Source organism: Cotesia glomerata, linkage group LG7 (assembly GCF_020080835.1).
Source record: "Cotesia glomerata isolate CgM1 linkage group LG7, MPM_Cglom_v2.3, whole genome shotgun sequence".
Classification (NCBI taxonomy): Eukaryota; Metazoa; Arthropoda; class Insecta; order Hymenoptera; family Braconidae; genus Cotesia; species Cotesia glomerata.
The window spans coordinates 6,624,603-6,912,960 of record NC_058164.1 but is presented as its reverse complement, the minus strand read 5'-3'; the positions used below and the strand labels follow the sequence as shown (position 1 = coordinate 6,912,960).

At 31.8% G+C, this 288,358-nt stretch overlaps 16 protein-coding genes across 22 annotated transcripts in view; 8 read left to right on the top strand and 8 right to left on the bottom strand.

Moving 5' to 3' along the window:
- Positions 1-77,784, bottom strand: part of LOC123269366 (latrophilin Cirl-like) — a 256,846-nt gene extending 179,062 nt beyond the window's left edge. Inside the window, exons 1-2 of the mRNA XM_044734995.1 lie at positions 77,733-77,784; positions 59,284-59,365 (exon numbers count right to left, since the gene is read on the bottom strand). The gene's annotated coding sequence lies outside the window, so the exon portion shown is untranslated. The remainder of the gene's footprint in view (positions 1-59,283; positions 59,366-77,732) is intronic.
- LOC123269013 lies at positions 25,196-33,691 on the bottom strand. Its single transcript, XM_044734501.1, has 7 exons — positions 33,611-33,691; positions 26,773-26,838; positions 26,492-26,696; positions 26,344-26,403; positions 25,837-26,006; positions 25,402-25,573; positions 25,196-25,324 (listed from the first exon to the last, which is right to left on the bottom strand). The coding sequence occupies exons 1-7, from the start codon at positions 33,689-33,691 to the stop codon at positions 25,239-25,241; spliced, it is 840 nt and encodes a 279-aa protein (XP_044590436.1). The 3' UTR covers positions 25,196-25,238.
- A 20,658-nt stretch (positions 77,785-98,442) lies between the features above and the next one.
- On the bottom strand, positions 98,443-100,028 carry LOC123269012 (bone morphogenetic protein 1-like). The gene is made up of 5 exons (XM_044734500.1): positions 99,804-100,028; positions 99,559-99,735; positions 99,313-99,480; positions 99,031-99,249; positions 98,443-98,971 (listed from the first exon to the last, which is right to left on the bottom strand). Exons 1-5 carry the CDS (start codon positions 99,898-99,900, stop codon positions 98,496-98,498), a joined length of 1,137 nt encoding a protein of 378 aa, XP_044590435.1. The 5' UTR covers positions 99,901-100,028; the 3' UTR covers positions 98,443-98,495.
- Positions 100,029-177,165: 77,137 nt separating this feature from the next.
- On the top strand, positions 177,166-232,067 carry LOC123269369 (mitochondrial import inner membrane translocase subunit TIM50-C-like). 2 transcript variants are annotated; one of them, XM_044735003.1, is made up of 8 exons: positions 177,166-177,344; positions 229,786-230,132; positions 230,286-230,396; positions 230,546-230,650; positions 230,730-230,858; positions 230,952-231,075; positions 231,145-231,248; positions 231,875-232,067. In XM_044735003.1, exons 2-8 carry the CDS (start codon positions 229,899-229,901, stop codon positions 231,971-231,973), a joined length of 906 nt encoding a protein of 301 aa, XP_044590938.1. In that variant the 5' UTR covers positions 177,166-177,344; positions 229,786-229,898; the 3' UTR covers positions 231,974-232,067. The 2 variants fall into 2 exon arrangements, with proteins under 2 accessions (XP_044590938.1, XP_044590937.1); XM_044735002.1 differs by lacking the exon at positions 177,166-177,344 and adding an exon at positions 229,354-229,568.
- Positions 232,068-232,112: 45 nt separating this feature from the next.
- Positions 232,113-236,108, bottom strand: LOC123269368. The gene is made up of 11 exons (XM_044735001.1): positions 235,622-236,108; positions 235,394-235,495; positions 235,065-235,198; positions 234,699-234,789; positions 234,513-234,632; positions 234,100-234,304; positions 233,885-234,017; positions 233,529-233,749; positions 233,162-233,424; positions 232,741-232,917; positions 232,113-232,673 (listed from the first exon to the last, which is right to left on the bottom strand). The coding sequence occupies exons 1-11, from the start codon at positions 235,908-235,910 to the stop codon at positions 232,171-232,173; spliced, it is 2,238 nt and encodes a 745-aa protein (XP_044590936.1). The 5' UTR covers positions 235,911-236,108; the 3' UTR covers positions 232,113-232,170.
- Positions 236,109-236,716: 608 nt separating this feature from the next.
- Positions 236,717-241,115, top strand: LOC123269272 (post-GPI attachment to proteins factor 6-like). Its single transcript, XM_044734871.1, has 8 exons — positions 236,717-237,090; positions 237,334-237,505; positions 237,589-237,802; positions 238,000-238,127; positions 238,559-238,842; positions 238,942-239,482; positions 239,597-239,754; positions 240,199-241,115. Exons 1-8 carry the CDS (start codon positions 237,006-237,008, stop codon positions 240,978-240,980), a joined length of 2,364 nt encoding a protein of 787 aa, XP_044590806.1. The 5' UTR covers positions 236,717-237,005; the 3' UTR covers positions 240,981-241,115.
- Positions 241,116-241,449: 334 nt separating this feature from the next.
- Positions 241,450-246,363, bottom strand: LOC123269010 (dynein-1-beta heavy chain, flagellar inner arm I1 complex). The gene is made up of 15 exons (XM_044734499.1): positions 246,144-246,363; positions 246,002-246,078; positions 245,345-245,681; positions 244,926-245,279; positions 244,448-244,730; positions 244,219-244,384; positions 244,008-244,147; positions 243,407-243,928; positions 243,080-243,292; positions 242,738-243,005; positions 242,515-242,660; positions 242,354-242,444; positions 242,126-242,296; positions 241,875-242,064; positions 241,450-241,823 (listed from the first exon to the last, which is right to left on the bottom strand). Exons 1-15 carry the CDS (start codon positions 246,268-246,270, stop codon positions 241,450-241,452), a joined length of 3,459 nt encoding a protein of 1,152 aa, XP_044590434.1. The 5' UTR covers positions 246,271-246,363.
- A 300-nt stretch (positions 246,364-246,663) lies between these two features.
- On the top strand, positions 246,664-249,289 carry LOC123268955 (guanine deaminase). The gene is made up of 8 exons (XM_044734418.1): positions 246,664-246,884; positions 247,204-247,446; positions 247,527-247,745; positions 247,820-247,927; positions 248,137-248,244; positions 248,312-248,477; positions 248,558-248,707; positions 248,763-249,289. Exons 1-8 carry the CDS (start codon positions 246,771-246,773, stop codon positions 248,960-248,962), a joined length of 1,308 nt encoding a protein of 435 aa, XP_044590353.1. The 5' UTR covers positions 246,664-246,770; the 3' UTR covers positions 248,963-249,289.
- On the bottom strand, positions 248,336-250,830 carry LOC123268956 (low molecular weight phosphotyrosine protein phosphatase-like). Of its 3 annotated transcripts, none has more exons than XM_044734420.1 (5): positions 250,140-250,301; positions 249,714-249,878; positions 249,453-249,643; positions 249,129-249,290; positions 248,336-249,053 (listed from the first exon to the last, which is right to left on the bottom strand). In XM_044734420.1, exons 2-5 carry the CDS (start codon positions 249,757-249,759, stop codon positions 248,967-248,969), a joined length of 486 nt encoding a protein of 161 aa, XP_044590355.1. In that variant the 5' UTR covers positions 249,760-249,878; positions 250,140-250,301; the 3' UTR covers positions 248,336-248,966. The 3 variants fall into 3 exon arrangements, with proteins under 3 accessions (XP_044590355.1, XP_044590354.1, XP_044590356.1); XM_044734421.1 differs by lacking the exons at positions 248,336-249,053; positions 249,129-249,290 and adding exons at positions 250,482-250,672; positions 250,782-250,830 and having other exon boundaries at positions 249,450-249,643; XM_044734419.1 differs by lacking the exon at positions 250,140-250,301 and having other exon boundaries at positions 249,453-249,830.
- A 362-nt stretch (positions 250,831-251,192) lies between these two features.
- LOC123268833 (probable serine/threonine-protein kinase DDB_G0288147) lies at positions 251,193-257,207 on the top strand. 2 transcript variants are annotated; one of them, XM_044734229.1, is made up of 4 exons: positions 251,193-251,376; positions 252,547-253,412; positions 254,136-254,426; positions 254,494-257,207. In XM_044734229.1, exons 2-4 carry the CDS (start codon positions 252,561-252,563, stop codon positions 256,351-256,353), a joined length of 3,003 nt encoding a protein of 1,000 aa, XP_044590164.1. In that variant the 5' UTR covers positions 251,193-251,376; positions 252,547-252,560; the 3' UTR covers positions 256,354-257,207. The 2 variants fall into 2 exon arrangements, with proteins under 2 accessions (XP_044590164.1, XP_044590163.1); XM_044734228.1 differs by having other exon boundaries at positions 251,193-251,497.
- A 394-nt stretch (positions 257,208-257,601) lies between these two features.
- LOC123269038 (60S ribosomal protein L18a) lies at positions 257,602-259,344 on the top strand. The gene is made up of 3 exons (XM_044734538.1): positions 257,602-257,708; positions 258,025-258,204; positions 258,946-259,344. The coding sequence occupies exons 1-3, from the start codon at positions 257,691-257,693 to the stop codon at positions 259,279-259,281; spliced, it is 534 nt and encodes a 177-aa protein (XP_044590473.1). The 5' UTR covers positions 257,602-257,690; the 3' UTR covers positions 259,282-259,344.
- A 451-nt stretch (positions 259,345-259,795) lies between these two features.
- On the top strand, positions 259,796-262,846 carry LOC123269037 (F-box only protein 44-like). Its single transcript, XM_044734537.1, has 4 exons — positions 259,796-260,002; positions 260,673-261,231; positions 262,106-262,255; positions 262,422-262,846. The coding sequence occupies exons 1-4, from the start codon at positions 259,995-259,997 to the stop codon at positions 262,611-262,613; spliced, it is 909 nt and encodes a 302-aa protein (XP_044590472.1). The 5' UTR covers positions 259,796-259,994; the 3' UTR covers positions 262,614-262,846.
- A 190-nt stretch (positions 262,847-263,036) lies between these two features.
- Positions 263,037-268,224, top strand: LOC123269036 (F-box only protein 6-like). 2 transcript variants are annotated; one of them, XM_044734535.1, is made up of 6 exons: positions 263,037-263,587; positions 264,993-265,410; positions 267,425-267,553; positions 267,654-267,676; positions 267,757-267,800; positions 267,980-268,224. In XM_044734535.1, exons 1-5 carry the CDS (start codon positions 263,568-263,570, stop codon positions 267,758-267,760), a joined length of 594 nt encoding a protein of 197 aa, XP_044590470.1. In that variant the 5' UTR covers positions 263,037-263,567; the 3' UTR covers positions 267,761-267,800; positions 267,980-268,224. The 2 variants fall into 2 exon arrangements, with proteins under 2 accessions (XP_044590470.1, XP_044590469.1); XM_044734534.1 differs by having other exon boundaries at positions 267,654-267,800.
- A 2,417-nt stretch (positions 268,225-270,641) lies between these two features.
- LOC123269030 (protein inturned) lies at positions 270,642-276,974 on the bottom strand. 2 transcript variants are annotated; one of them, XM_044734524.1, is made up of 7 exons: positions 276,750-276,974; positions 276,256-276,479; positions 275,909-276,194; positions 273,242-274,919; positions 272,389-272,555; positions 271,782-272,311; positions 270,642-270,807 (listed from the first exon to the last, which is right to left on the bottom strand). In XM_044734524.1, the coding sequence occupies exons 1-6, from the start codon at positions 276,825-276,827 to the stop codon at positions 271,823-271,825; spliced, it is 2,922 nt and encodes a 973-aa protein (XP_044590459.1). In that variant the 5' UTR covers positions 276,828-276,974; the 3' UTR covers positions 270,642-270,807; positions 271,782-271,822. The 2 variants fall into 2 exon arrangements, with proteins under 2 accessions (XP_044590459.1, XP_044590460.1); XM_044734525.1 differs by having other exon boundaries at positions 270,642-270,767; positions 271,810-272,311.
- An 11-nt stretch (positions 276,975-276,985) lies between these two features.
- On the bottom strand, positions 276,986-280,164 carry LOC123269032 (cell division cycle protein 20 homolog). Its single transcript, XM_044734527.1, has 6 exons — positions 279,919-280,164; positions 279,706-279,845; positions 278,949-279,323; positions 278,562-278,859; positions 277,640-277,956; positions 276,986-277,552 (listed from the first exon to the last, which is right to left on the bottom strand). Exons 1-6 carry the CDS (start codon positions 280,026-280,028, stop codon positions 277,221-277,223), a joined length of 1,572 nt encoding a protein of 523 aa, XP_044590462.1. The 5' UTR covers positions 280,029-280,164; the 3' UTR covers positions 276,986-277,220.
- A 1,494-nt stretch (positions 280,165-281,658) lies between these two features.
- Positions 281,659-286,820, top strand: LOC123269035 (cAMP-dependent protein kinase catalytic subunit 1). Its single transcript, XM_044734533.1, has one exon. The coding sequence runs from the start codon at positions 282,872-282,874 to the stop codon at positions 283,931-283,933; it is 1,062 nt and encodes a 353-aa protein (XP_044590468.1). The 5' UTR covers positions 281,659-282,871; the 3' UTR covers positions 283,934-286,820.
- Positions 286,821-288,358: the final 1,538 nt, after the last annotated feature.

Below are 288,358 nucleotides of genomic sequence, written 5' to 3'. Positions count from 1 at the left end.
TCGCGATGCAAAACGGAATTGGCAAGAGTCATTGAAAGCCAAATAAAAGTTGTCTATATATGTTACATAAAATGTATGCCAATGTGTATAAAAATGAGAGGAAAATATAAATCTATGTAAGTATATGTATATGGGATGAATAAAATAAAATAAAATAAAAAAGAGAGTCAAAAGTTTTGTAAAGTAAAGTGAGGAAAATCGATTGGCACAAAACGAGCTCTCCTGGTAGGTGGTTCTGATCAAACGAGCAACCCGCCGGCTTTTTAGCTTTTGTAGATGCTCGTCCTGAGTTTGAGACGTCACGCGCAAACTAAGCCCCTGCCCGGTATACCAAGAGCTCTATGTCTACTCTTTTACTCTCTAATAAAGTATAAAAGCCACTGTGTCCGACAAAAGCTTTCCTGTCATAATATAAAGAGCATTATCCTCCTGAAATTACATCATGCCCTAATAAATATCGTCACTTACATTAGCTGGATGATTTCTTCAATTTTGATTTGATTTTTTTGTTAATTTATTCTTGAAAAATTTATGAAAAAAAAGTTTTCCAGGATAAAGAAAAAGTTTTATTGATAAAGACGTAAAATTTCGACTATTAATTTCTGAGCGGTGTAATTGTGGTAATTATCTCTAGTACGTGGTTAATTTTAAGACGAGCATCACTTCTTGCATGCACTATTGCTCCTCTTGGCTGTTACTCGCGGAAGAGGTGTTTTATTATTTTTTAGCTCTTGTTCTTTCTATTTTGTATGTAACCTGAGTACGCCGAGTACATACATAACTACTACACAACATTGTATGCATCACACGCATTACCAATGCAACTCTTTTTCCTCCCGGGCAAATTTTATTATGTTAACTCGTTTTGTATTCGAGACATTCTCCAGTCTAATTAATGTTTCAATAGTTTCACCCGTACTTTTTTGACTCTATAAATATTATACCGCGAAAATTTTTAATTATTTTATTTTTATTGTTTATTATTTACTTCGGTTTTGCTTGCATACGCTCACTGCCTGCTGAGGTCATCTAAAATTTATAACTGGAGCATCAACTCTTTTCGTAGATTTTTTTCATTCATAATTTTGATATTTAATCAATGATTTTCTTATTTTTTTTTTTTTCATCTTTATAAAAAATATTAATAAATTTTTTTTTTTTAATAAATTCAACAATTATTTTTCAACTTAAAATATTGAAAAATTTAACGATGTAATAAAAAATGAATTTATATAATAATTTGAGTGTAAACCTTGTTACCGGCGTACTTATGGTACATCTATAATAAATTGATTTATTATTGAAGTGAAGTGAATAGGAGTAAGATAAAAAAAAGAAATGAATTGATTTTATAGTAGTTGATTTGTAATAAAAAAAAGTAAAAAACGGCAAGGGCTGATAACGAGAGTATATAGAGCTCGGAGAATTGTAGAGAAGGCTTTCTCACACGCGGTCACATATAGCTGTGGATTCACCACCTACGTCGATGGGATGCTATACATGAGGTCAACCGCAGTCCGCAGTAGAGAAACTATAGTATGATACCCCAGTCTACTGTAGTATATAATAGTACACTAGTATAGTTGTATAGTTAGAGTTATAAGTATACTGGATTGGAGTCGAGTGGAATAGGCAAGTCCCACATCGACGTCGACTACATCACTACATCCCTCTGCTCGCATTCGTATTTGGTCGCTCTGTTCTCTACTATACTACTCGGTACGGTATATCTCTCGAACGAGCGCACCCGCGAGCGTAAACAACTATTAGCCTAATTGATTCGCGGTGCGATAAGTTGCCCAATAATTTGAAGCAAAACCTCTCGCGTATTTGCTCGTGACTCGTACACATTTACATTTTAAATTTAATTACACTTTATACACCGTCAATTTTTAATTTAATCACATTTACTCTAACCAACATTTTTTTTTTGTTTATTAGACGCATTTTTATCATTAGAAGATTTTTTTTTAATGTTAATGGAATGATCGATAATTTTCTACTAGCATTTTTTTTTGTATTTTAACTATTGACGTTTTTAAAGATATAAGCTCATCCCGATGTTACACTCATCAAGAGCTTTCATTTGAGTACCCACATGCACTTTTGATATATTTTTCATATATACATATATATAATATATATAAATATATGAAAAATTGATGTGGGTACTTAAATGAAAGGTTTTAATGAGTGTAATATTGGGATGGGCATATATCTTTAAAAATGTCAATATTTCACGGGATATTTGTTAAATTGCACTGTACTTTCTCAACTATTGACTTTTTTAAAGATATAAGCTCATCCCGATGTTACACTCATCAAGAGCTTTCATTTGAGTACCCACATGCATTTTTGATATATTTTTCATATATACATATATATAATTTATATAAATATATGAAAAATTGATGTGGGTACTCAAATAAAAGGTCTTGATGAGTATAACATCGGGATGAGCTTATATCTTTAAAAATGTCAATAGTTAAAAAGATACAAGGTCATTTCTTAATTATTGATATTTTTAAAATGTAAGCTCATCTTGATGTTACACTCATCAAGAGCTTTCATTTGAATACCCACATGCATTTTTGATATATTTTTCATATATACATATATATAATATATAATATATATATAAATATATGGAAAATTGATGTGGGTACTCAAATGAAAGGTCTTGATGAGTGTAACATCGGAATGAGCTTATATTTTTAAAAATGTTAACAGCTCACAAAATACAAGGTCATTTCTTAATTCTATGTATTTAGGAATAGAGCATTTTTGAATGCAACCTAAATACTTATCATCATTAATTGATTATTGGTGAAAATCATATGAAACCTTAAAAAGGCACAACTTCAAGTCAAGACCTTTCTAATAATACTAAATTTAATCATTAAAACCCATTTTATCATATAAATATCCGGGTCACAAAATTTTGCTTATTTTCTTAATATATATATGAGAAAAATAATTTACTCAGAAAAAATTTTATTTCGACGAAAGAAAATAATTTTTAATAAAATAAAATAAAATTGATCGAATTAATATTGAAGAAAAAAATCAGACAACCCAAAAATAAAATCAATATCGAATCGAGTAAAGAGAATTAAGGGAAGAGGGTGAGAGTCGATGCTATTAAATATATATAGACGTATAACTATACATAAAACAAAGTCTGTGGGCATTGGACTCGCGAGTAGAGCGAACAGAACGGAAGTCGATGCGGAGAGGTTGACGTTAGCCGTAATTGCGACGATAATTCTCGCCCGTGAACATGTGGCGCCATGTCACTCGGCTCTTAATCCTCTCGTTACCCGACTCAACGATCTCCTCCCCCTCTACACTATACTACTGAGCTCCCGGTCACCGACAACCTAAACCGAACCCTGTCCCCAGTCTTTCGCTCGCTCTATCTCTATTCTATTCTGTTGTAGGTGGAATACGGAGTGAATAGACCACGGGCCTGACTCGGTCCACGCCACTCGACAAGCTGAACGCGAGCCCTGCACTGATACCGAAAGAGTTATCGCAATGTGTCTCTTCCACCGCACCCATTTTATTTCCACTGCACGGTAAAGCGACGGCTTTGCACCCGCCGGCTCACCAGACAATTAATTAATCTCCTAGTTCTTATCCACTCACCTATCGATTATTTTATTTATCACCCACATTTCCGTTTGTTTTAGAGGCTCCGACCTCCGACACTCCAGTGCTTTTTAGAAAACATTTATATGGGTTGCTCTGAAATTGCTAAATCGTTCTTTTATTATCGACACTAGCTGTAATATTAACTTTTATACTAAAAAAAAAAATTAATTCAATTCAAGAAAATCATTTTAAAGGATTTGATAATCTTGAATCAAGCCTTAATAATGTTCGAGTTGGAAAATTTTGCTTTATTCAAGAATTTTTTGTCTTGATTCAAAACAAAGAAATTCTTCAAAATTTTTTTTTTATTCAAGAATTTTTTTTCTTGAATCTAGCGAATTTTTTACCATTTTTATAAAGAGACTTTTTAATTGATAAAAATTTCAAAAGTTTAAAGGAATTTTATCTTCAAAATGACCAATAATTGTCAAATTGGAAAATTTTGCTTTATTCAAGAATTTTTTGTCTTGATTTAAAATAGAAAAATTCTTCAAAATAGTTTTTTTTTTTTTATTCAAGCGTTTTTTTTTCTTGAATCAAACGAATTTTTTAACATCTATCTTAAAAGATTTTTAATCGATTCAAATTTTAATAGTTTAAAGGATTTTGTCATCTTTAAAATGACCAATAATTGTAAAATTGGAAAATTTTGCTTTATTCGAAAATTTTTTGTCTTAATTTAAAATAAAAAAATTCTTCAAAATGGTTTTTTTTTTTTTTTTTTTATTCAAGAGTTTTTTTTCTTGAATCTAGTGAATTCTTTACCATTTTTCTGGAGACTTTTTAATCGATTAAAATTTTAAAAGTTTAAAGAAATTTTGTCATTTTTAAAATAACCAATAATGTTTAAATTGGAAAATTTTGCTTTATTCAAGAATTTTTTGTCTTGATTTAAAATAAAGAAATTCTTCAAAATGATTTTTTTCTTATTCAAGAGTTTTTTTCTCGAATCAAGCGAATTTTTTACAATTTTTCTTAAGAAACTTTAATCGATAAAAATTTGAAATTTTTAAAGAAATTCTTTCATCTTTAAAACGACCAAAATTTTTAAATTTTATTATTGACTCTGTCCCATTATTAAAATCGACAGCATTAACAAGACATGATCCCTCAACCCACTCATAAAAGTGCCCATTGAAGCATTGAACTCGAAAAATGAAATGACATATTTATAATACAAAGTATATGATGATGACAAATAAAAACGTATTGAAGTCCACACACAATAACTTTGGCATCAAAAGAGCTCAACGACTCAGACTCTTCAATAATAAATACGAATAATATACATATGTATACATCAAATATACATATATAAATCTTACCGACCTTTTACGACCTCTTTCTCCTTTTTTTATTAAAAACTACAAGACTAATTTTTTTTTCGCGTTTTTTGTCATTCGATAGCTTTTGTAGTTTTTATAATACCTTGTCTCGATCAAGCTCCATGCATTTCATTTAATATTTTATTATTATTTCTGATATTCCTCCCCTCAAACAATCGTCTTTTAATATTATCCTTGAGATTTTAATATTCTTATCCACTTTTTTTTTTTTCATTTTTCTTCAATATTATAAATATATGGTTACAAAGATTGGATTGCTGCAACATGACTTACACATATATTCACACTTAAATCTTGTAATTCTATAACGCCTAGCTCACCTGTGCCTTGGTTAAAAAGCCCATTTCATTGTCCGGCATTATTATTGTAATTTAATGCTTTGTATTATTGAGTTTGAATTCTTCGATCGTGTTTTACCAGTCAGATAACAATTTACACGGGAATAAACTATTTATCTCAATTATCCGGATTTTATTCATTCTAAATTCTAAATGAATAAACACCCTCGGTACCCGTGTAATGAATATTTCATTGTACTTAAAAGGCAACAACCAACTAAAAATAAAAATAAAAATAAAAATACCAGAGAGAGATTACTCGATATCACCCAACGAAGAGTTTAGATAATTACTGGCATTTACCTCACATATTTGTTAAATTAAAGTTTAACCAGCTTTGTTTCTCGCCACTAAACAGATTGCCAGTTAAGCTAATACCAAACAAGTGATATATTAATTGCGTAACAATGGAGATACAGTTATGATTGCAATTGTTAGAGCTTTAGGTTTTGTTATCTGCAAATACTTTTGTTTAGCATTAAATAAACTCTAGTTCATATATTAAACTCTAATTCTATTAACGTGAGAAAATCAGATGTCTGAGTAGAGGTAAAAATATTATATATGTTCACCGGTACTTGATAATGACTTACAATTAATAGGATTTTATCTACGCTTCTTTCGAGTGAACATTGTATTCTGTACTCGCTGATGTAATAATATTAATATTACCGTGTAATTTAATGGATTACAAAGTTTTTATTTTTATAAATTTATTAACTCGAGAAATTGTTTGAGTTATTGTTCTCGCAGACCTTTCAGTTGTCGATTCAAATAGTTGCTAATTCAGACAATACAGACACGTGATACACGTCTACGAATACTTACATTTCTGATCTTATATCTTTAATGTTTATGGGTGGTTTATCGTTTGGCTGATCAATGAGAAATATATCGCGTTCCTTCAATTTTTAATGCAGAAAAATATTTATATTTTTTTAGCGAAATTATGTATAGCTATTATCGATTACTAAATTTTATTATTGAAATATTTGCCGTGTTTTTGTCCAGTTTATACTTTCTGAATATGAATTAGAAAATATTTCGTTGAATAAATAAATGAATGAATATTAACTTATTTCAAGTGAGAATCGAACCACTGTTTTATTTTATTTGAAACTAAAAATAAGTGAATATCAACTTGAAGACAATATTTATTTATCTATGAAATTCTCTATTTTATATGATTTCACAAATAATATTTTGATCTCATCGTTTATATATTTATTTATTTACCTCTTATCGATCAACAGTTGGTATCAAAATAGCAAGCTCTCTCAAAACTGTTCAATAATAATCAGTCTATTTCCTTTGAATTAATTTTGCAAGAACTAAGATATTCATGTTACCTTTAGCTGTCTTAAACAATTAATAGCTAGGTCAGATGAATTATTTATAAGCTTCAAAATAAACAGCCCTCATTATTATATTCCAGGAAAATTATTTGTAGAACTGAATGATTACAATGTACCATTTATGTCTAGGATTGCATATAAGCGCTTAACTTAGGCTATTTTTGGCAATCAACAGCCTCAACCATTAAGCCAACAATTAATAGATATGTTTTAAATAAAATAAAGTGATTTGAATAATTTTTCCGACTGGGGTTAAAAATTGCGAGTAGACGGTAGACAAAAAAAACGGAAGCAATAATAATGAAAAGGGAAAGAGGAATAAAAGATAAAATGAGTAGCTTGTCATAAAGGAAGCGTCAGTCTATAAATTGTTGAAGCCCCCTGGTTTAAAACCGTTCACTTACTTACTCTTTGCCATCATTCGCTTCCATATTCTGCGTCTACGTCTACTATATTTCTCCTCGAGCCCGCTTCCATAATCTACGGCTCGGGCCTGGTTCATCGACGACCCCGTGGCACCCCCTTTCCCGACTCTTGATCATACCCGGAGCCATAATCATGGCACACCGTTGTTGTTAGTATCTACCGTCGCTGGCTGCTACCCCAAACGTTAGACGCCAATTTTGAGGGTGCTGCCAGGAAACTACTACCCTCGACAAAACTTGCTGAATTCATTATAATCCTGAACAAAGGAGCTCGCCGTACCATACCATACATACTATACACCACACTGCGCGATGGTGATGATCGTGTACCCCAGGCGAAAGGCGTACCTCTACACTGTGGAGGTACTTTTATCATTTTTTACCCGAAAAAAATTACCAGCACGAAGAGAATCCGAATTCAAGTTGTGTTTAATGTTTCTGCCTTGAAAAAGCCGCCGCTAATATTATAATCACTATTTGGGTGACAAGTAAAACTTTTTTCATTGGTTCATAATACGCTTACTTAGATAACAGTTATAATAATAATCATAAAAGCTAATAAAAAAGTTAAATGCCTCAATAAAAAAATTTTATACTGTAAATTTGAATAACAAAGGTGTAGCGGCGAGGAGAAACTTTTAAAGTATTGTACGAGGGTGAAAGGACGAATTTTTTTTTTGTCTTTTTTTTTTTTTTTTTTGGTGATTTCCGCGTAATTAGAACGCAAAATCGTTATACAATAAAATAATTTAAGCATTATGAGAGCTTACTGTAAAAAAACAAAATTTTTTAGGAAAGAATAGACCGCGGATTGTCTTGATACTATTTTTTGTCCGTGAGTCTTGTGTTCTTTGTTTTTAGTTTTATTTCATCTACTTAACTTGACTTACTTACATGGAAAATTCATTATTTCTTTTGTTAAGACAGACCGACACACATATAATACAATTGCAGAAGCCGAATAATTCCATTTGCACTGTACTTCAACAGTACTTGCTTTCTCCAGTTTCAAGAGTACTACCCACCTTCATGCAGCGCTCTTTCATCCCTCACCCTCTCCACTCAGGTTATTCGCTCTTCAAAGAGAGGGTACTGAACAGAATTAACTTCTCGGCACACCTATATAATGCCACATATATATAGATAGGTATACAGGTATATAGATATGTAGGAAGCAGAGGAAGAGCGAGTCCTCGAGCACCACCAATGAGCTCTGTTACCTTCGCCGGCTCTTGACCAGCCAACAGCCAACTCAAGTAATTAACTGAGTAGAGTACACTGCACGTCCCTTTCACTGGGATCCAAACCGAATTAAGTTTTTGGACGGTCGCGATTTGTCAACTCGATTGGCTATCGATCATCATTCTTGCTGCCGGTTTCTGCTACCTTACATACTATATACCCAAAAGTTAATTAATTTAATGAAAAGCAAACCCGTACGGCGATCCCCGATCCGATAAACAATCCGGCAAATCACGATCCAAGTCCCAACTTTTATATTAGAAATTCTTACCCGTTCCCCGAGCGAGTAACTGTTAACTTCTCGAGAATTAAGTAAAAATAATCGGATCCCACGACTAAGACCTAAAGACTAAGACTCTCGGAAGATAATTACCAAACATTAATTAGAAACTTCAAATTTAGGGAGGAATTTCAAAGGAGTAATCCGTGTTAATAAATGGGGAGACCTTTTCATTTTGCTCTTATTACCTATTAGCATCCATCCATTTTGTCTGCTGGCGGTGATTCAAATTTTGATGGTGCTTCAATGCTTTTCTGCTTCTAAGAGTCGATTAGTTTGGTTCTTGTGATTGATTAGGCTAAATAAATCCATTTGCACTTTTTAATTAGAAACAAAATTTTTTTTCAACGTTTTGGAAAAATTATTACTAAAAAATAAGTAATAAGAGTGAAAAAAAGAAGTATTACAGCTGAACAATGTCAATTTATTTCTTCTCAAAGTTCCATTGAACATTATTACATCCTATCGATATAAAGACGTAAGATATAATTCAACTTCAACTTACTACAATTTACTCTATCAAATTTGCATTAAAATTCTTCAAATTCAATTTAATAATTCATTTAAAATCTTGCTTGAGCAACTAAAAAATCTACATATCTTTGTCGGATGAAGTAGAATGCATCTTATATTACTCTTTTTGCTCCCGAGGGCCTCTTCTTCATTCTCATTTTGTCTCGGATAAACGTTCTTCAACTTCACTCCCTTTACTTTCTTTTTTTTTTTTTTGTTGTACCCCTGTACAACTACACCCCCTTAACTTCTTTTAAGGCAAAGCAATTCAGCTCAAGCCTTCTTCACTCTTCATTCTTTCCAAAAACGTAATGTCTTAACTGGAATTCTTTTTTTTTAAAGAATCCCAAAAGCAAGAATTTAAGAATTTCCAAACGATCAACAGAGTGGGTGGAAATCTTCACTCATTTACCAAAAAAATAAATTCAATCCTTCGAAGCACGCTTGTGGCTAATTTAGTTATTTGTTTACGTACTCGCTTAAATATTTAAGCACACGTCAGAAACATTTTTCCATAATAATAATTACAAAGAATAAAAATCGGGAAAAAATGATTGGCATGTCTTAACAACGGGTTGCACGAATAGTTTTAAATTTATCGTGCTTCCACTTCATTATGCTTCATTGGAGCTCCGTTGGGTCTCGGGTAATCGGCTGGTATTAGAGAATTGAAGAGAAATTTGAAAAAAGTGTAGACGAAAAATATGAAAAGCATAGAATAGAATGTTTTCAGGTAGGAGCAAAGAATAGAATGAAGATCTAAATACTTGAAGCACGCGACTGGTTGGACCAAGACAAGGTAAGGTAAGGTAAGGGCAACAGAACGTAAAAACGTAAAACTTACCCGATCGGTATAAGATAACTGGTGTTTAACACGCGAACCGTACGGCTATTAAGCCCAGCCCACTATTCACTATCCACTATATACATATACATTTACCACACACTATCGGATATTCACTTGGCTTATGAGCCAGCCATAAACCCATCTCGGATTGATTCACGTGTAATATAACGTGGCTTTTTGTTGCTTAAATACAACATACAAAGTATAAATATAAATATAAAGGTACATATCTTGTTCGCTCATTAGTCCACTATTCCCGGCAGTTTATTTAACTTTTACAATGTTGGATCCACTTGGGCGTCGCAAAAAGCTATTTATTCATTTCGGCGAGAAATTAAGTGCACTGTTAAAACAATGATTTAAAGTCGGCTGCTGACTCCCATCTGGAATCAGGACGAAAGAAGAAGAAAACTGCACAAGCATGTACGTGTGTGTGTGTGAGTTAAAATGGAGTCATAACGATCTGGTAAGGAGTTTAAGCAGATCCGATCGGCAATGGAGCTTTAGAATCGAGCGTGCCGCGGTCAATATTGAGACGTCGATTTCTCGGTGCTTGTATGCTAAACTCGCTCCAAGGATGACACAATTACGCGGTTATTTTTTATATTTACTATTATATCTTTGTGTTATTATTACACGGAAAAATGTTAACTGTAATAAATAACAGTCAATTTATAATAAGTAATGATCAACTGCTAAAAATTACCATTTCAAATAGTAAAATCGTGATTTTACTATTCACTTTTTAATATTTACCATTTGAACGTTACAATTGACTCTTTACATGGAAGAAAATACTATTTCAAACATTAATATTCGCTATGTAAATGTTTAAAATGTTAAAGTATAATAATTAAGAATTCAGACTTTAATATTTATCATTTCGTACCTAAAAAATGATCTTATGATATGTAAAAAGTATAAAATAAAGTTAGTAAATTTCTAATACAAGCAACAACGTCAATATTTACAAAGTAAAATGGTAAATTTTAAACGCGACGCTAAAAATCAAACTGTAATTATTGACTTGCTTGGACTGGTAAAATGTATATTTTAAAAGTATAATTTTTACTGTTTCAAATGTTAAATTCTCCCAGAGTGAGACCCCCTTCTCTTTCATCTGAGTTCCCCTTCTCCTCATAATATGGATTATATATCGAAATGGCAATTTTTACTGTTTGAAACTGTAATTTTTCAAGATGAAAGAGTCGTTATTTACTATAGTGACAGTTACTAATCACTTATTTTGGATATTAAATTATAAATTGTCGCTTTTATACTTTCTACATTAATTTCTGTAATGTTTATATTTTTGCCACCCCGATGTCCGCTTTACTGTTTGAAATTATAAAAATTAACCGGAATCCCTGTGAATATTACAGTTTACTTTTTTCCGTGTATTATTATCAGCATTAATATTTTACGAGCGCTATCTCTTTGTAATATATATTAAATTGAACTTGTAAAGTTTAATATTGTGAGGAATGGCTCCGGTAGGGGCAAGAATGATCGTTAAATTTTGGGTTATGTCACGATAAAATGCCTTCGTTTCGGTATTATAAGCTGGGTGATACGAGATTAGTTTCTCGGATGAAAGAAAGCTCGTGAAATTTGAGTTAATACACTGCACCGGGTGATAACTTTGATGGTTTAGACTCTAAATTTTGATATAGTCGGAAGTATAAAATATATGGACGGGAATTCGGGGAATTTTGGCAAAAACAATGGCTATTATTTACGAACCCGTAATGTGATACGCTGACGCTTTCACGGAGTCTTAAAAAGTGAAAACCATTCTGGGAATATAAATCAGGTTTTACGTGTAATCGATCAATGCAATGTATCAAAGTGAATCGTTGAAAAAGGCAGTTAGTTGACAGGAGTAATAAATAAGGACATATAGCGCCGCAAAGATATCACCGAAAAAAGGTAGACCTATGATGTATACAAGTCAACAGGGTTACAGATTTTATTTAAGGGATGAAAAAGTACCGAGCTGGATATGTAATATCATATGATATAATAATATATATAATGTATAAAGTAGCATAAAATGAAATAAAATATGAGAATGGAAAGGAAAAAGCAAAGTTTTGACGACAAAGTTATCATTTGTAATGGATGACGGATGACACGAGCGTGATGGTGATGTTACTGGCCCTGTTATATTCCCATATCTCATTGTCAAACTGAAATAAGGTCACTCTGATAGTACATTGTAGACTGATCACATATTTTGGTAAGTCGGGCTAACGATACTCACTTATCTCCTATCGTATATCGTATTGTATCGTGATTCAACTACAAATCGATTTATCTGTCGTACGCCCACTAAAATAGAGCTCGCAGATGTCTGTTTATATTTCAAGTTATTTATGAGCCCGGTCATTATCATTACGTCACATCGCTCGTAAATATGTGACATTAGCTTCTTTTTTTTTTTTAAAGTAAAAATCGCTGAAATCAATCAATCGATAGTCTACTGCTCTGATAGAAGGATTTAGTTCTATTTAATAAGATTTAGCAACAGATACTAAATGATTTAGTACCAAACCTTTCATTACCAAATATTTAGTGGTAAGTACTAAATCGTTTATTAAAGCCCATTTAGTTCCACCAAATAAATATTTAGTTGTATTTAACAAATGATTTATTGCTACTCAATAAATCGTTTATTGGTATCAAAGAAATTAATTTTTTAGCTAATTTTAGCGTGTAGCCTAACTTTTTAACTTAAAATAAATAAAAATAATTAGAATAAATAATTTTAAGTAAAAATATAAGGTATTATAAAGAAAACAATCTCATTAAGTTATATTTTTTTGTTTGAGACATTTATAAAATTTAAAGTTAAACAAGTTTTTAACATATCAGTAATAGACAAATTAAAAAATGTAAACTAAACTCCACTGAGAAAAGACATAAATAGAAGACATTTATTGGGAGTATGTGTGTTTTTAAAGGTTTAATAAATCTCCCAAAATCAAGCTGAATAAAATAATCTAAGTTAGTAGATAGGTTATGTATCACATAAACATTGGAATTAATGCATAGCCATCTACCGAGAATACTTGCCAAAGAAATATTTAGCACCTGTTATTAAATATTATTTGGTGGAACTAAATATTTATTTCCATGTAATAAGGCTTTGTTCATATAAAGAAATCATTTATTAAACGGTAACAAATATTATTGATGGGTACAAAATATTTATTTCTCCCAAATAAATGAATAAAAATTTTGTTACTAAATCAGTTTACTGCTCCGTACTAAATCCTTCTATCAGTGTGGTGGTAGATAGTTAGCATTGTCCCGGCGGAGAGCATCTCACTATCGCACACTGGGCTCATACGGCTCACATCCAGGAACTATTATATATTTGTGGATTGTATAGAATAGGAGCGGAGTCTAAAGAGGAAAACATATAAAACGCAACAACAGTCGTATCCGGATATTTCATTTTAATTTTCCCGCAAAATAGAATCCTTTGCGCCGGATGGGTACGCCCATCCCTTGTTCCGTGCAGTGATAAAGCAAATAAAGCCGCGTCGTGCCACAATAAACTGCCAGTCGAAATCACGTGATTTAAATAAATTTACATCCGTTTGTACCTGCAGAATAAATTTCACTTTGCTCTTGGACCGTCGGCGTGTGCTCTCTGTCTTACTCTGTCTTTTATGCCTCTTGCTAACTCTCATCACTCGTCGACGTTCATCCTCAACACACACACACACACACATACAAACCCACACGTCTACCCTTACAACGAGTCTGAGCTGAAATAGTCCGTTCCCTTCTCTGTGAACCCTTCATCCGCCACGACTCGACTTAACTACGTCGTTGAATAATCAAAAATGAGAATTCCCATTCAATTCAATTGGCCAAGTGCAATTAACATCTCAAGCTGGCTCCGTTCTTTTATCGTCTTTCGTCTTTCCTCTTTCGTTTTAGCCTTAGCCTTAACTCAACTCCATTGTCATGCTCGTCAACCCACCCGTAATTCGTCACCAACTTTCATCGCTCGATTGTTTATAATTTTAATCCTTAATCCTTGGTCCAGCCTTCACCTTATCCTTATATTCTATTCTATTCAGTCTTATTTGAATTAATTATTACAGTCGATGCACTTTATGCAGATACCACCTTGATAATCATAATCATAATCATGATCATAATAAATAATGATAATCACAATCAGGATTAGAATTGCGTAGGAATGGGATTGCCTGCCATTTATCGAGAAGTTTTCAATGAACAGTCACGCGAAATTCGGAACGGTTGGCAGCCCTAAGTAGAAGTAGAATAGGAGATAGAGGCAGAGGAAGTATAAGTATCTTCTTATTCAAAATAGCCAAGTCAAAATATTACACAATAGGTAAAGTAAATGGGAAGTCAATGGGGCCGAAATGATATATGAGGCGCAGACGCAAAATGGCATTGCTCTTTCTGTTAACCCTATCGTACCGTTGCATTGCGCATCCGGTAGTGTAATAAAGTCGATAATAACACCAAGCCTCGGATATTTAGTGCTAGTCGTAAATCTCGAGGCAAATCGACGCCGCCGTTTCGTCGTACCTGTTAGAATACATTATACTTGCCACACCATACTTTAGAGACTACCAGCCAGTGGTTTCTTGCATTACATATGTACATACTACTTTTATATATCTCCGATTGCATTACTCTTATAACCGAATAGACTTGCGACGTTTAAATTATTAGCTTTATCTACACGAGTACAGTAACACCTTATATATCTTATTATATATATCTTATATTTTTACTCTTTACTTTTTACGATCTACTTACAATCTCTCTACTTTCGGTTACTTTTCTTGCCACACAGAATACAGTTTATCAACCCTTCTATTATCATTATCATCAATCTTCAAATATTTACTACGATGAAATTTTTAGCTTTTGAATTTTATTTAGAAGAGTTCACACCATCCGGTAAATTAGTATGCGTAAAATGAATACACACTGATAGAAGGATTTAGTAACAAAATTTTTATTCATTTATTTGGAGGAAACAAATATTTTGTACCCATCAATAATATTTGTTACAGTTTAATAAATGATTTTTTTATATAAACAAAGCCTTATTACATGGAAATAAATATTTAGTTCCACCAAATAATATTTAGTAACAGGTACTAAATATTTCTTTGGCAAGTATTGTCGGTAGATGGCTATGCTTTAATTCCAATGTTTATGTGATACATAACCTATTTACTAAATCAGATTATTTTATTCAGCTCGATTTTTGGAGATTTATTAAACCTTTAAAAACACACATACTCCCAATAAATGTCTTCTATTTATGTCTTTTCTCAGTGGAGTTTAGTTTACATTTTTTAATTTGTCTATTATTGATGTGTTAAAAACTTGTTTAATTTTAAATTTTATAAATGTCTCAAACAAAAAAATATAATTTAATGAGATTCTTTTCTTTATAATACCTTATATTTTTACTTAAAATTATTTATTCTAATTACTTTTATTTATTTTAAGTTAAAAAATTAGGTTACACGCTAAAATTAGCTAAAAAATTAATTTCTTTGATTTGTTAAATACTACTAAATATTTATTTGGTGGAACTAAATGGGCTTTAATAAACGATTTAGTACCTATTATTAAATATTTGGTAATGAAAGGTTTGTTAGTAAATCTTATTAAATAGAACTAAATCCTTCTATCAGTCTAGTAGTCTGCCCGAACTACAAACGGGAATTCCGGAATTTTTATTTTTTTTTAAAGAAAAAATAATCAAGCTCATTAAATATAATTATAAAAATAGTTAATTAACTTTCTTATTATTAGAAAATTTTGCTGTTAAATTCGAGTAAACTTTTAACGACTACCCTGATAAATAAAAATATACATAAATAAATAAAAATACTTAAAAAAAAAAAAAGAGTAAGGAGAAAACGAGTGGTCAGAGTGGATGTCGGATGGCTGCTACTGCATACGCATGTATTATAGCCCTCGAATTCTCGGCGAAAGGAATCCAAAGTAGGGGGTCGCGACAGGACTCTGGACAGAGGACAGAGGACCGGGAAAGGGAGAAACTGGAGAAGAGAGAACCAGCACGGGACGATCGCTCGATGCCAGGAGAAAATATATTGCCGAAACAAAAGTTTTAAAAATAAATATAAATAAAAGTGAGAGACAGTCCGTGGAATAAGACTAGACAGAGAGAAACGGAATGGATGCGTGGGCCTGAAGAACGAACAAGATATACATTGGAGAACGGAGAACGGATGGCTCTGCTACCATGCTCACTACACTCCAGTGGCGGTGCAACTTCTGGTGCCGGTGCTGGTAGAATCGGCCCGCGAAAAGAGAGACACCCGATGCAAGACGAAGAGTAAGAGTCCTCGAGTGGAGTTGTGTAGTTGGAGTTGGGTAACTTCAATTTTTGAGCATAACTCATGCGCAGGAGACCCGAGCTTAAATCTTCTGTCGGAATAATAAGAGAAGCACATTTACTTTCGGCTACTGGGCTCTTTCGGTGACAACCTATCGGCCGTCGACCGACGAGCAACGAGGATCTACGCGGAACACAACCTAACCAGATACTCTTATTCCGAGAGAACAGAAGACAAGAGAAGAGAAAATTCAAGTGGTATTCCTGTTTGGCAAGGTCGGGCCAATCGTTATTCTCCCTGCACACTGCACAGAGTCCAGTCCTGTTATGTGCAAAGGACCACCGAAAGCCCTACTATTCTTTAATGTCTGGCTCTCTTTGATTTTGCCGTCACTCTTGAGAAGGAGCTCACTCTCAAACGCCAATCTCACTCGCTCACTCCACAGCCCTTTATATACTTTATATTTTATACGTCAAGTTTTACCTTCCTGCTGAGCTCTTTTCTGGAAAGAGATGTCTTGCCTAAAAGTCTTCAAAAGTAATTTGGTTTTTAATTTTTTTTTTAATTGAATAATTGTGCAAAAGCTCTAATGCGTTACTATCAAGAGTGTGAAGATTTATACAATACTAAACAAACTAGAACTAAATTTAAGACGATATCTCTCCCTAAAATTAAAAAAAAGATTAGCGTAAAGAAAGCTTACTATGTTGCTATAAAATATTTTAACCTTTTACCTAATAATCTTAAGATATTAAATTGTAGTAAAAAAACGCTAAACTATAAGATAAAAGCTTGGATTATGAATCTGTTATTGTCATACCCCCATGAAAAAAAAATATAAAAAAAATATATGTCCAAATACACAAAAAATATATTTTAAATATATTAAAAATCTATAAATGTATATAAATTAAGTATAGTAGATATATTTTTAATAACAAACTTTTGACCGATTTTTATATATATTTCAAATATATTTTAAATATATTCAAAATATATTTTTTATAGATTTTTAATATATTTAAAATATATTTTTTTTCTATTTTTTTTTTTCATGGGGTTGGTACAATTTTCTGTACTACAAGTATTTTGTTACAAGTATTTCTATATGAAATTAATTCAATATTAGTATTTTTCTATTTGTGCATTTTGTATTTTTTTTTTTATGTATGTATTTTTAAATACTTTGTAAAATATAGGATAATTTTGGAATATCTAGCTCTATGTATAGATCTTGCATCTCTATAGACCTGTATACTGGAAATAATAAATAAATTAATTAATTAATTAATGACCTGAGGATAAAAATTTTTTTGAAAACAAAATAAAATGATAATAATGTTGTATTAGTACTTGTTAACAATCAATTACTATTAAATTCAACTCTGCTGATCGAAATGTTGGAATAATTATCTGCTGAAAAATATCCAATCAATCAATCATAATTATTTTGAGTGAAATTAAACAGAAGTATGTAATGAAATTAGCGCCTGTTCACATTAATGTCGATCGATATTATCAATAGTTAATTAAGAGACAAGCTTTAAAACAATGAGTTTAACCGGGTAGGGGATAGGATTAATATTGAAATTTCACATTATATTATGATATATTATATTGTAGTTTTCAATAGGATGGATTCGAGTGTTGGTAGTTTGAAAGAGTAATTTCAGGTGAATTTCATAGTAAACTCCGATGCTGAATAAACTTGAATGATAATTATTATTGTTATAAAATTACAAGCGAATTGAGTGGAGGAAGATATAAATATAAATGTTGTATATGTAGTGAGCGTGTAATCGATGTAAAGATAAATTAACAATTGATGATCGCAATAATTAATAAACTCTCACGTAAGCAATTAATTTAATATTTGATAAATATTCATGCCAGAGAGATATGTACGGAGGAGCGTATTACATTAGATTATTTCATTTGAAAAGGTTATATTAATGTTGATAAAATCTCGTTGTGCCGTAGCCGTGGCTCAAATTCGTTTGGAACTCGAACGTATAATTAGTGGGACTGGGCCCCGTCTCGCTATTCTGCGATTGGGCCTCAGATAAATGCTTTCTCGAATTAATTAGCCCATAGGGCCTACTGCTAGTGTTATTCACGGGGGCCCAATCCACTAATCTACTCAATCGAGGTTTATATTTAAATTTTAATTTATTTTATTTTTCTCTTTACTTTGTTTCTTTTTTCTGATTTTTTCTTTATTTAGTTTTTTTTTATTTTTTTTTTTTCAAGTTAAATTAAACCCTTGCTCCTATCCGGCATTGTCTTATAAACAAAAGCAATACCACATTTTTATCTCGAGTATATAAGTACACGAATGTTACGTCCGGCATTTAAGATAACGATATTCCGTCCAACTATTACGACAATTTAACTAAATGGAATTTTGTAATATAAAGTAAAATACCTTCAATAAATGTCGAGAATTTTACTTCACTTTGAGCTCGATAATATTTCAATATCGGTAAATAAAATTTTACTACCGGTATTTTATAAATTTATTATTCAAGTAACATTTCTTAAGATCTATAAAATTTTTGCTTTCAATAAAAATTACCCAGGGAAATTCTTGCCTGAGATAAAAGATAAAGACGCATTTTTTTATTTTATTTTATTTAATATACGGAATTTTTTAAATATGTAACTGGGTTGTTGTTATTATAGAGTAATAAGAAGAAAATGCCGAAAAAAACCCGTTATGAGTCATAAATTGATTAAAATCTTTGGGAAGCGGAAGCCGTCGTACCCCGAGGACTGCTAAGCCCCACCCGTTACATTGTTACAGATAATTTTGTAATTTTTCATGCTCACATATGTTAATTTTTATTACTTCAAATTGAATATGAATATAAATCTCAAATGTTTATATTTTTTATTTAAATTTAAATCTTGTCATTAATTTTAGTTGAATATTTTAGAGAAAATTTCAGCTAAGTTATTATTATTGACGTACTTAAAGATTTGAAGATGATCAAGATGACGTAAAAATCCAAATTAATTTTTAGTAAAAAATTGCAATTTTATTTTAATTAAAAAAAAAAAAAATCAACTTTAATAAATTAATAAATATAATTTTTGAATTATAAATTTTAAGAAAAATTGGTTTTTTGAAAACATTTAATTTTTTTAATTAGAATAAAATTGCAAGTGTCAACCAACTAGGCCAGTGTCAATAACTGGGTCTTTTATCTTATGACAAAAAAAAATTTATTCCAATTAGAAACTATTTGTTTATGGTAACTAAATACAAAACTTCCTTTACAAATAAATAAATTGAACAAAACAATGAATATTTATTGTTAAAAAAATCACCATAATTGATAAATTATCTAAAGCGTAATTCAATTTTCCAATTACTCAAAAACCTATACAGAGTAGCTAAATAAAAAAAACTTTACTGAATTATTTACAACTCAATTTCAATATCTGGAGCTTTTTTCCGGATCAACCGTCGGGGATTGAAGGAACCTGTATAGTTTTACGAGTAAAAAAAAATCATTGAACTTTACGAGTAAGAGAAAATCCTCGGCGTAATACATAGACTTTTTACATCAGAATGAGAATAGTATCCTCGTATACATATACATTGAATCCCAAGTACAACCGAGCCATAAAACAGTAAAAGTAGTAAAAGTGTGTATAGTAGCCGTAATAGAATATAAGTAGCGGAATATAGTTGACGAAGCGCCTCTAGAATACGCTCTACTCTTTAGGCGGCTGGTCACAGACATGGGTGCTACAAATGGGCGGTCCAGGTACGCGGTGCCTTCGGGTCATCATGAGCAAGCGAGCGAGACAGAGAGATCCTCGAGGGCCGATAGAGGACCGAGACCGAGCTACTCTCTGCGGATACATATTACCGACCAAACACGCAACTGAGTTAAAGTATAAGTATAAGTATAAGTAGAATAGCGTAGATAGGTGTAATGGGAGAGAATCTGCCAGAGGAACGCAGGTGAGGACTTGAAGAATAAGCGTCACGTTTATTCTTCCGCTGTGTTGGTCCCTGAATGTATGTATATGCACATCCACAGATGCAATGTGAGAGTATGTTGGACATATGTGAGTTTGGTAGTCCTCTTTAAGGAGAAGGGACGAGAGGACTATCAAGGTGAACCACTTACGCTTTACCGACTGGATTACACTAAGCGATCGCTGAAGAGAGACACAGATGCTGCCGGTATGTCAGATCGTGTATGCAGATGTGTGAGATGAGTTCTATGCAAGGATTGTACTCAGTTTGGAGCTCTTAAGAGCATGTAATACAGTCTGTTGTCGGTAATTCAGTCTGGACTAGTGATAACAAATGCCAATTGAATATATCGGATTGTTTATTTGAAACACATAAAATGCACTGAAGATTATCAGGCTGACTGTCAATACTCCCAACACTGTTTAAAAAAATTAAACTATAGTTTATTTACTATAGTAAATGAAATTTTTTGTTGATAATTAGTTTTCTAATCAAACCTTGTTGCATTTTAATAATTCTGTCTTATAAGTAATCTAAACTAAAGTAAAGATTAACCAAAAAATTAAATCAATCTCAAAGATTATATTGGTTGTAAGTTTATGAGTAATTTCTTTATAGTAAAGTTTATTTACTTGAATATATGATGGACCCGGAGATAAGGTAGATTTACGCGCGAACTCTACCTATTTATTTATCATTTTGTTATTTTTTTTCAATGATTAAATTTAAAAATAAAAGAATCAATTTACGAAGGTCTATTATTAACATAATCCTGCCAAGTTTAATGATTTTTTGTTAAAAAATTACTTGGTCAAAAAGCGTGTCAGTATTTTGTCCAAAATTTGAATATTCTCTGTCCTACATGTTCTTAAGGTACAGCAGAGTGTTACTCGAACGAGGAGGAAGAAGAGGAGACGAAGAAAAGATGGAGGAAAGGGGTAGACCCTACGTTACCGGGGCACGGGCCGTTGCGTGTAACTCGGATGAGCTAGATCACGATCTTACCCGACTTCCGAGCAACTCTCCAAAGAACAATCTTACTATACGTACTTATAGACGTCTTCTGACTGGTAACACGCGACTCTTCGACTCCAAGCGCTTATTCTCCCTTTTATTTCTCTCCTGATTGCTTCTGTGGTTTATATCGAACACACACACTCAGATAATGTCTACCGGTAGGTATTAGCTATTATTATTCGAGTGATTTGATGCACGCCGATTTTACAATCCATGGGATTTATATTACGTATGTACCTAATGTGATTTAAATTTTTCTTCACGGGTTCGGGTTCAAATACATTTCAGTTTTTTGAAGGCTCGATAGGAAACTTGTTAAATTGCCAAAGAATTATCATGAATTTTGTGTTATTTCCTTCCTCCAGGCTTGGGGATTGTAATAAGACTGTAAAGTGCTGGTGTATCGGTGATAAAATTTTATTGACTATAAAAAAATGGGTTTTATTAAGTTGGATTAAGTATGGAGCAGATGGAGATCATCCGGAGAATTGAATGAATCTTTGGAATTTATTGTGGAATTGTGTTGTTCAATATATGTATATGTATTCCTATCCTCTGAGATATTTATTACGGGTGTGCAGTAAAAATTACGAAGGAAAATAAGATAGATTCAAATTTTTAAATTCAAAAGAGATAATTTTATTTTATTTATATCAGAATATTTGAAAATTCAATTGTTTTTAGTAATCTCAGGTGATGTCAGTCACTTGAGTATTTAACAATGTCATTGAACAAATTAATTCATTTCGACAAATTATTTTAAAAGAATTACATTTTAAATTTTTTAACATCTCTACATTTCAATGTTTTTTTTTTTTTTTTTTTTTTTTTTTTTTCAATCATTGCCATGGTTTTTTTGTTTCAAAAATAGTTAAATATCTGCTTAGTCAATTCCATGATATAATTAGATGAAGTAAAAGTAGTTGGTTTATAAATATCTCGATCATTTTTTAAATATTTCACAAAAATCAGCAATAATCATTATAGTCATATCTTTATAATATAATCATAACAATTATAATAATAAAAGTAATAATAATAATAGGTATAATAGTGATAGTTATAATAATAATAAGTCGAATAATAATAATAATAATAAATTTTTTAAATTAAGTTATTATTATTATTATTATTATTTTAGCAAAAATTTTAGTGTAAAAATGTGAACAAATTAATACAATAAAATTTTTAATACTTTTTTTGAAATTCTAAAACTTGAGATTAATTTCCTTCAAGATATTATATGAATAAAAAAATAATTAATTTATAAATATGTGATAGATTAAGAGAAAAATTTCATGAAAAACATCATTACAAGTGTAACAGTAAAAAATATTGTGTATTTGCGTCAAAAACGGTCTGTGTTGAAAAATTGTGTGTTGATTTTTGTGTGTTAATTTGACACTTTTTTTGTGTTACCTGAATTTTAACATTAAAATAGTGTTGTTTTCACGATATCAACACTTTTTGTGTGTTACTAGATAAAATGACACAAAATTAGTGCTAAGCGGGAAATATTAACACTAAGTTTGTGTTGTTAGCGCGTTTTTTCTTCAGTTTATGCACCAACGGATTGTATTAGCGGACAGCTATTTAACCACGCGTGCGTATAAATTAAAGTGTTAAATATTGTGAAAAATAGTTTATTTAAATATATTTGATAAAAGTACCAAGTTGTTTTCAATAAAAAAAAGTAAATTTGATATTCATTAAAATAAGTAAAAGTTTACTGTATTTATAATCCGAACAAAAACAGTTTCACTGTAAAAAATTGCGCCAAGTCCACGTTCATAAAACTCATCTCAATAACATTTGCACTTTACAAAAACAATTAGGCTCGTTTTAATAATTTTCATTCTCTACAAAAAGATGTGAAATACAAAAAAATTAAAAAAAAATTTGTTGAAAATTAAAAAATAAAAAAAAAAATTTTTTATCGTACTTGGCGCGCGTCATTGAGTACCCCAAATTTTTTCGGAAGAATTTCAACTCAAGAAAAATCGATTTCGCTTGTATATATATAATCATATTATATATTTATATAGATTTCATTAATCAAGGATACTGAACTTATTGAAAACATTGCTTAGTGTATGAATTATCAGTTTTAGTGAAAAAACCCGTTCTTAAAATTTTTTTAGATCTTTAGTGAGAACAACTGTCAATATGGTGGTGTGTTCAAGAAATCTGAAATTATATAAAATTTTTGGATTCATTTTTTTTCAGCTTCGTCATTAATCTTTAATGAAGAACCTTATGCAATATTAAAGTTTGATATTGCTTCGTTTAATTGTAATTAACACATTTTGATTGGTACTCACACCGCATTGTCCAAATTTAGTCAAACTACATATAAGTCGATACGCATGCATACGTTGGGTCGGTTGCATTGTGAGAATTGTGTTTACTAAAAAATAAAACATATGGCCGACTAAATTTGGACAATGCGGTGTGAGTACCAATCAAAATGTGTTAATTACAATTAAACGAAGCAATATCAAACTTTAATATTGCATAAGGTTCTTCATTAAAGATTAATGACGAAGCTGAAAAAAAATGAATCCAAAAATTTTATATAATTTCAGATTTCTTGAACACACCACCATATTGACAGTTGTTCTCACTAAAGATCTAAAAAAATTTTAAGAACGGGTTTTTTCACTAAAACTGATAATTCATACACTAAGCAATGTTTTCAATGAGTTCAGTATCCTTGACTAATGAAATCTATATAAATATATAATATGATTATATATATACAAGCGAAATCGATTTTTCTTGAGTTGAAATTCTTCCGAAAAATTTGGGGTACTCAATGACGCGCCAAGTACGATAAAAATTTTTTTTTATTTTTTAATTTTCAACAAATTTTTTTTTAATTTTTTTGTATTTCACATCTTTTTGTAGAGAATGAAAATTATTAAAACGAGCCTAATTTTTTTTGTAAAGTGCAAATGTTATTGAGATGAGTTTTATGAACGTGGACTTGGCGCAATTTTTTACAGTGAAACTGTTTTTTTTCGGATTTCAGTATTTTTTTTAATTATAATAAAAATTGACAATTTTAATTTAATACATTTCCGGTGGCAAACTATCCCCTTTAAGCTATAGTTCATGTAAAAGTTAATCTTGCGCCACCTGGCGCGTGTAATTGCAAGCTTTCAAATATCTTTTTTCACTGTAGTTTCCCATCTATTATAAGATTAGCATGCACCCTTATATTGTTTAGTCTCTGGCCGTCCGCTTTTTACATAAGAAAAAAGTTAAAATCTAAAAATCTGGGTCGCTATAGTTTGTGCTGATTATTTTTAATAATTTTAAATAGAAATTATAAAAATAATTGATAATAATCAAGTAATACGCGTAATAAAAAGCATGAATTACTATTATAAAATATCATATAAAAAAAAAATCAAAGTAAATTTGTAACCTCAAAAAACCGTTCTGCTTACGGTATATACACACTCGGTAGTCTGGCTTGAGAACGGAACTTGGCGCCAGACTCTATCGAGTCTGTTGATATTTAAGTAGAAGACTATTGGTATTTGACTCAAATTAAAATAAATGAAATAAACTAATTTTCTTAATAACCATGAAAAATTTATTTATTTTTAAATAATTCTCTAACCTTTATATTCAAACTCAAATAATAAGTAAATTAACACTTATTTTGTGTAAAATCAACACAATTTTAGTGTTAGATACAGTTGACACAAAATTACTGTTAATTTGTGTTAAAAATTCAACACTATTTTTTGTGTTGAAAATTAACACTAAAATTGTGTTGACGGATTCTAACACTAGGATTGTGTTGATTTTACACAAAATTTTTTACTGTGAATAAGAAGACCGGCTTCTTTCACTTTCGTTTTATATTAAAGAGGTTTGCCCCTATCTCTTTATCTATTTTGTTTTCTTCAAGTCCATGGTGCTGTTTGAAGTATTCTGTAATGAAAAAAAATTATTTACATTAATTCAATTATTTAGATACATAAAAAAAATATTTTATAGAAAAAGCTTACGTTGAAATTGTGTATAGGCCAGATTACCCCGGATGCTCTGGTACTTCCTGGAACTACCAGATTTTGGAAGACAGAGCTCCATCCGGAATTCCTTTGCAAAAGTCTTCTCAAAAGTAGTAACGAGCACCCTTGGTCCTTGTATCCCTACGGCGTAATCCCGAATCAACGAGTGCTGTCAATAAAATAACATACACATATAAATTATATAATAATAATCTAGACTGAAAAGAAAATTTTCTGAGGTACGATATTGCTATTTTAGCGATTCGCGCGTTGCTATCTAAAATAGAGTGAAGTTAAGAAAACTGTATACTAACGTTAGCAATACTATCGAGCATAGCATCCGAATGGATCGCGGTACTAGTGTCTATACGGATTATATTTTAACGATATTCTCGTTACAATAAAATTATTAATTATTAAAAAAAACCTTACGTAGTAAGAGACTTGCTCCGGTCCCTGGGACAGGTATGTGTCCCACTTTTCGAGTTGATCAGAGTTCTTTATGGGGAGAGTGGGGCGACGGTCTCGTTCAGCATTGAACTGCAAAGCCTCTACACCGTCCCTAATCATCTTCTCGTCTTCCCTCACTTCCTCGAGGACCTCTAAAAACAAAAAATAAAAAAATTAGGAACCTAATTATGACCCTAAAGGCCATCCCTGCAATTTCCCGTTAATTCCATACTTAAGCGCTCAAAATTGCACTTATCTATTGCAAGAATTTATTTATAACTTCTTTAAAACTTATCATAATAAATTAACTATTTTAGAAAACGAATTGAAACATTGAAAAGGCACAAATTCAGGTCTAGACCTTTCCAATAATACTAAACTTCATGTAAAAAATTGATTTCATCACATAAATACATTGGAGACAGAATTATCTTTATTATTTCAATTATAGATGATGTAATATTAAACAATTGGAGATGTTTTAATTACCTACTTGAGTTCGTTCTTCATTTTTGGTTATCACCATCTGAACTGCTTCATCAAAGGTTACTATTAACAAAAAATTTAAAATTTATATATATTTTTGAAATTACAATGCCAGGCTATGACTTTGATTAAGTAAAGCAGAAAAACTTACGAAAAGGAACCACATCCACCCATTTCAGGGATCGGGTTGGCCGACGAGTGTGTTCTGGATCGTTTTTGTAGGCCTGGACCGGCGCGTCTTCGTCGCTAAAATAGCAACGTTGACCATGGATCCAAGCATATGGAACGACTAACCATTTCTTCCCATTGTTGACCGCCACGAACTGTCGATGCTTCATTACGTGATGATAAAGATTCTAAAATAAGAAGAGAAATATTAAAAATTGAGCTAAATATTAATAAGCTAATTACAAGGAAATTCATCAAAAATACCTCTTTGTCGCGAGGTACATTTACTGGCTCCACAGCGTATATTATCAGGAACAAAGGAAAAAATAACTGGAAATAGAACAAATAATTTAATCATTAATTATAGGTAAAGTAATAATAATGGCACACAAAAAAAAAAGTTGTCAGTACTTTTGACGGGACCCATATATCTTTATGTATTTCAACCCGCTGAATCCGAATTTGAGGTCAGTTTAACCCGTATACCGTCAAATTTTCGAGAAAACTTTAAAAAACCGAAAAAAATGACGAAAATAGGCTGTTTAGGCGATTTAAAATGATTTAAAAATTTTTTTTGACCTAAATTAAGCACGATTTTTATGTATTTCGGCCCGGTTAATACTTATCTGAAGTTTATTTAGACCATAAGCCATTAAAAGTTTAAGTAAATTCCAAAAAACCCTGAAAAATTGCAAAAAAAGCAAAAAATAGCAGAAAAAAGCAAAAAATTCCAGATATTGTGTTAAATAAAATTGTATAAAATTAGATCAATTATGATTCTCATGTATTTCAATCCGCCGAATATAAATTTCGAATTTATATGGCTCAGACATCTCTAAAAATCTAAATAAATGGCAAAAAACCACTGAAAATCAAAATAAATCAAGTCCGTTATGATAAAAATCAATATTTAAATAAAAATAAAAAATCTTTAACATGTTATCCGATCTGTGGAATATAAATTTTAAATTTTTTGACCTAAATCCTCAAAAAATTTTAATTCTTTTGTTTAATTAAATTTCCAAAATACGTTTCAGGAAAGAAAAATTAAAATCTAAATAAATTTCCAAATAATTTTCAAAATAGAATTTGTAATTAAATTTCGAAAGCTAAATTTCTAAAAAAAATTCTGAAATCTTTTTGAATAATAATTATTAAAAATATAAAAATATAATCTACCAAAAAAAAATTCAAAATGGAATCCTAAAAGCATTTAAATTCTTAATTTGTTAAAATAAAATTTTGAAAAATAATTTTCTAAAAAACAAATTTCGGAAAAAATCCAAAAAGAAATTTTCAAAAATTAATTTCCAATTAAATTTCGAACAATTTCGGAATTAAATTTCAAAATAAAAATTTCCAAAAATAAATCTCGAGAAAAAAAATTAATGTTATCCAGGAGAAATTTAAGTTTATAATAATTATAAATAATTATTTCAATATTCAAATTAAACTATTGTACTTGTATTTAGATAATAACCAGAAAATTTAACTTTAATTTACCGAAATACTCAAAAGATTAAAATAAGGAAAATTATTGTATTATTTTATTTTAAAAGAAAGAAAAATTTTAGTAAGCGGATTAAATTTTATAATAAGTGAAGAATGTTTCACTAACGCGTTGTTACCAAGCGCGCGAAGACAATGCCAAAAAAAAAAATTTTTTCCGAACTAGACAAAGGCGCTGACGTCACTAACCTCGGTAGCGTCGTGTAAAATTTTGTTCGAGTAACTTTTCGACTTTACTGCGTAGAAAAATTTCTATTGCAAGGTGTTAATTTTTACCGAGTTTTAATTTGTAACTATTGTTATTGTTATTGTTATTATTATTTTTATTGTTATTGTTATTGTTATTCTTATTGTTATTGTTATTATCGATAATCCCCTGAGTAGCTGTGACTCGTAGAAAAATCTACCACAAGCTACTGGGTATACTTTCTTTGTTGTAGATAATTTTAATCCCCTGAATAGCTGTGACTCATAGTTAATACTACCACAGCTATTAGGTATGTTGTCTTTGTTAATGTAAATTTTTAATCCCCTGAATAGCTGTGACACGTAGTAGTACTACCACAAGCTATTGGGTATCGATGACACTTCCGGTTGTAATAAATTTTTAATTCTTAATTATAGAATTAAGAAAAAGATGATTACTTAAAAAAAAAATTTTTTAATAAAATTCAATAAACTCAAGTATCACTTTTTCAAGACTCAAGTAACTTTTTTTTTTTTTTTCAACTAAAATTTTTCCTAACGGCTAATGACTGAAATTTATTTAATTTTTAAATTTTAAATAATTAAATATAAATTTATTTATTCCCAGGCCTTCCTTCTCTCTCATGGGGTTTTTCAATATTGGGCGCCAGTGTAACGGGTGTTTTTTCCGCTCATTGGCCCCTTAATTAATTTAATAAAATACAACAATACCTAGCAAAAATGATTCTAAATTAACAAGGGTGCCACCAGGATTTTGTACCTCGGTTCCTGGAACCGGAAACCAGAGCTGAGCTTATAATCTACAGGGAGAGAGAGTGGAGGAAGGTGATCTGAAAGAAATAAATTTTTATTTAACAATATATCGATATTTATTAACCATATAAAATAACAATTGGTTATTACTCACGCACTCACACTACAATTAACAACTTAAGACTACAGCTAACTAACGGCTGACCAGGACCTCTTAAAACTAACAAAAATTCTTAATCCTACAGTACCCTCATATGGAGCGTCTATACTGCAGTTTCTAACTAAGTCGCGCTGTCCACCGGACCCTCACGCTCTATAAATGCCTCACACCACCCGCACGATTTTCACACACATAACCCGCTCACACACACACATTGCCTCTGCTTAACTTTTATTTTTGACTTATAAAATTACACTCCAAAAATTACAACATTAATTTTTATTAAAATTTTATTAAAAGTTTTCTCGAAAATTTGACGGTGTACGGGTCAAACTGACCTCAAATTCGGATTCAGCGAGTCGAAATACATAAATATATATGGGTCCCGTCAAAAGTACTGACAACTTTTTGTTTTTTGTGTGCCGGTGTAATTAACAAAAGAAGAGAAAGGATGCAATATCATTAGTTGATAGAATACCATGTAATTGTTTAATTAATAATATTTTTGACGATACTAGATCATCCTGATGTTACGCTTATCGAGACCGTTCATTTGGATACACAAATGAAATTTTTCATATATTTAATATATGTAATATTTATTATGTAAACAGACACACACACACACACACACACATACATACATACAGACATAGTGACAATAGTCTCGCGAGAGTAGTCAGGGAAGTTTCCTAGAACCTCAGAACGTCGAGATCTGGTGTAAGTTCGATTTTATCAAAACGGGATAAAACCAGTAATTTCCCGATTTTCGAAAATTTTCAATTTTCTTAGCGGGCAGTTGAAAATAAGTAATTTTTAAAAGACTGTTGACAAACTTTTCAAATTTCATTAAACAGTAAAGATAAAACGGTAATAAAAATTAAATTCCATTAAAACAAAGTGAAATTAGGTAAATCTTATATACAGAGTGTCCCAGAAGTAACGGACGCCATTGTAGCATCTGATAAACAAAATAATTCTGAGACGAAAAGTCCTTAGCCATTTTTTAATCAGACGCATAGATAATTAATTATTAATTAAAATAACGTCCTTTTATGCGTTAGAGAGAGAGCACTAGTGTCAATCAAGTGCGTTCCAACGAAGACGCTTGCACGTGTGAATGAGTAAGTAAATATGTGTGACTACGTTAGCTATAGAAACTAGTCAGTCATACAGTTAGTTGTGTCTTTGTTTGGCACATACTTTACTGGACACTGGCGCTCTCTGTCTAACAAATAAAAAGACGTTATTTTTAATTAATAATTAATTATCTATGCGGTTAATTGAAAAATAGCTAAGGACTTTTCGTCTCAGAATTATTTATTTCATCAGATGCTACAATGGCGTCCGTGACTTTTGGGACACCCTGTATAGTATACTGTCTTGTTTTGTTGGATTTATTCCTATAATCTCATAATGGCATTGATAAAATTTTAATGATAATTTACTTCTAAAGATATTTAAATTTATCATAAAACCTCGAGTTATCAATTTAACAGATATTTAAAAGTATATTATTCTTAACTTCAGATAACATTTTTTTTGGATTGATTTATGTATTATTTTGAGCTCTCCGAGCTTGGAGAGATAGCTTTTCTATGTTTCTTCGAGCTCAAAAGTCTAAAAATTATACTATCTCATCAAAAACGATCCGAAAAGAAATGTTATGTAAACTTATGCAAAATTGTATAAAGTTATGAGAAGTTATGTGGAAAAAACACTTGAACGAATTGATTGAAATTATGTGAAATTATGTGAAGTTATGTGCAAAATACACTTTTCGGTTTTCTTTCGTTCATGATATCTCTTGAACAAACTGACTAAAATTATGTGAAGTTATGTGCAGAAAACACTTTTCGGTTTTCTTTCGTTCATGATATCTCTTGAACGAATCGACTGAAATTATGTGAAGTTATGTACGGAAAAAACTTTTCGGTTTTCATTCGTTCATGATATCTCTTGAACGAATCGACTGAAATTATGTGAAATTGTGTGAAATTATGTGAAGTTATGTGCGGAAAACACTTTTCGGTTTTCATTCGGTAATGATATCTCTTGAACGAATCGACGGAAATTATGTGAAATTATGTGAAGTAATGTGCGGAAAACACTTTTTGGTTTTCATTCGGTAATGATATCTCTTGAACGAATCGACTGAAATTATGTGAAGTTATGTGCGGAAAACACTTTTCGGTTTTTTTTCGTTCATGATATCTCTTGAACAAACTGACTGAAATTGTGTGAAATAATGTGAAATTATGTGAAGTTATGTGCAGAAAACACTTTTCGGTTTTCTTATTTTCATGATATCTCTTGAACGAATCGACTGAAATTATGTGAAATTATGTGAAGTTATGTGCGGAAAACACTTTTCGGTTTTTATTCGGTAATGATATCTCTTGAACGAATCGACTGAAATTATGTGAAATTATGTGAAGTTATGTGCGGAAAACACTTTTCGGTTTTTTTTCGTTCATGATATCTCTTGAACAAACTGATTGAAATTATGTGAAATTATGTGAAATTATGTGAAGTTATGTGCAGGAAACACTTTTCGGTTTTCTTATTTTCATGATATCTCTTGAACGAATCGACTGAAATTATGTGAAATTATGTGAAGTTATGTGCGGAAAACACTTTTCGGTTTTCATTCGGTAATGATATCTCTTGAACGAATCGACTGAAATTATGTGAAATTATGTTAAGTTATGTGCGGAAAACACTTCGGTTTTTTTTCGTTCATGATATCTCTTGAACAAACTGATTGAAATTATGTGAAATTATGTGAAATTGTGTGAAATTATGTGAAGTTATGTGCAGGAAACACTTTTCGGTTTTCTTATTTTCCTGATATCTCTTGAACGAATCGACTGAAATTATGTGAAATTATGTAAAGTTATGTGCGGAAAACACTTTTCGGTTTTTATTCGGTAATGATATCTCTTGAACGAATCGACTGAAATTATGTGAAATTATGTGAAATTATGTGAAGTTATGTGAAGTTATGTGCAGAAAACACTTTTCGGTTTTCTTTCGTTCATGATATCTCTTGAACAAACTGACTGAAATTATGTGAAATTGTGTGAAATTATGTGAAGTTATGTGCAGGAAACACTTTTCGGTTTTCTTATTTTCATGATATCTCTCGAACGAATCGACTGAAATTATGTGAAATTATGTGAAGTTATGTGCGGAAAACACTTTTTAGTTTTCATTCGGTAATGATCTTTTGAACGAATCGACTGAAATTATGTGAAATTATGTGGTTATGTGCGGAAGACACTTTTCGGTTTTTTTTCGTTCATGATATCTCTTGAACAAACTGACTGAAATTATGTGAAACTATGTGAAATTATGTGAAGTTATGTGCAGAAAACACTTTTCGGTTTTCTTTCGTTCATGATATCTCTTGAACGAATTGACTGCACTGATAGAAGGATTTATTTGTATTAAATAATATTTGTTAATGGCTAACAAATCATTTATTAGAGACCATTTTTTAATGTTAAATAAATATTTCTTAGTATTCAAAATGATTTGTTTGTATTCAATAAATCTGATATTCATTTATTAAGTATTAATAAATCTTTTTAAATACTAAGAAATATTTGTTAAGGCCTAACAAATGGCTTCTAATAACTGATTTGTTAAATATTAACAAATCTTTTTAACTATAAACAAATCTATTAGTGTGAAGTTACGTGAAATTAAATTCTATGTCAAAAATATAGAAAGACTATCTCTTTGAGCTTGGAGAGCTCAAAATAAGACATAAGTTTTTTTTTTGAGCTCGAAGAGCAATTATTAGTGCAATTTTAAGCGCCTAGGTATGTAAGTGGCGGGAAGTAGCAGGGCCTTCAGGGTCAACCGTTTGTCTAATTTCTTTTATTTCTAAAGCTAGTTTGAAATAATGTGATTGAATAATATTAGCGAAAAAGTAATCCGGTACGGGTTGGTAGGCAGGTAAATTATGTAAATTATTATAAATTTGTATCGTCTCGATCACATATTTCCAGTCACATTACTTTTAGTCAAGAGCTCCTCGCTACTGTACTACAATGTTGTAGAATTTATTCCCTCACATGAATTTAAAGCGAACGGTTATATACCGGCGTAAATTCTTAGGTCGTAGGTTACTGAACAGAGTGAAACGGGGTACGGTGCCGAGTCACCAGGGGTGAAATGTGTGAGAGCGAGTACGAATAATATAGATGGGAAATAAAAGTGATAAAAAGGGTAGAAAAAAAAACGAAAATAAGTAAAGAGCAGACCAAGGAGCAAGAGTGAGAGTGAGTGAGTAAGTGAACGAGGAAGCAAGTGCTGCTTATGTATGGGGTAAGGGGCTGGGGTTTAAGGATTGGTTGGGTATTAAGGTGGTGGTTTTGTGTCGAAGAAGAATAAAGACCGAGCAGCGAGTGGATTCAGTGTCGAGGCATAGGTTATCCGAGATTGATCGCTCCGTTTCTTATTCACCGCTCTGCTCTTACTCTTCTTAACTTGAGGTCTACGGTAAATAGTACTATTACTATTACTATACCCAGTTGATAGCGGCATGATACGAATGGGGGGGGGGGGGAAGGATACGGCTGTGGTATTTCCGCGAGCAGCTACTTTCAACCGAGAGCGATTCGCTCCTTTCCCCCGTTACCTACCGGGTTTCAATTTACCGCGGAATCAAGAGACCCGAGAGGAAATTTAACCGGAAATTACAATATGAGTATGAGTGTAGCACTGTTTGCTTATGAGAAATACCCTACAGGTGATTAAAAAAAATAAGAGGAATTTTTTAAAATAATAATAATCGTTTTTTAACTCGCAATTTAATTGGGAAAATTTACGGTGCGATTAAGAGACCAGGGAGGAAACGACATATGTATTTTAGATTTAAAATTTTTAATTGTAATTGAGATTTCGCGGACAAATAAATATACAGAGAAGAGGGATTCGAAATAATTGGGGAATGTAAAGGACCAGAGGATATTGAGATAAAAAGAATGATTCGGGTGATAAATGACAACCATGTGTGAATGTATGACAATGCGGGAGCCAACACCCTATGTTAACCCTCGGAGACGCACTCGATCTCCCTTTTGCTGCGACAATTAAAATATTTTTTTTTTTTTATCAAATCATAAATCGCAAAAGTCGTAAAAAAGCTGTTTATTTTAAAATTGGATAAGAAAAAAAAATTAATCAATAACACGAGCGAAATGTTAATAATTTACCACAAAAATTCAACCCCGAGCCTTTCATCACTCCTCGGATAAATTGTGCATATTCTAGCGGTGTTATTTATACAGAAATAGAAAAATATAAATAAAAGGCAGAGTCGGCCCATAGAAGGAAAACTTTTTCGAGGGCTTTCACGGGAGCTCTTGCTGTTGTTCTTGTACCTCGTGTGTATATAAATAAATAATATAAGTGTAAGTAAGTATAAGTCGGGACTTAGCCACGTGGCTCACATATAGCAGAACGGGACGCGTTCGGCAAATCGTTTCCGGTAGCCGTCGAGCCTTAGCACGCGCGGAGCGTGCTTCGAATTTATGACATCGCTCTAGCCACTGGTGCAAGTCTTTTCGCACTAGTGACTCGCGATTTATCGTCTAACATACTGATGCCGCCGATCTCGATATCTTTATAAAATTAATTTAATTTTTATTTATTATCATCATAAATACTGAGACACATTGCGCGAGACTTTTATGGACCGAGACGTCAATGGCAGAAAAGCAGCTAAATATTTATATATTTTTCCGGGAGATAGAATGCCGGATTTATTTTATTTAATTTACCAAACAACGGATTGGAATCGGGATTATTTTACCTCCTCGAAATAATAATGTAATATCGAAGGTAGAACGAATTTATAAAATAATAATAATAATAATAATAACAACAAATGGTAGAAAATAGACCGTGTACAAGAGGGATTATTATTGGCGATGAGGGAGAGAGCCTACCGCGTTGTCGACAACACTTGATTTCCAGTAGGCTGAACACTCGTGCGTATATTATGATTGTCGAATCGATACGAGCCGCCGGCTCCGGTCAGGTAAGCCGAGAAGCTGATGCGCGGTGGCGTACGAAATAAACCCGTGAAAAAGAAGAAGATAAAAGAGTTGTGTATGCTCACACTAGCGGACTGGTGTTGTAGTTGTTGTTGTTGTTGCTGTTGTTGCTGCTGCTGCTGCTGCTGCTGCTATACACATTTATACTTGAGGTGAAATCCTCGTGCAGGGGAGAAAGATGCTGTTTTATAAAGAGAAAGATAGCGAGGTAGCTGAGGAGGAAAAAGAGGAAAAAAAGGAATTCCTGCAGCCGCCTCAATGTGAAAGATTGTAGGGGCCCTACTTGAGCTTTTTCTTGTTCTTGTTTTTCTTCGGTGGCTCAGGAGTTGGTTAAAGAAGAGGCTCTTCTTCTTGTTGGTCGCTTCCTCGCCCGGTAAGATGGTGATAGTGATGGTGGTGGATCAACCCACCAGCAGAAAGCAGAAAGAGACACTGCCAGCTAGCCAGCGCCCCCTCCAACACACATAGCACTGAAAGAGTTTGAGTATATATGGTTGATCGCGTGTTTTGAACACGAGGAGCCTTCTTCATCGTGTATCGCGTGACGGCGCGGGACGCCTCAGGTCGGGGTGTGTCGGCCACACTCGCGCACACTTTGCAAGAAGAATATTCGGGCAATCGAGAGAGGCACATTCAGCCATGTGTACACGCGGATATGATAGGATAAATCCCACGCCATATTCTCCTCTTATTTACGCGTCTCTTCTCCTTGTTCTTATTCTTTTTTAGGAAAGCTTTTTATACCCTCACACACACACTTCTTCCCTCGGAAGAATCATCCACACTGGGAGCTGGCTCTCTGAGAAAGATACACACAGACAAATAGCCATTATAAATATACATATACATAACCGCGACAAATTTTTTTCGCCTCACTTAAATTATTCGCCCTGATATCAATATTTAATGCTTCACTGATTTTTTTATACGACTTGTACAAAGTAATTTATGTGAATTTGAACAGCGACGTAGAGATATCACGGAACGAGTTTTATGAGCAGGGCTTTATTATTAAAAAAGATATCGAGAGAAGAGAAGAGAGTATATAGTATATAGTAGCGCGGAGCATGATGCCGGTGGAGAGGGACATTCTCGAGATTAAAATTGAAATCCTCTTCTCTGGCTCCCTTTACCCTCTGCTGGTTCTGCTTCTGCTTCAGCTTCTGCTACTCCCCGGCTTTGCTGTACACTGCTACACTACTTTACTTTCTACTCAGTACTCTCTCCTTATCCGTCCTTCATTCGAGACTTATATATCCCAAGGATCATACGACCTGGTCTATAATCTTTATTTTCCCCCCAGCCACCCTTCGACATTACCATCACCCATCGTTCAACGTGAGCGATCAGCGGGGAAGGAAAGAGAGCAGTGGATAGATATGCTACCTATAGAACAACCGACCGTTCATCGGGAGATATTGTCAAACCTCGGAAACCCGTGTGCTTCCATTGGATAAGAGAGTCTTTCTCTTGTTCTTTTTCTCAAACTTCTACTTCTTCCTCCGTCCTCGAGTGTGTGTGTATGTGTCTGCATGTATACTTGGCATTTCGCTTTGTCCGCTGGTACAATGCCCCGCCGACGGAAAAGAATATAAGAAGCAGCACAAGAATTACTTGGGTTGGATTTTCAATCGAAATTGCAGACAAGACAAACGATGAACTTGGCCCGTCTTCGGCGTACCAACCACGCCGGCTAGCCTACACAATTCCAAACCCGAACATTTATATCTCATGTCCTTTCTTCCAACATTCTCCTTCTTTTGCTCCTCTTGCTCCACCAGAAACAGAAACAGAAACAGAAGCTACTGCTTAAACTCCAACTAGTACTCGCTCCAACGATTATTACCACCGATCACCATTTTTTACATCTTTTTAGCATCTTTTCCATCAGACAACGTCTCGCCGGGCCCGAAATTCAACTGTCATTTCGGATAACTATTTACAGGGACTCGAGATGCAAATTTTGCATTCATCCTCATTCTCCGGTCAGTTGTTCTTGTAGCTGTTTTGATGTTTGACTTACAGGGCGGTCCACCCTCATTAGATGCCCCTACAATTCCAAAGGCTTCTTTGCAAGTCACTTTATTTCATTTGTGTCTTCCTCTATTCTACTCGCTCATTCTCATTCTTGTTCTTGTTCTTCGATTTCTGAGCCTTCATTATACAACTAACAAAACACAAAATTACTTGTTTACCAAATTAATCACGTGCTAAAGTGGTTATTCTGCAATGCCTGATCAAATTAAATGCATGTATTCTTCTAAATGACTGGAGTTTTTTGTTACCAACAAAAATGCTTGGTCACGGCCCCATCCACGGTTTATTAAATTTCACATTTACTGCACCGTCGACGAACAGTTAAATATGAAGAACAAATAGTCGACATATTCGCCCCGTTACTGTCGAATCTTCTTTACATCCCAATAATCACGAGTGTGTAGAGCAAAATAGCAAACCGACATTCCAGGTATTTGAACGCCGCGCATAACAGCGTTTGCGGGAAACAGCTCACTGATTGTCGATAAAATTTCCCGAGGATTTCCGAGTATTACTTTACATGCAGCAAACAGAGGGAAGTGAAGGGAAGAGATGAGTATAGTATAGAGAGTCAATGTCTGTGGAATACTGCCGGAAAGCAGAGAGCTGCCTGAGGGATCATATGTACGCACTCATTACCGCAGTTGGATTTATAGATTACAATACGTATGTATGAAATAAAAGTACATCATACTATGGTTGTACACGTTGTTGCGGTTAGATTCGATGTGTACTAAGTTTATTAACCACACTCAAAGCCCCACGGGATATGTCTGTCGTGGTTTTATACATTCGACCTTTTCCATGTAATTACACACTGCTATATCGCATTGTCAATTTGGCTTGTCACGAAATTTCATTCGACGTACACATAGTTATGGTTAAAGCACAGATATCTTCGAGTAATACACGTGCGTATGTGCTCCTACATCCTACATCCTACATGTGATAGTGCGACGGTACTAACCACGTCTCGCGTTATAATAATCGAGTTTGTCAAATCGCCAAGGGGGATTGCGCTGCTTCGTTACCGCATTATATTCTTCTTGCATCTTCCGGAGCCACCGTATCATATCCATACCCTTATCCGTATCTATATCTAGTGGGTATAACTATATAGGAGTCATGCTTCCGTAATGTCTAATATCATACATTTTTCTAACCACATGTGGTCTAGGTTAGAGATAAAAGTGACTCATCATCACAAATCTTATGTTTGATGATAACCTGATGGGATTTTTAAATTTAAATTTTGGTTACAGAAAAAAAATTCTTCATTTTTTTGATTCAAGATTGTTTTTTTCTTGATCAAAAACTTCAATTTTATTAGAGATTAATTTTTGCAAAGTTTATTTTACATTTGTCGAACGTGTGACAAGTCTGTGCTAAAAAGTCTTAGTTACCTTGTAAAATATTATTACTAAGCACACAATGTTTGTATACAAAGACATAAAAGTACGCGAGAACAAAGTGACTTTGAGTTTTATAAAAATAAGAAACCACGAAGCATTCTTTGGTGTTTGGTCCAGAATGCAGAGCCCGGTACTTTGACGGTGTTGGTCGAAGGTCCGTGATTTCGTCCAATGAGCACGTCTCAATATTTGAGAAGATAATCGGCTTAGAGGGGTTTGCCGGTGATGACGATGACGGAGACGACAACATCGCCGACGATGCCAGAACAGCAGAGGTGAAGATGAAGACGCGAGAAAAGTTCGTATGGATAGGTAGGTAGAAGGTGTGTGTAAATATTTATACACACACACGGGATGAGATCGGGTTAGTTGCGTTCTGCGAACGTGACGTGAACGGGTTCCGGGATATCTTGTGGGACTATGGCGCGATTACGAGGCAGTAACAACGTCGTATCAAACTGCTGAAAGGAAACATGGGATTTCAATTACAACCACCGACCATTTCATCAAATCGAGATGACTGAACGGCTTGTCCACTTTGGTACTTTTCAACGTGGCTTGTCCGCCAACCGGTGGCTTTTTCGGGGACCCATAATCGAAAAAAAAAAAAAAAACAACAAAAAATAAATAAATATTATATTTATGTGGATAAAATAAAATAAATACTTTAGTGGGCTGGTGATAAGTCTCAAAAAGCTTTTTTGATACTGTATGAATAATTTTGAATAAAAAATTCATTATTCAGCGCATGTAATTTCGCTAAATTTATTTTTAAATACTTTTTCAGCGCTTCTGTTATTGGGATTGCATCACTGTACATATTTAAAGGTGATTTTTTATTTGTGATTTAATTTGAAAGTTTATAAAATAGGCAGTGTCGATGCTAAATACTGAGTGGAAATAATTGCGGCTTCCGGGAATATTTAGCGAATAGATTCAAAGGACCAGACGGAATTAATTATATTTTTTTTTTATTTTTGAGATGTTGCGGTAATGATTAATGATATATTAGATGGATCCAAGGTGTAGATTTTTTTTTAATTTTATATTGATATTTATAAGGATAAGAATAAGACGAATTAAATGTACTTTGTTTGGTTTGGTCGGTGGGGGTTTTTCAGTACCCCGGGTATTTACTGGTTTCCGCGTGGGTCTTGCGTGAATATCGCTTAGTCCTTCTCAAATAAGAATGAAAAAAGGCCGCGAAAAAGGTATAGCAAGGATAATAAGAGTAAAAGAAGGTTGAGGATGAGAGAAATATCCCCTTGGAGCATATACATAGCATCTCATGGATATAACGGCCGTCGACAAACTGGTTCTCGCTGACTACTTCTGTATCTAAGAAACATTCACTATAAATCGTGTGAATGTTATTCAATTAAGATGCAAGCTTGCTAGCCAATAGCCAATATTAATAAAATATTTAAATAGACGAAAACAAGAGTCGGCTAAATAAACATATAATTGCTGAATAATCGGGTATTAAACTTGTTGGTAAATTGCAATAAAATTAATAAAAGATAAACAAGTAGTCTCGTTTTACAAAACATTATTTTTAAAATTATTATTATAATTTATATTATATTACCAACTGAATAATAATTAAAGCCTGAATTATTAGATACATAAACGTTATGTTATGAATAATTATGACTGGATCCCCGAAAATCATTTAGCCGTTTTATTTTTTTAATAATTTTATTTTATTTAAGAGAAACAAACGGTAATGACTGGTAGGTTTTTATATTTCGGGATATATTATACGAGGAACAAGTTTGAATTTAAAGTTAGGACAAGTGGACAGATTATTCCTATCTCACATGGTATTCCCGAGAAATGGACAGTCAGTGTGTGTGTGTGTGTGTGTGTGTGTGTGTGTGTGTGTGTGTGTGTGTGTGTCTCAGTGTGTGAGTGTGTGAGTCTGTGTACAGCAGGGTGAGCAGTCATAAAAAAGTTAGAGACAGGAAAAAGGTGAATGTCCTTTACTTATAGCCTGTATAATATCTACAGTGTGTGTGTTGTGTGTGTGGGGATATAGTTGGACCCGTGTGGAACAAAATGTTAATCGCAGTAACGCGTTGGATAATTATTCAGATATTTTCTTAAGCAAAAGTTCTTAAGAAAGAGAGATAGAGAAAATAAAAGGAAAGAGAAGAAGAATGTCTGGAAGTATCTAGATACCTTTAATGGGGCAAGCTTTCAGCCGCTATCTTAGCAAGGCTCACGCGGGCTTTTACCAGTGTCTTCCCTCGTCCAGATAAAGTACACTTGGTCACTTTCAATATCATTAACGTTTATCGGCGAGATACTTTCGACCTTTTTTACTACATTTCATTTATTATTTTATATTATAAAATATTTTTAAATTCTTTTAGATTTATTTGTTGTTATAAGTTATAAGCGTGTACGATCCCATTACCGAGCATAATACCCTCTATTCATTTAATTATTCCCACGTAATTGCGGAGATAAAATAGCGCATGTATCTTTTATCTGAATTGAATCAGCAGGTTGGCATTGTGGTAGTTTTTACAATTGTTTGCTTTATTTTTCCCGAGTTTGTTTCTGTTTTTAGTTTTTTTTTTTTTTTGTGTTTGTTGTCGCTGCTGTTTATTTATTTTTTTCCATTAACGTTTCGATTGCGGAGCGCGAGAGCTCGCATGTTTCACTTTAGGTCTCCGTTCCTGATTGACCACTGTGATTTTGGACATTTCGATACAGAGGAAAGGAGAAAAAAATAAAATAAATAAAATGTGAAGATCGAAAGCGTATCACCGAACCGGATAATTGGCCCGTCTGTTACTATCGAGGAGAAACGAGGACGATGTGAACATCACGACAGGGCCAAACGACGTCGCAATGCAGAGATTTTTGGGTTTTCGCTACGATTATTAACACCGTCATTCATAACTATTCTGTCCAACAACTCTTCTTTTTAATTCTTTCCATTTACTGCTGTCAATAATTTCAATAATTTATTTTAAATATTATCAAACATGTAGAACATTTTTCATTTTCCTCCTGCCAATTTATGAAACATCATCTATGTTATTAAGAGAGTATCTTGTGAACTATTGACATTTTTTAAGATATAAGCTCATCCCGATGTTATACTCATCAAGACCTTTCATTTGACAACCCACATCAATTTTTCATATATTTTATATATTTATATATTTCACAAATACCATATATATATAAAATATATAAAAAATGCCATGTGGGTACTCAAATAAAAGGTCTCAATATGTGTAACATCGGGATGAGCTTATATCTTTAAAAATGTATATAATTAAGAAATGACTTTGTATCTTGTGAACTATTGACATTTTTTAAGATATAAGCTCATCCTGATGTTACACTCATCAAAAGCTTTCATTTGAGTACCCACATCAATTTTTCGAATATTTCATATATTTATGTATATTATATATATGTATATATGAAAAATATATCAAAAATGCATGTGGGTATTCAAATGAAAGGTCTCGATGAATGTAACATCAGGATGAGCTTATATCTTAAAAAACATCAATAGTTAAGAAAGTACAGTGTAATTTAACAAAAGTCATTATATAATAAAGCAAAATTTTATTTATTTATAAATCACAAGTCACGGCAGTCACATAGTGACTGCAAGATTGCTAGTATACAAAAATAAATAAAATTTTCATGTATGGTGCGTATAAAAATCATCCATGTATTTTTTTAAAAATTTATTTCCCGGATCTGTTGTTTGATTAAAAATAAAAATAAAATTTAGCTTATTAAAACGAGTTGGGTGTATTATCACTTAACTGATGAATTTGTTAGGTATTTTATTGTTATTTGCTTTTTGAAAATTTATTTAATGTATTTGTATTGCCCGCATGATATGTCTATCTTCTTTATGCGACATATGTGTATGTTTATAGTGTATAAAGTTAAGTGGAATATATATTTATATTTATATTTATAGGCGTGTATATATAATACTATTTAGAAAACACAACTAAATTGAGGCTGGACGATCAAATCGGAGTGATGCGTGTGTTTTAAAAAAACATCTGATCGACTGGGATCATTCGACGACCTACCATTTGGACCAAGTTACCAAAATTAGTTTACATGGCCATTACCAGAGATAGCATCTAGAATTTATTAAGGACTCTCTCAGGTCTCCTCAGCCTTTCCTTGGGTCTCGACTATCCTCTCCCTCTTTCTCTCTTGAGTTGTTCTCTTTCGAGCTGACTCCTATATGTCACACGGTGGTGGCTCGAAAAGAGCACATACTTTGCTGAGGCAAATATAAGAGAAAAGAAGAAGAATATAAGACGTATAAGAGTATACGAACGGGTATTCGATGATTGCAGCATCTCTTGCGTGGTATTCACCAACTAACCGGTTCAGGTTCCGGCCCACGTTCTTCAGAATCCCCCGCCTCTGTGTCTTTGTCGGAAACGATCAACGATTGAATCCGACAAAAATTTATAAAAAACGAACAGAAATACATATAAATACGTATCATTGATTATGTGACCGCAATATTTCGGGAATCGTTAAGAAATCACTTTTATGTTCATTGTTAGAATTATTTTTTCTTCTCGGTTAATATATACACAATAACTTTGCATGATAATGATTACCACCGGGGTCTCTGATTCATTCGAATTTTTTTCCACTGACTTTATGGTTCATGGAATTATTTATTGAATAATACATATGCCAAATAATTCGCTGTCTGGTGGAATAAATTAAAAATAATAAAACAATAATTATTTCTGGTGATTCACGGGGAATTAATTTTACTGGTCATTCGGTTGAAATTTAACGAGATGTTAAAAAAAGGTTGTAAATTTTTATTGACTCAATTTCAAAGAACCGCGACAAATTACTTAGTCAATTTTTATGCTTTTGATTTTGTACTCTGGAATTTTATAGACTAAATATTTTTATAAATAAAATAATTTTTATGTTTCTTTTTCTCTTTTTCTATTGAAGAATCCTTAAAAGTTTTATATACAAGGTACAAAAAATACTTTTTTGGATAAATTAATGGGTCAAAACTGTAAGTATCGATTATTGATTCAAGCAAAAAAAATTGATATGTAATACTTTAACATTTGGCCAACAAAAGCTATCAAGTTACTAAAATAACCAATTCATTCAATCGTTACAAGTTGGATATAACCTCGCAATTAAATTCAGTTAATTAATAAGTTACTAAAAAGTAATTACTATTGAAGTGGAAGTACTGAGAGTATTTGTAAGTAATTCAATTCAATTTGGACGTCTTTCAAAGTCAAAGAACGTTTGGCTTTAATTGTTCGGCAATCGCAAGTAGGTTATTTATTTGTTGTAAATTATATCGAATGGTTTCGATGTCAATACAAATGAAAACTCGGAGATAGACAATGGTGTACGTCCAGTACGTAAATTGAGTAGCTGGATGCAACGGGATGGATCGGATTTCACGAAATTCGCAACCATTGGAGTTTTCTACGTGCCAGTGGTACGGCGACGAGAATCTAGAATCTCAAGAAACCTTTCCAGCCCTAGCGAAGCATTACAAAACAGTTGAAAACAGTGAAACCCCTAGTGCGCACGTCTCAAAATTACTTTCGAGAAACTGGAGAATTCAACGCTTTCTAACACATACTAAATAAACATACACACACATATCTATTAAATGTTGTATGTATAGAGCAGAGAGGATATAATACCAAGCAGAACTAGGTGGTACCTCTAGTTGAAGTATTGATTTATTTAGCAATCACCAATACCTATTACCTTATCCATTAGTATACAATTACTGGGAATTAATTGAAATTAAATTAAATTCACCGACTAGCTGTTAATTGAATATTTTTGTTGAATCTTATTATTACCAGCGCAGACGTTAATTTGTATTTAAATTTAAATATACGGTAAAACTTTTTTTTTATTCATTTGGAATCTTAGTTTTCGGAGAAAAGTCTTTACTCGAGCGTTATTATTTTACGGTAGACATATATATGTGTATTTTTTTTTCTCCGAAAATGTTCTTAAGTTTCTTAGGAATAAGAAATAAGGGATGGGAAGGGAAGGATTGTAAGAAAAAGGGAAAATAAACCACGTATAAGAATAAAAGAATCCTGGAATAGAAGTTTTGTTCGAAAAGAAGAAACGAACGAACCGGATCGAGGGTAAAAACGTGCACACCGTCAGTGTCTGAGGCTCCCAACATTTTTCGTATTCATGGAATAGCGATTGCTTCCGTGCAAAAGGCTCCCCGCGAGTTTAACCTTCCCCTCGTCGGGAATACGCTAATTTTACGAGTCTTCCAGCCACTCACCACCACCACTAATGCAATCCAGACTCAACAACTTGCATTTTCTATTTTTCTTTCGTTTAGTCTTCACTCCCTTTACTTTTACTTTTACATTTGTTTTTTTGCCCTTATTTTCTTACTCAATCGGCGACCAGACGCTGACGCTGAAGCTTCTTATTTATTTAAATACATTCGGGCTTTACTTTTCCCAATGATTTTACGCGAATGGGCTGATATTTATTGCAGAAGTTACTCAAGAAGCGACTGGGCAATAAATTTTAAAAAAGAATCTAAAAATTACATGAATTTTAATTAACTTTGCTGATAAAAGAGTAAATCTTCTATTTTTTAATCCTAGACACGAATCAATGGACGTTTATTATAACTTTTATTTGATAAATTCAACAGGTGAAAAATAATAAAAACAAAAGCACATCGTATAAATATATAAACTAAAATTACTTACAAAGACGATTATCTCTGGGGTTTGTTTTTATTATTTTTATTTTATTACAATAGCATCATTTGCAGTAAGTATATTTCTGAGAGGAAATTTTTGTCCGCGAAAAGAAGAGCAGTGTGGTGGTGTGCGCCCATAAGCTTAGTAAAACCGTATCTGTAGCTCACGGACAAGAATGAGAAGACAGAGAAGAGAGAAAGACGGGGGAGAGAAAAAAAACAAGTTGAATAAGCAGAAAAACTATCTGCAAAGTTTCCACAATTTAGTTTTGTATTTTCACAATGACAATACGTAAAAAGTACCATTATGAGCCACCTAACGTTTGTAAACACTGTGTACATTTACAAGAGCACATAAAAGTTAAGTCGGTGTGCAAGTGTGTGCGTGTGTGTGTGTGTGTGTGTGTGTGTGAGGATACGAAAATGGGAATGAGATAAAAACCGGGGCCAGGGAGCGCTCGAATCGGGGGAGTGATGCTAAAGATGAAGAGGGTTTGGTAGAGGTGCTGGAAAATTGCCACTGAGTGAGAGAAAGTTGGAGCACAATTGGAGGATGAGTATCGGTCGTTCTCGGCGTAGACTTGAGTAGAGGACAAGGACGAGTAGAGGGTGAACTACTACTAGTCTCTTTGCTAACTTAGCTTTTTAAAACAGTGAAAGTCATTTAAAGTTTGCGCCAGCACCCGTGTCACCTTTCTCATTTTCTTGAACCTCCTCGGCAGTTCTTTCTTTCACGACCTGCCCTCTGGCACTGAGGCAGTTATCTTGATATTCGATCTACTTTTTTTCACCTCTCAATTTCAGCATCCTACACAGTCAATTCATGGCAGTTTTACTCTTCCAACAGAATATCTTGTGGAATTTTTTATTTAAACACCATCTCAATTTACAAACCAATTCAGATATACATCTTATCTCTTGTTTGTTTCATTATTTTTTTAATTATTTAACCGAAAACTGTGTAGGTGCTCTAACCCGAAAAAATAAATAGCCTCTTTTCATAATTTATCAATCATTCATCATAAATTATGAATAATTTTAATTATTTGACACCCGATAAAAAAGGTCGTAATAACCGTGGAATAATTTTTCACTTGGAAAAAGATCGATTTAAGTATGATATATATCCATGAGCAGTAGCAACAATAGAAACATAAATGGAGAGCTTTAAAATATACGGGGTGTATATTGCATTGAAATCCTTTGAACACACGTGTCAAAAGAATTGGCTGTATCGTTTACAAGAGAGCAACGATGGATCAGTACGTCTATACATTTGTAGATACATTGAGTATACCCGGGTACTTACATCGAGTACTGCTCTCATTCTCCTGCTCCCTAGTCGCTATCAGCTACTCAACGTGCGTGTAACCATGAGTTGTATCGTGGTGCTCGTGAACATTACCATAGAGGGACCAGTTCAAACAGACGTAGACTGATGTATGCGCGGTTCGTCAACGCATTCGAATTTCGTATTCAAATGACGCGTCTCTGTCTCAACTACAAGTTCAGATCCTCCTAGCTCTGGCTCCTGCTATTGGCTGTGTCGATGTGTACACATCCTGTAAATTCTGGAGCCCCTTTCCCATAACATACGAGCATCCAAATCCACTCACTTGCATCTAAATCCAACATACATCCATGCTCAATAAAACTTTGCGATCTTATTCTGGTGCACATTATTCATCTTCATACTTATCTTCAGAACAAGCCAACTTCGATGAGCTTTTCATTTTTAAGGATTAAAATTATCAAGAGATGCCACAGTACAGATTGATCGAGAATTTAATTCGATTGACGATCTGCCTTTTCTGCAGCGTAAAAATGAATAAATAATCTGTTTTTGCTAAAGCCTCTTACCAATCAAATTTATCTTGTAAGAATAAGCACACGTTTAAAGCCATTGTCTGGTAATACAAGCACTTGATAGCTGATCGCCGTGAATCCACCCACGACAAGGACGTCACATCTAAATATCACGCCAGTAATAGACATTTAAGCACAGAGAGGTTGACGTTGCATTTGACGTCCATAAGAGCATTTTCTTGTCTTGAGTTAGCATAGGTACACACATATATGAACGTCATATGTGCTTGCAGACGTGAGGCACTCTCGGAGCAGGTAAATCGTAGGAGCATCACACTTGCTCGAGCCCTTTGTTGTTGACTTTGCAGTATTCTCGCCTCTGTATACGCATTGACGATCAAAATCAACATGCGTGAGTTCGCCTTGCGTTAACATACACATCCATTTATGCAGTTATGTGTGTATGTATATGAGAAGGCAGCACAGAAACACTCTTGTCGCACAACCATCAAGATATACCTTCTGCAGCCTCGGTGATTTAATCGAGGCAGGACAGATTGATCGTATGCTAACCCATTGCACTACCCTATACTATGTAGATCCGATAACTTTAGCTGCTATATCTCTTCTTTTTCTTATTTTACTTTATATTTTTTTTTCTTTTTTATCTTGTTCTCAAGACGCGTCTCTTGGAGATTTAAAACGCAGTTACTCAGCTACTGCGTTTATATTCCCTCATACAAAAGTTCACCACAAGCTATACAGGCTCTGTATTCTTTAGCATATTTTTCAACATTCCACGTTATTTAAAGTTTTACAGGATTTTGAATAAAATAATGGGAGAAATTTAGTGCAGGAGGAAACTGAGGAAACGGATGATAGAAAATAAAAAGTGAGCCAATAATTTATGAGTTTAAAATTAGGTTGATGTGAATGATTAATTGCCGGGAAATATATTTTCGTAAAAGTCCCTGTTGAAAGGATGTTATTTTTATAGTGCATTGTATTTCTCCATTCTCAACTCTTTTCTCGAAAACTTTGTGAAAGTTTAAAGAAAACTTTTTCAGAAAAATTCATGTCGACTTGCTCAACAGCTGAGATCTATCGCCGGGATCTATATATGTATATATTAAATATAAGTTTATATGTAATACACATTCTTTCGGGGCATTGAGAGTGAGTCCTTTTGTGGATGTGGATGTACGAGTTCTTTTCCCCATTACCAACGATGAATTTTTGAGAACGAGTACGGATGGAAGAAAGCTTTAAAATTTTTTTGAATTGCATTTCAAAGTTTTCTGTACACTTCATACTATTTTATTTAACTTTTAAAACTTTGTTTAGCATAAAAAAGCTGGCGTAATAAAAGCATAATACGGGTTTTAAGTAATAGATTGTATGATTTATATAATGAGCGCATCCTTGCCCAGAGTCGAAGGGGTTGTCTCTGGCCATCGGCAAGATTATATTGTGAAGCACTAGAGTATGCTGGCGTTTGTGTGACTAGACTAGACTAGACTAGACCAGATAGTGGATATACAGAGGATATAATTCGAACGCCCGTGCTCTATAGAGCAGTGAGTCAGACGGTGGCGAGGATGCGAAAGCCCCGGGAGTTTCGCACGCGACCCCTTTAAGCACAAACCGAAATTCATTGAAACTGGTGGTGGTGATGGTGGTGGTTCCTCCCCTTTGTACCCTCGGTGACTAGATCCGCGTGCCAAGAATATTCATGACGGTTTAGTGAATATTGAGATTTACCAGTGCGGCATTTCTACCCCTGACAATCATCTTGGGTAAACGGACCATTTCAACTCACTCAGGATTTCCTATCACATCCACCATCACGCTAACGAATCTATTTATTATTATTTATATTATTACATTTCATTATTTTGTCCCTCGTTAACCCAAAGACTGATTAAATAATATTTTATTTATGAAATTTATGCTGTTTGCTCGTTTCATTAGTTTGAAAGTTCATTTTTGTTTTAAACTTAATGCGAAACTGATTTATATAAGACTTCAGTTACTTTTTGGGAATTTTACACTTTTGATTGATGGATTAGACCTCCGGGAATTGATTAATGACGTCCCTCCCTAATTTTCTTGAAATCTAATGCGATACTTTATTTTTATTTATAGGATTTCAGTTCTGCTCGACATTCTGCTACTTTTGATTTGTTTTTATTTTGAAGAGAAAATTTTTTTACGAGAGAATATGTATAGAGAAGGAAAAGAAGTTAAGTACGTTGCACTCATAATTTACAAAAGCAAAACTGAATTAACGCGAAATTCAACATTAATTGACTCGCTAATAAAGATATGTCCTCAAAAAATAGCTCGTTCTCTTGAAATTAAAATGAATGTGGTAAATAGTAGTAAAGTACATTAGAAAAAGGAAAATGGAATAAAAAAAGACTTTTTCATCCATTTGAAAAGATATAATTCAAGTTTATACCGGTGGAAGATAAACGGTCTGGATTGATTCAGATGGTTAGCGAACTGAGAAGGTGAGTAGAACGTGAGTAGTGTAAAAGAGAAGAGAACAAGTGTGGAAGATGGGGAGTTGAGTAAAAAGGGAGTTAGATGAATACCCTGGCCTCTAAAAATGTGAGTATAAATGTGGTAAGTCTGTGTGAAAAGTATGAAGGAGTGAAGGTGAAGACGAAAAAGAGAGTGATAGTGATAAGGCCTGGTGTTATGTGGCGGTAAAGGTACCAGTGCTGATGAGGAAGATGGAAATACGTCTGGTCTGCCTTAATACATGCACAAATATATAAATATAGGTAGATTGGAATATTCACATGTATAGATATACATTGAGAGAGTTGTAAAGTTTCCGCGGAGTAGTGGACGATTCGCGGCGCAGTGGTTATGATTATCCATATTTCGAGTCGTTGGACCGCACAGAGGGGTCGCTTGGGTTCATTACGGTAATCTACCCTTCCTGGCTAACGCATCGCTGGTAATGTATAATCGCATCGGGGCTTCTCTCCCTTTCTTCCTTCCTCGGTCTCTCACTTGCTCTCGGTAATTTACTCACTCTACTCGCTCGCACTCTCAACTCATCTAGCGCGATATTACGCCGGTAACCGGACCGGTAAGTCATCGAGATAATTATTATTACAGAATCGATTCAATCTACTGCCATGCGGAACAAAAAGGAAATGAACTATACGTACAAGTATGAGTATAATTCTCCTGTTATTTATCTACACACAGCTGTTTAATGATATCTCTAATAAACTTTAAGTATAACATTTATTATACACACTATCGTCTGTTTATTCCTTTGTGTAACACATCCGAATATAATACGAGCAAGAAGAAAGGATTTCGCATTAACTACCAACTTTTGATAAATGCTCGCTATTTAATTAAATATATTAATAATTCTGAATAAATCATTAGCATTTGCTGTAGTGTTATTATTTTTTACGCCCCCCGCACCCTTCTTCCTTTGTATCGTAAAAATAAAAATTACTTGGTCTTTTTAATAGTGGAAATCAAGCAGATGTTGAATTAAAATTAATGTTTGCTATTTTTGTCGGGTTATACATACCCCGTTTAATGATAGGCTGTATTTATAGGAAATAAGTTTGCAAACTTTTGTTAATCCAACTCTAACTCTAACTTGCTAAGCAGAAAAATAAAATTAGACAGCAACTTTTGTTCGAGAAGCTATAGCTTTGTTTTTGATAAAGTTGTCAATTTTTTTTAACTAGTAAGATTTTAATTAATTTAAGTTTGATATTTTTAGAATTAAACAGAATAATTTAATTTGATAAAAATTTAACTCGAATTATTACGAGATAATATTATCGAGGTGTCGACTAATTCTGATATTTTCCAACAATTTCTTGAGTTATTTTATCGGGGAATATTTTTTTCGAAAGTTGAATAAATTGCGTGGTATAAATAAAAAATGTGAGATGATTATGACTAAAGGCTCGAATCGACGGTCAATTAATTTATTGTTAGTTATGGTTCATGAAGTTTTAAATTACCAGGTACGTGAGAATTTATTTATAGTGTGTGTGCATCGGTTGTTTATTGGTGGTTAGTTGAAAGATAAAAAAAAGTAATGACGGTGAAAATGAACGGTACTTGTATGGAGTTTGTGTAAACGTCGATGGATCGTGGCTGAGTAGGATACTTTGGAGATAAGAGCATACATAAACTTTTGAGGAGTAAGAATAAAATTAAAAGGAACAAACAAAATAAGAGGAGAGAAAAGAGAGAAGAGAGAAGAGAGGCCGCGGGAATCTCGGCGAATGAGTTGTGCCACCCATGGTGTCCGTTATTGGTGGACATTAAGTCATTATTGATTACCCTCTACTCAGTAACTCTTGGCGAGAGCAGGATCATGATCATGAGTATGATGGAACATAAGCGAGTACCTTCATGATCAGGGCATCCAGCCTTCGATCTGTATTTAAAAAATGTACAAAATAATCCACATACGTATGAAGTATGGATGCTATTTAATGCTTTTTTTTTATAAGCCCTTGCACTTTTTTCAGTTATGCTGGAGGCTGTGTATTGTTGCTGTACTTAAGAGTTTATATTGTCGACCTCCTGCGAAGATATTACGATACAGTAACAAATCGTTTTCATTTTCAACATGCCTTTTGACTTGGACGTCATTTAACTTTGATATATATTTACATTATTTTACGGTGTCATTAGGGAGAAAAATTGTTTTCGACGTCTGATTGATTCTTATTGCAGTTTGCCTTTTTTTACAGCTCAATTCTTCTCGAGAGGTCACTGTCATGGAAATTTTTTACGCTAAAAAATTCATTAATTTTAATTAGGCAAGGATTTCTACAGAATTTTAGTTTCTGTAAAAATTACTTCAGAACTATTAGCAAAATTAAAACTACCTCCAAAATTTGACTTGAAATAATGATCCTCAAGCTAATTGATTAATTTTAAAAAATGTACAAATTCGTCTAAAATAAACTGTCACGTGTGTTGCTCTGTAAATTTTGCGTAACCTACATACGCGAAATAAATTTCAGTCACTTTTTACCCATTAATTACTGTAGATTGTGGATAAATTATTAATGTTATATCGAGCCCTTGGAGAGTTGATTCAAAATTTATTATAGCCCCACGGCAATTGATACAGAAAACACGGTAAAAGTCTAAATCAATATATTTATAAAGGACCGTATTGGAAAAATTTCTATAAAAATACGTAACCTATTTTTGATTTGGAAACTCGATTTTTGAATAATAAATAACTTCAATGGAGGAGAATTTTTAAACAGAAATAAAGTAGCTGAAAATACACTACCTTATAACGTTAAAAGTAGTATTAAAACTTTCGCTATAATAACCAAGACCTAATATTTATCTCAATATAATTAATGTATTGCTTTTTCCAATAAAGTCCATCAAAAAGTGATCAAATATTTAGGAAATCATGAATCTGTTAAAATTAAATAAATGGCATTTCATCAAAGATCACCAACTGTAATAGCTGATAGTTCAACAACGCCACTGAAGTAATTTTAAATATAAAACATGACATAATTATTTAATATTAGCTTGTGATCTTGGGAGTAGCTGACATTTTAAATCCTGACATTTTCACAAATGCCAATAACCGATCTCGATATTACCACAATGCAAAAAAGTAAGTCACTAACCAACAGAGCTTTCAATCATATCATCACTTGAATTTGCTTTAACGAATAACCAGTAAAATGAAAACACATTATCAATAGAAATGAGAACAATTATTGAGCTTTGAACAAAAATAATTATAACAATAGTAATTTAAATGAATAATTCTCCCTATCGTTGACAATACCCGCAAAAAGAGCATGACGAATAAGAGATTATATTGTGAAGAGACTTCTGAAGAAAGTAGACAATGGAACGAAATTTAGCAGTGTGAAAAGTATCACTAATAGCACTTGGTCCAGAGTGCGTGAGTGGTCGCGTAGTATAGACAAAGACGATGAAGCACACAGCACACACTTATACATATACTTTAATAATATATATATATATAGCTCGACAATGTGCAATTTCCAAAGCAGTTAGTTCATAGGCAGTCCCCGGTATCCCCGCGGTTGTTGTCCATTCACGATCGAGGGTATTAAGCTGTACTTGTTAGTTGGTGGTGGTAGTTCTAGTGGCAGTATATACTAGCATTACTATTACGCATTAACCGAGATATTGAGGGGTTAGTTTGAATGCGTGAGGCCCTGTTCTGTGGACTACGACCTAGAACTGTTGTATGGAGCACAACTAGAGGAGGAAAGATAGGGCAGTTTAGTGTGTGCTAGTAACTAAAGTCAGTAGCAAAGGTTTGGGCATTTGGCTCTATCTGGTCTCGGTTTCACGACCCAAACCATACCAAGAGCCGGAGCTTGACACGGTCAGCTATAAACCACATAAGCCCGTGGATTACCAACTTCTCGTCGCGAGAATATTATACAGCCAGTCTATCAATTAAGTAGCATCTGTGTCGCTTATAATTACACCGAGGAAAATAAAAAAAAGTCTATTCAATTATAATTATAATTATAATTACGCCCACAAGCTGCGTTGTCTGTGATACTCGAAAATTTAAAAATACCAGGTAGACACTGATAATTCTCAGATGTTGCCAGATGAATACGAATAAGCATGCAACGGCGTGCTGTGTTTTGTTGCGTATCTTGTTTTTTATTATTTTTAATTCGTGTTATTCATATTATTTAGTGTTTTTGTTTTTTGGTTTGCTGATGCTGATGTTGGTGGTGGTAGTGGTTATTATTTTTATTTGCTGGCTCGCTGGTAAGACCTCAAGGCGAGGGTCCCTTCCAGTTTAGAAGAGACCTGTAACCCCGAGGCTATTAGGGCGGTCCAAGTATTTGAACCTCACACTTCGATTTCGAAGAGAGAGCCGACAGGCACCTGCTCTTTTGTAACTGGGCGGTCCGTAATTACCTGGCCTATGTTTCATCCAACGACTCTTGTGTAGATGTAATCAAAACGAATGATTTGAAAACTCAATTATCCTTTATTACATCTATCGCTTCTATATATCGTCTTGTTCTTGGTCGAGATCTTGCTCTTGCTCTTGCTCTTACAGTCTCCGTCTACGCCTTACATCCTCCATATTACATATTTATTACTTACATATTGTATCCTTTAATTTCTTATTATCAAAGTGGATATGAACGAAGGAAGGAAGACCTGGCTGTTCTTATTCAGTCCATTAATATTAAATCTGTCGTTAAATTTACAAATACCAATAGAAATGGTAATGCTGATGGTAATGCTAATGCCATTACAGGGTTGTGTGGATCGCCGGTTGATGGAATAGAAGAGAAACTTCGATGTGTGTTGTACCAGTAAACCAAAGCGTAATAATGTAAGCGTAAGTATATCGTCTCCATCGCCGGCAATTTTAGATTGCAATTTAACTTGGGATTCTCATTGAACTCGATACAACTAAACAACACACGCTCTATACTGGGTATATATATGTACCAGCTCATTGGCCTATCTCCGATGAGGCATGTAAAGTTCGCGTGTCTCGAGGAATAGAGATATCGTTCACGGTAACGCGTTGTAAAACCGTCGACTGCGTTACCGAGCCGTCTAGGAAGGCCGGCTCGATACTTCCACACAAGCATCGCCTTTGCTTTATAAGGTGAGTGTCTGCGGCTTGCTGGGGTTTATTATGCACAATATGGAATACACGGTGTAAGGTTTACGTGTATTCAGTGTCTGCATGAGCAACTATTATTGGATAGAATATATAGTTTCGCGAAGAGAAGAGCGGAAACCGAGCGAGACAAGTGTTGGCTCAAGTTAATTCGTTGTAAGAACCAAATACGTGGTTGTTCTTAGGTATAGTTGTATAATATGAGCTCTGAGCAAGTTTAGCGTTATATTGTACTGAATTGTACAACTCCCTTAGTTATAGGAGTAAGTAGACGGAACAGGGATAGCACTACAATTAACATGATACAATGGTAAGGTGGATTATAGGTTTGCATTATTGCTAGGAATAGTTTTTGGCCAACCGTTTCAAACGTTTTGCTGGAAAATTAGACAGCTGATGATATAATTCTAACCCTACTGTTATTTTCTGTAGCTGATCATTTCTCCTGGGGACTATTTAGTTGTGATACTGCAATTTGGGATTATGTTTATTGGTAAATCAAGTACTAATTTATTCATTTAATTTGAAAATGCTTGTTGTTTATGGCTTTACTGTTTCTATGTAAAGCAATAATTAAAAAAAAATTTTTTTTGGACTAAACTACCTTGAAAAAAGAATAAATTTATATTTTTATTATCAATTAATTTAATTAATTTTTCTTAAAAAACAATTCTAACCTAGTTCAATTAAATTTAGCTAAAATTGAAAACTAGATTGAAGTAAATTCCTCTCTCGGTTTAAAAGATAAATTTTTTTACTTTTATTTTTACAGATTTAGCCAAAGAGCTAGGTTCATTTAGATCAACGAATTTCATTTTATTTTACATGAATTTTTCCCGAATCGATTGCACGATAATTTTTTTCCGGTCTACAATAAAATCGTTCTGTTTTCACTTAAATAGAGCAAAAAAGATAAAACCTTTGAAGGGTTATGTGAGTACTGTTCAAATAATTGTGAAAAAACCTGATCCCCAAATACATATATACCTATAGATAGTCAAACACAAAAATCTCGTTTGCCCGATCAACCGCTAGATCAGCTTTTTTTCAGGTACACGGTATACGTTACACACTACACCAGGGTATTCAAAATCTAAATCGTGTATTCCCGAGCAAAGCCGGTGGAAACCTAGATTGCAACCAAACCCATAATTGACCCAAAAATAGCCACAACTCTCAGTATTATAACCGCGACTGGGTTATCAATTTAGCGCGCCATTTCATTATTATTTCGGTAATCATGATCATGAAATATATGAAAGAGCCAAAAATAAACATACAAATAAAAAGAGTGAATAAATAAAAAAGTGGCGCTGAAATAAATTTATTGGACAAGCAATATCATGAGACATATATCCTCGTACCACGGCGTCACAATGTTCGCTAAGACACCGAGCGACTCTGTTAAATCATTCGATTTTTATCATATCTCTTCTCTCCTTCTCTTAGTTTATATAGTTTTTTTTTTTTTTTTTATTTCCTCCCTTTATTTTATTTTGTTGTAAGTTGTAAGCCCGTGCGGGCCAACTCGTAAGCTCTCATGTATGTTATAAATGTTCGACCTCTCTCTTCGAACTCATGACGGGCTGGTCTCTCTTCATGCGCGTTTAACATTTTCATGTATTCGCCACGGTCGCGGGGCCCCAGCACATGTTAATACGATGATTTAAAGCTGGATACTAGCTGGAGCGTTCCTCGGTTTTTAGTATCCATCGGCTGCTTTTTTGGCTTTGTAAATACACTTGGCTTGTTATTTCGCGGTCCCCTTTACTTTTCGTTTGATACATGAATAATCTCGTTTCATCAGCTTCTTGATACTTTAAATCAAACCTCTGAGTGTAATGATAAATATATCTGAATCTCCATACAAAAATACCGATACAGATGCATCTGTATATATACAACAACACCAGCAGGAGCAGCATCATCGGCTTTGGGCTTTGCTGTTACAGATCTCCGCTGTGGGTAATCCAAAGAGACAAGGGGGTAAGTGCGTGTTAATTCAATTTCACGGTTTCACAGTTTAACAACCGACACATTAAACTCGATACAAATCGATCAATTGATTTTATTAAGTTAATCGAACGTCTAAATCCACCTTGGACATGACATTCACTAAATATTTTAACGAACCTCGTACATCAAAGATCAAGCAAACCCATCCTACAACAATTTAATTATCCTTCTTCGAATAACCCTGCATATTTCGGTACCTTGTAACTCTGGTTTTAATTTATTAGGTTTATTATTTATATTATTAAGAGAATAAGCAAAATTTTGTGGCCAGAATATTTATATGATAAAATGGGTTTTTATGTTTAAATTTGGTATCGTTGGAAAAGTCTTGACTCGGAGTTGTGCCTTTTCATAGTTTCATATCATTCTCACCAATAGTCAATTTATGACGATAAATATTTAGGCTGCATTCGAAAAAGCTCTATCTTTAGATACATAATTAAGAAATGACTTTGTATCTTGTAAACTATTGACATTTTTTAAGATATAAGCTCATCCCGATATAACACTCATCAAGACCTTTCATTTGAGTACCCACATCAATCTTTCATATATTTATATATATTATATATATTTATATATGAAAAATATATCAAAATGCATGTGGGTACTCAAATGAAAGCTCTTGATGAGTGTAACATCGGGATGAGCTTATATCTTTAAAATATATGTTATATATATGTGTATATGAAAAATATATCAAAAATGCATGTGGGTACTCAAATGAAAGCTTTTGATGAGTGTAACATCGAGATGAGCTTATATATTTAAAAATGTCAATTGTTAAAAAAGTACAGTGCAATTTAACGAAAGTCATTATTTAATAAACCAAAATTTTATTTATTTATAGATATTATTAATTTTTGACAAAAACAAATTAGGATTATTCAATAATCAATAAATCAAGTCTGCAGTGCAGGCAAAATTTGCGAGAATATCCGGAAAATTGGAAAAGGCGTGTACAGAGTCCATCAAACCAACAACCGAGGCTAAGCGTGTATGACTGTTTCCCAATTACAGCCATTGTATTTAGTAGTGCTCGAGTTGTATAGGAATTGTTGGGTCTACCAGTTTAGTTTTTGGGTCTCTGTTGAGTCTCTGGCCATTCGGCGTTGGACTGAGGCCGTAAACCGGGTAAACCTCGTATACCTCGTATAGGAGTGTACGAGTACCGGGTCTCTCATTTGCCGGTGGATTGTGTCGGCACGTTAATGCTCCTTTGGCACGCCACTGACGGAAACTTACCGGTGTGAACGGGACAATGCAACCTTACTCGCCAATTTAAAAAAGAATTTATTTAACTTAACTTATTTCGTTAATTTTATTTTTATTCATCTTTACTCCTGTTTTTTGTTCTCATCATAAAAATATTTTGTTGTCCTCTGAAGAGGAGCTTCAAGTCTCTCATTGTTTGTTTTATTTTTTATCTACAAGATTAAAAATATAAAAACAAAAATAAAAATATCTTGAGCGAGGTACATACGAAATGTGAAATACAAAATACGAAAGCAAATGTATTGAATATAAGAATCCCGTTTTTCTTTTGGCAAAACGATAGTCGAAATAATCGTTGGATCCACGATCCACGGCTTACTACCAACAACAGAGTGCCTTCGGGGACAAAGCGACGTGTTTTTTCGACGCGATCCACGATAACGCGAACGTAAGGCGTAGTACATCAGACACTTTAAGTTTTTATATGCCTTTTTTTTTTTTATCTTTACAGCAAACAGACTCTTTCTCACTTACACGCCCGTACCCGCCTAATATAAATAAAATAAGAGGAATAAAAAATATATATATAAATTCGTGGGTATAAATGCAACGACAACGAGTACAAGCGACTTTTGTCGGGGTCGAGTCGACGACGGACGACGTTATTGTTGATTCATCCTCATCCGTTGGGTTTAAAACAAAAATTTATCTTTATCAGTGTTGGATGCCTTAGACGCCGTCACTTGTCTAATTTATACACACGCTTGCATCGAGTTATGCTGCAACCCTTGCCGGAAAGACCAAAGAGGAATCTTGGGAAAATTATACGAAACTTTTATCTGCTATTTTTAGATTCTCCGTGATGGAAAGTTTCACCTCTATTTTTTTATAAATTTACGGTGTAGTAATTACATTGGTCGAGATGTGGGTTTATTTGTTTTTTTATTTTTTTGCAGGAACAGTGTAAAGGGTTTTATAATAGAATACGCGATGACAAAGTAACCGATGACAAAGTAACATTGTCATACACGTAGCCGCACAAAAAGCGTGAAAAAGAATGCAAATGTTGATAGTATTTTTTACAACGACCAAAATTGTTTAATTTAAAAATATTTTTGTACTGATAAATTGTAAATAATTGAAAATAAAATTAAATAATTGAAAGTTACCAAACAAAAGAATAACTGGTTCAATTTGTAGTTGGATTTATCTGTTATTTGTTCTCAGTTTACCGTGAATTACAGAGTTAATCTGAAAAATAAACACAAATAGTAATTAATAAAAATGATGTCTCATGTAAACAAAGTTCTAGTTTACTCTAGAATAAAAAAGACCAACTGGTCAGTGATAATAATTCGACCTAGAGAGTTAAAATACAAAACGATTTGTATTGTGTCAGATAACACGTAAATATAAAATGTGTGTTCCCTAGATCCAGCATTAGCTCACGTGACAGAATGCTAAATACCGGTATCGGGGATCGCGTGTACAATAAACATATATAACATTAGAATACAACACACAAGCTGGTGTACTAAAACTTCCTTTTAAGCTTTCGACCTTTTGGTTCCCGAGCCGGGTATCTGGTGCTTCTGGTGGGTTGTTGTTTTGCCCTACCAGCACTACATATACAGGAGAATGTCGTACTCTTGTAGTCGTTTTTGCCCTTCAGTGTGAATGTGAATATATGTCGTAGGTGCATCGTGTCAAACGCGATTGGTTAACAAATTCCTTCCAATCTGGCTGGTTACTTTGGTGGTGTGGTAGAAGCACTTGCTGTTGCGAATTTAGAGCCCTCAAAATGTGCATCAGTCGATCGAGAGTGGGAAATACCATCACCGTCAACTACGAAAGGGACTCACTCTGTTAATATGTATAATATAAACAGGAGCCAGCGAGGGAGAATGTGTATAGGTTAATGCACATTATTCTAGGAACATTAACGGGCGTCAATGTTAAATGCAGTGGCATGTACCCATAAGGCGGTTGGTTACTCAAGAGGCTGCATGCGATGAAAGACGAAGAGGTGAACGTTGTTAGTAAATAGGAAGGGCGAAGGGCGGAGGGTGAGAAGCCTCTGCTCCACCAGAGAGTAGAGCACTGCCTACTAGCTGAAGGAAAAGGAGGTTGAGAGGAGAAGGAGGTGGTTAGGTTCTGCTAAAGAGACCACGGAAGAGGAATAATCGATAAGTGGCAAGTTTATGTTGGATGTAATAATATAGACGTTGTTTGCTATCGAGAGCAAGTATGTATTGAGAAATTGGTTGAATTAATTTGTTGCTGTTGTTGCTCTTACTGTAGATATAGATATATAGATATAGGTGGATAAATTGTTGAATGTGGTAGTAGCAGTAGTGTATCGAGGCTGCTGTTGAGTGAGTTATTTATATATTTGTTATATTTGTTTCTGTTTTATTTATAAAGACAAGTAGTAAAAGTATTTCTGAGGCGGACTACTCCAATACAAGCTAATTGGACTGATTGGATTGATTGAATTAAAAAGATTTATTGTTGTGTATATAATTTAACAGCGGGATTCTCATGTACGTCGGGGAACAAATCCTAGGATTTAATACGACACATAACCATTCTAAAACATAACACACACGAGTAATTAATAGTGTCTAGCGAGGAATGATGCGACTATCTCACGCGACTTGTATCCAACCCAAGTTTAGCTCCAAGAGCCCAGAAAAAGAGATGGAATATTTCTTGCTCGGTATTTTTTCTCAACTGGTATTATACATCCAAGCAAACTCTGTTGGTATATGCCTGTATGTGTGTTTGTTTCTTGTTATTGTCTATCTTCTGTCTCGCTAGCGGGGACTTTTTATCTATCCGACTCCTTTCATCCTGAGCTTAAGCATTCACATTGGCTTATACACATTTATATGTGTATACTAAGCATGTTAGCCGATTATTCAACCCGTCACGGAGAAAGCCTTGGCTCTCCGTTCGCTCCACTCTCAGACCGTCATGATTTAATAAAATTCTCAATCCACGTTACTTTGATTTATTCGTTCCTGAGTATTCGCCTGTCCAATGCGCGGTAGCTCTTCACTTTCTCTAGTCATTATTCTCTTTCTCTTTTCATTACAATTTTTGGCTGTCACTCTTTAGATCCTCGGCCTAAGAAGATGCCTCCTCTCATTTGCATTTTTTATTTCATTCATAATTCATAATAAACCTGTCAATCTCTTAACTTCTCAGTTCTCGCGGTTATCGAAAAGTACTTTAGCTTCGATAAAACTCTCCAGACAGTTAAAACTTCATGTTATTTACCGACATAACAGCAAAAGACTGCACCCAGGAATTTATTTATTAAATTATAAATTTATAAATTAATTAATTGTATTACCAGGGAAATAAACAGCCGAATTTACTGTCTGTCTAAATTATTAGTATATATAGATTAATTAAATAAATACTTGAGAGGTGAATGGGTGGTTAAAAAAATATAAATAAAGATGCATACAACATACAGCATACACACAAAGCACTGTAATATATAATATTACACATATATTGCATGTACAGATGTGATATCACATACAAAGTTTATAATACCGTAGCGAGGATACGTCGTAACTATTGTCCGTTTTGATAATTATTTTGCTGTTAAAGACACAGTCCATTAGCATATTTAATTATGAATATTTAAGATTTTTGGCTCAGCATGACGCGCCGTTGTATACTTATTCTCAGGCGGGTGTGCATTGAAATGAACCGTGCTATTGGGTTCTGTATACACGTACACGTCCACACATGTGACTGAATTTGGTGGTGGTAGGAGAAGAAGGGCCAGGTCGTAAATTCACCTGGACGCATCCCAAGAAGACTGGTTGTTGCTCTCTGGCCGATCTCAGCGGCAAAAGAAAAGTCGAAAACATTTGGTAGACAAGCACATGCTTGTACGATACATATTGCCACTAACAGAGGATGAGTGCTCTTCGGGTCAACGGATAAGAGAAAGAGAAAGCAATCAGCAACAGCAAAAAAAATATTTAAAAATAAAAAATAAATAAATAAAATAAAACTACTCAAATCTTGTGGGCTCTTTCACGCTATTGATGTATACCCGTGTACCGGCACGTGTTTTATGCTGGGATTTGTGCTGTTGGTTTGGTAAATCCGACAACACAACTCTCAGCTACTCCGAACGGTCAACGTTCTATCGAGTGATTCTCTCGCCGGGCAATTCAATTAATTGCTAGAATTCAATTGCCCCGTTTGGTTAAATCATTTTATTGTCACAGCCATCAAATTATAGTAGACATATAGGTAGCGTAGATAGCAAAAGGACAAAGATTAATATCGTGAGTTGGTAGTATTAATATTAATCAGTATGCATGATAAAGCTTTACCCTCGGGGGTAACAATATTTTTTACCATTAGTCACATTAGTGAATCACTTTGCTGATTTTACTCGAATTAGAGCCCCCATCTGTCGAATTTGAAATTATGGTCTGGAATAGTGATAGTTATCAAAATCAGCATTTTAAATGTCTACGGAGACTACAGTATAACAATAGTAGTACAGTACTATAGACAGTGATAGTCAGATTTACTTTGATGTTGATACTGTTTCTCTGCAGTCTGCGGTTTGTGGTTAGAGTTAACCGCGTCGGCCCTCACCAGCCATTTCCATTCGGATTCTCTCATCGCTCCGCAAGTAGATTAATTGTCGGGTTGCCCCTTGCCAAAGCATCAATGCCAAATCGGTAAGAATAAATCTCTGCTGGAAGACTCACCCCAGGCGCCAATCATCAATATTGAGCCGAAGCTTTATCTTATAAATAAATATTAATTCTTTGATCAATAATATTCTATGTCCATGACATTAATGTATCTTAATTATCGAGGAGAATTTGATGAGTCGGGGGAAGAATTTAAATTGATTTAGTATTGCCTCGACGTTGCTAATAATGATGTTAATTATTACGGTGAAGAGTTTATTTAAGGCTTTGATGTGCGCTATAAAGTCATAAAGGTGATATTCGCGGGGGTTAACGTGAGCACCGGAGGATGGAAATGATGTTACGTACATAGAAAGGATGGAGTATGGAGTATGGAGTAAGTATGTATATATATATTATATGTAGAAGTAGCTGGATAATGCCTTTGGTAGTACCAAAGAGAGTTAATTATAACGCGGGTAGACGGGCGGAACTTTGTTGATTCTCCGGGTCGTTGTTACTCGGTAGTCGTGTGGTACAGGTGTAAAACTCAACTCGGGCCAAAGTGAACCACACATACGAGGCTCTCTTGGCACCTGTAGCCTGTTGTTATAATGAGCAGCCAGGAGATCGTCCCTTCGTCGTTAAATAATACATAATGGCTTCTAACAATTAACTCCAAGGATCTTCCCAACGTCCTTGTTTATTCCCATTTATTCAAACTCAATTATTAAAATCCCTTATTTATGTATCAAAACTTAAGGGAATAAAGAGTTAAGTACTGGTATAAAGTCAAATATGCTCTTATATTACTTTATCAACTTTATTTATCATTTACTTTTTTATTGCTCTTTTTTCCTCCGGTAAGCTTTCTCAAATTAGTCCAATGTGAGTCCTTTAAATGTCCGTTGAGTCACTTTTTGAAAGTTGAGATTATTGTACCGCGTAACTGATGGGATTAAATCTTTCAGTGGCGTACCTTGAGTGGTATAGGTGTACATATATATATATATATTTATATATATATATTGAGTTCTTCATAGCTACCTTTTCTCTGAGCCTCTCATCTCAGTGTACTCACCGACGAGTTCTTAAAACTCTCTTATTCTTTCCACGCTACATTTTTCTTCTTTTTACTTCAAATGCTTTCTTTTTACTCTGTTACTTTATTTTTTTTTTAATTTAATTTTATATTTATTTATTTATTTTTTACACCACATCGTCTCGTTTTATTTTTTCGGCTTTTAGTTTATGGTACAGAGCGTTAACTTTTCTCCTTCATTTATTTTTCAGTGGCTAGGCATCGGTATAATTGCCGGCGAAACGAAAATAAATAAAAACAAAACTTAATAAAGAACGAGTAAAGTAAAATTAAAGACTAAAAACGTTAAGTTGATTTCACTTAGGCCGAGCGTTTCTTATAACCTAAAATTAACATAAGTCCTCTTAAATTCCGTGCTGCTTGAAAATACTTTAAACCATAAGTATAAATGATATTTTTTCTATTTACTCACTTTGAACATAAATAACCTTATAAATAAATAAATGAGATTAAAATGTGAATTAAAAGTGAGGTATTGTTGGTCGGGGACGCTTACAGGTGTGTGTTGAGATGTAAAATGCAAAATATATGAGATTGAGGTGAAACCGAGTAGAGTATAGAAGGCACGAACGATGGCTGATGGGTTTGTTCGTTCATTATACACATCCAATGGTGTTGGATGATGAAGAAGAGAAAGATGAAGAAGAAGAAGAAAAAGATAGGGAAAATATACTTTGCGGAAGAAGACAAGAGAAGAAGAAGAGGCCGGAGGCGGACAGACCAGCCATGGGAAGAGAGTAGGATAGACAGCCTTACTGGTGCGCAGTCTTCTCGCCCGACGAGTGACGTAATGATAGGAAATTACACGATGCCAGCCTCCAGAAATTGGCCGTCGCGTATTAACATAATTTAATTACGTAGTAGCAGAAACTCCGAGGCCACCGCGTGACAGCTGATCGTGCAGACCTCACACCTCGGCCACGCATATAGCCCTTAGAGCTTTAAACGTCACATATTGCCCTACACTGACATTAAATGCCGGTCTTTTTATTTTGTTATCGCCTCCTTTTTGCAACAGCACTCCTCTGTTAAATAAAATTCATTATTTTATGTCTCAATTTTAATTTACACATTCAATATTTTATCCGTACTTCTTTTTAGGGCACTTGTTTGCCGAAACCCGTCGCAAATTGAATTATAAAAATACCACCACCAGATTATTTTATTTTATTTTGCCGGTCCTGGTTAACCACGATTGGTCTTACTACGGTCGAGCGAAAAAAAGAGCGGCAACATTTAAAAAAATCTATATTAAACTTAAAGTAAAACTCTTAGAGTTTTTATTCCTGCGAGTGATTTATAGACGCAAATTACTAGACTCAACCGGGCTTCCACGTTGATTTCCGTCATAAACATTGAACGTCCATACATAATTCAAAGACGAATGGCTGGTAATTACAGCACATATATATATATTATATAAGATATGATATTGTATTAAACAGTGACCGAATTAGTGAAGCTCCATTGGACATGACAGAAATTAGACTCTCTCGATTGCACCAAATAGTTGCGGTGAGTGCTCGACGTGGTTTAAACTCCTCTTGAGACAAGGAGTCTAGAGGAAAGGATGATCTAGAACGAGGACTACGACAAGCTGAGTATTCGATCTTTGGATTGACGACGCTGAAACGGCTAACGGACAATTGTGGTGTACGGCCCTCGAGAGTTTCTCCTTGGAAGCCGCATCGGACCAACCGCCGCGTTCTACTGCACTTTGGTGGCACCCAGCTAACTTCAGTTCAGCTTCAGCCGGTGCGATTTAGACCCGGCGTACCAATACCAACCAAGCGACCGACCAACTATCCTTCTCAAGCTTCAGCATCAGCATCTACACACCTACATATCCATCCAGTCGTTACTCTCATGAAACTCGTAGCGTAGCTATGGTACGCCACGGGCTCTTGAGATTCTCAGATCACTATCTTCCCAGCCATCTGACACAATCACGAGTATGCGCTCCACTCAACGTGCCACCCTCGTGTGCAAAGCATCGCAGTATTCCGAGAGTGCTGTGCGTTCTCTTCATCCTCTATACCTTATATACCTTCCTTCCAAAAGCAATCTGTGTTATACATACATACAAACATATATTGTTGCACTGCACTATACTTGGAAGCACCAAGCACCGAAATCCTCGTATTTTTGGAGAATGTTATGCGGACTATGCAGTGACGCACCATTCAAGTGATTATAATCCTCGATATCGCTCGATCGGCTTGCGCTATTTCACGTCCCCAACTCGTAAACTCCTTCCTCGTTCATTTTGCCTTGAGATTCCTTTGTGAAAGACACGACGAGCAAATCAACAAATTTATGTTTAAACCTGAAAGAAACAAAGGAAGAGAAAATGTCCTTATTAAGTATTCTCAAAGGGATTGTCGGATTTTTTGCTCCCTTTATTCCCTCATCTTCTTCTTCTTTTGCTTCTACTTCTTCTCCTCCTGATTCCAGTTGTTAATATCTTTATTTTTTTTTTTTTTTTTTTTCGACCAGAGAGTTTAAAGGGATGGTATACTTATTATATTACATGCGGTTGAGAGGAAATTGATTGCGACGAATATAAAAATGTTAAGCTCACTGTGTACACATACCGCGAAATGGAATACATAATTCAGCGAATTAAGTAACTCGAAATGGTTTTTTTTTTCGCGGAATGAAAGCGAGTTAATACTTGCCAAGTAAAATTAGCGAGCGACGAGCAACTGAGAAAGAGTAAGTACTCTAAAGTTGTAATAGTAGTACGCACATGCATGCCTCACGGTACATCACATCCACATGTACACTCATGGGGATATTATATATAGATGTAGAGTATTCTGCTCTACTCTGCCGACTGATAGAAAGATAAATGGGCACAGAGTAACCATAAAGGCAATGTCAATTTTCCGAGCTAGAATAATCGTCATATACAGTGCAAGTGGAAGTACAACACGGCGCAAACATTGGTTTTATGAATAAGGAACGGCCTCTGGCGGCGTATAAAGTCCGCGTCTCACAACTCGACGTCTATTCGCAACAGGAACATAAATACAAGTTTATGTGCATCAGACACTACATACAACAGACAGTATAACTATATAACTATATAATACACATAACACTATAACCTGCCGGCGGGATATGGTGTCTCATCATCAGCGTGTGTATCCGTTTCCACGTAAAAACGTTGAATACTAATCAACGACTCACTTTCCGCTCTACTCACTACTCACTTCACTAATACAAGTACATACTGGGATTCCTCGGCTGTGTGCTTTAATACTCAGCAAATCACCAAGCAATTCCAATATATTTCATTTTTTATCACCACTCGGATAATTTCTACACGTACCGGGATAATAAATACGTATGATACAAATGTCCGACGGTCAATCAAAGCGGCTATCAATCCGGTTTCCTTCATTATTTTTGCGGTTTCTGTTTATTTAAAACTTTTAGCCTACATAATAAATAAATGTACACTTTTATTGATAAATATAGATGAGCGCGGTGCAAAAAGTGTTCAAGGGAGCAACTCAATCCAGTGAATTAACATGATGCCAGATATAGATAGCTTAATGCACTATTGTATTGCTCAGAATGGATCGGGAGCATGTGGGACTAAGAACCTACCCCAATTGACAATTTTTATTGCTCAACCGAGTCGAGTTGAGTTGAGTTGGGCGAGGGCTACTTCAAACCGAGTAACAGCACAGGGGTTGCTGAAGAAATGGTACATGTACAATGTATAGACGTTGAAATAGAGACATTTGTCAATGTAGACCCTGATGGCAGTGTCGAAACTAAGAGACTCACTCACTCATTCACACATACTTTCCAAGTACATAAGTACACACACAGATCGGTGGATATATATACGGACAAACTCATTCGCTCCTGTACGTTATACTGCTGACTTTTAGATACCCTTGATTTATTATATCGATTGTCATTACTACGTAGATAAAACCGGGTGCTACACCAAATGTGACCCACGTTCCTGTTGGCGTTTACTTTCATCCTGCCAACTAGCTCTCTACCAATCTTTTTTTGCCCATATCAAAAGCATGATAATTCGTTGATGCTTCGGGGCATTTGCACCATTTGGCTTCATATTTTATGTCTTTATACATTTATAGCTAGTAGTCTAAGTGTGAGTTTGTGGATAGAAACCTTTCTATCTCTTGGAAAAAATAATTTGAATGTTTTTTTTATTTTTTCATCTAAACTATCAGTGAGAAAATTTGAAAATTTACTGAGAAATTTTTTTATGGATTAGAAAAAGACAATAAATTTCAACTCAAATCAAAAGGAGTCAATTTGACGCAAAATGCTCTACACATATATGCGTTAGGAGTTGACTGATGGCAAAAATTAGTGAAACTGGCCAGCAGGTCAACCGTATTTCGTAATATTTTTATTTTTGTGTACTAGCAAGCTTTTTTGGCCCTTTTTTCGCAACCATTTGATCAATTTTCACGTGCTACCCGCCGAGATATATCGTTGCCGATCGAGTTAGTGATAGCAGTGCAAGTTGGTAGAACGAGTTGATGTTCCATTGGCTGCGGCTGATATGAAATATTGATAACAATTTCCTGCGGGTGAAAAAAAAAACGAAAAACGCTAAAAATAAATAAAAGAAACATAGAAGAGAAAAATCGCAAACCGTTATACAAAGTGAAATGTACATCGAATCGATGAGTGGGACTGGTTGATCTGATGGGCACCAAGTTCTACACCCATACCTATCCTATGTGCACAATACCAACCAGAGCTTTGGCAAATGTCACCATTTACTTGCTAGGATATTATCCTACAAATGCACATAAATTCAATATTTCACTTATATTTTGTATAATACATACACGTACATTTAATGCAACTATCCATCAGTTTATATGTAGTAGGTTGAAGTTATTTATATTATAAACCGTGTATCCGTTAGTCAAGTACTTGATGCACGTCATGATTAATAGTTTTCTCAGTTTCATATTACTTATGTACTTAATAATGTTCCCGAGAATATATATCTAAAAATAATAATAATAATAATAATCTTAGTTGATGATCTTCACTTCCTGTCTTGTGTTAATCTATAAATAACATATATTTTAACATACATCACACATTTATTATATTTCTTTCATCGCTTACTGTACACACTTACATAAGAATAATTAATTTATTAATGAAGATTTATTTAAACCCATAGCTTTAAACGCTGAATAAATTTTCATTAAACCAATTTTACGCTCTGAATGAATTCAAAGTGAATAAAAAATTCATCTTCAAATCACTCACTATCATTCTTTGACCTACGGAACTATATAATACCAATATCAGATTTAAAACTTTAAAACTTAATTTTCATCCACCCGCTACTTCATAAAAGTGAATCTAATTCCTGTGACTTGGCGAAATGTTGAAAGTTCTAGCCAACTGTTTTATTCTTAAATTTTTATTACTACTGAATTCATGATTCCTTTTTACTCATCAAATATTTTATATTTAAATAACGAAAAAAAGATCTTAGACAGCAAACTCTGACCGTCGAATGACTAGACAGAGTGTTAAGTAGGAGAAGCAATTAAGTGAAATGAAATAAATTAAAATGACAATAAAACGTTGAAATGAATAATAAAAAGCATGATAGACATAAAGACAAGATTTTCATTAGCGCGGAAGGATATAGTTATTATAGTTCATAACTGAGTATTATAAGAGAAAAGCACGACAAGCTCGAGATATATAACGAGGCATCGTTAACGGAATGAGCTGACAAGGTGGTGAACACGCGAATTGAAGGAGGTAAGGAGAAAGCGTTGAAAATAATGATTGAACAAGCTAGCTTGGCTTTTCGTTAGATTTCCATAAGCAATCTTTAATTAATCAGAATACCGGCTGTCATAAAGGGAGCTTTGGCAAGCTTGCAACCGACCTGCTGCTATACAACGATATAGACACATTACACACAATACGCTGTAGTTTGTGTGTATGTGTATGGCTGGCTATAGAGTTATATTCCCTTGATTGCAATAAACCGATGTCTTGTGCAGTTGATAACAACGCCCAGAAGCACAATGAACGCACTCGTTACATATGTACCATGTTTGTTGCCTATTATATTATGTATTATGTCTCAAGTGTGTACACTACTCAAGATGATTAAAAAATTACAAAAGTTATTTATTACACCCCAGTAACAATCTATCTCCTTTGACTAACCCCCACGACTCTAAGTGTTATTTAATAATAACGATAATAATAACAGTAATAATAAAAATGATGATCGTAATATAAAAGAGCGATGGTAAAAGACTTTTTGGAGCTACATATTAATGGAGAGAATAAATATTTATGATCATGATAAAATATTTCAATGAATAAAAGTATTATATTGAAAATCACATAGAAGGTACATTATCATTATGAATTGTATATTTTCTTTGGATTTTGATAGAAAATATTTTAGTAAAGTTGATTGAATTTTTCAATCATAGAAATATAACAAACGTACGACCATGCATTTTATAATAGAAAATAAAAAATTCATAGAATTTAAAACGCTAAAAGATTATTTATGAAAATTTTTCGCAACAGACTAACTGGGACTCCTAGTTGGGTCAAAATACAAAAGTTTTAAATTTCTGAAGAAATTTATCATTTTCTCACGCAAAATAGTTCTAAAAATGCGAAAAATTAATCAATTCGAGCCGCACTATTCATTCACGAATTTACCGAGCAGAGTTTGGAAGAACGCTGATGCTGATATTATTACTGTCATTATATATGTATATTATGGGTGAATACTTTGTGGGCAAACAAGTATGAGAACCCCTCCTCTTCGCTGTACTCGGTTTATATGTTTACGGATACTTTTTTTGAGTTATTTATACTTTGGGAACTTGCTCCCGTAATTTAGTTTAAAGTCTTTGTGTATAAACTTTTTCACGCAAATTCATTACTACGAAATTCATCAAGGCGGTTTTTTGCCGGTAAATTTTAATCGCTTTGAAACCTTTTGCTGTGTCAAGTTTTATTTTTTATGATATTTATTCGTTTTTTTTTTTATTCGCGAACAATTTCTGGATTGAAATTTTCAATCGACAGATGATGTGTATTCAGACTTATTGTAAAAAATTTTACGGAGGAAAGAGAGTGAATTAATCTTTAAAATTTTAATGTATATTGTAATAAAAATTTAACCAGTTAAAAATAATAAATAAAAACCAATTGACATCTCTTTTACAAACGTCACGTTTACAATAAATTATAATAAAATGTCATAAATGTAAATTCTCTCTGACGTGTGACAATAATTATGTTGGAAAATAAATGAGTGATATATTAATAATAAAATAGACAAGCTGTCAATTTATTAAACGTGAGGTAGCAAGAAGAATTTAACGATAAAACTGATGTAAATAAATAAACGATGAATTCGTCGAATTGACTAATCATTAATACATTATTTATTGTTTATCGAATTTTGCCAGAAAAAATATAATCAGCAAAGTAATTGTATTTTAAAATTCAAGCACAAGGGTTTAATGAGAACTGGAGCTCTGAGAATGGAGCTGGATGGGAATAAGGCTTGATATTTACCTCTGCTCGAATTGGATGGGGTAGAATGCTGCGACTTCATTAGCCAGGAGGTTTACGCTTGGCCGTAATTTGGACATTCGAAAGAACCGCGGGCGCGAGTATTTGCCGGCGCTCCAAAAGCAACAAACTCTTAACTTTTTCCACGGACGGCAAAAGAATGACCAGCAGAGTAACAACAACAACGACACACATGTGTTCGAATAGAAGGCCAAGGGGAAAGAAAAGAACCTGGAGAAGAAGACGGTGAAGAAAAGGCAAACCTGGTCAGTTCACTGGCCGTACATCTGAGCGGAGGATAGTGGAGATGCAAACCCCTTTAAAAGTTAACCTTACCGGCTAGTCTGCAGTTGGAAGAGGGAACAAAATAAGAGTTAAGAGTTAAGAGAGATGAAGATGAAGGAGAGATGGAAGGATGAGGGGGACCAGGAATGAAAAGCAACGAAAAAATTAGCGGCTCTCTGCAGCAGATCGCACGCCACCGAGACTGGTAGACGCGCGTTAACGTGGGGGTACAGTGCGTGTCGCAAACACTGTCACGAAATCTCGGAATACCAACGGGCCCTCTCTTTCTCTCTTCCTCGAGACATTCTCCTGATCCTGAGAGTACCAGTCCACATACTGAGGGGAATTTTTCTTATTCGAGTAGTACGCGTGTGCGATCCGAGGAGAAATTCGCGATAACGATTCATGTCATTTAATACTCCTTCACTTTTTCCTTTATTTTACATTTTTTTTTCGACAATTCTATTGTTTACTTTTTTTACTTCCTTTTCATTTATATTTATGAGGAATGTATACTTGTATTGCTGTTTTTTTTTTATTTATAAAGATTTCAATCAATTTAATCGTCATTTTACGTAAAATTTCGCTAAAAATTCGAAGAAACGCACAATATTAACTGCGAGAATTGAAACTTGCGCTATTCGAAGCAAGTAAAAGCAATAAAATAGAATTAAAAATAAGGTATTTTGGGAAAAATCCTTAAGCTTCTTATCGACTAATTTTACATATTTTTAATCCTATTAGAATAAATTTTATTAGGATCTCGTCAGCTGCAAATGTGAATTTTATTACTTGCAATACAATTGCAATAAAATAAAATTTCCCAAAAATGCTCTTGCAGCAGACGAGATTTTATCAGTTGTTTGTCATCACCAAGTAAATTATAATCTGGTATAATTTATGGTGATGCGACACAACTAAGACTTTTCTAACACAATACTTAATATCGTTGTAGAAAAACTTCAACTAAATAATAACTATATTAATTAACTATTATTAATAAATAATAATAATAATAATTAAATAATATCACTAATTATAAATAATGATAATTAAATAATTATATATTATTTAATAATAATAATTATAAATAACAATAAATAATTAAAAATAATAATAATTAAACTACCCGAGAGTGGGTGGAAGATATGACCCCCACAGTATAAAGTAAATTAAAATTTTTATCATCCACCAGTTGAACCAACAAAAAGTTTGATCCAGTGTAATAGAGCTAACGGGAGGTAGAGAGGTGCGGGATATACACGAGGAGAAATGAAGAGTTTTTCATCGAAATTCAATTTCCGGGACATGACTGGGTGAAGCTCTGTCGACGTATTCTAGGGATAGGACTACAAACTACAACTGCAGTTGAGTATGAGGTTGAAGGTTAACATCGTGCGACATTCGATTCCTTTCCTCTTCTATACAAGTATTTATACTTGTATTTGTATAATATAAATTATATATAATATAAAAACCGTTGGTAGAGGTAAAAAACTTTTTTATCCACGGAAAAGCTCGTTTCCATTTGGCGCCAGAGAACACGGATAAGAGGAGTATAATATGATAGATAGGTGTATGCAGCGGATGAAGAGTAAAGAGTTGTGAAGTTTATAGTAATTTATATTTATATTTATTTCTATTTTTATACTTGAAGCAAGGGAGTACCGAGTTAAGAGCTGAAGAGACTACTGGTAGAATTCTCTTACGAAATTAACCACTACCTACTAGCTACTCAGCTTCAGACGAAACAATTTCTCCGTGGCTATTTTCCCCGGTAAATTGACTCGCACGCGCATACACACGATATGATGCGCGTCGATCCATGCATCCGTCCTGTTATACGTTGTATTATATTATATGCAAGCCGTTCCCTTGAGGTTCATTCTTAGCCGATCCTTATTCATAACCTGCACACACACTCCCGCTCATAGACTACGACTGCTAGTTGTGTGTGTGTGTGTGTATTCACTCGGCTTACAAGCTTCAACCTGGTCCTCGGGCGAGTCCACTCAGTAAATTACTCCATCTTTTATGCCTCAATTATCATACCGAGTCATTATCGAACATTCAACATTTTTATTCGACTTAACAAATGCAAAACGATAACCAACCTGTAGTGTCACTTATTTTAATGAATAAAACAAGAGCAGCAAGCCCAGAGCAAACCATCCAGATGGAGATGGAGGAGGAACATGGATTTTTATTTATTTTTATCGAATTTTCTCAGACGCGTGTACTACCTATTTATTTTTACGATCTTTCAATTATGAGGTAAGCCAATTATTTGTCAGTCAGTTTTAATTAATTTGCAAAAAAATTTAATGGTTACTTTTTTTTTATTTACCCAAAAGTTAACAGTATTAGAAGTGTAGTTATGTAATTTAATCTTCGGAACGGAAATATTAGGAATTTCGAGGGCAATTTTGTGAATTTTTAGCAGTATCTGTGCAAACAAAAATGATTGACGGTAAACACGTATAATGAGGAGAATAAAAAATAATTTAACCGACGAGGCGGCTGGAGAGTAAAGTTAAACGTGAAATACGAAAAAAAGTAAATAAATACTATAAAAAAAGTGCGTTGTTATTTTTGAGGCTCGTGTCAACGACGACAAACCGTTCAATATTTGCTAATCGTGTTTGCCAGGGATTCTCGATCTGTTGGGTTTGCCAAAGCTTGCACGTGACTCCGCCTATCTCGTCTGCAGTTTCTGTTAATGGTCGTTAACGACCGTCCAAAAGAATTTATTTATCTAGCTAATGCAAACGTTAAGTTTAAACAGTTAATATCCGAGCCGTGAATAATAAAAACGATCTCAGTAATCTGATGGTTATTATCACTATTACTATTGTTATTATTATATTATTCATTTTTAAGGGTTGAATTTCCGGCAGTAAACTGATGGTAAATTCGGTAATGAATCGGATCTTCGATTCAGATTTGAAATTCATACTTTTTATAAATCTCTCGATGAATGAGCTAATTTCTTTATGCAACCAGACGTTAAATGCGATTATGATGTGCCCAAAGAGCTGAATAGACATTTTACGATAATAAAAATTGAATGGCATCGCGTCATACCCGCGCTTGTCTCTCTCTCTCCCTCTTTTCGGTAATGCTCCCCCTTTTCCGCGTAGTTTGTGTCTGGGTGGCAAAGATATCACTTAATCTCCTGCAGCAGTTATTACCACCGAAAACATTCACTAGCAGATTCCCCCACGGCTCTGTTTCGGCATTCCAACCTACTACTATGCTATTGTTATCTGATATAACCCGTGTCATCATCGCTTTATGCTCCCCGTCTATTGTTCGTGGTATTAAAAACTTAAAATATACAAAGTTTATTCTGCCGATTTTTATTTTTTTTTTTTTTTTTAAATCAATTTCATATTCATTTTCGACAGTGCGGTTAATTAACTATCGAAAATATTAATCAGGCAACTTTTAATTAACTCTATTATTATTCAATATACTGCTGATGGGTTAATGAGAAGAGGCTAGACACTGAATGACATTTAAAACTTTATCGCAAGTTATTATACATGTACATTTTCCCTCAAGTTGTTTAATTAAATTATCAATACCCAAAATTTATTAACAAACTTTTTATTGCAATTATTCTGAGGAAGAAAATTATCCGATGAATAAATAATTGTTTAAACTTTAAGAAAAATTTTAAATTATAATTTATAAATTTAATAATAAAAATAATTGTCATTAAAAAATAACTTTCCAGAGAATTTAAAATTTATTCTGTTCCAAGTTCAACGTAATTAAGATTTTTTTTTATTACTATCAGTATAACTATAACTATTATTATCATTATTATTTTTCATCTTTTCATAAAAATATCAGACCAGACTCTATAGAAGATATTTGAATTTTACGCTATGAAAGCCATTTTTTAATATCGAGAGCAGTTGCCCGATCACGCTTTTACAAGCTTGTGTCCCTCGTCGTCTCAATCTCAGCTCTTTTACTTTCCTTTTTTTTTTTTTCCTCTTACACTTGGCCGAATATCAAACTCACGTCAGCATTTTATAATCTATCCACGATTTGTTTGATTTTCCACTGAATATTTTTCCCGATAACTTACGATTTTCATTCGCCCAACGGAGTCCTTCTTCCTCAATCCCTAAATATTTCCACTCACCCTCACCCTTACTCTCAACAAGCCCCATAAATCCTCTAGTTTGCATACAAAAAAATATATATAAAAGTCTCCTATAATTAGTCTGTCAAAAACGTTGCCAAAACATCACCACAGTACAAGACCCGCCTGAAAAATGTTTTTTTTTTAAATGACGCACTCTTGTATTTGCAAGTTGCTGGATTCTATATAATAGTAATTCCTCAAACTAAACGAGGATACCTGCCAGACGCTTTCAAACTCAGAGATCCGATATAAAAAAAGGTATATTTATAAAAATAATAATAACAAAAAAAGGTATAAAATAAAAGAGGAAAAGAAAGAGGATTGAGAGGGTGTGGGACACCGCGTTCGTTCGATAATGGCACAAGAGTAGAACCGAGAGCACAATGGAACAACAGGAGCTCAGCCACGATTGTCTCCGTTGGATGAGAAGAAGAGAAGACCTTCCTCTTCCTCTGCTCTGAGAAGCAGCAGCAGTAGCAGAGCACCGTCTCACTACTATACGGAGTAGAGGGTCTGCAGAGCTTTGATTAGCGTCTTCCACGCACTACATAACGTCTCGACAGAAATAATAACGCCATTCACCGATTCGCCGATTCAGTGTTTCATTTTCAATATAAAAAAAAATTAAACTTCGCTAAATATTAAATAGAAGACGTGCTTGCATTGAAAGAATTGATGATTTATGCCGTGATTACACCAGGGACAACCAAGCTCTGGTAGTATAACAAAAAAGGATATATATTAATGACGAGGAATCGCGAAGAAATGTATGTAAATATAAATATTCAATGCTAGTTGGTCAATTTACAAGAATAGTCATTACTGAGTAAGTCAAAATTTATACTTGGCCGTGTTCTTGTCGCGCTTTACATTAATTCCCCGGAGTAAGACGCTGCTATACTACTGGTGCTGCTGCTGTTGCTTCTAGACTTACTGCAACATTTAGATCTATGCAACTACAACAACACCTACAACTAGTACAATTACAATGACAACTTCAGCTACGACTGTAGCAAATACTTGGATCTCTCGGGAAATGCGCTCAACTCCTTCATGACTTCTGTGTTCTAGATATATGTAGACCTTCTATCTCGGATTTTGAATTCTATATGCAACAAACTCCGGGTGTTTCTATCATGTATGAACTGCTAACACTATTTAGCGTGTACGAATGGCAATAGTAATCGTAATAGAATGTTAGAGTCTGTTATATGATTGTACATACGAACTGTCGTTGTTTGGAATTGCCGAGAAATATTATTATATTATTGCTTACGCAAGTTGGTCGCGTTCTCTGAAAACGTGAGCAATAACAATGATGTAACAAAGTCGAAATTATTTTGAATACATTAAGCCGAATTTATACGCCCAACTCGACCAACAACTGTGAGCATAAGTATTACTTCCAGGAAGTAAATATTATACATTATTTACCGTCGTTTTAATTTTAATCACAATCTTTATATGATTTAAATTTTAATGAGGATAAAACTCGCTTATTCCATGTCAATAAATATGCTCTTGATTTTGTATGCATTGTTTAGAGATGTGTATATATATTTATACTTAATTTAATAATATAAGCAAGGAATAAATTATCGTAGAATATTCATACTGTGTTATTAAAATAGATTGTATGCACCTTTTACTTTAATAAAGTCGTTTCTTGTAACTGATTTATGTTACCTGGTGCGTGACTGTGTCAACCTTATTTTTCTCATCATTTTTTTAACTAAACCTACTTTTCGTTTTACTTTTTGATTTTTATTTTATAATTTAAATTGTACTCAGTTTTTTTAATTAATTACTCACCAATGCTGGCTGCTCGAAGTGATACAAAATTTTTCTGGCTTATCTACAAAAAAAAAATTGATATAATTAATAAAAAGTTTTTTAGTTTATTAATATTGAAAATAATAGACAATTTATATGAAAATTTTGATAATTTATTTTATTGAAAAATAATTTTTAAAAAAATTAAAACAAAAATTTTCACATATAGAAAATTTTAAAAATTATCCATAGAATTTTTTAAAAATAGTTTTTTTGTTCTAATTTTTTATTTAAAATAATCCAAAATTTTTTAGTGTCGGCTAACTTAATTTTCATACGTTTTATGTTATAATAAAGTTAGCCGACATTTTTGATTTTTTAATTTTGATTAATTTATTAAATTAGAGCTAAAAATTATTTTTTAAAAATTGCACTTATAGTTTTTGAACTTTTCTACAAATGAAAATTTTTTTTTTTATTTTTTTTTAATCATTTTTTTAATAAAAAAAAAATTATAAAAATTTTTAGATGTCGGCTAAATTTATTTTCATCATTTTATTTATAATATTCATTCAATAATATGTAAGTTGATTTACAAAAAAAAAAAAATTGAGCAATTAATTCCAATAAAGAAAAAAGTAACAAAAAAACAATAATAAAGCACTGGTAAACTGATACTACTTGGCACTGACCTACAAGCACGACCTCCAAAACACTAAAAATTACACTAAATGAAAAAACTGTCAACATCTAAATAATTTACGAAAATTAATATCTCAATTAGTTTACTGAATTTTTCTCTACTATTTTGTAATATTTTTATAAATTGCACCGTTTTTATTTAATTAATATTAATACAAAGTAAAACACACGAAGAATTTTGGAGTAGTTTATTTTTAAGCTTTTAGTCTGTTGCAATAAGATGGCGCGTCGGTCCGAGGAAAAACGCGCGATTTACAGATATGCGCAGAAACTAAAAAACGTTCTAGTGCGCATCACCCGACTGAGATCGTCAGTACCGGAGCTACTGCAACCAGACCCGTCGCTTGTCAATAATCTCCCGGCAAAATAATAAAAACTTCACTCAACAAATTAACTATCAAAAACGAAATGAATCGCGCAAATTTATATCTCAAATTGTTTATCTAATTTTTTTTTACATTTATGATATATTATGACCCTGAAGTTAGCGGACAGCAGACAAAATAAAATTTCAGATAGGGATATCTACAAGCGAAATTAAGTTTTTCAAGTTTACCAAATTATAAATTGTTTGTCGTTGACTTACCTAGAGGTGACAATAAACGAAATTTTTTTTTTACTAATAAAAAATTTTTTAAATTAAAAATTAAATTTTGGGAAACTCGTTAGTTTTTTAAATTTTGGCTTAGGAAATTCTGGGACGTATATCTGCGAGTAAAATGATTATTATTAAAAAAAAAAAAAAGTCACCTTTTTGTCTTTGAAAAATCTAAAGATGATATTTTTTTTATTTTAAATTTGATAGTCGGATCGTTAGATATCGTTCATTTTTGATTTTTTTTGAAAATTTTGGAGCCGGATATCAAAGTGAAAAATAATCAAAATCGAAATAAAAAAATGTCATGTTTTAATTTTTCAAGAATCTAAAGATGATTTATCTCAGATTTTTTATTTTCTTATTTATTTATTGAATATCCTTATTTTTTTTTTTTGAAAATTTTGGTCCGAATATTAAAATCAAAAATGATGAGAAACACAAAAAAAGAAGTTTTTTGTTTTCATTTCTCAAAAATCTAAAGATGATTTTTTTCAGATCTTTATTTTTCATTTCCCGCTAAGAAAATCGAACATTTTCAAAAATCGGGAAGTTATTCTTTTCACCCCGTTTTTCAAAAATTAAGTTTTCATCAGATCTCGACATTTTAAAATCATAGAAAGCTTCCCTGACTACTCCTGCGTTGTTGACGCTATGCCTGTATGTATTTGTGTGTGTATTAGTATGTGACTCGCTTATAACTTTTGAACGACTAAACCGATCGGAACCTACCAAACGGCGTTCCAAAGAGTTCCCTCAAACTAACATTTCCGGTGAATTTGAACCGATAGATTATAAGAAATTTTGAAAAATTTTTAAAAAACTAAGAAAAAAATATTTTTTGATAGTGGTTTTAAGGGAATAACTTTAAACGGCTATATCGATCAACTCCAAAAACGAATCCACCCTTAACCTAGAGAAACTACGTCGATCGCCGCTAATCTGGTCAAAATCAGTTGATTCGTTCGAAAGATATCGTGAACGAAAGAAAACCGAAAAAAGTGTTTTTTCCACATAACTTCGACATTTCTTTTCGAATCGTTTTTGATGAAATGAAATAATTTTTAGAGCTTTAAAAACCGCGTCGATCGCCGCCAAGAACGTAGAAATCGGTTGATTGGTTCGAGAGATATCCTCGACAAAATATTTGGAAACAAGTGTTTTTTTAACATCACTCCGAAATTTTTTGGAATAACTTTTAAATGGCTTCAACGATCAATTTCAAAAACTAATCAGCTATTAACATAAAAAATTACGTCGATTGCCGTCAAGCCGGTCAAAATCGGTCAATTTGTTCAAGAGATATCGCGAACAAAAGAAAACCGGAAAAAGTGTTTTTTCGGAATAACTCCAAATTTCCTAGTTTTATCAATTCAAACTTGAAGATTCTTCATGAGGCTGAAAAAATTTTAATTAGATTTTCTGTGAAATCTGTCAGAGGTGGTCACATATCAGCTGTCTCAAACATTTGACTAAAAATTTCTGAAATACAGACTGAAAAATTTTTTCTTTCTTGTTTTACTCTTATTATTTTACGTCCCCAATACTTCCCTTACTCGTTGATCCTTATTTACTTCAGACATGTCTAATTATTTTCAGTTGAATTGTCTTCATTATATGTTTTCTACAGGATTAAATGATTCATACATCACAAAATAACTAACAAAAGAATTACTTTTTTAGTCATTTTGTTTAACGTGAATCATATATCTCAAATTTTTTAAATCTAGATGGCAAATTTATTGACTTGAGTAAAAAAAAATTTTTATTTATGCTTTACCTGATATTCTCTGTCAAAATAAATATAAAAACTGAAAAATATAAATATTTAATGAACAAATGAAGAAAATAAAGATCTGAAAAAAATCATCTTTAGATTTTTGAGAAATGAAAACAAAAAACTTCTTTTTTTGTGTTTCTCATCATTTTTGATTTTAATATTCCGGACCAAAATTTTCAAAAAAACAAAAAAATAAGGATATTCAATAAATAAATAAGAAAATAAAAAATCCGAGATAAATCATCTTTAGATTCTTGAAAAATTAAAACATGACATTTTTGATTTCGATTTTGATTATTTTTCACTTTGATATCCGGCTCCAAAATTTTCAAAAATCAAAATGAAGGATATCTAACGATCCGACTATCAAATTTAAAATAAAAAAAATATCATCTTTAGATTTTTCAAAGACAAAAAGGTGACTTTTTTTTTTTTTTTTTTTTTAATAATAATCATTTTACTCGCAGATATACGTCCCAGAATGCCCTAAGCCAAAATTTAAAAAACTAACTGAAATCATCTTTTTAGAATCCAAAAATAAACTAAATTTGAAAATTTCATATTCATAAACCTATAGGAAACACGGTGAGAGTTTCCCAAAATTTAATTTTTAATTAAAAAAATTTTTTATTAGTAAAAAAAAAATTTCGTTTATTGTCACCTGTAGGTAAGTCAACGACAAACAATTTATAATTTGGTAAACTTGAAAAACTTAATTTCGCTTGTAGATATCCCTATCTGAAATTTTATTTTGTCTGCTGTCCGCTAACTTCAGGGTCATGATATATTTATATAAATTGCACTGGTTTACTTTCACGAGTACGAGTTAAAATACACGGAAGAATTTGGAGTACTGTTGTATGCTAGAGCGTCCATGTTTTTATAACAAAGATGGCCGATTAGGCGGGAAATCGTGCGGCTCGCCGTGCGTGCGTAGAAGGAGGAAAACGTTCTAGAACGTTTTGAGAGAAAAAAAAGTCACAACTGACGTCTCTCTCACAAGGAGTGTTTACAAACACAGTAACGAGCAGAAAATAATTAATTTATGACAGTAAAAAGTAAATGTTAATCCTAAATGAATGATTTATTAAAAATTCATAATGACAGCGATGAAATAATTATTTAATCGACGCAAAAAAGGTATTATTTTTTACGTAACTTAATTTAGCAGATATTTGACAATGGTCAAAAATTTTTTTACCAAATAAATTATGACATGAAAATTAATTTAGCAGATATTTAATAATTTTTAGGACTTTTGTTAACAAATAAATTATGGCAAAAAAAAATAGACATGTAGAAATTAAAAAAAAAAATTAAAAATTCAATTTTTTTAAATAATTTTTTAGGATTAATTTAATTTTTAAATAAAATGGAAAATAGGTCAAGTGAAAGCTAACTTTAATGTCATAAAATTATTTTTTCAAACGAATTTTTTCTGTTAAAAAAAAATAAAAATTTGTCAAGTAATGGCTAATTTTTTTGATGTGATTTATTTTTTATATAAATAAGACGTGATAATTTTAAGTAATAAATAAAATTAGCTGTCAATTAAATGACATTAATTATTGATAATAAAAGAATAAAAAAAAGTAAAAAAATAATTGAAGCAATTATTGATAAAAAAGAATAATAACCTCAAATCAATTTATTAATTGACAAGTTTATCATTTTTTAATTATTTTTAGGTATATTTTTGATGTCTATTCGATTTTATGTTTCAGATCCAGAATTAAAAGTTAATTGTCACCATTTAACGATTAAAATGCCTATGTCACGATTATTAAACCTAAATCAATGGATGTAAAACTTTCAGTGGCGTTAATTAAGTTGTTATGTTAATGAAAAAAAAATTAATGACACAAAAACAATTAAAGCAGAGCTTATTATAGAATTGATAAAGAATAATGGTAAAGATTATTTAATATAATAATAGTCCAATTGAGTTTCTTTTTACTTAATATAAGTGTTCAAAAAATTATTTTCCAGGTCTTGAGCTGAAGATTGAACAATAAACTTTAATTAGAAGAAATAAGAAGAGTTAAGAATAAATTCTAAAGCTCTGGTATCAACAGCAGACTTCAATTGAATAAATTGAATAAACTGACGCTTAAGATCTGGTAAATTATGCAGAGGACGGAATCTCAGAGACATTTTGACGTCAATTGAATCCAGGGAATCATCAACATCCTCACCTCGGAGGCTATCTTCATCACCATCTACATCAGCAGTCTACATCAACATTTGTATATTTAGCAGCTACAAGTGAGTAATTAATAACTTAAATATTTATGGCTCGATAAAAAATTTAAATTGCCTTGAATACAAACTGGATTGATACTATTAAATGTAAATGTCGGTATTAATTGATCCAGATAAAATAAATGGATGATATATCTAATTAAAGTTAATAGAGATATCATAAAAGATCAATTATCGCTATCAGCAGCATCAATAGATGATTCTAATCAATTTTATAAATACAAATACCTTGATAGCTAATAAATATTTAATCGAGAGTTTAATTTTAAATATTCTGATACCTAGGATTTTTTTTTTGTGGGATTTTTAATTGAAATGAACGAATTATAGAGCAGACAGAGAGAAGGTAGAGGTCTCGACGTGATCGTGGTAGTTTGGATGCGTCAGTTATCCGGCAATTACCTCGGTTAATCGCTGTCTCGGTTACTACACCAGTAAGTTAATAGAAAACTCGATATTCTCATGCCTCGGCAGCTAAACTGTTTATGTCAGGATTCATTAACTTGTTTTTATCCTCCTTTTGCCCGGATTTTATAACTTTTTGCAACTGGTAATGGATATCAGTCCGTTGATTATCTATTAGCCACGTAAATGGGTCAATCGAAGTTCTACCGGGTTATTGACCGCGAGATGGAGATTTTGAGGGTAACTATTCACCCTGTCCTCTTTAAATCCTTATTCCCTAGCTTCTGATGTTTTATGAAATATTAGGCAGTAGCTAGTAGGTACTTATTACTTTGGATAAAGCTTCAGTTATTATAAGACATAACGATCGGTAAGATAGAATGCTTTTATGGTCCTTGCTAAAAAGTTTTACCTCAACCTCGATCAGTTTGGCTTATAATAAAGTTAAAATAGATATTCTATTGAAAATTCGGTTAAATATTCATTTAAACGTCCATTAGTAGTCATAAAAATTTTATATTGATATTTTATGCAATTTATCAGATTTATTATTTATTATATTAATACTGCGAAAGCGGGATCGAATCAGGACACTCTAGAATTCATGCGAGGTTCAACGAGCTTATATACTTTAGTGAATTATTTTAATGGCAATTACGGAGCAATGTACCTTCTTTTTATTTAAAACCAAAATTGTTATATAATTCAGATATCTTGATTTAATATTTTAGGATAATTTAATACAATTTTAAATTTCAATAATTTACGGAGATTAAATTCGATTTAATAAAAATTTTTTTATTTATAAATTAAAAACCTCAGCAAGTTTATAAGTTAATTTTTTTTTTTTTAATTTAAAATAAAAATGAAGTTATTATTTATGAATAATACGCAGAAGCAAAGTTTAATGGGTTTAGTTATTTTTATAAAAAATTCATTTTTATTTTAAAATTCACTATATTGTTTGTTTATATGCACATATGTTTATATATTATGTAGCTGCTTGAGAAGCTAGCTGAAACGTCTGCTGATAAAATCGGGAAACCCGATACTTTGAGGTCTTAACTGGAACCTGCGCTCGGTTATTTCCACAAGTTTGGAATCTTGAGGTCGAAACAAAGAGTATATATTGTCGATTGTGCTGAATTTATCTCGGGGAAAAAATTTTTAAAAATCAACAAAATTGCTAAGTATGCAAATCGAGAAAAAACAACTAAATTACGACTGCAGAAAAAAAAATAAACCGAAATTTTCTTCAATAGTGGACAAATAAACAAAAGCCGTGCTGATATTATTTAACCAGAGTCTTGATGCTCTTAACTTGGTAGGAGTTTTCTGATGTGCTATTATAAAGCCGTACCCTAAAAATCTCATTACGAAGCAAACTCGTTTAGTTATCTAAATGAATTCCCGGGGCATTTATTTACCCTTGTACACTAGACCGGATGCTTTTAAACTCTTCAACTTGAATAGAGTAGTAAAACTAGTAGTTGTTGTTGTTGATGCTGCTGCTGCTGCTGCTGTTGTTGTTCTTGTAGTAACAGTAATAGAAGTAGCAGGAGCAGTAGTAGAGCATCGGGAACTGTGTGCTTGCGAAGCGCCCATTACACTGTCGTCTTAGTTTTGTCGACAAAAAAGTTGCAAACTCCTCGGAAGAAAACTCTTGCTGTCTTAAACATGCATCTCATAGTACCTTCTGCCTCATTGAATACGCAATTGCATAAGACAGCTCTTCTATCGTACATTAAAATAAAGAATAAAAAATAAATAACAAAGCCCAGATGCTGAATTTTATTTAAAACTTTTTACGACCATCTGACTGATTGTTTCTTTTTTTTTCAACTATTATCTATATTATTAAGAGAATAAGAAAAATTTTCTATCCAGGATAATCATATGAAAAAATCAATTTTTTTTGGTGAAATTTAGTGTCATTGCAAAGGTTTTGACTTGAATTTGTGCCTTTTTAAGGTTTCATATTATTCTCACCGATAGTCAATTTATTATCATAAGTATTTAGGCAGCATTCAAAAATACTCTATCTCTAGATACATAATTAAGAAATGATCTTGTACCTTGTGAACTATTGACATTTTTAAAGATATAAGCTCATCCTGATGTTACACTCATCAAGACCTTTCATTTGAGTGCCCACATCCATTTTTCATATATTTATATATTTCACAAATACCATATAAATAAAATATATAAAAAATGTCATGTGGGTACTCAGATGAAAGGTCTCGATGTGTGTAACATCGGGATGAGCTTATATCTTCAAAAATGTCAATAATTAATAAATGACCTTGTATCTCGTGAACTATTGAAATTTTTAAAGATATAAGCTCATCCTGATGTTACACTCATCAAGACCTTTCATTTGAGTACCCACATCAATTTTTTATATATATATATATATATATATATATATATATATATATATATATATATATATATATATATTTACCGTTCCACGATTCGAAGTCGTTGTTGATCGTCGTCGGGCGGCGGGTCGGCGACGAAGAGATTCAAAAATTCGAATAATCGGCGAAAAGCAAAAGTATTAAATCTACGTGATCTCGGGGAGGGAAGAAGTGATAAAAATTGATTACCGAATGTTCAGTTAACAATTTATTCTAGCAGTCGCCAATATAATTCATATAAGGTGTCGCCAAATTCGTATAATAACGATTTAATTCTCGTCGAAGTAACGACAATAATAACAAACAAAAAAAATTATAGCTGTGATCAGTCAATAATTCGCAAATAGTACTATACTATAATATAATATAATATACTATAATTAGTATTACGTTGACATAATCAATTAATCGATACTAAAAATAATCGAAATCGAAGTAAAACAAAAAAAAATCAAAAGAATAATTAACTTCGGTCCGTCATCGGCTCACAAAATTCTCAAATTAATTTATAACTAATTATACAGCGGAATAAACAACTTATTTGTCTTCAAATCAAATAAAATTAATAATACTAGTGAATAAACGATAAATTATCCTCAAATTGGTTAATAACTGATTGTGCGGCGAAATAAACAATTTAATTCATTTTAAATTAAATCAAAAGTACTAATACTTAATGATTAAACAATTAATTAACCTTGAGTTGGGTAATAATCATTAATGCGACTGAATGAACAATTAATTACTCTCAAATTGATCGATCGTAACAATAAAACAATTTAAAAAAAAATGATAAAAAAAAATTAACGCCTGAGTAAGTTAATTACTTATAACTAACAATAAGTTCAATTATCGCCGCAAACAACAAAAGAAAAATTCAAATATTCATCGAAATTAATTTTGACACACTTAATTATTTCAAATTTTCGGCGGCTAACACTCACGGTCGGTAAATCAATTAAGTCAAGAGTAAATGAAGAAGCTCGAGGTAATGTGGGCTCGCACTCGGAGATGGCGCGTCGGTCGGGCTAGTTGTCGTAACAACTCCAAATTTATCGAACGTCCAATTCAGTAATCACAAAAATAAACAACACGGATCTAAAGCATGGTATAAATTCCGACGTGGTGAGGTCACGAACACACACACAAGTTCACACAACCCAATGGTACCGGGCCTCAGAGTCTCGTCACACACGTCTCGATAATCCGAAAGGAATGCAATAATAACTTTCGTAAAAAATATTAATACAAAAACTAAACCAAAAATCAAACTGGTGAAATTTACAGTCAACGCTCTCTGTATTTGACTCGCCCGTACAGGACCATTCTCTGTATTTGACTCGTCCTTGTCCATAAGAGCTGTGTAAAATCGTCAAATACAGAGGAAGAATGTGGTCAAATATAGAGAGGTCCAATACAGAGAGCGTTGACTGTACTAAAATTGATCGCGATGTCGCGGTGAGGACACCCTGAAGCTAGAATTATCGATCAAACACCCTGTGGCCGCAGTAAACTCCTTGAAGTCGGTGTTGGCTCGTCAAAAGGCGCTAACTTAATTGGCGGGAAGGCTGGCGAAATGGCGTCGATCTCTCGGCGATGGCGTCTCTCACGTGCACGTAATAATACTAATTAATCGTAACTCGGTGATAATCCACACAGTGGTCGTGAACGATCGCTTCGACAAGGTACAATCGTAAAATAATACTTAACAATGTGCAATATTTAACACAGTAATGGTGGTTAATTGCGTAGTAAACTATTTTAATGCTTGTAGCGGAATTTGTGCGACTAACAGACACAGCGTCCAGATCAGAATTGATTGTTAATATGGTTGCTTCCTCGGCAACATATGATCTTTACTTTTCGGTTCGTTCCAAAAACTCCCATCCAATCAGCTCACGGCTTCTTCTAGCCGGCCGTTGTATTACGAGGTGCGTCCAGTACTCCGTTGCGATCGATGATTGGTCGATATGTCACTCGGTTCGGCTTACGGCATCCAGATGGTGCCTCGCTCGACTTCAAGTTGCTCAAACGCCGTCGTCATTCGTCGGTTTCAAATTTTGCTTCGCTCTCGCCGTGGTCCTCCTCCAGATGTCACGCTGGTCGTTGATGGCTCCGTGAAATTTTCGGGTTCGTCTGATCGCTCTAACTTATTTTTGCTCTCACTCTATCATACTCTTTACAACATTCACACTCATTCATGCATACTTTTCAAATTCGGCACTTTTCCCTCCCACCTGTCTTACCTCGAGCTTCGCACTCTGATCAGGAGACCGTTTGGGGCGACACAGTCGCGTCGAATATCCGCCTTTCTTCAGCTGAGCCAAAATAATTAAATCATAAAAGAAAATAAATTTAAACAATTAACCAAAATAATCTTTTGACATGGAAAATTTTTCCCATGTCACAATATGTATATATGAAAAATATATCAAAAATGCATGTGGGTATTTAAATAAAAGCTCTTGATGAGTGTAACATCGGGATGAGCTTATATCTTTAAAAATGTCAATATTTAAGAAAGTACAGGGTATTTTAACAAATATCTTGTGAACTATTGACATTTTTAAAGATATAAGCTCATCTCGACATTACACTCATCGAGAGCTTTCATTTGAGTACCCACATCAATTTTTCATATGTTTATATATATTATATATATGTATATATGAAAAATATATCAAAAATGCATATGGGTACTCAAATGAAAGCTCTTGATGAGTGTAACATCGGTATGAGCTTATATCTTTAAAAACTTCAATAGTTTAGAAAATACAGTGCAATTTAACAAAAGTCATTATTTAATATTTATTTATAGTTCACAAGTCACGGTAGTCACATAGTGACTACAAGGCTGCTAGTTATTATTATTTTTTTTTTTAAACTATTGAAGTAATAAATTGTCCAAAGAATAGTTTGGACGTGTGTTGAAGATTGGTCAGAGAGAAGAGACTAGACGATAATAATAAAGTGACGTAACCCTCTGAAAATTACCACTCGGCCGCACACAGGATATTGATTAGGGTCCATTAGTTAGTTAGTTAGTTAGTAAGGAACTGATGATGATGAGGGGTTGCGCAAGAATTGATTCCACAATATAAAACCAAACTAGTATGTTATGTTAGAGACCGGGCTAGACCCCAGAGCCCTGATTCATACTCGCGTTGTGCTTATCAGCGACGATACTACATAAAAAGGAGCCAAGGATTTGTACATGTGTACGTCACACCGTGCACCGTAAAAAAAACCCGTACACACGATGTCGGATGAATTATGTCTGTAACGCGTGCTCCAGCCACACCCCCCAGCTAAACCTGCCCTACTCACATATTATATTTATCCACACATATATAAGTACCCGACATAAATATCAGAATAAAGAATATTATGTCGCGATTCTTGGCTCTATACAATAATGAAACAGCATGTGGCTCTACCCCTTTTTTCTTGTATTTCTTCTGCGTTTTATACACCTTCCTCGTGTTGTATTCAGTCAGACGCTCATTTTATCAAGCTCTCTGCTCGGTGTACTTACTTTCCCGCCACAAAAATTACTTTTGAGTAGTCTACTTTTTTTTTTTATCCATATATATCACGTACCAACGAACATGTAACGTGTAATTTTCCACCCTTGTATTATTTTTCTCTACTTTTCTCGCCTCTATTTTTTTTTTATTTTTTAATTTATTATTCTTCAGACAGGATGAATTTATTTAATTAGTTTTATTATTTATTACCAGACTTTAGAATATTTTAATCTTCAAAATCAATTTTAGTGGTTTATAAAAAATACTTTGTATATAAAGTCTCAAGTAGGTCAAGCTCTAGAAAAATAAAAAAAAAAAAAGTACTATCAATTATACAAAAGAACTGTCTTAATAAATTTATATGAATAGTTAAAAAAATAACCGAGGTATTTTAGTGTAAATTATATCAAAGTGATAAAAGTATAAGAAAAAAAGATAATAAATCTAATGTAATTCACATAAAAGTGTTGTTATAATAAGTCAAGTTTATCTGTACAGATGTTAAGTAGAAATGTAATCAGAGGTTTTAACTTTTCTAGCTTTATAATCTCTTGACAATTCTCTAGGTGAGTGATTACTTGGTAACACGATAAACATTAGCATGTACCCGGTACTAATTTTAATATATCTAAATGTGTATAATGATACTAATACCTAAACACTCGGCCAAATTTATAAGGCACACTAAAAAAGTTTTGATTAATACCAAGCATTAATAATTAACAGCGAACAATATCTAAATCAAGATTTAAATATTCCACGTAAACCTCTAAATAACTACTAAAACCCGGAGATGACAGAGCAACAATCTTCCGTTGAAAAGTTTAAAAAAATTTCATCCGTTCATAAAATCATAAACAAAGCGGTAAGCACAGCAACACCTGTCGTAAACGCGTTATTATCCTTTACTTAGCGCCCTCAACTTTTTTCAATTCATTCTTTCTTTCTTTCTTGGTAGAATAATTGTGGTGAGACAAAATTAAAACAACCGGGCCGCGTACTGCCTCTCTCTCTCTCTCTATAGTTAAGTAAATTAAAACAAAAACAAAATATAAAAAAATAAAAACTAAAAAGATCCTAATTATCCCTGAAAGGTGTGAGCAGGCACGCACACTTGAGAAAAGGTCTTGTCGGCTTTTGCTTTTGCCCCTGAAGCTTTTGCCGTTGGCCTTGTGTCCCTCTACTTGTCCCTTTTTTAGAGAGTAGTATAGAAGCAGCAGAGTGCATATTCAACATTAAACTCTCATACTCATACTTATATTGTACTTGTATTGTCATATATTATACTTACTTACTTAACTTACATTACTTACACATTGGTTAGCTGACTACTATTATATACAACACAAGATATAACATATAACATGCAGCATATAACATATAACGTACAACAGGAACAACCCATGCGTTGTGTTGGATCGACTGAGATCGCGCGTCCCTGCCGGCAGCAGCATCAACCGCGCGTTTTGATATTCATGTTTCAACATTATTTATGGTCCGCAGAATGAGAAGCCGCACGCGTATTCCTGACACACACGACGTGTCTCAACACATAACGCAACACACATGCCACTGGCAATCTCACTTTAGAGATAGTTTAATGCGTATTTACATCAGGACAGCATTACCCTCTGTTGAGTTTGAAAAAATAATTATTCTGCATATTACAATTTATGAAAAAATTAAAATATTTAAAATATCAAGTATTACATCTTCTTTTTCTTAAATAAAAATAAATCCAGGCTGAAAAAAAATTTTTTTATCTAAATTAAAGACAATGAAGTTCTTCAAAGTTATTTTCTTGGTTCAAGAATTTTTTTCTTATTAAATAGTCAATTTTTTATCAGTGTATATTGACGCGTAATTAAACTCAAGGAATTTTCCATATTTCAAGGCTCATTTGCTGCTTTGACGCCGAGAAAAAGTTAATAAAACAATTAAAATAATAATCAATAAATAGCTCGAATATAAATAATTACAACGAACCAAAGTAAAGTACTTAGGTGGATCGTTTCTGACGGTATTAAGAGAAATAGGCAGCGCATAGCCGAGCTTGAGCGAACGTGTCGGTTTATGTTTCTTTTTATGGTCGGTGATTGCAAGGTACGGTAAATAACTATCGGGCGATCGTCCTGGCGTCGTAACCGGATCGAGAGTAATATCGACTGGGGATCGTCGTCTCGCTTGTCATCTTCCCCGTCGTCATAGTCCATAGTCCATAGTATAGTGCTTTATATATATATCTCTGCTAATAAAATGAAATAGTTTTAGTTTAAAAGCCCAACCAGTCATAACCCACTATGCAGCGGTGGTATCTTTTCAACTATAAAAACTATTATCCATCAAATCACATCTACCGGTGTATCTTACTGCTATATTGGCGCTGTCATTGTCCTGGCTCTATCTCCGACACCGGTACGGTTAATTTTCTACCGTGAAACAACAGCGTCATTATTCTTACGGTCATAAATTTTTCACCGGCCCCGAGCTCTCAAACAGTTAGCCAAAGCTAATAAAAATTCTCAGTTAGTATAGCTATTATTCTCATTAAAATTATTTGTTAATAAATTATTATCTTCATTATAAAAACATTAGTTTGATAATTTGTGGTTTGTTTTTTTATTTTATTTAATTTATTAAGATAAAAAAAAATTAATTGCAACTCGGTAAGATTATTCAACTTGAACCGTATTGATTACAATTTTAAATTTATAAATATGTGCCTTTAAATAAATAATGTAACGTCTACTGATAGATTAAAAGGTCGCTAATTGACCCGGTAGGTAAATTGTCTGTGAAAATTAAAATTAAACCATTAAAAAAGGTCAATTTAACAGATTTATCCAGTTGTGACCTTGTAACATTATACTCTATTTATAATTAATGTATTTTATTAATAAAACAAAAGTCAGACAGTAATTAATGGATTTAAGACACGATAATCTAATCTAATTTAAATTACAGCAAAAAATTATATTAAATAGATTTAAAACCAATGAAAAAAATATAATAATTGGATTTTTGTTATTAATATAACGTTATAATAGCAATTTATCATTTTGAAAACATATTATTACACGCTATTAATTTAAAATAAATTAATAACACTTGGAATTATTATTATTTTTACAATTAAATATTTTTTCGCCTTTTAAATAAAAATACTATTAAATTATCAGGCATTTTGCTGTAATAATAATGATAAAAAAAAAAAAACAAATCGCGATATGAAATGGTAAACCAATAATAATTAATCATAAAATAATAACGCTATCAATAAACCATAACTTAATAAAAGATTTCATTGAAATAAACTACTGCTTAATGCCGTTAGACAGTGAGTACTCTGGGTACTGAGAGTCTGGCAAATGCTTATGTATAACGGTATACACTTTACTTGAGGAGAGTCGTCGGCATGTAGAAAAATCTCGCACGGAACTGTTTAAGAAATACAGTCGGCAGGATCAGTGGCCTACATCAAGCTACTATACTCGTAATATAACAGATATAAGAGTGTATATCTACGCTAGTTGATCACGAGCCTATCGACATTACATTGCTGTGTTACACACACCGAACTGATATAGACACCCTTTGTTGAGTCTAAGAGCTAAATAGATCAGCCGAGTTAAGACTGGACTCGATATCAGTTACACCAAAGAGCCAAGGTGTAAATATATAACATTGAACCATATATAACTGAACAACCGTGCCAGGCTCCTATTCCTGTTGGGGGAGGTCAGTCACGTGTTTATCGACAAGTTTAAGGAGATTGTTAGTATATGACTGTTGTTACCCTATCTCTATCTCTATCTCTACAAATCTACGGTCATTTTGATCTTGGTAATAAACATTGTTTCTAATTCCATGTTTCTACACAAATATTTACAATTGTTATAAATTTTACAGTCATTGCAAAACTGTTTTTTATCATGATTTATGGTTGGAAATTTTAAAATATCCGCTTTAAAAAAATAGTTATTCATAAAATTCTAGAATTCCATTTCTATGCAACAGTTCGGCTGCCCAATTTTAAAACAGTAACTGCAAAATTTTTATGCCTGATTTTTTATAGTATTGCTGCATTTTTTATAATTTTTAGACCTTAATTTCAAGTATTTTTTCTTTAAAATATTTACATTCAAGTATTTTCTATTCACAAATTAAATTTTTCATCAATTTGGCGGGCAAACTTTTTTTTAATAAGAAAAATTGAAAAAAATTTTTAAATGTTAGTTACTGTGTTTCGAAATTGGGCAGCCGAGTTGACATTCTTCACTTTTGAAAATTTTGTAATTATTTACAAGTGGGGTCAATCTTATTTTGGATCATAACTAGGTGAAAAATTAACATTTAAAAATTTTTTTTATTCTTTTTGTTTTTACGGCACATTTATGATAAAAAATGTTGTAAAAGAAAAAATTAAAGATTTCAATAGCTTTTTTGCCTTCAAAAGTTGGAAAAAATTTTGGCTCTCATGTTTTTGGATAAAATTTATATTTTATCTTGCTTTGATGTTTTGATATGTTTTTTTGAAACGTATCACAATTTTCTAAAAAATTTATAAATTTTAATAATCAACTTATTTTTTTTTTTAATTGATCATTTTTTTATGTATTTTTCAAAAAAAAAAAAAACATCAATAAAATCAAATAGAAATTTCGTTCAAAAAAATGAAAATTAAAATGTTTGACCCCACTTGGAAATATTTACCAATAATTTATTCCACTTCAACAAAATATCCAGCAGAACTCAACCACTAAATTTATAAACTATATCGAGAATCGAAAGCTTGAAGTTAAGTGAAAAGAGAGGTGAAGTTAAAGTCAAAGTACTTGTATTATATGATTTTGTTTGGGTAATACAAAGTATACAAAGTAAAGTTCTATTTGGAAAGAGTAAGTATTTAGTAAGATAGTAAAAAATCGTATACTCGTACACCTTTACCTTTATACTTATATACAACTTCTTCTGGGATCGAGATAAACGTGCTGGCTTGTAAAGGTAAATCACATACATGTTCAAGCGCAACGCGTATCGCGGCCATAAATACCTGGTGAGTGGATAGGAGTATAAGGAGGTGAAGGAGGTTCAATAGGAGGAAGAGCCTCACTGAATCCTTCAAAGTGTAGGTAGTATACTGATACCGATACTAATACCATCGCTGATATTCATAGACTAAAGAGTAAAGAGTAAAGAGTACTGCAACTAGTATTGAAAAAAGTCAGTCGTATCTACCTACATACTCGTACTCATACCGATACCTTTCGGAGCAGCTTCTTGGGCTCGGATCGGCATATATGTACAGAGCCAGCTTTCCAATGCAATCCACCGGATGGTATTTTACGCGTGTAACTTTAAGTTGTCCGAGGTGAGAAACCGCGTGCCGATGGTACCAAGATCGACTACTTCAGAGGGCCCGAGACCCCGTTCAATTGAGATATCGCGTATATCGCGCGACCTTCGGAAAACGTGATATCGATTCTTAGAGTTCTTACCTGAAAGAGCCAAAGAAACGCCAATCGTTAAATCCTCTGTACTACTCGAGCTCGGACTCGGGCTTACTTTTATTTAATACTCTCACGTAAACAAAGACGTACACACTGTTAAATAGACAGACATTTATTTATGTAGATATTTAAGTCTGTGTTAAGGTGACTTTTTTTCTTTAGCTCGTACCAAGTACCGGCCTTTCATTTTTATTTTATATTATATTTATATATTTATCTATATCTACATCTATATCTATATTGAGATATCTTTATCGCGAATTCCGGTAAACGGGCCGATGGTTTTATGTGTGTGACCCCAACTCGGAGAACCAGCTTGTAACCGAAAGTGAGTCTGGCTTTTTTCTCACGTGAATGCCTCCGTGTCACTTCTTATCCTATCTAACACTATAACTGCCTCGACATCTTTTTAGTCTACTCGCAATCGACACCCGTAGATGACATGGATCGTATTACTACCATCCGCTACCGAGATTTCAGATTCTCAGGAAGATATATTATGTAGATGTTGTTAATTTTATTATTCTTTACTTTAAACTACTCCAAAGTTTTCTTAAATTATTTTTAAAAATTTTCATTCAAAGGTATATTTGTTTACAAATTTTAATATATCTTTTTAAATATCATCTTATTAATGTATTTTTTAATTAATAAAATTAACATTTATTTAATTATTAATTTTTGTTGTGATAATAAAATATTTGAGAAATTTTTGACTGATAATTTTTGGCTCTTTTGGCTCGAGAAATTGTTACGGATAAATAAAGACACGGAGCCATTTTAATTATCATTATATAATCTATTGGGAATGACAACTATTAATATAATACAATATTATTCAATAAAATAATATCCGGATCACAAAAAAGCTTTCGAAATTCAAAAACATGCTATCAAATGACATGAATAACTAAATAAAACATAATAAACACGCTCTGAAACGTTAAATAACATTAAATATTATCAAATGGCATTATTAAAGTAATAATAAATTTATGAAAAGTATTCTCGCGATACCTAAATGCAGAAATATATAATTCATATTCAACATTAGCATTTTAATGAATTATTCATACGGACAATAACGGTATCGTCACTGATAGATATGACAGATAACTGGAAATCGATATTATAATGTACATCTACATCTACAGATATATTATAGATGCATAATAATATAACTATATCAGGTATAAGTTTGACATGACAGAGCTTACTTTATTTAATTCTATTGAACGGTTTTTAAAATCATGAATTATAAATGATATATTATAAAATGGTTGAACTATAGTAAAGTGGCCCTACTCTCAACGAATGACTTTTAGTAATTGTGTAAAGTTTTAGTTGATTGAAACAAAGTAATGAGAAGAAGGAGATTCGGATTAATATTACATGCATTAATAAATTTTTGGGGATCTGGGTCACGGCAAAATATTAAAGTACTTTAAGTGGTAGAAAGTCATTTGAGCTAAGAGAATAGCTTCCGGCAAAGGTCTTCCGGCAAGCGGCTTCAATTATCGTTCTATGTAATATTGATAAAGCTTAACTAATATACATCTACGGCAGAACATCTCGCAGTCGGCCATACCATCGACCCATTTAGAGTGGACTTATACTAACCATCTCGGTAAACGGCTTAGCTTTAGCTTCCGGAATGGCATACTCGGATGATTACATCCGGATTTAGATTCAACCGGTCATTTTTTTACAATTATGATTATCAAAAAAAATATTCTTTAAATTAAAATAATAATTATCACCACGCTATAAAAATCTTTTACAATTAATAAATCATCTCGCCTAAATAAAGCGGCAATTTAAGTCACGGAAAACAATTTTATGCGAGGTATAGACCGAGTAAATTAACCTCTGATTGCTGTACTTGCAGTTAGATTACGTTAATTATCTAAACAATCATCGTGTGTGTGTGTGTGTGTGTGTGTAGGTACAAAAAGTAGATCATGGTTCTAACATTGCACACCGTCAGATCGAGACACTGGCAAGTTTAAACATTAAGTGGAAGCGACATGCGAAAGTCCTGTTCAAAGACGCTTGTACCTGTGTAGAGAAACAGTATATATATAATAATAATAATATATATATACGTATAGACTAATCAAGATTCGTATTATCGCGAGCGAGTAAAGGCCTAATGAATAGAATTCAGCATATAGCGAAAATGCGGTAAGCTTTAACAATGGAGTATATAGAGCGCCTTTCAACGACAAAACTCAAACTGAGGAATGCGGTTACACCTCACTCTCCAGCAGTTTTATGCTAGATTTCTTCTGTGTTAAAACAACTAGTTTCTTGCATTCAACTTCTTACTACAGAGTCTGGTCTGGCAAAAATTGCGTTTCAGAGGAAAATAATTCCATGGTGTTAACAATTCAATAGAAAGTTATTTTTTTAGAATTTATGTAACTCCAATTATATGATCGCGTCAAAATGACAGTGACAATTGACTTTTCCTCGATTTAGCGAGGACATTAATAAGTCAATCGACAGATGTTGAGGTTAATAAAACACAAAGACATTCGCGAGACTTTGACAGTTTTTTTATCGTAAAATAGAGGTAAATCCGTGGACGAAAACGGAGGAAAGTAAAGCGAATGCGATGGCAAGTCTTGATACAAGAAATTCAGACGGGTCTGTACACATAGACCGACGTGCATAATAGAATCTTGGCCTCTCTCTTTCGCCGGTTTTGAGCGCAGGCAAACGCAAGAGTATAGGCAATGTACCAAAATTGCTTTACCGTCGGTCCATTTACGGAGATGAAAAGCACTCTGTGCCAAATACACCGGTGGCACTCGGTGAACGAGAAGCGTCCTGCCAAGAGCACCATTTGCCACCGTACCGTCCGAAAAGTGTATACATAGATATAACAGTTTCTCAGTATTCCTGTGTTCTGCTTCTGGCAAACCCGTCCCCATTTCTCCTATTTCACTTTAAACAGTATGACTTTTGATTAGCTTCCCTTTTATCAATGCAACGGTCCTCTGTGCGGACGCAAAGGCCCTTCAATATCGCATTCATTTGATTAAAATTCCTCTCAGCAGCGCTATTATTTGCCGCGCTTTTGTTGTTCAAAGACAGAAATAATGAAATTAATAGTGAATCAGTACAGAGTTCGAGACGGTTGTTTGAAAAATAAAATAATTCAAAGGGCAACAGTTCTATCAAGTTCTTCCGTTCCATAAAGTCATTTTGCTGGCACTTATTCTGTCCTCAAGCGCTCCCACATAACCCAACGTCTGATAAAACTCTAGCTCGATGAAGTAGAAACGGTCATTCATCTAGAAGCGATATATTTCCATCTGTGGATGCAATATATACTTATTTGTCACGCATCGGTGGCCGCATTGTGAGTGCAACGAGTTGACAATAACGATAGTTGCTCTCTGCTATTAATCTATTACGTATCTCAGTCTATGTTTTGCCCTTTATTGTCTATAATCGATCATTATTTTTATAAATCGTACCTTGCAAGGTCACTTGGTAAAAAATGAAGTAAAAAAAATTTTTTTATATAATTTAAAAAATTTATTAGTCTTATTAATGCATTAAAAATAGAAATAATTTTTAAGATGACACTTCATAAAGATATAGCTGAGATAGTAGCTGAGAATCCACCGGCTTGTATTTTTCCATTGCTGCTAAACTCAATATAAATTTTATTGCTTCTGATAACTGTAGACTTATTTTTCGAGCCGCATTCTCTCGGTAAAAACCATGCTTTGAATCTGTCCAGGACTTTCATTTTTATAGAACCATTAATGCATCCTTTGCTTGGTTCAATATCAAAGTAATTGAATTTTATTGTAAAATAATGACGTCGCGGGGCTGACAAACGCCACCCGCATTTTTTATTCGGTTCATAATTATTTGGAAAATTTGGTGATTCCAAAATCATACTCTCATTACTTTTCAATTTAATGTCAAAGGTACATGTTTTTGAGTAAGTCGCGGTGAAACCGGTATTATTAGTTTGATAACTTTTTCTGACATAGTCAATTAAGATATAATTATTAGTCCGAACTATACTCGATGCACGGCTACCACAATAGTGAGCTGAAAATAATTACGTTGATTTAAAAGCAATTCTTTTTTTTTACATCAATAATATTTACCGGAAGCGCTTTTGTCCCAATATCCATTTCTTATTCGCAAATAATCAATGTCGCAATCTTCACTGTCGGCTAAATCGAAGGATGTAATGTTCAGGACAACTTGTTCTCCACTTGACGCTGGAATCCTCCACTGACAATGATAGTCTCTGTGAAATGAATTAATTGAATAATTCGGTGATCCAAAATCCCCTGAAGAATCAAGTAAAGTTCCTCCACAAACTGAAATTTAAATCAAAGCCGACTGGAAATATTTCTTAAATGCACTTAGCTCTTTTCTAAAACCAATATTAATAATTTGACTGTCAATTCCGTTAATCGGTACTAGTGTATTCATAGTTTTATTTATTGCAAATGCTTTCTGGGGATAATGCATTATTGATTCGTGATCATACGGCTGGTTTAATGTGTCAATTTCATCAGAAGATAATTTTTCAAAATCATTCATGAATTCTATGTAAAATAGTTTATTATTACTGAAAGTTTTTATCTCATAAAAAAATATAATCTAACAAAATGAAGAACAATTACCAGGCTTGATGTTGTCTTCAATAATTTTAATATTTTCATCACGATCTGGACGAATGTCCTCATGTTCCAAACCAATAACATGACCTAACTCATGTAGAACAGTTCTTACGTGATAACAACCATTGTTTAAACTCAATCGATGAGGGCCCGTTTGGTAATAATTATAATAATAACAACAGCAGCTTGAATATTCAATAAAAAATTTTAATGTTAAAATTATTTTGATATAAAATTATTATCAACTTACCCGCAACTTAATTTATCAATAGCGACGTATTTTGGATGAAGGTCTTGAATCCTTGGAACAAATTTAACACACGCTGATTTTTCCCAAACTTGCATAGCTTTTCTAATAGATAAATATTCTTGTCCAGTGAAATTACCTTCGAACTAATAAGGTATTACTCCTTGATCCCAGAAACGATTCACATTGGCATTTGCTGCTATTCTTCTACTTCGTGAAAGCGTATCATTATTTAAAAAAAAATCATCATCGATGTTTTCAGTGTTTTTAAATCTAATTATACTTCCAAATGTTTCATAAAAATTCATTGTGAATACAATTAAATAAAAAATTTTAATAATGAAAAACAACTTGAATTTCATTTTAAAGAAATCGATGACTTTAATATCTTATTAACGACAATGATATCAGAAAGCTATTAAAGAAAGGTTGCTATTGGTGAATTGATGAGATAAAATGGAAAAAAACAATTTAATTTAATTTTTAAATTAATTTTTGATTATACCTCGCGTCATCATTATTAATAAAAATAATTATTTATCAATTAATAAGATACCAGTGAACTCGTCATCCGGTTTTAAAATTGCGTTAAAAATACCTGTATGTAAAAATAATAACGACGATATTGAGTGCGTAGCTTAAACGGCAATTATCATTTAAAATGCTTTCAAAGCTTTTATCCAACCGCTTAAACAAAATTTATCAATACTTAAATAATTTTAATAATAACAATAATTTACATAACTCTTTGCTATTGTCCGTCTGCGAATTTGCATATTTTTGAATAACTTCATAATCGTTTATTAAAAAATATCCAGACCATGCACACAAGCTACCGACTCGTATGAAAAAAAATCGTCATCAAAGTCTACAAACCTTCAGCAAAAGTCCATTATTTTATAAAGTTAATCTACCATAAAAAGTAAATAAAAATAAAATAGAGCTTGTGTATTTCCCATAGATGTCCACATATTCAATTACCAAACCATATTTGATCTATAAAAAAAATAAATGAGAGCAATAAATAAACATAGCATCTAAAATCTATTGATACCCAGGGTTTTGTTGTAAACTGTAACAATATAGAGTTTCATAGGGTCGGAGAAGAGAGTAGATCAAAAGGGCGGTATTGGAGGTCACCGACGTCACTTCCACCTCTACACTTACTGTAAGCGCTACTGTCGGCAGAGCCGCGGGCCAGACTGTCGTGAAACCCTCAACTCCGCAACAACCGGTATTGACGAAATTGATTGCCGAGCTTTATATATACAGAGAAGGTGTAGGGTGTAGTGTAGTGGTGGGTCCTTCCATCATCCGTTCGTCTCTTACTCCCCAGCGTTTTCCAATTTATTTCATCTCACACTTGTTTGTCGACACAACTCAGCTCCCCGCTCTTGAAGTAACTCTGTTTAGGTGCCGTTGCCTCCCAAAGAAGGATAGGACTTGGTCCCGTCATTTAGCTGCTTGCTTGCTTGCTTACTCTTTCGCCCCATCAGTTTATGAGCCAAAGGGTGAGAAAACATTGTTACTAAAAGTTACTCTTTTCCACACAATATTCGGGCCCCGAGTGACGAACTAACTCGTCCTCTGTGTAGTACAACGCGACTACATCTACGACCACGCTATCTTTATCTCTCGTCTCTATCTCCGTATCATCCCTGGCTCTCTTGACGAATGAGCACGTGTTACCGCCCCGAGGGACAAGGGTGAGGTTATGTACTGCTGTATATACACTATACGCTGTACGCTATCGAGAACACGACGACTGGGCAAGTGAAAAAGAGAGATACCGAGGGTGAGGAGCCAATGCCTCCGGGTACACTTTGAAATTAAGCTCTAGTTATTCGTCAATCATCTTGTTGTACTAATGAATTTTTTATTCTATTTATAAAGCTTTTATTTTTTTCAATTATTATTTATGATTTTGATTAAAAATAAATTAACGATGTCAAGATACAACTTGAATTACAAATAATGAAATTAATAACTAATAAATGGTAACAAGCAAGTCACTGCCGCAGAAAGAGTTTCCAGTGAGGCAAGTTTTACAACTTTTAAGAGTTCTTTTAAAGACAGCTACTTGCCCGAGACCGGTACGGTGAAAACTTCAGAGTTACGCCTATACGCTTTCAAAGTGCAAAAGTACTTTACTCAGTTTACTTTTGCTAGCCTTCGGGCCATCAACTTTACTTTCCGAGGCATTTAATGTCATTGTTCTTTCGTTAAATATATATCAAGATACGTTAACGCACCGAGACTTTACGATTTTTCGATAGTTAAACCACAAGTTGAGTTATTATTAACTTTTCTTCTACTTAATATAACTTTTTCAGTTTATATTATACTAAAATATCCACTAAGCTTCTTATTATAATCACATCATCCGGTAAATCGCTCAATAATTATTCATGTAATATTGATACTATCGGAAGTATGAATTATATAAATCTCCGACTGCAAAACTGTAATAGTTAAGCATTAATATAATCCTCAAAAATTTGAATCAATACTCGAAACATTCTTACTGAAATATTAATACTTAATACCACAGAAAGTTGGATTATTAAATGGATTTTTAATCGGTAACTGTCTGGACAACAGACTTCAGTCGACGCTTCTACAAATTCAACCAACAAATAAATTATATCCGAATACTAAATAGTATAACTACAGACAGAACGGGAGTTTGATTGATCCAAAAGTTGTTTAATAATTTTACCGGTGGAATTCTTGGCAGAAATTTCATTTTTTATTCAAGAGAGATCGATTAAACTCCTTCCTCGTCCCCTAATCCGTATAATAATGATTTTCGTGAGGTTTTTATCTCCCGTAATGGAGTCATATGAAATTTGGTATGCTTTTATGAATTTTCAATATCTCTCAGTGCTCTCATACATCTCTCACATCGCTTTATTCTTGCAGCACTGTAGAGAAGATACCCGAGAACGTCGTCTTATATTCCATCTCGCTATTTTCCTTAGTATATTTTTTTTCAGTTTCTCTTTCTCTCCTCTCGTCTATCTGCCTTTCTTCCTTTTCCTCGTCTTCTTCTCGTTTTGGAAAGTCATAAAATATCAGCGACCATCCCCACAGCGCCCATACGTACGTACATACATGTATATAAAGTGAGACAAGTTGGAGAAGAACAAGAAGAATCTTTGATAAGAGTAAGAGGAAGAGGGCTAAAAATACATGTATAAAGTATATGAAAACTGCAAGCTCCTCTTACCTATTTTTCCTTTCATATTTCTGCCGGGAGATCGGACATTATGGCTTTCGGAAACGGGTACTACATTAGAGAGAGCCACTCTGATATTTATGAATCCCCATCCGCGACTTGCTTAAAACTCTCTTTTTCTTTCGCTTTGCTCTTATCTTTTCCCTCTGGTTGATTCTACAGAAAGAGTGAACCAGAGGCCAAGAAAATTCGTGTGTACCCTCAGGAAACCCACAAAAGTCGAATAATGTCACTCACGAAAACGTTTACGTTCATCGAGGGAGACCAAAAGAGCTAACGCAAATAAAAACTTTTTAAAATAAAATAAAGACACCGAGAAATAACATTTTGAGAAATTTCAAAAGTTACCCAACCATCAAACAAAACAAAAAAAAAACTATAAATTCTTAAGAAATACTTAAAGATAGATTACATGAATTTTCCAAGACGTGTTTGCCGACTCGGCAACCATAAATGCTCAGTCATTACGTACGTAAGCTCCTTCTAAAATTTATTCCCAAACCAACTTTACTACTGCATTGATGTGCAAACTTATGTAAAACGCTCAAAACCGTAAAGATGATACAAATTTCGTCAGCTTGCGTAGTTCACTAACGCTGCCATCAGATGGCGCTCTTGCTTGAGCCTATTCAAATTGAATTGAATTTCACTAAATCCCTACAGCTTCAATTGCATTATGGAGCTTTGATATTCCGTGTAGAGTATCATTATTATTATTATTATTATTATTATTATTATTATTATTATTATTATTATTATTATTATTATTATTATTATTATTATTATTATAATTATTCTAAAGACTAATTGAACCAAAAAAACTAAAAATTTGAAATGCGCTTTTAGTTTCTCGTGAATGTCTAGGAAAAATAATTAAAAATCAGAGAAACAATAACAGTGGGCAACGAAATTAAAAAGAAGATAGCAATAAATAACTGTTGAGAGTGTAGTGCAGTATATATAAATGGAAAACGGAAATAAATGACGATAAAACGAGTAAACTCAGTAGTTGAACTTCTGGTGTGCGTTTTATTGTATTTGATAAAATATTTCATCGGAATAGGAAGCTGGAAGGGAACTTTGGTTTCCGGGAGCGCCGAGGGTGAAGCACCCCTGTACCCAGTGAACCCTGGGGGTCTGCTGTCTCAATGGTGGTAAAGCAACTGAACCCAGAGAGCCTAAACCCAGTACAGGGAACGAGAAGTTTACTCGCGCTCCACGAAATCAGCATTTATCACCCCTACTTTCTCTCAGCCTCACTATCTTCCTCTCGGTCTAGTCTCTCGCCCCGGTAGTATCATCCTTCTCGCCTCGGTTCTCGCTTTCCCAACAAGCCAGCTTTTAATGGGCTGTTCGAAAACTGAGAGAAATAATCGGATCCTTGAGGGTGGCGGCGGAGCGAGAGAAAATGATGGTGGATTTATATGAAAGAGAGGAGAATTAATACACAAGCGCTCAAATCCACACTCACATACTATACCCCCGTTCTGTCTATAGTCTGTAGGGTACCGTGTCGCTTATGTTGGAAAACCTTACTATACGGTTCAACGCACTTGCCTTCAAATTGTATATATGACAGCAGTCGAGGATTCAAGACTTAAGCGCATATGTGTGTATATTGCACTGGGATTGCCGGCGACTCCAAACTGTGTACGTTTATCCACCTATATCGCATTGCATTTTCGTCCGATGACGCTGCTCTGCTCATTCGTGTCCTTTCTGTATATATAAGGGCTTCAGGCTCTGTTTAAACTAGCCACGTGACCGCGTTTACGTTCCCCGGAATCCCAGTGTATACATTTATATAGATCGACTCGAAAGTCCTTTGAAAACCAAAATCAAATATATCACTCCCGGTACGGATCGCTGAGCTCTTCTTCCATATAATATATACTTCCCTCACTCTCAATGGCTTCTTTTATTTACGTCCTATTTCAAGTACCAATACTTTTTTTCCCTAGCTTTTTTCACTCACCCGAGATCCGATGAAATTGCACCACTTTAACAGCACGTCTGGGACGGATCTTATATACATTTTCAAAAGCTCATTATTCACTAAATCAACGCGCTCTGTAAATTTAATGTCGATCATTAAATCTTGAGACTTTTCAATTACATCGATGCTTCTAAAGTTTAACAGAACCGTATAAATGTATTTTTGTAATGACTTTTTTGGAATAGTTTGGGATAAATAGGATCGCTTAAATATAAATGAAATGCGTATATAAGACTGGTTAAATTCACCCTTATTTTAGCCACCCTGTAAATATGTAAATGTCGGTGACTCTCAATCTATCTCCTTTGTCTTTAGTGAAACTAACTAACTGAGACAAAGCTCAGGTTCTCAGATTCAATTTACATTGTAGTCAAATGAATTATCTCATAATATTTAATGAACCATGAAAATTCAAACCTCGTCACTTTTATGATATTCTCAATTAACTTTCATTTGACATTTCAACTCGTCTATAAATTTCCTTTTAATTTATTTTGTTATAAATGTATTTTATTCAACTTTTTCTCTTTAAATCAATTCTTGTTCATGAAAAATTAATTAGTGAATCACTATTTCCAGAAAATAATATATGTAAGATACTTAAAAGATAGGCTGCAAGCAATTAGAATTGATAATTCTGGTATATCAGACTGGAAAGAAATTTCGAGTGGTGTTCCGCAGGGCAGTGTCCTTGGACCACTACTTTATTCCATTTATGTTACAGATTTGGGTGTATTACTTAAGCGCTGTAAGCACTTGTTTTATGCTGATGATTTGGTTGTCTATTTAACATGTAAACCTTGTGATATAGAAAGCTCTGTAAGAATTCTGAATGAGGAAATTGCTGTAATTCTCAAGTGGTGTATTATAAACGGTCTTAAACTAAATCCTAACAAAACAAAGACAGTGATTTTTGGATCAGCACAAAAATTGGCTGATGTTCAATGTGAAGTGATTCCAAATATAGTTGTAAATGATACTATAGTTGACTATTGTAAATCAGTAAAGTATCTAGGAGTCATACTTCACGACACTCTAACTTGGTCCTTACAAATTACTGAGGTTTGCAAAAGTAGCATGAGAGTACTTGCACAGTTAAAGATCAATGGAGATGTTTTTTCATTGCCTGTTAGGAAAAGATTGGTCACTACTCTAATTTATCCTATTTTTGATTATTGCGCGGCTATTTATACTGATATTACAGGTCAACAACAGACTAGACTTCAGAGAAAATTAAATGCTTGTGTACGATACATTTTTAAAATATCAAAGTATGAACATGTTACTCAATATTATACTGAGCTTAGTTGGCTGACACTTAGTTCTAGGCGTAAATTTTTCTTATCGTGTCTTATTTATAAAGCATTGTATCTTAATCAAAAGCCTTTAATTAAGCGAGACTGAGAAATTCTTGAGCCTCGCCTACGCCGAGGAGATATTCGTCAAGACTATCTTGAGTTACCGGTTTATCATTCAGCGAAGTATGAAAAATCATTCTTGATATTTGCGGTTAAAATCTGGAATCAATTACCAGCTGATTGTACGACGTTACCAACGTTTATGGAGTTTCGAACTACTTGTTATGAATATTTTTTATAATCTGATAGATCATAATATGTATTCATTGTATTAGAATTTAGTGATGATTGAGTGATTGAGTGACTGAGTGTTTAACACACTATATTATATATACTACTTTATATATACTACTTAACACACTACTTTATATATTATATTAAGATTTTTTGTATCAATTTTGGATGGCCGCAAGGAGTTTCGACTTCATGGCCAATTAAATAAATAAATAATAATAATAATAAGATCGATGATTTAAATCAGTAGATTTTAGAGCTTCCGAAATATCGTGATAAATTATTTACTAAAGCACATACATGCAGATAAACCTAGAAATAAACTCCCCTGCCCAATATTACATTTTTTATTTATAACTTTCTATTTGATTTTAATCAAAGTTTTATCTTTTATAAATCCAATAAAATCTCATTCTTCGGAACTCCCACACAAAATCAAAAAATAAAAACCAACATACTTTGTGCCCTTACATACCCACAAGTGGTGATAAATCTGTCAGCGATTTTTGGCTTGCCGGGCACTGGAAGCTATTTCTTAGAGTACCGAGGGGTTTGATGCCAAGCATCCAAAAATAACTGGGCGAGATACACCGATTGGGATCACATAAGAATATTTCTCGTATCCCCTTGTCTCGGCGACCCTCATCCTGTTCTGCTAGGGTGCGCAAAACCAATTTTCGTTGAAATAACATTTTTGAGTTATATTGAAATAGTTAAAAGTAAATAATTCACTTTCTCATCTTCATGAATAGTGAATAATGTTAAAATGAAAAATAATTATCACACCCCTGTAAGTCATTACTTTTCAAATACTGGGTACGGTAATCATACCTTTCTAAGTGATAATTTTCATCGCTTGCTCACGAAAAGTCTTCAATAAATCAATGAATATTTTCGTGCGTAATTTTAAAATATAATTTTTTTTATTGCTCAGATAATTTTTTCTTCTTTTTATTAACTTTTAAAATTAAAAGTTATTTGTATCTAATTTATTAATGTAATTGCTGTGATAAAAAATTCATCTTGACCCAGTTGAAGCATCGTCTTGAATTATTATATAATAATAAAGTCTCTTTATACATATAACATCTCAGATAATTAAAATAAAAATAAAACGACGTCTTTCCATTTTAGTTCAGTAAACTAGTTCCTTATTCTTCAGGCTTATTTATTATGACTAGACCGTTGCAATTTAATCAGTTCAATCCTTGTTAGGTCATTGAAGTGTCGGAATTTAGCTGGAGCAAAATATTAAAATAAATAAAAAATAAACGGGACTATATACAAATGCAGTAATTCTACAAAGCAAGAAGGCGATCATCATAAACGATAGCAAGAGCAGAAGCAGAAAAGCTGAAGAGAGAGCAAATGTTCGCGACAGCTGGTCTTACCAAGATTGCGCTGGCTTCCTGGTCGTTTGGTGGACAGTACCAGTAACCAGTAGCCAGTAGACTAGCTTGGACTCAAATCCATCCTGGGATTCGCACTCCCTCGGACACGTGACTCCTCGTTAAGTGGGCAAAAGGCCTTTTTCCCAAAGTCACAGTCGATGCCGAGCATGAATAATACATCACGAGAGGGACGCTTCGACAGAATATACAGTCCACAGTGTATAGAATATAGTGAGAGGGTTGCAAGGAGGAACGGAGAAAGAGGAGGCTGAGTAGAGATATACACCGGCTTTACGTTTCTTCTCTTTACCCAACTACCAGCCTCAGTCTTTACCTCAGTCTCTGTCTCGGTCTTGTCTTTCTGCTCAAACACACACTGGGCACAAGCTTGTGACTCCCAAACGTCGGTAGATCCTTGCCGAGTGGATCTTTCATACAAAACTCAAAAAAATAAACAAATACTAAATTAAACAGGAAAAAAAAGAAGAAATGGGAGGCGACGATAAAGGAGAAAATGAATTCGTACTTTAGTCTAGTCTTGTCTAGTCTAGTCTGCTGAGTCTTGGTCTCGGGGTCTTTTAAAATTCTTTTGATACGTAACCATGTGACTCCCTTCAATATCTTCCAACGACTACGATTAAATTCCTCTTATTTAATGTAAACCACTACTGTTTTGCAGTTTTTCCGTGGAAAAATTTTCTAATGTGTCAATTTATAATTTTTGATTTGAAAATTGCAACTAAATAATTTTAATTCTGAAAAAAATGGTTTTTAAAAATCAAGAGCTAAAAAAAAATATTAATATAATTAAAAAAAAAAATAAGAATAAGCGGATGAAACAACAAACAAGTCATGGATAAAAATAATTGATTGTTAGTTATAATTAAAAAAGAGTAAAGCTTTTGTTTTCTCTCGCTACTTAATTACATTTCTTTTAATTTCATCTCCTAATTACACGCGTACTGTTAAAGTCTCCGGGAATTTTTTATTTTATTTTTTTTTTCAGTCTTATTACATTGCTAATTAAAGAAATACAATGACCGTCCATTTGTCTTGATAATTTTTTTATGCTCTTGAAAATAGATCTCGTTTAATTTCCCGAGCTGTCAAGCAAAAACTGTTAAAAAAAGTTCTCTCTTATCAGTATATTTTTATCCAACTATAAATTGATAAAGGTTAAAATAAAATTTTGAATAAATAAATTTAAATTTAAATGAGTTGACTCATTGCTAAGGAACCGCTCACGCGTTACATAAAAAAACTCTTCAAATTGTAAATTTTTATTATTAAATATATGCAAAATAAAAGTGAGTATGTTTGAAAAAAATAACAACAGCAATAATGAGATGGATATAATAGTAAAAAGATAAATAATCTATTTAAATGGATGTTGTAGTATGTATATAGCCGGATTTTAGTTAGATTATACGTCTTTTGGCGTAGATGCCTTCTCCCCTCGGTCCTTGATACGTCTGTAGGCAGTAGTCTGTAGTCTGTAGGTTATATCAATGTACTTTATCGAAAGTTCCACAGTAACAGTATAGAGTCGAACGACAAGGGGATTTCGAGGGATGCTTACTGAAAACACTGAGCTTATATAATAAATTTATTCGCAGCAGTCCCGAGCTTACCTTAGCTTATCTCTCAAACCAACTGCCTCTTTATTGATTGTCAACTAGATTTATTTATTTACTTTATTTTTTAATGCCCAAACAAATGTCTCCCGAGAAAATTCAACTCACAACAAACAAACGACTTGCCTGTTTTTATAAATAAAACCACTGATGCGACCAAAAGTCTTCTTATAAAGTGTCTCAGCTCGGTGATAAATAGGAACGCTTTTCAAAACTCATATATTTTTTTCCTCTCTTTTTCTTCACAAAGATTAAAATATATTAACGCTGGTTTCCTTTTAACTTTTCTTTTCTCGTCTGTGTTAAATTTGACAAACTGATACTTTTCTTATATTTTTTTATTTTAATGTTAAATTATCAAGAGATAGAAAATCACTGGAATTATTTTTGTCTTTAGAAAGGATTTCTTAATTGTATTGTCGATGTCAATTATCAGATAATCGTATTACGGAAATGCTGAATGAGGACAAAAACTAAATAGAGTAATTTTATCAGAGATGAGCTTCGGATTCATGAACTCGCCGTGATCTCATTTTAAAGATTACATTGGAGAAGAAAAAGTATCATTGTATTTTTTTGCTTCTCTAGTATTTTATTATTATTATTTCTTTTTTGTGGTTATGCTTCTCGTTGACCGTAGCAATCTTGGGGTTTGAAGAAGCTTTTGTGATTGTGATATGCCATCGAAAGCGCGAAAGGAGAAAACTTTAAATGGCTGTTGGATGACCAATCGTCAAAGAATAAAAGATGTTATTATATTTTTGTACGAAACTTTTATGACATCGATTTATGTCTGTATTAAAACAATTTCTATAAAAATTCTTTCTATCATAGAGAATAAAATTTGATGACACCCGATGATGAGAGCAATTTTAAAAAAATTTTCCTCGATCAGAAAAAGATTCTCTTTTTTAGTTTAAATGAAATTTCCGGGTGAAAAAGTTGAATTAAGTTAAATAATAGGTAATGTTAATTTAAAAATGTATACAAGTTTAAATTGAATAGATTTAACGTCAGCGTATAATTTTAGTACGATAAAACGTCATCTTTATTTTTTTCCGCTTGAATAACCCTTTGTATTTTAGTTCTTAAGGTTGTCTCTCTATCTTGGAAGGCAACCAGACCGAGTACGGCACCAGAGTCTCGGCTGTAACATTATAAGGCACAAAGACTGGGTAGAGAAGAAGCATTTCTCGAGCAGAGGTTCATTTAAATAACGGATAATTGCCAGTTCCGTTAATTGAAGCGCCACAGGGAATGCCAGCAAGAGGGTTACCAAGATTTCGCGGGTGCTCAGTGTCTCTCGACGACTATATTCTACATTGCGCCTATCTTGAGAAACTGTTTTAACAAGAACAAATAGATATAATACTTGTTGGAGGAGTGCATGTATATATAACGATTCGTTAGTTCGCTTTAACCATTTCGCTTCACTTTGCCCTTTTTTACCTGCTCATTATTATCATTTTTATTCCGGTCTTTTTTACTCATTATTTTCCACTGTTATTGGAAGAAACCCGTCCAATAGATGTACTTTTACTTTACACAGCCCATCAGATAAAACAAAAAAAGCTGGCACAAAGTGTCCGCAACAATTAAAGAGATTCTATCCGATCGCTATCGATAACAAGTATCAAATTGTATTAAACAAAATTCCATCAGCTTGAAATTTGAATAATGAAAGATCGAAAGTTGTCGATGAAGCCTTGGCATAATTGAAAATAAATTACCCGTAGATGTGGATTGACTTGTACTCAGTGATCGAAACTCGACAGCTTAATCCGCCGGGCTGAATATTAGATAGATTTTTGATGCGAGAACGAGGAGGAGGACGAGAAGCAGTAGTATAAAGCGGATTCGATCGTACAATTCATAAGTGGTTAGACTAGATAGACAGAATAGTTGGACGGCGAATGTAATTGATTGACGTTGAGGTTTAAGGACTCTTCACCTACAATATTATCCCGCAGAATGGAGTAGATGAAATGGTGGAATTGGCACCTGAATACAGGCTTTGTGGGCGCGACCGGGTATTGGTCTACACTTGATTATCGACTTGCAGCACCGGGTTACTCCTGTTCGAAGATGCGTATTACTCCTGATGCCGAGCTACGAGCACCGCGTCTATAGTCCAGGATATGCCAGACGTACGCCCGGAACAACGCGGATACTATACACTGGTACGAACGGCTGACACGGTCACGATCGCTAATTGAACCGTTTATCGATGCTGGTAGTGTATACTGCTGGCGCTGGCTGTGCTGTTGCTGTTGCTGTTGCTGTTGCTGTTGCTGGCTTCAACGTGTATTACCTACACCACTTGCTTACACCGCATATACTGTCAATTGATGTCCAACCCCTCCGGTTGTCTGGTTACTCCGATTCTCCATCAGCCCATCAGCTAAATCCGCTCTAATCAATTTTATTCTATCGCCTCCATTGTTCATTATAGTATATATTTTAACAGCACTTTCTATATCGTTTTCAATTAATCTCACCGTGTAATTGATTTACGCGTGCATTTATTTCCATATTATCCAACTATTTTTTACTCTTTTTCTTATGGTTTATCGATAAAGAATTTTTTAGTTATTAATAACAATTAATGACGCTTTCACTTTTTTTTCATTCTTTATTTTTGATGCATTCACTTGAAAGAAACTTGCTCTTTACTTTAGTAAAAATTTATCATTATTATTAGCAGTAAAATTTCATCAAAAATCTAACAAATTTTATTTTAAAAAATTAAAGCTTATATTAAAGAAATTCAATCAATTAATTATTTTTTGAACTAACTAAAAGGATTTTTCGTCTTAATTTGATCTATAATAGTTGAATTTCTATGAAATCTGATAAAATTATATATTTTCAATAAAAATAAAAATGCAGTAAAGTTTTATCACTATATTAATAGCGTATCAAATCAAGTTGCATGAAATTGATACGGAAGTTTAATGCCAGTAAACAAGTTGCGTATATACTCGAAAGGACTCGTTACTTATTACTTATATACCTAACAACAACAATACAGCAACAACAGTAGTATGCATTGTTGTATAGACAGAGTATATATATGGATATAAGTATACACATTAGTCATATATCAATATGAGATCGTGTAAGAATGACAAAGTAATGGGGATATCGGCATGCGGCCTATTACCCCGTGCTTCTTTCCTTCCTATTCCGGTACATACGGTCATACTTTGAGTAGAGAGGTGAATGCTCTTTAGATGCTTGATTGTACAATTGCGCTCACGAGTAGAGTAGGTTTTTTTTTTATTGCCATACTGCCGCTGTTTCCGTTTTTATGAAGATCCATACACTTGATGTACTACATTTCAGACCAAGTGGGATTATGTATAAAGATAGTACAGCTTTAAAGGTTGAAGTTCATTGTATATTTTAGTATTGTTACTATGTAACTATTTTCCTCTTTTACTTTTCACTACGATTCAACAACTCTTTACATCTATTATATTTGTTTGTTCTTGACATCAATTTGCCAGAAATAATATTTCTAAGACATTATTATCAAAAATATTTTTTACGGACTCTTAACCTACATAGTACCAAATATTACAATAGCTTTTTATATTTTATACTTCATACATTTTTCAGTTATTGAAGTTACTGAAGAATAAATTATTTTAATTAAAATATTGATGAAAATTTAATTTTCTACTGGTCCAATTTTTCAAAATTAAATTAAATTAATTAAAATTTTTAAAAAATCTACAATACTTATAACCATACTCGTAATTATATCAATTTTGTAAATTATTCCTTTGGAAGTTAATAATTAATACACTCGTTTTCCTACGATCCGTTTCATCAAAATTGAATTAGTGATATCGAATTAACATACATTGTTCAAATTAAACGTCACTTGGATGTCATATCAGGATAATCAAATTAACCATCTAGGTAAATTTTTACTTTACCTATCTAGCAAAAACTACCTCAATTTTTCTATTTTTATTTATCTCTAATTTACTTTAAATAATTCACCTCAGTAAATCTCATAAATTGAGGTCCAAATTTTAAAATAACCCAAAAACAGAATATTTCACAATGTAATATTACCTCAAGCATAATTCGATCATAAATTAATAACGAACTAACATTTTAAAGTTCAAAAATTATCATTTAAACGACGTTTGTCATTTGATCTCCAGAAAATAGCATTAAAAATAATCTCAATAGTTTATTCTGAAAACAAACTTGTATAAGGATTAATTTGCGAAACCACATCAGAGGGAGAATTTCCGTCCAATATATAGAAGGTTTAAACCCCAGCTCCGAAAATCACATTTGTGGAATACGAAATGACAATCCAATGAGCCATTAAGCCCGGGAACACCAAAAGGCTTGGCAACTGACTAAGTCTGATTACTAATTAGATTTAAAGTGGCTGCACCTCGTACAATGGATTTTGTTTGATATATATATCTAGATCTGGAGCTATATCTATATTCCCATAAAGTATCTAGCTCTACATACACATAATCTGCATAAAAGGAATAAGAAGATGAAGAAGAGGTGGCTTGAGTAGAAAGAGGGAAAGCCAAGAGGCAAGAAGAGCCCATATATATATATATATATATATATATATATATATATATATATATATATATTTGCAAACGAGTTACCTGTTTGAACAGTAAAAGTGAGGTCGTACAGGCTCGTATCCTTAATGGACGGTCATACATTATCGCAAATGAGTAAAGTTGGCCAAGGGTATCTAGCGACGGTATGTAAGAGCCAGGGTGCATTGCGGTCCTGGTGAAGGGTGAAGGGATTGAAGAGACACCATCCAGAGAAGCCATGTGGCATCAGCTGGTGAGTTACAGTTTCCAATTCCCAACTACTTCATAACAACAAGGATGAGACTAATCTCAAGCCGACCAAAAATTACAAGATGATACTTTGCTTTCATTAATTTCATTTTACTTTCGGGAGGGTTTACGCCTCTGCAGTCTTCTATTGCCGCCTAATAATGGGAAATTGCAGCCTGATGATGATGATAATGGCTGATGTTATTATTATATCAATACACATCCGAGTGTAAGCAATTGATGGTATTGAGTGCGGAAACGAATGCTTTATCGATCGGCATACTTCAATAAACAAATATCCAACTATTATATAGGACCCGAACGGATGTGTGCGGAGGTATATCTGTGTTTCTAATATTATATATAGATCCCAGGTTGAACTACCCTTTGAACTACTAACTCAATTATATTCTCCAGTGTGTGCTAATCGCTAGAGAGAAAGTAGATCTCAATGGAGTCGTCGCTTAACGATGGAACATTTTATTACCTACGTTGAATGGAACGGTGGCCAAGTTTCGTTGGACCCAGTGGTACTCGGGGGTTAAAATACCACTCGGATCCGACTCCCATGGGCACCCTTTTACCAAAATAGTTACTCTACCCTCCATATACTCTCCACTCGACAGTTTCTTTGCTCCGCAGTATTCGATTTGTCCTTCGAAGCTCCAAAGTTAAACAATGTCCATAACACTTGAGCTTCCTTCTTTCTCTCTGTCCCTCTGCCATTTCGTCCTTTATTATTCAATCATTAACCTGTGACCCAAAACACCCAGAACTTTTGGAAAAGTTGTTTCGTTTGATGGAAATTTCATCAATCCAGAATATATACAAATGCAAACAGTCGCTGACAAAAAGCGATCGTTGAAATCAAATGTTGTTTTATGATTACATAATTTTTCGATTTCCCTTTTCGAAACGAAAGCTTAATCATGAACAATAGTAGAGCTCAGAGGACTTCCTACAGCAAATGGCGTGTGATATTGCCGTTTGTGTGGATCGGGCTTCGTAGATGTAGATTTGCACTTCAACACACGCGTTTCGGTGTACATTGTTTGCTCGAACGGGTGATTGACAATTAACGCCGTTAATAGCAATGCCTGTCAAAGAACCTTTTGCATGGGCGTTGAATCGTGTCGTTTGATGTCCACTATCGACGGACTAGAAAATTCTGCTTAATTATACTTCTTTTTTCGGTTTTTATTTTTCACAAACATCACAGCTTATCAACAAAATTTCGTTTTTAATCATTACGCATTAATTTTTTATTTTATTGTATCTTATACTGCAATTTTGATGAAATTTAGTTATCAAGAAAATTTTTATTTAGCCAATTTTATCGAAACAATTTCTCAGTCAGGCTTGGAAAATTTTTAAATAATTAATTTCGGGTCTTTATTTTTAAATAACTTATAGGTACTTATAAATTCTATTTTTTAATTTTTGTACGCACTTTACACTTTATCCAAGCATTTAATAAATATTCATCCCTTCGGACATAAAAAAAGAGCAGCAATGAATAACGCCATCACATAATATAAAATAATTATTAGCCTATAATTTAAATAATCGATTTTTCATGTGTACCAGTGCACATTAAGTACATTGGAAGACTTGCAAGCTCAACGCCTCGACGACATGTACGGCAATGTATTCTAATTTAGCACATGGCCTATGACATTAAATGATTATACTCGGTATCTTTAAATGCGCCCTGTAGCCCGGCGTTCAATACCTGTATTTAATGCGATGAGACCACATATCTCACGCGTACAAACGTACCCTACTCTCCAGAATCCGGTACACGGTTACCTGTAAGGTGGTCGTGGTGGTGTACGATATTGTGACGGTAAAGAGCGCGAAATAAATCTTAGTTACAATCGTTTCTTTCGCAGCCTGAGGCCCACGCGGCACATAAATCACGTATCATCGTCTATACCGCCTCTGACACACTCACACACGTACGAGTACACACCAAATAGCAAACATTTATTCCGATCCCGTATTACAGAACGAGAATACGAGGTTCAACAGCGACTGGAGCGCACAGAGCCTGATGGAGCTCGATAATCACCCAGCACAATGACCACAGTAACAATATCGATGGGCAAAAATCATAATAATCTTAATTCCGCCTATTTAATTCCTCCTTCCTCTGGCAGTACCTCAAGGAATAAAATAAAAAATCTAAAAGCTGTTTAATTTTCTAAAACATTCTTTTTAATCAAATGCGTTTTCATATTAATCATACGGATTTTTAGTGTCCTTTGATCTTTCGTATGTGAACAAAATATTAAAGCCTCGCGATGTGAAAATAGAGAAAGTTATCTCTTAGCTTTCTGTAACTAAACTTTTATGTGTTAATGTTTTAATATATTACGGGTATACACATGTGCTTCGTGTAAGTAATATTCGTATGTTATTATGATCATGATATAAAACATGTTGATGTTACAAGGCTACTTCTGACGTTTCTGCATAAAGAGTTTTGCAGTTTAAGAGATCATTTTGGTTTACATGCTCAAAGAAAAAGATTAATTATAAATTTTTTTAAGAAAGTATTGATATAAAATTTAAAGTAGATTTTTGGTTCAAAAATTTTTTGAAATGAACTAATTTTTAAAGTAAGAAACTATATAATTGATAATTATTGAAAAATTTACATCTTATTACAGGAATACCTTTTCATTTTCGTGTCCATATTCATAAATATACATATTAAACGTGACAAACATGTGCAGAGAAAGTTTCCTCGAATATAAATTAGAGTAGATCGTAGTTTGGAGTGTAAGCTTTTGCGTGACATATTCGTTGGTTGTGGAACAACACCGCGCTGAGACTAGAGTTATGTAGGTGCCTAGTTCGCGATGTAACGTGTCCAGTTCACCTGACGGGCAACGAATGTACCTGGGCGAGCAGTTATATTACATTATATTATATTATATTATATTATATTATATTATACTGCACCGTATCTCGCTCAGTGTGTAAGAGTATAACTCTGGCTGGTTTTGCACGTCTGCTACGCGTATAAAACATTAGAGACGTGAAACCGTGTCATTTATCCCGCATTTTCTAGCAGCTCAGTTTCAATTCCAGTTGGAGCTTTAGACGCAAAAAGACCTTTTGTCAGAATTTCGCCTTAAAATCGCTTTGACATCCGACGGAGTATTAATTAAGGGAAAAGTTGGGGAAGCATGTTTGATAAAGTTTCAAATAGTCGGCTAAATACTGTTTTGCAAAAACACCCACGTGGTTAAAACTTGTAATATCTGCAATAGAGTGGTATCTTTTCTACTAAGGGTAAACTTTGTACCTTGCTAGCTTGCATACTGGTAATACTCACGGCAAAGTCCTGTGATCGTGGCATTACGTGTCTCGCATCCGCAAAAGCAACACACTACAGACTAGTAACATTCTATACTCCTGTGGCGGTGCAAAATTATCTACCGTAAATCCCGCGGTAATCCTGCGTTACTTGCGGCCACCTATTTCGATAAAACTCGTCCGAAATTCCCCGTACTGCTTCTATATTTAGATCCTTCATTATAAATGAAAAAAAAAAAGTAACTAATTCAAAGGGTCTTTTATTTTTTATATTTCCTTTTTGTGACTGTAATTTTAAAGCTGAAAAAAATTCCTCAAAAGTTTACCCAAAATTATTTACATCTAAAACCCTCAAAGAGTAGTAGTACGACAATAGTTTAACAAATAATTTGGCACACGTTCTTGCTTTCCACCAAGAAGATTGGACACAAATGAAGGAAAGCGAGAGGAAGTATTTCATCCAGACATTTCCTAATTCCTAGACAGCAGGTTGGAGCATCTAATTTCCCTCTTAGGCATTTGACAATGGGGGTCTTGGCCCTCGTCACTGGCTCCGACGACAGACGTGGACGGTTACAGATAGCCTACAAGTAGGAACGCGAGAGCCTGCCAGAAGAACCAGGAAAGGGAGACGGATCCACATAGATGACTGTTCCGAACTGGTAGTCTCGTTCTCTGGCTCTTTTCCTGTCTTTCATTTCTCTTCTTGTCTCGTCTCATCTCATCTCAGCAATTTTCTTCTCCTCGAATGCCCAGATTACGATTAACTGCGACTGTGGGATGACGCTGGCATCCATAGCAACCCATCCCTCGTCCTGGTAAAGGCTGATGCTCCTTTCTCGTTTCGATTATAAATCGACGTCCATTATTTCTCAGCCGTTTTCCATATACCCGTCCCCGTCAACCTATTGTTCCAATGGGTATTTATCTGACTTGCGTATATACTCCCATTCATCCGGTCAATATATCGAGCCTTTACCACTCGGGTTATAAACTTTATCAATGTTTTTCTCCTCAAGTTGTTACCACTCGGAACTTCCGCTATCTCTCTTGTTTTCTGCTCGGTTTATTGCTCACAAATATCGAGTTATGCTATGATAAATATCTCGCTATTAAATCTAGAGGATCTCAAGCCTTTAAAACTCCAACAACGATCTTTTATTCATTTTTATATGATATTATTTCACGGAAAAATAATATTTGTTGACGTTAAGATTTCTTCCAAAGTGGTGTTGGATAAACTTGCAAGACAAGTTGTGGCCACGGTACGACTATAACGATCGAAAGTTTAAAGATTAACAAGAAGAGTTGAATAGCGACAACGAAATAATTAAGAACGTGGATTTTGTAACGTGGAAACTCTTGAGGGAGCCAGTTGGATGAGTGTAACATTAAATTGCCTTATTCTTGTGACTCTCACCGCTATTCTCCTCGAGTGGTCCTCGGTGGCTCATGACTCTCCATTATTGTAACTACGGAACGTCTGTGTTCACGAGCCTTGAATTAATTATACTAACGGGTCACACAAGTGTGTATTTTAAATATTAACCACACTATGCGATCCTTTAAATCACGAAAATGTCACCTTTTATCTGACTTTAAAGCAACTTTACGTATTTGCTCCGATGTTACAACTCAAAACCTCAAATTTTCTCTTTACTTATCTGCACTCTCCGACTCTGCATGGGTAATTATTTTACGGTGTGTATTTTTCGAATTATTCTTAGACCGCAAGTCGGTTTAGTTTGTCTCCATTTATTCATTCAATTTTATTAAATAGAATAGAATAATTTATTTGCCTGCCGATATAATAGATGGAAAAAGAAAAGTTAATTTTTTTAAAAACTTTTCGTGTAAAGAGAAATTTGAATGATAAATTTTTAATGCATTACATTTGCTCCCTCTTTTGAAAAGTTTATTGTTCGTGACATAGCGTGGCATATTTAAAAAGCGTAGCAATTCATAAAATTCCACTGGCAATTCAATGAGATTTTTGGACTATGTAAAATGATGAAACGTACATTGTCAAATATTGACGGATCGGAATGCAATAATTCCCGATTCTGCATTCCGAATTCCAACAAAATAGATTTTTCCATCAGTACCAACTTATATAAAAATTTTGGGATAGTAAAATAGCTAATACTTCCGAAGTAAATTTTTTTATAAATTCCCTCGGTTTTTATTTAATATCTCGATATTTTAAATTTACAAGATAAAATTCGTAGTTTATTTTAAAATAATATTTTACTGGCATTGGTGTTTACTTTTAGATGTGTGAATAAGTCAGATAGCTTTTACGCAAGCAGAGATAATATTTTATAAATTATTTTTATTTAAAAAAAGTTTTTAATATCAGTGGTATAACGTTTGTAATGAAATCCGTTGATTTTTTTTTTTTTTTTTTTTTTTTTCAGTAACAGAAAAAAGAAGTTCAAGCGTACGATGAAAGTCCGAATCTTCTACATATGGTGAGTGATTATTAACATAGTTTAAATTTTTGCTTGATTTATTAACTTTAAAAAATTGTTCAAAATTAACTTTCGATGAAAATTTGAGCTTTCAATTGCCTGTATATATTTCGTTATATATTTTCCGAGAATCAAATGCTTCTACCAATTAAATCTCTCGTGTTTCGGAATAATTATTTTTAAACAATTACTCATTTCATCTTTCGTAAAAATAAAATTAACTAATTCAATTGGAGCTTCTCATTAGTGAAAAATGAAATTAGTGTACATGGTAAAGATGAGTATTAACAAGAAAAAAAAAATTCATCGCTTTTAAGAATTAATATTTAAATATCGAATCGATATATGAACAAAGTAAAAAGTTAAAGCATCGAAATATGAGTCGAGTAGTTAAATATTTATTTATCAAATAAAAATAATAGCGATTTTTTTCGCTTCTATTGAATTTTCCATGCAATACACAAGCATTAAAATCTTAAATTATTTCCATTATAATATCTCGATGGATTGGCAAATTATTTAGATACTAAAGTAGGCTTTAGCTTTATGCCGGTGATGAATGGGCAATTGTATTGAGTTATTAATGTGGGTGGTAGTGGATAATACCGAGTCTTGATTTACAACAAATAATAATTATTGTACAAGTATGTCAGCTCACTCTACATACTATTCAGTTAAAGTCGCGCTTGGAATAAAGTAAAGGTAAGTAGAGATAATATAGAGGCATTACGTGTCCGAGTGTCTTAGAATCCGGTGTCTCGAGAAAAAAAGTATGAGCCTTCGGTGGTTCTTCCTGAGAATAAGGACGACATAAAAGATTGCCGTGAAAATAAGCTCGTCTGAAAAATTTCGAGGACGTTGAAAAATAGGTGTTGCATGAATTGTGTATTGCATGTGTTGTTGGGTTGTAATGTTAAGCCTCGTGAATTTTTCATTTTCTCGAGTAAGTTACAAGGCCTTTTAGAGATCCGTCTGTTTACTTGGTGCCTCGTACTCGGTTTGCCTTTTCTTTTAATGATAGCACTAGGTGGAGCGATTGTTTGAGACTGTGATTATAGCTGTCGTCAGATTCATTACGGATAGTGCTCGTTTCTTTTTTGAGGTATACCCTTTTATATTCCCCTCCTCATCTTACTCCTCGGCGTTCTCATTTTTCCTCCTGCTATCAATTTTACTTTTTTTAATTAAAAACTTCATTACTCTTTGTTATTTTCTCTATAATACGTTCCATTACTGTGTTTTAATAATTTATTGTTAACTTTTAAATATTGTTAGTCGGTAAACTTTCTTCCGCTGAAACTGCAAGCTTAAAATAATAATAACAACAACAATATACCGTTTATCCGTCAGATAACGTCTACTTTATTTTCAGAAAGTTCTTTCCACTTTGACGGGATAATTTTACTATTTTTTTACTCCAAGATTAAAACTTTTTATTTGATTCCCTTTTTGAGCAATTAAGAACGAGAATGAATAGTTTCAGGTGAGACCTTGATACCTAAGTGCGCTTAAAACACGGTGCAAGAGGTTGGGGGTTGTTAAAAAAGGAGTTGCTATAGGAAGTGGTACGGACTCACGGTGCACCTACTTCCGAGTGATTTACGGTTGAGCTTCCTGGGACAGGAAATTCGTTAGGGCATTCCGGGCTTTCGAGATGGTCTCCAGCACGCACTGTACCGTGCAAGATAATGTTAACGAGTAGTACGAGCTCTTGCTCATGATTCTTCCTTAATACGAGTATATCGTGACTTTCTTCTTTACAACCGGGTCTATGCTACTTCTGATTCTGATTTTGCAGAACTTCCCTGGTCTCTTCTAGTTCATCGGGCACCGGGTAAACGAGAACGATAATCCTTAATGACTCGGTCCAATCTTCTGTTCTTTTTTCCTTGTCCTTCCTCGCTTTTTTCTCTTCTTTTATTATTCGAGTCGATCTAAAAATGTTACTCCAAGCCAGGCATTTCAACACATCTGATAACAAATCAGTGTTCGAGTTAATTTATCACCAGGATTGCACATAAATAATAGCGAATTAAAAATAGCTTAAAAATACAGCAAGGTATGCATACATCATTTGAATTTATATACAAACTTATAGTGGAAATATCCGAGTAGTAGAGCGTGGGCGGGCATATTTTCCGTTGCGTGTACTCGGGGTACTTAGAAGCTAAGGCTACGTCTAACTCACTCGCCATTTTTACCTGTGTGTAAAGAACTTGTGTACCAGTCCAGCATAAATTGAAACCAAAGAGAAAGTCATCGTCACAATAGCGGCCCTGTTGCTAATTGTAATTTAGAATCCACTCCTTATATTCGTTATTCGTTTATGCTCTTTTAATAAATATTGTTTACTACGTTGTTATATTTATAAAAACAAATATAAATTTGCTTGTTTTGTTGCATCGTTAAATAAATATCAAAAATTGAAATTTCCAGTATTATTTATTATTATCAATATATTTGCTTAATAACTTATAATTCTATAAAATATTTAAAAGCTCTTGAAAAGCGCCCATAAATATTTACATTTAATCGCGAAAAACCCATCAACAATTTCATGGATCTACATATCGGGGAATTTTTATTTTCTGGTGAACAAAAGATTAAAAAAAAACAACGAATTTAATTATTGAGGATTTTTTTTTATTTAAAACAACTGATTGCTACAAAAAGCTTTTTTTATTTTTATTTATACGTCATTTTTTTTATATTTATAGCTGGGAAATAATTTAACTTGATGTTATTACCGCATGGGTGCGGGCGCGAGTGGTAATAAATGTGTATAAAGCAAATATTTTAACGAGAAATGAATATTTTTGATGGACCGCTGGCCATTATAACCGCGAAATCCAAAATGCCGAATAGGATGTAACGTTAATCCAAAAATCGTCGCAGTAGATTGAAATGACGAGCTAAATGGAGTAACTGGGGCTGCATTGTACGGAGAACGGGAGGTGTCACATCTATGACCCATGTATTCGTACATACACATATAAAAATATGTTTACACAGGCTAGACACGGAATTCGGTGTCCAGTTATCGAAACGACCGTGTGATATAATGAATAGCAGCGAGAGCTTGTATTAAAAATTGGCTGGACTAATATAAATGTTGACCCATATTTTGGATCGTTTAAAACGGACACGCAAGAGCCCAATGAACAGCCCGCGTTTAGCTACCCACTGGAAAGGATTATTATTTCATTTTATTTTAAGAATATGTACGTGTACCACAACATGCCTATTACATTTTTATTTATAACTGGGAGCTTTATCAAACGCGACAAACTTATGAGCTAGCTCTTTTATTGTCCCGAAAGAATTAAATCAGCAGTCACTGGAGGTATGTACGTTTTACATATAACATGTAATACTTGTATTAAATAAGTGTATGTGTGTAATAGTTTTACAGCCACTGACGAGAATGATTATATCGTATCGGGTGACTAGTAAAAAAATTTATCACCTCTTGTCAGCCTCTGCAATCGTAATGAACTTTGTAAATCTTAACATGTACAAGCTATATTTTAAATTAGTCGTATTGTAGTAGCAATACCATTCATCATACACTACGTAATCTAATTTACATTTTATATTTGAAAGAATTATTACGCGAGACTTTATACTATAACTATTCAACAATTATAAATTATTATTATTTTTTTCGACTTTACCCTCCATCTATTTTCATTAAAATCAGTCATTAACTTCACGAAAAAATAATAAAAATAAATAAAATTTTCTCAAATTTTTCATCCATTAATCCACTTTTATTTTTTATCGATCAGCGTCGAACTCGTTTTCGCCATAAATCACTCAAAGTATCGATTCAATTATCAAATGATTCAACTACTAGAGATAACAACGCGATAAATTATTCATTATTAATATTTTATCAACTAAAAAGTAAATAATTTATAAATTTCTCTATTTAACGCCTTCATTAATTAAAATTATATCCCCGCAAAAAAAAATCCTTTTGAGAAGTTGAAAATTTCATTAAATTTTCATGTAAAGCTCGTTTAGACATAGCTGTGAAAAAAGAGTGCTCGAGTACCTCAAGTACTGTAATCCTGAGGTACTTATAAAGCGTACTTAATGCTCTTTCACTTACATTAGCTAATGCTCAGAAAAAGCACATTTTTCAGCAGAAACACTTTTCTGACTGCCAACTAACGTAGAAGCGGTTAACAATTGAAAAAATCTCCACACATGACTTGCACTTTAATTAAAAAAAAGCTTGATGTATCTTCGCTGAACCGAGAGTGAAAAAAGTTGAGATAAAAGTAGAACCAAAACTGGAATAATCGATTGATTCAACATGGACTTTAACATAAATGACAATAAATCCTCCCGTGATATAAAAGTAAAGAGTAAAGAGTGTGTGGTTTAAGGTTATATAGTAGTTCTTGCGGTCGTAGTGGATGAATAATGTAGAGGGCATCAAGTTGAATGATTTAAAAGTAAAAGACTGAAATGACACTAGAGCGAGAAAAAGGGCCGCGAAAAGTTTTCACGTTTTATACCTCTCGTGGGCTTAGATCAGAGACTATGTTAGAACTGTTAGAATGTGTGACTTTTTTACTCCTAAGGCTTTTCGTATTCTATTTGCTTATACATACAACTCACTGTCAATGTTCAATCGCACGGTATTTATTTTTATTTTATTTATTTATTCATTTATTATTCGTATCCATTCCTCTCTTGCTCTTACTTTGTAACATGGTACAGTATCATGTGTACAGAAGGTACTTGTACTTATATATTAGATATACACATACTTGGTATTTTTATCAAAGCTGAATCTAATAGAACAAACAGCACACAGCCCACCCGCACCATTTACATTCAATCGATTTCTAATCTTAGCCGGGCATAAATCTTTCTCTCACATTAAGTATAAGATGAAAGCGCCACTCGCATAGATAATAACCGTTTAATAAATATGTTTAACTCCACTCGGTACACTATACATTTTATAAATCTTTGTACTATTCATTTTTACACCGAATTAACAGTAATGACAACGGCAATTACGATAATATAATAATGACTAAACTGAACACCATGGATGCATCGATTAAGTAGAATTTAGACGTATCATGATGATGAGGAGTTTGACGTGACAAGCAGAATGAGTGTACACTAGACTCTAAACTCCATCTTTATCTCTCGCTTGGATTTTATTTGCTTGTCGCCGTTCCATGCCAATGAATAACACGAATGATCGTTACTGCGTTCGTGCCGCGACCGCGAAATTGCCAGCCAGTGTAGGTATGTATATATTATACATGCATAAGATACAGGTTTAGTTCGAGGGTCTCTGCACAGTTCATACTTACGGCTTCTGGGTCACTTGCATACATATCTGTACATTTTATTAGACTTTCTTCTCTGGCATTAATAAACCATAAATGGTGCCTGCGTGTCATGTACACCGCTTTGCATTAAGCCAAATGTTACTTTCTTATGTGAGGATTTTTATTATACATTTGTCACCTTAAATAGAATTTGTGTGCATAAGTAGATAGATAAGGAATAATTGGATACCTGAAATGACGTTAATATATATTTACTTTCTCTAGTTTGAAAAAAAAATTACTTGATACAAGGAAAAAAAACTCTTGATCAAGAAAATATATTTTTAAGATAATTTTTTACCCAAAAGTCTATCTAATAGGATGGTTTTTAAAATAATTAACTAACTAAAGAAATAATTTTCAATCAAGCAACTGTTGCTTTTGTAAAAATTATTTTTTATCAGATTGAGTCATGCAATGCAATAAAAAAATAAATTCCGTCAATAGAAACCAGCAATTTTGAAATAACACGACTTTTTTTAGCAATTAGTGTTTACGATACTCCTATTAGACTTTTTTCTCCAATTTTCTGACAGATCAGGCTTCTCAATCTCTCAAAAAAAATTGAACAATTCTGCACAAAAATAAAAATAAAAATAAAGTGAAGGCATTTTTTACGGGATAAAAATAAACTTTAATGAAGCATCTCTATAAGCAAGAGTCAGTGTAGGTATATAAAATAAAATAAAGCCGAAAAAAAGTAAAACACTAAGCATATCCTTGGACGATCACGTCCTGGGTTCTTTTCCCGGCATCTGCCCAGTGTCACTCATCAAGGCTGTCTTTGATACGTATCGAATGAAACGCGACGTTGAATTGAGCGATGGACAGGTGAGTTTCAAACAGATTTACCGACACACTTCTCTGCACTCACCGTTAATGAGTGCGGCACTCTCACGCCAACTAAATAAAACCCTTTCGGGTCTGGCAACCTCCATTCTGCATTATACATATATGCATAAGAAAATATACATATCCTCCCTACGCCCCATACGCCATATTCCGGCACTCATTGCCACTACACGCAATAAAGAACAAATACGAGTAAGAGAACTCTACTCAAGTAAAGATACGTACCGAGAAACAGTTGAGAAATAAAAGTACACAAAGGCACAGTCATGGTATGACCTTGCACATTTAAAAGTATTCGTCACACGACATATCAACCTCTCTATATACATATGTGCACGATATTTATGTGGCTACCATCTCAGATGATATTTAGCCCCATCTGTAGTGAAAATATTTTCAGGTTACCACTCCCATGCAGATTGTAGTGAGGGCTATCTGGATAGAGCTAGTCCCGTCTTGAATTTACCTGTGTCAGATAGTATTCATAATGTAAAATTTTAAGTTAATATCTAACAAATCAATATTTTTTAATCTATATTATTAAGAGAATAAGCAAAATTTTTTGGCCAGTATATTGATATGATAAAATGTATTTTTATGGTTAAATTTGGTATCGTTCGAAAAGTCTAGACCTGGAGTTGTGCCTTTTCATGGTTTCATATCATTCTTACCAATAGTCTATTTATGATGATAAGTTTTCAGGCTGCATTCAAAAATGCTCTATCTCCAGATACATAATTAAGAAATTACCTTGTATCTTGAGAACTATTGACATTTTTAAAGATATAAGCTCATCCCGATCTTACACTCATCAAGACCTTTCATTTGAGTACCCACATCAATTTTTCATATATTTATATATATTATATATATATATATATATATATATATATATATATATATATATATATATATATATATGTATATATGAAAAAAATTATAAAAATGCATGTGGGTATTCAAATGAAAGCTCTTGATAAGTGTAACATCAGGATGAGCTTATATCATTAAAAATGTCAATAGTTAAGAAAGTACAGTGCAATTTAACAAGTCATTATTTAATAAAGCAAAATTTTATTTATTTATAGTTTACAAATCACGGCAGTCCCATAGTGACTGCAAAGTTGATAGTTAAAATTAATAAATAAAAAAATTAAATTATATACTCACAGCCATCTGATTTAGATGGAACTGCATAAGAGTGAAAATTTTTTTTCACTACAGATGGGGCTGAGTACTATCAAAAATGGTAGCCACATAAATCTCATTCTTTCAGTGTAGAAAAGTAACAGCTGCACGAAACTTTTCGCACTGCCTGGCTACGAATTTAACATACATAACATATCCAAGGTATTAAATGTTTTTTCTCTGGGAACAATTTTTTTGGAAATTTATTCACCTGTTTTTTTTGCAAAAAAAGAAACATTTTCAACGTTCTTTCCGAGAAAATAAAAATAAAAGTCGCTAATGAACGACAAACCTCTTGAGAAAATCACGGCAATGTTCATTGTAATTTAAACAATGAATAATTTAAAAAAAGCATATTCATATGCCGGATATAATATCGCAAGACGTGCGTGTGAGAGTTACTCTCATCGTAAACTTTCATCCCGTGCGTCTCCATATAAAATCCGCCTCTACTATATAGTGCTATATTGTACGTTGTATATTGTATATAATATAAATTTTCTCTTCATATATTAGCTAGTCGTTATTTATATATCATTAAACTCGCTTTATACGTTACAGAGAAAATGTCTTTTACTATAAACGTACTAAAAAATGTTGATAAAAAAATCCATGACATTTTCATGTTGTATGAAAATTGATTGCTTTCTATCGCCAAAAATAATCATCATTATTCCCCTGAGAAAATGTAATGATACATATAGTAAAGCGGTATTTATTCTATTGATTTAAATTTACGAATCCGTTGGCAGGTATGATTATAAATGTACAATAAATTAATAAAATTTATCAAGATCCACATTTAGAATTAAGCATGTCAATAAATAATTACCATCTAAAATAAATGATGATCTTTCAATTCGATCGGTTTCGATTCGCCGCTGACATTTCACATTTACATTTCATGTCCAATTCCAAATTAATCAGACTCGATCTTCTAGTCGAACCACGACGTTGAACTTTGCTACATTTTTAATATACCTATAAATAAATAATTACCTCCCTTTGTATATAATATTCCCAATATTACCAATATTATATCTATCCACTATAAATAAAATGAAAACTTACCGACAAAATCAATTTATCTGTGATCATGTTTTCAATTCTAAGTATTGTATTAAGTATAAATTACGAAACATTTATTCACGCTTTCAAATAAAAAATCTATCGAATATAACACCCTTCAACAAATCAACAAAAGGTTAACTTGAACCCAGGGCTGCAGATAATTTATTAAAAAATAGATTGAATTATTCGTATTAAAATTTTTTCTTTATTTTGCACTTTTAAAAAGTAAATAAAGAAATTTTTTTTAAATAATAATTACCTCAATAAAAATTTTTCTTTCATTTTTAATCAAAATCTCAATCTCTCAAACTCTCAATTTTTAATTCAAAATTTATTATTAAAAAATTTTTTAATTATATTTAAAAAGCTCAGAATGTCTTGAAAAAATTTTAAATAGCTCAAAAAAAAATTAAATAAATATTTTAAAGCCATAAAATTAATTCACTGTTTCTAAAACTTGAAAATCAAAATTCTAGATAGCCATTAATTCCAAGTAAATTCCAATTAAACTACACCAAATATCAAATACTTATCTGGAACCCAGCACCCGATCTAACAAATCGGGCATAATAGGGCTCGCCTAAAAGCAAATAGGTATAAAATAAGTGCGTTTAGATATTTTCCCATGCAGACGGGCATACAGCATCACACGGAGCCACTCCCTGTTTACATAGCACCGGTGAATTGGAGGAATAGTTAGGGCGAATAGATTGGAAACTGCAGGCTGACTCCTCGAATGAATCGAGCATAGCAAGCGACGCTGTGAATCAGATAGCGGCTAACTACAATCGTTAAATTGTTTGGTATTATAAAGCGGGTATAGTAGTCGCATGCCAATCGTCGAGTCGATGTGCTTCAACTTTTGCATATGCAGCGGCACTGTGTCGACTAATAAATCCCTGTAATCGGCGTGCACGTTGGTGTGTATTTTGTTGAGGTCGTGGTTGCAACATATAACACACATAGCACATAACAGAGTGGAGTGCAACCGCGTGGTACAGGAGGCTCACCGCGTTATACACCGACTGCGGAAAATCAATTCGGTTTGGCTGATATTGCTATTAATATCAACATCCAGCATCCACCATCCACCATCCACCATTCAACATCCAGCATCATAGTGAGCTAAGCAAATGAACCGTCATTGGAATGGTCTGGCTCCCGCTAATCAACTAATCATATTTGTACTACCCTATTCAAAGTTTGTTGTGTTTGCCGAATCAATCAAACGGGTCATTGAATTATAATGTTACTTTGGAAATTAATAACACAACTATTCCCGTTTTAAACTCCCGACTTGTTCTACCAGTCAGTAGGTTAATTACTTTAATCATGTTGAGTCAGTCGAGTGAAGCCTGCTCAAGAGCACCTCGCTTCGGGCAATGATACTTAAACAATTATCCAGTCTACAACATATAAGGCCTGCCAAACGGTTTTAATGTCGGGAATATTAATAGTGCTCCTCAATTGTGACCATGTATGTCTGGTTGGCATGTCATGCTCTGTACACTACTCTCGTACTCAATATGTGATACATAATATAATCTATTGACAGCCCGGCATTCTCCGATCAAATGTCGAATGTCGAACTACGCTTAGTTGTTCTCTTCAGTTATAACCATAACCTCTCATCGCATAGTATAGATATCAGTGTCCTTCTATTCTCTTCACATACTTTGCAATCGACATATTGCGACACTTGTTCAACTGATCAAATATATATATATATATATATATATATATATATATATATATATATATATATATATATATATATATATATATACAATATACAATTTACCATCTACAATAAAACTTTACGTTTCAATAAATACAAATAGTTGTCACAATAATAGTAATAATCCTCTGGCGTACGAATTTGAATGGAAAAGGTAAACAGATTACACAAATTGGACCGATTGAAAAATTGCGTGTGAACGGGTTTTCCAATTTCCGCAATTGATATCTAATGATTTTTTATCAATACTTTTTTTTAAATTGTAATCTATATTATTAAGAGAATAAGCAAAATTTTGTGGCCAGTGTATTTATATGATAAAATGGCTTTTTATAGTTAAATTTGGTATCGTTGGAAAAGTCTTGACCTGGAATTGTGCTTTTTCATGGTTTCATATCATTCTTACCAAAAGTCAATTTATGATGATAAGTATTGAGGCTGCATTCGATATTTATATATATTATATATGTATGTATGCATGAAAAATATATAAAAATGCATGTGGGTACTCAAATAAAAGCTCTTGATGAGTGTAACATCAGGACGTGAGCTTATATCCTTAAGAACGTCAATAGTTAAGAAAGTACAGTGCAATTTAACAAAAGTCATTATTCAATAAAGCAAAATTTTATTTATTCATAGTTCACAAGTCACGGCAGTCACATAGTGACTAGAAGGTTACTAGTTTGTAATATTGAGACTAAGTTGGAATTTTCGAGTGTAAATATTTTTAGTTCAATCAATTGGTTGTTTTATAGTCAGTAGCCGGAATGTCAGGTAGCTCTGGAATTATAGACCTCGGGTAATTCGATCTTTGTCGGAGATATGATTAAACTTTTGATTGCTTCTGAATAAATATACTAACATTTTTTTTTTTTAATATAACTTTGTTTTATTTATACAGATACTTTAATAAAAAATGTTAGTACCTTGATTGAAAAATAATAAAAAAAAACTATTACATGACTCCTTGATTAAACCATCAAGGTATTAAATTTATTCATCGATAGAATAAAATAAATAAAATGAAATAAAATAAAAGTGAAAGTTGTAAACACATCTCCTGTAATTTGTCGACAGTTAATCCCTAACACTACGCATTAATCAATAAAAAATTAAAGAAAATGCAATAATTCTGCTGTGTAATTGTCATGGCTAAATAGCAATAGTTAATAGTTAATAGCCGACTGATGATTTGCCGGGAACCGTTATTAACGACCTTTCTAATAGCAAGATTGACATAAGCTGTTTCGCAAATAGTATAATCTACATAGATATATCTAGGAACATAACAGTCACTGGTACAGCCAGTGAATCATCCAATTCCCATTTAAATCGCCGGCATTAATATACCGATCCAAGTTCCGCATATCGACGTCTACTGGCAGCTACCGTGCGTGCACTTTTTCGATTAGTTTTAAAAAACAAATAAATAAAACCGATTAAAATGAACATGTAATAGTCGGCGAAGGAAATAAATAAATAAAAGTAAATAAGCTGATTGTGAGCGTTACACGATCTGCACACACGTTAGATGGATATATCGCAATACCCACGATTGTAACATGTCTGCAATGGATCTTTTTTCGAGAAATAACAGCCTAGGCCGCGATTCCGGATAAATAGATCGATTACCGATTGGCAAAACCAGAAGGATATTAATGCGATCGACATTGCTTGCACTGCACCCGGATTATTTAAACTTGATGATCATTGTCGATCTTTATGCGCATGTACTCGTACACCCTCGATACATTTTATCGAATCTCTGTATAAACTCTGTATAAACCAAAGCCGGAGCCGATTTGAGCAAAGCTCCGATTCACTATCCAATGTGAAAGTAAAACAAACTGCGATATATTTCTATGCCTTGGTGCTCACTATTTTGTATCATACTCTTTATTAGCGTATGCAATAATCAAGTACACACGTGGGTGTTGATACACACTTGGTACTTGGAGCTATGAGCAACCCAGCTTTCTCTCCAGTGTCTTTGTCTCATGAGCGCTTATATTAACTGGTAAAGTTAATTCATGCTCACTGAGCTAACCAATTAAATAACCAATTGGCTTTCCGATACAATTAACGGCACATTCTTATGCATTTACCTGCCAATCTCGTGGGATCATGATCCAATACCACTAGCACATTCGATGTAGTGGTGAAGCTATTTACCAACACACTGCTAGATCACTTATGTTGCCGGTCTTTGGCGTCGCGTCACACGAGATGAATTCCGCGATGGTGATGCGTATTCATCCACATATACTTACACTATTGAGAGTGAAATAATGTGTCCGTGTGCATGGGGGCTTAATATGTAAGATAGCCAATTGCAAATACTAATTATACTTGATTCTCCTCGACATTTATCCACCTGGCGTAATCGAGTGCGTTCACTAAACGTTCGTTTAAGGAATTCAAACGATAATTTGTATACTGAGATAAAGTTCCGCGGTTGGTAACTAGCAATCGTAATGCTGCATTCCATTAAGATACAGGGAATATGTCAGACTAATCAGTTCACTGTTTTTTTTAATTATCTTTTTAAACTCAGGGAATTTTAGAGTTTAATTGTTGAAAAAAATCGAGTCGCTAGAAATTTTTTATCGGTTTGTCATTAAATAGTTATTAATAGTTTTATTATATTTCTTGATGATAAGCCCAGTTTTATCGCATTCTTTGAGGTGATTAGTATCCACGTCGGCAGTATTCTTTTAGAATTGACGCACTAACGTTTGATTAGAAAAAAATATGGAGCTAAAATTGATTTTGGTGCTAATTTTTGCTGGAGTCTGTGCTGGTAATCTGTTTTTAATCGAGGAATGTATTTGCGTTTTCGCTCATCAGTGTTTCACTAAAAAACCAATTACATATAATCATTCAAGAACGGGCTTTTTCGATAGGTAATTATCTAAATAAATGAATTTTTAATGAAAGTATTCAATTCTTATTTTTATTTTCTGCAGACCTGACCCTCGTTGTGAAAATCCAGACAATATTTGTTGCCATAAAGATGATATTATGCAAGTATAAGTAAAATCTAACTTGTAGGAATGTTGAAAAAATAAAATTTTCATCAATTATCATTTGATTTTTTGTTTTTATCTGATTATTTTTCTTTAAAATTACAATTATAATCTTAATAATAAATATCATGATTTAACTATTCAATTTTTTAATAAAAAAGTACCAAAAATTTTTAAAAACAAAAAAATCAATTAATTTAAAAATGAAGATATTCCCGCAATGATTGATGGGTAAAACAAAAGTTTAATTAATAAAAGCGAACGAAACAAAAAAAGGAGGATAGGATATCAGTGAAATAAGTGTCTGCAGAGAGTATATTAATTTCACATTTAGAGTTGCGGTCGCGGTGGCTGTGGTTCTGCATGTCGTAGTTTATACATACACATATATATATATATATATATATATATATATATATATATATATATATATATATATATATATATATATATATATATATATATATATATTAGTATAAGCATAGAGGGCGCAACAATTCAGCGAGGGTTCGTTCGTTCACTGAGTGTAATGGCTGGTAATTAGAGTGCCATGATAGCAGGCTCCGCGAAACCAGTTATCTCACTACGTGCATCGTGCATCGTATCCTTTCCTTTATCTCTCTCTTTCTGTTTCCTCCCTGTGTTGGATCTCTCTCGGTCTTTCATGCCCCTTATTCTCTTTCATACTCTGTATACTGGCATACAACGTCTATAGAAGTTGGAGCGAGCTAAGACTTATCCGTTCATTCTCAATTCAGATGCTCTCCTTCGCTCGCTCATCCTTCCTCTCAGGCCCTCCTCTTTCCTCTTTCTATCCTCTTTATATCCACCTTCGCGATCGTCGTTTTCCAGCGGCTGTCACGCTCGTCCTGTTCTCCTCCCCTGGTGCGGTCCCAGAGACCGTCTTTGCCGCACATATAGTACTAATACTCACTCATATACTCCTCGTACGTCCTCCCATATAAGATTGACGCCTCACTCCTAAATGTATTCGCTAAAATCTCCTCCTATCTGTGGATTAAAAGCGCACCAACTACGTAGTATAGCGACTGGATCATCTAATACACCATCGCATTTACTTATCCTCATTAACCTCATCCTCTTTGCCGTCAATTCAGCTCGATAGTCTCTACTAGTGTACTACCTACTTGTATTAAAGGATTTTCCCGAACGAGTTTCAATGCCAAGCGATAATACGCCTCCATTTTTATTTTTATTTCTATTTTTATTTTTATTTTTATCGTTATCGAGTAGACAAACTTTTATTTCGAATTAACATTATTTGTTGCGCAATCTATTTTTATTTATACTGAAGAGGAATTTTTTCCCGCTATTATGCACACATAATTATGTTATACGCGAGGATTGTATTGCGGCTCGTGTTCGGATTGAATTAACGCGAAACGGGCGGACCAGGAAGTTTAATATTACACTGTTCATCGAAATTAGTGAAGCATTTTTTATTCATCTCCCTCTGATTCCAATCGAAAATTTATACAAGCTGGATAATTATTATTTTTCGAATTATTGGCATCACTTTTTAGTGTCACATATTCAAAATTATTTGGACTGGAATCCATAACATTTATTTATTATTTTAATAGGAATAATGATAATAATAATCTTGAAAAAATTGAGCTTAATTTTTATAAAAAATTACCAAGAATTTTTTTGATGTATAAAACTCTAATTAACGCTTTTTCGCTTTAGAGTCCGAGTGCTATACTAAACTACTTTCATTTACATAAAAACATTCATTTAATTGATCCATACTTCAAAAACACAAAAGGTGATCATTTTAAAAAAACGCTTTTTTCAACGAATAGTAATTGAAATTTTACACGAAATATATATGCATGGAAAATTTCACTGAATTAAAAGTTCGTGACTGGTTGAATTAAAAAAAAATTCCAACGAATATTGCCCTCTTGTATACTATTTTAGTGAACCTCCACTTAGCAATAGACTGAATATTTGCTTTGATGTTTTCGCAAAAAAAAAAGAAACAAACACAATGTAAAAGCCAGTTAATAAAATTTCAATTATTAGAAATATAAAAAAATTCAACAATCGCTGACCCGGTGTTTTTACCCGCGATGGCACGGCGAGCATTGTAATTTTATTGCCCGAAAAACTCAATATTGGAACGATCGCCTGTGAGTGAAAAAATATTATTTCAACACGGGATTAAATTTATTATCTTTTAATAGAGGATTTTTATTGTTACCAGACGATTGATTTAATATTTCAAATGTATTCGATTATTTTTTGATCGCTGTAATTTTTCATCACGGGTCAGATGTTGGGGTAGAATTTTTATTTTGTTTCAGTGTAATGTGCTTAAAAATAGTTATTGTCTGCATTAGATTTATTAACTAAACAAAATAGTTGAAACTTTTCTCAAAGTATTATTTCAAGCAGTAAATCAACGGCGCTTACAGATGTTGCCCTGCCATATGTTTCGTCGATAGATCAAATATCAATTTTCATCTCGTGACGGAGATCAACAACTCATCGAAATTTTAGAAAATGTCAAAATTTATTTAATATTTACGCAATTAAATATTTTTCTAATAGTTGCTTAAAGTGCGTTAATAATAAATTATTAATCAATTAATTCAGTAAATTTATTTTTTTATTTTTTTCTAGAGTTCTAGAGACCTAAATTAATTTTTTTTTATCAAGTATTTATGCTTTAAAGTCGTTTTAAAATTTTTTTTTTGTGTTACAAACAGAAAGATTTATTTCAAACTTTTCCATTAACTAAATAACATTTCAACTTAAACTTTAACATCCTCTTAACTGCATACACTAGACCAGTAGAGAGGTCGAGCATTTTTTAACGTTTCTTACAGATCGGACGTAACATTCGTTGTTCGTTCTTCCTCGGGCCCTGTACTGAAAAGTGAAAAAAAAAAAAAAAAAAGCTAAAAACTGATAATATAAAAAAAGAGAGAAAGAAAATACTCGTGCTACGCGGCACCGAAAGTCACAATGGAACTTTAAAACGAAGATCTTGGTCCTTTATGCGAGGCTAAGAATCGTGTTCACTCTAACTTTTATCCAATTGTTCCGCTACCACTAGAAACTCGAATAGTCCGATGGTAAAAGTACTCATTGATACTTAACTTTAATACAACAGAGCATAAAATAAAATAGAAAAACAACAAACGAAACAAAAACATCGAGAATATAAAACTTGAAGCAAAAGCCATAATAAGATTGGTGAAAATTTTTTTTCCCAAAAAAAATAAAAACGCTCCTTTGAAATAAAACCTGAGTTTTCGTTTTACACGCGTCGATAAAAATGAAAATTGAGGATAATGGAGTCAAGTTATAATGAAAACTGAAACGATACTTTTCAGCAAGTTTTTTTTACTATTTGTTTATTTTTAGTGTGTCAGTAAATCGAAAGTACGTCGATTTGAAACTTTTTACTCAGTTGTAGTTTTCCCGCTGCATACTCTAAATCCAAACTCAAAGTACATTTTAAAAGAGCTCTTAGCGTAGACTTTTATCGGATAAAAAGCATACACGTGTTTATATCAACCCAATACACTCGTTATTTATATTACGATTACGATTGCTATTCACTGATTTTTATCCCATACGGTTTTATTCTAAAAGATTTAATTCTATCTTTTCAAATTAAACTCGAGCGCTTTTCAGAGCATTTTCCATTAATATGTTATACAACACCAAAAAGGAATTATCTCAGCTATTTATTGCGTCGGATACTCACAGGAGAGATACATGGCAAACAGCAACTGCTTTGAATGCCTCTACTGCGTAAGTCGTATTTATCTCACTCGAAAGGATTAAAAAACCCACTACACCAGCCACCGGCGCTGATCCTTAAAAATTATTTATCTCTGTTGATATCGAAATTAATTTACTTTTAATTAGAAATTCCCGGGTTCTGCAATCTATTAATCTTCATTTTTATGGGAATTTATAACTGGAAAAAACTTAATCCTGGTAAGTGCCACGATTATCAAGGTATTGATTAATAAAATTGAATAAGTTATGGGTGGTTGCCGATCATAATATAGATAGGATTAATACAAGCATTTAAATTATTGCGGGAAAATATTTCCAGTACTGTTACTAATTTCCAAGAGAAAAATTCGATGGTTTCACTTTTTTTTTAATGTAATAAAAAATTACAAGTGTTTTTATCGGAATTGAGAGCTTGTAAAAACAAACATTGCATAAGCCGTAAAAATTATGAGTATGAGGGAAAATTATTTATATCTATTGCAATTATATGGTATTAACCTTTATAAAATAGTGTATTAAAATACTCTATTAAGTTATATCGCTCGTAAAATATTACAGAGTAATTGTTCATCCAATTTCCTGTCGGTAATTAATATTACAAACGCTTACTCTGCCATAAAGATTTGAACTTTAGAGAGTTTATAATAAAAAATAATATTGTTGAAAATAGACTTCATATGTGATCTTATTTTTTGGATCAAAGGTTAATTAATATTGAACTTTATCTGTTGAATTTAACTCGGTGAGAAATGACTCTGCATTTTAATTTTATATTCAAGTCATTAGTCATTAGTCATTGTGTTTGTGTTTAAAGTAATTTGAACAATTACTTTAATTATGACTCTTCATTGAAGAAAAAAAATGTTGGACAAAAAATTATTTTGAATTTAAATAATCTTTAATTGAGAATAAAAATTTCTTGGTTAATTTTTTTTTATTAGCGTGTCGCAAAAAAATTTTGAACAAAAAATTATTTTGAATTTAAATAATCTTTAATTGAGAATAAAAATTTTTTAATTATTTTTTTTTATTAGCGTGTCTCAAAAAAAAATTGTTTTAAAAAAAAATATTTAAAATATTAATCACCGTAAGTGTGGCGTATCAAAATTTAATAGCTCGATTCAAAAAGCTTTTAGGCGAGAAACATTTATGGGTTCTACTTAGGGACTATGTAGTAATTTCATCCCGGAGTTTACTAATAAATGAGGAATACGATCTTCGAAATTACTCATTGCAACCTAACCCTATAAACTTTCCACAGTATTAAGAGACCTGTGAAATAATTAACCTACATAAGACTAATTTTTAGTGGGGCTAAAAACTTGATTATTACTGCGATAAAAAATACATCAATTTATATTTTAATTCTGAATGGATAGTATCATTTTTTTAATATTAATTTCATCTAACAAAGGTATAGAAGTTTAACTAAACTACTTTGAAGTGAAAAATGTAACTAGAAAATCGTTAATTTAAATGAACATGCCTAGCTTCAATATAAAATGCATAATATTAAACAGAATTGAAAAAAAAAAAAAAAAGAGTAAAAATAAAGAATGAATACTTTTATCGTGACAATTGAGCGGAAAAAAAATAGATATGGTTTAAATGGAGATGAAACTGTTCGGAAGACTGAAAGCTTTGTAAGTTTCTGTGGCGTTATTAAATTTTTCAATGAAGCGAATCTATAGACATGGTTATCTAGTTCTATAGAAATATTTATAGTACATGGGGTTTTTTTCTTTCATTATTTATTTGATCCAATAATCGCTAAAGACTAAACGGTCGGCGGAACGAGAAACATGTAAAGTTCTTTTAATACTCTTTCTGTAATATGTATTTTTATATTCCGCTATCGGTTACAAAGGGGAGTTAATTTTGTAATGGATAAGCAAATTCATTTATCTTCAATAATTTCACACTTTACTTTGGTTCTGATAGTCGTTGAATTATTCAGCTCAGAGCCAGACGGAATTTGAAACATCGATTCGTCTGAATTTAAACTGAACATTAAAAGACCATCCATACTTTCCAGCCGCGTTTATTAATTATGATGAGATAAAGGCGATAGGTTGGAAATTAAATATTTATTGCGACCTCAATAAACTTTGTCAATTATCTAGTAAGTGTTATAGACTGGTAATTTGATTTAATGACCAATTGACATGAAACCAATTGATTTAAATGTTTTTATCGTCAATGTAATTGGAATTATTTCACTTATTTTTTAAATACGTAAAATTTAGTCTTTTAATCGATAATTATAATTTAAAAAAATTTTTTAAATAATAATTTGTGATAAAATTAAAGTTTTAATATTAAAATTTCAATTAACTGAAAAATTCTCGTGAATGTTTTATTTAATAAAATTTTAAAGCCTTTAATTTGTAAAATAAATAAAATTGAAGCTTTAGTTTGATATTTAATATTAAAAAATAATTTTAAAAGTCAATAATGATAAAAATCAAAGTTTCAATAGTAAAAATCTTTATTTACTGCTAAATTCTCGTGAACTTTCTCCAACTGGAGAATATTTGATACTCAAATAAAATATTTCATGTCTGACTGATTTTTTCACGTATTGAAATAACATCAGTAATTGTTCAGCGTAAATATAAAAAGACCTTTTGACCGGAACAAATATCCTCAATACATCTTTGAATATCCCCGAGTTCGACATGCGAATCAACAAAATTCGCAGAATGATTCCGAAGACCTCTCGACCACCAGAATGAAGCCTTACAAATCTCGGAGTCACAAAAATTAATTTACAACCGAAAGTAAAACATAAAACGTAAATGGCAATAAAATCAGAACATGGAAACTACACATCGAATATCGACGGACTAATAAATAAACCCGATATTTTATTGGCTTTCATTTATCACACGCAATCTCTCCCTTCTTACAAACTTTCCCGGAAGAGAAACAATGATCAATAATCGATGTAAATCTCAAGTCGAAGGTCTTGATGATCAAATACGCGTTGTTGAAGCGCATTAGAAAGTGAAAGCCATGCACCAGGAAAACCTCTAGCGTAATGTTATGTACAACCACTAACACAATATATGCGAATGTAAAACTTTTGACCTCTCGGAGATCTAGGAGCACACTCAGTACACTCACCAGAGAGTTTCTCTCAGAAATATTGATTATCTAATCGCTTTGAAGGATCACCCTCGATCGGGTCAACAATCGCGTGATACCTTTGCTATTAATCCAATAAAACTCGGCTATTATTACCGCTTCCATTATTATTATTATTTTATTATAAATTCTACGCTTCTCATCCTACTTACCTTCGACCTCTTCTACTTTGACCTCCGTGTTACACAAAAGTGCAATAAATACTTTTAATTTTTTTATCTAAATGAAGGTCATTAAATTTTTAAGGTACACTGATAGAAGGATTTCTTTATAGTTAAAAACATTTGTTAATATTTAAAAAATCATTTATTAGAAGCCATATTTTAGTCCTTAACAAATATTTCTTAGTATTTAAAAAGATTTATTAATATTTAATAAATGAATATCAGATTTATTAAATACAAACAAAGAATTTTAAATACTAAGAAATATTTGTTTAATACTAAAAGTAGTCTCTAATAAATGATTTGTTAATTATTAACAAATATTATTTAATACAAATAAATCCTTCTATCAGTGTAGTAGTGTAGTTACTGTTCTGTAAAATGAAGACAAATTATTTTAGAATTGATCAAAGAGTGACCGGAAAATTTTTGATAAATTTATAATTAGTATTAATTAATATTTAATATTTAATTTTTTTATTACAATAAAAATAAATACATGAAAAGAACCAATCGGAAAATTCATACAAATAATAATCTATGCACATTCCAATGAACAATGTCCGTAAGTATAACAAAAGTTCAGTATAAAATAATAATATCCATACAAATTAAATTTGATATGATATCATACCATCACAAACTCAATTTGACATATAATTTCAGTAATTCGTCCATAATTAATCTAATTTGAGTTGAAGCGTACGCGTCAGCAGCTGGAAATAATTGAAATCCATAATTACTAATTAGAAATAAATCAAACGAACTTTTGTACACGGACATATACAGCCTTTATCTATCTATCCATCACCGTTAATCCGCTGCAGTTGAGGCTGAGCTTTTTCCGTTTAAAATTACGTGCCAGAATGCACATCATGTCCATAATATTTTCCGTCTAATCCCTGCAATATCATTATAATCATCATTATCATAATTTACAGGATAAAGAATGGTAATGGATTAAATTTTAATTAAATAAAAATTTTGAAGTTGAAGTTAATCTTCAAATTGATTTTCTTGATTAAACATTTCTTCTCTTGAATTAATTTTAAATGTAGCATCAGCATATGAATAGAACGCGAACAATGATTGAGTAGGCTTGGAGAATGACATGTAAATCAAAGAGTGATAATATTTAGCAGATCTGGTCTGGGTCCCAGTTTGGATAGCTGGGCTGCCAGGATGGTATCTTAGATTTACCCTTGAGGGCCATACAAAACCGATGGTTACGGTAATGCGACTTATCCGGCGCGACGTGTTATCTATCTCTCGAATCAACGGTGAGATCTCTGGCCGTGTTCAAAGGTGTGTGAGAGGCTCGCCTCTATAAATGTGAAACCGTTTGCCCCGGGGTTATTTTATGGACTCGGGTCTACATACAGACTTAAAAGCTGCATCTAATTGCAGCATCGTCACCGCGGCAGGCACCCAACAGAACACCAGGAAAACGAAACGCATTCACCCCAAGGCTCCCACATTTAAAGACGATAAATTTTATTATTTTATAATAATTTTGGTTTTGGCGTTTACATCCCAGTCCTGGCTTATAAATACAAATGGGATTATTAAATCCCGTTTGTAAGAGATAATAAAACTACATTTGCTGATTTATTGTATCGCTCGTTATTCGTTATTCATTATGAATAAGATATACATAACATCTTTTCACATTAACGCCATTTTAATTCTCCAATTTAACATTATTCCCTCGTATATTTATCAAACCGGGACTCAGATTGGATAGAAGGATACAACCATTGGATACTGTTATCATTATTGTTATTTATTACAACTACCAACATTACAGTAACTGCTACTACTGTCTGCTAGTTGTGTCTCTTTCTCTTCTTATTATGGCTGAAGGAACACCTTGCAGCTAATAGTTCCCTTCTAGGGATACACATGTGGAATTTAATGTGGGAAAAATTTTATTCACCCGCTAATAAGTCTCATTACCTTTTTTTTTACATTTTATAAACTCCCTCGGGAAAAAGTTTAATGCTCCAAAAATTCCAACACTTTTTGGCCATCAAGATAGAATAATAATATCAACTAGCAACCTTGCTGTCACTATGTGACTGCTGTGATTTGTGAACTATAAATAAATATTAAATAATGACTTTTGTTAAATTGCATTGTACTTTCTTGAATATTGACGTTTTTAAAAATACAAGCTCATTTCAATGTTACACTCATCAAAAGCTTTCATTTGAGTACCCACATGCATTTTCATATATTTTTCATATATACATATATTGAGACACTACAAAATGTCCCGATGTTACCAGCCTGGCGAACTACCACCCGAAATTTTCGTTACCGACACTAGCTAAATTAATGTGTAGCCCCGTGACGTCACAAGACGACACGAGGAGGGAAAAATCAGCTACGAACCTCAAAACTTGAGCGATGATCGACACTTCGATCTATCCCCCGGTGTCAACCACCACGCTAGATATTTCTTAGTCAATCTTACCACTATTACCACTATTACCACTATTACTGCTATTAGGTGACTACTCACCAAAATCTCAATTAATCTAAAAGTTTACTATTTAATTTAATATTTTATATTACTTCTATTAATTTTACTATTTTTGCATTAGGTGATTATTCACCACGTTTATTACTATTGTTCAATCATTTATAACACTAAGTTTAATTATTCTATCCCTATGAATATTTTGTTAAGTTACCTAACCGAAATACCATAAGTTTATATTAAAAGTGCTTATTTTGTGTAATAAAGTTAAGTTTATTGTTATCACCGCTATACACTATTACTAAACTACCACTATTCACCGATCTATTTACTACGACTATCTATCTACAACCTGCCAAAGGGTCAATCAAAGACGAAGGGTCATCGTTGCAGTTAAAATTTGTAAGTAATTAAAATAAATTAACTGGCACGCGTGAGAACTTCTGTCTCAAACTAATAAAATCATCTAAAGACAAAGACACTCATTGGTTCACGGGAGCGGAATATCCCAGAGCAGCGAATCCTAATTTTTAGAAGTTTAGGCGATTATTTCTTATCCGCGAGATTTAATGGTCTAAATAATTAAATTTTAAATTAAGTAAAATTTAGTGTTTCAATATATAATATATATAAATATATGAAAAATTGATGTGGGTACTCAAATGGAAGGTCTTAAAGAGTGTAACATCAAGATGAGCTTATATCTTTAAAAATGTCAATATTTCACAAGATATTTGTTAAATTGCACTGTACTTTCTTAACTGTTGACGTTTTTAAAGATATAAGCTCATCCCGATGTTACACTCATCAAGAGCTTTCATTTGAGTACCCACATGCATTTTTATATATTTTTCATATATACATATATATAATATATATAAATATGTGAAAAGTTGATGTGGGTACTCAAATGAAAGGTCTTGATGAGTGTAACATCGGGATGAGCTTATATCTTTAAAAATGGCAATAGTTCACAAGATACAAGGTCATTTCTTAATTATGTATCTAGAGATAGAGTATTTTCGAATGCAGCCTAAATACTTATCATCATAAATTGACTATTAATGAGAATAATATGAAACCTTGAAAAGGCAAAACTCCAGGTCAAGATTTTTCCAACGATACCAAATTTAACCATAAAAACCCATTTTATCATATAAATGCACTGGCCACAAAATTTTGCTTATTGTCTTAATAATATAGATAATTTAATTATTATATCTTTTATTTTCTTATAAAATAACAATTTTATTTTAATCACCGCAAATTTGTTCGAAATTATTTCAGATTAAGATTGATTGATTTTCTTGTGACATTTTAGGGGAATTGGATAAGGGATGATATAAAAGAATTCTAGTAGGAACTTTTATTGTCTTGATCGAAGTTTATAGGTTAATTGATAAAATTAAATACTTCTATTTATGAGTTATAATAAAATGCTTTTGTTATTAAAAAATCATAACATGTAATGACAAATCCAAGAATACCTTGAGTATAAATTGAAATTCACTCGGGAATTTAACCACTCAAATCTCGTAAAATAATGGATCAATTTAGCTTGACAGGTCTCACTTTGAAGGATCCTTTAAACTTTAATGACGTGAGGAGATTTCCTCTGGAAAGCCAAGCCATGCAATTATATAAATTTATTTCGGTAGGATCTAATCTTACGAGTTCTCACTGATCAATTTAAATTGATCATTTATTTCTACTCAGAATAATAGCTTCGTTTTTAATGACAACCCCCAACCAACAACGCTGTTCTGTTTTTGTCTTATACAAAATTAGAACCCGAGAAAAGTAATCAGTGAAATTTTTAATTATTCCAAAGTTCATTAAACAAATGTTCGTCCCGCAAATTAAGTCTACTTTTTTTAGTACTTCCGTCGATCGGCTAAATACTTTAAATTGTAATTAATGTTTAGTTATTTTATAAAAAACCGGGCAAGTTTCCAAGGAAATTTGTCAATTTCCTGAAAAGTTTTGGTAATTAAATTAATAATTAGCCGAGTTTTTTTTTTTTTTTTTTTATTATTTTCTTTGTAAATAAAAAGTAAATGAGCGTGAGAATAATCGTGAGAGGAAAGGGAGAAAAATAGTTGGATATCGAAAAAGTAATAGCTTAAACGAATTTGGTATCTGCCAAAGGCGTCGGAGTCTGAAGTCTGAAGCTTAGCAATTTCTCGGCTTCAACGGATCTCAAGTAGTGAGGTTAACGCAATTTCAGATTCCCCGGTGGAACGATAGCGTGTATGTTCGTACACCTCAGACGGTTTAATCGGCCATCCGAGAAATCCGGGAGGACCCCGTTTGTTTACGTGACTCTCTAGTTTCCGAGTGAGATTCCTGACGGGTACAAATTGGTTAATTAAATCTACGAAATTACGAGAGACTCGTACTCACACTCTCTCTCTTTGCCTTACTTGGGTACACACACAGTACAGTATAGCACATACTTGTCTAACATACACCCCGTTACGTAGTTAAGACAAACTTTATAACATCCACTAGATATCTACACATCTGATTTACAGGGCTAACTTTTAGCATTAATTGTCTCTGCTATTTTATTATTAACTTATCACTCATAACTTATTAATCATCTATTCTATCAACATTCCAATTAATTAATATATTACACTTTCGATTATTAATTTCACCCTTTAATTTATTACCATAATTCGAGGGGACTTATATTCTCGCCGTATCTTACATCGAACACTTATGAAACCCTTCCATGTCCTAATTTTTTTAATCAATGACCTAAATACTTGAAGCAGTACTATCGGCTAGAGAATTACTATTTGGAATTTAATGAAATTTTGTTTACGATGGTCTCAATAAATTTTTGAATAGCTAATCTTATGAAAAATCACAGTTTTTATACTGATAAAAAAATTAACTTGACTCAAGAGCCAAAATCTTGAACCACACAAAAAAAAATGTTCTAGAATCAAGTATATAATTTTGAAGAACAATCTTTTCGATTTGATTCGAAAAATTCTTGAACTAAATACATTTTTCTTGATTGAAGGAAATTTTACTTGATTCAAGAATTTTTCGTCTTGATTCAAGACAATTATACCCTCTTCAAAATTATTTTCTTGGTTCAAGAATTTTTCTTTTGAATCAAATTAATTTTTTTTTTTTCAGTGCAAGAATAACATTTTTAAAAAAATGATTTTCTTGTGTCAAGAGAATAAATTCTTGAAACAAGAAAATTTAGACCAAGAATAATTTCTTAACTCAGGAATTTACTCTCTTGACTAAAGAAAATCATTTTCTTCCAAATGGTACTCTTGGTTCAAGATTTTGGCTTTTGAGTTAATTTAATTTTTTTATCAGTGTATTTACAAAAAAAAAATTACGACTTTATAAAAAAAAAGTTTCAATTAAAATTGAAGTCTTAAAAAAAAAAAAAAAAAAAAAATTTTATTTTGTTGAGGAAATTTTTTATGAAAATTATTTTTACTCTGAGTAATTTTTTTTCTGAAATTATAATTATAAATATTATTGGTATTATTGTTATTATTATTATTATTATTATTATTATTATTATTATTATCATTATTATTATTGTAATAATAATTTTTATTATAATTATTATTTTTATAATTATAAATAACAGAAAATTTTTTACTAGAATCGTAAATTTACAAGCATGTATGGAAAACACACATTCCATGCTTGTAAAGAAGGACTTTCTTATAAACTCCGCCGTCCATCTTACGGCATGTAACAAATTTTATTTTGTTGAGGAAATTTTTTATGAAAATTATTTTTATTCTGAGTAATTTTTTTTTTCTGAAATTATAATTATAAATATTATTATTATTATTATTATTATTATTATTATTATTATTATTATTGTAATAATAATTTTTATTATAATTATTATTTTTATAATTATAAATAACAGAAAATTTTTTACTAGAATCGTAAATTTACAAGCATGTATGGAAAACACACATTCCATGCTTGTAAAGAAGGACTTTCTTATAAACTCCGCCGTCCATCTTACGGCATGTAACAAATTTTATTTTGTTGAGGAAATTTTTTATGAAAATTATTTTTATTCTGAGTAATTTTTTTTTTTTAAATAAATAGAAAATTATTTTTTTTAGAAATTTTAAGTGCGTATGACGCCTTTGAAAAAAAAATACTTGATATTTCTTATTATTGTCAAATTAATAATCATTTATTTGTTAGGTAAATTTATAATGATGCGCCCTGAAGGATTTTTTATTGAAAGATTAAATTTCATTTAAAACTGATGATATCCGGCCATCATTGCATACCTCACTCATTATTTAGGATCTTCATTTTAAATATGACGTATAATCACCATCAACCACATAGCCTTAAACCGAGCTTATGTATAATGATGATAATAATAATAAAATAATAAACCCAGAAATCTTTAGAACTTACTTCCGTGTAAACCATTTGTGAGAATTTTCCATTCATAAATTTTGATATGCCGTCAATGTCAAAGCCGTTTTTGCGTTATGATTTATGATGAATATGTCGTATCGTATTACCCTTGGTACCTAGGTACCCTACCCTACCGTGGCATACCCTCCCAGGAGTAGAGCTAGTAGTTGAGTGTATAATATTTTTTGTCTATATATTTTCTCTAAAACTCTTGCCTGGTTTACGATTTAGTGAATTTATAGACCGCTATTTCGTCCGTTTATTTTTTCCTCTCTGCTCGTAAAAAATTTCTTTTATATCAGCGAAAGATGTCACGAGACATATTTCAGTCCTACACACACAGACTCATATGAACGTGAACATAAATTCCTGGGAAACAATACTCAAAGCGTCTAATTTACCGAGTAGAAAATATTCTTTTAAATTTCTAGTCAAAATTGCGGAATTCTGAGTGAGCTCGACCTACTTTTTTATTCAGACACAAGCCTTTGACGTTGATAGTATAGTCCCAGTGCTGCATTGCATATCAACCACTCGGGTGTATCTAGTACAAGACAATAAAAAAATACACATGTCTTTATTTATTTATTAATATTACCTACACACTTTTTATAAAAGAAAAATTTTAAACGAAAATAAATTATTTAAAACGTAAAAAATTTTTTTGTTTATATTTTGTATATTATATATGTTAAAAATTTATTTAAAAAATAAAAAATATTTTTAATTTTAATTTAAAAAATAAATAAATATATTTTTGATATAAATTTAGTTCAAGGGCAACTTTCAATTTAAAAAATGCAAATAAATACTCAGTAAAATATTTCGACATTCTAATGACTGATGAATGATGGATGACGGACTGATGGGCATTTTAAAAGTATAAATAACGCAAGTGTATAATTAGGCATACCATTATACGTACGTCCATGCATAGAAAAGCCTTTAATTAAACAAAGTTAAAAATAATAAGATGCGAGAGAGCTAAGAGCGATAATCAAGCTAGTGGCACGTAATGTCTTTGTTTAGAATATCCGTGGGTGCAAATAAAAATTGCAAGTACCGGTGATGGGGACAAACACAAAAGAAGGTACAGCACATGAACGATAAACAAGCGAGCGAGCAGCATTGAGGACTCGCAATATATAAATAATACCCACAAAGTTATAGAAAGAAAGTTACTTATATGTATGTAGTGTGTGTAACGTACAACGTATAATGCATCGTGTATCGGGTATAGTAGTGAATAAAAAGGTATGTAATAAAAAGTGAGCGAAAAAGTAAAGAGACGGAGGGCGTAGACTTAGTCTCGGCATAACGTATATGATTATACGCCATCGAGTACGATTATGGCGGTTAAACCGTGGCCGAAGATCCCAGCAAGGGCTTATCGTGGGCGTCGGGTCCGTGTAATCGGAATTGAAGGCACCGGAGCACTCGATTCTGCAACGGATGTGTGCTATGTGTGCCTGCATCACATCTGAATTGGCTATTTTAGCGGCCGAAGTTCAAGGCGACTAATTTTCTAAGGGAAGATGGTGGAGAAGAGAATAGATGATATTTTGATAGCTCAATTTTAAATATTGAGTTTGACTATGATAACATATGAATCATTACCATTTTACATTAATAAAAATATGATAAGAATTGAACAAAAATATTTTAATAATCTATTATTGATTGTAAAAATTTACTCCATCAATGAACAAATTTTGAAAATAATTATCTATATTATTAAGAGACTAAGAAAAATTTTGTGTCCAGGATAGTCATATAATAAAATAGGTTTTTGTAGTCAAATTTAGTGTCATTGCAAAGATCTTGACTTGAATTTGTGCCTTTTCAAGGTTTCATACATAATTAAGAAATGACCTTGTATCTTGTGAACTATTGAAATTTTTAAAGATATAAGCTCATCCCGATGTTACACTCATCAAGACCTTTCATTTGAGTACCCACATTAATTTTTCATATATTTATATATATGTATGTATGAAAAATATATGAAAATGCATGTGGGTACTCAAATGAAAGCTCTTGATGAGAGTTACAATTTAACAAAAATCATTATTGAATGAAGTAAAATTTTATTTATTTATAATTCACAAGTCACGGTAGTCACATAGTGACTGCAAGGTTGCTAGTAAGCTAGTTAAATTAAAATGTAATATAATTTTTTTCTCATAAAAAATTAAATTCCAAATTTTTATAAAAGTAATTTTAACTTAGGAATGAAAATTATATGCTTCTTATCATTAAATCAAAAAATCAAAGTGATATCACTGTGTAAAATATTAAATATTATTACTATTTCCTCTTTTCCGTGTAACAAACCAAAGCGTATAATTTTTCATGTTCATTTTCACGGCTTTTTCCTCATGTTATCGATATCAAAAGTTTGCACAAAGAGCTTGAAAAAACAATGAAAAAAGGAAGGAACGAAATATAAAAATAAAAAAAGGACAATGTTTAAATATCACAGTGTCGGCTCAGACGGGTAATCAGAGGGCGCACGATTATTTGGTAGTCGATACCGGGTTAATAAAGGTGTCTCCGATCGAAGTGATTGGAGTGGACGGCCCGGGAATGGGAACGCCAGGAGGAAGCGAAAAAATAAAAATAAAAGAGACGGAGAAAGAAGAAAAAGGCACAAAGAGTAAAAAAGTAAGATGAGGATAAAGAGTTACGGGCGGGCGACGTGAGAGTACGAGCCAGCGGAAGAAAGGAAACAAAGAAGGGGATGAGGGTGAGGGTGAGGGTGAGTCGATAGAGAGTAAAGTATAGCGCAGACAAAGATAAAGAAAAAGGAGCAAAAATGGGAAATAAAAACAAGGAATAAAAGAATGGAGCAAGACCCGGTACCCGGTCGACTACTCACTTGGCCCAAGTTCTCGCTCCTTCGAACACGGTTCGATGGATTCGGCTAATGGAAGGTGCCGAAGCGGTCGGAAGGTCGCGACGGAAGTTTGCGGAGGGCGCGTCTCGATCTATCCATGAAAATACCGCTCGGTCGTGTCATCTTTTCGCTCTTTTCCTCTCTTATTCCTCCACTTCTTTGCTCTTCGCTTTTCCTCTGCACCCTGCACCCTGCTCCCTGCTCCCTGGTGATGCTCCTCCTCCGGCACTTCAGAACCTGCAGAAGCATTTTGTACTTATTCTACCAGCACTTTCTGCGGAGTATATACCGTTTTGCCAACTATTCCGAACGCGGTCGTCGAAGGTACATATTTATGTATGAGGCTCTCTGGTCCTGGTTCTGGTTCCAGTTCTGGGGTTGGTACTCTCGACGTGGATGGAAAACGCCATTCACCCGTGAACAGCTTTGCCAGAATGGAAGAGTACGGGTCCTCTTCCTCTGCTCTAGTCACTGTGAATCGGTATTGTACATCTACACTAATACCAATACCAATACCAATCCCAATCCCAACACTAATACACGGACAAAGCTGGAGCCTGGAGCTTCAACCAAGAATCGAGGACCACAAAGATCTGAGTGACAGGTTTGCTTGTGGACCCTCTGTTTACGTATGCAAATACAGCTGGATCAATGCCGTTAATTAGGATTGGCTTTCTTCCGAACAGAAGTAGCGGCTGCTGGTACTGATGACGCCGAGGCTGCTAAAGGGTGACACCGATCACACGCTCCAGAGGTATTCTGTTGATTTATTTTACAATTAAACCGCCCGGGCCCTTTGACGGTGGTTAAGAAATATTTAATTGCCCTCGAGGGATGCTCCATCATTAAAACAATCCTCGTAAAGCGGATCAACTGTTAATTTGAGATATACATCCGTGAAAAAATTTTTTAAACCATTCATATATAATTTTTGATGGTCAGGTATAGTTGATAAGACGATACATAATTTTTTTATTAAATTTAGTGTTTAAGACTTCCGACAGGTGGCGCATGGGCGTTAATTTTTCTCTCTACAAGAGAGATGAGTTCTAAAATATAGATTATTTAGTGTTCCCAGAGGCAGAGGTACAACCAACTAAAGGGAGTGATAAAAATTTGTTAATAAAACGAAAAAGAAAGGATAAATTTATATTGAACAGAAAAAGTAAAAAAGTAAAAATTAATCTCGGCTGCGGCTCGCATCGGTGGTTTTCGAATTTCAATATCGACGCAAACCGCGCGCGCGTTATCCCACGTGCAAACTCATCCACTTGTATACCTCCACATTCATACACATATATATATTTTTATTTCAACGAAGCGTTCAATATGACGGCGGTGAAGAACACGCTATGCCACCCAGCGCGCGGGGCTTTGCGCTGCAATAACACTTTAATCCCCGGTGATGAGAAGTTTGGTATCTTACCTTCAACGTCCTTCATCCCGCTGTGTTCTCTTCTCGCCTCTCGCCGTCCATCTGCCTTTACACTTTTCTCTTTTCTCTCTACTCGTTACTTGCATTATACACTACACCATACCATATAGACACTGTGGAGCGCACAATGCCTGCATAACACCGCTTGGGCTGAGGTACACCGCGGCCATGCTCGTCCTTCACCAGAAAGTTCATAATTTTTACACTGTGACAGAACACGCGAAAAGAAACTCAACTTAAATAAATATACGACTACCCGAGGTATGTATATAATACACGTGTTTTGTATTGTGTACTGTGTTGCCGCGTTTTTCTGCACCAGCCAGGACTGATGCTGCCGTTGTTGTGTACTTACGTATGTAATAATACCGCATTATTGTTATGGACAACAACAGAGTGTATATTGCCATAGCGTGTTGAAAAAAAATTTCATAGATGCATCTATTATCAGATTTTTTTACTTGTATCCTATTTTTGATTCAATAACACGCGCTCTTTTTTTTTTTTTAACTTTAATTTGCGTTCATTAAAATCAAAGCTCAAAAATTTTTACCTTGTGTAAGAATTTAGAAATCATTTTTAATTAGCTTTCCAAAAATTAACTCGATAAAAAATTTTTTAAGGGTCTCTCAAAATTTTAAAAGTTACAACAAAGTCAAAAATTGAATTTTTTTTAAATAATTCATTTTGTAGATTAAAATAAAAAAAAATCTAAGATGTATTTAATTTTTAAACTAAGATTTTTTGACAATAGATTGAATGTATTTACAGCCCGTATTCTCGTTGATTGAAAAAAAAAACTTGACCCAGTTGTCTAGAAAAAAAAATTATTGAATATTTAAGTTGAAAGTTTATAAAATCACGTGATGAAGTTAATCTGCTTTTATAGGCGGCCTCTCTTACTTTTTGTTTATCTATACAACAAGTTCTCGATAAGAGAGTACAGAAATCTAGCTAGGAGCCATGAGAACTCATTGAGAACTATTCCAGACGCTAAAAACATAGTCAGTTCGCCCAAGTTTCCGGACATTAGGTTCTTGGTTCTTCTTTTAGTTCCCCCGAACTTTATACTGCTAATACTAACTTCTTTTTCAAACTAGGTGGATTGTTCGAGTAGAATTATCGACCGAAGACGGGTAACTTCGCCGCCGAGTGTATTGAAACGAAAACAAAATTATAAAATTAAGATAAACTTAGCTTTGAGGAAATAAATAAAATGAGAACAACAGAAATCCATCATAAAAACAAAACACAGTGTTACTCTATTGGTTCGGTCTTACTCTATTGATGGGAACGCAGAAAAGGAAACCATCAGCATCCAATCCAATTTAGCACCATCTGGCATTTAATGTTTTAGTATTTCGTAGGATCACTATCCCCGTCGTCTATAGCGTATCGATCTGTTGCTCTCCTTGTCCGCTTCTGTTCTATCCTAAAACCTCTATTCCATTCATCGGATTAGTTGTACGTCGACGTCGAAGCATACTTGTTACAAACAAGATCCGACTATCCTGGTCCTTATTCCTCGACAGACATTAGGCATTATTATCATTATACTGATACCTAACGTACTCCTATCCTGGATGGCAACCCTCGTGCAACTTTGATGCTCATTCGGTGGCACATGTGCGCCAAGAAGTGCCACTGTCGTAATTTTCCTCCAATCCCATTTCTCTCCGTTCCACCAGCAAATTCTCCGCGATGACACTTGATTCCCATGTGGACGGAAAAGCAGACCAGGGACCTGCTTTGTCATCGCTTAATCATCTGTCTATCTGTCCGGTAACTTATTATGCAACCAAACTTTCCGAGCAGAAATATCTCTTGCTCTTGATAGTGATCTACCTCAACATCTTTCAAAATTTTGAAGGGCAATTTTCAATTTTTTTTTTTTTTAATCAAATCAACATTTATAAAAATAAAAATAAAATTAACCTGACAGATTTTGATGAATCTTTAAATGAATTGCAAAACTCTGAATCATAAAGCTTTTTCCATTATTTTATGTTAATAAAACTGCTCGGTAATCTCATCCCAGATGCCTATCCTCAAACTTTATTTTAATTTTAGTTTTATTTTTCATTCTTCTCCGGAGATTAATCATCAACTAGCTGACGGTACTTCTCTAGATAAAGTTAATACGGCATTAACAGTAACAATAAACTTTTACCAAATTTATCTCTATTAATTATTTAGTCTCTGTTTTATATTTAATCCTAAAAGCTTTCCACTCACGTCGAATCAAATTCATGATTAATACAGTAGCGACTGTCATTAACGTTTTAATTTTCTAGTTAATGTCTTCAGCATTATCATCATATTCAGTAATATTCGAATATACGTCCCATTTGGATCAATATGAGACTATAAATATGTTAAACACTTGCCCATATTTAATTCGAATAAATTCTATTCTGACGTTATTAATAATTAATTTTTTAAAACGTCGGTCTTATTAAGTATCTGACTATAATTATAAATAAGCCAGCTTCTCCTGAGAGTATTATTATTATTATTATCATTTTTTAAAAATAAAATTACAATTATATTTGATGGAAAAAGTGGGATTTGAGTAAATTGGGGCAAGTAAAAATTCATTATATTTATGCTGTTTAAAAATGGCGCATAATTAACTGTATGCATAAAAACATGAGGAAAAAGCTTAAAAAAATGAAACGAGAAAGGCGGAACAGCGAAACAAAAACAAACGTTATGACAATACGGTAGGAACAAACGGAGCTAAAAAAAAAAAAAACGTTTATTGTTCCCGACATTTTGTCTCGGGACAATCGGTATCTGTCCTTATATACAAACTCCTTTCCAGGTCACCGTGCTCTTTCACATTGATTTGTAACAGTTTAACTACTATGTTGCTCTTGAACACCGCTGAGACGTTTTCTGAAACTTTTAATTAAATTCCTTTTAAATAAATAAATAAATTTACTCTGATAATCAAACACCGATCTGGTCTTTAATCAGCGGGAGACTCCAACGAATGCATAAATTTTTAATTTTGATTTACGTGGATAATTAAACTCATTTTGTCTGGTTTTTGTAATTTGATTTTAAATCCTCAGTAATTATAAATTGCTGCCGGTTTATTTGTATTCAGTTGAGAGTAACGATTTGTGATAAAATTTTAGATCCTCCAATTTCATCGGTATCATGTTACAAAATCAATACTTGATTATATTTTATCACGAATAATTAGAAGAAATTATATTTTTGAAAAAAATGCTTAATAAATGCTCAATTTTTCAATACAATATTAAAATTTTAACCAAAAAATGTTTTTTTAATTTAAAAATCATTTTGCTACTATCAAGTTGCTAAAAATGAAGATTTCTTCACAATAAGCAATCAATTATTAATTTTAAAAATTATAATAAGACTTTTGTGAAACGTAGAAGACTCATTCTCTTTATAATTCGATTTCGCATTAATTTATGGTGAAATTGACCTAATAATCCAGTCAAAACATATCAAGATAAACGTATCAGTCGGTATTAGCATTACCGTCCAAAATATCCGTAATAAAGTGATTAATTTCGATGAGGCCTCATGATAACTTTCGCTGATTTAGCAGAGGCAGTAGCAGTAGCAGTAGCAACTCATCTCGAGCCTAAACCTCAAAGGATAAATACAGTCAATACCCGGGCTCAGATAACAGAGAGACAGACTCGAAATCAACACATGTCCTAATCCAATCATGGATAATAATTGGATGCGTATAACTATGGAAAACAAGCAAAGCGGCAAGTGAGTGGATCCACAGTAAGACCACATCCCCGAGGCTAATCCGAGGAACATCCTGAACAGGGAACCCTTTGCAACAACTACCGTTTGATTGTTTTACTTACGTAATCTACGGCTGTGCTAATTACACTAGTTTAATTGCGCTGGATGTTAATTTACCCGATTCCGAGATACTACCAGAATTTATTTAATTAATTAATTAAACCAAAGCCAGTCCGAATTCAATATAACCTTTTAAGTTTGTTTATAAATAAATAAATTACAGCAGCAGCGGCCACTTTAAATATTCTGTCAGATCAGTGAGCCGCAGGTGTGTACAGAGTGATTTAGAATTATCTGTCAGACATGATGCATTGTTCTTCAGTATTATCTCTACGTCCCCTTCGCCCAGCTCCCGGCTTCCAGCTTCCAGCTCCTGCTACAATGGATACTGAAAAGACAAATGCATGTGAGAGTTTATCTATTTGTGTTGCTAAAATATTATCATAACGATGTTTTCCACCGGATCATTGTTTGAATAGCTATTTTTATAAAAATATTTAGATTTGTCTTTGTCTTTGTCTTATTAATCTATCAGCGACAAAAAATGGTTAATTATTGTTCAGTAGCTTGTTAAAAATAAATCCAATAGACCGGAAATTTTATTAGATGTAATAAATAGCCATTGTTACTGGACTGATATTTAGAATAGATGAAATATTGTATCACAGAGCTCGGAATATATACGGACATTTTCATATGCATTGTTACAAGAGTAGAGCGTGATGGTTTACAATTGCAATTGTATCAGTACACCGGAGTATCTGTATCTAGTGCAGCCTGAAACCACAACGTAACAATTTGCCGTTCAGCTTCCTTGACCCCGAAGTGAAGCCAAGCTATTCTAAACAGGAATTGCTACAATGAACCATCTTTCATCATATCAAAAATGTCTACTATCTTGGCAATAAGGTTTCACCTCTAAATCTATATCTATATTCCGTACCCATATCTCCATCTCCTCTACTAAAATTCTACTATTGCTACTATAGTAATTTAAATTCATACTCCCATTCTTATTAGATAAATCCAATCTCCATCTACAATTCATTCTGGTCATTCAAGTTATTGCTTTTCGAATCTCTCGTTGTTTTCTTATAAATTTTTCATCAGTTCGTATTTTCTCATTAACCTAGAATATCTGCCAATTTTTTTTTTTTATTTTTACTCTTTGTTTTTATTCAAGAGTTTAACTGCAGTCAGAATTTTTTAAATTTATTCTTTCTTTGCAATTGTTTAAAGTATTTTACAAAATTAAAAATTAATTAAATTATTTTTTATTAATTTGACTAATTTTGAAGCAAAAGCTATCCTTAAAAAATTTATTATTTTTTTAAATTATAAAATTACTTAACCCCTTAAATAAAAATTCGTTTTTTTTAGTAATTAACAAACGTTTGTACATTTTGTATACTTCCCCCGAAAATTCCCACAATAGCAATCGTGTGAAAAATAGCTGAATAATAATCTCCATTAAAAACACCCCACAATTAATCACTCGTTCGATTCGATACTAATCCAAATCAAATAACCTCATTCGTATTGTTGTGTACCTAAAAAAAATAGCCTTCATTACGAAATAATAGAATTAATAACCAAACCCGATGATGGAGTCTATTGTGCTGTTCATCTATTTAAAATTACAGCACAATGCTTTAAGCCCCATGTGTTTAATGACAGTCATCCCGGGTATGACAAATCGGTCTTATGTGATCCGACATATGCATCCCGCAGCGACGTTGTAAAAATATTAGGTCTATTACGTAGATCATCAAGCATATTTTAGGTGGAAGAAACACCTGAAACTCCTTTTATTTTGATAGAACAAAATAATATTGATCATAAAACGCAGACACGGCAACAAATTAAGGCAATTAAAGCTTTGCTGAGTTTTGGTATTTATTATTTAACTAAAACAATTTACCGACGTAGGTGAGTGTGTGAATGGAAGTGAGAGTGTGGGCAACTGTTTACTGTTTGAGTTATAAATTTGTCCGGGAGGGTGAGCGCGAAACAAAAAACAACAACCGAGCATTCAGCGAAAGTCAAAGTTTACATATGACAACAGCGAATTTCAGATAGTTAAGAGTTTTGGCCAACAAAAATTAACGACCGACACTCAGTTTAATGGATTCCAGAGCAAACGACAGCAGTGGCGCAGACAGAGCTAGAGCAAACGAGTATTTTTCATCCCTCTGTTTGTCCCTTTCTGGTCTGTCTCTGTCTACTTGATTTTAATTCCTCGTAGGGGTTGTGCTCTACGTAAAACGATTAAGTTGGCTCTGAGGGAAAGAGAATGAGAAAGAGCAAGAGTGAGCTCTCGGTACTCTCGTGGCAACTCTACTTAATTAAATAAAGCATAATTGGCTTGACGCGAAATTCGAAAATATATTTTCGCCAATTGGATTCACGTCTGAAAATGGCCATTACTCCTTGGAACTTGGGTAATTAACACAAAAGCTTGTGTGGATGCTCATCTCTGAGTGCTGCTGTTGATGCTGATGCTTACACTGACGCTATTTCTACCCCAATAATCCGCCCTGCTGATGAGATATACTGATTTTAGCGCAAAAAGCCTGTTAAATGTATGCAAACAAATTATCTCACAGCGTAATATGTTTATGAAACAACTAGTTCCTCTTTCTCGTCGCATTTTCCTCATTTTCACCCCTAATTCCATTTTGACGACGTAACATTTACATATATTCATCCACTTTTGTCTAAAATCAAATTTATTTTTCCATTTTCCGTATGCAGTTCATTTAAAATACAAAAATGTCTGAACTTAAGGACTTATTCTTCTCTAGAGGTACAAATTTAAGATATATTTTCCTATCCTATTTTTTCTACAATGATAAAATAATTAATAAAAAAAATAATTATTGATATAAATTAATTAAAAATTATTAATATCAATATTGATGTTTAGTCTTATTTAGCCCAGCAAAAACTTTTAAAATAAAATTATAAATAATTAATAATTTGAAAAAAATTTTTTATCATTACATTTATTAATTAAAATTGTAAAACTCTTATCATTTCACCCAAATAATTATTTCTTACCTTCAGTAACAAGAAAATAATTAAAAAAATAATTATTCCATTGAACTCATTAATTGAAACCCTTAAAAAGCTCGCCGTCACGGGTCACGGATGAGACTATTTACTCGCCGGCGGTTAATATTGGGTAGTAGCAGATAAGTTATTCATCAGACTGTAAAGTTAACAAAAAAAAGTTATAATTGATAAAAGTTCGCTGCAGAGAGTGTGTATCAAAGGTTATCTCGCGATTACAATTCAAACTTGAGAAAGCTCTTCCACGCGGCGACATTCAAAGTGATTACGAGATATGAAAAATGTGGAGGCAGAATAGTAGTCGTCGTTGGAGGGTGCGAAATTATTCGCGACCACCTCAACCAGCAGCTCCATTGTTCTAGGCCCTTTGCTCTCGAGACCAAGACCGACCCCACGAACGAAAGCAGGGAAGAGGAGCTCATAAACTTGGAACAAATGAAAATTCAGAAATTCACCATTACTATCAACTAGCTATCAACAAACTACCATTGCGAGGCAGATTATACAGCTATATTATACCTAGATCTAGCCACTTTTAGACTTCAAGGATGAGGATACGGATATGGATATGGCGGCTCTAGTGCGAACATAACTCAAAGCCAACTGTCGGATGGTTGATATGAGTAGAGGCTCCAAGCATCCTCGGCTTAGTTAATACCACAGATGCAGAGGCCATTCGAAGGACGATGGCGGTCTCCCGATTTTGCAGAATAGAAGCCGAATAAAGGCCCTTGATAATTGCCAGTGCATTGTGGATATTAATTTAGTGGTTGGTTCATATCGAAAGTAATATCGGGTGAACGCGACCGAGCTACACTGGGGAAAGTCTAATAGAAGTCGAGTTGAGATGAGTTACTGCCTTTAATTTCCCGATAATGGGGAGAGCTCACAAACCCTACTCATGCTTCTGTCTCCTTCCATCTGCAGACATATATATGAATACTTTAGCGGCAAAGTCTCTGGGCTTGGAACTAAACCTCGACACCAAACTCTCACGTTTTATTATCCCATATCCTCTTTTCCGGGGACACTATTATATAGAGCAGAACTCTCAACATTTGTACTCGACTTGCTCACTCACTCACTGTCTTTTCCACTACTTTCAAAACCATTTGCGACACTTGACGTGACCATTCCTGATGGCTCTTCTATTGTCAGCCGATAGTTATACGCCCTCTGCTCTTATCTCAACTCACTTTGCCTTTTACTTTTACATTCATCGAAAATCCATTTTGTTTTCTTACATTTAAACTACCAGTTCTATTTCTACTCTCTTAGCTGAAAAATTCTGGGAAAAAGTCGCCTCGAACTTTTTAAATCGATCTAAAACTCAGCCATTTTTCACGCCGGGTACACGCTTACTATCACTAAAAGCTCGTTTTAAACAAATTTATCTTACATTTTTTTATGGAAATTTAATGAACTTGCAAAGCTCTAATTTTTTAATAAATTAGTTTATTTAAAAAGAAATTCATCAATTTTTTCAATATAAAAAATCATTTTAATTTTATGCGATAATAAAAAATGTCAAAATATTATTTTAACGCTCTTTTTTTAATCAAAGATCTGAATAATATTTATTAATAATTTTTATAAAATTAATTTAAATTTAAAACTTAAAAAAATATTTAAATATAAAAATTTTTATAGATTTTTTAAGCATAAAAAAATATTGATAAAATAATTTATTGATAAAACTCGTTGAATATAACCAAATCCTATCGGTAAAAAAAATAAAAAAAGCGAATAAACTTGTAAATCCCATTAGCAAAAGTATCCAACACATTTATTAGCTTGATAACTTAGAGTTAGATAATCTATCAATATTAGGGATTAAATAACATATGAGCTTATATATTATCAATAGATAATTACATAAATCACCACTTAGAACTATGGAGCCCAGCTAATTCTTATTCTTACAATCATCTCTCGAGTCGATTACGAAACTAAATGAAAACGATAGTAGATTAATAAAGAGGAAAAAGAGTGTATAAAAAAGTAAACAAAAATGTGCTGTTAATCCTCGGTATTCAACAACGTCACGGTCAATTTATTAAATACTCAATTTATCATACTTAAAACTTTTCAAGCTCAATGTTTACGAGACATTCTTAGAACGTTAGCAATCCGTGGCACAGTGACAGGCTCACATTCACATAAGCACACGTAGCATGTAAAATGTTAAATGTAAAATATAATATAAATACGGGCCGTCAGCACAGGTAAGGCGGACAGAGCACTCAAACAAAGATAAAGGAGAAAGATAGAAAGATCTGTAAATTGGTGTTACGTAGAAGGGATGATAGTCGCGCTGTTCTGTGTTGTGGTGTGACAGTGTGCTCGTGAGTCCAGTTGGTATGCTAATCGGACGTAATACTGATGAATTTACGATACAGGCTGTTTGTCCCTGAACCCGGACTCTTGCTCGTTTCGAAACAGTCTATGAGGGATTATTATACTTTTACTTATTACATATACATAAATATATAAATATAAATATAAATATAAATTTATATACAAATATATAATGCATAAAACTTATCTCCTTTATCTTATTCAATATTTCACACAGTTATTCCTTCAGCAAGAGCATTTCAATTTCATGGCTCTGCACTAAATGATTGCTTTCTTTATCCGGAGATATTCTTTATTCAGATATACATCCATTTTCCGGCGATAATTTCCGACTCGGCGAAAAAATCCACGTAATCCTTAACCTAAATAGTCTAGAGCGGGTTGCGATAGCCACTGACAGAGTCCTGAATAAAGAATAAAGATCCCCGAGCCGAGATTAACGTTATTATTACCAGACAAAACTGTATTAACTCTACTCTGCCAATTTTAAATTTTCCGTATTTCCATACACAATCACCACCGTCAGACCCGATTCGTCATGCCCTTACCTCGGGCACTTCACGTTTCTGTTTCTTTATTGCATGCATGGTAATTCTCACTGTCGGCTAATACGAAATGCCTCAGCTTGTCTTTTTCTTATTCTTATTCTTGTTCTTATTCTCATTCTTATTTCGACCTTTTTTTCTTCGTCTCTTTCTTATTTTTTTTTTTCCTACACCTCTTCTTTGCTAAAAATGGTTCCCTAAATTGTAGAGTGAGTTTCTCGATTCTTACCCGTGCAAGGAAAAACTTAATATTTTGAAACAATTTCAATTTTATGATGAAAGTTTTATAATTTTCGTTCAAAAATGTTTTTATAAAACAAAGCGGTTATTAAGTTTTCTTTTTTTTTTAGAAATTTATAATTTTCAAAGTTATACATTCCCGCGTTTAATAAAAAAAAGACGTCATTCAGCCACACCCGAAATTATTTCTAATGATTGTGATCACGACCAATCGAATCGTTTTCACGACCTCTACAAGGTTTTAATACCAAACAGTTGATGAGTTTATTAATTTTTTTTAAATTTAGAATTTTCATTTTTACATTTCCGCATGGGTATTGTTAGCAATAGTTGTTAAGGTTAAACTAGTTTAGGTTTTAAAACTTTCGATAAATTTATTTCTAATGATTGTTATGCACCAATCGAATCGTTTTCACATCTTCTACTAGGTTTTGAGGCTAAAAAGTCGATTAGTTTATTATTTTTTGAGAAATTCAGAATTTTCATTTTTACATGCCCGCTGGCCTAGTTTAAGTAAGTAGCAAGTAAAGGTAAGACAGTTTAGGCTTCAAAACTCTTGATAAATTTTTTTCCAATGATCATTATATAGCAATCGAATTATATCATGAAACAAAATGATAATTAAACAATGAATGAATTCACAATAAAACTCGAATTTCTCGCACAGGTTACAAAAAATTTGAATATTAAATTTTCTATCCATACCCATGAAAATTAAGCATCTTCATTTTCATCATTGTCTTCGTCTGATTCTTACCCGAATGCCCACAAATTCAACACACATATACACACACGCGAGGAAGGTATTATACCGGTTATTGCTTTCCTTATCAAAATAGCAGACAATTTTCTGGGAAATAAATATATATATTTATAAACTGTAAGAAACGAGGGAAAAGGAAAAAGAGAAAGAGAGAGAAAGATATGTCAAGAAATATATATATATATATATATATATATATATATATATATATATATATATATATATATAAACGTAGTTTTCGTTTTTTCCTTTGATACATCTCCGGACGATTTCCTGCGGAAGGTGATCGTGACGGAAACAGTTATCGGGAATGGGCTTGCTCACCGACATTTTCCTTCCGCTAGCATCTTTTCATAATTTCTTTCTTCAGTATCGATCCACCGGGATCTTTATTACGGAGACCAGGCCAGCGCTGAGACGCCGAATATAAACAAGGTGACTCCGAATTTAATGCGCAAAAAAGGACTGAAAAAATTACAGCGCTAACTATAAATAGAAAGGGAGAATAAAGAAAAATGTAAATAAAAATAAAAATAAGAATGATAATATTCGTTGAGGGAAAATAGAGATGTTTTATTGTGATTGTCGGATAGGAGCCGTATAATCGAGTAGAGTAGAGGGATTCAATCCAGTTGACAGATGTTATATTCACCATCACCATTTCTAGCCGATTCTCCACGCATGTGTTGATGTAAACACGTGGGAGAAGAGGAGTCGCATATTGACGCACCACTGAAATGTACTTAACGTATTTTCAATCGATTACATTTGTTCTTTTGTGTGCAGAATATAAGTTTATTTATAAATTTCGGGAATATGGGAGCCGAAAGCCCGATTGGTTAATCGTCCGTAATCAATCTGCCCATGATAAGCTCTCAGCTTGTCCGATTTATTCTTTACTATTTTGTCATAATCTTTCTTCTCTCCTGCATTAGTGGCATTATAATCCTGTCATTATTGACATTAAACTAACAAATATATTGTAATCCTCCTTTCGATCATTTTTTCTGACAATATTCAATTCTAATTCTCTTGTTCGGCTAACAGCATGTTAATTTTTTCCTCATAAATATGTGCATTTATATTTGCAGTAGGTCTTTTTGTTAGAAGTATTAGAAATTTTTCACAATGAAAAAAATTAATTTAATTGTGATGAAACATTTTTTTCTCTATTTAAAATAATTATTTTTTCAGTGCATGATACTGATTTTAACAAATTTTAAATTACTCAAAGAATGTATTGCAAAAAAAAAATTTATTAGCTACCACGGAAGTAAAAAAAAAATTTTAATTACCTTGTAATGTAATTGAAAAGTAATTGGCAATAAAAGAAGCACTAAACCCATCCCTGGATTTAACGGCGATGTCTATTAGTTTTCGCGGTTACCACTAACATTAATAAATCTTCCACTCGTTATTCACTCTGGAGTCTTTATTGAGACCAAAGGTATAAATTTTCCGTGCATCTTAATTAATTTATTCAAATTCAATACCGAATTTCCGAACCGTAAAACCAAATTACTAAAATAAACATAATAATAATCAATTTTTACAAACAACAAAACCAGAATAAATAAAGTGTAATGATCGTATTCTATTAGAGATGACAATGCGGAATTTTAATTGATCTCACTAATTACTCTTTTGATGATTTTTGCCTGCTGGGCGTGGTCAGGTCTCTGATACACTTCATAATATTGCAAAAAAACTCTCCATAGGATACATTATTAATGTTATTTAAATTGAATATTTAAAAAAATGTTTGCTTGTTTTTCTCAAACAAAAAAACAACTTTTAATCCATAATTTAATTAATTTTTTCTCCTGCAACAATGATCCTTAAAAAATAATTTCATTATTAAAAAAAATGCTTCAATAAAATAAAGACTAAATTTCTCCGAAATTCAGTTCGAATTTCGTAATTTTATAACATACCAAAGTAAGAAATCGTTCTTGGCTCTCAATGGATCATTATCGATTAATTTCCTCGCTGATAGGATGCCGAAGTAAATAAATATGATCGTAAATAATCATACCCTGACCGATGCAATGATCCTCAATAATTCGGCTGGAATAAAAAAAATATTTTCACAAAGTTCCGTCGATTCTTACCCATTGCCAGTCTTTATTCTCGCAATGAAAAATTATTTGCAAGATACATTGAAGCCAAAGTGAGGTGAGTGTGAAAAGGGCGGAGCGTGTACCTTGTGGTGGGAGACACGCTGATGTGTGCAGGAAAGAGGCGTCAGAAGCGAAAGGGTTCAGAGGGATACATGAAATAATAATGGTATGTATAAAGTGTAATTTAGCTAAACGTATGCAGCGTTGTATTGAGGCCCGACTTCTCGACCGCCAGGTACGTACTTACCAGGCGGTTCTTTAATTCTGCCGCCATCTTCATTTTTTCTTCTATTTCTCCGAAGCCCGCCATGATGAAAAAGACACTTTTGAGGACAATTTTTAAAAAACCTCCAAATTTTCGCGAATTTTTCCTCACACACCGCAATTCGTCTTGTTACATTCGACAGTCGGAATTCAGAACACCAGTTCGCGATTGTTCGACGCAGTTTCTTGATCCAGATGAACACATCCCTGAGTTATGCCACAGGATGGATTGCCTGAGGCTCGCGGTGAGTAAATTACAAGGTAAGACTGAAAACGCTGACTCCCTCTTCCCACCGCATTACAGCCGTCTCTCTCCGGCTGACTCTTAAAAGTCGGGCTCTTTGTCAGGCTCTGACTCCCCCAGTCCCTCTTGGAGGCATCCGCGGTCGTCCAAGTCGCTGGCTGGTGAGCTCTCAGTTGCATTATTTGATAGCCGCGATACCCGACGTCAGTATCATCAGCAGTCAAGATTCTTCATCGATATATGCCTTTCCCTTCTTGATGCACACAATATGTACAATATACAATACTAAGTAATGGATAATGGGGCTGAGTAATACACATGTGTGGCGGACAACCACACACACGTGATATGATATGATAGTACTAGGCGTACATGCAATCTGCTGTATCTTTTCCTCCTTGCTTTTATTTTTCTCACTCAACCCGCTACTGTGTGCTATATAATGCAGCCCGTCGTCCGGTTAGGTGCACGCTCGTCCGCTCTACAACCATAAGACTCCACGATGACTCGACGATCCACAGCCGCTATATCATGTTACTCCTTTTTTGCGCTGTAATAAGAATAAGAGATGCTGATCCTGATTCTGATCCTGATCCACATGTTTCGCGTCATATTTTACGTTCAACACTTTAGATTTATGTACCACTGGTTACTTAATTATTTATTTATATCTAAGTACTTTTAATCATTTTTTCTGTCAGACGAGTTTATCATCGGGGGTATTTATTTGTAAGCATCTGTTTTTGTTTTTATTCTTACTCGGGTTTCGTTTTGATGGTGATTGAGCATTTAATCACTATCGCGTTTATTAAAAACATTTTTTTCATGTAAAAGAATTAAATTTGTTCTTATTATTTACATCTTTAATTAAAAATTATTTTTTTTTTGTTAAGGAAATTTATTTAAATTAAAAAAATTTTTGGCTTGAAAAAAATCAGATTTTTTATTTTTTTCCAGACTATTTATTAAAAAAAAATTCTTTTAATTATTTTATTATCTACAAAATAATATACATAAATCAAATTTAAACTTTATAATTAATGGATAATAATAATAATAATAATTTTTTTTAATGATTCATTTTTCCGGGATACGATTCGAATTATAAATTATTATATTGAAATTCAATGATGAGTTTAATTAAATATTGATCTATTAATTATTATAAATATTTTATTAATATGATATTAAACTGATAATTATTATTATTAAAATTTGATTAATACATTATTGAGCATAATTAAAAAAAGCCAACTGAGTTATGTGGCAATTTCCACTTAATTTTATTACCGTGTATGGATTATTAATATATTAATAATAAAACTTGAAATAATCGCATACAATATATTTAAATAAAAGTAAAAATGAAAATAATGAAGATTATTTAATAAGATGTCCTAAAAACCGTCCGCAGTAAAGGTCTTCTATTTCCAGGAATCTCCCACAGGACTATGGTTGTTATCACGCGTCCCGCAGCGACAATACGCCGATCCGCCAACAAATTCGCAGATTTTATCGAGGATCATCTTCATGGGTCTTTCCACATGCCAAGTATAGGCAATGAGCACTGATCGATCCATTCTTTGCTCCTCTCTTTGTTTTCACATTCTGGCGATTACTATCCCGACACCCGGGATATAAAATCCTGAGATTATCGCCCAGCGCCAAAATCCACAGGTTCAACATTCAGGTTAGACATTTTTTTATTTAAATCTTTAAACCAACTGCTGCTACCTCTTATACAAATTAACCTTTTTATTATTTTTATCCTTTATCCTCGCTTTTTTTCAATGCAATTTTACTTTATCTTGATCAGCATATTTGATTATAATTTCCATGATTCCGTGATATGAATAAAAACCTGCTGACAGAGCATTACAAATACAATTAAGAGTGCATCATACATGTTGGCCTTTCTCTTTTTATATTTTTTAAAATTTATATTAGTCACAGCTTTTTTTTCTAACCAATTTGCGAATTTCATTTTTACTTCTTTCCCAGCTTAATCATCAATTTCATATTTTATATTTATTTCTGCACATAAATTTATTAAAAAATTCAATAATAACTAGCAACCTTGCAGTCACTATGTGATTGCCGTAACTTATGAAAAATAAACAAATAAAATTTTGCTTTATTAAACAATGACCTTTGTTAAAATGCACTGTACTTTTTTAACTAGAGACATTTTTTTAAAGATATAAGCTCATCCCGATGTTACATTCATCAAGAGCTTTAATTTGAGTACCCACATGCATTTTTGATATATTTTTCATATATATATATATATATATATATATATATATATATATATATATGAAAAATTGATGTGGGTACTCAAATGAAAGGTCTTGATGAGTGTATTGTCGGGATGAGCTTATATCTTTAAAAATGTCAATAGTTTACAAGATACAAGGTCATTTCTTAATTATTAGTATTTTTAAAATGTAAGCTGATCTTGATGTTACATTCATCAAGTGCTTTCATTTGAATACCCACATGCATTTTTGATATATTTTTCATATATACATATATATAATATATAATATATATAAATATATGAAAAATTGATGTGGGTACTCAAATGAAAGGTCTTGATGAGTGTAACATCGGGATGAGCTTATATCTTTAAAAACGTCAATAATTCACACGATATAAGGTCATTTTTTAATTATGTATCTAAAGATAAAACATTTTCGAATGCAGCCTAAATCCTTATCATCATAAATTGATTATTGGTGAGAATTATGTGAAACCTTAAAAAGGCACAACTCGAGGTCAAGACTTTTCCAACAATACCAAATTAAACCATAAAAAACTATTTTATCAAACAAATACACTGGTCACAAAATTTTGCTTTTTATTTTTTTTCAATTAAATTTTTTTTAATAAAAATAGAAATTAAAAAATGACCCCATTGAGTATCGGAAAATTAAAACAGTACAACACTTTAAATTGAACTCCGGCTCTTGTATTGAAAAATTGACAGTGGATTATCCGAATTTAAAGTCATTAATTTTGCTTCGACACAGAGTTTAAAATGGTTATGTGTAGTCGAACATTTACCTACACAAATATATAGATATATAGACAAGTATATTTATATGTATGAAGCGATTGCTGTCCACTCCAGCTGTGCTTTCGAGCTTTTCCCCATCATATCCACTTGCATATGAGAGTAGCTTTTTAATAGCCTCTGCCAGTCATCAGGCTTCCAGACACAGTGGCATGTGTAAGTAGACCGTGAAATAAACATCCCTCTCGAATTCTGTACCTGAAGTTAACGTGTCAACAATAACGAATTACTCAACACAAAAAGATATATATCTCCATTTATATTTGTATATTAACATTTGTGTCGTTAAAAATAATAAAATTACACATACTTTTAATCGAAAATTTCTATCCCAATGATTTGTAATTAAACTGAGCAACAAAGCTGCGTTATTGTAGAATTAGTTTCTCCCGTTAATTAAATCACCGAATAATAAAATCGATTCTCATATTAAATTTATAATCTCGACAGCTTTTATCAAAATTCCCTCTTGCTCCACTCTCACGCTGTGTACTGCTGAGAGTGGAGCAGTACATACGTACATACCGTCCTCCCGGTCATAATAACAAACCATCATACATATTATGATATAATATCAAAATAAAAGCTTAAATATCACGATATTAATTGGGATTCAAATATTTTGATTAAGCAAGCCATTGAATTATTCAAACGCGTGTTATTAATATTTTATAATTAATTAAGCTTCTATGTAGCTGCGCGCAAATATATATTTCATGTAAACTCCACTTTTTTACGGTCAACGAACTTGCTATTAATTATCATAATACAGCGCGCTAATGCTGGCGCTTGTGACCATTAAAGTTAAAAATAATAACTATTTCTCATTGTTTAAAAATAAAAACAACATTAACAGCTGTAAACGGTCTAGTGGAAAAAAAAAAAACTTATGTGTAATATATTAATCATCATTATCATCGTAATTATCATTATCATTACGGATACTTACTCCATGTTCATACATATATTTACGTATTTATGAACATGTATCCAGTCTCTTGATAACTCGCACAATTGCCATTAGCAGTCAAGTATCACCTGCTCAGTCGCGAAAAATATTTCGCGTGTTGCGCAATCTCGATTTAATTTGCGCGCGATTAACCTGCGTTATTTAAACTCTGGTGAGTGTGTGTGAGTTTAATAACAGTGTGTTACATTGACTTGTTCTGTGTTGGTAAATTTTCTACTGATGATTAATCGATTTCTGAGTGTCGCATGAAAGCTATTTTTTACTGGTTTTTATTCAAGTTAACGGTAATTGAGATACTCTTATTATTTATCACGTGGCACTGGAAAACTGGAGGTTGATGTACAGTTCAATAATCTATATTATTAAGCGAATAAGAAAAATTTTGTTTCCAGGATAGTCATACTCTCTAAACATGAATTTTCACTAATTCATGTTTAGAGAGTATGATAAAATCGGTCTTTTTAATGAAATTTAGTGTCATTGCAAAGGTCTTGATTTGAATTTGTGCCTTTTTAAAGTTTCATATCATTCTTACCGATACGCAATTTCTTATAAGTATTTAGGCTGCATTCAAAAATGCTTTATCTTTAGATACATAATTAAGAAATGACCTTGTATCTTATGAACTATTGACATTTTCAAACATATAAGCTCATCCCGATGTAATACTCATCAAGATCTTTCATTTGAGTACCCACATCAATTTTTAATATATTTATATATATTATATATATGTATATATGAAAAATATATCAAAATGCATGTGGGTACTCAAATGAAAGCTCTTGATGAGTGTAACATCTGGATGAGTTTATATCTCTAAAAATATCAATAATTAAGAAATGACCTTGTATCCTGTGAACTATTGACAATTTTAAAGATATAACCTCATCTCGATGTTACACTCATCAAGACCTTTCATTTGAGTACCCACATCAATTTTTCATATATTTATGTATATTATATATATGTATATATGAAAAATATATCAAAATGCATGTGGGTACTCAAATGAAAGCTCTTGATGAGTGTAACATCGGGATGGGCTTATATCTTTAAAAATATCAATAATTAAGAAATGACCTTGTATCCTGTGAACTATTGACAATTTTAAAGATATAACCTCATCTCGATGTTACACTCATCAAGACCTTTCATTTGAGTACCCACATTATATTATATATATGTAAATATGAAAAATATATCAAAATGCATGTGGGTACTCAAATGAAAGCTCTTGATGAGTATAACATCAGGATGAGCTTATATCGTTATAAACATCAATAGTTAAGAAAGTACAGTGCAATTTAACAAGAGTCATTATTTAAAAAAACAAAATTTTATTTATTTATAGTTCACAAGTCACGGCAGTCACATAGTGACTGTAAGGTTGCTAGTTTATGTTAATTAAAAAAATTATTTTCTTTTATTTGTAAATGATTATTCAAGATAACTAATGATATTTTTTTCAAATATTATCGTATTGATTTTTTTAATTAGTGATTTTTTGTAAAAATTAAGAATTTTTTTTTAATTATTAAATTAAAATATTTTTTTTGCTAACTATTAATTTTTCAAAACAATCAACAATAATTTTTCATAAATCCATAATTAAAAAAAAATAAAATTGTTATTAATAAAGCCCTCATTAAGAGAAAGCGAATAATTACACCAGAATTATGAAATAAAATTGGCATGAATAGGATAATACGTGAATGTAAAGAGCTATTTACCCAACAAGTAAAAGTATAACTATTTCTGTCTGGCAGCCCTTTTTAAATCGTCTCTCGTTTGAAACGTAATTTTTTTCGCAGAAGGACCCTTGATAAAAATACCTCGACCGCCCTTCGTGACGTTTTTCTCGCATCCGTTTTTTGTTTGCACGTATCGTCCCACTTGACCAGTACATTTATACACAACAAACGGCTTTTATTACACGACACACAGATAGACACACTCACTGGCAAACATTCAATTCTTTCTTGCATTCACCCTAGGTTAATTGCCTCAATTAAATCTTTGTTACGAACAATTTGGGATGAAAACGTTAAGAGCTGATTGTGATTGGGTTGATGATGATGGGGGTCAGGAGGAGATTCAATCACGTTTTTCAATTCTTTCTATTTCACCTCACCCGTCTCGCCACAGTCTCACTCACCGGCTTTTTATTCCATTCGATTCGAATCTTATTCTTTCCCTCGAACATTATTCTTTTTGCGTGTTCAACTCCTCGTGGACAGCTCGGTGGATCGTTTACCTCACCAGACTTAACTCCAGACTGTACTATTCTTATCCTCATTGAGATTCCCCCAGATTAACTTCACTATACGATAAAATGATAATTCATCCGTTTAAATTCTAGAAAGATACAATAAAATTTAGTTTTTGATATTAATGTTGATTTTTATTTCGTCTCGTGATCTCAATCGCGCTCTAATAAATCAAATTACGCTGATAAAAATTTATTAATGGTTAATATATTGATTTTTATAAAACTTTTTATTTTTATTTATATAACAATTTTTCTCTTTAATAATCAAATAAATTTTTTTTCGGTGTAATAAATAATTATTAATAATTAAAAAAATGAATTTATTGGAAGTTAATAAATTTTATTTAATAAAAAATGAATAATTATTGAATTATTTGATTGAAGAGCTTAAAATTTTTATTTCAGTCTCTAGCAATATCATCAAATATATTTACTGAATAATAAAAATAATATATTAACACTATAAAACTCAAATCCATCAAAATTAATTACAAATAATTCAATATCACATATAAATATGTATAATAATCACGTCGCGTAAATTAAAGCCCGAAAAAATACGACGTAATAAAAATGTAACGCAAAGTACGAATTGCTTGAGAATTTTATATTTTATATGTCTGTTTATATTGACAATAAAAGTGTCAAATCGGTATTTCTCGGTCGATTGTTTAGCATAGATAAAAAAACGATTCAATCAGATTCTTTTGTCCGGCAGTAAAATATTTCCTAGCTCGTGAAAACGTTCCTCAGGCGAAAATATCAAATTAAAGATTAAAATATATAAATTTTATTATTTTACATTTACACGTGTTTTACACCTTTAAAGTGATACATTCTAATAAAATTTATACACAAGGATTAAAATGTAGTTTTATTAACTAGCCAGGTGAAATATGGAAAAACGTATCCATTGTTCTCCGAAGAAGCGTAACCCAGAGCAAAAAATGTTTCAAATAAAAGTCCAGCGCAATAAATTGACTTTTATTGTCCAGTTTTGATATCCATGTACGACACGCATTTATCTATCGTAAAAAACAGCCCAGGCTGTAATAATTTTCGAATATTTTAATAAATCAATCCATAAATAAAGTATCATTGGGAGGTAATAACACAACGATCAATTGTAATGAGTGCAAGCTCCTGTCCACGATCCACGGGGGTCTTTTCAATAATCTCGTCGTCGCGATAGAGACCTGATATCTGTTTTTGATTGATTAATATTTAAATGATGCATCAAAGCTTATCAATTGAGACATAAATCACTATCAAAAGACTGTCCTTTGATGATATTTTAATAATAAACTGTCTATTACAAGCGTCTGTTAAAGACAAGTCTTTAAAAGTTTTATTGAGTTTTTTTATTCGTACCTGTACATTAAATCTTTACGAAATAATTAAGAACTTACATTTTTCACTTAAAAAAATTTTTTTACAAACTAACAAGCTACCTTTATCGCATTCGCAAATTAATAAAAATTTTGGAAAATCACTGCTAAAAAACAAACAATTAAATAATTTATCAAGTAGCAGAGCCCTTTTTTATTTTTTTAAGTTAAATTTATGAACTTCTAGTAGCTCAGACCGTGTCTAAAACTTAAAGTTTCAAGACCTTCTTAAATTTTGAAGTTAAAGCTGTAAAATTTAAGTTAAAAAAATAATATAAATATCAATAATGATCTAATAAAATTAAATAAATTTTTTTATTGAATATTTGTGAATTTTTTTTGCTTTGAAGTATTATACAATGCATAATTTTGCCATTTAGCTTTTGAAACTTTGCATTAAAATTAAATAAACAAAAAATATTAATAAATAAATGTTAAAAAAATTATTTTTTGTTAATTTAGCTTAAAATAAAACACCCCTTAATTATTAATACAAACAAAAAAATAATAAAGGATTCAGATTCCTCGCTTAAATAATAATATTAATAAAAGTCCAAGGAGTGAAAATGTAGCGATATTTTATAAAATAAATATGGATGTTAATAATAAGTGTTAGAATGTAAGCGAGAATATAAAGAGGTAAAGAGTTATATGTTTTAATTTATTTAGCCGGGGCAATTAATTAAATCAAGTAGTGGTGTACAAAATATAAATGCGAGGTGGTTGACACAAAGAAATGCTGCCGGTGGGTGGAAGAAAGTTAACGAAACGTTTTTATTCGCCGTAGCCGGGGTTAAAAGGAGAAAATAAGAAAATAAAAATAATAAGAGAAGAAGAAAAGAAGAAAAGAAGAGGAGTTCGGCTGAAGAAGAGAAGAGGGTTAGACGGTTACGGACGACAGTGGTAGCGTTTGGTACAGTAGGTGCAATTTATAAACCCAAAGCATTATTTTTCCTTCCTCTTCTTCTTCTTGCTAACAGCCAAAGAAAGAGAGTAGAGAGCAAAGAGTGTAGGCAAATAACTCTGGAACGGACGAAAAATAGAGTAATATTTTAACCCGGGCAGCTGTTTTCCCGCCCTCGCAGAGATTTTAATAAGAACTATGTTAAACTTAAAAATTAATGTTCTTTTTTATTCTCAATCTCTTTCATTTCTTTTACCAATTCATTTTATTTTACGCTATCTTGTATATCTTACATCACATCAAATTTTAACTTTTTGCATTAAACTGCGACAATATTTTAATATTTTATCGAGCAGTTAAATTCTGTGGTAATTTACTTTTTTCCTGTTATAAATAATAAATATTTTTAAAATTTTCTGTTTACTTGGCTCAATACCGAATAAAATGGTTTAAAGACTTATAGACTTCCCGGTGTATTTCTCGGCTTTATAGCCCCGGTGATAAAGCTCCGGCGAGAAGAAATCCCAGGAATAAAAAAGTAAGCTGACGTTGATTGAAAATGTATCGTCAAATCAAAGTCATTGTATTTAATATTAATGACGTTGTTATGAAACGTGACGTTATAAATTTATTTAATTTATATTTATATATACTTTACTGCAATGCATCTGTGGATTTATATCAAAGTGGTAATAACATTCTATACTAAACTTCTGTTTACTCTTTTTTATACTCGACATTTCGACTGTTTTTACAGCAACTTTTATGAAAGACACGAGACACCATTTTCAGCTTTTTCCAAAGAACACATTAAATACTATCTTCAGAAGGACGTGAGTTTTGATTCATTACTTTTTTTGGAATTGTGTCGCTGTTGTTTTAGTTTTTTTAAATTGTCAGTTTCAATTTTTATCATCAGTATTTTTAATTTTAATTAAAAATTACGTGACTTATTTTAGAGCTTACATTCATAGCTCCAAATTATTATTATTTATTTATTTTTTTTTTTTTTTTTCATGAAGAAAAGGAGCTAAAACAAATGTTGAATAAAATTGAGTCTAATTAAATTAATTACTATTTTTTTTAATAATTACAATTTCAAAAAAAATCATGAATTATTCTATTAAATATTTAAATAAAGTTCAAATTTTTTTGTACAATATTGTTGTCAAAAAAAAAAAAAAATAAAGTGAAACAAAAAAAAAATTAAAAATATTTTGAGCATTGATCGGTAATTTAAATTTTACACGAACTAGAATACCCATGAAAAAAAAATATATGTCAAAATATATAAAAAATATATTAAAAATCTATAAAAAATATAAAAATATGTATAGTAAATATATTTTTAATAAATTTTATATATATTCTAAATATATCTTAAAAGTCATAAAAAAAACATTGCTAAAAATATAAAAAAAATATATTTTGAATATATCTAAAATATATATGAAAATCGGCCAAAATTTAGTTATTGAAAATATATTTAAGATAGATATTTTATATATATTTTTTATATATTTTTAATATATTTGATGAGTAAAATTGGCTTACATATCGTGGCAGACATTCGCGAATTATAACACAGAATAAAACGTAAATACCCAAATATAATATCGCGCCTAGTCGACTCGGTTCTCAAAGCATTTGGGGTAAATACTAATGAGAATAAGAACAGGCGTGTAATAATTTAAATCCAACTGTTTATGTCGGTTTTCTGAAAAGGAGACGTCGTATAAAGGAAATAGCACGGCTCGTTTGAATATTTCACCACAAAGAAAAGAAAGTTTATGGTGTTTTTCTTGCGAAATTACGGGATAGACTGGTATCGTGTGTGTAATGTGTAGTATGGGATCCCGCGTTGTGTCGAGGACAAAAGACCGAGCATTGTTTATCGCGACGAAGGCACCGGTTTATATGAGGAACGAGGAACGAGGAGCTTGTGCCATTTTGTGGGCCATTTTTCAAACTCACAGGAGCGTAGTGGCTTGTCATAAAGTCACAAGAGTTTTCTCGGTTGCTTATGCGCTGAGCAAATAGCATACGCGACAGGGATATTTTATACGGATCGTTGCTTGGATTCTTTCGATAAACTAAACCTCTTTTGTACTTGGCACTGTTCTGGGAACAAATGGATCTAGAAATAAATGTAACCAAAAAATTACTATTCCGCACTGTTCTCTTCCCTTTTTCTTCTCAATTATTCATTTTCATTTTCATTTTAATTCTTGAGCATGACGGATACACTTAGGCATCCGTCAAAAAGATAAAGTTGGACGAGGAATGTCGAGCGATCACACAACATCTGTTTTCTCTGATCATCATAAAATCCCGGATTTCAACGAAAAAATTTTTATAGTGATATTTTATCTTGTAAAATTTTTAATAAAAATTTTTGTGAAATTTTAACTCATTAAAATTTTAATTTTTCATAAAATTAACATTAAAAATTTTTTTATAATTTTATAGCAATAATATTATTAAGAAAAAAATTAAATAAAAAAATTCCACATGTCAAAAAATTTAATGTCATTTTTTTCTAAAAATATATAAAATTCAATAAAATTCTAAATATTTAATTTAATAAATGCACGTTTATTACATCGACCCAATAAACTTTGCACTATAAATAATCATTAGAACCATCTCACTTATAACTTAAAACCAATAATCAATAACAATTAAATAATTGACGCCTTAAGATTACCAAAAAGTGGAATGTCTCGTAGCTTGTCCATTCTCTAGATCCAAAAGTTTTGAGGATAAATTAAAAAATCAATTAAGAGAATTAAATTTGCTCCAGGAAATAATTTTAGATTATTATTTAACGACTTTAATAACCTGATTGTAACAGTTCTAGTTTTAGAATCATCAATGTCAATAACTCGGGAAACAATTCAGAGCTTTGATGAATAAATAACAATTATAAACTCGATATATTATTATTCCGGTGGAATAATACTTGTGAATAATCCTCCTTGACGAGCAATTATCGTCGAAATTAGTAAGCGCTCATGAAAGTGCCTTTAATCTATTACATTAAATGATAATGACTTGTAACACTCGCGAATGTACAACGAGCACTGCAATTTAACGCGGTAACAAATTCTGGAGTAATTACTCGTCTAATGTAATGTAAGTTAGTAGCGGTTTAATAGATTGTAATTTATGGTTATAAATAATAACATGAGATTATGGAAATAATCGTTTGTTTTTCTCTTGTTGCAGAATATTAATTAATAATGATGATGGTGATGATGATGATGATGATAATCATGACAAAAAGAAGTGTGACAGCCATCGGAAAGATATCGTCGCTACTGGATCGACCCGAAGCTATTCTGCTGAGATTAGAGAAGTTGGCAAGCTTGGAGCTCAACTAGAGATCGGAAATGTGCCGGGGTCGTTTCCGTGCCGAGATATCGTGAGGAGCTCAGCGGGAAGCCCGGCCTGACCACCACACTGGATGTAAGTACGTTTTATATTACTTGGAAAAGAATATTATTAGCGATTAGATTGCAGTAAGCTTCGATATTTAAAATTTAACTTTTCAGAGTCTTGATCTGAGTTTTTTTAATTTTAATTAAAAATTTTACTATAAATAAAAATAGATAAATATCAATGAGCTTATATATTTGAATATCATCGAAACGTATTATTTGAAAAACATGTTTTTCATTCGTGACATAACGATGCAATACTATACCGACTGCGGATATTAAATGGATTACAATTTTATACGTGAGTGTCATACAATATTTTCTCGATATTTGTATTTCTGTTTTTTTTTTTTATTTCCTCTGTTATCTATAGAGTATTGTATAAAGGTTGTTTTATTGACGCCAATGGACAGTGGAAAATTTTTATTAATTAAAAACCGTCTGATCAATGAATAATTGTTGGTACTAATCAATTAGTCGGGTTGAAAATATTTTTATTTTCAGTGAGTTGGACAATTTTTAAGTAGTAATTTTAACTCTAAGGAGCTTTAGAATTAATGGAGAAATACCGAGTGACCTAAAGAAGTATTAGAACATAAATTAGTATATCGATTTATTGGAAAGGACTAAAAACTATCAAAAGTATTGAATTATTCATTGGTACTTTAAAAATATTGGAAACTTTATAAAGGCTTTAAATTTCTTTAAAAGCGCACTTTAAATCTTGAAAATTTTTTATAAATAATAATTTAAATAATTTATTATTATTTAAAACAAAAATTATTAATTTATCTAATTAATTAAAATTTTTTTATCTATCAAACAATATTAATTAAATCATTTTTTAATAATTAAAAATTTTTATAAAATATTACTAAAATTTTTTATCAGTGCATAAAAAAAACCTTATAAAAATAAATGATTAATAGATACAGAACAAAACATTAAGATTTAATGACCCAGTACAATAACACTTAAACAGTCTCCGGAGTATTAGGTCAGAATATCCCTAAATATATTCATCCAATTGCGTCTAGTAATAATAATTACAATAACACTACCTAGCCGTGGAAGTTAAGTGTAGCGTTGTAATCCGTTTAGCATTTCCTGCAAATTCAGACGATAGGGCACTTCTCTTCATTTTCTGCGGTAAGCATTGCCACACCAGGTTGCTACTTCCCTGCTGGAAGAAGCCCAAGCTGTAGAGAATTTCTGGCGTCTATCGCTGACCCTTTGTTATGTATTTATGTGCATATTCTCCTATTTGTCGAGAAATTCCAGAGCCGTGTCGGAGCCCGGGCACTCACGACTGCGACTGGAGGACTACAGGACGCCTCGAATCTATGCTATGTGCTTCATATAAAAGATATGTACCTACATACAACATTATATCTACCCAATGGGAAGAGTAAGAGTTCGTGCATGAGTATCGACCTTTAGCTCGGATCGGCAAGAGGAGCCGAACCGAAGAACGAGGAACCAGCTCCTATAAAGTCTACAACATCGAATCGACTATACCGCACCCTCACGTGACTCTCGCCGCTCGGACATGCCCAATCATTTTTAATATAATCATAATCAGCTATAAATTGTACCCGATCCGGAAAATTCCTCCGCTACTTAGCTTGCTTCAAGTTAAATCTTTGATCGATCTGCAAGAAGTTGAACCAGAAATCCGGTTAAGAAATCCCTTCATCCTTTCTCGCTCTTTTCTTTTTCTCGTCAATCAGGAAGTTTAAAAATATAATAACCGGTAACGTGACTGGAAATTTGAGCAATGTCGTTACTCATGTACATCAGCTACTTCTTGCTATATATATTGTACATAATATATATGTATACATTATGTAATTTAACTTTAGTATGACAGAGTCGATGTGAATCGACTTTCTTATACTTTTAGATCAATTTCCTGTCGGAAGACCTCCGCAGATTTATTGATTACAAATTACACAGCAATCAGTGCGCTAATAGTACGCAAGTCCATCTCTCAGCTGTGGAATAGCTTATTTATGATTGTGCAAAGTATAGGCTTATTAAATATTAACAGTTAGTATGTATTCACTCGGCTCGAGGATATTAGCAGGGGTATTATCTCAGTGTAGAGATGTAAAGTATGAATTTTTATTGTCTTCCAGAGATATTTTCAATCGGTTTACCTGCCTTTTTATTTTATTTTTATTTTTTCGCCTCCATCTTTTGCTGGGAAACGATTCGCAGCACTTTGCACTGTATATTAGGTTGTACGACGTGACTGCACGCTCCTTGGCTCCTAGCTTGGATAAACTTAGCAACGTGAGTGGAAGGATCTATTGAAATTGCTTGGAACAAAGCGGAAAAATTTTATTGCGAGTGAAAAAATTATAAGCTTGACAGTATAGAATTTTTACGTATTTTTTTATGTTGTCGATTTTTTTATACGATAGAAGATTAATTAAAATATTTATCAATATTTAATAAAATTTATAAAATAAAAAATGTTTTTATTATTAAAAAAAAAAGAAATTATTTTTAAGAAAAAATTGACAGTGCATTGAAGAAAATGAATTTAAAAGATTGAAATAAATACACCGACAAATCAGTTTTTAAAAATGTTAACCAAAAAAAAAGAAAAGAAGAAAGCTAGATATGGAGAGCATAAAAAGTAAATGACAATAAAAGTGTAAAAAAAACTAAAAGCTGTTACAGGCACGATATTTTAACCGAAACTACAAGTTAGTAAGGAATGGCAAACGGCCAATTGGCCAGAATTGGTGGCACCTGGGTCACATGAATTCTGGGGAAATCACGATTGCCATCATAGGAAGAAATAAAGCTGCAATATAATAAAACAAGCTAAATAAAATAACAATCGACAAATCAACCAATATAAATAAACCAGCTACCTATTATATTATAAGGTTCAGCAAAACAGAAGTAGAAGAAGAAGAAGAAGAAGAAGAAGAAGAAATGGATGCAAAACAAAGCTAAACTGTCTCGAGGGAGTGAAATGGAGAATTAATGATGATCACACGTAAATTGTTAGCCTCACACTTGGATGTGTGCTCGTGAATAAGTAAAAACGGAGTAAATTATCGGGTAAATAGTTTTGTTAGGTTAAATTAAATAGAAATTAGCGGGTTACCCGAACTAAGTTTATGTATTGATGAGAATTTTGTAGAGTTGCCGCTTTAGGCAAACGAGCCGAGTGCCGGGGAGCACGAGCAAAAGAGGTGGTAAGTGGGCGGCTTAACCTGCCGGCAATGTGAGTATATAGTACCCGAGTTAACGAGTATGCAACAAAGAGTGAGCGAGAGGGAAATACAAACGGGATGTACGCGCAGTATGTAGTCGAACGAACCTGGCAAAGCCTGTCATTCTGTTTACGGTTTCCACGCACTAACTAAAGCGGAAGCCGGGTGGCCGGTCTCTCGGCATTGTGTGGTCGAGCACACACTGGCTTACCCCATTGCACAGCCTTCGGATTAAGTCACCACGAGCGTGGATACGTTAATACGTGAGCAGTATGTGTGCTTGCTACCGATGGACGCTATTTTACCAGTTACTGCTAACAGTAACTTCTCTTCTTACCTTTTTGATCATTACTATTGCATTGAGCGCGAAAACACGGCTCCAATGGCTCAATGGAGCCAGTCACAGTGCCGGAGTTAATTAGCCGACGCTACCGCTGGCGCGCCACCGTCGTCCGCTCCACTTTGAAGATTTGCCACTTCTTTGAACCACTTCCATTTGGCGTCAGAAGCCCTTTACTTTACATTGTCGGCTTTCGTGTTCTTAAAAGGTAACAGGTGCTGGATATTCTGGAGAAATGCGTCGAAGAGGGGGAATAAATGCTTGCATGCATTTTGCAACCAGTGAAGTGGATGGAACAAAGACAATGTTCCTGATTTATAGACCACGCGTGTACCAATGAGTGAAGCAACGCCTATGCTAGCAGTAGGTATCGATAGGTACCTACGTGGATTAACAATACCCAGATACTTTATTTAGTGTGTTGCTTTGTTTGTTCGATGTTTAAACTCCCATTTAAATGGATGGTTGATATGTATGTCAACGACTTTGTTTAATTTTTTCCAACATATGTTAGCGCTTTTTTCCACGGAGGAATATTGACGATCGTGACAATGAGAGTGGCTCCTTTGAGATTCGAATAAAGCTTGCTGATGGATTAACATTCTTTTTTTACTACCAGCAAGTAAAGAATGTGTTGCTTTTTATTATCACGGTGGATTTTCATGCGTGTTTTAATAATGGGTTGTTGAATTATTTCTCGTATAACATAACATAATAAAAAGGCTGGTGGATTGGATGCATTGTAAATAGATTTTTATATTAAACTTTTACGGAAAAACGAAAAAAATAAAATAAAAAACACAACAATCCGTAAAAAGGTATTTTGACGTGAATGTTTTTAACAATAAATTGCAGACGCGAGTGCCTGAATAAATAAGCTACTAGATAAACGTAAAAAAGTGATATATTTGAAATTTAAATAACGAAATTAATCAACGAAATTGCACGTCTCTTGACATTTCTTTATGTGTATATATACATATATATTAATGTAAATGTAAATATAAATATAAATATTGCTTGAAGGTTTTTGTTGCAAGCGTGTCTCTGATTCTGCATAACAATTCGGAAAAGATCTCATAGGTCACGCACATAATATGCCAGTTGTACCCGAGAAATGAAGAACGTGCTTGAGACGCGAATGACCATCATATATGTATGTGTACAACAATAGCAATGATGTTTCACAAAAAAATGAAGAAAAGTCTCAAAAAGTGTGAGCTCTGGGATAAGACGTCAGTCCGATTGGAAAAAAATGAAAAGAGCTGCAAAGGAAAGATAGGGAAAGTCTGAATCAAATGCAATAAAAGAAAAATTGAATCCATCATTGTGAGATGTGAAAAGAGGAGATAAAAAATAGAAATGAGAAAAGTTAACAAGTTAATGCTGGGTCAGAGAAGAAGTTGTCGATCTGCTTTCAGGATTGGTGATCCATTAATGAATTTGTTTAATCACCTCTCCAATTTAAACCTCGAGAAGTTGAAAGCTCTCGTTGGTGATTAAAAACTATTTCCCTCGGGGGCTGGTTGACCTCGAGTACTTGCGGAATTTCCTTGACAGCTCGTCAGATGTTTCGAGCACTTTAGCTCAGACTCGAGTCCTCGAGTGGAGAATTTCTCGCCAAATGGAAAAGGTCTTCTCTTATACATACGTGTATAATCGTATCGCTGTAGGATCTCGTCTACATCAAACTTTGCATTGTCCTCAGCTGGCCGTGTTCTCCGTGCTCGTTATCAACCTGGACAGCATAAACTGGAATGGAATAAAAGGAACAATCAACACAAGGATGGTTGTTTCTGATGACATTGGCGAACAGGTGCAGGAGCGTGTCGGTTGACAAGCAACAGTCCAGCAGTACTAGTCGGAAGATCACCACGCCGAATAATCTCCATGATATATATGTTCAAATTCAAGGTACACGGAATCCAGAATCCAGCTCCCAAGAAAACGATGAGCGGAATAAATAAATAAAGAGAGAGATTGGATAAGAGTTGCAAGCAGCAATATTGGGCAGGATCCAGGGGGGGAAGTGGAGTACAGGAGGGCGTCTTTAAAAGAGTAAGATCGTGGTGAGCTTGGTCTCTTTGGTCGGCCATTCCTTGAGACAAGTAAGAACAGGCCGGTGGCATCTTGCCTCATGGAATTCCTCTGGTGGATTCCCGTCGAGCAATTTGCCAGTTGCATTCGAATTTCGTGAATTCCTAGCCCTTGTATCGGTGGCTGATGTCAACCGCTCTTCTCCCAGTAACCAGCCAGATGAAGGTGGACGACACCTGCAAAAACCGTAAAATACACTGGCGAGCTCTAAGGATCCCCTGGACCACCCCACGTGTTTCGATTCCCGTGTGTAAAAATGATCCTCGACATCTTACTGCTGCCGGGCCCATCACATACATCCGATTCAGAAAGACGGTGTATATCTATATCTATATACCTCAACAACAAGTTAAATAGTTTGTGTCGTTGCTTACAATCACTCGGGGAAAAAACAAAACCGACATCCATCATCAAAACTTTGGGTATTAACAAAATAATAAATGAGGTGTTGACTCGGACATGATGTAGTTGATTTAACGAATGGCCAACACAGTTGTATCATCAACGGACCCTAATACCTTCACGCTTAATATTTCTAACAATTGAATTTAAAGAGAATTCCCCGTGTGGAGAACAAGAACCAAGACACACATGATGCTTAATAACCTTTTAAGTCACCGATGGGATTAATGTTGCCGAATTCGTCCAAGTCGGAAGGGTCGTGATACGCATGTCAAATCCAGACTTGGTTCGGTTTTCGACCGCCCACTACGGCCCAGAATTTTGCAAAGCGAGGGCGTATCACCGGGCCCCGGGTGTCAGAGCGAGAGGAAAATAATCAGAATAACCAACTCAGAACTGGCCTTAGGAGCAAACAAGAAACCTATGGTGAATATCCAGCTCTCGACTCGCTTAATTACCGTACCTATACGGCACGTTCGTGCGCGTAAATCACTCCACGATACCGGGCTCCCCAATCCCCGGGTTCCTTTTTTCTTTGTTGGCTTCCATTCTGGCGATCCAGCCTGGGATTTTCGTTCGCGCCCAACATCCCAAGCCAATTCGGAGGTTAAATTATAAAATATAAATTTGTACACGTATATATATATATATATATATATATATATATATATATATATATATATATATATATATATATATATATATATATACACGTGACAGTGAAAAAGTGGATGCAAGTATAGAAAAATATTTGCCATCCACCGTCTAGAGTTATAATGCGATATTTAATCGCGAGTGTATGGACAACTCGGAGCAAATAATGGTGATAGGCCGGTACCGTAACGCAACGGGCTGTACTCGAGGCTAATTATAAAATATCACCGAGGCATATGTCAAGCATATAACAGCTAAGAGCTGGAGCTCGAGTCCAGCCACGCTCGACACTGACTCTTAAACTCTTGTAAGGTTTTGTGGTGCATTAGCCGTCGGTTTATAGTCACTCGACTTGGTGACCTCTATCCTGGGCTCGAACTAGCCGTTCTCCAGCACATAATGCACATCCACGTCCTTTTACCGAGAATTAATCCACACATAAATATGTAACGCACAATATACGTATAATATAATGCAATTCCTGCGGTGAAGAAAGGATGACCGCAGTTGGCATTCTCACATTTGTATATTTATATATGTGTACCTGTGAATGGTGACAAGTTAAATTCGTGGAATGAATTCGATCCACAGTTATTTTCCCACTTGCAATGCAACAACATTGAATTGTAATGTTTGCACTTTAACATTCTGGATTTAATATTACCAATACCGATTCGAGTTTTGTCGGCCATTATGTGTGTGGATTTGTGTGATGTGCTCACTTGCTGAAGCATTTTAACTAAAACGCACAGCAACCTGGCTCTACTCTACTCTGCTCTGCTGAAAGTGTTTGTAGATGCACTATGTGTAGTATATGTGTGTATGTTTGTGTGCAGCGGTATGTTTGAAGATGGCTGGCAAGCTTTTTCAATGCGGTCTCTCCTTTCATGCTATATTTACGTGAATATCCACGTAAATACCGTCGCAGATACTACCGCGACAGTTATTACAGCTCTTCGATCATATCAGAGGAATTTAACGCACACAGATGGAACTCGGGAAGGATGCGATCCTCGATATACAATATATATTCATGTCTATTTACAAATGTTGTATATTGAAATAAAATAAATATATAAAAGCTAACCGTGGGAACTTGTCACCAGAAAATCAATAGGAACATTTTTCCCTTTAGCTTTGGCTTTGGCTTTTCCGTTTTTATTTTATTTTTATTTTCATCTGGAATAAAGTTGATGAATTTTTATAATGTTTGCTCGGTAAATATAAAATGGTGAATAAAAAGTAAGAATAAACAATTGTTCAGTTGAATGGAAAATAATTGCGGTTGCAACATCAATTACTGAAATGTTAAACTGATGAATCATTAAACGCCGGATAAACGAACTGCATATTTGAGAGTTGGGAGTAATGAATACACGTAAAATCCATTAAGAAAAGTCAAACTGAGCAATTACATAATTCAGTAACTTTCCGATCAATAAATAAGTATTGGGAAACGTTGACTGCAGCTATAAGGGGCATTTATTTCTGGGTCAACGTCGCTGGAGTTCGATTGCATTGATTCCACCGACCAGGTCTATAGATTATTCACCATCCTTGTAGGGGAGAGTTGTCGGGGCGTTGTTATAATCACTCTTTCTCAGATACAGCCACTGAAAATGTCACCAATTCAAAGGCTTCAGTTTCTAAATCAATTGCTCCCATGGAATAATTTATACCTATATTAACAAAAAAATTTTATCTACTTTATTTATACTTTTTTCAAAATTTTATTTATTTCCACAAATTTTTTAATCAAAAACTGGCAAATTAATATCTTTAATTTACACTTTAATTATTTTTGGAAAAATTTCCAAAATTCTTAAATTAAAAAATTTTTTTGTAGTCACTTAATTTAAAAATTTTAGAGCTCAGATTAAATTGTAAAAATTCTTGAAAAAAATTTTTTTTAATAAATTAATTTTTCTATAAGTGCAGATTTTTATCTAAAAAAATTCGAATCTTTTTTGTATTATTTGTAAATAGTTCGGATAAAAGATGAAATCGAATGGAAGCAAGGATCCGCAATAAAAGTATCAAGTATAAGTAGGAAGAGAGCCAGGAAATAAGGATTTGATTATTCGAAAAAGGAATACGAGAGTGAAATAAGTGAGCATTGAAGTCCATTGGTTCTTGACCGTTGGTTCGTTCGTTCTCCGTTCGGTTGTTCTCCGCAGAAGACTAAACGATGTGTGTGGTCCGTCGTGGCAGCCAGCAGGGCCGACTCTCGCTAATAACACTCCCCCCTACGCCGACGGGCGAGCTAACGAAAAGGGCAAAAAGGTCCCAAAGATTCAGAGGGCCTCAGTAGAGCCCGTACCCATCCGCGAAGGCAAAACCCAGCAAATCGTCTTCTATGAATAAGTCTCGTCCTTATTCTTGCTCTTCATTCCTCAGTTCATCTTTCTCTCGCTTTTTTATCCTCCCGCTGGTTTAAGCTCTTCCTCAAACTCTTGCTCTTATTTTCTCCTCCTCTTATCACTATTGTTATTATTATCATTATTATTGATGTTATGCCTCTCTCCGGTCGTATGTGAACAGCACTCACTCGATGGCTCTTTTTCTTTGTCATTGCATCTTCGCGTATTCTTTAATATTCTTTTTCTTCTTGTCTTTCGTCATCTCTTACTCTTATTCCTTTGCCGCAACTTTTTATTTTCCCCTCCGCGATGTGTTTCTATATAAATGTATATCTATATACTCGAGCCTTTTACCTTAATCCTTTTTCGTATCTCGCCCTGTTTTTACGATTTCATCGAAAATACGAGGACATCAAGTTGTCGTGACAACAAATTTTTCGCATTCTATCACTTCATTACAGAAGCTTGATTATGTTAAGCGTTTGTTCATTTAAAATACAACATTCAGATATTTTGTTTCCTTTTTTACACCTTTGTAAAATTTTTCGTTCATTTTATATTACATGTTACCAACGCTTTACTTGAATTTTTGAATTAATTTTACACGCACTAAATAAAATGAATAAATTCATTTATTGAGGAGAAAATATTTATCAATCGATATTGATGAAAAAATTTTTAATTAAAGAATTTTTTACTTAATTAAAAATAATAAAAATTCTTCAAAATATTTTTTTTTCAATCAAAATTTTTTTTTCTTAATCAAGTTATTTTTTTATGAAAAAATGAAAATATTTCTACATTATATTTTATTATTTAAATGTCTGACAAAAATCGATTAAATTTAAATTAAAAACATCGCTGAAATAAAAATGTGTTATTAATTTTTAAAATAATCCAGTCTACATTCCTGAAAAATTAACTGATATGTTAATTAAAAAAATGAATTTTTAAAACAGAATGTGAGTAAAGTAATTTTATTGGAGATCAATAAAGTATAATTAATTAATCGAAATTTTTAATTTTGCTCTCCAATTGAAAATTTATTTTCAATTTTCTTAATATGTCTGCATAAAAAAATTTAATCATGTGACTCACTATTTTTTCTCTCTCCTCCCCAATATTGCAATAAAATAAATATATTTCTTCGGGAAGAATAAAATGGCTGTTAGCCTCCGGTTTATTTCCCAGTACTAGATTTTTCGGTAAATCTATATCCCTCTAAAAGTTCTTACCGTACAGATATCAGAATACCTTACTCTGCGAAACAGGAGGACCGAAAAATTTGCACCGCAATTTACGAGACGCTTCTCGCAACAAATATCCACGTTAATGCTTGCGGTTTACGGGGAACTAAAAATAAAAAAGACACTGAGAAATAGATAAAACACATAGAAAAGGAAGCCTCTCTTTTGGATTCCATAGTGCTCTTATGGTGCTGCCCATTTACTACATATGTATAAATAATAATAATGATATACATGTATGATGCATAATGTATACAAAAGAAGCTGCAGAGGCCCAACAACCCGACATTTAGTGCCGAAATATATAATTCACCGGCTTGACGCGGATTTTCTTTTATTACTAATAAAATATCCCACTCACTCACCTTCTCCTCGGCAGTAAGATTTGTAAGAGCATTAAAGCTTTATACAATAATAATAATAATTATTATTATAATAACAAGCATTAATAAATCCAGATATTCTCGAAAATTTAAAACCTTATCGCTTACTTCTAGCATGTCATAATAATTGTAATAAAAAAACAATAAGAATTTCTTTGAAGCAATTTTTATTTATTAAAACAATTATTCAAAATTATTTTTACTTGTCACTGTTTTGAAATCGAGAGTAAATATTTTACGAAATAAATTTGTCGAATAATTCCATGTCATCTTGATGATCTGCGAGCTGTGAGCGGCAAAATGGCTTTTTGATCGAAAAGTCAGTGTAATAATAAATTTTAACTTTTAAAATCCCCGGTTTTATCTTTGACAAAAGATTTCTCCACACATTTGGATGCATGTGTGCATGTTTGCACTCTTCTCTACTCGAGGAGAGACCAAATGCCGATACAGGATCGTTCAATGAGTTTACGTGAGCAACTTGGGCGGGACTTTAAGATTCACGTATGTAAAGACTTACATACACATATTCGATATTACCAAGTTACTTTTAACGATCAATAAGGATTACTTTGACGATCGTATTCTTAAGTTTATCTGTGTTCATAAATATGGAAACTCTGTAGTTTACCGATCAATTGCCTCTGACAAATTATTCATAATCATATATATTAACTCGATATTAATAGCTCAATAAATGTTCTTTTACCTAAAAGTTATATTCTTTTATAGCCTCTGTTGGTAATTGCCAAAAATTACGCCTTACGCCCTCTTGCACTTTTTAAACAATCATGTATCTTATCCTATAATGATACCAGCGAAGGTAGAACAAGGTCACTCACCGCTAAGACCCTCGTAAATTTATTATATTATCCGGCCTTTAAATCGTAAATATACAAATATTAAATAAATACATTGGAGAAGAAAACCGCACGAAAAAAATTTTTTAAAAGATTTAATACTAATATTTAGTTTGAACGTAACAAAAATTCTTGAAACAATTGTTAGTTTATAATAAATTTAATATGAAAAAATTTTTTTTAAATTGCTCCTTTTTTTATGTACTTTCCAAAAAATACATAAAAAAAAAAGATAAAATAGAAATCTTATTCAAAATTATGAGCCAAAATTTTTTCCAACTTTTGAAGGCAAAAAAGTTATCGAAATCTTTATATTTTTTCTTTCTCGACTTTCTTTATCATTAATGTGCCGTAAAAACAATCAGAATTAAAAAATGTTAATTTTTCACCTAGATATGGCTAAAAATAGAGTGGACCCCACTTGTAAATAATTACCAAAAATTTTATTTAAATAGCAATTTTTTAAAAGCTCATTTTAAATTATTAATAAAATAAATTTCTAATTAAAGAATTTTTTGAATTCAATATAAAGCGATATTGATTTCAAAATATAACTTAGAAAAATAAAATTCATACACTGAAAAAAAAATTAACTTGATTCAAGAGAAAAATTCTTGAACCAAGAATATAATTTTGAAGAGGGTAATTGTCTTGAATCAAGACGAAAAATTCTTGAATCAAATAAAATTTCCTTGAATCAAGAATTTTTCTACTCAAATCAAGAACATTTTTTTTTCTGTATAACAAGACTTATTAAAATACGAGAATAAACTAAAATTTTCTGTAAATTTCTCTGTAGTAAAATAAATAAAATTTTTGTACCCCGTGTCGAGTTATTGAGAAAAATATCCGCGTTGAAAGCATCGTGATATGATATCAGAAATCACCTTTAAATTGGCAGTAGCGCAGATGGCACAGTAGTCCTAACGCGGCATAACGATATCCTGTTTCCTGGATCCCGTTCGGTTTTCGGGGGCGTTTATCGCCGGGAGCTTTCACTTGTCACACTTTGTCACGGGTTTTGAGTGGTAGCAGCCCCATCGGCAGGAATTTCCTCGCTCGACAATGTAAAGGGCCTTCCGGCGGGATCTACAACCCTGGAACGATCAGGATCACCGATCACCGAACAGCGATCTCTAACAACGGATCACTCGGGGCTTCTATTCGTTATCGAAATGTTACGGTTGTGGCGTCGTTACAACACCAAGTACAATGACCATGTACAATGTACAATGACGCGATATCGTTATTGGCGCGAATGAAAATAGAAAGCTTCCACGTAAACGTACCATTTTTTGCTCCTTCATTTTTATTTTATTTTTTTGTTGCACTGCTCCAGCAGTGATACACCAATTCCTCTCGTTTATTCCTCTTTCATAACGGCGCCGTACATTTGTACTGCGATGTGTTTTTTGTTTGTTTCAGTTATTTTTCATTTGCCGCTTTTGTTTATATTTTTTACTGTTGCGCTGGTGTGTGCTCAAGTTGTGTTATGTGCAGAGCCGTTGATGGACGCACGCACCCAAAGCGGATTAGTTTCACCAATAGTTTTTTCTCGCTACACACCCATCCAGCAAAGAGAGAATAGCGAGAAGGTGGAGGAGGATAACAGGATAGGAGGGAGCGCGACGAGGTGAGGCGTTGCACTGATTTACGTGCCGACCGAGCCAACTCGAAAGGTATAACTCGTTGCGCTCCAGCTCGAGATTCCCTGTTCCCTATTCCGCATCCCCTTTGTAAACTCACTAAAAATTATATGATTTACTGAAATCTCTCAGCTTGTTGTACATTTATGTTAAATAATCTATCACTATTTTTTTAACAGTAATCCAAAAAAACTCCCTTGTAAAATTTAATCCGGGATATTTTTTATTTTTATTAAGTCGTCAGAGTCATTAGCGAAATTTTAAGCTTTTAAGTCTGAGTACTGAAAAATCGACTCTTAAATATTTTATGTGAGAAAAAAAATAAAAAAAAATAATAATTTGCAAACTTGCAGTCACTATATGACTGCCGTGACTTTTGAATTATAAACAAATAAAATTTTGCTGTACTTTCTTAAATATTGACGTTTTTAAAGATATAAGCTCATCCCGATATTACACTCATCAAGAGCTTTCATTTAAGTACCCACATGCATTTTTGATATATTTTTCATATATACATATATATAATATACATAAATATATGAAAAATTGATGTGGGTACTCAAATGAAAGGTCTTGATGAATGTAACATCGGGATGAGCTTATATTTTTAAAAATGTCAATATTTCACAAGATAAAAGGTCATTTCTTAATTATTTATCTAGAGATAAAGTATTTTCGAATGCAGCCTAAATATTTATCATAATAAATTGACTATCGGTGAGAATGATATGAAAAGGCACAAATTCAAATCAAGATCTTTACAATGATACTAAATTTCACTAAAAAAAAACCGATTTTATTATATGACTATCCTGGAAACAAAATTTTTATTTTTCTCTTGATAACATAGATTGTTTGTTTGGAAAAATTTTAATTAAATTTTAAAAAGTACTTTTAATTAATTCAGAGGATTTTTGTTTAATAATTATTATTAAATTTGAAACAGAGTTTTATACCTCGAAAATATTTTTAATAAACTGCAGCGGTTCATTATTAATACACGATGTTGATTACCAACTTTTGATAACAATTAAAAAATTTAATATCGGCATTTCATTATTCATATTAAATTCATAAAAGTTGAAGCTTTGTCTTTAATAAGTAGCCCGCAGGCATCAAATAAATTGTCGAGTAATTTTCAGTTATTAAATTTCTGGTTTTCCATTTTAAAAACTACGACAATTGACGTTTGACGTTGAATTTTTGAACTGATAAAAAAAGTGGGTATATATTTGCCTGTTGGCACAATATCGATTGCGTACTGAAAAATGTTGTACATTTTCAATCCCCCTGGGGAATGTACGTACATATAGAGCTATACAGATATATAAATACATAAGTATATATATAGAATGGATTTTCTCCCTCTGAATTTGGTATCGTGCGAAAAAAGCAGTTTTTGTATGTCTCATTTGCCGTATGAGAATAGGGAAGAAAAATAGTAGTGCTCCCCCACGAGAATGCGGTGGTAGGTTTCACAAATTTCCCGTATAGTTTAGCCGGGGATTGTTGTATAGATATATTCATCCCCGATGGTATTTTACGAACAAAGTTAAATCGATTCCGATACTCAAATACACTTTATATTGTGTACACTATTTTTATATAAATTTATTTCTTTATACACCAATACCGAACAGCAAAGAAAGATAAATACATACATTAAATTTTTTGGTTTACTCTTCAAATTTACTTTGAATTAAAAGGCTCTCCATTTTTATTTGGAATAATAAAATTGAAAATTCGTTAATTAAAAATCCGAATAGGCCCCATTTTTTTTTTTTTATTTTTTTTTTAATTAAAAAGTTATACGGATATTTTAAAATAGAAATCAACGTTCAAGAGCCAGGAAATGATTGAAAAAAAATTTTTTTTCTATCGAAAAATATAATGAGTCTTTTTTTTATCGATTAAAATGCGAAAATATTGAAAAAATTTTCATTTTCAAGCTTTTGGTATTTTAATTAAAAGTTTCGTTCATAAACAATACGAGTTCGCTGTGTCGCTTTTAAATAAGCATTCAAATTATAAGCAATTAAAACTTTTGGGGCTTTAATCATTCAATTTATTTAGAGAAAAAAAAAATAATAATTTAATAAAATAATCTTACCATTAATTATGCAGTTAATTACTGGCTGAGATTAAAAGTGATAAGTCAAGTTATAGAAGTTTGTCTAGAAAAATAAATAAATACTAGCAACCTTGCAGTCACTATGTGACTGCCGTGACTCGTGAACTACAAAAATTAAAATTTTACTTTATTAAATAATGAATTTTGTTAACTTGCACTATACTTTCTTAACTATTGATGTTTTTAAAGAAATGAACTCATCCTAGTGTTACACTCATCAAGAGCTTTCACTTGAGTACCCACATGCATTTTCATATATTTTTCGTATATACATATATATAAATATATAAAATATATGAAAAACTGATGTGGGTACTCAAATGAAAGGTCTCAATGAATGTAAAATCGGGATGAGCTTATATCTTTAAAATTCTCATTAGTTGACAAGATAGCAATCTCAGTTCTTAATTATTGACATTTTTAAAGATATAAGCTCATTCCGATATTATACTCATCAAGACCTTTCATTTGAGTACCCACATGCATTTTGATATATTTTTCATATATTCATATATATAAATATATAAACTATATGAAAAATTGATGTGGATACTCAAATGAAAGGTCTCGATGAGTGTAATGTCAGGGTGAGCTTATATCTTTAAAAATGTCAATATTTCACAAGATAAAAGGTCATTTCTTAATTGAGTCATTTCATAATTCTAAATACTCATCATCATAAATTGACTTTGCAATGACACAAAATTTCACTAAAAAAATCGATTTTATCATATCACTATCCTGAAAACAAAATTTTTCTTATTTTTTTAATAATATAGATTTAAAAAAAATGCTGCATTAGATAATTGAATTTTTTATTGGAAGTATTGCTTGAGTGCATTAAAAAAGTGAGACATCAGAAGACAAAGTGAGTGTCTATTCTCTTATAAGAGAATGGAAGGGTGATTCGAATAGAATAGGATATAACAATATTAAAGATCCAAGTTTTGGTGGCATGGACGCAGGAGTCACCGAGCTCGTTGTTATTCAGACTGCATAGTTTATTAGGAGCAAGGGCGGGAATGGAACACCCGGAGATCAGTAAAAAGAGAGACCCGGAGGAGAAGCGAGAGAACGGAAGATTATATGGGATCGAGTGGAAAGCACGCATCTCCACAATATATATATATATATATAAAGTCAAGAATAGTGATCTATACGGGAACGGAACCGGGGGTGTTACGAATAGAAATAGAAGAGCTAGAACTAGCAGACGAGGCAAGATGATGATTACACGGAATCCACCCACACATCCTTGGCCAGGACGTGTATGTGCGAGTCTCAGTCCACTCCATAAGTGGTTGGAGAAGGAGAGGGCAATATAATACAATAGATACGATGAGAATACGAGCAAAAGCGTACAAGATAGCCAAGGGTAACTTGCGATACTTCATGCAGATTTACAACGTTTAACTTGTAATTGAATCGCTGATTCCAATAATGCTTAGCGGTAGATAGTGCCAAAAGAACCGATGCTAAATCACCTGTGAAAGAATCCAATGCATTATCAATTCTTCCCTTTTATATTTATCTAATTTACATTGTTTAAATATATTTAATTACTTATCTTAATTACCATCGTTTTACAAATATGTTTTTAGTTGAGCTCCGATTTGGTAGCCTAAAAAAAAATGTTAAGTAAAAATAACAAAACTAGGCCCTGAAAGCCCCAGAAGACCTAGACCAAATCTCGTTTGTATGTTAGATAGCAAGATAGCAGCACGCAAGTTCGCTAATGGTCTCGAGCAAATTAATGGGAGCGGTGCTTTCGCAACGGAGGCACCCAAGTGACGACGTGTCACAGCAGCACTGGGAAATACCACTAAATCAAAGGCCCCCGACAACGCAACGACTACGGCTGATCATTATTGGGTTATCAAACATGGAACGCACTGAACCTCGAGCTGCAGAATGCGGCCCTTTTCGCTCTTTGCTCCCGTCTAGACTCAGTTCTACAACCACTCCCTTCTTACACAAACACACACACACATACATATATATATATAATATACACGTAGACCTTTTACCTCCTACATTGCTCTGAAACGAAGCTTCTACTGTAATTTCCGCAGCAAGTACCATTCTCAAATGAAGTTTTAATCGGATTTTCCCGGCACTCTCCTCGCGAACAATATCACCGACATAGACAACAAGTATTATGCTTTATATTTATACTGTAAAAATGTACACGGAAAAAAGTAAACTGTAATAAATAACAGTTGATTTATAATAAGTAATGATCAACTGCTAAAAATTACCATTTCAAACAGTAAAATCGTGATTTTACTATTCACTTTATGGATATTTACCATTTAAACGTTACAATTTACTCTTTACATGGAAGAAAATACTATTTCAACCAGTAATATTCGCTATGTGAATGTCTAAAATGTTTAAGTATAATAATTAAGAATTCAGACTTTGATATTTATCATTTCGCACCTAAAAAATGATCTTATGATATGTAAAAAGTATAAAATAACGTTAGTGAATTTCTAATACAAGCAACAACGTCAATATTTACAAAGTAAAATGGTAAATTTTAAACGCAACGCTAAAAATCAAACTGTAATAATTGACTTGCTTGGACTAGTAAAATGTATATTTTAAAAATATAATTTTTACTGTTTCAAATGTTAAATTCTCCCATGGAGTGAGACCCCCTTCTCTTTCATCTGAGTTCCCCTTCTCCTTATAATATGGACTATATATTGAAATGGCAATTTTCACTGGTTGAAACTGTAATTTTTTAAGATGAAAAAATCGTTATTTACTATAGTGACAGCTACTAATCACTTATTTTGGATATTAAATTATAAATTGTGTATTTATACTTTCTACATTAAGTTCTGTAATATTTATATTTTTGTCACCCCGATGTCCGCTTTACTGTTTGAAACTATAAAAATTAACCGGAATCCGAGTGAATAATAGAGTTTACTTTTTTCCGTGTAAATATAAGGGTGAGAATTAAGGAGGCGTTGTTATTTCTCATATAAAATATTACACCACGGCAGTCAATCTTGGGGTGATGTCATGTGATGACTGATCGATTCAATCCGGCACGTTTTGAATCCATCCAACTTATTCTATATGTATAAATATATGTGGTGGAGGAAATTCGGCTTTATGTATTAGTACCATTTCCTCTTTTTCGATTTTTCCTTTGGCCCCTATTTACTCGTCGTGATTTTCCAAAGGATTGGTAGCTTTACTATATACTATAAAGCTGGAGGGAATGGAAGACGATGATTTAAAATGGGAAATTCTCGACATTTCGACCTCGATGCCAGCCGAAGCACACTAGAACCCCGGACCAGAACCAGAAGGGTGCAATCTTGTTGTAGGTGGCCCGCGAAATAAATGCACACGTCTTTGAATTTTTCGAGCACGCGAATAGGGTCCCATTGTCGGGCGGGTCACGTACTACCAAGCGACACCCGGCATATGAACTATTGGTCGACATCATCATTTCTCTCTCTTTGCACTACACATTTGAGTCCAAAGCGCACACACAAACACACAGAGCAGGTACGCTTCATCTCGATCTCGACCCTTTGGAGCCTTCAGACATGTCGCTTCACTTCACTACAGCCATTCTTTGGCGAATTCTTGATAAAGGAAATGGAAGTTGAGGAAGGAGAAAAATAAAATAAACCACTACGTCTCTAGGGATTTCCATGGCTCAGCACCTTCTAAGAATATACTCATTCGTCGATTCGTAGTCCCGTGAGACTATTGTCGTACGCCGTTTGATTTCTTCTTTTATTTCTCTTTCTGATTGCCTGTACCCTGCAGTGCCTCCACTTGAAACTATTTCAAAGCAAATATCGCTCGAGGTAAAGTTTACACGGAAAAGTAACTCGAGAATTTAGAAACGCTACGACGGAATTTTACTTGGCAAATCGGGAATAAAGTAAGAAAAATTTTGGTCCACTTTTGGTTTCTATTTTCTGTGAAAAGAACAAAATTGTTGTCTTTTCAATTGAGAGTCTTTTCAAATGCTCTATCTCTAGATACATAATTAACAAATGACCTTGTATCTTGTGAACTATTGACATTTTTAAAGATATAAGCTCATCCTGATGTTAAATTCATCAAGACCTTTTATTTGAGTACCCACATCAATTTTTCATATATTTATATATATGAATATATGAAAAATATATGAAAATGCATGTTGGTACTCAAATGAAAGCTCTTGATGAGTGTAACATCGGGATGAGCTTATATCTTTAAAAATGTCAATAATTAAGAGCTGACATTGCTATCTTGTCAACTAATGACATTTTTAAAGATATAAGCTCATCCTGATGTTACACTCGTCAAGACCTTTCATTTAAGTACCCACATGAATTTTTCATATATTTATATATGAAAAATATATGAAAATGCATGTGAGTACTCAAATGAAAGCTCTTGATGAATGTAACATCAGGATCAGCTTATATCTTCAAAATGTCAATAATTAAGAGCTGACATTGCTATCTTGTCAACTAATGACATTTTTAAAGACATAAGCTCATCCGGATGTTAAATTCATCAAGACCTTTCATTTGAGTACCCACATCAATTTTTCATATATTTATATATATTATATATATGTATATATGAAAAATATATCAAAAATGGATGTGGGTACTCAAATGAAAGCTCTTGATGAGTGTAATATCGAGATGAGCTTATATCTTTAAAAACATCAATAGTTAAAAAAGTACAGTGCAATTTAACAAAAGTCATTATTTAATAAAGCAAAACTTTATTTATTTGTATTTTACAAATCACGGAAGTTATATAATGACTGTAAGGTTGCTCGCCTTGATTATAATATCTAAATAAAATAAATTAAGTAAAATATTTTTTTTTTATTTCAATTTTAAAAAATATAATTCAAGTACTGTAACTGAAAACTAGTGATTTAAATAGAGTTTTCCAAGTTTAAAAACTAAAACCTTCTTGTGATTGATTTTCAATTGAATGCATTTCTTTTCGATTACTCCTAGTCGTATTGGAGTGTCGCAAAAAAAAAAAGGTGATAAGTAAAAATAACAACAATGATAATGACCGGGAAGAAAACTGAGAAAAGTCGACTTGTTAAAAACATTGCCGACTTGATAAAAAAAGTTTTTTAATATAATCTAGTCGACAATCAGACACTTGGTAACTAGAGAACGCAAGCAAAACTAAAATAAGTGAACATTGAGTGGAGAGGCATCGGGCTCGTGCAGATATATTATACATAGGAAGTAAGTAAAGTGGAAAAGACAAAGTAGAATCTGAGCGAGCAGCGAGCAGCGACCTGATACGAGCACAAGAGTTAAGAGTAGTGAGTGCAAGTATGAGTATCGAGGAAGGACCTGAAGAATGAGGAGCAAGAGAATGAAAAGGCTCGACTTGAAAAGCTCGGATCGGTCCAGCTTGCTGGTAGCTGGGAGCGAATCTCCTCTCTCTTTTAATCTCTCTCTTGTTCTCTGTTGGGTTTCTGTTATCGAGTAGTAGGCCGCTCGTTCACTTTGTTTGACGGAAGCCGATGCATTCCGCGAGACATCACGACTGTCTCACCGATCTCCCGGTCACCCTTATTTATTACCGCGCGAATCGAATACGAAGACGAAGACGAGCAGCGAACCGACGGACGATCCAACGACTCTGCCTATCCGCTAACAGCACGGCCACATGAGAGATTGACTGTGCATATACGCTGGAAAGGGCTCTGGAGGACGGAATCAGAGAAAAGGAGAAAATAAGAGAAGAGCTCTGAGCAACTATACCCAAGACCAAATAAAAGGATCAACCGGATCGATGAGCGTGTTTACTCAACGACGGCCCGCGCCAACATTTGGCATCTGTACAGTATTCAAATTCGTCTCCGTCTTGCTTTGTCCTCATCCTCGATCAGGCTCTCGTCTACTTATATTCTTATTTATTTATTCTCGTTGTACAGCGGTGCTCGATATTACTTGGGCTTGCTACCAGGAAATACCTCCAGATCTATCTATCTATCTAGAGGAGAGCGAAAAGTCCATCTGAAGGTTGGTAAATATTTACTTATCAGGTTGTTAAATATTGTTATTTACTATGAGCTATAATAATTAAAAATATCAGACAATAATAAGTGGAAGTTTTTAAAAATTAATTATTTTAGATGTTAATTTTCTAATTTTAATCTCTTTTACATAAAAAAAAATTACTTGAATCAAGTAAATAATTTTGTAAAAAATTTTTCTTACTTTAAATAAACTTTCTTTGATTCAAGTTACCTAGCAACAGTGACTATATGACTGCCGGGATTTGTGAACTGTAAATAAATAAAATTTTGCTTTATTAAATAATTAGTTTTGTTAAATTGCTATGTATTTTCTTAAATATTGACGTTTTTAAAGATATAAACTCATCCCGATGTTACACCCATCAAAAGCTTTCATTTGAGTACCCACATGCATTTTTGATATATTTTTCATATATACATATATATAATATATATTTTAAAGATATAAGCTCATTCCGATGTTACACTGATCAAGAGCTTTCATTTGAGTACCCACATGCATTTTCATATATTTTTCATATATACATACATATAATATATATAAATATATGAAATATTGATGTGGGTATTCAAATGAAAGGTCTTGATGAGTGTAACATCGGAATGAGCTTATATCTGTAAAAATGTTAATATTTTACAAGATAAAAGGCCATTTCTTAATTATATGTCTAGAGATAGAGCATTTTCGAATGCAACCTAAATACTTATCTTCATAAATTAACTATTGATGAGAATGATATGAAACCATGAAAAAGCACCACTCCAGGTCAAGACATTTCTAATGATACCAAATTTAAACATAAAAACCCATTTTATCATATAAATACACTGGCCACAAAATTTTACTTATTCTGTTAATAATATTGATTAATTTTTCAGTGTAAATTTTAATATTCTACAAATAAAAAAAAATATTTAAATTTTAAAAAGTAGCTCTGTGACCAAAATACTGCTCGAAAAACAAAATTGAATAATTTAAATAAAGCCAAGAGAATATTTTAAAAATAAAATATTGAATAAATTTTATACATAGCTAAATGACAAATGAATCTCATGTGAGATAAATTTTTAAATAGAACCATTACAAATTAAATTATTCTATTCAAATATTATATTTATAAATATAAAAACTCAGTCTCTCATTTTTTGATAATTTTGTCACCAAAGTAAAAAATTAACAACTCAATATTTTTATAACGACGTAAAATCTGGAGTCTGCTAAAAAGCTGGCAATAGCTAGAGAGGAATAAAAATGTTCGAGGGAGTTATTAACAAAATATGTAATGTAATATTCTATTCGATTGGTTGAATAAATAAATTTGCTCGATGATTTGGTCTTGGATAGATAGTAGATAGGAAAGGTTATTTTCCAGGTTGATATCAGAGTAGCAATCCCAACGGAATATTCCAGGCGCATGATTGTCGCAGACCGAATAATAAACGAACCGCGAAAATATATTTAAGTCCCGTAGCAGCAGTTCCCTCAACTCTGCATCTAAACTTTATTTCTCTTTCTATTTTTCTTTTTATTTTCTTTCCACCGAGTTTTCGCTCCTTCGCCCTCCTGACAAACGAAAAACTTTTATTTTTCCACCTCGGTTCACTTTTTTTACGTACCATTTATATCTTCGAAAACATCAATATATTTATAACATCTTCATTCTCTTAGCGTCGTGACTAGAGACCCCAACAGGAATTCTGGCCTAACGCCTCCGAGACATCTTCCACGTAAACGTCAACATCCAGTGAATCAACTCACTCACTCTCTTATCTGGGTTGGGCGTTAACGGGGAGTACAATATATACAAACACTAAGACACTAGACCTCCTTAGGTCAACCAGATTATCGTCAAGACCCTCGGCGTTTCCCATGATGTTAAACATCAACAAGGCATTATACAGACGACACTAAACACCGTCAGCGAGCATTAGATCTCCATGAGGCTCAAGAGATGACGTAACGTCAAATCAACATTGACATATTTGACCGACAGCCTGATGGCCTTCTGTAAATATGGATCTATTATTATTATTCATTATTCTATTCAGCCGCTTACGTAGCTCCAACAATATCCATTCAAGAATCTCTGAATTATTTTTATCAATCTATTTATAAACTTTCAATAGAATATTTGCTTACATTCACCAAAGTAAAATTTATTTAAAGCAAAAGAATTATTGAAGGCGATAAAAATAGTCTAGTAGAATTTTTTTTGGTCTAAAAAATTATTTTCTTTATAATTATATGTTTTAAAATTTTTAAAATATAATTTTTTATTAAATGTACAAATTATATAATTTTAACTAGCAACCTTGCAGTCACTATGTGTCTTCCGTGACTTGTGAACTATAAAAAATTAAAATTTTGCTTTATTAAATAATGACTTTTGTTAAATTGCACTGTACTTTCTTAATTATTGACGTTTTTAAAGATATAAGCTCATCCCGATGTAACACTCATCAAGAGCTTTCATTTGAGTACCCACATCCATTTTTGATATATTTTTCACATATACATATATATGTAATATATATTTTAAAGATATAAGCTCATCCCGATGATACACTCATCAAGAGCTTTCATTTGAGTACCCACATCCATTTTTGATATATTTTTCACATATACATATATATGTAATATATATTTTAAAGATATAAGCTCATCCCGATGATACACTCATCAAGAGCTTTCATTTGAGTACCCACATGCATTTTGATGTATATATATATATATGAAAAATTGATGTGGGTACTCAAATTAAAGGTCTCGATCAGTGTAATGTCGGGGTGAGCTTATATCTTTAAAAATGTCAATATTCCACAAGATACAAGGTCATTTCTAAATTATGTATCTAGAGATAGAGCATTTTCGAATGCAGCCTAAATATTTATGATCATAAATTGACTATCGGTGAAAATGAAATAAAACTTTGAAAAGACACAAATTCAAATCAAGGCTTTGCAATGGCACTAAATTTCACTAAAAAAACCGATCTTATCATTTGATTATCTTAAAAACAAAATTTTTCTTATTCTCTTAATAATATAGATTATTGTCGAGAAAAAAATTCAAACTTTTCTGAATTTTTTGAGACAATAAATAATTTGTAAAAATTTTTATAAATCATTTTTAAGTTAGAAACTTATTTTTTAAATAAAAATTTCAACAATTTATCTACAGAATTAAATTATATAAGAAAAAAAATAAAAATGACCTTCTTAAAAAATAATGACATAATTTTTAGCATCTCAGGTCTGTAGAATTTCACCGCAATATAATGTATAAATATATAAAATATCGACGTTGGTTATTTGTGAGAAGGAAATAAAGTAAAACCGTAACGAAGGACATGCGTACATGTGGGGTAGCGCTCGTTAAGCCTCGGTGCGATTCGCCAGAGATATCGTACGGCTTTAAATCAAGTACACTTCTCCTCACTCTTCTCCGGTTTCTCTGTTGGTTTTCCTTATCTCGTGCTCTCGGCTCATGCCTGGATGCTGGATGCTGGATGGATCCACGGATGGGATCGGCTGGATTGACTGACTGCGCTGGACGCTGTATGTAGTGTATGTGTTCTCCGCAGGCTCGAGTCCTGGAATCAGCTTGCGGTCTCCTCAAGAAACAAAAGAATCGTTGACGTTCGTCGTTCACCGAGGCATTATTCGAGACGCATTCAAACGAACCCACCGTACAACACAACAGCCCAACCACTCCAAGACATCAAAAGTTGACGACCAGAAGACACGACACGAGCTTCTTCAGCTTACTTAAATGCCAATGAACTACCATCCACCCATTCGCTGTCCAACGATCGACTCAGACCAAAAGATCTTTTACCATTCTCCGCCCGCTAGATTTTTATTATTTTTCGTAACATGTGTCCTTAATTTTATTTTTACAAAATTTAATTTAAACAATTATTATTATTTATTACAGAAATTTAAATTTAAAAATGAAACAAGGATTTTTTTAAGCAAATTTAATTAAAAAATTGTAAATAAATAATGAGTAATAAAAAAATTAATTTTTGTGCAAAAAATATGTCAAGTGCTTTTTAAAATATTTTTAAAAAGTAAATTTATTACAAAAAATTTTTTTTTTACACTAAAATTAAATTTTTTTGTTAATTATAAGTCAAATTAATAAGATCATCTATATTATTAAGAGAATAAGAAAAATTTTGTATCCAGGATAGTCATATGATAAAATCGGTTTTTTTAGTAAAATTTAGTGTCATTGCAAAGGTCTTGACTTGAATTTGTGCCTTTTCAAGGTTTCATTTCATTCTCACCGATAGTCAATTTACCATCATAAGTATTTAGGCTGGATTCGAAAATACTCTATCTCTAGATACATAATTAAGAAATGACCTTGTATCTCGTGAACTATTGACATTTTTAAAGATATAAGCTCACCCCGACATTACACTCATCGAGACCTTTCATTTGAGTACCCACATCAATTTTTCATATATTTATATATATATTATATATATGTATATATTAAAAATATATCAAAAATGCATGTGGGTACTCAAATGAAAGCTTTTGATGAGTGTAATATCGGGATGAGCTTATATCTTGAAAAACTTTAATAGTTAAGAAAGTACAGTGCAACTTAACAACATTCATTATTTAAGATAGCAAAATTTTATTTATTTATAGTTTACAAGTCACGGTAGTCACAAAATGACTGCAAGGTTGCTAGTATTAATAATTTTGATAAAATTTATATCGTTATCTGACAATAAAAAAAAATTACTTTAAATTATCCAACCAAGAACTTAAATTAGATTCATTATCGCTCAAAAAAGTAGATAATAAACATTTCAAATTTACTTTAATGTTTGGGGTATTATTAAAGTACCATAATGATCTTGTTATTTCGGAAAAAATAATCGGTTGAATGAACAGAAGAAATAGTTATTGGTGAAATAAGTCAACTGTTTGAATAAAAATATAAAATTCCAGCGACAATTTACATTAATAAAAAATAATATTAAAATTAATACGCGAAAGCGTTGAGAAATAAACCCTCTTTAATCTTCTCCGTACTACTAAATAATAATTTTCATTTAAATTAGTTTAATAAATAAGTACAATGGTATTGTCAGTGTCGTACAACGGCATTAAAGTTGATAACAACCTACCGTAAGTCATAATAATTACGTGAAAACTTACCCGAACTCGCTTTCATCAACTTTTCAACTTATCAAAAACTAAATAAAACAATGCTGAAATAATAAAAACTAAAAATAATATATTATTTAAAACAAAATTTTATGGTCGCAATAAAAACGTCAAAAAAAGCATGACGATCGGAGGATTGTCCTACAGAGCATACATTTGTTTTCCTTTGTTTTTTATCATTCTGTTAACCAATATATCACACGGTGCATCTGTCAGTCAGTCAATCAATAAGTTTTTTCTCAATTTTATTGCTCATTGACATATTGTACAATCGCTCGTGTTTCGGCGTGTCTATTGCATCCACCAATTAATAACAATAGTACACAGACCAGAACCAGGAGCATAAAAAACGTCCGTGCTAAAAAAAAAAATTTTTTAAAATAGTAATGCGTCGCAATGTCAACTGGTGTCACCAATTTTTCACCAGTGATCCACTTCAGCTGTTTTTTTTATGGCTACACAATCTCATTTTTACTTACACCACAAAACGCCTCATTATTTTTGTTATTTTCATCATTTACTATCACATATCTCTATTGATTATTTGTTCGCATCCTTAAAAAAAAAAAAAAAAAAAAAAAAAAAAAGTAAGTACTAATTTATTTATAAAAAATAAATCCCGGAAAAAATTTTAAAGTTATAAAAAATTCATTAAAATTATTATAAAATAAAAATTATTATAATAATAATTTTTTATTGTAACTAAATTTTTATTACAAAAAAATTAAATTAAATTAAAATTAAAAATTTTTATTATTTTATAATAATTTTAATAAAATAATATGAATTTTTCGCGATTACTATAAAAAATATATTTAAATTTTTCAACTAAAAAATTTATCGAAATAATAATTTTAATTGCAGAGTTTAAGTAAAACATAACTTGAAAATTAATTAAATATACTGTGGCTGTATGTTTGTATATTTAATATATATTTGCACTGTAAAATGATGATGGGTCCGTCGCCCATGATGGTGGATGGGGGCAGGAATGAGTAAAGCACCGAATATAGGGTAACTGAGGATAATTATTTCCGCGGTCGCCCGAGCGTCCTATTTAGCCCATAAAATTTGCATACTCAGCACAAGAGTTACCACCCACTGCTACGATATATATATATAGTGTATATAGATATTGTAGTGCACGAAAATACACTATATAATGGCAAGTATCCTACTCGGTTTAGCGTGTTTAAAAAGACATTACCCGTACCGGGTAGGCAGCCGAGGCTAACATCCTACCTAACGTTAAAATGACGCTTCTCTTCTCTCATTCATCGTAAACTCTGGGGAACCTTTTCATTAGATAATTGCACCGTCGGTTACTAATTTATATAAACTATTATTTTTTAATTGTGCTTTAATGTCAATACTATTTCATTAATTACCAGTTTCTTTGTATTTATTTATTCATTTTGTTAATTATTAAGAGTGGAAATTATAGCTTATATAAATGTAATAATAATTGCTTCTTTAGATTAAGAAGAATATTTAAATTATTAAACAATTCTTTTTTTTAATAATTATTAATTATTAAATAATTTAAGCTTAGAAATAAAAAGTGAAAAAATTTATAATCTTCATTATTAAATTTAAATAATTTAAATTAAATAAAAATATTTTTATTCATCGCAGTAAAATTCAAATAAAAATTTTTAAAATATTAATTTTAATGTAATTGTCAATTTTTACTGTAATTATAAAATTTAATTGTTGTTTTGTAGCTTATTTATTTAAAATAATAAGATTTATTTATAAATATGACCTGAAAAATTGTAATTAATTTTTTATCACATAAAATTTTATAAAAAATGAATTTATTTATTTAAAAAAATAAAAAAAAATTATTATGAAAATTTTTTTTAAAAATTAATAAAAATTTATAATTAAAATGTAAAGAGAGTAAAATAACTCTAATCTGATTTAATCAATGGAACGACAAACGCTTAGTCTATGTCACCAGCAGAAAGACCTCGAACTTTAAACTACGTCGACTTCATCAGTGAGGAAACACTTGGTCGTTTACTTCCAACTCGACTATGTTTACCCTTTTGTGTTGTTAACGTCTTTCTCGCTCTCCTATACTCCCTCGTCTTTGGATTTCGATTCTACTTGCTCTGCTGTCACTGTTATTATTATTGCAACGTGTATAAAGTACAGAGTACAGAGTAGAGAGAATAGCGAGCTTGCAGCAGTACAGAGCGTTGGCAGTAGATACCTCAATACATTTACAAATTCTCGGCTAGGCGCCCTGAGCACTACACCCTCGACACTCTGCAGCAATGCCGATGTTGTGTGTTGTATAGAGTACAGCGCAACGTGTCTATAACTCTTCAATTCGTCATCTATTTTACTCTTCTATTCCATTGGAGTCGAAACTAGGGTAAACGTTTTCTAGGAAATTCGCTTATACCATTCGCTTTGTTTCCATCGAGTACCAATCGCGTGTCATTCAATAAAAAATAACTCTTATCATCGCAGAATAATCTACTTAAGGCATCTACTATCTAGTCATAACAATAACAGTGGAACTACTAAATAGCTAAATTACTTTTTTTATTTATATTACAATTCTCTTGAAAAAAAAAGTCCGACAATTGTCATTTTTAAATTTGAATCAAATTATTTAATTTTCATATCATTCTCACCAATAGTCAATTTATGATGATAAGTATTTAGGCTGCATTCGAAAATACTCTATCTCTAGATAAATAATTAAGAAATGACCTCGTATCTTGTCAACGATTCACATTTTTGAAGAAATAAGCTCATCCCGATATTACACTCATCAAGAACTTTCATTTGAGTACCCACATCAATTTTTCATATATTTATATATATTATATATGTATATGTGAAAAATATATCAAAAATGCATGTGGGTACTCAAATGAAAGCTCTTGATGAGCGTAACATCAGGATGAGCTTACATTTTTAAAAATATCAATAATTAAGAAATGACCTTATATCTTGAGAACTATTGACATTTTTAAAGATATAAGCTCATCCCGATGTTACCCTCGTCAAGACCTTTCATTTAAGTTCCCACATCAATTTTTCGAATATTTCATATATTTATATATATATATATATATGTATATATGAAAAATATATCAAAAATTCATGTAGGTACTCAAATGAAAGCTCTTGATGAGTGTAACATCGGGATGAGCTTATATCTTTAAAAATGTCAATAGTTAAAAAAGTTACTAGTTATTTATAAAAATTATCACAAAAAAATTTTATTTTTAGTGATTTAAAAGCTATCGTTACTAAAAATAAAAGAAGATGTTAATTTGGTTTCAAAAATTTTTGGTCTTGAATTTTGAATTCTTGGCTAAAGAGAGCAATATTTTAGGTCGGTAATTATTGTTATTTTTTTTAAAAAGATATTATCTTCGATTGATACAAAAAATTTCTAATAATGGACGATAATTTATTTTTTTCAAAAAAACTTGATACATTTTTGGTTAAAGTAAGTTTCTTTTAATAAAAATAACCAATGATAATATCAAGTTAGCTTAAAAAAAACTTCTCAGTACATAATTAAAATTCTTTAATAAAAAATTTTAGGCATCAAGAAACAATTCTTTTGAAACCAGTTAATTTTTTCGTAAAACAGCACCAATAATTAATTAACCCCGAGAATAACTCCAACAAGAGGCCTTTTGAATATTTGGATATTCATTATAAAGTATGGAGTATCGGAATGAAACCCGGAGCACATATAAATGATGATGCGAGGGAGCAATATTTGAAACAATAGATGAAAAGCCGAAATGAAGCGTCAGTGGCGTGATATCAACGTTAATTATAAAGGCTTGTACCAGAATATATAGAGAATAATTGAGAGACGGGTGCAGTGTGCAGTGTGGAGTTAGCAGTTAGCAGTTTGCATTGGTACCAGTTCTACAGAATAGAGTGCAGTGGATAGGAGGCATTATTGAGGGCTTCACAGGGGATCCTGGACGAATCGCGAATGCACCGGCAGTAGCCACTAGCCGCCAGCAGAATGACGCCAAGGTAGCGCCGTAGAAGAGCAAGGGAAGCTGGTAAAATGTTGACACTGACATGCGCTCGGTCGATTCCCTGTTCCCTGTTCTCTGTTCTCTGTCCGCTGTTCGCTGGTCAGTCTAGTCGTCAGTCGACATTACGCGCACACACAGACACAGAAGGGGTGCCTGTGCCGCTCCTGGACAAGCCCGAAGCTGGTGCTGATGCCGATGCTGGTGGTGGTGTTTTCATGCATATGCTAATCGCATCTCTACGGAGTAGGTGGCCGTTCAATCCCTCAACTACGGGATAGAGCCTCGTCTACGTCCTACTCTCTTCTCTCTACTCCACTTTGTCTGGTGCCTGATGTCTGATACCTGTACTGATGCCTCTGCCTGATGCTACCAGACTCTCTTCCTCCGGCCGTGTCTCTCTGAGCTCCAGATGCTCTCGGCAATTCCTCTCTGCTTATATCAACTCATTCCTGATTCTCATTCTCATATATTTTCACCCAACAATATTTTACTCACACACTCACCCATCGACCCGTCGGTATTTTTATTTTTATGAATGCAAATTCATCTGTCAACTCGATACTTTTTTTATTTAAAAAATACAAATATGGAAAGTGTCGTAATTATTTTATGATAGATTTTTAACTTTTGAAAAATTAATTTTTAACTTCAAACAAAATAAATTCTTTAATAATTTACTGATACATTAATAATTTTACGAGCAATCTGCAGTCACTATGTAACTGCCGAGAATTGCGAACTATAACAAATAAAATTTTGCATAATTATATAATGACTTTTGTTAAGAGCGGTTGATAGTTGATTTTCAAACGGGTTTTGCTCATGAATAAGATCAAATTTTGAAAAAAAACGCTTCGCTCTTCGATAGATAATTAAATTATTTTTGGAAAATTTTCATTTATCTATGTATAAAATCCGTTTTAAGATTCCATAAGTTGTACAAGTATGACAGAGATACTTTTATTTGTCCAATAGAGGGTGAGAGAGAGAAAAAAATGTAAACCCTTCTTAACTATTGACATTTATGAAGATATAAGCTCATCCCGATTATACACTCATCAAGAGCTTTCATTTGAGTACCCACATACGTTTTTGATATATTTTTCATATATACATATGAGGAGCTAATTTTCAAAAGGGTATCTTTTCATATTTTAAAAGACCAGTTTTCTGAACTTTTAAATATTAATTACTTCGAGAATTATAAAGATTTATAAATAAAAATAGAATTGCAGCTTCATAACCTATAGCACTTTATAGTTAAATTAAAAAAAGTTCAATACAAATATTTATAATTGAAGATAACTAATTTTTTGGCTCGATTAATCAAAAATGAAAAGATACCCTTTTGAAACTCAGCTCCTCATATATATAAAAATGTAAAATATATGAAAAATTGATGTAGGTACTCAAATGAAAGGTTTCGATGAGTGTAACATCCGGGTGAGCTTATATATTTAAAAATGTCAATAGTTCACGAGATACAAGGTTATTTCTTAATTTAATTATGTATCTAGAGATAGAGTATTTTCAAATGCAGCCTAAATACTTATCATAATAAATTAACTATTGATGAGAATGTTATAAATTTTTGAAAAGGCACAAAGTCAAGTCAAGACCTTTGCACTGATACTAAAAAAAAACAGATTAGTAATATAGATTAATCATTAAATTTAATTTTTTAATGAAAAAAAAATATATTAATAATTAAATTCAATTTATAAATCAAAAAGATTTGCATGAGACATTAAATTCAATTTTATAAATACGTATAAAAAATTTGCTAAATAAATCTATAAAAAATAAAATAAAAAGTTTTTTTTTCTTCCGAGCTACCTTAAATAATTTAAAATTTAAAAATTTATAAACCAAGTACAAAAATAGAAATCTTATCCTCCCGATATCCTTTAAATTACAATAAAATCAATATAAATTGAGTTTCTAAGAATTTATCTTGAAGTCACTCTGAGAAAGTTAAAAATTAAGTTCTCCAAGTAGAAAACGTAGTACAGAGACTCTCAATACTTCTTGGTTATATTTTTAAAGTAATAAAACATTAATGATTACATTTAATTCCTCTTAATAATCAAATTTTAAACTATTAATAAACTAACCAAAAGTTCCGAATTGCTTTAATGCAAAAGTTATCGACGAGACTTTTAATAGTCTCATTTATTCGGTTTAAGCTGTCCAACTAAACCCGACTCATGCCTGATTGTCATAAAAATTTCATTTACGGGCAGCAACCGACAGTTGAATTAAATGTGTGAATTATTTAATGGATTTTATTTCAATGACAGATAAAAATATTCAACCCTAAAAAATGAAACGGTGTTTTCATTGTAGTACGAAAGATGATCCTCCGACAAAATATTCCCGAGAAAATATTCCATTAATGCCACTAATAAGTGTTAAAATAAAATTGATACTTTTTTTCAAATTTATTGTTTTGAATTGTTTTATTAAAAAATTTAATTATTTAAGATATTTTGTCCGGAATATTTTGTCGAAGGATCAAGAATCATGGAACCAGTACGAAAACATCAAAGTGTGTTTACGTTTGGCGAAGAAAATGAAGATTAATTTGGAAAGTGAAGTAAAAAAATGGTGTACGTTGGAGGATTAAAGACCTTGCGAGTTTTAAACGGTCTCGATTGAAGCGTGGAAATAAAGTTGGTGGCAACAAATGGGGAAAGTCTGGCTCGGACGGCACCAGGTTCTAGTCATTTGATGGCTCATTTGAGTCGCCAAAAAAACTCCCTTCGGATAACGAGCTCAGTGACGATCAAGTACCCAGTGTACTAGCATGAAGAAGAACGACTCTCATGTACAGACTTGAGGCTCTCATACTTGGACTTTTACCGCACAAAACACAACTCATATCGTATCGTGTATTGTGTACTAGCTGAGAGTAAGCATCTAGCGACAAGAAAAATCCAAATGGACGGAGCAAAAAACCTGATAAATTACGCAGCAAATGACAATGTCGTTATTTTTGCGCAGATGTATTAGCGACGGAAAAAAAATAAAAAAAGAAAAAACCGGCAACAGATAAGAGTCTAAAGTATTTGGGTGACTTAGCAGGAAAGCGGGGTATAATAGAAAAGGGTTGAAAAGTGCTCGGGAAAAAATCGAGCTTCATCAGCTAATGGTATTCGGGTCAGTATATTAATGTCGAGTGTTATAGTGGAATTAGAAGTGTTACTAACGAGACACCGACTTGGCAAGACACAAGTGCATTATATCGTACTTTATACTCAACTGGACTCTTTACCATTTAGCTGACTACTATCCTTTGATCTGTCTGTCTCTCTCGGGCTTTCTTACTTTCTTGGCTGCTATGTTTCTTTTCGCGAAAGTTAATGTACATGCCCTACTGCTAAGTCGCTTCTGCTTCTGCTTGTACTTGGGCTTGAGTAATTTACATTTTTAACGTCTTTGATATTGCCAAGTGGATGTATAACACTAGCTTACTGTTTTCCTAAATAGGTTACGCTAAAGTGTTTACATTCCCGGGTTTTTTTTGGTCAATTTAAGCTATTTCGTGGGAGAATCAGTGTTCTATTTCTCGTTCGAGTTTTGTATTTTATTTAAATGTTTTGAGAAGTATCAAAAATTTTTTTAATATTTTTATTTAGATACTTTAGAAAATTTATTTAGATACTTTATAATTTTATTACTTGAAAAAATTTATAAATTTTTATAAAATAAATAATTAATAATTTTTTTATCAATAAATATGGTAGTTAAAATAATAATGAAGCATAATAATAATAAATTTAATTCTGAAGATATTTAATAATTATTAATTATTTTTTAACATCAAATTATTTAATAAATATTTTTTAATAATTAATTAATAAATATTTGTTAATTTTTAGTAAATATAATTTTTTATTCCAAAAATTATTTAATAAATATTAAAAAATAATAACTTATTTTTATTACATTAAAATTAATAAAACTTTGAACCAATTTTACTCTGTTTTACTATTGAACTTAAATTACAACAATGTATTTATTTATTATAAAAATAATATTATCATAAAATCAATAACAATAATAATAAGGAAGAGTTGTAACGATGTAAATTAATTGCGGGGAATAGCGGACGTAAAAACAATTTTAATTACTTGAATTGGAGTGAGGTCATGGGGATTCCCGTGGTATGTTAACCCTTTTACTTTAAATAGCGACAATATCGATTTGAGTGGTATACATACGTACCGAGAGAAAGAGAGAGAGAGAGAAAAAAAAGGTTAAGCTGGTAGTGAGTATATAAAATTTCTTGGAAGCTAAAGCCGGCGATTGAATCGGCGAAATGGCACTTTGGTAATGAAGGCGAACGGCACGCCGCGAACAAGTACACGTAATTAGATGTCCTATCTTTTGTCTAATTAAGTGAGTTTTAAGTTGACTAATTAGGCCATCTGAGCGAACCACGGATATATTGGTATATTTATGTGAAGCTCTCTGTGGTAGTGAAAATGAGTATGAGTACGTATTACTCCCTTTAATTCTGTCGCGCGACCGCGAGTTCACGATCGCAGCTCGCAGGAGTAGAAGAACCAACACGCGGATCTTATTTTCTTACATTTCTTTAGATCGTGATAACGTCTCCCGTTTGCCTGCATGCCTCTCGACAACAACCCTTTTGTGCCCGCCGTACGATTGAGAAGATCTTTTAACCCCTTGGCTCTTGCTCTCAACTGAAGAATGAGCAGACTTGGCTGGAGTTGAGCATGACCATCATTCTCGTGTTCTGATTATCTCCTAACTGTGTTCTCTCTTTAGAACATGCTCGATAATACATTCATTTTTATTCGGCCATTTATTAATCGCTAATCGCTTAATTGATCTGTTACTTAATTTAACCAGACAGTTAATCTTTACTCGACAGCAAGTTTTCGACATTCAAGAATTTAATTCTACTTTAATAAGTTACTGAGATCAATTGTATGAAATAGTCTAATGAAATAGACCAAAAATAAACCTAGAAATTAATAATATTAAATTTTAAAAAGTTGTCTAATTTTTTTTATCTAAAATTTACAGTTAAATTTTACATCGAAAAATATTCTTCAAAATTGATAATAATTTTTTTTCTCTTAAAATTTTTATATTTTTGATCCAACAATTGATTTATTAATTTAAAAAAAAATTAACACTAATTTTTTTACAAAAACTAAATTTAAAAAGATTGAAATTTTAAAAATATTATTGAATAAAATCTAACAAGCTTTTAATGAAGAAAAGTTGTATCCAACCCCGTCAAAGTGTCAAATACTACCGACTATAATAATGGACTTGTCAACAGAGTATTTAAACGAGTTAACGTGTTATTAATAAGTTAGTAGCTGATTAAAAGGTAAAAATATAAAGTTGGGCGGTAGAGTGCAGGGAAAATCAAACTTTTAAGTAATTTCAACGAGACTTTCTGCTGAAGAATATATATACATATACATTGTATAAATGGTGTATAGAAAGTTGTTCATAAGTATGCAATAAAGAGTATAGATATACTTATCTAAAGTTTAGTCAGACAGTTAACTATTTTCTAGCCAAAAGTGTTCTCTCAATATTCCCAAGAGCCCGCATGTTGAGCCATATGCCGCGTTGGATATGGCCTGCACGCATATTACATTACGCGCGAAGGATTATTATTGCTGCGAGCACCGGCAGTAACAGCTGAACATACCTTGTTATAAGTACTATTTTAAGCGTGTACTTTCATATAAAATAAAAAATTACACACATTTTTTTATCCCCCGTATCTATAATCTAAGCTCGCGCTAAGTATACCTATATACGCTTATGTGCGCTGCAATAATATATCAAGATTGCAGACCTTGAGCCACGGTGTCGTTAAATATCAATGGAACCTCGTAAAATTTTCCAATAGGGCTTTTTTTTTACCCTTGTTGGCTAAGAATACTATTCAGGCCGCTAATAAGCCCAAATATCTGCAATAAAGTAATATTATGATGATGTAACGAAAAATTGATCAATTTTTTCTTTTTTAAATGCAAGAATTAATTTTTTAAATAATTTATGATACTAAAAATTTTTTTTTCTTTGATTTATTTTTAGAAAAAAATATTTAAAAATAATTTCATTACCCCAGAGTCAAAATTCACAAATTTATCAAAAATAAAATTAATTAAAAAAAAAATTTCTTAAAATAAAATTTGTTTTATGCTTAAGTTGTGTTTTTATATCAAAAAATTTTCAATTTTCTTAGCGGGAAGTTAAAAAAAAATATTAAGGTACTACTTTATAAATTTATGTTTGAAAAATGAAATAAATAAATATTTTTTCAATTTTCTGTCTTAAAAAAAATATAGTTTTGTAAATATTACAAATAAAAAATTTAAAAAGATGATGAAGCCTTACATTTAACAATTAAATAAAAATTGAAAAAAAAAATAAATCAATCTTGTGAGTAAAACCGCCGATGCATAAAAAAATGAAAGGATTGAACTGGTATTGGTGATAATTTTCTCACTATAAAGCAGAAGGACTTGGAAGCTCGCTTTTAGCCGGGATGGAGATTAAAGGAACTCTTTGGGAAGAACGGTGGCTTTCAGGAAGTGAAAAGACGTGAATGATTTCCTCCTTTTTTAAAAATATGCACACGGTTGAGATAATCAGGGAGAATCGGAGCTTTTTTTATTCGAACTCATGACTGGGATAATGAACGTCGAACCTTTTAACGAAAGCTCTCATCATTGTGATGAAGATCTGCGTCTATATCTCGGTACGGTATTTATATTTTTATTTACTCCTTTCTTGTCGGTCCTCCTCTTCCTCCTCCTCTGCTCTCTTCTCCGTCATCTTCTTCACACGTTTTATTTTAAAACGGCTTAGTGAAGCTCCCGTGAGATGGTTTGTAAGCTCCAAAGAACTCAAGACACCGTGAAGAGCACGGTTGGCGGGTTACGAAAACGATTTTACTCCAATTCGTTGGGTGTTGTATGAACACAGCCAGAAGGCGTTTAATATCACCAACATCTGCGACGCCATTAACATTCCTCCTAACAGCATACCTGCTATACTACACTACTAGACTCTACTTATTGTATGTACTTATACTTACTTATACTCTATTATTGCACCGAGCTCTCTTCTCTTGCTAGTCTTGTTTTATTGGATTTAAAAACAAAACAGTAGACTTAATAAAGTTAAATACGCAAAACAACCTAATATTACTTGACTATTAAACTATTGTTTTATTTTGCTCAAGCTTTATTGTCTCTTGAAAAATAATCTCATTTAAACAACTTGTTATTCTCCAAACAATTGTTAATTAATTAGTTTCTTTTTTTTTAAGAAAAACTTGACTTAAAACTACTGTAAAACAATTTTTAATTCTTCATTAAGGTAAAGTAACCAGTACTTAAACAGATTTTACAGTATATTGTATTTGATCACAATTTTAACAGGTAAATCACATTATAAGTGGCCAAATCTGAGTGTCAATAAAATATATTAGAAAAAAAAATTCGGTATCACGTACAGAAAATTAATTTTTTTAATTATTTAAAAAAATCCTTCAAGAATTTCAGTACTTGAACAATTATTTAGTATAGCTTCAAAAACTTTGTGTTAAAATAAAAATAAAAGATTTGAGATTTTATTAAATAATGACTTTTGTGAAATTGCACTGTACTTTTTTAACTGTTGATATTTTTAAAGATAAAAGCTCATCCCGATGTTACACTCATCAAGAGCTTTCATTTGAGTACCCACATGCATTTTTGATATATTTTTCATATATACATATATATATATATATATATATAACATATATTTTAAAGATATAAGCTCATCCTGATGTTACACTCATCAAGAGCTTTCATTTGAGTACCCACATGCATTTTTTATGTATTTTTCATATATTTATATATATTATATATATGTATATATGAAAAATATATCAAAAATGCATGTGGGTATTCAAATGAAAGGTCTTGATGAGTGTAACATCGGGATGAGCTTATATCTTTAAAAATATCAATAGTTCACAAGATACAAGGTCATTTCTTAATTATGTATCTAAAGATAGAGCATTTTCGAACGCAGCCTAAATACTTATCATAAATTGACTATTGGTGATAAATTTTGCTTATTCTTTTAATAATATAGATTAAATTTATCTGAAGAAAAAGTTTTTTTATTTTTAACGAAAGGCTTATTGTCAACATAGCATAAATTTGAATTATTATTGCGTTAATTCATTTTAATTTTAACTTCAGTAATGTAGGACACGTAGGATTATTGTCTGTTTATAATTTATGATATAAATTAATAAAAGTCATTAAATACACAACGTAAAATAATTTATTAAATTTAATCTATATTTATTACTCTCGGACACATTGTTAAAATCACGTTGAAACTATTATATAATGTATCAAGGGAGCTCTACTCACGACAAGATAGAATAGTTTGAGGGTTAAACTAGACTACATACTAAATAACGATCTTATGATATAATTTGTAATAGCCGAGTCATAACTTCAACTATTATTCATAAATAAATTATTTTAATGTGACATTTTAATAATAAATTTAATCAAATTATATTTTAATAGTGAAATAATAATAATATAAATTTCTCATAAAATCTTTGATTTAAAATTCGTGAATTAAAAGACTAAAAATTTAACAGTCTGCGACTGGGTCATAGTTAAATAATTAAAAGCGAGTTTCCGGTGATTTTATAATCTCTAACTAATCAATATAAATTATTAATCTCGCCGTCAATCGGTGAAAGTCTGATGATAAATCCGCAAATCATTGATTAAATGATCATTTTCTCTTAAAAAAAAAAAAAAAATCTAAATAGAATAATAAAAAATGGGTTTTTATAAAAGCTAAACTTGTGAGGTCTGTACTTGTATTTATATACATATTTATTGAGTTCACACCACCATAATTACCTCGAATGAAGCGGGATAGAATCGTTGCAATGTAAGAATAACAAAAGATGCAAAAAGAGTTTACTTGAAATAAGACTGAGAGTTTGGCTTATTCGCTCGCTCTTTGGCTGGCAAGATCGTCCTGTCGCAACTAAACGCACTGAGGCGTTACGTACCGACACTTTACTTGCAACACCTGGGTGGTACCAGACCGCAGGTATGCACGCACATTTTCATTCACCATTCCCGTGAATATCCATCCTTACCTTCCATTATTAAATATATTTATACATTTATATATTTTAAAATATTTATCTTATCCCGTCTAATTTGTACGGTTATGCCTTTAAGTAATGGCCAGAAAAAGTTAACCGATAGTTTAATCAAACCGATCTCTTATTGAGGTTCATTTTTAACCAGAGTGTTTGTTTATTTTCACGGATTGCGATTCAACCGTAAACTGGGCTCTGGGACGTATTAATTAGAGACAGAATGTCTTCGTATTATTGAGGTATATAATTGGAGTATTAATGATAGTTATAATGATGATAATGAGTGACTCTGTGTCTACAGAGAAGTTAGATTATACATCAAGTTGTTAATATTAAATCCTAGTTCTATAATATAAGCATACGGAACCTAATTAAACTCATTACAAGCGATCAGAAGCGTAATTATTGCTTCATTATTATTATTGCGATGATGAGGTTTAATCTGCTTAATTAGAACTTTTTTTTTGTTCTAGTTTTTAGATAAGAAATTCAGCTGATGGATGGCTGCTCGGTAATAAAACTCTTTTTATTTATTTCAAAGTTTAAAATTTTTTATTTTTAACACTGAAAAAAATTTTTAAACCAAAAAAATTATTTTTAAATAATTTTATAAAACCTAAAAACTAATTTAAAATCGGTAATTATTTACAAGTGGGGTCTAACGTTTTAATTTTCATTTTTTTGAACGAATTTTTTTTTTTTTTAATTTTGATATATTTTTTTTTTTTTGAAAAATACATAAAAAATGAACAATTTAAAAAAAAAGTTAATTAACACAATTTTAAAAAATTTATAAATTTTTTAAAAAATTGTGATATTCAGGTTTTTTTTTTAATTGTTCGTTTTTTTATGTACTTTTCAAAAAAAAATATATCCAAAACATCAAAAAAAAGATAAAATAAAAGTTTTATCCAAAAAAAATGAAAGATAAAACTTTTTCCAACTTTTGAAGGCAAAAAAGCTATCGAAATATTAATTTTTTGATATTTTCGATATCACCACCATAAATCCACCGTAAAAACAAGCAGAATAAAAAAAATTAAAAAATGTTAATTTTTCATCTAGATATAGCCAAAAATACGTTTGACCCTTGTAAATAATTACCTTAAAATCTTAAGGAAGTACGAGCACCAAGGCAACTTTTGATAAAAGGCTGGATTTTTTTTTAATATCAAGTTTATATATGTCTAAACAAATTCCGAAAATTTGAAAGAGATTGCCCGATTATTTAAATAAATAGTTAACTTTAAAGATGAGCAATTTAACATTGGTCTTATGGGGTAACCTTCAAGCATTGATACCTTTCTGTATTTTTCTCGTAAAACTGTCGGTGAATATTTTTAAAAAACTTATGGATGAAAGTAAATATATATGTGATAAATTTTATTCAAAAAAATTTACACTTGCCCGACTAATTAAAGTGTATTAATTAAAAGAAAAATAAATGCCGCCATTAGCCAATGTTAAATGTATATCTATACATTGAGAAAAATCATATGGTTACTGCTCTCCCCTTACCGCGCTAGAGTCGATACCTATCCCCACCCCGTCCAGCGCTCGTACTTCCTTAAGTGACTAAAAAAAAAAATTCGACAAGGATTTTTTTACAATTTTCTATCTAGAACATTGATGTAGGACAAAATATTCACCCCTTAATTCTCTCTATAAATTTTCATCCTGTCTGCAAACAACCTCATATTATAAATAAAAAATAAAGAAACTCTATAAAAATACACGTAACTCAGTAATAATAAAACCTTTGACGATCTAAATCTAATTTTGGTATAAAATTAACTGAAATTACCAGAAAAGGAGGTCAGATTATTTACAGAAAGGCTGAATTTTAAACAAAACAAGCTCATTAAAAAACAATCTCTCGAAGTGGTTAAAATTTAACCGAAAATCCGGTAATTCATTCGCCAGAAAAATACATCCGCGAGACGAAATAAAAACAGAGGGACGGAAACAAACGCGATTAGATTAAAGAGTGAAATAACAATGAGCTTATATATATGTCGAAATTAATTTACAAGCTCGACATATACTTTTATTTTGAATGTTGTACGTCAACCAGCGATAAAACGAACATTAAAAAATGCTTTCGCTCTGTACTAGCTTCCGCAGATTTCCCACGTTGGGATGCTGGGTATATATAAATATATAAATATACAAATACATATATACATATATATGTACATCGATGGACTAGTTCTCTCAATCTGGAGTAGAGGCTCTCGCTCTAGTCTGCTCGGACCAGAGTTCCCGTCGGTACTTTGCTCGTTCATTATTCGAGAACGTCAGCCCCCGGCAACGATGCGATGCAAGAGACGCGACGACCAACGACCCGACCAAGAGCCCAGGGCTCAGGGCTCAGGAAGCCCGGGCTCTTCTGCTCTTTTCTCTTTCTGGTCACTTCAACTTCATTTCAGCGTCTTTTGCTCTCGTATACTGCAACTAAACCGGGGCATCAAAGCTTGTATCGGCTACTACACGTAACACTACAGACAACAAACTAGAGAAGAGAATTCAGAGTAGTTTTAAGCTACGACTTTTTCAAACCCGCTCGTAAACACGCAGGACATTAATTTGCGCGTTACGACCAAGTGGTTACTCTTCTCTATATGCTCCGTCGTTTCGACGGTGGTAAACCCTAAGGACAGAACAACTACAACAGACCAACCTTTTACTTTAGTTCTTATTTTTACTTGTCTACTTTTTTTTTATTCTTTCATTGCTTGTCCTATTTTTCTTCTCTTACTCCCCGGTGACTTAATTACCGGGAAGAAATGATAAATAAAAATAGAGACGTTAAATAAATTTACTGGCTTATTTTAAATACACGAAATTTTGAAATTTTAAAACCTTTTTTTTTTATTTGTATTTTTATCACTTACATTTGCTTAAAAAAAAAATGTTTTATTGAAAAAATCTATATTATTAAGATTCAGCCCTCGTTCGACCTAAGTTAGAGTATGCGTCGGTTATCTGGTCACCGACCTATAAAAAGCATATACAGAGCCTCGAAATAATACAACGTAAATTCATTAAATATCTTGTCTACAAGAAAAACTGGTGACTATCCGGTTCGTGGAACCGATTATCTCGATTTATGTAGGAGCACTAATATGCTGATTCTCGAAGAGAGAAGAAAATGTGCGGCGGTATTATTTATTATGGGTGTTTGTAGGAGTTTTATTCACAGCCCAAATTTCCTCTCCTTGCTCCCTATTAAACTCCCATCGCGTAACCTCAGATCCTCGAATCTCTTCCATCTTCCTCTAGTGAGATCGACTTTGGCACAGGCATCTCCATTGTATATATAGACTCTCAGCAATTTGTAATTTCGTCGTTGCCAATAATAATGATGAGGATCTTGAACTTGATCTTTTCGGATACAATCAACCGCTCACTCCTAGTACTCTTGCGTCAATAATTCCGAAATTGCGTGATACCGATACTTAACTCCTCATAATATAACTAATATAGGTATACTTGGTCCTGGCTAACAACAATAGGAGCTGAAAATGTAACTCTGCATATGTAAACTTGTATCATTTCTATTTTTTCTATTTTTTCTTTTTTTTTCTCTTTCTTTTTACTACATTAGTTACTAAACTATATGTAAATAAATACATTAAACATTCTATTATTAAGTTTTAGTTTATATAGAGCCTTACACTATCTTAAGATTGCTACAATGTCAAAATCTTCAACTTTGTAAAAATTAAGTAACCCTGTTATTGGCCCTTTTGGCTGTTGGGTTTATGTAATGGAAAAATACAAATAAAATAAAATAAAAAGAGAATAAGCAAAATTTTGTGGCAAGTGTATTTATTATGATAAAATGGGTTTTTATGGTTAAATTTGGTATCATTAGAAAGGTATTGACCTGGACTTGTGCCTTTTCAAGGTTTCATATCATTCTCATCAATAGTCAATTTATTATGACGAGTATTCAGGCTGCATCTGAAAATACTCTATCTCTAAATAGATAATTAAGAAATGACCTTATATCTTGTGAAGTATTGACATTTTTAAAGATATAAGCTCACCCCGACATTACACTCATCAAGACCTTTCATTTGAGTACCCATATCAATTTTTCATATATTTATATATATTATATATGTGTATACATGAAAAATATATCAAAATACATGTGGGAACTCAAATGAAAGCTCTTGATGAGTGTAACATCGGGATGAGCTTATATCTTTAAAATATCAATAATTAAGAAATGACCTTGTATCTTGTGAACTACTGACATTTTTAAAGATATAAGCTCATTCCGACATTACACTCATCAAGACCGTTTATTTGAGTACCCACATCAATTTTTTATATCTATATATATAAAAGAGGATGTTTGTATATATGTCATCGATAAACTCAGAAACTATTTGACCGATCATTATGAAAATTGGTATGCTTATGTATTTTATCACGGAGAAGGTTTATATGCTATGCCCATTGATGTAACTCGCCACCAGGCGGCGCTGTCAAGTATCGACTTCCGCCCCGTTCAACCGATTGTCATAAAAATTGGCATGACCATGTATTTTTCTATGAAGAAAACGAACATGCTATGTCCATTGATGTAACTCGCCACCAGGCGGCGCTGTCAAGTATCGACTTCCGCCCCGTTCAACCGATTGTCATAAAAATTGGCATGACCATGTATTTTTCTATGAAGAAAACGAACATGCTATGTCCATTGATGTAACTCGCCACCAGGCGGCGCTGTCAAGTATCGACTTCCGCCCCGTTCAACCGATTGTCATAAAAATTGGCATGACCATGTATTTTACCGCAGAGAAAGTAAATATGATGTCCATGTTATTAAATATCACCATCATATAGCGCTTCAATGCATTAAGTTCTATAGCGATCAACTGATTTAAAATTTTATATGCGGCAATGAATGCAATAAAATGTTTTCTCATTAAATTCAATGAGTTATTTTACAACTTATATTAAATAAGAAAATAAAAGAAATAACTAACCTTCATTTGTAAACAAAAAAATATAATTTATTTAAAAATCAAATCAGCTAACTTCAAATATATCATTTGTTATTGAAAATAAAAATAAAGCAATAAAATAAAAAATAACTTATAATCTATATATATAAAAGAGGATGTTTGTATATATGACATAGATAAACTCGGAAACTATTTGACTGATCATTATGAAAATTGGTATAATTATGTATTTTTTTACGGAGAAGGTTTATATGCTATGCCCATTGATGTAACTCGCCACCAGGCAGCGCTGTAAAGTATCGACTTCCGCCCCGTTCAACCGATTGTCATAAAAATTGGTACGACCATGTATTTTTCGACGGAGAAAACGAATATGCTATGCCCATTGATGTAACTCGCCACCAGGCGGCGCTGTCAAGTATCGACTTCCGCCCCGTTCAACCGATTGTCATAAAAATTGGTATGACCATGTATTTTTCCACGGAGAAATTAAATATGATGTCCATGTCATTAAATATTACCATCAGATAGCGCTTCAATGCATTAAGTTCTATAGCGATCAACTGATTTAAAATTTTATATGCGTCAATGAAGGCAATAAAATGTTTTCTCATTAAATTCAGTGAGATATTTTACAACTTATTTTAAATAAGAAAATAAGAGATATAACTAATCTTCATTTATAAACAAAACATATAATTTATTTAAAAAACAAATCAGCTCACTTTAAATATATCATTCGTTATTTAACATCAATATTTGTCTGTCAAAACTAAACATAATTTTTTTTTAAACCTGAACAAGATTTGCTGGAGTAATTTCAAATATAATTGGCTTCAGAACATCCGAGAACACGAATTATTTTTTTGCCCTCCGGGCGGAAAGTGGCAACTTTCGTCCCGCTGCGCTAAACTAAATTGCCGCTTTCCGCCTTCGTCGGACAAAAAAATAGTATACACTCCTCGGGAAGTAAATAAGAAAGCCTCAGATCACATGTTTGTTGACCTCGGCTTCGCCTCGGCCAACAATTACATGTGATCTGAGACATTTCTTACTTTACTTCCCTAGGTGTGTAATATACTATTATGTTTACCGTCGAGAAAAATAATGTGAACTACTTGATGATGTTAAAGGAGTATTCTGAGCTGTTCATTCTAAACTTTTATGAACGTCGGGTAGAATATAAGTGAATTCGATGTATTACATATAAAGTCATAATTATAACTATAGAAAATACAAATTTGCAATCAATAACAACAATTTAAAATTGATTATCTCTTCTTTTTCTTAATTGATACGATTTTCAGGTTATCCACATTTACAATGCTCAAGCCTTGCATCGTACTTTGATCGCCGATGTTGCGATGAGCCCGATATTTTTTTGTATAGATCACAAAGTGGATGCTACACTAACTGATATGTTTATGAGTTTATTTAAAATTTTTCACCCGCTAGAGAGAGAGAGCTTGAAGAAAATGAACTCGAAGATGAATGATGGTTGACATATTGCGAGAATAGAATTAATTATTTACAATATATTAAAATATGTACTTTGTTCAATACACTAAGCTTTAGCCCGGCGAAGCGGACTGGGTTCGCTAGTATTTATATATATCATATATATGTATATATGAAAAATATATCAAAAACGCATGTGGGTACTCAAATGAAAGCTCTTGATGAGTATAACATCGGGATGAGCTTATATCTTTAAAATATATGTTATATATATGTATATATGAAAAATATATCAAAAATGCATGTGGGTACTCAAATGAAAGCTCTTGATGAGTATAACATCGGGATGAGCTTATATCTTTAAAATATATATGTATATATGAAAAATATATCAAAAACGCATGTGGATACTCAAATGAAAGCTCTTGATGAGTGTAACATCGGGATGAGCTTATATCTTTAAAATATCAATAATTAAGAAATGACCTTGTATCTTGTGAACTACTGACATTTTTAAAGATATAAGCTCATTCCGACATTACACTCATCAAGACCGTTTATTTGAGTACCCACATCAATTTTTTATATATTTATATATATCATATATATGTATATATGAAAAATATATCAAAAACGCATGTGGGTACTCAAATGAAAGCTCTTGATGAGTATAACATCGGGATGAGCTTATATCTTTAAAATATATGTTATATATATGTATATATGAAAAATATATCAAAAATGCATGTGGGTACTCAAATGAAAGCTCTTGATGAGTATAACATCGGGATGAGCTTATATCTTTAAAATATATATGTATATATGAAAAATATATCAAAAACGCATGTGGATACTCAAATGAAAGCTCTTGATGAGTGTAACATCGGGATGAGCTTATATCTTTAAAATATCAATAATTAAGAAATGACCTTGTATCTTGTGAACTACTGACATTTTTAAAGATATAAGCTCATTCCGACATTACACTCATCAAGACCGTTTATTTGAGTACCCACATCAATTTTTTATATATTTATATATATCATATATATGTATATATGAAAAATATATCAAAAACGCATGTGGGTATTCAAATGAAAGCTCTTGATGAGTATAACATCGGGATGAGCTTATATCTTTAAAATATATGTTATATATATGTATATATGAAAAATATATCAAAAATGCATGTGGGTACTCAAATGAAAGCTCTTGATGAGTATAACATCGGGATGAGCTTATATCTTTAAAATATATATGTATATATGAAAAATATATCAAAAACGCATGTGGATACTCAAATGAAAGCTCTTGATGAGTGTAACATCGGGATGAGCTTATATCTTTAAAATATCAATAATTAAGAAATGACCTTGTATCTTGTGAACTACTGACATTTTTAAAGATATAAGCTCATTCCGACATTACACTCATCAAGACCATTATTGAGTACCCACATCAATTTTGCTATATTTATATATATCATATATATGTATATATGAAAAATATATCAAAAACGCATGTGGGTACTCAAATGAAAGCTCTTGATGAGTATAACATCGGGATGAGCTTATATCTTTAAAATATATGTTATATATATGTATATATGAAAAATATATCAAAAATGCATGTGGGTACTCAAATGAAAGCTCTTGATGAGTATAACATCGGGATGAGCTTATATCTTTAAAATATATATGTATATATGAAAAATATATCAAAAACGCATGTGGATACTCAAATGAAAGCTCTTGATGAGTGTAACATCGGGATGAGCTTATATCTTTAAAATATCAATAATTAAGAAATGACCTTGTATCTTGTGAACTACTGACATTTTTAAAGATATAAGCTCATTCCGACATTACCTCATCAAGACCGTTTATTTGAGTACCCACATCAATTTTATATATTTATATATATCATATATATGTATATATGAAAAATATATCAAAAACGCATGTGGGTATTCAAATGAAAGCTCTTGATGAGTATAACATCGGGATGAGCTTATATCTTTAAAATATATGTTATATATATGTATATATGAAAAATATATCAAAAATCCATGTGGGTACTCAAATGAAAGCTCTTGATGAGTATAACATCGGGATGAGCTTATATCTCTAAAATATATATTATATATATATATATATATATATATGCTATATATATATATATATATATATATATATATATGTATATATGAAAAATATATCAAAAATGCATGTGGGTACTCAACTGAAAGCTCTTGATGAGTGTAACGTCAGGATGAGCTTATATCTTTAAAAACGTCAATATTTAAAAAAGTACAGTGCAATTTCACAAAAAGTCATTATTTAATAAAGCAAAGTTTTATTTACTTATAGTTCACAAGTCACGGCAGTCACATAGTGACAGCAAAGTTTTTTATTAAAAAATTTCTTAATTAATTTATTTTCCGTGCATATAAAAAAAAATATCAATTACTCTTTTTTAAATCAGGCCGCCGATTAGTTACTAATAGAATTTTTTTCTTATAAAAATGACTCGAGACACGTCAACAAAAGCAATGACCCTAAAACAAGCGTCCTCATAATACCTAAGAGTAACTTATAAAAAAAAAAAAAAAAACATAAATAGCTGGACTAGCTCTCACAATGCAGTTAATAATAATGTCCAATGTCTGAAAGTAGAATCTAGCTGGCGGGTAATTATTTTTTACCAATTCGTCATGTTTACCGTCGAGAGAATTTTTAAATAATTAATCATGTTTCCACGTGTCATAACGTGTTTGTTAGCAGTTGGCTACTAACTAATTTTATATCTCGGTGAATACGCGTGTGTTCATGTTTATGCACGGTACAGGTTCATGCTCCTCTACCTACTGATGTGTGCTTGTGTGTAATCCAGCATACAATGTTGATAGTGTATAGCACAGCAGCGCAATACATAAAAAAGCAAATACATTACCACGCAAACGAAATTACATTTGTACACTTGACGTCATTTATCTTTACCGTGTTATTGTATTTATTTTGTTGTAACAAAACTTTGTGTAACTTTTTAAATGTATTTATTCCTACAAAATATACATTTGTTATTTATATTAATATTAATATATATTTGTATACTAAGTACAATAATACATGCATGTATTTATAAAAGATATTTGTTAACGTGCAAGCCACACGTGACAAACGCAGTGTTAGATTATTTAATGGATAAAAAAAGTAGTGTACTATTGTGTTGTGAGTTAAGGGCTGGTGTGTATTGTACCGGTGCACTACATAAATAGTCTCCATAAATTATTCCCTCTGGTAATGGAATTAGCTTGAACCAACGTTTTACACGCGATATTTCGATTATACGACTGATGCAACTAACATCTACTTTATTTTGTTTTTTATCAACCTGTGCTTCCACCACTACTGTTATTAATAATATTATTTTACTTGGAGCTTATCGGGCGAAATGACTCACCGAAAAAAATTGTTCTTTTTTAATATAATGCACCGATAATTGCCGGGTTAATTGTTACGATCAACGATTAAATTTAAGCCAGCATTGAAGAGATCCTACGTCAGTTAATATCACCTCTGCTCGTAATGTAAATTACTTTGGAAGTTAACAATTATTTGAGCTGAATATGGAATCCATTCTGAATTATTGACATCCTGTCAGAAGAATTGAGCTAATTATTGATATTCTGCTCTAATTACTGACACTCGTAAAGTAGCCTTGATTATTTAATCAGTTAATATTCCGTTTTTATGCGAAGCTAAATTATTTGGAGATTTTAGGGAGATTAATATTTTATCCTTGACCCAACTCGATAAATACTTCAATGACTTTTATAGTTTAAAGTTGTGAGAGAATTCAAACGTTCATTGATGAAAATTTTATATTAAAAATATTAGCGAGTAATAAATCTTTATTATGCTTTAAGACAAATTTTTTGATAAAAAAAATTATTAAATATAGACAAATTTATTTATTTAACAGTTAAGATCTTTATTTTTTTTTTTTTTTAAGTAGTTTTATTAATTTTATTGACATAAAATTTTATTTTTAATAAACTATTTTTAATTTAATTTTAACAAATTTATATTTTCTTAAAATCAAAATTTTTTAAATATTTAAATTTAAGAGTAAAGAAAAATTTTAAATAAAATGCGCACTGATAAAAAATATTTATTATTAATGAATTGAAATAAAATAAAATTAAATTACCTAATTAATTCAAATTTATTCGTGTATTCTTTAATTAAGTTTTATGGATATAAAAAATATAAAATGAATATTTATTAAAAATTAAAAGAATATTTAAAGTAAGCTTCAATAATTAAGAAATTTATAAAGAAAAACTTAGTTAAAATTAATTGAACAAATTTCGATATATTGCAGTGCAATCAGTTTTTTAATAACTTTCAATTAACAATGAGAATAAAAATAAATGGTTTATTCAATCAATATGACTGAGCGGGATCGATAAACTTTAAACTGAGTCCTGAAAAATAAATAAACGTCGGTCAATGAATTTATACATCACTATCGCTACATTGACAAATAAAATCGGTTGTCCATTATATTACAGTAAAAAAAAAAAAACAGACAAGTTGTCCTTGATTTTTCGGACTGCAGTTACTTATTTTTATTTGATAATAAAATATAATTTCTGTGGATTGTATTGTGCATAGAATCTATAAAAATCGAAATAATGCAAAAAGAGGAACGAAACAAGGTAAAATAATTTATTCATGTCGTGACGAAAATTGAAACGGGGATGGATGTCAATTGGTGTCGGTGTCTGTCTGGATGTCTGGGAAATCCGTGAAATTTGATTAAATTTTTTTATTTGTGTAGTGTAATTAAAAAAATTCCATTAAAAAAGTACAATAAAATAAAAGAGGACAGAGGGTATGTATTTAAAAATCATTGGAATCAATTTAATTAAATTCAACGCAATTTACTCTGAACTCCACCGATGACCCTACTCGTCGCGAGTTAAAGCTACCCTCTCTGACATTTCCAACTGTCTAACCAACCAACCAGCCACCCACCCGGCCAGTCTACATCATCCCCTTCGAGCCTGCACATGATTCAAGCACAGGGTGTTTCAAATGTATTCGTTCGTCAAATGAATTTGCTTACAGGTTTCCGAGGTAAATTTTCTCTACCAACTTCTGCCCGCACTTTGCTCTCTTTACTCTACTCTTTACTCCTGTGATAAACTCTCTGATAAAAACTATAAACAATATTTTAGTAACTTGTAACTTGTTTAGGTAAATATTTATTTTGCAATTTATTTTAAATTTTTCGCTCTAATTCTTCAATTTTTACATTATTTATTTTATTGAATTAAAAATTTACTTTTTAATTTTTGATTTAGAAAAAATGAACTTTAATGAGAAGATTTTATTTAAGAAGAAATATTAAATTTTATTTTTATAAATAAGAATATTTATTTATTATTTAAAATTTATTTGATTAAAAAATCAAAACTTAAAATTTTTAATCATTTTTTTTGAGGAATTTTATTTATATAAATTGTGTTTTAAATAAATTTTGCAATTAAATAGAAAAAAAAAAAAATTGTAAAAGTTTGATATTCATCAATTTTTTTAATTTTTCTAAAAATTAATTAGAAAAATAAATTTTATTATTATAATTTATTGACTTTCATAAAAAAAATTCATCTTACCAACTGTAAAAATTAAATGCATTGTATGTCCAGATACAATAGATATTATTGTTACCAACAATCGAAAACTTAACTCAGTACTTTCTAGACTTTTTCACATTATAAAAAATATATAATACCGAACAGTGCATAACCAAAAAATCAAAATAACAAGAAATTCCAGTAAACGCAATGGCATTCGCAACTAGAAATTACCGAATTTTTTGCAAGTTATACAATTCTAATTTGACAGCTAATTATTTGACACTTCGTAAATCCGGCGCACGAATAAATATACTCCCATCGATTCAGAAATGTGAATTTCATAAGCAAAGTAAGTTTTTTTTCAGTGACACGTGCTTCTAGAGCAATTTTGCATCATCAAAAAATTATTACACAAACATTAATTGTCAATTAAAATAATAGTAAACTTAGCCGACGATTTTAATTTTTTAATTGTTAAATTAGAACTAAAAAATATTCTTCAAAAATTGTCTGTAATAAATATATGTTAATAAATTTATAATTAATTATTATTTATTATTTAACAGCTGACCGGGCCGAAGTGACTACCTCCGTATTGTCCGGCTCAAAATCTCCCCTAGACCCAATTTTAAAGGACAAGCAAGATGGGCACCAGGGTTCAGGCTCGTCTCACGATAATATGGGCGTTGATGAAGAAGAGCTGCGTCGGCGAGAAAACTCCTGGAAGTACACAAAGTGGAGTTTAGTTGCGATGGGACTGAGCTTTGGAATCGGAGGTGGGTTCTTTATTTACGAAACGTCTCTACCTCAGCGTGATGAACTGGGCAACATTATCGAGGATGAGTACTCTCACATGTCTTTTATTCCAAGAACTATGAACCGTGTTCTTAAAAGACTACAATATTATACTGAGGTAAGTCATCAATACTCGAAATTAAAATCAGTAGATATCTGTCGATTTTTTTTATTAAAAAAAAAATGAGCTTTTAAAAGTAGAATTTTTTAAATAAATTTTCGTTAACATCAACGTTATAAATTTTAATATATAAATTGAGTAATTTTTCAGGTAATTCAAAATCCTATGAGCGACAAATTGTTACCAGACAATCCATACCCATTTCAGCCAATTGTTGTAGTGCTAGAATTGAACGACGTGTTAATTCACCCGGAATGGACGGTAATATTCTAAATTATTTATTGTAATCAATGACATTACAGTTAGCAGTTATTTAAAAAATTGTTAAAAAATCTGCTAAATTAATGTTTATTGACAACAAAGTTTGTCATTAATAAAAAATAATTAATGGTATAATTTATTTATTTTAGTATGAAACCGGTTGGAGGTTTAAAAAACGTCCTGGACTAGACTTATTTTTAGACAATTTGTCGCAGTATTTTGAACTGGTTATTTATACGTCTCAACCACAAACGGTATTGACTTTATTTAAAACACTTGTTAATATTACACAACTAGTTTCTAATTAATAAATTATATTATTTATTAATCTAGACGATAGCGCCGGTTTTAGCATCACTAGACCCCAAAGGAGTTGCACATAAATTAATGAGAGAAGCGACGCGCTTTATTGATGGTTGTCACGTCAAAGATTTGGATGCTCTTAACAGGGATCTCAAGAAAGTGAGGATTTGTATTTTTATGGAGATTATATTTCAAATTATTGATTTGAATAATTTTTAAAAAATTATAAATTAATTAATTTAAATTTATCAGATTATTGTAGTGGACTGGAACCCTAGCAACGTAAAGCTTCACCCAGACAATCTCTTCAAAATACCTCGGTGGGACGGCAACGATGATGACACAACATTGTTTTATTTAGCGTCGTTTTTAAAGAGTAAATATTTTATATTATATTTAATAATATTTTTTTATAAATTATTAATAATATAAAATATTTTCCTAGCTGTGGGAAGTCTGGATATTGCCGATGTACGCGACGTTCTGGTGCATTATCAACAATACGACGATCCTGTAGCAGCATTTACTATAAACCAGCAAAATTTAATGGTAATATTATTTAATTATTTAAGATTTTGTCTACTGATGATATTTTTAACGATATAAGCTCATCCTGGAGTTACACTCGTCGAGACCTTTCATTTGAATACCCACACGATTTTTTTTATATATTTTATATATTCCACAAATATGAGAAATATCATATATATAAAATATATGAAAAAAATCGTGTGGGTATTCAAATGAAAGGTCTCGACGAGTGTAACATCAGGGTGAGCTTATATCTTTAAAAATGTCAATAATTAAGAAATGACCTTGTATCTTGTGAACTATTGACATTTTTAAAGATATAAGCTCATCCTGATGTTACACTCATCAAGACCTTTCATTTGAGTACCCACATCAATTTTTCATATATTTATGTATATTATATATATGTATATATGAAAAATATATCAAAATGCATGTGGGTACTCAAATGAAAGGTCTCGATGAGCGTAACGTCAGGATGAGCTTATATCTTAAAAAATCTTAATAATTAAGGACAGATTTTGTATTTTGTCCATTGATCATATTTTTAACAATATAAGCTCATTCTAGAGTGTCTCCTTATTTTAATTCAATTAATTATTTTACTTCGAAATAATAATTAATTTTTTTATTTTTGTGTTTAGAAAAAAATGGAAGAAGAAGAAATAATGAAAAAAAAATCAGAGAGCAGTAAAAGTTTAATATCAAGGTGGTCACCGGGTTTCAATAAACCTTTATCATAAATGTTAAGTTGAAAATAATTTTTAATTTTTTTTTTTTTTTTAAGTTAATGAATAATTAAATGATGAAATAAAATTTTTATTTTCTTTTGACTTTAAATCTGCTTTAAGTTAAATTTTATCTCTATTTTTTTTTTTTTTTTATAAAATTACAAAAATAATTTATTAATTATAATTATTTGTAAAAAAAAACCCAACAATTAAAATCCATCTGTGTAAGTGCTCGTAGGTTGCTTCTTCGGTTTTTTAGGCTTAACAACTTTCGTAATAGTCATAAAATCATCGAGCTCTTCAGCAAGATCAGCAGGCTCCGTTTTAATTATCGGCACTTGAATTTCGGGATTCGGCTGCATATGCTGTTGACTGACACTGACAAGATCTTGCGTTAATACCGGAGTGAAGGGAATGTGATCATGATCATCATCAAGGACCTGAGACATAGGCAAATTTTCTTCCAGAGGTGGAACAGCTTGGCTACTTGTAGTCGACTGGACCCAATCGTCTAGCCAACGTTGTTTAGGATCCTCTTTAGGTTCATCGGGAACGTAATCACCTAAGTCACACTCCAGATCCCATGGTTCCAACAGCAAAGGCGCCAGTAGATCTTTGTACTCTCTCAACTTGTACACTGGCTGTCTCCAGTACTCGGGCATGAAGTTTTCTTCTTCGTTTAATTCGTACTTCAATGTCGTGTCTGAAAATTCTGAAATAATTTTTTTAATTAATTAAAATTATTATCATAATTTTTTAATTAGATTTAATTAACTTACGTTTAAATATATGTTCCATATTGAAGCGGTCAGTTATTGCTAAAGGTATTAATAATTTTTCTTGATTTTTTAACATTTCTTGTTCCCAACATTTTAATGCATGCCCAGCATAGTCATTTATTAAACTAATATTTTTTTCTAACTCGTTGTGAGTAATACAAGAATAAAAAACGTCTTCTGTAATTAAAATTTAAATTATTTAAAATTAATATTAAAAAAAATTTTAATTAACATTTAAAATTAGTAATTAAAATAATTTTTAATTATTAATTTTAATTAATATTTAAAATTAATAATTAAAAGAATTTTAATTGATATTTAAAATGATTTTTAATTAATATTTAAAATTATTGATTTAACAAAATTAATTAATTAATTTTAAATACTTAATTATGATAAATAAATAAAAAATTTAAAATACCTAAAGAATTTTGATTAAAATAATAAATATTTTTATCATGAACCATCAAAGTAGATCCAACTGTACTTAATCCAACCCTTGTTGATGTTATTGGATCTAAACAAGTTCCTAACAACTGAGATTCTTTCAAAGTTTCTAAAATAGTAGGAACTGCATGAGGCAGGTAATAACTATGTGGATCATCAAATTGTTGCCAGGTGTTAACAATTACAGATTTTTCAGACGGCAATTGACTAGAGATAATTATTACTTCTTCACCATCGCTATAAAAATAATTCAATTAAATAATACATTTATATAAACAGGTTTTTTAATTTTCAACTAAAGGGAAGTTATTGATTTCGGTTCGATTTTTTTTATTAATTACCACATGCAAGTAGCTCCAGTCAGAGGAGGTGATCTGAACTGATGAGTCCATTTCTGATGGACACATTGATCTGGAGATCGATCATCGACCATCAAGAAATGGTGGTATGTTCCGAGATAATGACGAGAGGGACGTTCGCTGGGCATGTGGAGGGACACTAAGTCACAGTCATTTAGCATTTCTTGAGGACACATGCTTACTGTTGGTACTCTTAGTGAAACCTTTAATTTAAATTTACAGTAAGATAATTAATTAAATTAATAAATAAACAAATAATTTAATTAATTAATTGACTAATAAATAAATAAATTAATTAATTAATTAAAAATAATCTTTAGTTACTTTAAGTTACTTACTCGTAAGTCCATATAATGCAAAGCATTTCTGTCAGTCAAAGCTACAATGTTAGGACTAGAATTATATCTTATACTTCCCCAATTATCAGGAACTGATTTTTCAGTATTAAGAAGACTTTTAGATAAACATTTTCTGTTGAAAAAAATTATTTAAATTTAATAATACCTCCGTGATTAATTATTGATATAATTCTCCGACAGAAAATTATAATTACCCTGATACCATATCACATTGCTCAAATATACGTCCTACATTAAGCGTACAAAATTGATTTGGATCCACGGGGTTCAGAGCGGCACTGATAAACGGTGTGGATTTATTCTCCTTGTTATCCAGCGCTTCTAAACTTAGCTTGCCCTCATCATTAGAAGTCAACGAATAAAAAACGCACTCGTGCTTACATCTCACTAAAATACGACCTGTAAAATAGTCACATATGATTAATCATTAACGATTATGAATTATAAATTATCGAGGAAAAATGATACATGACAAGTGATTTAAATATTAAATAGACAGTAAATTTATGTTCGTATGATTGACGTGATTAATTATTAATCAAATAGTAAAAAATAACTAATCAACTCGACTGTGTCAGAAATGTTAAGTATAAAATAGATAACTTACAATTGTCAGGTGAAACATAATGTCTTACTTCGTAAACGGGGTTACCGATAGTTGATTTACTAGCTTTACTTAAATCTGGCTTCCACAGGGAATTATCCTTAAGATTTATTGGACTTGCAACTAAAATATATTAAAATTTATTTTTGAAAAATATTAAAATTTATATTAAATATTAATTATAATTACCAACATCTTCCATAAATGGAAAGATTAATAAATTTTTATTATTGAAGTAAATATTATTTATAGACCCGCCAGTATAATACCAATTATATTTCTGAAAAAAAAAAAAATAATATTAAAATATTTTTGAACAAAAAATTATGATAATTTAGCAGATATTTAATAATTTTTAGAATTTTTTTAACAAATATATTATGTTAAAATGAATAAGAAAAAAATATTGACATGTAGAAATATTAAAAAATTATTAATGCAATTTTTTAAAAATAATTTGTTTATTAAATAAAATTAAAAAATTATCAAGTGATTGCTAACTTTAATGTCATCAAAAAATTTTAAGAATTTTGAAATTTATAATTTAATATTTACCCCTTCAAAAAATGGATCTGGATCACATTCAATAATATCAGCAAGGTCAGCAACATATCGAGGTACTACCGCATGACCTCTGTCATACTTTGTCCCAGACCATTTGACATCTTTGTTTGATAGAACATTGTGACCTAAAATTAATTAATTAAATTGATTTTTTAAGTCAATAAAAATTAAAAGTAAAATAATTTGAGTTTAGAATTTTTTTAATTTTCTACAAGTTAAATTTTTTCTTTTAATAATTTTTTTCAATTAAAAATTTTAAGAAAACTAATTCAATTTTTAATGAACTAAAATAGAGATTAATAAATTAATAAATAACAAACCTTCTATATCGTTTTCAAAGTGGTCTAATATCAGATCCATGTCATCTTGGATGAACTGCTTAGCAAACAGCAGATCAGTTGCAGGGTCGTGTTGATTGTGAACTACAAAAAATTGTTTTTAAAATTAATTGAGCAGATATTTAATAATTTTTTCAACAAATAAATTATTATGGATAATTATTTATAATTATAAATTGTGTTAATTATAAATATATAAATAAAACTTACTGTGTCTCCTAATTCTAGCAGGCGGCAACAACGGTTTGGGCAAGTCACAAGTATAAGGATACCGACGGTATAAATTAACAGCGTTCTCAAAATCCCATTGTTGAACCCAAGGTTTTTTATTTAAATTTAACCCTGGTATGGTATTGTGCAAATATTTTTCCCAACATTTCCTACCTACATTGTTCTTCAAATAATTTTCAATCCTCTCACTAGTTGATCTGACAATTCTAGATTTCTTGGGTTCATTTTCAGTTTTTTGTTTTTTCGCAGCTGGTGCTTTTTTTGACATTGTCAATTTTACAAAAGTGTCAAATTAAACTTGTTTAATAATTATATTTGAATCTTGCTGTCACTTTTTTCTGAATTGTTTACAAGTGACAAGTAAACACTGAGCACGTGTTCTTAAGAATGAATAACTAAAAAAATGTCAGCTGATCACAGTATTATTTTTTTCTTTAACTTTAAAATTTTAATATCACAATTTTATATTTTAAAATTTTTATTTCAATGATTTTTATTGTTAATTAAACAAATTCAATATTTAATCTAAAGTTTTCTTAAGGTTAAGTTAGAGTAAACACGAGTGAATAATTTTATTCTGCGCATGCGCCAGAATTTAATGAAGATACCGCGAAAATAACAATCAGCTGTTTTAATTTCTTGCTAATTTTATGAAATATGAATTATAAATAAAAGAATAAAAATTTATTAAAAGTAATCAGCTGTTAAAAAAAAAATTATTATAATTATTAATTAATTAATTTAAAAAAAGTAGTTTTGTAAATTTGATGTTTAAAAAAAGCGCGCATTTATTGACAAATAAAAAAATAGTCCAGAAGTAAAAACCTCTTGTGATACGTCAAAGCACTTGAGAGAGTTTTTAAATAACTGAAATTTGATTGGTAATGCAATTAAATCTCTCAACTTTAAAAAAAGGTCATTGACTAATGAAATTCATTTAGTATCACTTGAAAATATACCCTTAAGCATGTATATTACTCGTCATAATATTAAATATATATATTTAATATTATGACGAGTAATATATATGTATGTATATATACATACAATATAATGTATATATAGAACTAGGACTAGGACTTACCACAAGTGTTCAAATTATCAATAAATTAAAAATATATTTTTAAATTCTATACCCTTAATAAATTAAATATCTTGGTGTGATACTCAGTAGTTTTAAAATAATAAAACCATGTATTTTTGTGTGTTAATATTGAAAAATAAATTATTCAAGCATGTCATCGACAAAGTGTGTTAATCCGTTCAATACCAAGTAGTCCTTGAACTTATAAATTTTTTCAATTAAAATCTCATGTATTGCTTCGCTACCCTCTAAATAATTATTTCAATTGAATCCAAAAGTATGACAAGTGTCATGCTGTTTAAAATTTTCAAAACTCAGTATGAAATAATTATTTACATTGGATTACTTTTATTATCCTGCAGCAGTAAGTTATTTATTTATTTATTTATTTATTTATCAAAATTAATTTAGTAGATATTTTATAATTTTTGTAAAAAATAAATTATGGCAAAAAAAATTGACAGGTAGAAATTTAAAAAAATAAAAAATGTAATTTTTTTTTTAGTTGTTTGTTAAAAAAAATGGTGAAGTGACTGCTAACTAATGTCATTATTTATTTATGTGATAATTGATAATTATTTTTGAAATAATTGACTCTAAATTACAGATGTTACCAGTTTGATGCCAGAAGCAAGTCAGGAAGGTGCTTTACATGCTTTCAAAAGCTACAGTGATGTTGCTACGTTCCATTACACAGTTCCTAAAGAAGTTTATCGAGCTACATGGCAGTTTGCGGCTTTTATGGACGGAAAAAATTGCGTTCCACGTGAAGTACACATGTAAGTCAATTTTTACCTTAAAATATTACCTTTAAGTAATTTATAATTGGTGAAATATTTATTTACTTGAAAAATCGCTTTAGATACTTGCAATGGGGCAGTTACCCAGTGATAACAGCGAACAATGAATCATTCCCTCCAAATATGTACCCAGCGAGGAATGACACCATCAAGGTGACAGCTGTTACAGCCTATGACTTCCAGACGACAACGATTGTTCCTGTCAATAGCCCAGAACCCGGTGACTGGTTTGTTGGGGCTTACATGAGCCATTGGGATGAAAAAGTTCAACAGGAGGTTATTTTTTTTTTATTTCTGGAGCATTTAAAATTTTTCTTCCCGATGACATTTGATTATATTTATTTATTAATTTATTTTATTGAAAAAATTTCACAAGTTGAAGATTTTAAAAATTTATGTGGAATTTTTTTCAAGTATTTTTTTACTTGTAATATAATTGATGAAAAAAAAATAAAAAATTAATCTTATTACAGGGAATCGGACACAAGTGTCATTATAGCATTGGTTCAGTAGCTGTTTGGTTGCAAGCTAATGGCATTCAGAGTATACCAATTGGTCATGAAAATAGTATGACTACTAGTCAGTCTTCAACGTATTACAAGTAATAATTACTTATAATATTATCTTATAAATATTAATATCAATACGACGTTCTAATTAGCAAATTGTCCAACTCCATTTTATAGAATCTTCCATTTGTACGAAAAAACAATTAGTTCAAAATTTATTATCACTTTAAAAAACAATTTAATATCTAATAAAGGTATAGTATTTTTGTTTGAATCTTTCAAATAATTCGTAATTGGACTATTGCTACATCAAAAAGTTAAAAAATCAGAAGTTAGACCAATTGCTAATTAGACCATCGAATAGTTTATTTAAATAATATAAATTAAGACACTGAAGTAAACTAACATAAGAAATTTTTTTCATAATTTTATAGCAATTAAATTATTATTAAAGAAATTTATTAGTATCATAATAAATCTCTGTTTTTTTTTATCTTTTTACATTAATGAAAATATTTTACAGGATATTTATACCATCAGGAACATGGACGTTTGATGTAAAAATATGGGATTGTAAATTTAAAATAGCATCTTTAAATAAAACGTCAAAAAATTGTATAAAAGGATTAGCATTGCAAGGACGTACAATGCCGGTTTTTAATCATACTAACAGTTATAAAATGAAAAATTTGCCAGTAAATACTACACATACGTTTACTGAACGTACTCCTCACGATGATAGTTACTATTATTTATTAGTAGTATCCGACAGTATAGTTGAATTTAATGTTAAAGTATCTATTTCTGGTAAGAATTAATAATTATTTAAAGACACTAAAGTTACAAATTTATTATTACTTGATAGAAAAAATTTGTTTAATAATAAATTATTATTTACATCCTTAGAATGTCCAATTAAAATAACAGAAAATGCATTAATGCATCATTGGGTCTCAAATATAAGTATAAATTATACAAGCCACCAACTAATGATAAGCGACAAGAATTCTCATGGTCTAGAAAATGAGAACAAAGACGACCCGTGTCCTCGTCGGTTCCAGCTGATCCGAGTTAAGCAAATCCAGACCTTTTCTGGCGTCTATTTGTTCCAAGGACGAGAGTGGCTTACTCCGTGGATCTTATTGACTGATAATTATCCAGTGATTGCGCAGTTCAATATACTACCGCTGGTGGATGTCGGCGGCTCGTTGGACGTCGGAGTGCATTTGGAAGTTGATAAATTTGCGACGCAACAGCAGGTTATTGTTATTGCCTGTGTTCGTCGGTCTCAAGTACCTGATCGCCATAATAGGCTAATTGTTTGCCATGACAATCGAATGATGATGAATCTCTCTTCTACTGATAGACGCGATGCCCATTTATTGATACCTTATCCGCAGCCGGATACCTGGCATGTTGCTTTGCAAACTAGATGTTTAAGTAATGGGTACGTATTTTTTTTTTTAACCATTTATTAGAAAATTAATTAATTTAGATAATTATTTATCAATTAATTTATTGAATAATGAATAATTAATTTATTAATTATTTTATTGTACAGGAAAGTCGTTGCTTGTGATATTAATGAAATATTGGTATCGTTAAATATTCATACAAGACAATGTGTTTTTTCCGGGTCACAATCTTGCGGTAATCATGGAATTTGTGAAGAAATTCATCGTGGATTACTTCATTATACAACTTGCAGTTGTTTTGGCGGTAAATATTAATTAATTAATTACTATAAAGTATTTTTTGTATTAATACATTGAGAAAAAATTTTGCAATAAAAAATTAATTTGTTGAAAATTTTAACTTAGCTAAAAAAATAAAATTTTTTGTAGATTTGGAAAAAAAAAATGTTTGGATAAAAATTCACAAGTTTTTTATCTAAAATTATTTTTTTCAAAATTAAATAAATTTTTTTTCAACAAGAAAATTACTTAAAAAAAAAATTTTTTTATTTCTTCAGTTAAGAAATAAAATTTACAACAAATTAATTTTTTATCACAATAATTCCCATTTTTTTAAGTAAATTTTTTCTCTTAATGTAAAAATTAATTAAAACATTAATTAATATTAATACTTTTTGTAAAAATTAATTAATGTTAATACTTGATATAAAAATTAATTAACACTAAAAATTGCTAAAAAATATTTCAGGATACAAAGGATGGGGATGCACGGACGACACTAACGTAAATATCCATTCATCACTGCTAATGTCATTTTTAATGCTGATTTTAAGCAACGGATTCTTCTTACCCGCGATTTACTTAGCAATAAAACGCAAGCTCTACACCGAGTCCCTGGTATATTTTTCAACCATGTTATTTTCTTCCTTATATCACGCGTGTGATCAAAAATTCATGACATACTGCATTGCCAACTACGAAGTTCTCCAATACTGCGATTTTTTTTCAAGCATCCTAGCATTCTGGGTAACCCTGGTCGCGATAGCGCGTCTTCCACTCTACCTAGTCCCAGTCTGTCACATGTTTGGCGTGTTCATAATAGCATTTTGCGTCGAGTCCAACAAGACTGGACTGACAAGTATATTAGTGCCTTTAGCAATCGGAATAGTAATCCCTATTGGATCATTAGTTTATAATTTTTACAAATTGAAAATACGAAAATTGTCGCTTAATTTGCTCGTTAAATTATTCATAGGCTTAGGACTGGCGAGTATTGGTTTGCTTTTATTTACAACTGTCGAAACAGAGGCTAATTATCAGTACACTCACAGTATGTGGCACGTGATAATCGCACTGTCATTGATATTCTTATTACCACCGACTGCAGGCTTTAGCAGCAGCTCTAGCGCTATTGAATCTAGCAGCGGTTCCGACAGCGAGTTAGTTAATTTAAAAAACCATTCAGACAGTCCCGTGTTTACTATTAATCTTGATCAAGAGTCTTCTTCTATTGCCAATGAAAATAGTTAAACATTTAAATTAATTAACTCCTACTTAATGTGCCAAATATACTTTAATATTTTTTTAAATAATCAAAGTGTCTTTTATGTTTTACAAAAGAACAATTGAGACTTTATTTTATAAGACTTTTTATACTTAAAATGTATTTTTTTTTACGTACTTATTTCTGTACATTAATTATTATTAGGAAAAATATTTTAATTGTTGTTAAGTTTTTAGCTTAGGATATTTTAGACATTCAAGACACTTTAATTATAAATGAAATTATTTTTAATAATAATTTATCACTTCATACTAATGAAAAAAAATATTTTTCTCCAAATATTATATATATATACACATATATTTGTTGAATATTTTATATAAAATATTCAAAGACTATTTTATTATGAGATTAATAGTTACTCAAATCCATATTTTAAAAAATAAAATATTTTAATAAATGTTTAAAGAAATATAAATATATAAATATATATTTTTAACGCTGTGACGTTAATTCGCCAACAATAAATTTAAAAAAATTGTCTTTCAAATTATCGCACTTTTCTATTATCTGCGATTTCATGTTAACTGTGTTTAAAGATATAAATTTAATATTTAAATTGTCCGCTATTAAAGACATCGTTTTAGAAAGCTCTCTGCATCTAAAAATGCCAAATAAATTTAATATAGTCAGATAATTATTCATATACATAATTAAAAAAACATACCTCAGAATTTCTTCTTCAAAACTATTCTTGTCACAATTTTCTTCATTTTTAAACTCACTTAATTTTCCCTCGACTTGCGCTAATAATTTAATATCAAGTGACTTAATAAATTTATCCAGCGCAGCAATAGTTGCATCCGTTTCTAAAATAATTTTACATTAATTTTTAAACTCAATTAAATTGAACTTCATACCTTCTTTAAGATTATTCTTAAGCTCTGTTATTTCTTCATGAGCTTCTATTAAATTTATCTTATCTTTAGCTCGCAAATCAATTAGATCAAATATTTTATTACAATTTTCAATCGAATATACTTCCTTATCCAATGAAGTTATCAATTCAATAACTCTTTTAATTTCTTCAACATCCGGTTGGAAGACAATCTATCAATCATTTTTAATTTTATTACAAATATTAATTAAATTATTTTTAATTTGTAATTACCTGGCCATTTAAATAATGAGCATCTATTACTAAAAAACTTCCTGAACTCATTATATCATCGCCTTCAAAAAAATTTCTCGCTGATTTTAATGAATTTCGAATATTTACAACCAAACTTTCTTTAAAGTCTTCTATTATTTTTTGTACAAACGCGGTCCAATAAATAGGAGTCTGAAAAAGTAAATTAATTAAAAATTCAATTATTTATATAAAAAAAAAATTACAAACTTTGTCATCGCGTCTGATGTCATATTTGATCAAAGAAATTGATTTTATGATTTGCTTGCACTCGTTATTAATATTCTCCAGACTTTTATCCCTTAAAAAAAATTAACATTTAATTATTAATTATAACAATAATAATCAAATAATTTATTATAATTATTTACTTGACACTTATTAAGTAATTTTCAAAATCTTCTAAAGTAAAAGTCAAATTTACTGTCTCTTTAACTAACAGTTCTTTTGAAATACTCTTCAAGTAGTTATAAATTTTTTTATATGAAGATTTATAGTCTCCCACAACTCTTCTGAACTATAAAAAAAAAAAATTTAATCATAATTTGCAAGATTATAAATAATTTAATTTAATTATTGACAAAAATAACTTGCTTGATAAACATTATTGTAACACTCATCGTAAAATTTGTCGATAGACTCTACTATCCATGTATTCTTCGCGACTCCGGTTGTTACAATAACTTTTATTTCATCAATTACTAATTTAAATAACATAAATTCTTCTTTACTCATTTTTTCGATAATATTGTTGTAGAATTTGCATAAGTAATTTACTTTTATGTAACGAATCATAAATAAGTTCCACTTTTGCAATAATTTTGGTGATATTTTTTTTATTTCATATTTCATATTTTTCCATCTAAAAAATATTTGATAACATATTTGAAATTATAAAGAAATTATTAATATTATTAAAAATTTTTTAAAACTTACTCAATAAGAGACTTAATAGTTTCCAAGCAATAAAAATTTAAATTAACTTCCATAAATTTATTATTAGGATAATTAGCATATTTAATAATTGGTTTATTAAGCATTTCTTTAATTGCATCATCGCTCAATAATTTTTGTTCCCATGTTAAATTAATTTCACTTATTTTCTCTAACAAAGTACTCTGAACACGTTTATATTTTTCAATAATTGCTCTAAAAAAAAACACAATTGTTTAAAAATAAATTATTAAAAACAAAATAAATTAATTAAAAAAAAAAAAAATTGCTTAAAAACAAATTATTAAAACTAAAATAAATTAAGCTTACTCTTGCGCAATATTATCATCAAACCAATCAGAAGCATTAACTAGCATATTAAACTGACTAGTCAAATAATTATTCTTCAAAGCCAACAAAGTCGCCGCTCCTGCATAGGAAGTCATCGACCGATCATAAACCAAAATTTCCTTATCAATATCATCAACGACCGTTTCTAGCTCTTGATTAAAAATCTTCCAAATAAATGTCCAGTAACTATCAAGAGTTTCTTTTAAATTTTCGCGAATGACAAAACGCTTCATCGCGTACAAAGCTTCGAGACCTTCTTCCACCGTGAGAACCTCCTCAAATACATCGTGTATCAAATTTTTCATCATATTATCAATGTCCTCTATTTTATTCCTAAAGACCTTAATTTTTTCCAGCCAACCAAATTCTTCCACATTTAAAATACACTCTCGAGAGATTTTTATTTCTTCCAAAGTTTGACTGAACAATTTTTCGATTTTTTTATACTTTTTTTCATGCTCTTCTGCTTTTGCTCCTCCAATTATTTTAATTTCTCCACACCTTTAAATTATTTGAAAAAATTTATTACTTAATTTATTAAAATTTAATACTTAATTCTCTAAAAAAAAAAATTAATTACTTGTCAAAAATAATTCTTGTATTTGTAACTTCAATAAGATCTTGACATCTCTGTATAAATGTATTGACATGATTAAAGACATTATTTTTATCAACGTTACTTAGAATTAAAGAATTGCAATGTCTGTCCATTAGTTTTAGCTTTAAAAAATTAGCAATATTAAACTAAAGCAAATTTATTAAAAGAAAATTAAATAATAAAAATCACAAACTTGGTTAAAAATTTCTTCAAATCGCCGGCAACAAAAAATAGAATTTTCAAGCATTTGCTTGCCAGCCAGTGGATCTTCATCGAGTATAATCTTTAGATCGATATATTTTTTAGATTGATTTATTATCTGTGTACCCAAAGCCCGGCAAAGTATTTCTATTTTGTCTCTGTAATAATAATTATTAAATAGCTAAAAGAAGAAATAAATAAAAATTAATGATTGGACTCACGTGGTATTATAAAACTGCGACTCTGTAGCAACGAATCGTATCAGATATAATATTTTAGTCGTATAATCTTCTATTCCACCTGGAATCTCAAAGTCGCAACAATAATCGACAAATAAATTTAAATATTTAATATTAGAAATTATTTCAACAAGCGATTTCTCGATTTTTGTTATTAAAACCGGGAATTCCTCAATACTTGCGGACTTGTTAGTCTTCAGAGTGTCGATGATGTTTGTGATGCACTTGTTTGTAAGCTGGTTGTGAAGACACTTGAGACTTTCGACTAAAAAATGAACAATTCATTTAAAAGCTTACGATAAAATAAAACTTAAAGTGTTCAAATATTTTTAAACTATTATTTACAATAAATTTATAAAATTTTGAATCTGTGCATTGAAAAATCATTTAAAATTACATGTATTGTCTTAAATGTATGTAAAAATATATGTATGAATAAAAGTATATTTTAAATGTTTACATTTGTAGTTCCAGAAATTTATTTCTTCTTTAATAGTCCTGCAGGCTGGTCTGGCTGGAATATTCGAGCCGCTTAATACTTCTCTGATTTGTTTTATCCAGTACCGAGCCACTCTTTCTAGCCGCTCTATCAATCCGTTTTTTTCTTCGGAAATTAGAAGAAGTTCTACTGACTTATAGTCTTCTTGGATGTCAATTTGTTGACTAGAGGAATTAATACTGGAGGAGGAAGAAATTTTGCAGTCGATCCCTTCGCGAGGGACGTATAGGATTGGAAGACCCATTGGATCATACGTCAAGTCATTCAGGTAACTTATCAATTTATTCAAGTTTGAAAATATCTCGTCTTTTTTTACTGCAAATTTATTTTTATTTTATTTTAGTAATTAATTTGTTTATGTGGAATTTTTTTTTATTTACCTCTAGGCCAGCGGTCATAGGAAAACGCGACTGGTGCGTAAATATTTTGGAAGAATTTTAATAATGAATTCTCAAAATAATTAAAACTACCAAATTTTACTGTTGACATAAAATTGTCGGGAGTGTAAACTTGCCAAGGTGAGCGGAAGAAATAAGTTAGTCCGTTTTGGGGGTACTTTGGAAAGTCTAGAGTTACTTTCCATTGAGAGTCTTGGTAGAATATTGTTAAGATTGTGTAAGATGGGTTACAAAAGTATTCATGGATTAGCTTTGTGGATTCTTGAGGTAATGTTATTTCTTCATGAAATGTCATGGTTAAATTTTTTACATACTGGACCTAGAAATATTCATTTAAAAAATTAAATAATTATATTTATAAATATATATAATTATGATACTAAAATTTGACGACGTTTAACAATTTTTGACTTTTTTCAACAATTAAATTACAAGTAAAAAAATTGCAATAATTATTTTTTCATATCTTCTATAATTAGAATTTTTTGTAATATTTCAATTTTTTTCTATAAAATAATGAATTTAAAAATAAAAAAAAAAAAATCCTTTTTAATTTTTTAAATTTTCTATTTAAAATTTTTACTATTAATGTTTTAAAATAATTTATCCATTTAAAAAAAAGAGTTCTATTGTATTTACTAGTGTGCCTAATTCTTGGTCAGTAAAAACAGGTTTTTCAGGCTCGGCTGGGAGTTCTTCATCCGGCTCAGGAGTCTCTTAAAAAATATAAAAATTTATTTCCAAACTAATAAAAAAATTAAATATTTTCAAAATTCCAAACCTTGTCGGCCAAATTCTTCTTCATCAGTGTCCATGTCTAAATATTCTCTGTAATTAATTACTGGGGGTGTTTTATCAACCCTCTTAATTTTTTTAGAGTCGCTTACTTCACCTCGCCTTCCACTCATTTTTTAAAAAATTATTATTCAATATTTATCACAAAAAATTCTCTGCAATATTTTACCAAGTAGTAAAATTTATATTTTCTTATATTGATTTTTTGCTCTAAGTTTGTTACTTCTCCCTAGTTACATACATAACAATCTCAGTGCAAGGCAACAGTTCATTAAATTTAATAAAAAATTATAATAAATTAATTTTATTTTTCCAAAATAAAATTCTAGTAATTTTTTATTTCTTACGAATTTTTATTAAAAAAAAATTTCTTTTTAATTTTTCTATTAATAATTAATTTAATTTATAAATAAATTACAAAGGAAAATTTCATGTCATAAATCAGGCGATAATAAATGGAGGGGACCAAGTGACGTGTTATGCCTTGATCTTGAACAGAGATAAATGGTCCACACCAGCCAAGAGTTTAATCCACTCCCAACTCATATGTACTTACCATATGAATACTTACAAACATTTGTATCGCTCGTAAGAAATTATCAAAAACGTCAAAATGACTTCACTTAAATATTTATTTATTGGTCCAATTGTTCAAACAATTAAATCTGGAGCTAATATTGAATTACAAATTATTGAAGAAGCTGATATAGTCGTCCAAAATGGGCAGGTAAAAAAAATAATTATATTTTTTATTTTATTTAAAATAAATTATATTTTTATATTATATTATATAAAATAAATTATATTATATTATATAACTTAATAAATAATAAATAATAAAAAATAAATAAATAACTTAATAAGCTTAATAAAATAAATTAAATTATATTATATAAAATAAATTTTCAAAAAATGACATTTTTAATTTTCTAAAATTTTTACGTCAATTTAAAAAAATTTTAAAATAATTTTTCGGAACAAATTTGTCTTAAGTAAAATAAAAAAAATATTTTTACAAAAATAAATATAAAATTAATTTTTTTTAGATACTTGAAATCATCAACAGACCGAATAAATCAGAAATAAAAGCAGATATCATCACAATATTAGAAAAAGGACAATTTTTCACTCCAGGATTCATCGACTGTCATGTCCATGCTGTCCAGCTACCAAACATAGGCCTTGGCTACGACAAAAGTCTCCTTGACTGGTTGGAAGCTTATACATTTCCTCTAGAGCTACAATTCTCAGACAATTCTTTTGCTGAAAAAGTATTTGAAGCGGTTGTGGTAATTATTTTTCATTAGATTAATTTAAGATTTTAATTTAATTAATTTACTACATTTATTTATCAAGAATTTTCAAACAGAAACGTACGTTATCACTAGGAACAACTACTGCTTGTTACTTTGCTTCGCTGTACAATGAAGCTTCTTTGATTCTGGCTGAAAAAGCGGTCAAGTATCACCAACGCGCTTTTGTTGGGAAGCTCAATATGGACAGAGTACGCGATGATAATTATTATGAAAGGACAGATATCTCTGTTGATAATACCAGGAAATTTATTGATGATGTTTATAAACTTAAAGTAAGATTATTCATTTTTCTGGAGTAATCTAGTTTGTTTATTTAATTTATGATTTTTTTTTTATTTTTGTTTAGTCTTCTCTAGTCAATCCTGTTATTACTCCAAGATTTGCATTGAGTTGTTCGATGAAATTGTTAAAACATTTGGGGGAAATTGCTAAAGAAAATAATCTTCTTATTCAGGTACAATACTTTTAGTTAAAATTATTAAAAATTTATTTTTTTTATTATAAATAAAAAATTCTTAATAATTCATTTTTAAATTAAGAATTAATAAAAAAATATTTTTTATTAATAAGAATTGCTTTTTAACAAAGAAAAAAGCTATAAAATTCATGTTAGGATTAAAAATGATAAAAAATTAATTTTTAAATAATAAATTAATTTTTTAGACACATGTATGTGAAAATACCGGTGAAATTGAAGAATGTAAATCATTATTTCCCGACTGTCCAACTTATACGTCCGTTTACGAACAAGCTAATTTATTAACAAATAAGGTAAATTATTTTATAATATAAAAAAATACTTTCATTAAATACTTATTAATAAAAAATAAATTTTTAGACTGTACTAGCCCACGGAGTTTTCCTCAAAGACAGTGAGTTAAAAATTTTAACCAAGTATAACTCATCAATAATTCACTGTCCATCTTCGAATACTTTCTTAAGAAGCGGGCTCTGTGATATCCAGAGACTGAGAAGAAATAATATCACCGTAGGACTAGGCACTGGTAATTTAATTTCTATTTTTAAACAAGCTTATTTAAATTTAAAAAATTTAATTTTATTTTATAATTAATTAATTCTTCAGACGTAGCAGGTGGTAATTTGATGTGTATGCTGGATGTAATGAGATCAGCGCTAGAAGTATCGAATCACATTGCATTTATCCAAGGTGACTCTTATAAGCCGATTGATTTTGTCGATGCTTTTTATTTAGCAACTTTAGGCGGAGCTGAAGGTAATTTTTTATTAAATAAATAAATTATTTTTATTGATAAATTTTTTTTCAACAGCGCTGTCAATAGATAGCCAAGTGGGAAATTTAATCGCTGGGAAAAAATTCGATGCTTTGGTCATTGATTTAAAAGCGAAAGATTCACCATTAGACAATTTAAAAACTTTAACACTCAAGGAACAATTGCAACGATTAATATACTCTGGAGACGATCGTAACATTGTAAATGTTTACGTAGAAGGACGTAAAGTTAAATGAGTATTTATTTTTTGGAGTTGAGCTCCAAAAAATTTTTAATACTGCTGTTGCTTTGTTCAAAAGCTTTTACAAAACCTCGACAATCTTTATCCTGAAAAATATTAATTTTTTATTTATTATAAATAAAATACCTAGTAATAGATAATAAATATTATTATTTACTTACTGGGAAGGGATCTTCAATAATTATGTCTCCATTAGGATTGTAACTTCCTAATAATTCAATTTTAGCGTTACTACCTTCCGGTTTTATTTTTTCAAGTTGTTCAATGTTGTATTGATCCATTCCAAAGATCCAATTGTGAGAATAAAAATCATTTTTTGTTATCTGTAGAATTTATATTAAAAATTATGATACTTAATTATTTAATTTTTCTCTGAAAATAAACTAGGTCAAAAAAATTGTATTCATAATTTTTTAGAGTTTTTAAAATAAATTTTTTTTGCTAAAGATAATTAATTTTTGATTGAATAATTTTCTTAAACGTACAACTCGGGCTTTGTGGGAGTAATTAACGATTCCTCTTCCTCGAAGAGTAACCAGAGCACGCTCGTCAGGAGTCTGTCCGGCGTGATAACCGCGTAGTCCTGCGCTGTTTACTTCCCATGTATTTTTCAAACCCATTTTTGTTATATAATCATCAAAAATAGCTTCTGCCATCGTCGAGCGACATGTATTACCTATTATATTTTTACACCGGTAATAATTTGATGAAATTGTCCTGATAATTAGTGACATTAAATAATTTACCTAGACAAACCATCAATACACGTTTTTTCTCACTCATTTTATTCATAATCTTTGAAGATTATTTAACAATATTTTTTTTTTTTTTAATTATTGAACTTTTAGGAATGCTTCGACACTTCTGACACACTGCTCATAAGCTTTGACAAATCCAGCGCTGTTACTATCCTGTAAAAAAATAAATTCTTTGTGATAAATGATAGTAAAATTAGCAGATATCTTGATAATTTTTAAAATTTTTATAACAAATAAATTATTTATAAAAAAAAATATTTTTTTAAATTTTGATTTATAATTTTTTAAAATTTCTACATGTGAAATTTTTTTTATGATTTAATTGTAATAAAAATTAAAAAAATGTTTGTTAAATTTAAGATCATTGCAATAAATAAATTTTTAAAATTTTAAATATTAAAAATTGAGAATTACGTAGTAAGGATCACGAATTATTATCTCTCCTGAAGAATCATAGGAGCCGAGCAATTCAACTTTGGCTTTGCTTCCAGATGGCTTCAGACGATTTAATTCTGAGATGTTGTCATCGTCCATTCCAAAGATCCAGTCATATTTATTGAAGTCGTCCTTCGTTATCTGCAATTATATTTATCAGTTAATTTATTACTTCGCTTGATTATGATTATAAAGGTCACAAGACTGGGAACATATCTGTGAGTTTTATTAGTCACTCCTAAAAATGATTGCAAGCTCCAATACTGACCAGACATAAATAAAATAAATCATAATATACTGAAGAGAAATAAAAATACGTACCGGTCTAGCTCGATGTGAATAATTTTTAATACCCTTATCCTTCAAAGTGCTCATAGCCCGGCTGTCAGGTGATTTACCAGTATGATAGCCAATTAATGCTGCACTGTCAACTCCCCACTTGTCAGTCAGATTATTTTTGGCAATATAATCAGCAAAAACTGCTTCTGCAATAGGTGACCGACAAATATTGCCTGTAAATAAATAAATCATATTAAATTAGAAGACACTTAACAATTGCCATAAAAAATTTTGAAAAACTATCAGATGTTTTTTAAAAATTATTTTATTTAAATATCATACCCAAACAAATCATCAATACACTTTTTTTTTCAGCCATTATTAAATTTAAAATTAAATATTTTACTTTAACTACTTGTGACCAAGTTCTAAAAAAATTTTATATAACCTAAATTTGCTATTTAAAAATTGAAAATTAATAATTCCAAAAATGGCGTCACTTTTTACGTCACGTGATTTTTTTAATTCAAATCATCTGAGTTCATAAATAGTTGACAAAAATTAAACATATAAAATAAATTTATATAATTTTTAATTGAGTATTTATTTAATTATTCAATAAAATTATTTATTATTTAATTGAAATTTTTGATTAAACGAAATTTGAAAATTTTTGATATTTTTGACAGCTTATAATGAATAACATCAGTCGGTATCAAAATACACCATTATTACCGTCTAATTAAAAAATACACGTACTTATTATTTACGCGTACGCGATATAGATCTATAGATGTTTTATTTGTTGACTTGACTTTGCTGTTGATGACTTGTATGTTGTTTTACGTGTACTCAGTAAATTTCTCGCAGTCGTGTGAATAAACGTCCTGAATCATCTAAAATCATGTAAGAAATTAAGAACTCAATAAATTTACATGTAAGTGATGAAAGTGATGGAGCAATAATTTAAATAAAACTTAGTTATATTCGCTATTTGTAACAACAATCAGAATCAGTGGCAAGTAACGAGTGTTTGAAACTATGAGTTATAATAAAAGGTAATTTATTTATTTTACTTATTAATTTTGACGTTCCATTAAATGACATGATGGAAAAAATTAAAAAAAGAAATTTAATTGATCTGTCAAAAATTGACTTTTTATAAATTTCTAATTACTGGGTTATTTATTAATTGTGATGTTATGATTAAAAACGATAAACATATTGCGTGAGACATAATTAAAATGAATATTAATATGGAACGGATCTTGCCAGACAGCTGACAATTTTTTTTCTTTAGAAAAAATAAATTGATTCTTACAATAAAATTTTTTTTATAATTGTATCAATTATTTATTGAAATTTTTACCAGGTAAATATTTTTTACAATAATTTTTTTGATACATAAAATGTTAAAAGCTGTCAGGTGTCTATTAATTTCAATATTCATTTTATTTAATTTGAGGAGCTATGATACTAAAATTGAGAGACATGATATGATAATTTTTTTAACAAATAAATTATGGCAAAAAATGAGGAAAAAATAAATTGACATGTAGAAATTTTATAAAATTAAAAATGCTATTTTTTTAAAATAATTTTTTGGAACAAATTTGTTTGTTAAAAAAAAATTAAAAAATGGTCAAGTGACTTCTAATGTTAATTATGAGAATTAATCCAGCCAATATTTATTAATTTTCTTAACAAATAAATTATGGGAAAAATAAATGATAAAAAACAATTGACATGTAGAAATTTTTAAAAAATTATAAATGCAATTTTTTAAAAATAGTTTTTCAGTAAAGATTTATTTGTGAAATAAAATTAAAAAATTATCAAGTGATTGCTAACTTTAATGTCAAATTTTATTATACCTAGTTTATTTTTAAAAAAATCAGAAAATTTTCAAAAGTGTCTAATAATTTATTAAAATTAATTTAGCAGATAATAATTTTTGTAAAAATTAAAAAAAATAAAAATTGCAATTTTTTTTTAAATAGTTTTTTGTAACAAATTTGTTTGTTAAAAAAAAAAAAATTGATCAAGTAACTTCTAATTTTAATGTCATTAATATTACAATTAATAACAATAGCTAATTTGTTAACAGAATTGACCAATAATATGGACGGTGAGGCAGTAGAGCAGTTAAACAACTCCCAGAGCAGAATGGAGAATGGGTTAGTCTACGAGCCAATGGAGACATCTGAACCAGAAGTTGGAGAAATACCAGCAGATAGTGACTCGCTTTCAATGGATCCTTCAACAATCGACACCGACGGTGACACTTTTCCACTGAACATCGAGGTCCCGTTTGTAGAAAACGACAATAGCATAGAAAATATATCAAACACATTAACAATAATAGACGAAGATGGATCAGCAGACGTCCACCTTGCCCAGGCGATGTCTTTAGCTTCGAGTTCCCTCGAGTACGCTTCAGTTTCCGAGTACCGAGAGGCGGAAAATCCAAGAGTCGAGTGTCTGCTGGGCCAACATCGTCTCACCAGGACCGAACCAAAGCCTTGTCCCAGTTCAAGCTCTAATTCTATTTTATTTTCTTCAGAAGCTCAAAGAGTACCTGAAGTAGAGCCTAGTCAGTTAAATGATTCTAATAATAAAAATGAGTCCAATAGGAGAGCTGAAACTTGGAGGTCTCAGGACGACGAGCTCGATTTTAAGACCCCAGTACCTTCTTACGGGACTCCTGTAAATCCAAAGACAATTAAACGAGCCGGTCCCTACATTCTGGGGCCACTTATTGGAACTTCTCCGGTCAGAAGTATTGTTCAATGTCTCGCAAGGAAAGTCAGGACTGATAAGTACTATACAATTAAAATACTTACTCTTAAAAACGAAGGCGAAGATGAAACTCAGGATGATCGTCAAGGAAAAATGCTTCTGCATGCTGAATATTCTCTATTGAGCTTATTGCAAAATCAAGATGGTGTTATTCATCATCATGGATTTTTTAAGGTAACATTTTTTTAATAATTAATCATAAACTAGCAAATATCTTTTTTTATTTATATACTTTTATAAAAATTAACTTTATAATTGCTAAATTACTAAATTACTAAATTGACAATTTTAAGATTTTTTTAAATTTTTATTATTATTATTATTATTATATATACCATACGCCTATCGGCATTATACATCAAGATTAATAAAGTAAATAAGAGAAAAATTATATGAGAAAAATAGAATAAAAAGTATAGAGACAGAGACTGAGAACAGATCAGCCAAATATGATATGCAATTAATTCTGAATATAAATGATTGGAGTGTCCTGTTGAAGAAGTTTACTTCCGAGTGGAGTTTATTGACTAAATGAGCAATTCTGTTGCGTGGTCCGTTGATTATGTAGTTCTTGTTAGAAAGGGAGGTCTTGAGTAATCGGTTATGTCTTAGACTCTGTTTGTTATTAATGAATTCAAAACAGTTGAGAACGTCAGGGGCTTCGATACGTCCAGTGAATACTTTAAAAAAGAAAATGCAATCAGCAAGCTATCGGCGCTTTTTGTAGCTAGACAAATTGTATCGTATTTTGGCGTCCTCTACGGAGATCGGAGTACCTGATTTAGCTATTAGATAGACTAATGTTTTGCTGAATTTACGAAGAATTTTTTCAATTAAACTTTTTCACTTAAAAATTTTTCTTATTAAAAATAATAAAATGAATTTTATCAATTACAGGACTCGGCATTAGAAGAGAAAGTCGTTGGAAAAACTCGAATTTACACTGGAAGAGTTGTACGAAGACTTTGTTTAGTTCTTGACTGTCTTACAGCTCATGACTTCAATCCACGGAACGAGGAGTTATTAAATCTCCAGCATCACGTCATACGAGAGAAAAAACTCTCTGAAAAAGAGAGCTTACTAATATTCACTGACACTGTTAGAATAGTCGCGGAGTTGCATAAAAAAAATATAGTCCACCGTGACTTAAAACTAGGAAACTTGGTATTGAATAGAAAAACGAGAAAAGTATGTGCTTTAATTATAAATATTTATTTATATAAACAAAATAACAACGAAAATTTATTTATTTTAGGTAACCATAACAAACTTCTGCTTGGGCAAGCACTTAGCCAGTGAGAACGACCTTCTAAAAGACCAACGAGGCTCACCGGCTTACATATCACCAGACGTTCTGTGCGGTAAGCCTTACCTAGGAAAGCCGTCAGACATGTGGGCGTTGGGTGTCGTACTATTCACGATGCTCTACGGGCAATTTCCCTTTTACGACAACACTCCGACCCAGTTGTTCGTGAAAATAAAGGCTGCCAACTATCAGATCCCTCCGGACAACCGGGTGTCTGAAAAAACAATAAACTTGATCCGGGATCTGCTCGTCCTCCAACCAAGCCGCCGCTTGACCGCAGTTCAAGTGCTCGAGAGTCTCTCTGAAATAATCTACACCTTCAAAAGTCCCGTGATTGTCGGCGAGGAAGAACAAGTGGTGCCGGACATCAGCGACCTCAAAGAAGACCCGGTTGAAAAAAGAACCGAAGTAGTAGAGAAGTCAAAGCTCCGCTCTTCGGATCTTTTCAAGCAGATAAACTTCCGTGAGCAGATGCTTCAGCTGATGAACCAGTCCCAGAGTCTTCTGGTGCCTCGAGCTCGCTCTTACACTCAGATTCCCGTGCACCGAGTTAACTCAGACCCTCGGGAGCTGACTCCAGCGGAATTGGAGATGTACCGGCATTTTATTCCCAATGACCAGCGTCAGCACTCCCACGGTTCTAGTCGCCGGGACAATGTCATGAGAGCTCGTGCTGCTACTCGGTATCGACCTGCGCATCCTCGTCAGCCTCCGCCACAAAATCAACCTCAACAAAATCCACCTGAGAATCTAGCAGCGCTGAACTCTAACAGTCATTCTAACGCAAGTCGCTCGTTGAACTGGTGGTACCCTCAAATGTCAGCATCTAGGACAAATCAGCTGGCGCGAACTGGTGTTGAATCAAGTCAAAATGCTAATAACAATTCCGCGCTACGGAATTCTCCACTGGTGCTTGGAGTTCCATTAGGAGCAGTGGGACCACAGAGCGAGTCTATGATTCTGAGACCTGCGGTTCCGCCTTACCGCGAGCCTGATCTTTCGAATTCCAACCCAATAAATGTAAATGTAGGGAATCAGATTGATAGTCAGAACAGTCATAGCTCGGCTTCCAGCAACAGATATGATCATGCGAGAATGTCCATGGCTATTAGAGCTTCGTTGATGCGCCGGAGTCAAAGAAACGGTGAGCAAACTCGCTCAGTGGCTGGTGGTGTTAATCGCTCTGTTCCTGGCAATGGAGAAGAGACGCGCAGTCATAGTCATAGTCAGAATCAGAATCAGAGTCACAGTAGGTTTCGCGAGGCGATTGTTAATCAGATTGTCTCGATCAGAGCTAGGATCCAGCAACATAGGATCAATAATATTGAACGACAGATTGAAAGTGTCAGGAATGGAATTCTAGCTAACTCCAGAAGTGGTGGAAGTAGACACTCCGTTGCTAGACGGAACTACATGGCCCACTCGAGACATCTGCCTTATATGACCAATTTGAGATATTTATCGACTATTCGCAATATTTCTAATGATATTTCGAGGACCAGAGCTCAAAATAGTGAAGCTAATTTAGATTCTGTGATAAATAATAATAATAATAATAATAATAATAATAATAATAATAATAATAATAATAATAACAATAGCATAAGTGAAAGAAGAAATTTGGATTCTAGAACTGGAAGTAATAATGATAGAAATATGGGGCCTAACTTTGCAGACGCTTTACAGCAAATAGCTACCAGACTTGGTCAATCTATGCAATCAAGAGAGTCTAATGAAATTGGTAGGGAGTCTCGGTTAACTCACAATCAGCATAATTCTAATGAGTCTATGCGTGACCAGAATAACTAATAATTGAGTTTTTAATTTTTGAAAAGAAATTTGAGTACTATATCGCGTGCCTAATGCCAAAAGGGCGTATAATTTTTTTTTGGTGCCAATTGTTTTGTAAATATGTTCTAAGCCTAAAAATGAAAATAAAATTTCCAAAGCCAAAAGGGCGTATGTCTTAAGTTATACGCCCTTTTGGCTTTAGAACACTGAAAATTTAGTTTTAACTTCCCGTTAAGGTGTTTTTCATTCTATACATACATATTATGGATTTTAACTCCAATTTTACGCAACGGAATCGGTGGTTTGAATTTTTAGGCGAGTAGAGCATACCTACGCTCGCGCTAAAAGTATACAATTAAATAAAAATATATCTTTTATTGCAGCTATAGCGGGCAAGAAATTATTATAATAATCCGAAGTTAAAAAATACTAGAAAAAACTAATATCAAAATAGGGAAATATTATTGGGGTACAATTCCTGCACCTTCTCTACGTACATCTTCTACATTTTCGTCTGAAAAAAAAGAAATTTATAAAAAATATAAACATTCTAGTACGCGAAAAAATTTTTAATTCATATGCTTTTTTAAACATTGGTCTGTCCAAGACGATGAAAATTCAAAGTTACTACCATCGAAAATGTTGACTTTTTAAAAATTTTTTTTATACAAACCTTCTCCGGACAATTTTGAAGACTGTTTTTTAAAATTTTCAAAAAATCCTGATTTTTTTTTATACGTCCTTTTGGCTTTAGACCGATAATTTCCTAAAGCCAAAAGAGCGTATATCTTAAGATACGCCCTTTTGGCGTTAGTACGTCAAAAATTTTTTTTCTGCAGATCTTTACGTTTCGAGCGATTCTAGAAAGAATGGCAAAAAAAAAATTTTTTATACGCCCTTTTGGCATAAAACCCTATCTAACTGCTGTAATACGCCCTTTTGGCATTAGGCACGCGATATTGGTGATTATTTTTTCTGAAATTTATTTAACTATTTATTTTTTATTTAAAAGATATTATTATTATTATTTTCTGTTATTATTGTAATGATTATAATTTTTATAAAATGAAATCAAATTTCACATGAAAAATTTGTAAAATTTTAAAATTATAAAAAAAATAAATTTATTTTAAACAAAAAATAACTTGTTATTTTAACAAAGGTATAAATTTTAAAAATTTTTTGTTCAATAAAAAAAGTAATTAAATACATTATTTTCTAAATATTTATTGCACCATTAAATTTCCCGCTTTTTATCATGCGTGTCAGCCATTTCAGTTTTATTTTTTAGTTCCTGTAAAACTCACAGTACTACTTTCTTTTGCACTTAGCTCGGCTTGAAGCAAGACGTTACGATGAAGGCTAAAGGAGAAGTAAGTTTATTTATTAATACATTTATTTCATAAAAAATGAATAATCATCATCCTAAATTGAAAGACAATGTGTTTTTTTAAATTACTCACCAAAAGTCGCAATCTAGTCGTGACTTTTTCAAGATGCGCGAGATAATTATTTGATTTTGAGGTTAGATGTACGGCATGGTTTGTGATGTGTCCGTCTTACCTGCATAAAAATAAAAAATCAATCTTACAAATTTTATATTTATCAAAATGTTTGATTTTATGAATAAAATTGTTGTTAGGAACTTTTTTAATGATCCAAACTTATCTAAATTTTTCTACTTTGCAGTTGGTGGAGTATGAAGTCATTGGAAGGAAACTTCCTACAGAGAAGGAGAAGACTACTCCTCTTTATAAAATGCGCATCTTCGCCCCTGATGCCATCGTCGCCAAGTCCAGATTTTGGTACTTCTTACGTCAGTTGAAAAAATTCAAAAAATCTACTGGCGAAATTGTTTCATTGAAACAGGTAATTATTATGTTTGAGTATGTCACGCATATGTGTGGACATTTCTGATATTTTTTTGACCATTTTGTATAATACTAAAGTTAGCCGACGTTTTTAATTTTTTTTCAATAATTTAATTAGAACAAAAAAATATTTTTTAAAAATTGCACTTAAAGTTTTTCAAGTTTTTTACAAATGAAATTTTTTTTTTTTCTAATAATTCTTTCAATAAAAAAAAATTCTAAGAAATTTTTAAATGTCAGCTGACTTAATTTTTATCCATTTTTCTTTAAATAAATAATTAATCTAAAACATTTTAATTATTTTATATTATTAAATTTATTTTTTAAGAAAAATTTTATTTGCTTATATTAAAAAAATTTTTTTAATTTTTAAGTTAATTAGAAATTTTTTTTTTAATTCAATTAAAAATGAAAGTTAAGTTAGCCGACATTTAAAAATTTTTAGAATTTTTTTTATTGAAAAAATTATTTCAAAATAAAAAAAAATTTTTCATATGTAAAAATATTAAAAAACCGTAAGTGCAATTTCTAAAAAATATTTTTTAGTTATAATTTAATAAATTAAATTAAAGGCTAATTTTAGTATTATCAAGTATAAATTAAAAAAAAAAAAATTCAAGTTTTTAATTACACAATTTATAATTGATAGAATTTTTTTCTTCAAAAAAAGTTGTCAATTGACACTTGATATGTTTGTTAATTTTTTTCTTTTGTAAATAATTATTGTTTTATTTTACAGATCCCCGAGTCTACTCCAACTAAGATTAAAAACTTTGGAATCTGGCTCCGTTATGACTCTCGTTCCGGTACCCACAACATGTACCGCGAATACCGTGACATGTCAGTAAGCGGTGCTGTTACTCAGTGCTACAGAGACATGGGCGCTCGTCATCGTGCACGTGCTCACTCAATCCAAATTATTAAAGTGGAAATCGTGAAAGCTGCGAACTGCCGTCGTCCGCAAGTCAAGCAATTCCATGATTCCAAAATCAAATTCCCTCTTCCCAAGAGGATTCATCACAAAAATCGAATGCCGCTTTTCAGTGTACGCAAACCACGTACATACTTCCTTTAAATATACGCTCCGATTTTGTGTATTATTAATATAAATAAAAAATGAATCATGTAATTCATACTACTTATTTCTTATATATTTTTTATCTTATTCCAATCATTTTATTTTATATTTAATATTTATAGAATCCAAGTACTAATTAATTTTTAACAATTAAAATTTGACTATTCTTAAAATAAAATCTGATAATTTTTTAGGAAGCGAATTAATTATATCAAAAATTTATATGCAATTTTTAACTAATTTTTTTAAGGCGTAATTTTTAAAATGAATAATATTTTTTTTATTTCCGGTATCATTAATCAAAAAATATTCAAGTTGACAGCTGAATTTTATTTGATAGAAATTGTCAGGATAAATTATAAAAAAATAATTTATTTGAGACTTAACTTATGTTAAAAAAATCTATTAGGTTATTGCTGACTCAATACCGATCTAAATATATGTACATATAATTATATGTCCATATACGTACGTTACACAAATACCATTAGTACTAGTATTGGTATATGTGGATGTTGTCATAACAGTGTTACGATTTACGATAAAAACATTTTATTTTTTTCATGCCCAGTGACTAATATATTAATTGATATATAAGTTATAAATGTGTCGTTAAATATATTAAATATATATTTTTAAAGAAGTGTTTGATTGAAATTCATGCAAATTTTTATTAGTTAGTGAAGTAATACCTTTAAGGTTATATTGACATGTCGGGGTGAGTAATTTTTATTTGTTCATAATTCATTGATATATTAATTATTTTAATGAGACTACTTTAATCAGACACAAAATAGCTATTTTAATAAAATTAACAAAGTAGTTAAAATCTAAAAAAAGTTTATTATTTATTGTCCATTGTCATGTCAAAATTTTTCAATAATTACTATTGTGATGTTTAATAATTTTAAATAAATATTTTTTTAATGTAATGTCAGCTGTTTTTATAATTCTTTAAAAATTATATTTAATAATTTTTCAAATAAATTAATTATGAAAAAAAAAAATGACATTTAGAAATTAAATAAAAAAATAAAAATACAATTTTTTAAAAATAAATTTGTTTGATATTAAAATTAGCTGACGTTTAACAATTTCTAATTTTTTTTCAACAAGTAAAAAAAATACTTAAAAAAAAACTTTCATGTGTAATTTTTTATTTTAATTTTTTTGTAATAATTTTTTTCAATAAAAAAAATTAAAAAAATTTTCAATGTTGGTCAATTTAATTTTTATCAAATTTGTTTGTTAAATAAAATTAAAAATTAGTTAAGTGAATATTAACTTTAATGTCATGAAAATATTATTATATTTTTGCCGTCTAAATATTACACAAGATTGCATAAATAGTTTGTGAGAAATACTAATAAAATTACCAAATATTTAAGGTTCATAAGCAAAATTCTTGGACTACGATCGCAGCGAGTTCCATTCGAAGAAGACGAGAACAATGGTCTAATGCTCGCAGACAAATATATCCCTGAGGAATTAATTGGAGAATTGTTGTGCTACGTGGACCACAAATCGCTGCTGAACTGTCAACTGGTCTGCCGAAGGTGGAAAGATCTGATCCGCGAGTATGTTTTCAGGAAGAAGGCCGAGATGACGTTTGGCCAGTCGCTTCAGTGCTTGAGCGACTGCGAGGATCCCTGGAAAATCTACTATAAGATTTGCAAGAAGAATCCCTTCGAGCGAAATTTGCTGAAGAATCATTCAGGACAAGATGGATTGAAGAAGCACTGGGTCATCACGCGACAAGGTGGAGATCACTGGAAAATCGAGAGTCCGCCGGTCGGAGTCCCTCCTCTGCCAGAAGATCCTGTTTTTGAAGGAAGTAACTCGTGCTTTGTCACTTCTTACAGCCAGTGCTCCAAGAGACAACTCATTGATCTTTTGGATGAAGGATTGTCTGATGTTCTTTTGGATACTTTCCAACCAACCATCGAAGTAATTAAAAATTATAATTAAATTTTAAAATAATACTGAAATTAGCAGACATTTGACAATTTTAAATAATGAATTTTGTTAAATTGCACTGTACTTTTTTAACTATTGACGTTTTTAAAGATATAAGCTCATCCTGATGTTACACTCATCAAGAGCTTTCATTTGAGTACCCACATGCATTTTTGATATATTTTTCATATATACATATATATAATATATATAAATATATAAAAAATTGATGTGGGTACTCAAACGAAAGGTCTTGATGAGTGTACCATCGGGATGAGTTTATATCTTTAAAAATGTCAATAGTTCACAAAATACAAGATCATTTCTTAATTATTGATATTTTTAAAGATATAAGCTCATCCCGATGTTACACTCATCAAGAGCTTTCATTTGAGTACCCACATGCATTTTTGATATATTTTTCATATATATATATATATATATATATATAAAAATTGATGTGGGTACTCAAATGAAAGGTCTCGATGAATGTAACATCGGGATAAGTTTATATATTTAAAAATGTCATTGGTTCACAAGATACAAGATCATTTCTTAATTATTGATATTTTTAAAGATATAAGCTCATCCTGATGTTACACTCATCAAGAGCTTTCATTTGAGTACCCACATGCATTTTTGATATATTTTTCATATATACATATATATAATATATATAAATATATAAAAAATTGATGTGGGTACTCAAATGAAAGGTCTTGATGAGTGTAACATCGGGATGAGCTTATATCTTTAAAATTTGGCTTTTATAAAAATCTAAAAAATTTTTAGATGTTTGTTAAATTCAGTATCATATTTTAAAAAATAATTTCATGATAAACTGATTGATGAATTTTTTTTTAAGGTCGGAGAGTGGTACAGTTGTCGTTGGGATTGCCCAGCTAAATATGATTGCATTGTGTCATTACTTGATAAGAATGACAAAGAATTGGATGTCTATGTGTTTAGAGATAACCTTGAAGATGATAATGATAAACAAAATAAATGGTTACATGTGAGTTATTGAATATTTTTTTTATTGATAGTTTTTAAAAAATTAATATTTAAATAAATGCTTAAAAATAAGCAGACTTAATATTTAAATTAAAAATAAAAATTTAAAAAAAATTTATTATTATTCATTTCAGTATCATAAATATTAACAATTTTTATTTTTACAGTTCACTCATGAGTTCAAGAACTACGGACCTGGTGTGAGAAAAGTATTATTCCAGCACAGCGGTAATGACAATTTATTCTGGGCTGGCCACTATGGAAGCAAAATGGCTGGAGCTTCTGTCATAGTAAAAGTGGAACCAAAAACCGCCAGCGGTTCTCCCAGGAAACGAAAATCTAGTATAGAGTTAGACTAGTAGGTCATAAAGTTAAATTAAAACTTAATTAAGAATCTTGTTGACACTAGGCAAGCTAACTGTTAGGCTTTAGTTAAGTACAGTTTATATTAAATAATTAGTTAATTTAAACTGTTGCTGGCAACAATTATTCTTAAGCTAAGTACTTAATTGGTATTCTAAATGATTTTTTTTTAAATGAAAATTTTGGATTTGTGATTGATTAAAAATAAATTGCATTGTTTGTAATATAATTTTTTTTTTATTATATAGAATTTTCTTTACAGCAATTTTTTGAACTTAAAACTTATTATAAATTGTAAACTATAACAAATTATAAATTATGGCTTTTATACTTTCTACATTAATTAAGTTCTGTAATATTTATATTTTTGCCACCCCGATGTCCGCTTTACTGTTTGAAACTATAAAAATTAACCGGAATCCGAATGAATATTACAGTTTACTTTTTTCCGTGCATTTAATTGATACGTTTTAAATAAATAATTTAATGTTAAACAGTACACATATATGTTTTTGTCTATGCGTAAATGGAAATGCGCTTACGTATACACAAACACATAGATGAATAATAGAACATAAGAGTAAGTGAAGAAACAATATTTTACTCTGACCCAAGTAGAGGGGAGTCATGTAACATTTTTAGTATGGAGGGTAGAGTTAGACGGAGAGACCTCTACCCTCCATAATTTGTAGATAATCCAAGAGAGAGAGAGAGTAAGGGCCCAAGAAAATAGGAAAATGGTTGAACATAGTTTCCCCCATTTAGTGAAAATAAGTAATCCCCTAAAAATTGATGCCTTTACGATTTTCAACAAAAATTTCTCTTTTTGTCCTGACGTCCTAGTGATAATATCGTAAAAAGTTTTTCTAAGTTTCAATAATACTACGTGTGAGATTTAAAATAGATTGTTGTGAAGCTTACGTACATAATAAATTGAAACAGTTACAGAAATGGTGAAATTTACATCCAAGTAAGTCCACAATTAAGATTTTATATTTTTTTAAATAATTGCAATCATTGTATTAAAATTTTAGAATATATCTAGTGAATCCAATTTGAATTTATATTCTTTACAATTTTAGCTTCTTCCCATAAGCATCAGATCCTTATCTATTAGCCTAACGGCTAGGGTAAAAATAAATAAATTTTAGTTGCGTTTCCGTGTAACATCAACAATTAAATTACAAGTAAAAAAAACGCCATTCGGCCATACCCGACATGGATAGGTAGATTTCTTGTTTGAATATTGAAAAAAAAAAAAAGGTTATTAAAAGACAATAATGTCCTAAAATTTATTTTTTGTTATATTTTTGCAAATAATGATATGAGGCCGACTACAACAAATAGATATTCAAAGACATCTACCTAAAAAATAGGATTTGTAACAGATGAAAGTCATTTGATGATAAAAGCTAAAAATTAATTTATTTTTGATTTTTTTTTAATTTTCCAAACTCTGATATAAATTGAAAAAAGTATCAAAAAGTGACGAATAATAGCTCAAATTGAAGATAATTATGTGAATTTTAATATAAATTTGATAAATTCAAGCTATCTTTTACGGCTTAAAAATTATTTAAAGAAAAAGGGCTGAAATACGTTAATTGAAAAATTTTTGAAAATTTTTAAATTCACGGAGTCAATTAAAAAAATCATCAAAACTAGACAAATAATAGTTTAAATTGAAGCTAATTAAATGAAGTTTAAAATAAATTTGATAGATTTAATCCATCTCTTATACATCCGGAAGATTATTTTCATAAAAAATACAAAATTCAATATTTTTTGAAATTGAAAAAAATTTTCAAACACCCACAACTCGTAAACTAACCAGCAGATTTTGCTCATCTTCGAACTTGATGTTGGTATTGATCCACAGAATAAGCCCACATAATTTCATAAAGGTCGGTTGAGAACTGTGGGCGCAATCCTGCTGGCATGGCACGTTATATCACATATATATTTATAAACTTTTAAGCTAATGCTTTTTTTTCCACATTACTCGATGAAATAAAACATATTATGATAAAATTTTCCTAAAATTACAACATAAGGCCGGCTACAATAGTTAGATTTCTAAAGAAATCTACCTAAAAAAAATTGCACGTATAATTTTTCAAATTTTTTACATGTGTAATTGTTTATTTTAATTTTTATTGTAATGAATTTTTCAATAAAAAAAAAAAACAATGTAAATTTTCGGATGTTGACTAATTTGATTTTCATGCAATTTGTTTGTTAAATAAAATTAATAAATAGTCAAGTAAATGTTAACTTTAATGTCATAAAAATATTATATTTTTGCCGACTAACTATCACACAAAATTGCATAAATAGTTTATAACTAATACTAATAAAATTACCTAATATTTCAGGTTCGTAAGCAAAATTGCATGCCTTCAGCACGAGCCTAGGTATGCTCTACTCTCGTCTAAAAATGAAAAAAAGGGGTTCCGTCCGAGTTTTTTTGGACTACAATGGCAGGGAATTTCATTCAAAAAAGATAAGAACAACGGTCTAATACTCTCAGACAAATATATCCCTATGGAATTAATTGAAATATTGTTTTGCTACCTGGACCACAAATCACTGCAGATCTGTCAACTGGTCTGCCGAAAGTGGAAGAATTTGATCCGCGAGTATATTTACTCAAAGAAGGTCGAGATCATATCCGGTCAGTCTTTGCACTACTTGGGCAGCCTTAAGATTCCCTGGGAACAATACTACAAGATTTACAAGAAGAATCCGTTCGAACAAAACTTGATGATGAATCAAAAAGAGGCCCAATTGTTGGTAAGATTGAAGAAGCACTGTACTGTTCTTTCAACAGTATGATAATAACTGATTTATCAAGAGTCTGCCAGTCGGAGACCCTTCTCTGCCAGAAGATCCTAGGATCTTTCTATGTGTCTATGGTGTGGATTTATCTATTATGGGTCTGGAAATCTCCTGTAGTATAGAGTCTACACTGATAAAAAAAATTGACTTGACTCAAGAGCCAAATTCTTGAACCAAAAATTCCATTTTGAAGAAAATGATTTTCTTGAGTCAAGAGTATAAATTCTTGAGCTAAGAAATTGTTCTTGGTCTAAGAAAATTTTCTTGAGTCAAGAATTTATTCTCTTGACTCGAGAAAATCATTTTCTTCAAAATGGAATTCTTGGTTCAAGAGTTTGGCTCTTGAGTCAAGTCAATTTTTTTATCAGTGTACATTATGATTTTCATGAGTTTTTTTCCGTAATCTCCAGTGGACACCGAGAAATTAATTTTTAAAAGTCAAATTTCCGTCAAATTAGCCGAAAATCTAGCTTCTAATTTTTTTTCGTCTGCTTATGTATTTTTTAGTTAGATTTATTTAGAAGTCTATCGATTGTCGCCGGTCTCATATCATAATTTTTAGAAAATTTTGTCATAATATGTTTCATTTCATCTAGTAATATCGAAAAATAGCATTGGCTCAAAAGTTTATATATGTATTTATGTATATACTAGCTGTTACTCGTCCGCTCCGCTGGGCGCTTTATAGAATTGCATTTTTAGATCTAGACTTGAAATTTAATTAGAGTATTGTTTTGACTTGCACAGATTCCCAATTCTATCGAATTGGCATCCACCTTTTATCCATGTAATTATTCTAGCTATATTCATTGTAACTTTCAATGTGCAATCATTATAACAATCCCGTGTCTTTCTTACAAAAATGAATGATAATTGATATGAAAAAAAAAATTTGTAATGAGCATTGAAAGCTTCAGTTAAAGAAATTACAGGTCTCATAAGTGAAGAAATTTGCCTAGTATATAAACATAACCGATAGAATTAAAAAATTTATTTTAAACAAATGACAATCGAATAGAATAAATTTAGTTACAATAGTGTTGTGGGTGTTTAAAATTTTTTTCATTTTCAAAAAATTTTGAATTTTTGTAGATTTCATGAAAATAATTTTCCAGATATAAAAAATATGAAAATTAATTTAGCATATATTTAATAATTTTTAAAATTTTATAGCAAAAAAAATTAGAAAAAAAATTGACATGTAGAAATTTTAAAAAGTAAAAAATGCAATTTTTTAAAAATAATTTTTTGAAACAAATTTTTTTGATAAATAAAATTAAAAAATTGTTAAGTGACTGCTAACTTTAGTGTCATATAAAAGGTAGATAAAATCTATAAAATTTATTTTAAATTTCATTTAATTACCTTCAATATAAACTATCATTTGTTTAGTTTTAATGATTTTTTTAATTAATTTCATGATTTTGAAAATTTTCAAAAATTTTTCATCGAACGTATTTCGGCCCTTTTTTTGATGTTAAAATTGACATAATTATCTTCAATTTGAGCTATTAATCGTCGCCTTTTGATACATTTTTCAATTTATTTCGTGGTTGGGACAATTAAAAAAAATCGAGAATAAACAAATTTTTAGCTTTTATCATCAAATGACTTTCATCTGTTACGAGTCCTATTTTTTAGGTAGATGTCTTTGAATGTCTATTTGTTGTAGTCGGTCTCATATCATTATTTGCAAAAATTTAATCGAAAATACATTTCAGGACATTATTGCCCTCTAATAATTGTGTTTTTTTTTAATATTCATACGAGAAATCTACCTATCCATGTCGGGTATGGCCGAATGGCGCTTTTTTTTGCTTGTCGTTTGTCTGTAATAATTTAAAAACTTTTGAATTAAAATTATATATTTACAGTATTGTTTCATCACAAAATACTTTATGAATTAATATTTCAACGATTAGAAATTATTAAAAATTTTTAATCATTTTGAATCATTCTGTTTAATCAGCGTATTATGGATTATAGTAGTAATAACAATTCCGGTCCTTACGACAGAAAAGCCAGGAAATGTGTCATTAATCTTTTCAAGGAAGGATTGCCTACTTTTTTTATGGATTATTTTCAACCAACCATAGAAGTAATTACTAATTGTAACTAAATTTAAAAATTGTTAAATTCAGTATCATATTTAAAAAAAACAATTTTAATGATTAATTAATTGATCAATCTTTTTTAAGGTTCAACAATCGTACAAATTCAGGTGGAATTCTTTAACTGTTTATAATTGCACTGTGACATTAATTGGTAACTATGAAATAATAGCAGTCTATAAATTTATAGATAAACTTGAAGACGATCATAATAAACAAAATAAATGGTTTCATGTAAGTAATTGAATGTTTTTTTTTTATTGATCGTTTTTAAATAATTAATATTTAATCAAATGCTTTAAAAATTTTTATTTTATTAAATAATAAAAAAATCCATTAATAATAATTAAAAAAAAATTTTTCATCATTATTGATTTCAGTATCATAAATATTAACATTTTTTATTGTTTCAGTTCACTCATAATTTTAAAAACTACGGACCTGGTGTGAAAAATATAATAATCGAGCACAGCTGTGACTTTTATTCATTTGGGAAGAACTTCCGTGAAAGCATGGTGAAGGAACCTTCTGTCATAATAAAAGCGAAACGAAAACCCGCTAGCGGTTTTGCGGTTTTCCCGGAAAATTAAAATTTAGTATAGAGTTCGACTCCTAGGTCATTAAGTTAAATTAAAACTTAATTAATAATCTTGTCGACACTAGTCAATACTACTTTTTTTTTTAGTCTCGACTGAAAAAATGCCAGTTTTTAATGTTTTAAGGGGTTATACGCAGTTGCGAGGCTCAAAAATAACGTTTTTTTTATGATTTTTTTATGGACACAGCTTTTATTTATTAAGTACAAGTGATAGTAATTCTGAAAGAGCACACTCTGAAGAATATAATTGTGTATTACTCGTGTCAAAATATTGATGTACACCGCCTCTGCAGATGATGTCCCGAACGACCTCCAAAAAAAAGCGCTCGGCGGTGAGCACAATTTCGTCGGTTTGGATTATCTGAAATAAAAAAAAAAAAGGTTAATTCTTTTAAAGGATAGATAAATGCAGGTATTGAACGAAGGAATAAACAAAATTTTCATTTTTGACAAAATGGCAGCAATTTGAAAAAAATTTTTCGTTTTCGATGAAAATTTTCGCTCTAAATTGTCAAAAAAAAATAGTTAAAAATTTTTTACATCTTATTCCTTCGTTCAATACCTGAAGAATGTATCTAAAAAGATTGTGTTAAAATTTCAGCCCGATTAGTTGAGCCATCTCTGAGAAATCTTGCTCACCGACTCTGAAATGACAGTTTTGAGATAAACGCGTTTAAAGTTTCAGAAGTAGTTTACACATAGGTAAATTTTGTTTTTTTAAACTTACATGGTATCATCGATTCCAGGGCCATGAGAGGGACCTTGTGTAGGATCCTTAGCTTCCAGTAAGTCCAGCTGGTGTTGTCGTCGAGCCATTCTTTCTTCGCGCGTACTCCCTAGCGCTCTCGCGATATCATCACACGCTCTGCGTCCTCTTTCTGAGCATAATCATGAGCTGCGGTGCCTAATGAAAGCCCTAATGCACTCATAATGTGTAACAATGATGTTGTACCTTCATTATATGTTGCAGCTGCAATGTAAGCCGCTATTTCAACAACTTTAGAGCCACATGGAACAATTTTCGGACTTATTTTCCAGATTAGCTGATTGTAACTCTCATTTTTATTTTGTGTGAATCCACCTACACACCTTTCCAATAAATTAACGTTGCTAAGGTTTTCATAAATTGGATATATAGCTTCGGCAACATCAGCTGGTAAAGCTGGATAATCATGGGTGTAAGAAGATAATGTATCTGTTGCGAGCGCTTGCTGCCAAGTACACCGTGAACCTTCTCCACCTGGGCACATTTCGTGTTGAGGATTCTCATCGGTCGAACAATAGTGATAATAAGTTCCCCAAATTGCATTATACATACTGTCCACAGAATCATAATTTTTTTCTATTGCCAAACAGTAATAAACTGTCAGCTTATCTATTAGCTTAGCTGTGAGCTTACCTTTCCCAGAAAGTACTTTTGTATTAATTGTTTTTCCGTCTTTTTCCATTGATTTAGTCTTATTTTTTACTAGGTCGCGGAGTCGTGAGCCCATCCTCTTTTGAACATGCCCGATACATTCTTTTTTAACAATTTCATAGTTATTATAAGGAGCAGCTTTCAGTAACCCAAAATATGTTTTTGAATCGCCATCACCTATATAGTTTTTATAACGAACTTGGAATTTTTCGATTGAACGCTTGAACATTTCAATAACAAAATCAACTTCCATTTTACCTGAAGAGCCCTCGTGATTTGCAGCGCAAGTTTTTTTATGTTCATCGTACCACTCAGTATACTCTTCAGTACCTTTTTTAGGTTTCCAAACCTCACACTGCTTACAGTAAGAACTTTTCACAACTATATCAATGATTTTTCCAGTGTAATATCCAATCAATGTCACTCCATATAAAGAAGAATACCCTCACTTCTTCCAGGTTCCGTCACTCGAAACTGTTAATTCTCCATCATTTTGGTCACCTTGGTTTCCAGCAGTCGCTTCTTTTTCCTCGGTACAGGCTTTTTCAAACAGTTTTTCAGCTGCTACTTTCACACAAGAATGAATGTTCTCAATAATCAAGTCATAAGTGTTTTATGTTAAGAAAGCAGGCATATCCATCAAGCCACAAAATTTAGCTGCGCCTTTTAATCCTAGTCCCAGAATTCTCATCACAAATATAAATCTTCTGTTTATTTCGTAAGAATGCTTGACAAAAGGGCTGGAGTTTATCACACGATTCTCACACTTATCATTTGATATTTAAGAAGTACAATTTATATTAAATAATTAATTAATTTAAACTGTTATTGGCAACAATTATTCTTAAGCTGAGTATTTAATTGGTATTTTAAATGATTTTTGTTTTAATGAAAAGTTTGGATTTGTGATTAATTAAAAATAAATTGCATTGTGTGTAATATAATTTATATTTTTTTATTATATAGAATTTTCTTTACAGTAATTTTTTTAATTTAAAACTAACACAAGGTTTAATTAAGAAAATATTTATTTTAATTTAAAAAATATCACAATTCCTCTTAGTCTAAATTTTTAACTATCATTTTAATATATATAATACATATTAAAATATTATTTAAAGTTTCATATTGCAGGCACCGATACGAAGTAAACAAAAAATAATCACAACTAGCAACCTTGCAGTCACTATGTGACTGCCGTGACTTGTGAAATATAAATAAACAAAATTTTGCTTTATTAAATAATGACTTTTGTTAAATTACATTGTACTTTTTTAACAATTGACGTTTTTTAAGATATAAGCTCATCCCGATGTTACACTCATCAAGAGCTTTCATTTGAGTACCCACATGCATTTTGATATATTTTTCACATATACATATATATATAATATACATATATACAATATACATATACTTATATATATATATATGAAAAATTGATGTGGGTACTCAAATGAAAGGTCTCAATGAGTGTAATGTAGGGATGAGCTTATATCTTTAAAAATGTCAATATTTTACGATATAAAAGTTCGTTTCTTAATTATTGACATTTTTAAAGATATAAGCTCATCCCGATGTTACACTGATCGAGACCTTTTATTTGAGTACCCACATAGTATCTTTTACATATTTTATATATATGGTATTTGTAAAATATATAAATATATGAAAAATTGATGTGGGTACTCAAATGAAAGGTCTCGATGAGTGTAATATCGGGATGAGCTTATATCTTTAAAAATATCATTAATTAAAAAGATAGCAATGTCAGTTCTTAATTATTGACATTTTTAAAGATATAAGCTCATCTCAATGTTACACTAATCGAGACCTTTCATTTGAGTACCCACATGGCATTTTTTATATATTTTTATATATATATGGTATTTGTGAAATATATAAATATATGAAAAATTGATGTGGGTACTCAAATGAAAGGTCTCGATGAGTGTAATGTCATGGTGAGCTTATATCATTAAAAACGTCAATAGTTCACAAGATACAGGGTCATTTCTTAACTACGTATATAGAGATAGAGCATTTTCGAATCCAGCCTAAATACTTATCATCATAAATTGACTATTGGTGAGAATGATATGAAACCTTAAAAAGGAACATTTCCAGGTCAAGACCTATCCAACGATACCAAATTTAACCACAAAAACCGATTTCATTATATAAATACATTGGCCACAAAATTTTGCTTATTTTCTTAATAATATAGATAATTGATTACTGTCAGTGCCATGTACTTTGCAGTTTAAAAGCCATTTCAATTAAATTTTGGGGAACAGAATCTTCATAACACACATAAAATTCTTTGAGGCAAGGCGTCTCAAACAATCGCCCAATCACCCAGAAATTGATACCCTCGTATTCGAATAAAATCCCGTGCTCTTTTATCGCCACGAGATTTTTATTAATTGCTACACTGGCTGGATCCTCAATAGCCATGGTCTTAAATCGGACCGTGTTGCCCAGCAGCTTGTGGATTGTATGAGCGCACTCGTTGAAAATGTCAATCACATCTGCGTTCTTTCCAGGGTTCTCAATCGTCCTTGAGGACATCAGGACCCCTTCAAAGGGGTCCAGATGCACGTAGTGTATCAATACATTCTTGGGCCCAGTGGTGATGCGTATAGGGGAAATAACTTCTGATTGGCTCAGCAAGCTCTCACGGATGTCTGTGAAATCGAACGGACAGTGCTGCTGCTGGTCACAGTCTTGCTGTAAAAAAATCAGTGGATTAATTTTCCTGGTTTCAGAGAAAATAATGGAGTTTTTTATTTTTTTTATCAGCTTACACGGTACATGTCTATTTCAGAGTCGCTGTCGTCAGACTCAACTCTTGATTGGGCGAGATATCTTTCTCTTAATGCTCGTCTGCCTAAAATTGGCGCTCCATCATCACTTTGTTCACTCATTGCTCCTCCTTGGCTCAATGATTCTTCAGATGCTTGAAATGAGTACACTATGAATAAAAATTTTTATTAATTTTTAAATAAATCTACAATTTTTTTTTGTATTAAAAAATAGTTATTTAAAAATTTTTTTTCCTAGTTAAGAATGTAAAAATTCACTGAAAAAATGAAAAAAAAATTTTTTTTTATATATTTTGAAAAAAAATGATTAAAAACAAAATTATATAAAAAAAAAATTTTTTCTTTAATTTTTTAATTACAAAATCGAAAAATTTGAATTTTTGATTATGAAAGTTGAAAATAAAAATTTTCCAAGTAAACTCTGAAGATGTCAAAATATCAAAATTTTCTAAAAGCCTCATTTTTTAAATTTTAACCAAATAATTTTCAATTATCATATTCAAAATTTAAAAAATTCCCATAATTTCTAACTAAAAATTTTGTTTTACTAAATATCAAGTCAAAAAGAGAAAAAAAAATTTTTTTTTCAATTTTTCAATTACATAAGTAAAAAATTTGAATTTCTGATTATAAAAATTGAAAATAAAAATTTCCCCAATAGACTTTTAGGATGCAAAAATATCAAAATTTTCTAAAATCCTCATTTTTAAAATTCTAACCAAATAATTTTCAATTATATTCCACATTTAAAACTTTCTACCTAAAAATTTTATTTCACGAAATTTTAACTCAAAAAGAGAAAAAAAAAATTTCTATCCAACCAAAAAAAACTTACTCGACCCAGTAATAACAAGACTTTGCTCAGGACTCCTCTTCTTCAAAATAGAAGTAACCTCCGGGACTTTTTTAATAGTACCACAATTGCTCTTAGCCGGTGCGCTAGAACTATCCGAGGACTTGATCAACCCGAGCAAATTTTCCGCAATACTATGATGCTTTCCACCGATTTTATCTTTGAGATCAACAGTCTCAGGTTTGGCATTGGACGCGATCCACTTGGCAGCATAAATAGGTACACCAACCTTCTGAATATGCCTGAGAGTCTCCTGAGCCTCTTCAACATAAAAAATATCAGGACCGTCCTCAATAATAGTTTGCGACGTAGCCCCGCTTTCAAACAACGCAACAAGAAACTCAGTTTCGTAGCCGACGACCAGGACGAACCACTTGGCATCAGGCGCGCAGAACTGAGTCTTGGGATCAGTAACAATCCCTCGATGACAAGACTTGGGATAGACCGACCTCCAGACAACCAAGCTCTTGACCGGTTCATTCTCCATCAGCTCCAGCAGCCCATTCATCCTCAGAAAAGAGTGAACCTCCAGAAAGTCCAGATGCATGATATGAGAAGTCAGCAAGTAGCTCTTGTGATAAACGCAAGTCCCGAGGATGGTGTAGAGCCTTTGGCACTCCATCGGGTCTTCGTTCCACTCGCGGCAGTCCATGGCCTCCATTTCATTGAGCGCGCAGTCTATTTCAAACTGGGCTTCCATGGGCAGCTGGACTTGCTGGGCAGCGCCGACTATTTTTTCAAACTCGCATTTTTCTCGCCTCTGGATCGCGGTTTTTATCTGGTGAACCTCATCATCAACCGGGTCCTCGTCGTGGTCAATGCCCAGCAGCCTGGTGAATGTTAAGTAGAACATGTGGTCCAGCTCCAGGTGATTGTACTCATCAGCGAAGCATTTGTGAAGAGTCGCGTAAGAAAACTCCAGAGTTCTCACGATATCGTTCATCAATTCTCGAGACTCCTCGAGGCTGTACCAGCGCTCGGGGACTGCCAAGAGCAGCAGCTCGTCATTCCGAGCTACGTAGAGCACGTGGATCCGCTCGCTTCCTACGGAAATAGTCGTGCTGGAGGGAATAGCGCTGAACGTCTCTGGAAGAAGATGATTCAGTGTGACAAAAGCGCCTCTTGCAGAGCACAAAATTGAATTTTGAGACTTGTTCTCCGACCTTGGGTACGTATACATGACTCCTTGCAACTCAGGACCGGTTTCTGACAGCCCGGATGTTTGGAGGTAAATAACTCCAAAGGAGTAATCCAACAGCGCGTTCATGAATTTTTTGCTCCGCTCTCGGTCCACCAGGCGACGAACTCGCGCAGATTGCCTTGGAATACTCGAAGGCTCGTCTTCGGTAACTTCAATGCCCGCGACTCGCTGCAGCTGGAGCTTCAGGCTCATCGGCGAGGATATTTGGTTCAGCAAAGGCTCTATGTTCTCTGTTGTCACGTCGTAGTCGTCGATACTTCTTAGCCAGTCTCCTATTTTTATGTTCTTGTTTTTTATTGCTTCGCCGTCGGGGATAAATCCTGATACCATCACTCGTACTTTGTCGGAAAAATCACCGGGGACTATTCCTAGGTACGCTTCGCATAAAGTTGCGCGTCGACCTAGCTTGTGCCGTTTTTCTGGATCCACCCACAGCATCACTTCTTTTATTTCACCTGCCTGGAGTTTATAAAAATATAAATAAATTTAAGTTTTAAAAAAGTTTTACTTTTTTTTTTTTTATTTATATAATCTATATTATTAAGAGAATAGTACACCAATAGTCAATTTATGATGATAGGTATTTAGGCTGCATTCGATAATGCTCTATCTCTAGATACATAATTAAGAAATGATCTCGTATCTTGTGAACTATTGACATTTTTAAAGATATAAGCTCTTCCCGATGTTACACTCATCAAGAGCTTTCATTTGAGTACCCACATCAATTTTTCATATATTTATATATATTATATATATGTATATATGAAAAATATATGAAAATGCATGTAGGTACTCAAATGAAAGCTCTTGATGAGTGTAACATCGGGATGAGCTTATATCTTTAAAAATATCAATAATTAAAAAAATGATCTTGTATCTTGTGAGCTACTGACATTTTTAAAGATATAAGCTCATCCCGATGTTACACTCATCAAGAGCTTTAATTTGAGTACCCACATCAATTTTTCATATATTTATATATTTCACAAATACCATATATATAAAATATATAAAAATGTCATGTGGATACTCAAATGAAAGGTCTTGATGAGTGTAACATCGAGATGAGCTTATATCTTTATAAATATCAACAATTAAGAAATGATCTTGTATTTTGTGAACTATTGACATTTTTAAAGATATAAGCTCATCTCGATGTTACACGTATCAAGACCTTTCATTTGAGTACCCATATCAATTTTTCATATATATATATATATATATATATATATATATATATATAAAATATATATAAATGTATGTGGGTACTCAAATGAAAGCTCTTGATGAGTGTAACATCGAGATGAGCTTATATCTTTAAAAACGTCAATAGTTAAAAAAGTACAGTGCAATTTAACAAAAGTCATTATTTAATAAAATAAAATTTTATTTATTTATATTTCACAAGTCACGGAAGTCATATAGTTACTAGTAAAAATGAATACCTGATAATCTTGAAATTTAACTTCTTTACTCCCTTCCTTGGAGACATTGCCCTCCTGTTTAGAATCACCCTTGGACTTTTTATTTCTCGTGCTATACCTTTTGCTCTCGCGCCTTCTGATCAATCTCATAAGCTTTCCGGCTCGGGTACTTCGTTTTCTTTTTAATTCCGGGGGCGGTGATTCTGGCTTCTCGGGTTTTTTATTGCTCCCAGGGGTCTCGGACAACGATTCTATATAAAATACTTCGCCCAAGGGTCCTATATCTGTTTCCCATTCGGCGTAGGAGCTAGAATAAAATATTTAAAAATTTATTTCTCTACAAAAAAAAAAAAAAAAAAAAACATTACCTGTCAGTGTAACTTTCGCTGTCAGAATAATAAGACCCGCTGGAAGAACCACTGTCGCTAGCCCACCACTCGTCGTCATCTTCATCGTGCTCTTCATCACGGTCATCTTCTTCGTCTTCCTCATCGATAGTCGCAGTGGTTCCCTGTCGCTCCTCGTATCTCGTCGAACTGCTGGCTGCTTCTTGCTTGTCTAGCCTGTTGAACCTATCCATTCTTCCGCTAGGCTGCAAATAAAATAAAATAAAATATATAAATAAATAACAATGATAAAACAAAAAAATTAATTCAATCGTGTTATTTATTTACTTGGACTTGTGACTCGCGACACACAAACCAGAGTATAACTACTAAATATATAATACAGACTATAGACTAGCTGAACTTGACTAAAGTGTCTTAAAAAAAACCGGTAAGCTAAATAACAATAAAAGAATGCCAGGCAAGGGGTCAGATGATTACCTGAAACTATACCTGTGTTTTAAAGCCAAGCTCACCTTACCATTGGTGTAGGATTCAGGGGAACGTAACCGTTTTTTTACGCCAAAACAATTGTAGAGGGGATTAATGGGCATGTATAAAGTATATATTATCTCCACGAGGACTCAACGAACCGTCAACCCTCCCTCATCATATAATACATTAAATATAATCCAGGCTATTTATCAAATTGTTCCGAGCTGCTAAGCTCCACCTCAGTTATACATAATAAAACTTTGCAGGTCTCAACAATTAATATTTATTATCATGCTTTTTTTATTATTTCAAAATTGATGATTTATACCAAAATACACGGCATTTATTTCAAATCGCAATCACCAATTATAAAAAATATTATAAATAGTTCAATTCAGCTAGATATTATTATAATTCAGGATGTAAAGATCCTTGTCCTGTAATTGGTAAACAAAATAATCAAAGTATAAGCTTAAATATAAATATAAATAATAAAAGTTAATTTAAATTGATTATCGGATAGATTGTTTTAATTTAGAAGCGACAGATTTAACATCAGTGTGCTCTTTTTTCTTCTTGAGAGGATCTGTCTGGAAGCACTTCCAGAGTCTCAGTGTCTCGTCTCCACCGGCGCTGAGCACTGTCGTTCCGTCTGGGGACATAGCCAGGTGCAAAACTCTGCTGGTGTGTCCGGTTAATTCGGCAACTTTCGCCATCGACGGGTACTTCCATATTGTTAGCTGGTTTTGGGCGTATCCGTGTCCTGATACTATTTCTTTGTAGGTCGTTGACCAGAGTAATGAGCATACTTGTGATTTAGTGTCGATGGTGTTTAAGCAGGTACCTAAAAAAAAATAATTTTTAATTATTTAATTTTTTAAAAATAAAATCTTCTATAATTTTTAAATAAATTTATGATTAATAAAATTACCATTATTGCAATTCCAAAATCTAATTGTCCTATCAGCAGTACCACCACCACTAGCCAAAATATTCGTCTGCCATGGACACCAGGCTAGAGCTTTTACAGCGGCTTGATGATGATTAAACGAGTATAATGCTTGATTATGCGCGTGATGTTGTCCACCAACAGCTGACCATATCTGAAGCATATTATCATTACCACCACTTGCTAAATATTTGCCGTCGGGTGACCACTTAAGACCACAAACTTCCTGAGAGTGGCCGTTTACACCTGCTACTACGTGCTCCCGTTGTCGTACATCGTGATGTACAATCTGTCCTGATCTGTTTAATAAACAGTAAATAATTTTATTATTCTCTAGATGCATAATTGAGAAATGACCTTATACCTTGGGAACTATTGACATTTTTAAGGATATAAGCTCATCCCGATGTTATACTCATCGAGACCTTTCATTTGAGTACCCACATCAATTTTTCATATATTTTATATATTTATATATTTCACAAATACCATATATATAAAATATATCAAAAATATCATGTGGGTACTCAAATGAAAGGTCTCGATTAGTGTAACATCGGGATGAGTTTATATATTTAAAAATATCAATAATTAAGAAATGACGTTGTATTTTGTGAACTATTGACATTTTTAAAGATATAAGCTCATCCTGATGTTACACTCATCGGGACCTTTCATTAGAGTACCCACATCAATTTTTCATATATTTCATATATTTATATATATTATATAAATGTATATATGAAAAATATATCAAAAATGCATGTGGGTACTCAAATGAAAGCTCTTGATGAGTGTAAAATTGGAATGAGCTTATATCTTTAAAAACGTCAATATTTAGAAAAGTACGGTGCAATTTGACAAAATTCATTATTTAATAAAGTAAAATTTTATTTATTTATACCTGCAGCCAGTAGTCAAAATATGAGAATTCCAAGCCAAAGACCCAACTCTTGCAGCATGTCCGTTCATAATTCGTACACGCTTCATTTGACTGCAATCCCAGAGCTCGGTACTACCAGAAGGCATTCCTACTGCTAAATAAGGACCCTCCTGGATCCAAGCTACTGAGCAAACCACTTCGTTATTTTCTAGCTCGAACAGCTGTTCTATTGTTCCAGAAGCGGCGTTCCAAAGGTAGACTGTCGAGCCGAGAGCTACTGCTAGAATGTTACTTGGTGACCAGTCAACTAAATTTAAGTCTGTAAAATAATTATAATAAAATAAACTTGAAGAATAATTAATTATAAATATAAAAAAAAAAAAAAAAAAAAATAGATGAAGTGCTTACAGTAGTCATCAACAATTTCAGGAGCGTCGAGAATACGATCAGGAGCTTGAGGAATGTACCGAGATGAAGTTTTTACACTAGCTGGGGTCTTTGTTTGACTGTAAACAACTCTCAATGGGTTTTGATAGCCCTCTGGAGGAGCTGGAGCCTTGTTCTGGTAAGACAGGACTCGCTGGTTGCTGATATCCACCCCAGTCATCGTCTCAATTAATCTTTGCATCTCTTTTTTCGTAGGACTGGTCTCGTTTTTGTTCGTATCTTGCTCAAGCTTGGCTTGGGTGAGCTTGTGGTAGGCCAGGTCGAAGTTAGTCGTTGTCCTTGAAGGAATAAATCTATCTCCACCACTTGGAGTCTTCGGAGTTGTCGCATTGCGGCCTAAATTTCAATTTAATTTATTAATAAAATAAATTATCAAATGAAAATTAAGTTAGCCGGCATTAAAAATTTTTAGAATTTTTTTTTTTTATTGAAAAAATTATTTAAAAAAAAATTCATTTGTAAAAAATTTAAAAAACTAAACGTGCAATAATTTTAAAAATATTTTGTAGTTATAATATAATAAATAAAAAAAAAAAACAAAAAATTAAAAACGTCGGCTAACTTTAGTATAATTATCAATTGTGATTATATTTAAAACTTGAATTATATTATTAATAATTTATTAGTTTTAAAATAACTCTGAGAATTTTTGCAGTAAATTTTGATTAAATTTGTAAAATAAATTTATATCTTATAATTTATAAATATAAATACATACTTGGAGACTTTTTCCCACTTTTAGGTGTCTTTTTTGTCCGTGTTTCCGCACGTTTTGTTGGTGTCTTGCCGGGAACCATGATGTTCATCATCGAGCTGTTGCTCATCGGCTTTCTCGAGTTATTTAACGACATACTCAAGCTAAAAAATAAAATAAAAAATTTATAATATGCTTTTATCAATGAGAAATGATAATTAAAAATAAAAAACTTACTTGGCGGATGTTTCCAAGCATTTTTTCTGCCATCGAGGTGCAGGTCCTTTGATAGCGTCGTCCATGCGGGTTATGTTACTCAATTCTTTTTGAAATCTCAAGTGTGACATAATTAGTAAATTTATTAATTAATAATAATACTAAGCAACAATCTCCAAGCAAGCAACAAGTCTATTTATAAAATCTAAATATCAATATTTTTTATCAACGCTGTTTATTTTTTAACACGATTTATTTTATTCTAATTGACTCAGATGTTAAAAAATTTACTAGCAGTATTTTAGCCGCTTGATTATTTATATAATAATTAAAAATTGTATTTCATTAATTCTCGAATAAATCACATTTATAAAAAGTTTTTTAGTGTACAACGTTGTGTTGTGGCTACGGCTACCGAAATTCAACTTTTAATAACCGTTACGGTTATGTGTTCAAATAATATACAACTGCAATGAGTGATTTGAATTTCTCCCGCCAGTTAGCGCGTGCGTAGCTTCCTCGCGCTCTGATTGGTTGGAAGATGTGACGCCATTTTTATGACGTCACTTCTCTACGATTAGTTAAAGGTGAACACGGCCGTTGGCTTAGCTTTACGTTATCGCAATTATTTTTTAATATTTTTTTATGTTTCAAGTGCGTAATTAAATAAATATAAGTGTCAGTGTATGGTTTTATAAGTTTTGATCATAGATGAAATGAAATTTTACCGTGACAAGCATTGAAAGTGATTATTTTTGTATTTTAAAATTGACAGCACCGGTAACTTTTTTTTTATTAATATTTACATGGAATTAATAATAATAATAATAAAAAATTGTAATAATTAAATTGACGATACGATTTAAAGATATTTATTACTAGCTTGAATATAATGAAGTAGTTTTTTATTTTATATTATGGAATAGAAAATTATTATCATTGTAATTAATGTGTTAGTATGAAGAAATATTTTTAATTATTAAAAAAATTTTATTTTTTAGTGACAACAGAAGCTCTAGTTTCTTATTTCCAAGATTCGCAGCCCTGGTGAGTTATTTTTTTTTTTTAATTGATATTATTTTGATTGAATTGGTGGAAAATATTTTTCAAGCTTTACTTGAAAGGAAATAATTTTTAAAAATAAAATATAACAAAAAATAAAGATTTTGTTTTGGAAAAAAAATTTTTTAGTTATTTAAAAAATATTTTTCATTGCAATTAAAGTTTTAACTCAGAGAACTTGAGTATGTATTTTTTTCAACAAGTAAATTATTGTAAAAAAAGAGAAAAATAGATATTTATGTTTAAGAAATTAATAATTGCATTATTGTAATTATTGTAATTATAAAATTAACATGAATAACATTTAAAATGAAAATTAAGTTAACCGACATCTAAAAATTTTTAGAATTTTTTTTTATTGAAGAAATGATTACAAAAAAAAAAAAAAAAAAATTCACTTGTAAAAAACTTTAAAAACTGTAAGTGCAATTTTTAAAAAATATTTTTTTGTTCTAATTTAATTATTAAAAAATAAATCAAAATTATATATTTAAAAATATTAGAAAAAATCAGTCAGTACATTTTTTAATTTATCTTAAAAAAAAATCCCAAGAAAAATGTCAAAAAGGCGGGAAAAAGCGACACCTGTAAAAAAATTTCAAAACTACGACAATCGATATTAGAAAAGTCGATTAAAAATGACCCGAATCGATAATTAACGGCAGTCGACTGTCAAAATCGATTACCAAAAAAAGCAATAGTGCAAGACTGTTGTCATTGAGAGCTGTCATAAATCATTACCGAGCAGCAGCTGTAGGAGCCAAAAATTAGTTGAAAAACTACGTAGAAAAAGGATGACTGCGGTTGGTGGTCTCTGCGCAGCTATTGTATAGATCCCGACGACAAGCACGGCAAGCTGGTCTCCATTCAGCGGAGAATTGGACGGAGGGCTTAGCTGGTGTAGTAGGTACACACAGATGTAAATTTAAATAAGTGTGACTGTGTGACGTGCTGAGGTAGTTGATGTGGAGAGTCGTAAGCGGCGTTGGTGGCGGTCCTCAGCTCACTGTAGAGTCCGGTGTACAGTGTGCCGACGTCCTCGGTTTGGAGCGGGCTCGAGGGGTTGAGCGATATCATCATACGCGAGTGTGTACGTTTTATTATTTTTACATAAGCCCGAATTAACAAACGAGTGTGTCGTAAGTACAGTGCCAGTGAAGTGCGTGATAATTGATATTTTTGGTTTATTCTATTGAATAACAATACTATATAAATCTTACAATACGTCTGCATATATTTATTTATCTTTGTTATTTTTAGATTTGAAGATAAATAATAATCAATATTAATGGATTGACCAACAAAAAGTGTGTTCACTGGAGGTGATTAAGTTACACCGATAACAGTTGATATTTAAATGAAAATTGGAATAATAATTATCAAAGTTAAGTTGGTAAGCACCTTACCCAACAATTAGTGTGTGTGTTTGGTACGTGGGGACTTTGGAGCAGAGAGAAACGACGGCAGTGGCGGTTGTAATTGACAGGAAAGATGGCGCAAGGTGCAGACGAGGAGTGTTGACCTATTTTGTTGACCCCCGTGAAGTTTTTTGTGAGAATAATCGAGCGTTCTGTCACGCGCCTGGTTGATCCAAGCTCCAACATTGCCAAGGAGCCAGTAATTATTCGAGGCCATTGTAATTTAAATAATTAATCGTTAATTACTCAACAACTACCAATAATAACAATATTACAGCAAAGATTCGTCAGTCATAATAACCACTGATAATTATTTAACTGAGCATTAAAATAATCTTTGGTAGAATCTGGCGAGCAGGACACCAGAGCTGAAAACACTCCGGCGAGCAGGAGTGTTTTGAATTATTGCCTTCAAAGGAACGAGTAAAGCCGCAGCAATTTTGAAAAAATTCGATATCCGTGGAGCCTTAGCGGGCTCGAGCACGGGTGGAAAGATGGGGAACAATGCTGCGACAGCTAACAAAAAGGTTGACGCTGCTGAGAGTGTCAAGGAGTTCTTGGACGAGGCGAAGGAAGAGTTCGAGGAGAAGTGGAAGAAGAATCCAACCAACACCGCTGCGCTTGATGACTTTGAGAGGATCAAGACTCTGGGTACCGGCTCCTTCGGGAGGGTCATGATAGTCCAGCACAAGCCGACCAAGGAGTATTATGCTATGAAAATCTTGGATAAACAGAAAGTCGTTAAGTTAAAACAGGTGGAGCATACGCTTAATGAAAAGCGTATATTACAGGCTATAAGTTTTCCATTTCTCGTTTCGTTACGTTTTCATTTTAAGGATAATTCAAATCTTTATATGGTACTTGAGTATGTACCCGGTGGAGAAATGTTTTCACATTTACGAAAAGTTGGAAGATTCTCCGAGCCACACTCGCGTTTTTACGCCGCTCAAATAGTACTTGCTTTTGAGTATTTACATTACCTTGATCTCATTTATCGTGACTTGAAGCCCGAAAATCTTCTGATTGACTCTCAGGGTTACCTTAAGGTCACTGATTTTGGATTTGCAAAAAGAGTAAAAGGGCGAACGTGGACGCTCTGCGGTACTCCGGAATATTTAGCGCCCGAAATAATTTTAAGCAAGGGTTACAATAAAGCCGTAGATTGGTGGGCGCTTGGAGTTTTAGTCTATGAAATGGCTGCCGGTTATCCGCCATTTTTTGCCGACCAGCCGATTCAAATTTACGAAAAAATAGTAAGCGGCAAAGTAAGATTTCCATCGCACTTTGGGTACGATTTAAAGGACCTGCTGCGTAATTTACTTCAAGTTGACTTGACCAAGAGGTACGGGAACCTCAAAGCTGGCGTTAATGATATCAAGGGACACAAATGGTTCGCCAGCACCGACTGGATTGCTGTCTTCCAGAAACGCATTGAAGCTCCCTTCATACCCAAGTGCAAGGGTCCCGGCGACACTAGTAATTTTGATGATTACGAGGAAGAGCCCCTGAGAATCTCAAATACCGAAAAATGCGCCAAAGAATTCGCTGAATTTTAAATTTATTATTATTATTATTATTATTATTATTATTATTATTATTATTATTATTATTATTATTATATTGGTGTTGAATTATTTTAAAATAATGCCAATTTAATCTATTGGAATTTATTAAGTAAATATTCAGTCATACGCTGAATTATTTATTGGCAACAAACAAATATTGGTCGATTGGTACCGTTCGATAAAAATGTTCAACTGGATGTTAAACGTCTACTTTTGGTTGCTGCTGTCATTTTACATTACTACTACTGTAATGACAATTAATTATTAATCAACAAGAACAACAACAATAATAATAATCATAATCTATGTACGTGATTGTATCGATGATTATTATCTATTTTTCATACCTGGCCTCCGTCATTCCAAGGAGTTATCTGGAATCTTTTGCAATCTCGCTGTGATTCTTCATTTTGTGTATAATTATAAATAATAAAATGTGGTTCCCATTAAAGTAATAATGGAAGTAATAAAAACTAGTCGTTATCATCTCAGCAGAAGAATTTAATAATGTAAAAGAAAATAAACCAGATTATTCTATCGAGTATGTAGTAGCAAATAACTATCATCCACGATAATCGTTTGTGAATGCTCATCATTCAGCCAATCTAGAGACATACGAGGATTAATAAAATGAAAAGTACTACTATACTAGTACTAGTACACATGCACTTTATTGAAGATAATCTCTTTAAAGTATACTGAAACAAATAAACCAAACGATACCAAACTAAATCTTAAATCTATATATTTTAATCTTTAATCTCTAATTAAACATCAGCAAAAACTAATCTCTACTTTGAAAGACACCAATTAAAATTTTTCGATGCACTTGCATCTGATGTTTACTCGAAAACTTTTGTTAAAACTCTAATAGTGTTATTCAGTTTAATTAGTTAAAGTGTAATAGTTGATGTTTTGTTTTAATACTAAGCACCTTGCATAAATATTTTTAAATAAGACCACACGTCCAATTGCATCCGCATTTTCATCGTCATTAATTAATTAATTCACAAGGAGTATTTTTGAGTTGGTAATTTTAATAATTATCAATTTTATTGTCAAGAACATGAAGATTGGAAGATTATCGGCGGAACACCGTCTAATCGTGGAGCAGCCATTTAAAAGGGAGTACGATTGAGACTGAGAGAGTTTTACTATTATTATATATTATATTATATTATATATATTATATATTACTGTGGGTGGATCATAAAAATTTCACGAATGTGTGTGAAAGAATATGAGAGAGAGAGAGAGAGAGAGGCTAAAGTGTGAATATGTATCATAATTCCTTTTATTGTTCCTCCGTGTCAAGAGCACAATGACTCGATAACGGAGACTCAAACTAAACGGACCTTGAGTGTGTTATATTATTTATGAATGTATGTATGTATGTGGATGAATATATTAGATTTTATGACACACTAGCTCTCGGCAACAGCTTTTCGCGGTCGTTAATAGCAATCCATTGAAAATGATAAAAATAGCAGTAGCGGAAAAATAATAATTAATGTGCTAAATAATAAAATATTATTATCATTGTAACAGTATAAAAAAAATCTAAATAATAAATAAAAATTAATTACATACAGTAGTCGATGCTATTTTTATCAGCTTTAAGAGTAATTAATGATCGCTTTGTATGTTAAATATTGAGGATACATGGAATTAAAATAAAAAGTATTTTTTGCAGAGCATTATATTAATTCAGGAAAAATATCCAGTTGACAATTATATATTATTAATTATTAAATATTAATTATAAATGGTGTAATGTCTTTATGTTGGATTAGTAAAAATATTTAATATAATAATTAAATAAACGATTTACAATTTATGGTGTGAGTAGCGATATGTTATGATCTCATCTGGATATTATTTCCCGAGTTAGGTTTATCGTCCTCGTCGGCGTAACTGCTGCTGCTGCTGCTACATACATGTAATGTACTGCCAACGCAATATGTACCAGTGTATATATGCGGAGGCAATCTTTAATAATAACAAAAATAACAATAATAATATTAATATTAATAATAATAGTTAAATAAAGTCTCGACATGACTGTTAATACGAGAGTACATTAAATGTGAATGTGTTATGTCAATGAGCGTAATATGTTAAATCATCATATTGCACTAGAAGGGAGTATAACATTACGAGAAATTCTCAAGTATTGTATATTATATATTCTAGCATAGAAAAAATTATTTCACGTTTTAGATTACATATATTTATATTTACATCTATTCTAGGATATATAGTCCTCCCTACCTCAAAAACCATTTTCACATCTATTTTTTTTTATATTTTATCTCTCTTATTTAGGAGCTAGACAGCGTCATGGAAAAATATTTTTTTTTTTATTTTAAAATTGAAAAAAATTTTTTTTTTTTTTCTAAAGAAAATTATTTGAAAATTTGTAAATAAATATACTTCAATTATTTTCAAAAAATAAGTCAACAACTAATTTTTGAATATTGAAATAATTTTATTAAAAAAAATTATTTTTCCATAAAATTAATCTAAGCTCCTTAAAAAAAAAAAAAAAACGTACAATTAAGTATTCTACTAAATATTGAGCCCTTAGTTTTAAAAACTACTAGGTCTCGCGCTCGACATATGTCTTGGCACTCATTGTACATACTATTTAGAAATACCTGGTAATTTTGTTATTTATAGATGAGCCATATAAATATAAATATAAATTATTTTGTGAATGCTCGGTCGCAGTATTTTAAATTTATAAAATTATAAAATATCTCTGCACGTAATAATAATATAAATCGTAATAAAATTCACCTATACAATGTATACGGTCATATAAATAATGTAATACGCCTATCAACACTCATACAGTACATTACACTACACCTATAAATACATACACGGAGCATAAGCATACGCAGTACATTAACAATAAAGTATAAAGTTATAAAGTCTGATAGGCAAGAAGCTGGCACGTGCCCGTTTGCGGTCGCAAATAAATAGTTTAAACTTTCCATATATAACACTCATACTCTTGAAACCACCATTGCTGCTTAGCGAGCTCTTGTCTTGTTAATTAACAACATATTTTGTGTTATTACATTTATTAACAACTAAATTAAAACGCTAACATTTAATTAATTATCTCAGTTTGATAGTCAGCAAGTTACGCCAACTAATTACTCATTGTTATTATTATTAGCTGTTATTATATATCTTGTATCGTGACTAGACTATTTCACAGATCACAGATGGTTTTATGTGCCATACATTATTATTATCTGGCATACCTGATATTTTTTTACTATCAAGGACTAATTCATAAAACATCCGTTTAATTAAACGTTCTGTTTTAAATATTTCTGTCGGGCCGAAAATAAATCTTTTAATAAAATTATGCAGAGCTCGCTGTGAATTTAAGTCTGCTGGGAATTTTATCGACATTATACTACTCAGACCTCTCAATTATATTATAATTATCATTATTTTAATAATTATTATTAGTAATATTATTATAATTGATAAATCTTATATGTTGTGTGTCACTAGCTACTGCTTCTATTTAAATATAAATGAGTAATTATCAAGTTAGTAATACGGAAATTAAGAAAACATCTTTTCTTATACTAACAGCATTATCGTTCTGGGTTAAAATCTACCTAAAACTCCTTTGCTGAGCTCGCGGATTACCGGTACGGTTAATTATAGAAATCTAGATCAATTTAACATAAACCATCCGACATGCTTTAATGTATTTTTTATTTTAACAATTATTAAAATTCATTTTTGGGTTTTTTTTTTCAATTTGTAAATTTTTTTAAAAATTTCACTTGTAGAAAATTTGTAATTTTTTTTTTTGTAATTTATTATTTAAAAAAAAAAAACTAATTTAATAAAAAATAAATTTTTGGCATTTTTTTTTTTCAAAATGTAAATTAAAAAAAAATTGTACCCGTAAGTTTTCATAATTTTTTGAAAAAAAATGTAGCAGTAGCCGATTTCCAAATTTTTGTCATAATTATCAATTATCATAATGAAAAAAAGTCATAAAAAAATAAAATTTATTTAAAAATTTAACAAATATTAATTAATATTTAAAATTTATCTGAGTATTTTTGAAATAATTTAAAAAATTGTCGTAATCCCCAGATCGTCACTGCTAGACTAGAGTACCTATTACGGAGGTTTCTCTATTGTACATTATACATTGTTTCTGTGTTTCATACATTACATAGATTCATAATACATAATACACAAATACATATAAACACTGCGATATTTTATATTTAGATTCTCTTCATGCTATCCAGCAGTATTGCTACACGTAAAAAAAAAATAAACTAACAAATAAATAAATCAATGAGTTTTAAATATAAATAAATGTACTATCAGCACAGAATGTAATATTTTCCATTCACTGGTTAAGATCGC

Excerpts from the sequence above, each read along its gene's own strand:
- LOC123269013 (XM_044734501.1), bottom strand. The coding sequence starts at position 33,691 with ATGCCGCTATCAACTGGGTATAGTAATAGTAATAGTACTATTTACCGT. Across the intron at positions 26,839-33,610 it reads AGAAGAGTAAGAGCAGAGCG|TTATTTTTTCCTTTGTTCCT; the intron begins GTGAATAAGAAA and ends TTCTATTTCCAG. Across the intron at positions 25,325-25,401 it reads GGCCTATACACAATTTCAAC|AATACTTCAAACAGCACCAT; the intron begins GTAAGCTTTTTC and ends TTTTCATTACAG.
- LOC123269012 (XM_044734500.1), bottom strand. The coding sequence starts at position 99,900 with ATGCAAGTTTGGGAAAAATCAGCGTGTGTTAAATTTGTTCCAAGGATT. Across the intron at positions 99,736-99,803 it reads TGATAAATTAAGTTGCGGGT|GTTGTTATTATTATAATTAT; the intron begins AAGTTGATAATA and ends ATTCAAGCTGCT. Across the intron at positions 98,972-99,030 it reads TTGGGACAAAAGCGCTTCCG|CTCACTATTGTGGTAGCCGT; the intron begins GTAAATATTATT and ends AATTATTTTCAG.
- LOC123269369 (XM_044735002.1), top strand. The coding sequence starts at position 229,427 with ATGGCATTCGCAACTAGAAATTACCGAATTTTTTGCAAGTTATACAAT. Across the intron at positions 230,651-230,729 it reads ATACGTCTCAACCACAAACG|ACGATAGCGCCGGTTTTAGC; the intron begins GTATTGACTTTA and ends TTATTAATCTAG. Across the intron at positions 231,076-231,144 it reads TTTAGCGTCGTTTTTAAAGA|CTGTGGGAAGTCTGGATATT; the intron begins GTAAATATTTTA and ends ATATTTTCCTAG.
- LOC123269368 (XM_044735001.1), bottom strand. The coding sequence starts at position 235,910 with ATGTCAAAAAAAGCACCAGCTGCGAAAAAACAAAAAACTGAAAATGAA. Across the intron at positions 234,633-234,698 it reads TCCATTTATGGAAGATGTTG|TTGCAAGTCCAATAAATCTT; the intron begins GTAATTATAATT and ends AATATATTTTAG. Across the intron at positions 233,425-233,528 it reads ACTGGAGCTACTTGCATGTG|CGATGGTGAAGAAGTAATAA; the intron begins GTAATTAATAAA and ends TTATTTTTATAG.
- LOC123269272 (XM_044734871.1), top strand. The coding sequence starts at position 237,006 with ATGACAAGTGTCATGCTGTTTAAAATTTTCAAAACTCAGTATGAAATA. Across the intron at positions 239,483-239,596 it reads ACTAGATGTTTAAGTAATGG|GAAAGTCGTTGCTTGTGATA; the intron begins GTACGTATTTTT and ends TTTATTGTACAG. Across the intron at positions 239,755-240,198 it reads AACTTGCAGTTGTTTTGGCG|GATACAAAGGATGGGGATGC; the intron begins GTAAATATTAAT and ends AAAATATTTCAG.
- LOC123269010 (XM_044734499.1), bottom strand. The coding sequence starts at position 246,270 with ATGAGTGGAAGGCGAGGTGAAGTAAGCGACTCTAAAAAAATTAAGAGG. Across the intron at positions 244,731-244,925 it reads AAATTTCTGGAACTACAAAT|TCGAAAGTCTCAAGTGTCTT; the intron begins GTAAACATTTAA and ends TTCATTTTTTAG. Across the intron at positions 243,929-244,007 it reads ACAAGAATTATTTTTGACAA|GTGTGGAGAAATTAAAATAA; the intron begins GTAATTAATTTT and ends AATAATTTAAAG.
- LOC123268955 (XM_044734418.1), top strand. The coding sequence starts at position 246,771 with ATGACTTCACTTAAATATTTATTTATTGGTCCAATTGTTCAAACAATT. Across the intron at positions 247,447-247,526 it reads AAGTATTTGAAGCGGTTGTG|AAACGTACGTTATCACTAGG; the intron begins GTAATTATTTTT and ends ATTTTCAAACAG. Across the intron at positions 248,245-248,311 it reads CTAATTTATTAACAAATAAG|ACTGTACTAGCCCACGGAGT; the intron begins GTAAATTATTTT and ends ATAAATTTTTAG.
- LOC123268956 (XM_044734419.1), bottom strand. The coding sequence starts at position 249,701 with ATGTCACTAATTATCAGGACAATTTCATCAAATTATTACCGGTGTAAA. Across the intron at positions 249,291-249,452 it reads ACTCCCACAAAGCCCGAGTT|ATAACAAAAAATGATTTTTA; the intron begins GTACGTTTAAGA and ends TAAATTCTACAG. Across the intron at positions 249,054-249,128 it reads TTATTGAAGATCCCTTCCCA|GATAAAGATTGTCGAGGTTT; the intron begins GTAAGTAAATAA and ends AATATTTTTCAG.
- LOC123268833 (XM_044734229.1), top strand. The coding sequence starts at position 252,561 with ATGGACGGTGAGGCAGTAGAGCAGTTAAACAACTCCCAGAGCAGAATG. Across the intron at positions 253,413-254,135 it reads ATCATCATGGATTTTTTAAG|GACTCGGCATTAGAAGAGAA; the intron begins GTAACATTTTTT and ends TATCAATTACAG. Across the intron at positions 254,427-254,493 it reads TGAATAGAAAAACGAGAAAA|GTAACCATAACAAACTTCTG; the intron begins GTATGTGCTTTA and ends TATTTATTTTAG.
- LOC123269038 (XM_044734538.1), top strand. Across the intron at positions 258,205-258,945 it reads AAATTGTTTCATTGAAACAG|ATCCCCGAGTCTACTCCAAC; the intron begins GTAATTATTATG and ends TTTATTTTACAG.
- LOC123269037 (XM_044734537.1), top strand. Across the intron at positions 261,232-262,105 it reads CTTTCCAACCAACCATCGAA|GTCGGAGAGTGGTACAGTTG; the intron begins GTAATTAAAAAT and ends TTTTTTTTTAAG. Across the intron at positions 262,256-262,421 it reads AACAAAATAAATGGTTACAT|TTCACTCATGAGTTCAAGAA; the intron begins GTGAGTTATTGA and ends TTATTTTTACAG.
- LOC123269036 (XM_044734534.1), top strand. The coding sequence starts at position 263,568 with ATGGTGAAATTTACATCCAA. Across the intron at positions 267,554-267,653 it reads ATTTTCAACCAACCATAGAA|GTTCAACAATCGTACAAATT; the intron begins GTAATTACTAAT and ends ATCTTTTTTAAG. Across the intron at positions 267,801-267,979 it reads AACAAAATAAATGGTTTCAT|TTCACTCATAATTTTAAAAA; the intron begins GTAAGTAATTGA and ends TTATTGTTTCAG.
- LOC123269030 (XM_044734524.1), bottom strand. The coding sequence starts at position 276,827 with ATGCCCATTAATCCCCTCTACAATTGTTTTGGCGTAAAAAAACGGTTA. Across the intron at positions 272,556-273,241 it reads TCTTGTTATTACTGGGTCGA|TGTACTCATTTCAAGCATCT; the intron begins GTAAGTTTTTTT and ends TTTTATTCATAG. Across the intron at positions 272,312-272,388 it reads CTGAAATAGACATGTACCGT|CAAGACTGTGACCAGCAGCA; the intron begins GTAAGCTGATAA and ends ATTTTTTTACAG.
- LOC123269032 (XM_044734527.1), bottom strand. The coding sequence starts at position 280,028 with ATGTCACACTTGAGATTTCAAAAAGAATTGAGTAACATAACCCGCATG. Across the intron at positions 279,324-279,705 it reads AAGTGGGAAAAAGTCTCCAA|GCCGCAATGCGACAACTCCG; the intron begins GTATGTATTTAT and ends ATTGAAATTTAG. Across the intron at positions 277,957-278,561 it reads ATTTTGACTACTGGCTGCAG|ATCAGGACAGATTGTACATC; the intron begins GTATAAATAAAT and ends TTTATTAAACAG.
- LOC123269035 (XM_044734533.1), top strand. The coding sequence starts at position 282,872 with ATGGGGAACAATGCTGCGACAGCTAACAAAAAGGTTGACGCTGCTGAG.